The sequence below is a fragment of the Mytilus trossulus genome, unplaced genomic scaffold (genome assembly GCF_036588685.1).
Source record: "Mytilus trossulus isolate FHL-02 unplaced genomic scaffold, PNRI_Mtr1.1.1.hap1 h1tg000158l__unscaffolded, whole genome shotgun sequence".
NCBI lineage: Eukaryota > Metazoa > Mollusca > Bivalvia > Mytilida > Mytilidae > Mytilus > Mytilus trossulus.
Window position 1 is genome coordinate 2931093 of NW_026963304.1, and position 231566 is coordinate 3162658.

The window sequence follows — 231566 nt, forward strand, 5'->3', positions numbered from 1 at the left end:
CCGATATAAACAAATTATTCGGTGTGGCTACCAAGGTAAACAAATTAATTTCTGTGTCTACCGATATCTGTAAACAAAGTATTCGGTGCGGCTACCAAATTGAACAAATAATTCCGTGTGGCTATCGATGTAAACACTATTCAGTGTGGCTATCGATGTAAGCAAATTAATCACTGTGTCTACCGATATCTGTAAACAAAGTATTCGGTGCGGCTACCAAATTGAACAAACAATTCCTTGTGGCTACCGATGTATACTAACTATTCAGTGTGGCTACCGATGTAAGCAAAATATTCAGTGTGGCTACCAAGATAACCAAATTATTCAGTGTGGCTACCTATGTTAACACTCCATTCAGTGTGGCTACCGATGTAAGCAAATTATTAAGTGTGGCTACCGATGTAAGCAAATTATTAAGTGTGGCTACCGATGTAAGCAATTTATTCAGTGTGGCTACCGATGTAAAAACAAATTAATTTTGTTTTTAACCTTTATTTATTGAAGTGTTCTAGAATCTATGCATGTTGTACATGTACCAAGTCAGACTATGTTAACCATGTATTGTTCCTTGTTGTTGATCTTTGTTTGTATAACTGGTTAAACCCCAATGTATCTTGTTCTTGAACCAACTCAGACTATTTCAACCATGCATTGTTCCATGTTGTTTATCTTTGTTTGTATAACTGGTTTAACACCACTACATGTTGTTCCTCAGCATGCGCGTAGCTACGTTTACGTCAAAACGCCCGGGCGTACACTTGAATTTTGAAAATAAAAAAAAATAATCGATATAGAATAAGAAAAAGTGGTCAATAGCACATCATCCGTGTGCTTCTTTTTTCAATGGATTGTAATTTTGAATAAAAAGGGACTAAATTTACTCAAAAAGATCATTTAATATATTTGTTCGAATCTACTATGAATTCTACGGACTTTTCTTATATTTAAGGGCATACGATACAGTTTTGATCCTATATTTACAAGTTTATGAAAATTTGCATATCGGCTATTTTTACCTGATTAAATCAAATATTAAATAAAAAATATACCTTCATGAGCTACTTTTTGAGTAAAATGAGGTCGAAATTTTGAATATTTGCTCAAAATTCAGATTTCTGGCCGTAATTACTTTTTCAAAAGACATAACTTTTTTGTTATAAAATTGTTTTTTGTTAAAAATCTTTAATTTCTGTATATTATAGGTATTATAAAACAATATGCATTTTTTATTCAGAAATAACACATATTTATCAAATATTCGTGAATTGAGGAAAAAAAAGCATTTTTTGGCTGCATCTTTATCAAAATTGAACAAAAAACTTCTATTTGCAGTTTTATAAAATTTGGGTCAAATTATCTCCCTGCAAAATGAAACAAATTGCCATTTTGAAAAATAGGGGTCCATGAACTCGTTTTTAAATTTAATCAGTTTGAATGATAAAAATCAGTCGAAAAATGCATCTTTTCCCGATATGTCACAGTTTGACGTCGCGAAAATAACATTTTACTTTAGCAACGTCATTACCTCCCCAGTAACTGTATCGTATGCCCTTAAAGCAATTCACTACTATCTGCTCAGATTCGATATGCTGTTTGATTTTTGTGTCGAGCCTGTGATTTGTGTCTTAAAAGCGAGACAAAGCGGCGTCAATATCTATGTTCCTTATGTGGATAAAGTCTTTTGAATGACTCTCGGTGACATTTTACAAAAGTTGGACAGAAGCTGTTTATGATCAAAAGAGTATTTAGAGCAATAATAATAATGCAATTATATCTGTAAATTTCCCGCATTTTAAGCACACTCAATGTATGTCTTTCTGCAATTAATAAGTGCTCGCAGTTTGGGCTTACATTTTGTTATTTCTCAATTACATTTCTTGTCCAACCTTCATCGAATTTTATGAAATGCCGAAGAAGCTTTTTCGATGACTTATGTCTAAAGCTAAAATTTTGAAAGCATTTGTTTTCGTTCATTTTTCTGTTCTTTTCTGATAGACAGATAACCGAACTCTTCTTTACGCAATTAATTGTTTTACATGCTCAATTTATAAACCTTCATAGATTGTCGTGAAATATTCCAGATCAAGAAAAAAATATAAAAAGAAAATTTTAGATTTTTTATAAAATCCTTCAAAGTTTAAAGGAGTGATAAATTGATTCACTTTTTGTTGGAAGCACTCATATGTGTTCCACAACTTGTTTATATGGCACCTTCTAGAAATATATTTTTTTCGATTTCATTAAAAGGTGCTTTTGTCGATTTTATGCTCACTAACAGCACCTTTTAAACTTATTTAAAAGTAATATTGGTTGGAAGTTTTTTCTAAAACAAATGACAATAGGCTAGCTTCCAGTTTAACACGATGAATAAGTTAACATGTTTCAAATTTTACTAAAACAAATAAATCAATTAGATTCAAAAGTATGTTGCTATCAATGATTTTTTACTGACAGAAATCAATATGGTATCTCATTCTCGATAGCTTTCGGGGGGTTCGTCCCTTTCGAACCCCTTATCAGCACATTTTTACAGCAGGTGCTTTAACATTGAGCGGTTGGCACCCCTAATATCCCTCGCCAAGAATCAGGTGTACACGTTAAAATGACCCAGCTACGCCACTGTCCTGTACCAAGTCAGACTATGTTAACCATGTGTTGTTTGTTGTTTATCTTTGTTTGTATAACTGGTTTAATCCCACTACATGTTGTATCTGTACCAAGTCAGGGTATATTAACCATGTGTTGTTTGTTGTTTATCTTTGTTTGTATAACTGGTTTAATCCCACAACATGTTGTACCTGTACCAAGTCAGACTATGTTAACCATGTGTTGTTCGTTGTTGTTTATCTTTGTTTGTATAACTGGTTTAACCCCACTACATGTTGTACCTGTACCAAGTCAGACTATGTTAACCATGTGTTGTTTGTTGTTGTTTATCTTTATTTGTATAACTGGTTTAACCCCACTAAATGTTGTTACTGTACCGAGTCAGACTATGTTAACCATGTGTTGTGCGTTGTTGTTTATCTTTGTTTGTATAACTGGTTTAACCCCACTACATGTTGTTCCGGTACAAAGTCAGGCTATGTTTACCATGTGTTGTTTGTTGTTGTTTATTGGTTTAACCCCACGACATGTTGTACCTGTACCAAGTCAGACTATGTTTACCATGTGTTGTTTGTTGTTATTTATCTTTGTTTGTAACTGGTTTAACCCCACAACATGTTGTACCTGTACCAAGTCAGACTATGTTTACCATGTGTTGTTTGTTGTTGTTTATCTTTATTTGTATAACTGGTTTATCTTCACTACATGTTGTTACTGTACCGAGTCAGGGTATGTTAACCATGTGTTGTTCGCTGTTGTTTATCTTTGTTTGTATGACTGGTTTATCTCCACTACATGTTGTTCCTGTACCAAGTCAGGGTATGTTAACCATGTGTTGTTCGCTGTTGTTTATCTTTGTTTGTATGACTGGTTTAACCCCATAACATGTTGTACCTGTACCAAGTCAGACTATGTTTACCATGTGTTGTTTATTGTTGTTTATCTTTGTTTGTATGACTGGCTTAACCCCACTACATGGTGTACCTGTAACAAGTCAGGGTATGTTAACCATGTGTTGTTTATTGTTGTTTATCTTTGTTTGTATGACTGGTTTTACCCCACTACATGGTGTACCTGTACCAAGTCAGACTATGTTAACCATGTGTTATTTGTTGTTGTTTATCTTTGTTTGTATAACTGGTTTAACCCCACTACATGTTGTATCTGTACCAAGTCAGACTATGTTAACCATGTGTTGTTCGTTGTTGTTTATCTTTGTTTGTATAACTGGTTTATCTCCACTACATGTTGTTCCTGTACCAAGTCAGACTATGTTAACCACGTGTTGTTCGCTGTTGTTTATCTTTGTTTGTATGACTGTTTTAACACCACACACATGATGTGCCTGTATCAAGTCAGGGTATGTTAACTATATGTTGTTCGTTGTTTGCTATCTTTGTGTGTATATCTATTGTCCGAAGAATCGGGTGTTGGAAGTTAGGTGTTTTTGGTAAATCCTATTATCTTTTGTCCGAAGAGTCGGGTGTTGGGTGTTAATGCAAAATCATGTTATCTATTGTCCGAAGAGACTGCATGGTGTAGGAAGTTGGGTGTTAATGGTTAATCCTGGTATCTATTGTATGAAGAGTTCGGTTTGGAGGTTGGGTGTTTTTGGTAAATCCTGTTATCTATTGTATGAAGAGTTGGGTGTTTATGGTAGATCATGTTATCTATTGTATGTAGAGTTGGGTGTTTATGGTAAATCCTGTTATCTATTGTATGAAGAGTTGGGTGTTTATGGTAAATCCTGTTATCTATTGTATGAAGAGTTGGGTGTTTATGGTAGATCCTGTTATCTATTGTATGAAGAGTTGGGTGTTTATGGTAAATCCTGTTATCTATTGTATGAAGAGTTGGGTGTTTATGGTAGATCCTGTTATCTATTGTATAAAGAGTTGGGTGTTTATGGTAAATCCTGTTATCTATTGTATGAAGAGTTGGGTGTTTATGGTAGATCCTGTTATCTATTGTATGAAGAGTTGGGTGTTTATGGTAAATCCTGTTATCTATTGTATGAAGAGTTGGGTGTTTATGGTAAATCCTGTTATCTATTGTATGAAGAGTTGGGTGTTTAGGGTAAATCCTGTTATCTATTGTATGAAGAGTTGGGTGTTTATGGTAGATCCTGTTATCTATTGTATAAAGAGTTGGGTGTTTATGGTAAATCCTGTTATCTATTGTATAAAGAGTTGGGTATTGGAAGTTGGGTGTTTATAGTAATTCCTGTTATCTTTTGTATGAAGAGTTTGGTGTAGGAAGTTTGTTGTTTATGGTAAATCCTGTTATCTATTGTCCGAAGAGTCGTCGGGTGTTGTCAGTTCATAATGGATACGCGTTTGAGTCTTTAAAATAGTTATACAGATATGAAACGATAAAGAGACACATTGGGTGCTATTCTACGCGGTATGTGGACCCCATCCCCTCTTTTTCCAAACGCACACACACACACAATCAGACTAAAAGTTGAAATAGCAGGTTCACAACTTCATGTCCCCCGTAAAGACGAATCAGTGCTAGTTTATGGACATTGCGTCACTTTGTTTTCGAGGAGTTCATTAGCGAATTCAGAAGGTCTAGTTGACAGCGGTGCTTTGCTTTTGCGCCAATTGGCATTTCATTTGCACCAAAAAAATCTTTTAATTGTGCCATAAACCATATTTAATTTGCACAACAATGATACATTTCATGCGTGCCAATTATGCAGATATAAATATATTGCACTTTTCAAAAATTGGCGCAAATGCAATGCACCCGTTGACAGAGACCTACAGCGTTTTGGTGACAAAATAGGACGATATCTTTACAAATTAGGCGACACAAAAACGTTTGTATTCATAAACAAATAATAGCACAACTTAGTTACACATTATTTTTTCTTAAAATCAACATAAATAAGAAGAGTGCCAATGAGACAACCTTTCATCCAAGTCACAATGTATAAAAAGTAAAACAATTATAGGTCAAAGTATACAGTCTTCAGCACGGAGCATTGGTTCACACCGAGCAGCAGGCTATAAAGGGCCCCAAAATGACTAGTGTAAAACAGGAAACACCCGTATTCAACGGACATGCGATTGCAAAAACAGGACATGAGCTGTACTGAATTGTCACTGTCATTCCTGCTCATCCTGTCACACAATCGTAGAAATCAACAAATCAACACGTCATTATATTTTGGCTAATTAACAAAAGGATAAGTTATGGAATGAAACTATAGAGGCTCTCAGTAAGAGCCTGTGTCGCTCACCTTGGTCTATGTGCATATTAAACAAAGGACACAGATGGATTCATGACAACATCGTGTTTTGGTGATGGTGATGTGTTGTTAGATCTTACTTTACTGAACATTCTTGCTGCTTACAATTATCGCAATTTATAATGAACTTGGCCCATAAGTTACAGAGGAAAATATTTTGTTAAAATTTACAAAAAATTACAAAATTTACTAATTATTAAAAATTGACTATAAAGGGCAATAACTCCTTAAGGGGTCAACTGACCTTTTTGGTCGTGCCTTTTTGGTCATGTTGACTTATTAGTGGATCTTACTTTGCTGAACATTATTGCTCTTTTGTTTTAGTTTATCTCTATCTATAATAATATTCAAGATAATAACCAAAAACAGCAAAATTTCCTTAAAAATTACCAATTCAGGGGCAGCAACCCAACAACCGGTTGTCGGATTCATCTGAAAATTTCAGGGCAGATAGATATTGACTTGCAAAACAGTTTAACCCCCATTTTTGAATTGCTCTTAATGCTGTGGTTTCAAAGTTAGAAGCCAAAATCTACATTTTACCCCTATCTTCTATTTTTAGTCATGGCGGCCATCTTGTTTGGTTGGACGGGTCACGCCACACATTTTTTGAACTAGATACCCCAATAATAATTGTGGCCAAGTTTGGTTTAATTTGGCCCAGTCGTTTCAGAGGAGATGATTTTTGTAAAAGTTAACGACGACGGACGACGACGACGGACGACGACGACGACGACAGACACCGGACGCAAAGTGATGAGAAAAGATCACTGGGCCCTTCGGGCCAGATGAGCTAAAAATGAGATTTGTTTAAACAAATTGATTTAAGTTTAGGTTTCAAACTGTTTCTACTCTTAAACATGTTAAAGCCTGATTGGAGTTTGTTCCCTTGGGTATAAATAAATTGAGATCAAACATATTTTGGATATGATAGTCAATGACAAAACCATGTAAACCAGTGTAATTGGTTTTCCAAAACGGTTTTAGTTCAGGATTATATAAACAAAAAAATGAAAATAACATAGCTAGGGTTTTGAACTATTTCTAAACTGGCTACAAAAACTAATAATCATGATTCATTTCATTATCTTCTTCAAAACAAAGATTGTTTTCAGTACGTGGTTGTCTCCTATTTAGCATGCAGTAATGTTATTTATCGGAAGAGAAATAAATTCTTTAACAAGACAATTATGCCCAACAATGGACAGCAGTTTTATTAAGAATCCGTCAGTTTTTATACATCTTATATAAACAAAATCAGGTGAAATCATGGATCCTTAAATAACAATTATCTGATCTTTAAATTTCATTAAAAGAAAACAGGCATTAATATTCACGATTTCATTTCTTTTTTTTTAAAGAAAGCAACTTGTGTACATTGTGAATACACAACACGGAAGCTAACAACGCGGACCTCGACGAAAGCACCCATCAATATTTACATGTGGAATACACATCTCCACCAAAGGCGCTTGGGTACATAATACAGATTTCATATTAGTAATTTCTTAAAATATTCAATTTTCTATGTTATATATAGGCTGGGTATTGATCTTTGTTTCAAATCTTATATGTATTGAACTAGAATATTTACTTGTAAGATCAATAGGAAACAATAACTATCTTATCAATAACCCAGTACGTCCGTCCCACATAGAGTATATGGTCCGGCTAACTCCTCCTACGATTTACAAGTTTTTGTTGGTAAGCTGCCTTTGTAAGACAGATATCTTTGTTGGTCAGATATCTTTGTTGAAGAGATGTCATTGTTGGACAGACTAAGATATTTTTGTAAGACAGACGTCTTAGGTAGAAAAAGGATTTTGTTGAACAGATGTCGTCTTTGTTTGTTGGTCATATTAGATATTTGTCTGTTTTGGTAAGAATGTTTTGGTGGACATGTCTTTGTTGGACATGTCTTTGGTGGACAGATGTCTCAGTTTTTGTTAGTCAGGTGTATTTGTTGGCCAGATGTCAATGGTGAAAAGATATCTTTGTTGGACAGATGTCTTTGTTGGTCAGATGTCTTTGTTGGTCTCTTGTGAAGAGTTGTCTCATTGGCAATCATATCATATCTTCTTTTTTTATAAGCTATTGACATTTTTTTCTAATTTCCGTGATACTAACAAATATCGTTTAAAGAGCTGTTAGTTTTTAAACAATTTAATTTAATCCGATTTTGAGACTGTACCGCATTGAGCTTGAAATATTGTTTAAGTTTCCCGTCTTCTGTGGATTGGTTGATTGATTGATTTCTTATAACGTCCAGTGACAAACATTTAATGCAGATTTAGGACGAGAACACTGTGTCTGTGACCAGGGATGAAGGCTTAACACTGTGTCTGTGGCCACCAGGGATGATTGCAAAACACTGTACGTTGCTCGCTAACAAGATAAATGCTAGACAGTGTACGTTGCCCACTAACAGGAGGAATGCTAAACACTGTACTATGCCCACTAACAGGAGGATTGCCAAACACTGTAATATGCCCACTAACAGGAGGGTTGATAAACACTGTACGTTGCTCACTAACAGGAGGAATGCTAAACACTGTACTATGCACACTAACAGGAGGATTGCTAAACATTGTATTATGCCCACTAACAGGAGGATTGCTAGACAATGGATGTTGCCCACTAACAGGAGGATTGCTAGAAACTGTACTATGCCCTCTAACAGGAGGATTTCTAGACAATGTATGTTGCCCGCTAACAGGAGGATTGCTAGAAACTGTATGTTGCCCACTAACATGAGGATTGCTAGACACCGTATGTTGCCCACTAACAGGAGGATTGCTAGGTACTGTATGTTGCCCACTAACAGGAGGATTGCTAGACACAGTATGTTGCCCACTAACAGGAGGATTGCTAGGTACTGTATGAAGCCCACTTACAGGAGGATTACTAGGTACTGTATGAAGCCCACTTACAGGAGTATTGCTAGACACTGAATGTTGCCCACAAACAGGAGGATTGCTAGACACCGTATGTTGCCCACTAACAGGAGGATTGCTAGGTACTGTATGAAGCCCACTTACAGGAGGATTGCTAGGTACTGTATGAAGCCCACTTACAGGAGTATTGCTAGACACTGAATGTTGCCCACAAACAGGATGATTGCTAGACACCGTATGTTGCCAACTAACAGGAGGATTGCTAGACACCGTATGTTGCCCACTAACAGGAGGATTGCTAAACACTGTACGTTGCTCAATAACAAGAGGATGGATTGCTAAACACTGTATTTTGACAACTAGATGTCTATTGGTTATTTGTGTTGTTTGATCGTTGTCTCTTTGACGTATATCCCACACCTCCTTTTACTCGTACGTTGTGTTTTGTCCAATAGATGTCTTTTGGTTATTTGTGTTTTTGGATTGTTGTCTCATTGACGTATATCCCACATCTCCTTTTACTCGTACGTTGTCTGTTGTCCACTAGATGTCTATTGGTTATTTGTGTTGTTGGATTGTTATCTCATTGACGTATATCACACATCTCCTTTTACTCGTACGTTGTGTTTTGTCCACTGGATGTCTTTTGGTTATTTGTGTTTTTGGATTGTTGTCTCATTGACGTATATCTCACACTTCCTTTTAGTCGTACGTTGTTTGTTGTCCACTAGATGTCTATTGGTTATTTGTGTTGTTGGATTGTTGTCTCATTGACGTTTATGAGTCTTGGATATTTTAATATTCATTTTAATACCGTTTCAATAAAATATTGTTTGTGCCACAAAAAAGTATTTATGCAAGAAAACTAACTCGAATTCTTACTTAAATTCATTGGACATTGCTGTTTTAAAAAATTGAAGCAGTATTACAGTTGTTTTTTTTTAAAGTTCTGGACGCGCAATTAAAATTTATTGAACATGTTGAAGGACGAACTCAAATTAAATACCTCAAATCATAACTCGAAGTTTAACTTTCAACTTGAAATGCGACTCTAACTCGGAGCTTAAATCGAATGTAAAAAACGAAACTTGAACTTATTAATAAACTCGAACTTTATCTCGATATCTATCTTGAACGCGAAGCATAACTTCAATTTTAACTCAAACTGCAACTCGAACGTTAAGATCCGTTTGTGTGATGTTCCGTGTACGTTGTTTTAGCAGCAATGTAGGGACCCCTGTTATTTCATAGTACGTAGGACCTCTCTCCCCCGTGTATCCAAATTTTCCTTGTACAATGGGTGTTGTAAAATTTTAAACTATCGTCGTCGAAGAAGTGGCTGTATGTTAAAATTGCCTCCACACTTCAACTCAACTTTATCAAGCTGCAGACCAAATATGCGATCATTCCCTTTCCATAGAATAGAAGCAAAGAAAAGTTTGACGACATATTATCTTTTACAATGTGTGTTGTTCAAACTATATATATATATACGGTTGTGATGTCATTTATGACCTACGGTATGTTTGGCATTGGAGATACGTTCTGTAATAATTGTTGTAAGGGAGCAACCATTTTATATTTCTAAGGGGGGTGAAAGGAAGGCTAAGATGTAAAATTTTGTCCTGCATTTTTTTAAGTGTAATCTCTGTCCTGTCTTTTTATTTTTCACTCTATTCGGTCCCCTAACTCCAACCCCCACCCTTTTTTTACTGAAATTATTCCACAATCACCATTTTTTGGCACGTGAACCAAAGACGACTGAAATCCCTATAAGACTAAGTTTTAAACGAATAAATATGTGCATCTTACAAACAAGTTTAAGAGCAAAACGGTAAAATATATTTTTGGAAATATGTTAATAATTTTTAGTTATGCTTTATCAATTAGTTGTTGCTTAAAACGTCCAGTGGCAAATATTTAATACATATTCAGAACGAGAAACCATCAGTCCCAAATAGGTTGGCCGGTCGGAATGAAGGACGGGAAACTTGAACCCCTTACGAATTTGTTTCAAGTGTTATTTCAAGTGCAGAGGGCCAACCTACTTTCTCTACACGAAGCTTCGATTCTGACCGGATGTGGCAGGGTATTTATACATCCCCGCCCTGTCAAACGGACACCTCCCTTAATCAAGGGTTAAAGTTTCTGCCGGAACAGGAGAAGTCCAGGTGACCATATTTCCATGCCCCAGTCAACATTGTCAACCCTTGAGATGTTTGTAGTTATGACTCAGCATCATGTGCAATAAATTGTCAAAATGCATGTTTTTTCATCGGTTATCGCATACCTCCCTTTTTGAAATTAATAGCCTTGAACTTACTAAAATCAGAGAGAGATCATATACACATGCATGTAAAATTAAAATTGAGAATGGAAATGGGGAATGTGTCAAAGAGACATCAACCCGACCATAGAACAGACAACAGCAGAAGGTCACCAACAGGTTTCAATGCAGCGAGAAATTCCCGCACCCGGAGGCGTCCTTCAACTGGCCCCTAAACAAATATATATACTAGATCAGTGATAATGAAATATGTCTCTGCTAAAATATACAATCTCCCTTTCTTTTATGAATGAAATATTGTAATATTATCCGGTGTATGTTCAATTATAATCACTTAACGGCATTTTTAATTGGTTCAAATAAATACATATGTGTATATTGTATTGCAATGAATGGTATTGTATTACATTCTAGATACCCGTATGTAAAAATGACTTAGCGACAGTCGTTATGTATGTGTGTTTACATATGAAACGAAAGTGGAAATTCATTTTAACCAAGTGTACAATTGTTTTTTAAAGGTAATTTTAGTTATTTCTGATAAAATATGTATTGATTATTAAGACATTAATTTAAGTATCTTATAATCTATATGTGTGTGTTACACGATTTAATCTTTTTTTTTGAAGAATATCATAGGCTCTGATTGTACTGATTAATAAAAGTAGGGGCGTACCAAGGAGGCACCTTATGGCTGAACATTGGGTTGTATGTGCATTTCTCAGGCTTTTAACTGTCGGGTCCCCTGTTTTTTTTAATGTGCCCCTCTGTCCGCCCTCCATTTTTGAAAGTCCTGGATCCGCCACTGGTGAAAGGTATCATATGTTACACATATAGGCCTTCCCTTTGGGGACCTAATTCGGAAATTATTAAAAAATATTGTATTGTTAATGGCACTTGTAACAAGTTAGCCTACTCTTTTGATCAACTTTCTTTTAGTAATTAAAAACATTGCTTCATGTATCTGGTCGTAAGGGCCATACTTCCTTGTAATGCTCAGCGGATCCAGGGGTAGGGTTCCGGGGGTTGGAACCCCCCTTTTTCAAGTTTTGGGACGATCAATGCATTTGAATGGGGACATATAGTTGGAACAACCCCCCCCCCCCCCCCCCCCCATTTTTAAAATGACTGGTCCGACCCTGTTTAAATCTGTTCGTAAAGGAATACTTCCTTGTACTGGCCCCATATCTGTTTCCTTGGTATACAAAAATAAATATGTAATAGTATCAAAGACTACTGCCAGGACTAATTTGCCAGTAGGACAACGTTTCAAGTAATTAGTTTACTAATTTATTTAACTCAATTCATAGTAAACCAAATAGAAAAGATGGACTTCTTAGTACAACATTTTGGTGTAAGATGCACATATCTATTCGTTTAAATAAATTTATTTATAAACTAGTCGAACAGGTTTTTCAATCGTCTTTGGTTACCGTCCCAATGATTTGTAATAGCTATATAAGTCTTCTTTCAATAGAAAGCTAACAAAGATAAAGGTATTTAAATAAGCATAACGTCCTTATTGATTGTACACGCACAGGTATCCATTGACTATAACATTTAAAACTGACCCAGTCAGGTGAACTAGACACAGATTATTGATTTATTTCCTTTGCATGTAACCCTAAACATCATATAAATCGTGAGTAGCATGAGTCTGAGAAATTTTTTTCGATCAAAAGGGGAGAGATTGTACGCTCTAGACGTCTCCTCAGGCCTGGGTCCGCCACTGCAGATCACTGCATCTGCAACCTCTTCTTCTTCCAGGTAAGGAACCGGATTCCAGTGGCGGATCTAGTAATTTTCATAAGTGGGGGCCCACTGGCTGCCTAAGAGGGGGCCCGATCCCGTCACGCTTCAGTGATTCCCAGGGGCGTGTCCAGGATAATTGAAAGGGGGGGCGTAGAATAAAATATTTCGCCGAGCAAAGCGAGGCGAAAATTTTTTTTTTTTGGCTTAAAAGCATAAAATAATAGAGAATTGCACTAATGTAACGGTTCCTGACTTGGAGCATGTATATTTTATAGTTAAAGTGTCAGGGTGTGACATTTTTTATGCCGAGTTCTCTCCATTAATTGTCTATGGTATATTAAAATGATTGGATGGATCTTAACAGCAGTAGACCAATAACGAGAAATTCCAAACTCAAGGGTATAAGGAGTTTCTTAACATTTCAATTCCTAGGCAAGGATTTTATGAACGAGAGGCGTGATTACGGTTGAGGGTCCATGGGGGAAGCTCAGAAGCTCCTGAATTTCAACAATTTAGCATCAAATTATGAAGTAATCCCTCTATTTTTGATTAAGTTCGGGTTTCGTTGAACGACACATATGATACAAGACAAATAAACACTGAAGAATAAAGTTCTTTCGTTCTGAGTATTGCTTTAATGTGGAAATATACATATCTCTAGTATACTTGTGCCTTGACGCAAAACCTTAAATGAACACAGAAAAATACTGACGGACTCTTATTTTCAATTACTAGAGTGGATTCATTACAACCATTTTACGTGGATTTCTCATGGCGTAATCGTCAATAATTTTATCAAAATCAAGTTTAATGTCTCTGTGAACATATAAAAGAAGCAGAGCATTTAAGCGATCCTCCTTCATGGTGCTTCTCAAATCATTCTTGATCAACTTAAGGGATGAGTTAGATCTTTCGGTGGAGCTTGACGTGACGCTCGTCAAAGCAAGTAAGAAGGGAACTTTCATGATGTTTGGAAATAAAGTCGAGCATGCCCGTACATCAGTTAAGGTTGATGTTATTCAATACCATACTAGCAGATTATAACGATAGGTTTTTTTTTTTTTTTTTTTTTTTTTTTTTTAAAGGGGGGGGCGCAGGGGCGTGTCCAGGATAATTGAAAGGGGGGGCGTAGAATAAAATATTTCGCCGAGCAAAGCGAGGCGAAAATTTTTTTTTTTTGGCTTAAAAGCATAAAATAATAGAGAATTGCACTAATGTAACGGTTCCTGACTTGGAGCATGTATATTTTATAGTTAAAGTGTCAGGGTGTGACATTTTTTATGCCGAGTTCTCTCCATTAATTGTCTATGGTATATTAAAATGATTGGATGGATCTTAACAGCAGTAGACCAATAACGAGAAATTCCAAACTCAAGGGTATAAGGAGTTTCTTAACATTTCAATTCCTAGGCAAGGATTTTATGAACGAGAGGCGTGATTACGGTTGAGGGTCCATGGGGGAAGCTCAGAAGCTCCTGAATTTCAACAATTTAGCATCAAATTATGAAGTAATCCCTCTATTTTTGATTAAGTTCGGGTTTCGTTGAACGACACATATGATACAAGACAAATAAACACTGAAGAATAAAGTTCTTTCGTTCTGAGTATTGCTTTAATGTGGAAATATACATATCTCTAGTATACTTGTGCCTTGACGCAAAACCTTAAATGAACACAGAAAAATACTGACGGACTCTTATTTTCAATTACTAGAGTGGATTCATTACAACCATTTTACGTGGATTTCTCATGGCGTAATCGTCAATAATTTTATCAAAATCAAGTTTAATGTCTCTGTGAACATATAAAAGAAGCAGAGCATTTAAGCGATCCTCCTTCATGGTGCTTCTCAAATCATTCTTGATCAACTTAAGGGATGAGTTAGATCTTTCGGTGGAGCTTGACGTGACGCTCGTCAAAGCAAGTAAGAAGGGAACTTTCATGATGTTTGGAAATAAAGTCGAGCATGCCCGTACATCAGTTAAGGTTGATGTTATTCAATACCATACTAGCAGATTATAACGATAGGTTTTTTTTTTTTTTTTTTTTTTTTTTTTTTAAAGGGGGGGGCGTACGCCCATTACGCCCTTACCTGGACCCGCCCCTGATTCCCTATATAATCAATCAAATTTTTTTCTCAAAAGGGGGGCTAAATTAGCCTCTGGATTCAAACTGAATGTTATTGGTTCCGCGCGAAAAAAAAACCTCATCTGACTTAAGATTTTCCGGAGAAACAACGGGTAGCACTAATGACTGGACCGAATGACAGGACCAAATGAAAAATGCTAATAACTTTTTTATTATCCATAGGATTGATCTCAAATTTGAAATATAATAAGATGTCACCATTTGAAATTTAAAATTAAAAAAAAATATATAAAATTTTATCAGAAACTTGCAAAAACGTGACCTGACCATCGATGACAATGACAGGACCAATATCGAGAATGACAGGACCAAATGAAAATGCTAATAACTTTTTCATTTCTTGAAGGATTTGTTTCAAATTTAAAAATTAATTAGATTTCAACAGTTAATACTTAAATATTAGAAAAAAAAAAAAAAAAAAAAACTCGCGAAAATGTGACTTGACCATCGTTGACATTTACCTGACCAATATCGACATAACCCGACCGATGAAACCTCCTTATGTTATTATCTCAATAACAAAATTAGAAAATTATTAATTTTTGATAATTAAAAAATAAGAAATTACTACAAAAAATAGATTATTTCAATTTTTTAAGGTAATAAACTTGACCAACGTACGTTGACTCTCAGTGTCATAATTAACCGTTATCGTGACAAGGAAAGCCTGACTAATTACATATCTAGACGTAAAAGTAAATACTTCAAATTTATTCATCTTAATTCAATTCATAAGCCAAGACTAGTTTTATTCCTTTTTTAACTTTGTGTATAATCTAAAGACTGATTCTGTAATATAATTTAAACTGTTTTGCTAGCATTCTGCATGCCTTTTATAGTCATCCCAGGGTACAGGACGAGGACCTAGCTAGCAGTGTACCCCACCCTGAAATAAAGAAAAAAAATAAAGTAGGAATACAAATGCAAATAGATATAATTAGAAATGTACATGTATCAACAAAAAAATAAAACTGAAAACTTAAAATTATATAACAATAAAAAAAATACGTCTATGTTTGAAAGCATTTAAAAATAAATTATGTGATGGAAATAATCTTACCTGAAAATATAACTGAAAGGTAATACATGTAAACTAGTATCAAACATATTTACAAACGCTAAATTCATAGACATTCGGGAAAATTTAAAACTAAAACAGGTATCCTGCATGCACAAGGCTCGGGCATACCTCCAGTAGTCCACGAAAAAAATTATTTATTTTTATGAGATATTATAACTACCAAGATATCCTGCACAAGGCTCGGGCATACCTCCAGTAGTCCACGAAAACATTTATTTATTTTTATGAGATATTATAACTACCAAGATATCCTGCACAAGGCTCGGGCATACCTCCAGTAGTCCACGAAAACATTTATTTATTTTTATGAGATATTATAACTACCAAGACATCCTGCACAAGGCTCGGGCATACCTCAAGTAGTCTGCGAAAATGTTTATTTATGTTTATTAAAATATTTAAAACTACCAAGATATCCTGCACAAGGCACGGGCATACCTCAAGTAGTCCGCGAAAATGTTTATTTATGTTTATTAAAATATTTAAAACTACCAAGAGATCCTGCACAAGGCACGGGCATACCTCAAGTAGTCCGCAAAAATGTTTATTTATGTTTATTAAAATATTTAAAACTACCAAGATATCCTGCACAAGGCACGGGCATACCTTAAGTAGTTAAACGGAAATAATTTTTAATGATATGAGTTTAATATATTGAGAAAACAAACTATGCATAATGCTAATTACTGTAATCACAAACTATTTAGAATTTATCAACTTGTTAATGGCTTATTTCACACCTATTGTTTGTCAATTTATAACTGTAAATCAAACGTGTCAAATCATGACCGGTAATATACAACAAAATTTACAACTTAGTTATAGATACAATATACTACTTTAAAGACAATAAAAAGTTCAAATAACACGGTGCTCGTCACAGTACCAATCTTCTAAAACTCCTGAACATGTCTGATGAACCCACTCAGCACAATTGATTCTTCCACGTTTTGCCTCACATCCTATCATATTCTCAAAAACATCTGGTTTGCCACACTGACAGTTACTGTCAATCCTTCTTGCATATATTCTCACAAAATCGGAACTTGATGTTATTCGTTGAGGAAATGGTGTAAAGTGACCCTTTTCTAAACAAGAAATTAAATGCGGTCGCATATATTTCTCAATAAAGTTGGTACGTCTCTGAGTGTTGAATTTTCCTTTATCACAATATTCCATCATGTTGGCAATTGCATAGACACCACAGTCATATCCATTTGTTTGCTGTTGTGCGTCAGGTAGTTTCACAAGTAAGTTCCTTTTTCCATGACCATAAATAGATGACAACTGAATTTCCATCGAAGGTGTAAGTTTGAACTCTGTACTTTTACTGTCTAACACATAAACGGCATTTTCCTTTTTATGTTGAAAAGAGGTTACCCAGTGCGACTTTCCTGTATGTTGAACTTGAACACAGGGTGTATCCTTACTGCTGAATTTCCCGAAACTTTCAACCCAGCACTGTTTGTCTTCATCGTAAACTGGCGATAATCCTGTCGGTTGAAATCCAGATATATGGGGAAACTGTTTCGGTATAGTAGTAACACTGAAGGTAGTACATGGATAACACAAAGCAATCAAGCTCCTTATACTTGTTCAGTCGTTTAATAACGGCGTTCATACTCTCACACGGATTGTTAGTAACTCAAGAAAACGGATCATAAAGGTTGTCATACTTACTTATTATCCACTTTCCACAATGATATAAAATATCCTTTTCAATTTTGTTGAAATATGTGACGAACGGTTTTGACCACTTCACTGTTAACAACTGCTTTTTCTCCTTGAATTCTTCATCACTTTCACAACGCAGTAATTCCCGAATGTTAGAAAGATAAAATGCAATGTTAGTTTGATCTGCACCCATCTTCTGTAGGTTGAATTTGGCATCACCAATCAAATGGTTCCAACACATTATCACATCACAGTTCGGGAAATTCTTTTCTATTGCATTTGATAATCCTGGTTCCCGGTCAGTCACAAACGGTACACACTTTCTATTTAACTTCGGAAACACTGATGACACAAAATCGAAAAATTTCGAATGAACCTTTTCTTTTTTCCTTCCATGTATGAGAAATGCTACTAGCATGATAGGGCGATCCTCAAATATAATATTACGGAACACAAGAGGCGACACATAAAAATCTCCGAGTTTAAATGTTCGGAGTGTCTATTCGTCCGGCTAGCCGGACGAATAGTTAAAAATCTCTATTCGTCCGGCCATCCGTCTGCGGATGCGCCAATCTTCAATATCAATAAAAGTGTCATGTGACGCGGAAAGTGTCCCGGATGAGTTGTCGGATAACACACGCGGTGTCGGATAACACACGCGCGTATGCAATGGACGTTTTGAGAATTGGGAGATCGTGATTTATATTTAAAGATGTCATAGAGAAAACCTGAGAGAATGTGATTGCTTTAAACAAATGTATATAGGAGTGATTCCGGAACAATAGCGAGTACATGTTAACTGTGAGGAATAAGCCTGAAATCAAAGTGAAATTGATGATTTAAGATCATTTAACCCCATTTACCTTATCATGCTTATGGACACAAAACGCATTCGGAAAAAAAATACTATATCAAACTTGCTTGGATGCATTATTTTCAAGTTATACTACAACGGAGATATATGAACTTACTGATATGCCTTGACTGGGAATGAGACACCAGGGTTGGGGTACCCTCCTTTTTTCTGTTGTATCTAATACTAGTACACATTTTTTTCTTAAACAATCTTATCGAAAACACGATCCTACTTTTGGGGAAAAGGTTACACGTGCCTGCCCTTTTCTCTAATTTCCTATGAAATAAAAATCGCCGAACAATTTTAATAAAGAATCGTTCATAATCATATGGGGACCTTACTTTAACCAAACTTCACAGAAACAATAAATCAGGATCTTTTGGAATCATAGAAAAAGCCAATAATGATTGGCCCGACTATTTACCTTACATGAAATTCATAGGCAGAACTATAAAAGAGAGAATCATCCCCCCCTCCTACCTAAATTCCTTTAGAATATTAGAATAAAAAAAATGTGATTCAAATGTATAGTTTTTTTGTTTTTTTTATTAGAATGAGTTCTTTTTCATAAAACGATGTTAGACAATATGATTATTTTAAAACAACTCGTGCTTTATTTAAAACCTTCAAAACACGATGCTATATCTTCATCATTATATTTTTGGCCGGACCTGAGACTACTATAACACATGTGTTATAGTAGTCTCAGGCCGGACAAATAGCGAAAAACCGTAAACATGCCATTTGTCCGGCTTGCCGGATGAATAGACATTTTTGACTATTTGTCCGGCTAGCCGGACGAATAGCCACTGCCTTAAATGTTGTATCGTAGAAGAATAGAAACGGTTGATCATCTTCAGTATTTACGTCCAGTAGCTGATTAACTATAGATATCATCTCCGGTAAAGCTATTATAGAAGTTAAATCCGGGAACACAGTAATTTCTTGAATATAACCTTCCATGTGGTAAGCTAACAACATCAGATTATAAATGTCATCTTTACTTATATATTCTCTTCTGTTCGTTCACTTTTCGCACAATGTTTTCAACTTGTTTAACGTTTCTTGCGTTCATTATACCTTGTTGTACACCAGGAATATCACTGTTTGAAATACTGTCTCTATACACATCTATAGCGGTTTTGTCACCTTTTTGTACAACTTTTTCTATGGCTTTTAACACTGAGGGGGCGGTACGAACATATTCCGGTGCATTTTCTTTTTCTTTTCGGTTTCCATGAATTAAAGGAGTATACACATTCTCGTCACCTTCATAATGCACTAGCACTAAATTCTTCTTGTCTTCGAAGTAAAACGCTGTTCTTCTGAATTCAAGTGAACCAACTGGTCTACTCCTCTTACCTGATTGTTGACTTATAGAACCTGGTTGTTTTATCTTGAAATATTTCTTTTCTAGCACAGCACTACCAATTGTCACTTTTTTTAACCCATATTGTATCCACGGATATTGGTCACATTTCCAATCATCGGAGTTTTCACATCTTATTACATATGACCTCGTTGGCTTTCGGCTTCCCTTGGCCTGGGAATGGCCATCAATAATCACTGGAAATGAAGACATGATTAGAAATGAACAATATGAAAAAACAAACAAAAAACATCCTAACACTTTTCTTTGTCTCAAATTATTAACACTAAATATTATATTCTATGTTTGTCTTTTCTCAATTAAATACAAAAATAATAGATATTTTAAAGTAATACAAAAATATTTGATATAAGGCTATAGAAAAGTGCCGGATCGTTGTGTCCTGCGTCAATGATTTTCTGCCGTTCTTGTATTCTCTGTAGTGCAGTTCCTATTCTGCATTGTTTACGAAGAGAGGAAGTTGTGATGTCATTCTCGATATTGGCCCTGTCATTGTCATCGATGGCTGAGACTACTATAACACAGTGTGTTATAGTAGTCTCAGTCGATGGTCAGGTCATGTTTTTTCAAGTTTCTATATAATTTTTTTTTAATTTTAAATTTCAAATGCTGACATCTTATTATATTTCAAATTTGAGATCAATCCTATGAATAATAAAAAAGTTATTAGCATTTTTCATTTGGTCCTGTTATTCGGTCCTGTCATTCGGTCCAGTCATTAGTGTAACCCAGAAACAACTCCTGAAACGAGTTGTATATTATACGCACCCGTTTCGCGCCCCTGACAAAAATATGTTTCCTGTAAAACATACGATTTTAGTAAAACCTACTCAAAGATATACAGAGGTATTGTGAGAACACAGATAATTCAATTAAGATATAAGACGGACGTCCATGTTGTCTTGGTTCCAATCCGGGTCCGTTCGCCTAAGGTAGCAATAAACAGTTAGGAAAAAATACTGAAAATTATTTGCCCTTATGAATTTTACCATCCCCTTTTCATTGCTTTCTTGCAATATGAAGCTTACTGTTTGTGTCATATATGGGCATATGTATGTAATCAGAATCTTTCCATAGATTTTATTTCCAGTATATAAACTGGTAAAATATAATTTCTTTTTGGTGTATCCATGGCAACAATCTGCATTTATTTGTTATAAAATATTGCAAAAAGGGGGGGAAAGATGTCACATATTTCCCCAAAATTTGACTAAAAGTAGAATTTCAATTGCTTGAAGTAATACCTTTTCTGAAACTGTGTACATATATCATTCAGCAAATCCAATGAAAATCATATGTCTTTCGTCTCATTTTTTTGTTAAATTGCGTCAAAAACTTTGTGTAGTAAAAGAGTATTTGTAAACAGTACATTAATTTCTGGACCGATGGCCGGTCTAGCTATGAAATACGGACTGTCAAACAGAAAACGGCCCATAAAACATGTAAAAAATAATCTTGATGCTCTTATAAACCATCTTTGAAGGCTATATTAGCACTCATCTGTCTAAAAATGAATTTTATTACACAATAACTTTCCTATTTGAAAAATCCACAGGGGCCATAATGCGAAACTAAACTCCTAACTGTGTATTGCTACCTAAATTCATGTTCGCTCCATTCTCGTTCACACCCCACACGTTCGCATCAAAGGATTTGTGCTGAATAAGTTCGAAGCTTTATTTTAATCGTCCTTTTGATAGTGTTTTTTTATTAAATAAAGAAAATTTGTTTTTTTATTGTTTAAAATAAAATAGTGACATTCTAAAAACGTAAACAGGTTTTCTTTTGTGAATTATTTGGACAGAATTGATAATAAATATTGTCATGATAAAAAAATGGCGGATCCAGAAATTTTCATAAAGGGGGGGAGAGGGGCACTGACTGACCAAGAGGGGACCAGCTCCAGTCATGCTTCAGTGATTCCCTAAATAATCAACCAAATTTTTCTCACAAAAAGCCCTGTAAAACCCTCTAAATCAAAAAAAAAATGTTTCAGTTTAATTTATAAATCAGCCTCTGTCAAAAACTAAGTCATTTGTCTATTAGACTTGTTAAAGTAGGGCAGAAAAATCCAAATGGCTATCAAACTCGTCACAAACTAGTAAAAATAGTTATCTTTCATTTTATTCATTAAAAGTCTTCATTGTTTTACTTGTACCAAACTAACTACTTGTATTTTACTTAACACCAGACACATAACAATAATACCAAATTATCTTTGTTAATATCAATTTATAACAGTAATCTTAAATAAATCATAATTAATATATCAGTCACGGGTACTACTTGTAAAAGTCATTTTTATTTACTTGAAGAAGTAAAAAAAATTTACACATTTAAGTTAATTATAATGTTTAAATAATCTCCCCTTAATTTTCTGAAAAATTCACTGGTATATTAAGTAAATTTTTCTTACAATCCCACAAACATTCTTAAGGTTTGCGATGTAAAATCATGCTTTAATGATTTTTCCCAGGTTAGCTCATAATTTTTTATTAGATTTCAATGTTTCATCTCATTAATTCAACAAAGAAACTGTTTGCAAAGATCTTAAGTATTTGCTCAAGGCCTTCAAAAATTGCTCCTTGGGGACTTGTAAATGAGCAGTGTTCTGAAGATAACAGACAAATGGGATTTTCATTGTCCATGAAATTACACCTTAATGATTAGTAAAGACATCTGCAAAGGGCAGACAATTTAAAATTCTATTAGAGTAAAGAAATTCTTAGAATTCAAGAAAGGAGATAGGATGACTTTCTATACATATACATGTACAAGTAACTAAAATTCACTTGTACAAGTATCCTACAAATTATTGTATATGTGTATATTTATTTTAACTTCCTCAAGTAAATAAAAATTACTTGTATAAGTAGTACCTCTGACTATTAATCATCTAATCACAGTCAAAAAATATATTTCATTAAAAAAATTCACGAATTTTTATTCATTAAAATATATAAATATTTTGATATATATGTATCTAAAAAAAATCTAATTCAACCAGCATTTGAATAAAAAAGGGTGCGAACGTAGCCAAGGGGCGAACTTGTGGGGGTGCGAATGTGTTTTGGGTGCGAACCATCAGAACATATAGATGGAACCCCCCCCCCCCCTTTAACCTGGGTTGGAACACCCTTTTAAAAATGGATCGATAATTGAATATTTATTGAATATTCTGTAATAATGAGTTGACCAAATCCCGAGATGGTACAAATCTTGACCACTGCTATACATGCATGGTTATATAATATAAAAGGATTGTAGTGATTTTTATCAGATACATCATCACCTTTGTGTAAAAGAATTATCAGCTGGTTATATGAGACTGATTTATAGATACAGTGACATGGCACAAAAATAACTCCCATTAGATAGCCTGGCTAATAACACAGTGACATGACACAAAAATAACTCCCATAAGACAGCCTGGCTAATGATACAGTGACATGACACAAAAATAACTCCCATATAAACAGCCTGGCTAATAATACAGTGACATGACACAAAAATAACTCCCATTAGACAGCCTGGCTAATGATACAGTGACATGACACAAAAATAACTCCCATTAGACAGCCTGGCTAATGATACAGTGACATGACACAAAAATAACTCCCATTAGACAGCCTGGCTAATAATTCAGTGACATGACACAAAAATAACTCCCATTAAACAGCCTGGCTAATAATACAGTGACATGACACAAAAATAACTCCCATTAGACAGCCTGGCTAATGATACAGTGACATGACACAAAAATAACTCCCATTAGACAGCCTGGCTAATGATACAGTGACATGACACAAAAATAACTCCCATTAGACAGCCTTGCTAATAATGCAATGACATGACACAAACATAACTCCCATTAGACAGCCTGTCTAATAATACAGTGACATGACACAAACATAACTCCCATTAGACAGCCTGGCTAATAATACAGTGACATGACACAAAAATATCTCCCATTAGACAGTCTTGCTCATAATGCAGTGACATGACACAAAAATAACTCCCATTAGACAGCCTGGCTAATGATACAGTGACATGACACAAACATAACTCCCATTAGACAGCCTGGCTAATAATGCAGTGACATGACACAAAAATAACTCCCATTAGACAGCCTGGCTAATGATACAGTGACATGACACAAAAATAACTCCCATTAGACAGCCTAGCTAATAATACAGTGACATGACACAAAAAAAACTCCCATTAGACAGCCTGGCTAATTACATGAATAATGCAGTGACATGCCACAAACATAAGTCCCATTAGACAGCCTGGCTAATAATACAGTGACATGACACAAATATAACTCCCATTAGACAGTCTTGCTCATAATACAGTGACACGACACAAAAATAACTCCCATTAGACAGCCTGGCTAATGATACAGTGACATGAGAATGACACAAAAATAACTCCAATTAGACAGCCTGGCTAATAATACAGTGACATGACACAAAAATAACTCCCATTAGACAACCTTGCTAATAACAGGCCTTCATGCTTTTATGAATTTGTCCTAAAAACTCCTACACCAAGCTATGTATGGTACTATATACAGAAGGTTATATCTCTTTCATTCATGACAAGATACTTGTTACAAGCTAAAAAAGTATATAATACATAATATATTCAGATATGGTTCAACCGATATTCATCTGAAACTGTAATAGAGCTATCTTATATTTTCAGTTTAAAGATCTACTGTACGTTTTTATTTGCTTCAAGTCCAGTCGCTTTAATACATGTTTAGTAAAGGTAAGTGAATATTATAGTCAAATTGTATTGAATCGGTAAGTTATTTATTTTATCAAATGAAATTCATTTGATAATGTTAAAATGCTTAAAGGGGAGATAATAAAGAGCTAACAGGATTAACATTTTGCACTCATCTACTTTTGTTGTATATATATGGAAAACAAAAAAATATGTGACATAACTACATGATTACTTAACTAACATGTCTAACAAAATGTAAATTGCTTAAAAAATAAGAGTTTTCGACTATGAAGTGAACTTGGGATATTTATGTCAATGAGACAGCAACCATTCAATGAAAGAGGTCAAAATTGTATTCAACCATTGACAAGCATCTTTAAATTATAGACCTATCAGTGGGTTTGTACTTACATTCATGAGCAACACAAGTGCCATCTGCTTACCGTTATGGAGCACCTGAGATCACCCCCATCGTTTGGTTGGGTTTGTGTTGCTCAGTCTTAAGGTTTTTATTTCTCTATCGACAAAGTGGAAGGGGAATTTAGGTTTGCACTAAGTCAGTCTGTCTGTCCATCCATCAGTCCAGCAAATCAGTTTTCCAGTTTTTATACCCCCGTCAAAATTTTGACGGGCCTATGGGGGGGGGGGGGGGGGTTACATGTCGCACCGTATAGATCTCAGAAACTATTTATGATTATTGCATAAAACTTCACACACTTGTTAGTTATATTAATCTGAAGATCTGTATACTTTTTCGTGATGATTCTTTATTTTATTTTTGAGTTATATAAATTGAATTTTTATTGAGCTTTTTGGTAAAAAACATAAAACATGTTGTGAGCATTTTTTTTCCTGTCTCTTATATAAACTTCCTATTGAGCAGGAATAAGGATGAGCCAGGATATACTTAGCATGACTTCCTGAACAACCCTGTGTTATTCCAAAAACAGTTTTTGATGTTTTTTTCACAAGACGACGGGCGTATCATGCGCTTGTGGCGCAGCTGTTTATTAGTCCCCTACAGACGAAGTCGAAGGTGACTTTCTGTTTGCGCTCTGTCCGTCTGTCTGTCCATCTGTCAGTCCGGCAAATCAGTTTTTCTTCATGCTTGAAGATATTGATTTGATATTTGGTGTATTGTTTTATCATGACAAGTTACAGGTCAAGTTCGATTTTCACGATTTTAGCTTTTCTCCATGTTCAGGTGAAGCCCTTTCTCTAGAATTAAATTTTTGATGAAATACAATGTACTTATTATTTACTAAATTTCTGTTCAAAGGGAAATAACTCATTTTTTAAAAGACATTGTATAAAGATAAATGACATTTTGTATTTTTCCTTTTCTTTAGTAAATTGTTTGAAGAATGAAGTGGTAGGTTTTTGTCTCGCTTGACGGAGTCAAATTATTATTTGTCCCCGCCCCTTCAGTTATGGTCTATTGACTTTGAAATTTTGCTTTGTTTTCATGTATTAGTTTGTGATTAGGTCAGTTTATGGGGTACCACTAGTGGTAAGTTAATGATAATTGGTATACAGTTGTTTAAGCATTAGCATATCTCATTTCCATGGAGATAATTTGGCCCCGCCCCCTCAGTAATGGTCAATTGACTTTGAAATTTTTGCTTAATTTTCATTTATTAGTTTGTGATAAGGTCAGTTTATGGGGAACCAATAGTGGTTAGTTAATGATAATTGGTATGCAGTTGTATAAGCATTGGTATATCGTATTTCCTTGGAGAATATTTGGCCCCCCCCCCTCAGTCATGGTCTATTGACTTCGAAATTTTTGCTTAGTTTTCATGTATCAGTTTGTGAATAGATCGATATATGGGGAACAACTAGTGGTAGGTCAATGAAATTAGGTATGCAGTTGTATTAGCATTGGCACATCTCATTACCATAGAGATTATTTGAACCCGCCCCCTCAGTAATGGATTATTGACTTTGAAATTTTGCTTAGTTTACATGTATTAGTTTGTGTTAAGGTTTGTTTAAAGGTAACTACTTATGATAAGTCAATGGTATTTGGTATGCAGTTGTATTAGCATTGGAGATTGTTTAGCCATGTACCTTCAGTCATGGTTCATTGACTTTGAATATTTGCAAAACTTACATGTTAAAGTGTTGCTATTTTAATTTCAACATTTGCATTATCGAAATTCCAACAAAGCCAGACATATCTCTGTGATAATTGTTTATTTTGTTATTTTATATAGTTTACACCATGACAAGTTAAAGATCAAGTAAGAATTTCGTTCCATTACAATGATTTTTTTAACCCATAGGGGACTATGTCATGTATGTATTGCCATGCTTGATTTCTTTGTGCTTGAAGATATTGATTTAATATTTGGTTTATTGCTTCATAATGACAAGTTACAGATCAAGTTCGAATTTAGTTCTGGTCTGATGATTTTGTGCAGAGTTATGGTCCTTGGACTTCGAAAATTTACTTAAATAATCAGTTTTTCACATTTTGTTGTCATGCTTGAAGATATTGACTTGATATTTGTTATATAGTTTACACCATGACAAGTTATAGATCAAGTTAACATTTTGTTCCAGTACAATGATTTTTTAAATGGTAGGGGACTATGTATGCAATGCAATAATGTCAGAATGCTTGTTTATTTTGTGTTTTGTGTACTGTTGTTTGTTGGTGTTTTCGTTTTATACCCCTCTTTGAAAAAAGGGGGGTATACTGTTTTACCTCTGTCTGTCCGTCCGTCCGTCAGTCCGTCCGTCCCATGAAACTTTCGTCGCATTTTTCTCAGGAACTACAATACAAGGATTTCTGAAATTTGGTTTCAGGGTTTATCTAAGTCAGCTATACCGTGTGATGCGTTTTCAGATTGATCACTTGACAACTTCCTGTTTACCGAACACTTGTATGATTTTACACATGATAGCCAAGTTGAAAATTTTCGTCACATTTTTCTCAGGAACTACAATACAAGGATTTCTGAAATTTGGTTTCAGGATTTATATAAGTCAGCTATACCGAACACTTGCATATTTTTACACTATTAATATTATCCACTTGCGGCGGGGGTATCATCAGTGAGCAGTAGCTCACAGTTTCACTTGTTTAGCCTCGTCTTTAGTTTGAATATCTATAATTTGTATTTTTTAGATCCTTGTCCAGTCAATGTGATCCTTGTCCAGTCAAGTTATTATAGGTAAATGTACATTACATGTGAACTAAATCAGATCATTTACTTTTGAAATTTGTTTCAAACGTAAAATGTGAGATATATGTCAATGAGACAGCAACCCAACAAAGCAAGTATGGTGATGTATACAGGTCAATATATAGTCAACAAATCAAAAATAACCTCATATGACAAGGTCCTCATTTTAATGAACCGGGCCATAAAATTTAGGAAGATAACACCCAAACATTTTTATGTTTATAAGAAACAGGGAGATAACCCACAAACATTGATATGTTTATAAGAAACAGGGAGATAACCCACAAACATTGATATGTTTATAAGAAACAGGGAGATAACCCACAAACATTGATATGTTTATAAGAAACAGGGAGATAACCCACAAACATTGATATGTTTATAAGAAACAGGGAGATAACACTCAAACATTGATATGTTCATACAGGGAGATAACCCACAAACATTGATATGTTCATACAGGGAGATAACACACAAACATTGATATGTTTATAAGAAACAGGGAGATAACACACAAACATTGATATGTTTATAAGAAACAGGGAGATAACCCACAAACATTGATATGTTTATAAGAAACAGGGAGATAACCCACAAACATTGATATGTTTATAAGAAACAGGGAGATAACCCACAAACATTGATATGTTCATACAGGGAGATAACCCACAAACATTGATATGTTCATACAGGGAGATAACACTCAAACATTGATATGTTCATACAGGGAGATAACACTCAAACATTGATATGTTTATAAGAAACAGGGAGATAACACACAAACATTGATATGTTTATAAGGAACAGGGAGATAACCCTCAAACATTGATATGTTCATACAGGGAGATAACCCACAAACATTGATATGTTTATAAGAAACAGGGAGATAACACACAAACATTGATATGTTTATAAGAAACAGGGAGATAACCCTCAAACATTGATATGTTCATACAGGGAGATAACCCACAAACATTGATATGTTCATACAGGGAGATAACCCACAAACATTGATATGTTTATAAGAAACAGGGAGATAACCCACAAACATTGATATGTTTATAAGAAACAGGAGATAACCCTCAAACATTGATATGTTCATACAGGGAGATAACCCACAAACATTGATATGTTCATACAGGGAGATAACACACAAACATTTTTATGTTTATAAGAAACAGGGAGATAACCCACAAACATTGATATGTTTATAAGAAACAGGGAGATAACCCACAAACATTGATATGTTTATAAGAAACAGGGAGATAACCCACAAACATTGATATGTTTATAAGAAACAGGGAGATAACACACAAACATTGATATGTTCATACAGGGAGATAACACACAAACATTGATATGTTTATAAGAAACAGGGAGATAACCCACAAACATTGATATGTTCATACAGGGAGATAACCCACAAACATTGATATGTTCATACAGGGAGATAACACCCAAACATTTTTATGTTTATAAGAAACAGGGAGATAACCCACAAACATTGATATGTTTATAAGAAACAGGGAGATAACCCACAAACATTGATATGTTTATAAGAAACAGGGAGATAACCCACAAACATTGATATGTTCATACAGGGAGATAACTCACAAACATTGATATGTTCATACAGGGAGATAACCCACAAACATTGATATGTTCATACAGGGAGATAACACTCAAACATTGATATGTTCATACAGGGAGATAACCCACAAACATTGATATGTTCATACAGGGAGATAACACACAAACATTGATATGTTTATAAGAAACAGGAGATAACACTCAAACATTGATATGTTTATAAGAAACAGGGAGATAACACACAAGCATTGTTATGTTTATAGGAAACAGGGAGATAACACACAAACATTGATAAGTTTATAAGAAACAGGGAGATAACCCACAAACATTGATATGTTTATAAGAAACAGGGAGATAACCCACAAGCATTGACATGTTTATACAGCATTTACAGGGAGATAACACACAAACATTGATATGTTTATACAGGGAGATAACCCACAAACATTGATATGTTTATAAGGAACATTCATAACAGTTAATTATAAAAAGAAGTACCAATGAAGTATTTTTAAATGATACATATATTTTACATATATCAGGCTTAAACAATTTAATATGATTTATAGTTATTTTTCACAGATACTTGAGATGACGACAGTTGATATGTATTGCCATATATCAGGCTTTAACAAGTAAATGTAATTTATAGTTATTTTTCACAGATACTTGAGATGACGACAATTGATATGTATTTACATATATCAGGCTTTAACAAGTAAATGTAATTTATAGTTATTTTTCACAGATACTTGAGATGACGACACAACCTTACTTATAAAATAGGCTGACCTCAGAGGTACATTCATCAGTATTTATCTAATTAGTATGTATAATATATGTTTTTTAAGATTACAAAAAAAAGATCAATTCATAAAAACGGCCTTGTTAATCTTTCAAGGTGTTGTGGTATTGTGTTCACCTTTAGTGTGGGAGGTGGTGGGTTTATAAAATACACTCTGTAAGCAGTTTTCCTCTGCCGTACATCCACTTCCTGTTTACCAATAGAATTATACAACACTCATTGTACAATTACAATTTCTTTTTCTTGGCTTCTATGGAAGGGAATGATTTTATATTTGATGAACAGCTTGATAATGTTGAGTTGTAGCTTGCTAGCAGTTTTTATGCATTATGTTTTTCGGTCTGTGCGTCTGTTTGTTCATCTGTCCGTTCGTCCGTCTGTCCCGCTTCTGGTTTAAGTTTTTTAGTCAATGTAGTTTTTGATAAAGTCCAATCAACTTGACACTTAGTTCACATGTTCCCTATGATATGATCTTTCTAATTTTAATGCCAAATTAGAGTTTTGACCTCAATTTCAGGGTCCACTGAACATAGAAAATGTGTCTGTCCCACTTCAGGTTAAAGTTTTTGTCAAGGTAGTTTTTGATGAAGTTAAAGTCCAATCAACTTGAAAATTAGTACACATGTTCCCTATGATATGATCTTTCTAATTTTAAGAGTTTTGACCCCAATTTCACGGTCCACTGAACATAGAAAATGCTTCTGTCCCACTTCAGGTTAAAGTTTTTGGTCAAGGTACTTTTTGATGAAGTTGAAGTCCAATCAACTTGAAACTTCGTACATATGTTCCCTATGATATGATCTTTTTAATTTTAAGAGTTTTGACCCCAATTTCACGGTCCGCTGAACATAAAAATGATACTGCGAGTGAGGCATCCATGTAATATGGACACATTCTTATATTTTCTGTTGTGCATTGTACAGGGAAAATTTTCATGAAAGTTTTCTTTGCTTTAATAATTTTAGGGAATGATCATTTATGCCTCAGTGAATATGTTACCTCAATAGGCCAGTTCCGGGATACGGTAGTTAGTTGAATCTGTCATATGACTTCCATCACCACATGACTATAATGAAGGGGTAAAAAAGTTTGATCGTATATTGCACGAAATATTTGGAAAATTAAAATTTAATAAGTTGGTCAACCTCCCTTAAGTGGTATTATTTCTGAACTACCCTGCAGAATGACGATTCTGAAATTACTTGAAACTTTAATAGAGTAGGGATACAGGCGCGCCTTCTATCTGGTAAATGACGTCATAAAGGCGTGCAAATTGAGGATATTTTCCGGTGAAAGACATGATTCCAGAAATAGCCTGTCAATTGCATGCAGCGACACAAGTCTGTCTAGTTCAAAGTTACCTTAAGGAGGTGTGGTATGATAAACAATGATACAATTATTCCTAGACCATAGGACAAAGATATAAATAATTACAGGTCGTCCAACAGCCTTCAATAATGAGCAAATCCCATGCCATATGATAATAAGGAGGTGTGGTATGATTAACAATGATACAATTATTCCTAGACCATAGGGCAAAGATATAAATAATTACAGGTCGTCCAATAGCCTTTAACAATGAGCAAAACCCATTCCATATACTCATCTATAAAAAGCCTTGGTATGATAAAATGTGAAACATTTCAAAAGAAAACATCAACAGCCTACTTTGTACTACAACAATGAAGGAAAAATAAATATGGTACACAGCTTCTAACTACATCCACTACCTTATAGGTCCTGTCTTTCGACAGGCACATACAGAATAAAAAAAAATGATTGAATTTAATGTGACTGGTCTAGTTGATTATAGACAGTGTTTCGAGAAGCTGCAATATGATATTTAATAATATTATTAATTCGTATATTTTAACAATTTGATTCGTTTAGGGATAGTCACATGTTTAACTATATTTTCGAAGGTAGAGAGAAAACAGCGGATAGCAAAAAGCATATTGACCTGCAAAAAGCATATCGCACGGTTATTTTTAGAATTTCTAAAAACCAATATATTTAGTGACGTCATGTTATGAATTTCAGGATAATGTTTAACGTTTTGAAACACATGATATCTGTGATCAATTATTTGACGAAAAGAATTTCAATTACATAAGATGTCAAAAAAAAGGTAAATGAAATAACAACTAAAATGTTGTTATTGTCAAGGAGATAATGTAATATCTAGAAAATACCAACAAACCTTAATGACGATTTTGATATAAATATGGTCGGAAATTAATAATATAACAAATATAGCCTTTGTATGAGGTCAATACATGATAATAACGACCCAAAGAAGTATATCGACCTCGGACTTCGTCCTCAGTCAATATACTTCTTTCAGGTCAATATATCCTTGTATCGACCTCATACACAGGCTATATTTGTATATTGTTCTTTATGTGTGTCTTAATGCTGGTAAATAAAACTTTTGACATTTTTAGGTCTGGGAAAGTGCAATAGATGTTCTGGTGTTCGATGGAAAGAGTCACACCCTGCTTGTAGAATACATCTGTACCTCATTTAGGTATGTGATCAGATCTTCAAGGTTTTTAGTTCAGTTCATTATTAAACTTTAAATAGTGCAGAAAAGTTGAGATAAATTACTGTTTCAATGCTATTATATATTATTTGAATGAAATAAGAAGATGAAAATATTAGGTCTGTATTTTACCACCCATAGTGATCATGTTTTTTCAATTGGCAATAACACAAATACCTCAATTAAAAATCAACAGTATATATTGAATATAACTTTTCTATTCTATTTTTAGGCTATAATGGAGGATTGGAATAAGGTAAGCTTTACTTAATAGTCTCCTTGTCATTTGTAGTTTTGTTCCCCATTAGTGTACAATTAGATAAAAACTAGTAGAATTCTAAGTGAACTACCAAACTAATTATTCCAAAAACAAAAAAATATACAACTGGGACAAAGCAAGGTGCACTCAAAAACATTTCTACTCATTAAACGGATAGTCCATCAGCTGGTAGGGCAAAATTTTAATTCTGTGTTACACCCCAGGGTACCGCAATTTTTTTATATAAATTTAAAGAGTAATATATGATGAATATTTTAAGAGGTGTTAGACTTTTGGAAAAGTGTCCAAAAGGGGTTGAAAGGGGACTTATTTAAGGGTATATCAAAAATTTTGTTTTGCACATATTTACAGAAAAATGTAAAAATAACCAATAATTCAGTACTATTCTTTTTATTAAATAGAACAAATCATATCATATTAAAACGCAGGCTGATTTTCAATTAATTTTTAAATCGTAGAGGACCAAGAAAAAAGGGGGAGGGCAATTTCCAAAATTCGTGATTTTGAATGAAAAGAAGCAAATTTAAGTACTAATTTTCTTAAAAATGGTGTATTTTTTATATTGAAACATAGATCATAATGTAACTACAATGTAAAGGCTGTTGACAAAAAACATTTAAAGGTAAAACACAAAAACATAGAATCAACGACAGACACAAACATAGACAACCAGAAATGCACGATTCTGTCACAAATTTATACATCACATTCATGAAATAACTCACATATTAAAACACACAAAACTGTCAGGGTTTCTAGATATCTATTTTTTTTAATTTTTTTTAACCGAATCACTACATTTTAAGGTTACGCAGAAGGTCAATCCATAGAATCATCATCAGTTTGGTCACCTTTGTTGAACACATGAACATCTGTTGTTGGCACAACCAGCTTTAAATGAACAGCACTTCCGAATTATTAAAGCATCTAACGCTGGTGGTTGGTCTAGCCAATTGATACTGATCAAATCGTTCTAAACAATCCAACTATAGTTGTTTATCAACAGACCAGTGATGTGTTTAAGAGCAGATTTCAAAATCTTCGTCTGAAAGTTGGATGGTTTAATGTGCTTTAACATTGCATCTCTTGTTGGGGCAGTAGATGACAATAAATCTTTAATTGGTTGCATTTCAAAACGTTCTGAACTTTATCATGTTTATTGATCGATATTTCTAATTTCGTAGCCATATATAGAACACGAAAACCTCTCGAGTGTTTTGCCAACTCTTTGTCAACCTCTTCAAAGGTTTCAACACGATGGAATAGACGATCCGAAAACACATAACGTGTCAAAAAGCCGAATACTTTGCTTTTTTTCCTTAACCAGACAAAACACTTATTGAATCACAACCTGTACTGCCGTGAAATCCTGGCAGTTTTCTACAAATATTCTCACCAATCTAACAATGTTAGAATTGATATGCAACTGTGAAAATAGTAAGCCAATACTTCCAGATCAATGTCAGAAGGTTTTATAACAATGGAGTCGTAACTTTTGTCAGCTGCATATTTTTGCATTAAGAAACATTTTGTAATCGGCTCCTTCCTGTTTGATTATAAGATAAAACCATTCTACGCTATTTCATTTCCAACATTTTTTTTGTGGCACATACTTCAATGTGATACAAATAAATCAATACATTCAAGTGTAAATCTATAGGATTATTTACTCTTTTCCGAACCAAAGAATTCAACAAGAGCAACTTTGTTTTCCCCAACTAACAAACATTTCTTCCATTCCCAAGAGCACGATTGTGATGGTGTAGAACTTATCGTCATGATTTGACCTCCCACGGACCTGCTGTTTTAATTTATTTATGGATATTGTGGGATACTAATCAGTGACAAAATCAATGCGGGACCGCTTTTCGAAACTAAAAGGATGGTTTTTAAAATAACAATTGCCAAATAAAAAAAGGGCTTAGTATCCTAGTAATGGCTTGAATAACTGCCATATCATCAAAAATCCACATGCTTTCCTAAGGAATGACCATTTTCTAAAAGACCACTTAGGACAGATTTTAATTTCTCATAAAATGTGTACCATCAAAGTTTGCAAGATACATTGGAAACGGACCTAATTCAAACTGGAGAACCTATCGCATAACCAACTATCTTGTCTGGGCTATGACAAGCAGGCGACATTTTTTTTCATCTGCTCTCAATGTTTTCTTGTTCTTGTCACCCATTAACTGCTTGTCTTTTATTTCCTTTTTTAAAAATGTAAGCAATGATAATCTTTTAATTGTTTTGAAGATATCGGTTGACTTTTGTATAAGCCGTTCATTAATGAAATTTTTTGAAGCAAACTTTCCCTTTTCATACGCGTTTAGAAGGTTGCACATTAATTCCGAAGAAGCAACAGAATCCGAGAACAAGCCATATAACTGTTCAGATGTTTCAAATGGATTTGTCCAGCTTTGCAGTGTCTGAAACAATTTCATAACATCAGTTTTGTCTCCGTTCATTCGAGTTTTTTAAAGTTCTTTTTGTGCGGATGTTTCAGGGTTACCCATTCCTACAAAATCTCGAATTTTAAGGATATTGAAGCTCTTTCCACTGCTGGTGGACGTTTAGTTCACGAGGGTATCACCAGCCCAGTAGTCAACAATCTGTGTTGTCATGAATATCAATAATGTGGTTATTTACATAAATTTCCTGTTTATAAAACTTTGATTCGTTCAAAAAACTAAGGATGTTCTTATCCCAGACAAAGATACCTTAGCCTTATTTGGTACAACTTTTTGGAATTTTGGATTCTCAATGCTCTTCAACTTTGCACTTGTTTGGCTTTACAAATATTTTGATATGAGCGTCACTAATGAGTCTTATGTAGACGAAACGCGCGTCTGGCATACTAAATTATATTTTGGTACCTTTTATAACAATTTCATGTACATTTACCAACCAACGCTTAACATAATCTTTATTTAAACTAAAAACAACAAAGCCAAATGTGTTTGTATTTCTTTGAAACCTAAGAACGTAAAAAGTATGGCCAATTCTCATAACTGACTATTTGACGTTCATTCAAAGCGATGTTTGTCGATTGAATGACTTAATAATCTTAAGTCAATCACTACATAGCTAAAACACAAAATGTAATCAAACACACTTTTATTGAGTTCGATAGAGTGCACCTTTTCTGAACGCAAAAAAAACCACCTTAATTTGTACCTTTTCAGTAATATTTTGTTACACATTCACTTTATAAAATAATTTGTCTCACCAAAACATCATAAATCGACATTTAAATGTGTGTTTTCAGTTGCAAATTGATAATGCTTATGTGTGAATGCATTGTACATGTTGTATACTGAATCAAAGACGGTAATTTGATGATTTCCGTAATTTAACGAGTATTTGCACGTACATATATTTTATCAAATATTTCATATTTTAGACGATATATAAATACTGCAAATGATTGAAACATTGTATAATGATTAATTTTAAAGTTTAATTAACTAAAATGGGTAAATGTATAACGAATTTCTTTATGAAAGGAAAAAATGTGCCTTAATTTTAACCAAAAAAATCGGTTTGCTTGTAATGTAAAAAAATCTTTTTAAAAACAAAAAATCTTCAGAGTAACATTAAATATGTCAGTTTTGTATCTGTTTTAGCTGTTTACACCTATACTTTATTTTTTTTTAGTCGCTTTATATAAAAAAAAATAATTAAAAATTACTTAGTCGTGATTGCTAAATGAGGGAACCATTGAAAGGGACGTTTTAAAACCTCTTTTGGACACTGTTTTTTTAGTCTAACACCTTGTATTTTATCAATAAGATAATGAAGTTGAATTCTATCAAAAAAAATCGCGGTACCCTGGGGTGTAACACAAACTCCTTAACTAGAGCGCTTTTGAGAACTAGCTGATGGACTAGGATGACACAAACAGCATTTGAATCAGTATTCAGTAACTGAACAAAACAAACAAAAATGCAGTTTTAAGAAATTTAGCGATTATTTTTCAAGTATGAATGTACATGATGTTTGAGGGTGTGGACAGCTTTTGCAGGAGGTGGGAGGTGGGGGCAGGAGTTTGGAGAGAAAAAAAGATCCTGGTGGGAGATAGTGTATTATTTATGTAGTACCTTCAGAATCCTTGTTAACAATGTCAAATATGTAACTGTAAGTAGGTCTGTAGAGTTATTTGAAAAAAATATTAGGACAATTTTTCTAAATAAAAAAAATGAAATAAATGTTATCTCCCCTTGCCATTGTTAAGTTCATGTGAGTTGAATAAGACCAATCTATTTGATGGTATAAAGAGCCGACTGATACAACACACATTTTGTCTTGTTAGGTTACAGTCTCATTGCTTTATTATATCCCACATCTACATTTATTCAGTCTACATACATTTATATATGTATCTCTTTAAGTAAGTTAATAGAGAGATTTCTACTAGCTGATATGAAAAAGGATGAGAAAGTACCTAGGGGCAATTAAAAGACTAAGTGAATGAAACACAACTACATGTACATGTCTTTAAAAGGACAAAAGTAGGGGCAATTAAAGGACTAAGTGTATTACATGTCTTAAAAAGGACAAAGGTCAAAGTCCAGAAAATACTGCAAGAAAGAAAATTCAAGGATATGCCATATCTAGTTCATGATTCTATAAAAAAATAATTTTTGAAGGTTAACAATTTTTGTCAAGCCTGTCACAGAAAGCTCGACATAGGGATAGTGATCCGACGGCGGCTAACGTCTTAAAAGCTTCATATTTTAGAAGGTTGAAGACCTGGATGCTTCATACTTTGTTACAGATGCCTCATGTTATGAAGTTTCCGTCAGTCACATGTCCAATGTCCTTGACCTCATTTCCATGGTTCAGTGACTACTTGAAAAAAATATTTTTTGTAATGTTAAATTCTCTCTTATTATAAGTAATAGGAATAATATTTTTGATATGTGTGTACCTTACAAGGTCTTCATGCCCGTTAGACAGTTTTCACTTGACCTCGACCTCATTTCATGAATCAGTGAACAAGGTTAAGTTTTGGTGGTCAGGTCCATATCTCAGATACTATAAGCAATAGATCTAGTATATATTCAGTGTATGGAAGGACTGTAAAGTGTATATGTCCAACTGGCAGGTGTCATCTGACCTTGAACTCATTTTTATGGTTCAGTGGTTACAGTAAGATTTTTATACGACCGCAAAATTTGAAAAAAATTTCGTCGTATATTGCTATCACGTTGGCGTCGTCGTCGTCGTCGTCGTCGTCCGAATACTTTTAGTTTTCGCACTCTAACTTTAGTAAAAGTAAATAGAAATCCATGAAATTTTAACACAAGATTTATGACCACAAAAGGAAGGTTGGTATTGATTTTGGGAGTTTTGGTCCGAACATTTCAGGAATTAGGGGCCAAAAAGGGCCCAAATAAGCATTTTCTTGGTTTTCGCACTATAACTTTAGTTTAAGTCAATAGAAATCTATGAAATTTTGACACAAGGTTTATGACCACAAAAGAAAGGTTGGGATTGATTTTGGGAGTTTTGGTTTCAACAGTTTAGAAATAAGGGGCCAAAAAAGGGCCCAAATAAGCATTATTCTTGGTTTTCGCACAATAACTTTAGTTTAAGTAAATAGAAATCAATGAAATTTAAACACAATGTTTATGACCACAAAAGGAAGTTTGGTATTGATTTTGGGAGTTTAGGTCCCAACAGTTAAGGAATTAGGGGCCAAAAAGGGACCCAAATAAATTTTTTCTTGGTTTTCGCACCATAATGTTAGTATCAGTAAATAGAAATCTATGAAATTTAAACACAAGGTTTATGACCATAAAAGGAAGGTTGGTATTGATTTTGGGTGTTTTGGTCCGAACAGAATAAGGGGCCCAAAGGGTCCAAAATTAAACTTTGTTTGATTTCATCAAAATTGAATAATTGGGGTTCTTTGATATGCCGAATCTAACTGTGTATGTAGATTCTTAACTTTTGGTCCCGTTCTCAAATTGGTCTACATTAAGGTCCAAAGGGTCCAAAATTAAACTTAGTTTGATTTGGACAAAAAATGAATTGGTTGGGTTCTTTGATATGCTGAATCTAAAAATGTACGTAGATTCTTGATTATTGGCCCAGTTTTCAAGTTGGTCTAAATGGGGGTCCAAAATTAGACTTTGTTTCATTTCATCAAAAATTGAATAAATGGGGTTCTTTGATATGCCAAATTTAACTGTGTATGTAGATTCTTCATTTTTGGTCCTGTTTTCAAATTGGTATACATTAAAGTCCAAAAGGTCCAAAATTAAACTTAGTTTGATTTTAACAAAAATTGAAATCTTGGGGTTCTTTGATATGCTGAATCCAAACATGTACTTAGATTTTTGATTATGGACCCAGTTTTCAAGTTGGTCCAAATCAGGATCTAAAATTATTATATTAAGTATTGTGCAATAGCAAGTCTTTTCAATTGCACAGTATTGCGCAATGGCAAGAAATATCTAATTGCACAATATTGTGAAATAGCAAATTTTTGTTTAATTAGAGTTATCTTTCTTTGTCCAGAATAGTAAGCAAGAAATATCTAACTGCAATTGATAAATTAAAATAATCTTTACCATTCAGTGATAACAAGCAGTTGTTTTACATCTTAATATTTTATGATGTATTTAAATGAGTAGTTATTGTTGCAAACTCCATTAGAAATTTTAATTGAGATTAGTTTTGGAATAAGGGAAAGGGGTATGTGATTAAAAAAATTGGGTTCAATTTTTCTCATTTGAAATTTCATAAATAAAAAGAAAATTTCTTCAAACATTTTTTTGAGAGGATTAATATTCAACAGCATAGTGAATTGCTCTAAGAGAAAACAAAAATTTTAAGTTTATTAGAACACATTCATTCTGTGTCAGAAACCTATGCTGTGTTAACTATTTAATCACAATCCAATTTTAGAGCTGAATCCAGCTTGAATGTTGTGTCCATACTTGCCCAAACCGTTCAGGGTTCAACCTCTGCGTTCGTATAAAGCTACGCCCTGCGGAGCATCTGGTTGTGTTTTGGTCTGTTTTTCTTATACTGTATGCAATAGGTCTACCATATTTGGTGTATGGAATGATTGTAAGGTGTACATGTCTAGCTGGCATGTGTCATCTGACCGTGACCTCATTTTCATGGTTCAGTGGTCAAAGTTCAGTTTTTGAGTTTTGGTCTTTTTATTCAATACATTATGCAATATGTCAACTATATTTGCTGTATGGAAATATTTTATGATTTATATGTCAATCGCACAGGTTTTATTCGACCTTGACCTCAGTTTCACGGTTCATTGTTCAGTGTTGAGTTTTTGTGTTTTGGTCTGGTTTTCTTACACTATAACCAATAGGTCAACTATATCTGTTGTTTGGAAGAATTGTTAGCTGTACATGCCTTGACCTCATTTTCATGGTTCATTGGTCAATGTTTAGTTTTCTTGGTTAATGTTAAGTTTATGTGACAGTTGTGATAAAGCTTTTTATTTAGGACTATCAACATAATATCAATGATTAGTAAAGAAGGCGAGACATTTCAGTGTGTGCACTCTTGGTGTTTTTCTTGATAATATAAAATGCAAATTCCCAACAATTATATGATATTTAAAGAATTCCTCTCTGTTTTTTGACAGAAACTTACTACAGCTGCTGGGAATAGAAATATACATTTTGTAGAAGCTTTAAAATTATGTCTACAGAATGGTGCAGACATTGATTATCAAGATTAAATGTAATTTCTATGTTATACTTACAGAAACTAACTACAGCTGCTAGTGATGGAGATATAGAAGCCTTAAAATTAAGCCTACAGAATGGTGCAGACATTGATTATCGAGATGTAAGTAAAATAGTCACATTCAAAACTACCTTATTTTAATAATTCATAGAAAAATCATTTGAAGATACAGCATTTTATGGTACATGAACAAAAAAAAGACACAAAACTACATGTAACTTAAAATTAAAGCACAGTGAAACAGTGAAAACTACAAGTAACTTCAAAATGTTGAATATTGTACATAAACACACGACAACAATTTACTTTAGAACTATAATAACAGAAGTATAAAAAATAAAAAACAAGTTGCTTCAGAACATAACAGATTGTACATAAGCAGTATAAAACAAACAAAGTTCTAAAAATTACTTCAGAACATAACAAATTGTACACAAGCAGTATTAAACACACAACTACAAGTTACTTCAGAACAGAACAAATTGTACATAAGAAATATAAAACACACAACTACAAATTACTTCAGAACATAACAGATTGTACATTAGCGGTATAAAACACATAACAAGTTACATCAGAACATAACAGATTGTACATAAGCAGTATAAAACACTCAACCAGAGGTTACTTCAGAACATAACAGATTGTACATCAGCAGTATAAAATATACACCTGCAAGTTAACTTAGAACATAACAGATTGAACACAAGCAGTATAAAACATACAAATACAAGATACTTCAGAACATAACATTGTACACAAGCAGTATAAAACATAAAACTACATGTTACTTCAGAACATAACAGATTATACACAAACAGTATAAAACACATAACTACAAGTTTCTTCAGAACATAACAGATTGTACACCAGCAGTATAAAACACACAACTACATGTTACTCCAGAACATAACAGATTGTACATAAGCAGTATAAAACACATAACTACAAGTTACTTCTGAAATAATATAATAATATTTATCGCTATTTTGTGCATTTTTCCTTTGATATTTTTTTGTGATAATTTTCATATGCTACTCGCTTGAGATGGAAAAGTATTGCTAGAAACTAAGGAGCCACGTGGCGTTGCTAATGAAATTGACATGAAATTGACAACGTCGTCATAGGTAAAATAGCGATAAACAGATTATCATTGGTCATCTCAACTCGATTGCTTTTCTCGCTTTCGCCGTGACTGGCTCAAGCGAGAAAATTAATCTTGTTGAGATAACCAACGATAATCTATAAATCTGTATGGAAACTGATACTTATATCATTATACTGAAATCTGTTTTTAATTTAACAGTTTTAATGAGAGAAAAAAAATGCATAAAGGTATTTTTTTTCTCTCGTTAATTGTTTTTGTTTGTTTTGAATTATAGTTGATAAAGTTCTTTACAAGACCATTTTTTACACCAAGGTTTAACAGCGGAAGTAAAACAAATATCACACATGTATGTTATTGCTTCACTTTGACCACATTCCTTAATATATACAAAATTATATTGTTAATTAGACAAGAATCATATAAAGTGGGGTCTCATTTTGTTTGTCTCCTTGTACTAAATCAGGAAATGTAACTATTTTTCATATTTCTTTGAAAAAGTTACTTTTTAAAAAAATGATCATTATTCTGAATCATGTTAATCAGACAGATTTAATCATTATATCAACAAATACTTAATAGAATTATATAAAGTGAGATGTCATTTTACTCAGAGAATTGTAATGAATCCATTGATATAAATATTTTATTCATTTCTTAAAAAAAAAATTAACATGACAGTTGAATAATTATACTGAATCTACACTTAAATCCTGTTGTTAACTAGACAGTTTAACGAACAAATATTTGTAATAATTATATAAAGTGGGGTCTCATTTTACTTGTTTTGTTCTACTAAATCCATTGATATAATTATTTTACACATTTTTGAAAAAAAAATAAAATCTTCAGCTATCAGGTTTAATTGAAGTTTTGACATTTCACAACAAAACATGTTTATTTAGTGTTTATATACAATATAAAAACAAGTGTGACTGGTCATTTTATTCAGTTTTGACCACTGATTCATGTGATATATATTTTGTTTATATTTATTACACAACATTGTCCAGTTTATCAGACAAGTTTTGATGTCAGTTGTATTATTCCAGGAGTATGGATCGACAGCATTAATGAAGGCTGCCAGGTGGGGAGGACACCTGAAGTATGGATGGACAGCATTAATGTGGGCTGCCTGTCAAGGACACCTGGAGGTCTGTCAACTCCTCATTGATACAGGATGTAAGATCGACATCACAGAAGTATGTTATCTACTTAGTCTGATTACATTACTATTAATCTACACTAAATCATGTTGTTAATTAGACAGTTTTAATGAACAAATATTTGTAATAATTATATAAAGTGGGGTCTCATTTTACTCATATTATTGTTCTGAATTAGAAAATATAACTTCTTTTCATGTTTCTTGACAAAAAATATTTTATTAAAATGTTTATTATACTGAGTCTACACTAATTCCTGTTGTTAATTAGACAGTTTTAACACACAAATATTTGTAATAATTATATAAAGTGGGGTCTCATTTTACTTGTTTTGTTCTACTGAATCCATTGATATAATTATTTTACACATTTCTTGAAAAAAATATTTTTTTAAGATATCAGGTTTAATGGAAGTTTTGACATTTCACAACAAAACATGTTTATTTAGTGTTTATATACAATATAAATACAAGTGTGACTGGTCATTGTATTCAGTTTTGACCACTGATTCATGTGATATATATTTTGTTTATATTCATTACACAACATTGTCCAGTTTATCAGACAAGTTTTGATGTCAGTTGTATTATTCCAGGGTAGAGGATGGACAGCATTAATGTCGGCTGCCATGGGAGGACACCGGGAGATCTGTAGTCTCCTCATTGATAGAGGATGTAAGATCGACATCACAGATGTATGTTATCTACTTAGTCTGATCACATTACTATTAATCTACACTAAATCATGTTGTTAATTAGACAGGTTTAATGGACAAATATTTGTAATAATTATATAAAGTTGGGTCTCATTTTACTCATATTATTGTTCTGAATCAGAAAATATTACTCCTTTTAATGTTTCTTGAAAAAAATATTTTATTAAAATGTTTATTGTACTGAATCTACACTAAATCATGTTATTAGTTAGACAGTTTTAATTAACAAATATTTGTAATAATTATATAAAGTGGGGTCTCATTTTACTTGTTTTGTTCTACTGAATCCATTGATATAATTATTTTACACATTTCTTGAAAAAAATATTTTTTTAAGATATCAGATTTAATGGAAGTTTTAACATTTCACAACAAAACATGTTTATTTATTGTTTATATACAATATAAATACAAGTGTGACTGGTCATTTTATTCAGTTTTAACCACTGATTCATGTGATATATATTTTGTTTATATTTATATTACACAACATTGTTCAGTTTATCAGACAAGTTTTGATGTCAGTTGTATTATTCCAGAGAGGTGGATGGACAGCATTAATGTCGGCTGCCATGGGAGGACACCTGGAGATCTGTAGACTCCTCATTGATACAGGATGTAAGATCAACATCACAGATGTATGTTATCTACTTATTCTGATCACATTACTATTAATCTACACTAAATCATGTTGTTAATTAGACAGGTTTAATGAACAAATATTTGTAATACTTATATCAAGTGGGGTCTCATTTTACTCGTATTATTGTTCTGAATTAGAAAATATTACTCCTTTTCATGTTTCTTAAAAAAAATATTTTATTAAAATGAATAATTATACTGAATCTACACTAATTCATGTTGTTAATCAGACAGTTTTAACGAAACAAATATTTGTAAGAATCATATAAAGTGGGGTCTCATTTTACTTGTTTTGTTCTACTGAATCCATTGATATAATTATTTTACACATTTCTTGAAAAAAATATTTTTTTAAGATTTCAGGTTTTATGGAATTTTTGACATTTCACAACAAAACATGTTTATTTATTGTTAATATATACAATATAAATACAAGTGTGACTGGTCATTTTATTCAGTTTTGACCACTAATTCATGTGATATATATTTTGTTTATATTTATATTACACAACATTGTCCAGTTTATCAGACAAGTTTTAATGTCAGTTGTAGGATATGTTGTATATTATTGATAACAAAGTATTGTCCATAATATTTACATGTTATTTGGTTATATTATAGGACAATGGATACACAGCTTTACATTGGGCTGCTGAGAGGGGATATCTACAGATCACAAGATATCTGGTAGAACAAGGAGGTGCCAGTCTCTTGGTTACAACACATCAGGTAATATTTTATAGTATTTGCCCTGTGTTCAACTATTAAGTAATGAATCACTAAAATGATGTATAAGATATGGTTGGATTCTATTTAAGGTCAAGTTACAGTAAATGGGCTATGTCATAGATTTCAGTAAAATTTGGCATACAGCTCTGGCTCGATGAACTTCAACTGAAAATCGAAATAATAATGCATTTATCTCAATTATTATTTGAAATATTACTGATTGAATTCTTACAAAATGGGTGAACATTTGTATAGAAAGCACATAAAATCGGCGAAAACGCTTCTAAAATTTGTCTTAAAATCGCCAAATCTCTAATTCTACTCCATAGATTTTTCTTAAAAAACTATATGTTGTTGATACATAAATTGCCGTTATAATGATGCAAAATAAAGATAGGGTCACCGACTTCGTTTTTACGGTATACATCATTCAAAGATGCATTCTTTGTGAAAAAATCCAACAAAACGTCGAAATAATCGTAACGTTATCGCGTAGCAGGCCGTAAAACGTTGATTTTTGACGTTTTTCACTACCAATAAGGTAGCAAAATGATTATTAGACAAAAAACGAAGTCGGTGACCCTATGATTATTTTATATCATTAAAACAGAAATTTATGTGTCAACAATATATAGTTTTTTAAGAAAAATCTATGAAGTAGAATTATAGATTTGGCGATTTAATGACAAATTTTAGAAGGTTTTTTGTCGATTGTATGTGCTTCCTATACAAATGTTCACCCATATTAAGAGAAATCAATCTGCAATTTTTCAGAAAATAAAAGAGATAAATGTATAATTTTTTCGATTTTCAGTTGTAGTTCAACGAGCCAAGGTTGTATGCAATTTTTTAGCAAAATCTGCGACATAGCCCATTTACTGTTCCTTGACCTTAAAGGCGATAGTTAACAGTCATATGATTATTTAAATTGGACTTAAAATATGAAAAAGTTATATAGCCTTGAATGGCTAAATTTTACTATAAAACAAATAGACTATCATACTGGCTGTAATTAAAGTCAGTGTAAACAAACAAATTGTCAAACAAAACTTACACCAATCCGTTGTCATGACAGTTATAACAAAGACTAATTACTAGAAAATATTTGTATGTTCAATAAGAGGAGGAAATAAAAATTGTTTAATAATTTTATATTGAGTTGGCACTTTGAAAATAATTCGAAAGAGATGATCCTATAAAGACTATAATTTTTTTCAAATTCCTGTATTTAAATTGAGATACCTATCATCTTTGTCATCGTTTATTTATTTCCTTACAAGATTGATCGTTTATATAAATATACAGTGTTAATTTCCAATGTTTAACGCAAGCGTACATTTTAGATGAATAAATTGAATGAAAACTACGGTTCCTTATTTGTGCATTGCGATCAGAAATTCGTATGTATCATTACTTTCTTTTGTTTACAACTCTGTCTTGTATTGTTCTGGTCATACTATTGCAAATATTCAATTTCATGACTGTATCATGTATTTCTAACAGTTTACCATAGTACTCTCACATGCTTAGGTTAGAAATTAATGGTAAACCCTAGTGTTAAGTGTTTTAATGTCTAATCTTACCATTTTAATTTATTGTCATAACTGCAGGACTCGATTCTCAATTAACAATTATACTGTAGTAAGATAACCGTTGCAAAGAATACTGCTCAAACTTTTGTGAAAGACGGTTTTAACTTTGCAGTGTTGCGAGAGTTTTATGTTCTCTGTTGAAGGCAATTGTAGTGACCTGCAATACAAGTACCGTTCATTTGAGTTTAGTTATATGTCTTGTGTTTCTGTCTCTGACCTAGGTTTTCTGTATTTGGCATGTGTAGTGCATCATGACATAATACATTGTTACGTGTACCATAACATGATGAACTTTCGTGCAGGACTGCTGTGTTTTTTTGACATGGAACTCTTGAACAGACTATGACTTTTTGACTCTTGACCTTTGCACGTTGGGTGTGTCATCATGATACAGTTTGTTCTTTGGTATATTACCTTGACCTCAAAATATAACTTTAATTGACCTTGCTTCTGAATATGTGGCATAATGATTTATTGTCATAAGATGGTGAGTCTAGTGGCACGAGAAACTTCATGTGAGCTTGACCTTTGCCCTCAATGTACAACTTGTATATTTTGTTTCAATTAAATGGAGAATTGTCTGATTGGCACTCATACAACATCTTCTTACATCTTTATTAGATATATAGATATATTTGTTTGTTTTGTGTACCACGATGACCCTTTTCTCAAAATCCGCTTTGTGTTTTTTTTTTTACAAGGATCTCTTGACCGGACTATGACTTTTTGACTCTTGACCTTTGCATATTGGGTGTGTCTCTTGGTATGATTACCTTGACGTCAAGTCAGGAGTCTCTGGTTTTTGTTAGTCTTGTATGTTTTTAATTGTAAGTTTATTTTATGATTTGGAGTTTGAACTGGTACACATTTTGTTAAGGGCCATCTGAAGCCCGCCTCTGGGTGAGGGATTTTCTCGCTTTGTTGAAGATATAAAAAAGAAGATGTGGTATGATTGCCAATGAGACAACTATCCACAAAAGACCAAAATGACACAGACATTAACAACTATAGGTCACCGTACGGCCTTCAACAATGAGTAAAGCCCATACCGCATAGTCAGCTATGAAGACCCATTAGTGGCCTTTGACTGCTTTCTGCTCTTTTGACATGGTTACGGTCTCTTTTACACATTCCACATTTCCATTCTCAATTTTTAAGAATGTTTGGTTCAGATGAAACTAAATCCTTTAATTTCCGTGAATATCAAGTAAGAAAATTTACTGCTTCAGTAGCATCGTGTGGTGCCAATTGTGATAGATAATGCAAAATGTTTCAATCATTTTACCTTAGATTTCATTTCATGGACATGTAGGTATGGATAGTCTGCTTTTACTTCATAAAAATTCACACAGAAGTTACGCATATCAATAAACTGAACTCAATGCTAAGAACCTTTAAAGTACACTTAGACAGAGAGCTCAATCTAGTGAAACACTTTGTTAAGTTGGTCACATTTAACTTGAAATATCACTGTCTGTTACCAAACTGCACCGAGATCCTGAAAAAAAATGTGCAAGTTAAGTCTTTTTAAAGCAGAATTCAATGGAAGTAAATAAGCTGATTACTGAAATAAATGTAGAATATGTCTATTAACCACAGATGCCCCTGCTTGTGAAAAAAATGAGTAAACTTCCACATATAGATGCAGGATTCGCGTAATTTTGACCATTTTGTGACCATAAGCATTGTGAATAAGTTTAAAAACATTTGGTTGATTAAAATGTAAGTTAAAGAACGGAAACAATAGATTTAGCAGTTTTCCTATCTCAAGGCTCCGGGTTGACATTTGTATCATTGGTACTCTTATCACAACTTTTTACATCTAAAAACTCACGAACAGTGACGCCATTGGGACCCAATATCGAACTTAATAGATCTGTGTTATGGGGTAATGTGAATCGCGTATAAGGTTGCTAACATTTGATTGATTCAGACTTATTTAAGAGAAAGGAAACGAAAGAGTCAGCACTTCTTATGTTTTTAAAGGGACATAACTCTTGAACAGTAAAAGTGACACTTAAAAAATTCAAATTTGATTTTGTGTTGAGGTGGGGATCCCGCTTACATGTTCAACCCCGCCTTATTCGGTATGTATGTGCCTGTGGTAAGTCAGGAGCCTGTGTTCAATGAATGTCATTTTTTATGAGTTACATACTTGTTTTTCGTTCATTTTTATGGCCCACCTACGATAGTAGAGGGCATTATGTTTTCTGGTCTGTGCATCCGTTCGTTCGTTCGTCCGTCTGTGCTTCCGTCTGTGCGTCCGTTCGCTTCAGGTTAAAGTTTTTGGTCAAGGTAGTTTTTGATGAAGTTGAAGTCCAATCAACTTCAAACTTAGTACACATGTTCCCCATGATATGATCTTTCTAATTGTAATGCCAAATTATAGTTTTGACCCCAATTTTATGGTCCACTGAACATAGAAAATGATAGTGCGAAATTCAGGTTAAAGTTTTTGGTCAAGGTAGTTTTTGATGAGGTTAAAGTTACATCAACTTGAAACTTAGTACACATGTTCCCTATGATATGATATTTCTAATTTTTATTCCAAATTAAAGGTTTTACCCAATTTCACTGTCCACTGAACATAGAAAATGATAGTGCGAGTGGGGCATCCGTGTACTTTGGACACATTATTGTTTGTACATAAATTTGTTCGTTTATTTTCTTGTTTGAATATTGTTTAAGAATGTCATTTCAGTGCCCATTATTGCTGACTATATGCGGTATTGACTTTGCTCATTGTTGAAAGCTGTATATGACCTATAGTTGTTAGTGTTTGTGTCATCTGGTCTTTTGTGGAGAGTTCTCATTGGCACTCATGCCACATAAGGGGGAGGGTTGGGATCCCGCTAACATGTTTAACCCCTCCTTATTTTATATGCACGTACCTATCTTGTTTTTCGTTTACTTTTTGTACATAAATTAGACCATTTGTTTTATCGTTTGAATAGTTTTACATTGTCATGTCGGTGCCTTTATTGGCTGACTTTGCGGTATGAACCTTGCTCATTGACGAAGACCGTGTGGTGACCTAGGCTACATTGTATAATTATTAATTTCTGTGTCATTTAGTCTCTTGTGGAGAGTTCTCATTGGCACTAATGCACCAGTTTCTTTTATTTATTGTGTATAAGATTTGTAGTATTTGGTTGAGGCAAACTAAAGTTAGGAGAGCTGAAACCCGTTTTTATGGGACGTTCAGGACAGACGGACTAGTGTAACTCTTTATGCCCCTAAATCATGGCGCCAACACAGAAGTTCTGACTATTGTGCTGGTGATACACATCCCACTAGCACTGTCATTAACTATAAAAATATTCAATCTTAAATTTGATTTCTTTATTTTTTGCAGAATGATTATATGCATGCCCTTCACAATAACTGAATGAGTATCAAATTTGACAAATTTAATGTACATAATTAAACATTTTATTATATTTTATAACTTTTTTTCCAACTAAATAAAGCTTACCAACTTATTGATCATCACTTTCCTTTATATGTCTTTTAAAATTCTGTTTTGAACAAAAAGATTTGTTACATATACTTCACATGTATTTCTTTCAAATCTGACATTATTAAAAAGCCATTAAATAAAATTCAATCGAACTTGATAATAAATGTGCAATCAAATATGTATGCAAGTCGTCAACTGGTCAAGTGGCTAGATGCACATATCGTTAGCCATATAAACAACATGTCCTAATTGGGTGGTTTTAAAACTTCTAGCATAGGCGGATCTAGATTATTTATTTAGTATATTTATATATAATTATACCCCACGCAACGTGTTGCGGAGGGTATAATGTTTTTGACCCGTCCGTCCGTCTGTCCGTCCGTCAGTCCGTCAGTCCTGTTTCTTGTCATCGCAACTCCTTTCAAACCACACAACAGAATTTCACGAAACCTTTTCAGATAATTAGGAAATACTATGTAGTTGTGCATATCGACGGGAAATTGCGATTCATTTTTTTTTCTAGGAGTTGCGCCCCTTTGAACTTATTTACTTTAATGTACTACTGCAAGAGTTTGTCATCGCAACTCCTCTCAAAACACACAACAGAATTTCACGAAACCTTTTCAGATAATAAGGACATACTATGTAGTTGTGCATATCGACGGGAAATTGCGATTCAATTTTTTTTCTAGGAGTTACGCCCCTTTGAACTTATTTACTTTAATGTACTACTGCAACAGTTTGTCATCGCAACTCCTCTCAAACCACACAACAGAATTTCACGAAACCTTTTCAGATAATAAGGACATACTATGTAGTTGTGCATATCGAAAGGAAATTGCATTTCAATTTTTTTTCTAGGAGTTACGCCCCTTTGAACTTATTTACTTTAATGTACTACTGCAACAGTTTGTCATCCCAACTCCTCTCAAACCACACAACAGAATTTCACGAAACCTTTTCAGATTATAAGGACATACTGTGCAGTTGTGCATATCGACGGGAAATTGTGATTCAAATTTTTTTCTAGGAGTTGCGCCGCTTTGCACTTATTTACTTTAATGTACTACTGCAACAGTTTGTCATCGCAACTCCTCTCAAACCACTCAATAGAATTTCATGAAACCTTTTCAGATAATAAGGACATACTGTGTAGTTGTGCATTTCGACGGGAAATTGCGATTCAATTTTTTTCTAGCATACCCAACTATATCAGTCCTATTCAGGACCGATAACTCTGTCGATAGATATTATAGGGTATACAATATTGTTAAAACCAGATCAATCATATCATACGTCTCTGCTAGAATGTTTACAATAACTCTTTTTTTTTTTTACACAATTTAGACTTTATAACGATTCTTTGCCTGGATTTAGCTTTAAATATTGAATTAAAAAACAAATAACAATAAAATCATATTCAATGATCGAAATTCATTTAAATTAAAATTTGAATCAGAATATTTCTTTGAAATGATTATAGAAACATATAAATATTTGAATGCCTTTTAAGCAAAAAATATTTTTTAAAGAAATTTTCATAATATTAATATTCTCTTAAAGTTTATATTGAACCATACTTCTTCTGATTTGACAAGGGAAGGAGAAGATATTTATTTGTACATTTATGAAAAATTTTGTATATCACAAAATTTAAACTCTGGTAATACATGTATACACACTGACAGGATGTTGAATGTCACCTGGTTTCTCTTGGTTTGCACGTCTACCTGACAATATATTATGATGTAACATTTAACCCCAGTTAGATTTCACCTGTTCGGTCAAGGAATGTAAAGGTATAGAATATTTATCTTTTATAATTGGACATCGTTTTTTTCTTTCTCTTAGGATGAAAATAGCTATTTTCTGGTAATAGTATCTCCTGGATGAATATCTGTCAAAATAAATGTTCCTGTGTCACACTTAAAATAAAAAAATTATTGAGAAATTTTGAAATCAATGATATCAAAATATCACTAAAGGAAAATAACAGAAAAATCAGAGATTCTTTATGAAAAAAAATAGATATAATAGGAAAGTCTTACTATAGAAATCATTGATTTGATGCAACATTTCCATATGATACATCAGCCGCCATTTTGAAAAATTTCGGTAAACTCCCTTTTTTAAATCGATGTTTGACCGAATTTGCCCTGAAATTAAACTGTTTTAAGTAGTATTTTTCGCCAGCTATATGTTTGAATATACTTGATCGATTTGCAAAGTTTGTGTTTTATTTACAGAATTCCTTTACTTGTTGTAAAAGTAGACATGGGTATCGGTAATTTAGCATTGAGGCAACGGAGAAATGACGAGAAAAAGTGCATGTTTTACGATGTCGATTTGACCGAATTTAATCAAAAACTAAACTGTTAGGACCAGCATTGTTTGATAGAAATATGTTTGAATATCAAGGATTGATTTGCAAAAGTAAGAAAACGGATCAGGTTTATGAGAAAATTAAAATTTATTGCATCATATATGCATTTTATATGGGGAAATATAATACAAAATGGCGGCTATTATACGTCACAAAAGTCACGCGATGTCTAACTTAGTTGGATATGGAGTTACGCCCTTTGAACTTATTTACTTTAATGTACTACTGCAACAGTTTGTCATCGCAACTCCTCTCAACACACACAACAGAATTTCACGAAACCTTTTCAGATAATAAGGACATACTATGTAGTTGTGCAAATCGACGGGAAATTGCGATTCAAATTTTTTTCTAGGAGTTACGCCCCTTTGAACTTATTTGCTTCAATGTACTACTGCAACAGTTTGTCATCTCAACTCCTCTGAAACCACACAACAGAATTTCATGAAATTTTGTAGATAATAAGGACATACTATGCATGTAGATGTGCATATTGACAGGAAATTATTATTCAATATTTTTTCTTATACAATTTTTTTTCCTTACACTTATTTAATTTCTCCAATGACAATGTGGGGACGTGGGGTATGTGAGCGTGCTCACTAAGGTTCTTTAATTTTAACAATATCAGTGATAACACTAAAAACTATAAAATGCTGTAAAATAACAATATAAAGATATAGGAGGGTAGAAATAATGCATACAAATATAGGAGGTTGTGGATGGGGTACACATATATAGTAGGGTGTGGAGGGGGTATAGAGATATAGGAGATTGTGGAGGGGTACTATACAGATATAGGAGGGTGTGGATTGGTTAAATAGATATAGGAGGTTGTGGAGAGGGTATACAGTTGTAAGAGGGTATTGATTCTTAAATAGGTATAGGAGGTTGTTGATGGGGTATGCAGATATAGAAGGATGTGGATGGGGTATACATATATAGGAGGTTGTGGAGGGGTATACAGAAATAGGAGGTTGTGGAGAGGGTATACAGATATAGGAGGGGGTGGATTGCTTATACAGATATAGGAGGTTGTGGAGGGGGTATACAGATATAGGAGGATGAGGAGGGGTAAAACAGATATAGGAGGTTGTTGAGGGGGTATACAGATATTGAAGGGGTAGATTGATTATACAGATATAGGATGTTTTGGAGGGATTATACAGATCTAGGAGGGTTTGGATGAGATATACAGATATAGGAGGTTGTGGAGGGACTATACAGATTAAGGAGGTTGTGGAGGGGTTAAACAGATATAGGAGGGTGTGGAGGGGTTAAACAGATATAGGATGGTTGGGGAGTGGGTTTACAGATATGGGAGGGTTTGGAGGGAATATACAGATATAGGAAGGTTGTGGATGGGATATACAGATATAGGAGGGTTATGATTTGTTAAACAGATATAGGTGGTTGTGGAGGGAGTGGATTGGTTATACAGATATAGGAGGGTGTGAAGGGGTATACAGACATAGGAGGTTGTAGAGGGGGTATACAAATATAGGATGGTGTGGAGGGGTTAAACAGATATAAGAGGGTGTGGGGGTATACCGATATAGGAGTATGTGGAGGGGGTATGCAGATATAGGATGTTGTGGAGGGGGTATGCAGATTATCAGAAATAGGATGTTGTTGAGGGGGTATCCAGATATAGGAAGTTGTGGAGGGGTATAAAGGTATAGGAGGGGGTGGATTGGTTATACAGATGGGGCAATATGTGGATTGGTTATACAGATATAGGAGGGTGTTGATTGGTTAAATAGATATAGGAGGTTGTGGAGGGGGTGTACATATGTAGGATGTTGATTGGTTAAATAGATATAGGAGGTTGTGGAGGGGGTATACAGATATAGGCGTGCAGGGATTGGGTATACAGATATAGGAGGTTGTGGAGAGGGTATACTCTCACTAAAATACTGATTTTTTTTTTAACAGCAGAAATCAGGCATTTTCAACTATAGAAACCCCTTAAACTGTTGTGAATGTCATATTCATCATATAATTAAAGTGCAATGAAGTGCAAATTTTCAAAACTTGTCCTTTTACATAAATCTATTTACAAAAAGTTTTTTCTAAATGTTTTACAGCTCACAGTGACACCCTTTTTTATTAATAAGAAATGCATATGAGTTTTTAAGTTTTTAAGACAATACAATGACATCATATGTATAATGATGTCATTGAATAACGATCGATCAAAATAATGCTACATTTGTAAGTACAGATTGCAGAATAAGATACATGTAACCAACAGTTGCCTGACATGGTTTAACTTGAAATGTCGAGTAGAAAAAATCAGTAACTAAGGATTTTAATATGATAGCAAGACCATAGCAACAGTTTACATATCAGCATATATTCAAAACTTTGACATAAATAAAAAAAAAAACAATTTAAAACTTGCCTAATACATTTTAATGCTCACCTGTAATTCAGACTTTTTAAACCTCTAATTTGCTGTCTCAGGCTAAACTGGAACGAAACGTCTGAAACTGAAATAAGACCAAAAATTACCTCAGGTTGTGATATCATTTTATTTAATACAAAACAGTATTATTTATAGAGAGAAAAAAACACACTCTTGGAAGTTTTTCACTAAAAAGCAAATTGCTTCTCCCTTGTGGTTTTACAATTTTAATTTTAACATGTTTAATGAGGAACAATCAATAGTAGCTTTATAGTTTACTAGGTGGAAAGGTTTGACCCTCCCCCTTCTATCTTGTGATTTGTTAATGTACATTAAAATGTAAAAATATGTTTTTCTTTATTATATTTGTCTGTTTATTTGCATACTTTAGTGACCAGCTGCTAAATGATGATCATATAATGGTTTAAAACACATGTGTCAAATTATACTCATGCAAAGTGTTATTTCCCTTGATTATCAGCTATTCCTAAACACGTGTGTAGTGACTGGAACGATAATGACTCAAAACTGTCTTTAGTGTGCTATATTCACTTACAATTTAACAATAGTAAATGTTCCCATAATCATAATAAAATCATAATTTGAAGTGAGTGCCTTTTTCAGTCACTGACACTTTCGGAATCTTTTGGGTTTACACCAATTTGATTTTTAATCCATATGGAATCATAGAAAAATTGGTCTAAACTGACCTCCAAACCATCAATGATTCTGAAATGAGGAGTACCCAAATTGCATCTATGCTTAAATTTGCATCGTCAAAAGTCTAATAACAGAGCAATTGTTTAATTTCTTCAAATATTTTGAACAATTGGATATTAGTCCCTGCTTACTTGTCGTTTTAAAAAAAATTGATACTTGTAACATATTGTATTTGCTCATTTTAAGAAGATGACGTTTTGATGACGTCGCATGGCGACGTTTCAGTACATTTTGCTTTTTCAGTAAACACTTTATCTGTTGACAAATACTGTAAATGTTTTGTGCATATCTAAATATGTTTACTTATGTTGAAAGATGTGCATAGTATCAAATCATAAAAATACAAATGGATTAGTCTCTAGGATATCTTGTAAGATTTCCGCTGCTATTTTTGCTAAATAGGTGCAATTTGGGTACTCGGTGCAATTTGGGTACCGTTACATTAAACATAGTTTTTATAGTGCCTTAAAGGGGTCTCACTAATTAGCGACAAGAAGAATACATTTAGCGACAAGAAGACTATTTAGCAACAAGAAAGCATTTTTTTTTTAATAGATATAAAGAAATTTGTATTTAATGTTTTTTTTTTAGCTCACCTGACCTGAAAGGTCAACTGAGCTTTTCTCATCACTTTGCGTCTGTTGTCCGGCGACCTTCGTCCGTCGTTCTTCATCCATAAACTTTCACATAAATCTTCTCCTCTGAAACTACTTGGCCACAATCATCATTGGGGTATCTAGTTTAAAAAATGTGTGGCATGACCCTGCCAACCAACCAAGATGGCCGCCATGGCTAAAATTAGAACATAGGGGTAAAATGTAGATTTGTTGCTTATTACTCTAAAACCAAAGCATTTAGAGCAAATCTGACAAGAGGTGAAATTGTTTATTAGGTCAAGATCTATCTGCCCTGCAATTTTCAGACAAATCAGACAACCTGTTGTTGGGTTGCTGCCCCAGAATTAGTAATTTTAAGGAACATTTGCAGTTTTTGGTTATTATCTTGAATATTATTATAGATAGAGATGAACTGTAAACAGCAATAATGTTCAGCAAAGTAAGATCTACAAATAAGTCAATATGACCAAAATTGTCAGTTTCCCCCTTAAGGAGTTATTGCCCTTTATATTAATTTTTTAACAATTTTCATAATTTTTTGTAAATTTTTGTAAATTTTTAGAAAATATTTTCCATTGCAATTACTGGGCCAAGTTCATTATAGATGGAGATAATTGTAGCAAGAAAAATGTCCAGTAAAGTAAGATCTACAAACATCATGATCAACAAAACACAGTTTTGTCCATTGTTTAATATGCACATAGACCAAAGTGAGTGACACAGGCTCTTTAGAGCCTCTAGTTTAATTTACGAGCAGATATTTTTTATATTATATTGACAGATGAAGAAATTAAACATTTGTGAGGAAGAAATAGACTGTTAAGTTTATATTATTATATTGGTAGATGAAGAAATTAAACATTTGTGAGGAAGAAAGAGTTTGAGCTTCTTTTTTTTTTTGTCGAACCTTCGACTTTAGTTGAAAAAGCGAGACTAAGCGATCCTACATTCCGTTGTCGTCGTCGGCGGCGGTGTCCACAAATATTCACTCTGTGGTTTTTTGAAATTTTAATAACTTTCTTAAACTATACTGGATTTCTACCAAACTTGGACAGAAGCTTGTTTATGATCATAAGATAGTATCCAGAAGTAAATTTTGTAAAAATGAAATTCTATTTTTCCGTATTTTACTTATAAATGGACTTAGTTTTTTCTGCGGGGAAACATAAAATTCACTCTGTGGTTCAAGTTTTTTAAATTTTAATAACTTTCTTAAACTATCTTGGGTTTGTACCAAACTTGGACAGAAGCTTATTTATGATCATAAGATAGTCAAATAGTATCCAGAAATAAATTTTGTAGAAAGATAACTCCATTTTTCTGTATTTTACTTTTAAATGGACTTAGATGTTCTTCCAGTTAACATTGCATACAGTCTGCAGTTAAAAGTTTTCAAAACATTAATAAGATTTATTAACTATCCTAGATTTTTACCAAACTTGGACAGAAGCTTCTTACAATTATAAGATAGTATCAAAAGGAATATTTTTATTGATTTTTTTTCCTCATTTTTGTTGAGCCTGCGATTTACAGCAAAAGTAGGCGAGACACTGGGTTCCGTGGAACCCTTACACTTTTTTTTTATTAAATATGAAGAATATGTATCAGATAATGAATGTATCTGTTTTCAGCAAAGTCAAAGTATGAATAAACGAATGCAGATATATATGGAGTGGGCATCATATGTCAACGTGATGCTATATTTGTAGAACTCTCAGCCATGGTTTGCAATCTTTATTATTTAAGCGTGTTTCCAGACCCCACGACGAGGACGTGGTTCTACCTTGGGGTCCATATTTTGGTTTCTATTTGGTTTAAAAAAAAATTAATTAGTCATTATATAGTAATATGTACATTCATATCTAACATAATATTTATACATTTTGTACATGGAAATTGAAACCCTGTACCAAAGGGTTCGTTTGATACCGTGCAGTACCAAAGACGTACAAACTATACTGATTTATTAATCAAAGGTAAACTGAGATGCGTTTCAGATTCTAGCAACTGCACAGAGCACATCATTTTGCGAGAATAAGACTGAAATGCTGACAAGTCACCTATCGCCCATATTGGGTTATGCTCCGCCCATTTATGCTAATTAGCTATTACCACGGAGTCTCAGACAAACAAAGCGAAAAAGATGGCGACCGCCGAGCCTTATCGAGCGGCAAGTTTGTCTGATCTGCCAAACAATTTTCAGTTGGGGTATCTTAGTTGTGAAATTTCCTTGAAATGCAAGCAGACTGGTTTCAAATATTTCAGCGAGGGATACATTCATAATGTGAAAATGTTAAAACACGTCGCTGAGCAGACAGTTAACATCTCCGCAAAATGTCACAGAAGTCAGAGGAAGAACGAGAGCCCACACAGTGTTGAGATCGATATAAATGGAGGATAGATAGAACTTTCCAACTGTTCATGCACTGCAGGTTAGGTTTATTTCAATCTTGATTTTTATTTGCATGTCAATTCAGCTGTTATCATGTTCCTCTCAACCTTAAAAGGTGACGCCCCCTTTTTTTACTCCAAGGCCATAACCACATCAAGATTCTGTCTGTTACTCTGTTCAGTTGACAGGTATTTGGGTCATGGATCCCCCCTTTTTTGAACCTCACTAAAAAAAAATTGTTTGTTGTTTTTTATTTATTTACAATTTTCTACCATGTATATATATATCAATACCTTTTTTTTTTTCACTTGGGGCTCGTATGGATAGTAAAAAAGGTATTGTAATCGACTAGCAATGGATTGTTGAGACTTGATATATGTTTATACATTGTAAAAAATTGTAAATAAATAAAAAACACAAAACAATTTTTTTTTAGTGAGGTCCAAAAAAGGGGGGTTCATGCCCCAAATACCTGTGGTTCAGTTGTATATTATATTTTGAAACTATCAAGTATCTGACATTATAAAAATGGTCTGTCTCTTTTTTTCACAAAGAAGTATGTTCCTTTTGGTTAAGGGGAACTGTCCTATTTCTTTGTGATTATTATAATAATTAAGAAACAGTGCCATATAAAAAAAAATTGCTTATTTATGCATGACATTGATTTTGTCTATTGTAAAGGAAATACCATTTGATTTTTTTAGGTGGTGGGGTTGGGTGTGTGGCTAGCTTGTCAATTCTTTTAGAGCTCCCCTTTTCTGTTTTAATTCATCCAGAGGTCAAAACCAAGTTATATGCTTGTTTCCTACTTCGAAAATTATAGGGCAGGGAGGGATTCCCCCCCCCCCCATTTTTAAGGGTTTTACATCACAACTCCTGTGCTACCTAATGTTTACAATTTTCATCCTATCTCCATGATTATTATTTATTTTGGGGTATTTTTTTTATATTTTCATAATCTGTTATATAATCATGAGTTGGAATTCAGGAAAAAATTAATTCAGTTTTGATCAATGATAAAATATGTTCAAAAAGCCTAAAAGTTTAATATTATGAGACATCTTGTGCATTTATGTTTATTTTTATTTACAATATTAATGTTTGTTCATAATCTGGTGTAAGATGGGAACCATGCATTGAGACATACATTTGTATAATATGTATATATTTTATATTCAATATCTTCACATGCAATATATCATAATGATGTAGGCTCAATATACTTCCCGTCAGTGTTATATATCTAATGATCCATTTTGGACAGGTTTCGAAACGATTTATAACAATTTATTAGATTTGGTTTGGTGTCAAGATTTCAAAATTTTTAACCTTTTTTAGCTCACCTGGCCCAAAGGGCCAAGTGAGCTTTTCTCATCACTTTGCGTCCGGCGTCCGTCGTCCGTCGTCGTCCGGCGTTAGCTTTTACAAAAATCTTCTCCTCTGAAACTACTGGGCCAAATCAAACCAAACTTGGCCACAATCATCATTGGGGTATCTAGTTTAAAAAATGTGTGGCGTGACCCGGTCAACCAACCAAGATGGCCGCCACGGCTAAAAATAGAACATAGGGGTAAAATGCAGTTTTTGGCTTATAACTCAAAAACCAAAGCATTTAGAGCAAATCTGACAGGGGTAAAAATGTTTATCAGGTCAAGATCTATCTGCCCTGAAATTTTCAGATGAATCTGTCAATCGGTTGTTGGGTTGCTGCCCCTGAATTGGTAATTTTGAAGAAATTTTGCTGTTTTTGGTTATTATCTTGAATATTATTATAGTTAGAGATAAACTGTAAACAGCAATAATGTTCAGCAAAGTAAGATCTACAAATAAGTCAACATGACCAAAATGGTCAGTTGACCCCTTTAGGAGTTATTGCCCTTTATAGTAAATTTTTAACCATTTTTCGTTAATTAAAGTAATCTTTTACAAAAATCTTCTCCTCTGAAACTACTGGGCCAAATTAATCCAAACTTGGCCACAATCATCTTTGGGGTATCTAGTTTAAAAAATGTGTGGCGTGACCTTGTCAACCAACCAAGATGGCCGCCACGGCTAAAAATAGAACAAAGGGGTAAAATGCAGTTTTTGGCTTATAACTCAAAAACCAAAGCATTTTGAGGAATCTGACATGGAATAAAAATGTTTATCAGGTCAAGATCTATCTGCCCTGAAATTTTCAGATGAATTGGTCAATCGGTTGTTGGGTTGCTGCCCCTGAATTGGTAATTTTGAGGAAATTTTGCTGTTTTTGGTTATTATCTTGAATATTATTATAGATAGAGATAAACTGTAAACAGCAATAATGTTCAGCAAAGTAAGATCTACAAATAAGTCAACATGACCAAAATGGTCAGTTGACCCCTTTAGGAGTTATTGCCCTTTATAGTCAATTTTTAACCATTTTTCGTTAATTAAAGTAATCTTTTACAAAAATCTTCTCCTCTGAAACTACTGGGCCAAATTAATCCAAACTTGGCCACAATCATCTTTGGGGTATCTAGTTTAAAAAATGTGTGGCGTGACCTTGTCAACCAACCAAGATGGCCGCCACGGCTAAAAATAGAACAAAGGGGTAAAATGCAGTTTTTGGCTTATAACTAAAAAACCAAAGCATTTTCAGGAAATCTGACATGGAATAAAAATGTTTATCAGGTCAAGATCTATCTGCCCTGAAATTTTCAGATGAATTGGTCAATCGGTTGTTGGGTTGCTGCCCCTGAATTGGTAATTTTGAGGAAATTTTGCTGTTTTTGGTTATTATCTTGAATATTATTATAGATAGAGATAAACTGTAAACAGCAATAATGTTCAGCAAAGTAAGATCTACAAATAAGTCAACATGACCAAAATGGTCAGTTGACCCGTTTAGGAGTTATTGCCCTTTATAGTCAATTTTTAACCATTTTTTGTTAATTAAAGTAATCTTTTACAAAAATCTTCTCCTCTGAAACTACTGGGCCAAATTAATCCAAACTTGGCCACAATCATCTTTGGGGTATCTAGTTTAAAAAATGTGTGGCGTGACCTTGTCAACCAACCAAGATGGCCGCCACGGCTAAAAATAGAACAAAGGGGTAAAATGCAGTTTTTGGCTTATAACTCAAAAACCAAAGCATTTTGAGGAATCTGACATGGAATAAAAATGTTTATCAGGTCAAGATCTATCTGCCCTGAAATTTTCAGATGAATTGGTCAATCGGTTGTTGGGTTGCTGCCCCTGAATTGGTAATTTTGAGGAAATTTTGCTGTTTTTGGTTATTATCTTGAATATTATTATAGATAGAGATAAACTGTAAACAGCAATAATGTTCAGCAAAGTAAGATCTACAAATAAGTCAACATGACCAAAATGGTCAGTTGACCCGTTTAGGAGTTATTGCCCTTTATAGTCAATTTTTAACCATTTTTCGTTAATTAAAGTAATCTTTTACAAAAATCTTCTCCTCTGAAACTACTGGGCCAAATTAATCCAAACTTGGCCACAATCATCTTTGGGGTATCTAGTTTAAAAAATGTGTGGCGTGACCTTGTCAACCAACCAAGATGGCCGCCACGGCTAAAAATAGAACAAAGGGGTAAAATGCAGTTTTTGGCTTATAACTCAAAAACCAAAGCATTTTGAGGAATCTGACATGGAATAAAAATGTTTATCAGGTCAAGATCTATCTGCCCTGAAATTTTCAGATGAATTGGTCAATCGGTTGTTGGGTTGCTGCCCCTGAATTGGTAATTTTGAGGAAATTTTGCTGTTTTTGGTTATTATCTTGAATATTATTATAGATAGAGATAAACTGTAAACAGCAATAATGTTCAGCAAAGTAAGATCTACAAATAAGTCAACATGACCAAAATGGTCAGTTGACCCGTTTAGGAGTTATTGCCCTTTATAGTCAATTTTTAACCATTTTTCGTTAATTAAAGTAATCTTTTACAAAAATCTTCTCCTCTGAAACTACTGGGCCAAATTAATCCAAACTTGGCCACAATCATCTTTGGGGTATCTAGTTTAAAAAATGTGTGGCGTGACCTTGTCAACCAACCAAGATGGCCGCCACGGCTAAAAATAGAACAAAGGGGTAAAATGCAGTTTTTGGCTTATAACTCAAAAACCAAAGCATTTTGAGGAATCTGACATGGAATAAAAATGTTTATCAGGTCAAGATCTATCTGCCCTGAAATTTTCAGATGAATTGGTCAATCGGTTGTTGGGTTGCTGCCCCTGAATTGGTAATTTTGAGGAAATTTTGCTGTTTTTGGTTATTATCTTGAATATTATTATAGATAGAGATAAACTGTAAACAGCAATAATGTTCAGCAAAGTAAGATCTACAAATAAGTCAACATGACCAAAATTGTCAGTTGACCCGTTTAGGAGTTATTGCCCTTTATAGTCAATTTTTAACCATTTTTCGTAAATTAAAGTAATCTTTTACAAAAATCTTCTCCTCTGAAACTACTGGGCCAAATTAATCCAAACTTGGCCACAATCATCTTTGGGGTATCTAGTTTAAAAAATGTGTGGCGTGACCTTGTCAACCAACCAAGATGGCCGCCACCGCTAAAAATAGAACATAGGGCTAAAATGCAGTTTTTGGCTTATAACTCAAAAACCAAAGCATTTTGAGGAAATCTGACATGGGATAAAAATGTTTATCAGGTCAAGATCTATCTGCCCTGAAATTTTCAGATGAATCGGTCAATCGGTTGTTGGGTTGCTGCCCCTGAATTGGTAATTTTGAGGAAATTTTGCTGTTTTTGGTTATTATCTTGAATATTATTAGCTCACCTGGCCCGAAGGGCCAAGTGAGCTTTTCTCACCACTTGGCGTCCGTCGTCCGTCGTCGTCGTCGTCCGTCGTCGTCCGTCGTCGTCGTCGTTAACAATTTACATTTTGAACTTCTTCTAGAGAACCACTGAATGGAATGGAACCAAACATGGCATGAATGTTCCTTATGAGGTGCTGACCAAGTGTTGTTACTTTGTAGCCGATCCATCATCCAAGATGGCCGCCAGCGGGGGACTTAGTTTAACATAGGACACTATGGGAAATGCATACAAATGACTTCTTTTAGAGAACCATTGAATGGAATGAAACCAAACATGGCATGAATGTTCCTTATGAGGTGCTGACCAAGTGTTGTTACTTTGTTGCCGATCCATCATCCAAGATGGTCGCCAGCCGGGGACTTAGTTTAACATAGGACCCTATGGGAAATGCATACAAATGACTTCTTTTAGAGAACCACTGAATGGAATAAAACCAAACATAGCATGAATTATCCTAATGGGGTGCTGACCAAGTGTTGTTACTTTGTAGCCGATCCATCATCCAAGATGGCCGCCAGCGGGGGACTTAGTTTAACATAGGACCCTATGGGAAATGCATACAAATGACTTCTTCTAGAGAACCACTAAATGGAATGAAACCAAACATAGCATGAATATTCATTCCTTATGGAGTGCTGACCAAGTGTTGTTACTTTGTAGCCGATCCATTATCCAAGATGGCCACCAGCGGGGACTTAGTTTAACATAGCACCCTATTGGAAATGCATACAAATGACTTCTTTTAGTGAACCACTGAATAGAATGAAACCAAACATGGCATGAATGTTCCTTATGTGGTGCTGACCAAGTGTTGTTACTTTGTAGCCGATCCATCATCAAAAATGGCCGCCAGCAGGGGACTTAGTTTAACACAGGACCCTATGGGAAATGCATACAAATGACTTCTTTTAGAGAACCACTGAATGGAATAAAACCAAACATAGCATGAATGTTCCTTATGGGGTGCTGACCAAGTGTTGTTACTTTGTAGCCGATCCATCATCCAAGATGGCCGCCAGCGGGGGACTTAGTTTAACATAGGACCCTATGGGAAATGCATACAAATGACTTCTTTTAGAGAACCACTGAATGGAATGAAACCAAACATGGCATGAATGTTCCTTATGAGGTGCTGACCAAGTGTTGTTACTTTGTTGCTGATCCATCATCCAAGATAGCCGCCAGCCGGGGACTTAGTTTAACATAGGACCCTATGGGAAATGCATACAAATGACTTCTTTTAGAGAACCACTGAATGGAATAAAACCAAACATAGCATGAATGTTCCTTATGGGATGCTGACCAAGTGTTGTTACTTTTTAGCCGATCCATCATCCAAGATGGCCGCCAGCGGGGGACTTAGTTTAACATAGGACCCTATGGGAAATGCATACAAATGACTTCTTCTAGAGAACCACTAAATGGAATGAAACCAAACATAGCATGAATGTTCCTTATGGAGTGCTGACCAAGTGTTGTTACTTTGTAGCTGATCCATTATCCAAGAAGGCAGCCAGCGGGGGACTTAGTTTAACATAGGACCCTATTGGAAATGCATACAAATCACTTCTTCTAGTGAACCACTGAATGGAATGAAACCAAACATGGCATGAATGTTCCTTATGTGGTGCTGACCAAGTGTTGTTACTTTGTAGCTGATCCATCATCCAAGATGGCCGCCAGCGTGGGACTTAGTTTAACATAGGACCCTATGGGAAATGCATACAAATGACTTCTTTTAGAGAACCACTGAATGGAATGAAATCAAACATGGCATGAATGTTCCTAATGTGGTGCTGACCAAGTGTTGTTACTTTGTAGCCGATCCATTATCCAAGATTGCCGCCAGCGGGGGACTTAGTTTAACATAGGACCCTATAAGGAAATGCATACAAATGACTTCTTTTAGAGAACCACTGAATGGAATAAAACCAAACATTGCATGAATGTTCCTTATGAGGTGCTGACCAAGTGTTGTTACTTTGTAGCTGATCCATCATCCAAGATGGCCGCCAGCAGGGAACTTAGTTTAACATAGGACCCTATGGGAAATGCATACAAATGACTTCTTTTAGAGAACCACTGAATGGAATAAAACCAAACATGGCATGAATGTTCCTTATGAGGTGCTGACGAAGTGTTGTTACTTTGTAGCCGATCCGTCATCCAAGATGGCCGCCAGTGGGGGACTTTTGAATGAAATTAAACATGTTCCTTTTCTTATAAATGAGGTTGTGTTGTCACTTTTAGCCAAATTTTATATTTTTTTATATGATTTCAAAAACCCAAGTAGAATCAGGTGAGCGATACAGGCTCTTGAGAGCCTCTAGTTATAGATAGAGATAAATTGTAAACAGCAATAATGTTCAGCAAAGTAAGATCTACAAATAAGTCAACATGACCAAAATGGTCAGTTGACCCCTTTAGGAGTTATTGCCCTTTATAGTCAATCTTTAACCATTTTTCATAAATCTAAGTAATCTTTTACAAAATCTCCACTGAAACTACTAGGCCACAATCATCTTTGGGGTATCTAGTTTGAAAAATGTGTCCGATGACCTGGCCATTCAACCAAGATGGCTGCCACCGCTAAAAATAGAACATAGGGGTAAAATGCAGTTTTTTGCTTATAACTATGAAACCAAAGCATCTAGAGCAAATCTGACAAGAAGTTAAATTGTTAATCAAGTCAATATCTATCTGCCCTGAATTTTTCAGATGAATTGGACAACTGGTTGTTGGGTTGCTGCCCTCCAATTGGTAATTTTTAAAGAAATTTTGCCGTTTTTGGTTATCTTGAATACTATTATAGATAGCGATAAACTGTAAACAGCAATAATGTTCAGCAAAGTAAGATCTACAAATAAGTCAACATGACCTAAATGGTCAATTGACCCCTTAGGGAGTTATTGCCCTTTATAGTCAATTTTTAACAATTTTCATTAATTTGGTAAATTTATGTAAATTTTTACCAAATATAGTTCTCTGTTACTAATGGGCAAAGTTCATGATAGATATAATTGTAAGAAGCAAAATCGTTCAGTAAAGTAAGAACTTCGAACACATCACCATCACCAAAATACAATTTTGGCATGAATCCATTTGTGTCCTTTGTTTAATATGCACATAGACCAAGGTGAGCGACACAGGCTCTTTAGAGCCTCTAGTTTTTTTTGTTTTTTTTTTGGGGGGGGGGGGGACTGTTGAGAGTACATGCATGTGGACCCATATATACCCTTGTCAAGGCAAACAATCAAATTGTAGGATTAAACAAGATTATCCACTAAATTCCTTAAATATACATAATACATTGGTATATAAATATTTGAATCAGAAAATAAGAAAAGAAAACTGTAGTGGTAGCCTTTTAAAAGCCATGTGATGAGTACCCTTGGCAGGGACGAAACAGTTTTTATCTTTAACTTTAATATTATGAATTTATGTTCACTTCTTAGCCCACTTCTTAAAAGCTTTATCTTTAACAAGGTGGAAGACCTGGATGCTTCATACTTTGTATATAGATGCCTCATATCACAAAGTTTCCGTTATTCACATGTCCTTGACCTCATTTTCATGGTTCAGTGACTACTTGAAAAAGTCAAGATTTGTTTGTAATATCAAATTCTCTTCATATTATAAGTAATAAGATAACTATAATTTGGTATGTGCGTACCTTGCTAGGTCCTCATGCCTGTCAGACAGTTTTCACTTGACCTTGACCTCATTTCATGGATCAGTGAACAAGGTTAAGTTCTGGTGGTCTAGTCCATCTCTCAGACTCAGATACTATAAGCAATAGGTCTATAGCTAGTATATTCAGTGTTTGGAAGGACTGTAAGATGTACATGTCCAACTGGCATGTATCATCTGACGTTGACCTCATTTTCATGGTTCAGTGGTTATAGTTAAGTTTTTGTGTTTTGGTCTGTTTTTCTTATACTGTATGCAATAGGTCTATTATATTTGGTGTATGGAATGATTGTAAGGTGTACATGTCTAGCTGGCAGGTGTTATCTGACCATGACCTCATTTTCATAATTCAGGGGTCATAATTCAGGGGTCAAAGTTAAGTTTTTGAGTTTGGCCTTTTTTTCTAATTCCATATGCAATAGGTCAACTATATTTGGTGTATGGAAATATTTTATGATCTTTATGTCAGTCATGCAGGTTCTATCTGACCAAGACCCCTTTTCATGGTTCATTACTCAGTGTAAAGTTTGTGTGCTTTGGTCCATTTTTCTTTAACTACATTTATAAGCAATACATATAGGTCAACTATATTTGTTGTATGGAAGAATTGTTAGTTGTACATGTTTTCCTTGCATTGTTCATCTGACCTCATTTTCGTGGTTCATTGGTCATTCTTTAGTTTTCTTGGTTAAAATGTTAAGTTTATGTGACAGTTTCATAATAACAATGAATAGTAAAGAAGGCGAGACATTTTAGGTTGTGCACTCTTGTATATTTTGTCATGAAAATAACACATTTCATGTTTCTGTATTTTATTACAGTTTGAGTGGATGCTGTTCCCAAATTGTGGGCTTAATCCAAGGATTAGTTCAATGTCAAATGATGGGTCTTTCAGAGCCACCTGCAGAATTATGCTGCACTAGTTTACCACAGCAATGGGGGAAGCCACGTGGGAAAGAGATTAAAGCTGTTCCTGCTCCAAGCATGATTATTGTCAAACCAAAGGTGGACAGAAAAAGAAAGCCATTGAAAAATTCATTGATTGACAATAGGTAAGAGCAAAGTAATAAAAAACAAACATGTAGTGTGAAAATTACATATTGTTTTAATGACTACCTGCTATGCAAAGGGGGAATTAAGTCTACCTTTGTCCACACTCTTATATTGTTTCTATTCTCTGACTCTAGTTAGCATCAACCAAATATTATGTACAACTTATACACAATGCTCATTATCACAGAAGGGGCCTCGGTGGTTTAAGTAGTTACTACTGTAATCACTAGCCAGTCAACACTGAGGTTGTGAGTTTAAACCCCGCTCGTACGGGTGCACTTGACTCCAATCTTATTGACGATGATGTCAGTTTTTCTATTGAAGGTCGATGGTATTCTCTGGGCACTACGGCTTCTTCTACCAACAAAATTGTCCACCACGAAATAGCCTAAATGTGGTGCTTAAAAGTGGTTTTAAAACACAAAAAATCAAATCATTATCACAAAACTCATATCAAGTTTCGAACTAGGTGGTGTCACTTTTCCCTTTCTTGAGTTGTACCCCTTTATTGATAGAAAGATTGCAAAATCTGTTGTTTCTGTTCATAAACTTAAGTCTCCCTCAGCATTATATTGTATTCTGAACCTCAAACATGATGCTTAGCCTTATTTTCACAAAACACAGATGAAGTTCTAGTTTGGATTGTGTCACTTTTAATTTTCTTGATTTTTGGCCCTTCATTACATTGTATGTGAACACATTTATAAATCTGTCATCTTATGATATGGATAATATCTGTACAGTTTATTTACCATGCTTTGCAATATAATTTAATGTGGTCTGCAAAAGAGGGAATAAGATACCAGAGGGACAGTCAAACTCATAGTTTGAAAATAAACTGACAGAAATAGCTTAAAACAAAATTAAAGATATCAGAAAAATAAAAGTACAGAAGACACAACATATAAAACTTAAGACTAAAGTGCTCCTGAAAGGTATTAAGCAGATCCTGCTCCACATGTGTAAGACAGTTTAAAACTGACATAAATAAGAAGTGTAAAATTTCAATAAACTTTTTTTCTGTAATCATGTAAAAAAAAATCCATCAGAAGATTTTACGACTACATACTACATTGTATAAAGGGATGATCATAATTTATTTGTCCATAAAATCAAAATAAAAAGCACAGAATTTTTTTTTATAGACTTGACATGGTAAAATACAATGTAGTGTGTTCTTTTTAATAAATATGGAATAACATATTACATTTAATTACAAGAATCTTTTTTCATTAATGTTACGTATATATATAACGTGTACAAAATGTATAAAGCTCTTCTATAAAAGCATGCAAAACAAAACTATGATTGACTTGCTTGCTATGTTTGCTTGGCTGTTTGCAAACAATTGGTAGATGTAGTTTCAGTCTGTTTTTTTATATTTATTGGGATTTCATTGGACAATTACAGAGTTTTCGAAAAGTGGTGGTCCTCCGGATTTTACCACCAAAATTTTGCATAGTACTGACACAATTTCAGTATTTTTCAATAGAGTTAATAGTGAGGACCAGCAGATTTTCTTCAAGGACCACCAGGGAAAAAAGATTTTGCGAACTCTGCTAAATTAAAATTGACATGCAATGTGGAACTTAAAATGAAGTGTATGTTTATTGTCCAATCAAATTCAAGTATATAGTTAGACTGAAACAGACTACCTAACTTTGGTGTACCAAGATCCGAACAAACGTAGCAAGCCAGTTAATCAAAGGTTTGCTTTGCAGGCTTTTATAGAACAGCTGTAATGGCACTTTATAGTTTGTCATATCATTTTCTGTGAGGTTATATATATATGTTCCATTTTCAACAACAAAATATAGTGTAACTTGATTGTCTTCTCTTAAGTCTAATCATATTATTATTTAGTAGGTTAAATACTGCTCCTCTAAATGCCATAGATGTGCTCCTAAATGTACATGTAAGTTTAATTAACAATGTCTTAAATTGTTTGTTCGAAGTACAATAAGTAATATTTATAAAATAATGTCTATGATTGCAGGAAGATCCAAGTAAAAGAATCAGATATTTAATATCTGAACAGCTTAAAAGGTTATCATATCAGCTACCTAGCACACAACACAGCAGTCATGTAGGACATAAGTTATGGACCCTTTCCACTTGGAAGTGCATTAAGTACTCAAGTAAGTTAAATTAAATTATAAACAATACTTTCTAATAATTTGTATATCTTGTTCGGTTTTATTAAAAATTGAATTATTTGGGTTCTTTAATATGCTGAATCTAACGGTGTACCTAAAGGTTAAATTTAAGTACCGTTTTGATAAATTGGTCTACATCATGTAAATTAAGGTCCAAAGGGTCCAAAATTAAACTTAGTTTGATTTCTTCAAAAATTGAATTCTTGGGGTTCTTTTATAAGCTGAATCTAATTGTGTATTTAGATTTCTAATTTTGGGTCTAATTTTCATATTGGTTTACATTAAGGTCCAAAGGGTCCAAAACTTAACTTGGATTGATTTTAACAAAAATAGAATTCTTGGGAGTTATTTGATATGCTGCATGAACACATGTATTAAGATTTTTAATTATGAACCAAGTTTTCAAAATGGTCCAAATTAAGGTCAACAACTAATCTTCAACAAAAATTGATTTCTGGGGTTCTTGGATATGCTGAATATAACTGACCCCCGGAAACCCACTCTGGATCTGCCACTGTGACTGTGAATTAAATACTTGTAAGCTGTACATGTCTTTTGTTTCAAGTTATTGGTTGAACTAGTGCATACTATACTTAAATGTTTAATGTAATATGATAATGAGGGAGGATAGGAGGGGTCCTGATCCTGAAAATCCCAGGATTAAAAACATGAAATCCCTAGGTCCTGAATTTAAAGTAAATGAATTAGCTAAATTTTAATTTAATTGATAATATGAACAGAAACAGACACATGTTCATTGTACTAAAATACATGTAATTATTTTCGGCTAAAAATTGGTTTTTGAAAAGTTGTCAGAAAACAACAAACATTCCAAATCTGGTTCACATGTCCAAACAAGGATAAAGGTACTTTTTGTCCAACTATTTTAAACTTCTTCACAGAACCTATAGTACGCTCAACATGAACTCAGCAATTTTCTTTGTTAAAAGTGCATCTGCTTGAGTCATTTGTAATCCAGCATTAGCAAAAGGTGGGATGTTTAACTTTAGTTTGCAATCTTCAACTTCTTTATGAATATTAAAACCCTTGTCTGCCATAATACCGTATAGCGGGTTATTTTCGCGGGGTGCAAATTTTCGCTTATTTTCGCGGACAGAACTAAATCGGCAAAATAAATTCCGCGAAATTAAAGGTGTGCATACAAAGGTATTAATAAAAGTTTTCAATCCGCCAAAATAATAACCGCCAAAATATTTCGTATACCTTGTTCAATAAATATCGCGAAATTTTACACCCGCGAAAATAACCCGCTATACGGTACCATCACCTGCCTTGATATGACAATGCTGTACTAAGTTTTGTAACATCTTCTTTAATCCCGATTGTTCAAATATATCTTTGTCTGATATAGCACCAGAAAATAAACATGATGTAAATAAAAGTGACCCTCTTGGATCTACTGCAACTAAAGCTTTTAAAGTGTTTGTAGACTTGTAATTTGAATATGACTGTGACTGTGCATGCAGAGAAGAAGGCTTCTGTATTTTGATTTAAGTACCATCAGTAATTGCCAAAGTACTAGGAAAATCCTTTTTATAATTTTCAGGCATATTTTAAATAATTATGTCACGTGGCGGCCAAATACATACTGCTCCAAACCTTAAGTACATGAAATTTATCCAGTCACAAAAAAGTGAACTCGTCTTGTGTAGATATTTGAAATCTGTATCCCAAATCTGTAAAGTCCAAATTATTTCTCAATTTACATAATGTAAAAAAAAGCTGGTCCTTGATTTTAATCTTTATCTTCATATTGCAAAAACTGCATTAAATTCAGAATTGTTAAAGCCACAGTAATATCTCAGCATTTTATCATCTTTGGTAAAGTTTTCTGCTGAAAAGATTGACCTTTCCCTCTGTTGATAAATTATATGTGATTTTCTTGGGTGCATTATGTAATGTTAGCTTTTCATTATCTAATATTTTTCTTGCAAGGTCTCTCTCCAAAATCTCCTTTTGCACTGTTTAATAGAGACAAAATATCAATTGGGTCAGCCCCTGAAATATAAAAAAATATCATTAGATTCTTATTAGTTTTAGTTTGTTAAAGGAAAACAAAATTTGTGTTTGTCGCATGCTAAGGCTCCAACCATTCATATTTTGTGGTGGGGCATATATTTTCTTTATTTGAAAAAAAGTTGGAATATGAATTTCTTGGATTTTTTTTTAGTTTCACACAGATCAGAAAATAATTTAATTTTGGATTCTGATTTGATGACGGTGTTTTGTCTATCAGCTCATAGACATAATTTGGTCATGTGAGCGTGATGTCATCAACTTTTTTTCATGGTTTACTCCAGTTTAAATTGGAATTTAGAATTAAATTATAAGAAAAAAATGATATATTTTATCTGTCTATTCAAAATGACATAAGAAAATGTGGTGCAGATTTAAAAATAAAAAATTCAGTGTGCACCATTTTTTTTTATGTTATTTCTTCATAGACAGAAAAATTATTGAACTTATTCCTTAAATATTGAAATTAGTAAAATTTTAACAATCCCCTTTCTGTTTAGGCAGACTTTGATTCAGAGAGAGATAGTTCCAGTGGAAACCATTTGTGGAGATTTAGTTGTACGAAAGAAAATGGCCAATCTGTTTTATCAGAAAAATACCACCTTTTGATAGAAATGATGAAGTAAGAATAAAGACGAACAGACCAGAGAACAATCTCAATGTGAAAAGTGGGTCAAGGAAAGAGAAAAGAGAATAACAGCATCAAATTTTCACAGAATTGTCAAAAGAAAAGCTGCGATTAATGACAAGTTCATTCTTTCCATAATGAAGCCAAAGCCTTTCACTAGTAAAACAACATCGTGTGGAAGAAACAATGAAATAAAAGCAAGAAACTTATATGTTCAAACTGCTGGCCATCATGTTCATGATTGTGGGTTTGTAGTTAACCTGAGGTACCCTTTTATTGGTGCTACTCCAGATGCCAAAATATGTGACAATGGTGTAACTGGAATTATGGAGATTAAATGTCCATTCAGCCAAAGAGATAACCTAATCACTGACACAATGCAGGGTGCAGACTTTTGTTTAGAGTTGTCTGAAAATGGACCTAGATTAAAAAGTCTGAAAATGGACCTAGATTAAAAATCAATCATGATTATTTTATTCAGGCAGAAGGTCAATTACTTGTAACAGGTTCTCAATTTTGTGCTTTTGTAGTCTATACAAAAAAGGACATCCATATTGAAAGAATTTATCCAGACAAAGCTGTAATGCACAACATTCTTAATAAACTTGCAGACTTTTATTTTATTCATGTACATCTATAATTTGATTCAGTGTGTAAGAACTTTCTTGCAGGTTAATTCAGTCCATGTTTGACAAAAAAAAATCATTTATAAGAATAGTTGTCTCATTGGCAGCATATTACATCTTCTTATTTATATATTACAATGTATGAGTTGAAAAAAAATGTACAATTTATAAATCAGAAAATAAATAAGAAAAGCGTTACTTAAGGAACAAAATATAAGCTGAAAATTTTTATATGTTAAAGAACTCCTTATCAAGATATTTGATGTTAAAAAAATGGCAGGGAAAGGATTTCTCTGACTTTTACCTTACATATTTGGCATGAATATTATTTGGGTCACAAATAGAAATCTTCAGGTTGCTTAGATTTTGTTAATGATCATTAAAATATTTCTGTGAAAAGAAAAGTGGGTGTGATGGGGCAAAATATTTAACCCTGTGTCTAAGGGGAAACGCAAGACGTTCGAAAATTTGACGAGTAAAACCAAAAATCTCACCCTTGTAAATCTTATGGTGATTTTTGGAAAATTGACGCTTTCAGCGGCATGTTTCCCATATTAGTGAACTGAACTTCCATTACATTTCTCTGCATACCGCACTTGGTTCGTATTTACTTTCCATTACATTTCTCCGTCTACCACGCTTGCTTTCGTATTTACTATTTCACATACAAACTGGAATTTGCTTGTATTATAATTTTTGTGTAATAATCAACTGGGAACCAGTTTACATACCTCAGGTCCTTCTTATTACCAAAAAGATCGAAGTGTACCAACCAATGTTGTTAAGATACTCATAAATCTATTTTTATAACTTTATTGATTATGTGAAGTAAAATTAAAACATTTTTAAAACATTAAAGATATAAAATTAATCGGGGAAAACTTGATAGTCTTTTCTTTTAACAAACAACTGCCTTTTTTATAAGAAAATGTAATGTGTCCGTGTTGGTCCACTTTCTACTGGTTATAAGACAGATCGAAGTACCGGAAATCCGACTCAATCTTTGTTTACAAAGTTACAACAGTAGAGTCTGTAACAGACTGTATCTGTATGACATGTGAATAAATTGTCGATATCGATGCTGGCTTTAATACAACGGTTTTATTGGTGGGCGGGAGAACAGATTTGAAGCTCTCTACGTTTGATGCGTGCACAACAGTGTCGTCTAGCTGATTCGGCGCGATCACTGTCTTACGGAATTCTAGTCAAATTGGCACTTGGTTAAATTGGCACCTGGTCAATTCGGCACCTGGTATAGTTAAATCGGCATCTAATCAAATTGGCACCTGGTTAAATCGGTACTTGATATAGTCAATTCGTCACCCATGTTAGATTTGTTTAATATATATTTTAACAGTATTTTAAGCAGAAACAGTAGAAATAAGGAATGGGTTGTCCAGAAATTTTACAGTATTTACCTAAGAAGAGTTAGATAAGGAAGGGGTTGGCCAGATATATTGACCTAATTTTATCATGTTTATTCACATTTTTAAGGGTTGAATTATTTATATATATTATTGGTATTGATTTTAAGTAGGTGCCGATTTGACTTTTTCTATTGGTGCCTTTGACCAGGTACCGATTTGACTTGTACCCTATTATTAGACCCTACAGTGAGTTTGAATATTGTATGGTGTTTTACTTGGCGGAATGTCAATACTTGTTGCATGGAATTCTTTGAATTTCTCGGCAGATATGGTTCTCTTTGGACATGCTTTTAAGAGGAATTCGTCTGGTTCAATAGCGTGAATCAGCCCCTCAACTTCTTTGTACATAAATACTAACTTTCGATTGGTTTCAAAGCCTTGTTCGTCCTTGTCTGGAGATCTTGTTGTAGTTCCAGTTTGGCAAGCATTTTGGAGACTTATCCATCCTCTTTTGACTTTTAATCTCTGGTGATAAATTTTGCCGCTTGACATGTTTATTTTTGTTACCGAGTAGGGGTCGCAAACGATCGATCCATATTAAATTATGAGATCAATTCCATAAGGTCTAGCTAGTTCTTTATCCAATCTGACACAAATTTCAATAACTGGAATGCCACCCAAGATGAATATATGGTGACCCTCTATAGCATAATTACTTGGAATTGTGTTTAATACCATGATGGTTCAATGGCATAAACTTAAATGGAGACAAAATTTAACATGAAAGGTTGTGGATTATTGTTAAATAAAAAACTAGCTTACTATGATATATGGTTAAAAAATGAATATCAAATTATATGGGTCATGGGCAGAGTTGTTATAAAATATCAATATGACAGAGAAGTGGTTTCAAGTTTTATATAAAGGGACCTGAGTGACATGAAATAAAAAAATCAAAGGAGTATCCCTATTTGTCTAATCTTCAATGTGAAATAAAACAAGTATAACAATATTGTGTAAATCTACAGAAATATAATTTGCTTCAAGTAACAGAAATAACTACATTTGTGTATGTCAATAGTAACTTATTTAATGAGTATGTGGGTATTGATTAGTCCTATAACATATTACCTCAGAAGCATTATTTACTATTTCTATTTACTGTTCTGATAAAAAAAAAAAATTACTATCAATGTGTCATACTTTTCATTCAAAAATTTAAAAAAATGAAAATATTAGTATAAAAACGTTAAAAATTGAATAAGAATGCGAAGTCATATGTTATAGGACTAGTGGGGTATAAGAGCTTATTACAACAGGCTCTTTATAATCAGTTGGTTTGAAAGGATACTAGTAGTCTGTATTCTTGATTTAGAAAAATGTAATTGCAAGAAAAAAAAACCACATTACTTAGAATACTTTAGATCATTCAGGTAGTCTTTATTTAGTACGTACAAAAGAAGAGCTAGTAGTCATTGGATATTGTAGATCATGATATAAATAGTCTTGACCTATTTATTAGTACAAAAGAATAACTAGTAATCATTTGATACTGAAGATCATTCAGGCAGTCTTGACCTATTTATTTGTCCAAAAAAAACCCAGCCAGTAGTCATTGGATACTGTAGATCATTCAGGTATTCTTGACCTATCTATTTGTACAAAAAAAAACCAGCCAGTAGTCATTGGATACTGTAGATCATTCAGGTAGTCTTGACCTATTTATTTGTACAAAAAAAAAACAGCCAGTAGTTATTGGATACTGTAGATCATTCAGGTAGTCTTGACCTATTTATTTGTACAAAAAAAAACCAGCCAGTAGTCATTGGATACTGTAGATCATTCAGGTAGTCTTGACCTATTTATTTATACAAAAAAAACCAGCCAGTAGTCATTGGATACTGTAGATCATTCAGGTAGTCTTGACCTATTTATTTGTACAAAAAAAACCAGCCAGTAGTCATTGGATACTGTAGATCATTCAGATAGTCTTGACCTATTTATTTGTACAAAAGAAAACCAGCCAGTAGTCATTGGATACTGTAGATCATTCAGGTAGTCTTGACCTATTTATTTGTACAAAAAAAAAACAGCCAGTAGTCATTGGATGCTGTAGATCATTCAGGTAGTCTTGACCTATTTATTTGTACACAAAAAAAACCAGCCAGTAGTCATTGGATACTGTAGATCATTCAGGTAGTCTTGACCTATTTATTTGTACAAAAATAAAACCAGCCAGTAGTCATTGGATATTGTAGATCATTCAGGTAGTCTTGACTCTTAACCTATTCATTTGTATTTAAAAAAAAACAGTCAGTTGTCATCTTCACTTCACACACTCATATACGAATATCAATTATATGCTTACGAGACATGTTGCAATGTTCAACTTATTACGGTATGTGAAAATCAAGACTTGTGTAAAAAATATTCCAATATAAGAGGCAGTGGCGTCATTTTTCCTCAGAGCTTTCAGTTCTTTGATTTGCAGAGTTATGGTCCTTGGATTAAGTAACTACACGCAAGAAATAAATTTTCCACTATTGTTTTGTCATACTAAAGGATTTTGATTTGTTATTTGGTTTATAGTTTTACCATTACAAGTTTAAGATCAAGTTTAAATTTTGTTCTGATTTGATGATATTTTGCAGAGTTTTATGATCCTTAGACTTAGAAAAATCACCTAATTAATAAATTTTCTGCACTTTTTTTTAGTGATGTCTGACATCCGTTGTGTTGATTTGATATTTAGTATCTAAAGTTTTTTAATATGACAATTTACATATCAAGTTCAAATTTTGTTTTTGGGAACAATGCATTTTTACCGGTAAGGGACTATTCCATTGTATAGCCATGCAATACTCTCAGAATGATGGATACTATCTATGCTGATCTGTGTCCACACTTGTTCGTTACAAGAAAAGGGGTGCAGTTTCCAGACTATAGCACAACTTCCTTTTACCCTTTTTTAATGTTATATTTCTGTGTGCACAATAATTGTGTATAAAGTGCTCAGGGTCAGGCTTTTTTTTAATGAATTCAACCTTTCTTTCTTAAGATAGAAATCTGTTTGCAGGATGTCTAAGCATAATTTTTTAAAATATTTTATTGGAAGTTAAGGTTGTACCTAACAATTCAGGGGATTAACTCTGTGAAATCACCTAAACGTTTAAATCACCTTGTATTGTTAATGAAATATTAAGCTTTTTAATTATCAAAATTAGTGTTAGTCAAACTACTATATATCTAACCATTTTTTCCGCAGGAAAGTGATCAGTTCAAGTTTTTTTTAAATTTTTATACTTTTTTCAAAGGATCAAAATAAATATTTTGTAAAAGAATTTATGAAAATTAAACGAGCCAAATTAATTTTAGTCAAGATGTTGGGCAACACCTAAATTGATGTCATTTTGGTATATACATGTATAGTACATATAAATGGTTTGTCAAAGAAACCCTTCTTATTTTTAAGCCTGGGACATTTTATAAGAATCCCTCCTCATGCTGACTTTATGTAGAACATTCTTTTTAATCTGCACGATTTGTACTTTATCAAAATTTTCAGCTCTTAAGGTGGTACCTGTCACTACAGGGAGATAACTTTAAAATCAGCTAAACGTTTTAATTTTGTTGCTTTGTTAAGGGAATATTCAGCTTCTCAATGATCAAAATTAGTGTTTGTCAAACTGCTATTTAACCAGTGTGATTTTTCTGATAAAATACTTGGTTCAAAATTTTTGAAATTTTTATATTTTTGTCAGGATCAAAGTAAATACTTTTTCAAAATTTTGTGAAAATTAAACGAGCCAAATTAATTTTAGTGAAAGCGTTGGGTATTCCACCTTAAAAGATTTTTCTATCAATATTAACTTTTTTGTCGCTAAAATTGGTTTCTTTTGCATATTCTTTTAATATTTATTTGGAATAAGTAATTTTAATTAAAAAAAATATATTTTCTTGTCGCTTTAAAGTTTCTTATCGCTTCTTGTCGCTTTTTGACGCTTCATGTCGCTAAAATTCTTTTTGTCGCTAATTAGTGAGACTGCCTAAAAGAAATGCCAGTAATACATTTCAAAAGCAAAAATTGATGCAGATCTTTATAAATAATCTTAATCTAGAAGCAGCAGTGATTATTTGCAGATTATAAAAGACAATTTACCTTCCATTTTCACAATTTTCTCTGGTGTACAAGATGAAATTATGGATACATCAGTCTGACAACTTCTCAGATCCATCTCTCAAAATGGGGAAATATGCGCAATTGTTACTCCATAGGACGTATTGGTAACGTTTTCTTCTATAGCTCAGTCCATATAATAAACTTGTATATGTATGATGGCTTGTTTCGAAGCTGAGACATTTTCACATCTGTGGTTAAATTTTCGAGGATGAGGTATACAGATATAGGAGGTTCTGAATGGGGTATACAGATATAGAAAAGTGTGAATGGGGTATACAGATATAGAAAAGTGTGAATGGGGTATACAGATATAGGAGGTTCTGAATGGGGTATACAGATATAGAAAAGTGTGAATGGGGTATACAGATATAGAAAAGTGTGAATGGGGTATACAGATATAGGAGGTTCTGAATGGGGTATACAGATATAGAAAAGTGTGAATGGGGTATACAGATATAGAAAAGTGTGAATGGGGTATATAGATATAGGAGGTTCTGAATGGGGTTACGGTATACAGATATAGAAAAGTGTGAATGGGGTATACAGATTTAGGAGGGTATGGATTGGGTATACAGATATAGGTGGGTGTTGATTGGATATACAGATTTATAATTAAAAATGAAGACACCCAGAATCCAACACCCCTCATGTAGACATTATAAAGGATGCATTTGCCAGTCTTCAAACTGTAAAGAAAATTATGAAGACCAAATGGTGACAGATGGAATTTTTATTCATATGCTTTATAAAGAAAAGTAAAGATAATCTGAATGGTAAGAATGAAAATAAAACGGTTAGCATCTGTAAAAATAAAATAAAACACTGCTACTGGTCTCACTTATTGTAAGATATACGTTACAGAAACCTTCTCTGTCAGATGAAGGCAATATATATATATGTATCTGTATTTCAGGGTGAAACTCCATACGATCTAGCAGCAAAAGAGAAACTGAGGCAGTATAAAGATGTGATGGAATACTTAAAGGTACATATAGTGATAGATATGGTGTTGAATTACACATGTTTACACCTTAGAATGATTCAAGTAGAAAATAAGTTACAAAATTTAAAGAAATATTTCAAATATTTTGCTTTGAGCATTCCTGATGAAGTTTAATCTAGAAAAGTGCTTCAAACGCATGAAATTATTTTACCTGTTGTTTTTATTTTTTACATCACTTGGTCGATACCTCTGCTGGTAGACTATCAGTCCCTGAGCGTATCATCATCTCAGTAGTCAGTACTTCGGTAGTAACAGTAACATGATTGATAACAAACCTTTCCAAAATTATCCGTTTATAAATTTTGTAATTATAAAGAAACTAAGGTTTCAACTCTCTTAGGCATAGTTGACCTTACATGGATTTTACTACTTTTTATGTCCTTTTTAGCTCACCTGGCCCCAAGGCTCAAGTGAGCTTTTCTCAACATTTGGCGTCCGTCGTCCGTCTTGAAAATCTTCTACTCTGAAACTACTGAGACAAATTTTACCAAACTTGACCACAATTATCATTATGGTATCTAGTTTAAAAATGTGTCCGATGGCACCGCCTGCCAACCAACATGGCTAACATGGCTAAAAATAGAACAATCTGAATCAGGGGGTAAACATGTTCATCAGGTTTTGATCTATCTTCCTATTAAATTTTCAGACAAATCAGACAACCCGTTGTTGGGTTGTTATCCTGAATTAGTAAAATTTGAAAGAAATTTTGCAGTTTTTTTTTTATTTTGAATATTATATATAATTTTAGATAGAGATAACTGAAAACAGCAATAATGTTCAGCAAAGTAAAATCTATCAATAAGTCAAAATCATCAATTGACATCTTATTAGAGTTATTGTCCTATAAAGTCATTTTCTGCAATTTTTTGTAAACTCTTTTTAAAAATCCTCTGCTTTTAATTTAACTACTAGGCCAAACCAAACTTGTGCCTCAAATATTATTAAGATATCTAATACTATTTATTATGATTTTAACCTTATTAAAAAAGGTGATTTCCAAAACCACAGTAGATACAGGTGAGCGACACCGGCTCTTGAAAGCCTCTAGTCATATTGCTCTCCAACTGTCTTGGTTCTTGTACATTCTGAACTCAGATTTCAAAATATTTGGCTTTGAACATTCCTGATGAAGGTAAATCCAGAAAAGCTCTTCAGGTGCATGCAAATATTTAACATGTTGTTTTCTTTTTTATGCCCCCATGCACGTAGGTGCATTATGTTTTTCGGTCTGTGCATCTATTCGTCCGTTCATCCATCCTTTCGTCCGTTCGTCTGTCCATCTGTCCCGCTTCAGGTTAAAGTTTTCGGTCAGGTAGTTTATGATGAAGTTGAAGTCCAGTCAACTTGAAACTTAGTACACATGTTTCCTATGATATGATCTTTCTAATTTTAATGACAAATTAGAGTTTTGACCCTAATTTCACAGTCCACTGAACATAGAAAATGATAGTGAGAGTGGCGCATTTGTGTACTATGGAAACAATCTTGTTTCTAAGAGATTAAATGCTGCAAAACCAAGATACTTCAGGAGAGACAAACATCAAATATTTGAGGTGCTATATTCCAAGCTTTCCTGGCATTTAACTAAGCTAAGCCGTCATTTTTTGAATTCAGGAATTTATTGTTATGTGATTTCTTCAATAATGAACTAAATTAGCAGATGTCTTCTATTTCATTCAAGAGTGAAAGAGACTAGAGCAAGATTTTTAAATTTCGATTGATGAGATTCTTACACCGACAGTATTTTGATAATTAAATGCTTTGATAATTAGGGCCCCGCCTTTAGGCGGGTCGCCCTATAGTGATCAGTCTGTCGGTCCATCCGTCTGTAACACTTTAACTTTGTGTCCGCTCCATATCTAGAGAACCATTATGATTTCATACTTTATACTTTACATGTTTATTAACCACCACCAGAGGGCGTGTCATGATGTATGTACAACTTCCTAGGTAAAAGGTCAAGGTAAAAAAACTTTGGTTTCAGTTGACAACACTGTGTCCTGTGGTGAAGATCGTGTCCGCTCTATATCTTGAGAACCGTTATGATGTCTCAAAGTTTATACTTGACATCCATTTTTACCAACACCAGAGGGTGTGTCATGATGTATGTACAACTTCCTAGGTCAAAGGTCAAGGTCAAAAACTTGGGTTTCAGTTGACAACCCTGTGTCCTGTGGTGAAGATCGTGTCCGCTCCATATCTAGATAGCCGTTATGATTTCAAAGTTTATACTTGACATCCATTTTAACCTCCACAAGAGGGCGTGTCATGATGTATGTACAACTTCGTAGGTCAAAGGTCAAGGTAAAAAAAACTTTGGTTTCAGTTGACAACCCCGTGTCCTGTGGCGAAGATCGTGTCCGCTCTATATCTTGAGAACCGTTATGATTTCAATTATTATACTTGACATCCATTTTAACCAACACCAGAGGGTGTGTCATGATGTATGTACAACTTCCTAGGTCAAAGGTCTGTCTGTCTGTTGGTCTGTCCATCGCTAACAAATTTGATCCACACTATATTTTGAGAGGACAGCTGTTATTATTTCATACTTTATACCTGACAAACATTTTCAACTTAACATATATATTAACCAAGACCAGAGAATGTGTCATAATGTATGCATCTTAGGTCAAAGGTCAGTCCGTCGGTCTGTCCATCCGTTCTTTGTTCATAACAAATTGTGTCCGCTCTACCTCTCGAGAACCGTTAATATTTCATACTTTATACTTGGTGGGTCATAATATATTGAAGGCATAATTCTAAAAATATGTTACAAATATCAATTGGGCAGCACCTTAAAACATATTGTTCAAACATCAATCCATATATCCAGTAGTCAACAATGAGTTCACATCATGCAGTCATATCACTATTATACTATGAAAGTAAGTTGAGAATATTTATCAGTTTTAACTTAAAATCTTAGAATAAAATCACACATGAGACTATGTAATAACTTCAAATAATGCTTCATATCAGATTATCCATACAACTTATTTACCCCACGTTATTGACAGCGGGGCCGACAGAGATGGCTCCCATCTCAATGGTATCTAGTTTTGTATTAAAGTGCATGAAAATGGAGATAACTGTACTGTATTTTTAGCATGGCCTACATGAAACTTTGTCCTACTTTATCAAATATCCTTTTATCTAGTTAATTTCTGTTTTACCTAGTTAATTTCTGTTTTACCTAGTTAATTTCTGTTTTACCCAGTTAATTTCTGTATCACAAGCCTTCTAACACTCAGGTTGTAAGTTTGAGTCCCTCATATTGCAGGTCCTTGGACTTCTCAAAATTCACTCAAGTTGTAGTTTGTCACATTTTTTTTTCGTCATGCTTGAAGGTATTGATTTAAAATTTGGTAGATAGTTTATCATGAAAAATTGCAGATCAAATTCAGATTTTGTTCCGGGCTGATAATTTTGTTCAAAGTTTTGGTCCTTAAAATTCACTCAAATAATCAGATTTTCGAGGAATTTTATTTTTATTATGCTTCAAGATATTGATTTGATATTTGGTATATAGTTTTACAATGACAAGTTGCAAATCAAGATTGCATTTTTGTTCAGTTCAGATGATTATTTTGCTGAGTTATGTTCCTTGGATTTGAAACATTCATGCATAATAAGTTTTACACATTTTTTCTGTCATGTTTGAATATGTTGATTTGATATTTGTTAGATATATTATTAAGTTTACAACATGACAAGTTATAGATCAAGTTAACAATTTGTTCCAGTGCAATGAATTTTTAACCTGTAGGGGACTGTGTTTTGCTATGCAATACTCTCAAAATGCTTATTTTCATTTTTATACGCCCATTTACGGGACGTATTATGGTAAACTGTTAACCGTCTGTCCATTTGTCCGTCCGTCCGTCATCAACATGTCGGCCATTTACTCAAAAACGCTTAAACCATTATGCATGAAACTTTATATGAAAAATTGTTAATATCTATTGACTTGAGCTTCCTCTTGTTTTTTATAAATTTCAGATTCACCGTTTCCGAGTTTTGGGGTTTTATTCATTAAAACAGTGGGGATTTTCCTGTTTTTGGACAATAACTCAAAAACAATTTCACCAATTTGCAAGAAACTTTTGTAAATTGTTTATTTCTATCGACATGAGCACCCGTTTGATTTTTATAAATTTTAGACTATAGGTTTCCGATTTTTGGGGTTTTAGTCATTGCACAAAGGGGGATTTTCGGGCAATAACTCAAAAATGCTTTCAGCATTTTTTATGAAACTTTGGTAAATTGTTTATATCTATTGTTGTAAACTCCCATTTGATTTTTATAAATTTAAGATTTTACATTTCCGAGTTATAAGATTTTATTCATAAAAAAGGGTGATTTTCAAGTTTTTGGACAATATCCTTAAAGTGCTTAGAGCAGTTTTCATTAAACTTTGATGACTGATTTATATCTATTAAGATAACCTCCCTTTAGTTTTTTTTATTAATTTCTGATATAACAAATTTAGTGTTGGTAAAAATGCCAAGGCAAACGATACAAGTTTCCACTTTATGTTAGCTTACCTGGCCAATGGGCCAAGTGAGCTTTTCTCATCACTTGGCATCCGTCGTCCCTGCTTGCCAACCAACATGCCTGACATGGCTAAAAATGGAACATGAGGGTCAAATGCAGTTTGTGGCTTATATCTCTGAAACTAAGGCATTTAGAGCAAATCTGACAATAATATTTAAGGATAATAGATAGAGATAAACTGTGAATAGCAATAATGTTCAGCAAAGTACAAATAAGTCAGACATGACCAAAATTGTCAATTGACCCCTTAAGGAGTTATTGCCCTTTAAAGTCATTTTTTAACATTTTTTTGTAAATTTTTGCAATCTTTTACAAAAAATCTTCTACTGGAACTACTTAGACAAATTTTAAAAAAATAAAAAATGTGTCCGTTGACCCCCCCCCCCCCCCCCCCCCCTTTTTGCCAACCAACATGGCCGAGATGGCTAAAAATAGTACATAGGGGTAAAATGCATTTTTTTGCTTATATCACTGAAACTAAAGCATTTAGAGCAAATCTGACAATAAGCAAAAATGTTAATCCGGTTAATATCTATCGGCCCTGAAATTTTCAGACGAATCAGACAACCCGTTGTTGGGTTGCTGCCCGATTTTTAGGAAATTCTGCAGTTTTTGGTTATTATCTTAAATTTTATTATAGATAGAGATAAACTGTAAACAACAATAATGTTTAGAAAATTAGGATCTACAAATAAGACAAAATGACCAAAATTGTCAATTGACCCCTTAAGTAGTTATTGCCCTATATAGTCAATTTTTCGATAAATTTTGTAATCTTTTACAAAAATCTTCTCCACTTAATCTACTGGGCCAAATAGCATATAACTTATCCACAATTTTCAATATGGTATCGATTTTGATTGAAAAATGTATCGGATTACCCTGCCATCCAACCAACATGGCTGCCATGGCTAAAAATAGAACATCTAAAGGGGTTTACTATAGAAGAGAGGCGAAAGATAACAGAGGGACAGTCAAACTCATAGATTGAAAATAAACGGACAACACCATGGCTAAAAATAGTACATAGGGGTAAAATGCAGTCTATAGGAAAATTGTAAAAAAAGAATTTCAAATGGTCACTACTTAAAAACTAATTGAAATAATGATAAGGGGTCTTCAGTAACTATTGTAAGACTACAATGGGATGACCTGTTTTTATTTAACTACTGGGCCAAATTAAACCAAATTTGGCATCAATCATTATTAGGGTAACTTATACTATTTGTTATGATTTAAACCTTATTTTACATGATTTCCAAAACCACTGTAGATATAGGTGAGCGACACAGGCTCTTGGTTGCCTGTAGTTGTTAAAACTATAAAACTTGGTCAAGCCAAAATGATCAGCAGGACAGGTTTTGGACCACAGATTCCATTAAACACAAATATTATATTCTTGTTGCATTGTATATTTTTGACAAAAAATACCTGCAAGGGTATTTTACAAATGCAAAAATAACCTGTACACTTTAAACTATATCTCTCTGTTTATTCTGGGCCACATATTTTCCTGAAAAATGTGAGAATTTGTTCAATATATTATATATAATGTGAAACATTTGTATTATGTTATTTTTTGGGAGTTTATATTTTAGAAATTTAATAGTTTTACAAGTGACATGAATGAAGATATATTTACAATGCATATTCCTCCTTTTGTAGACAGGTGTGACGGCTAGACTCAAGATTGAAGGTAATTTTCTATAACTTTATTTCATTATTAGGTTAAAGGCATTCTATGTAATATCTTCGCTCTAGGAATTGTAGAATAACAAGATATTTTCTGTATGAAGTCATGGAATTAAATTCAATGTATTGATGAGATTAATCACTATAATAAATAATAACAAACTAGTATAGTGTGCTATATCATTATCCGTTTTCACATATAAGAAAAACATGACCGTCATATTAGTATCATCATGGTCTTCTGTAGGATGCTGTAGTACATGTTTATCCATACTCTGCAACCGCAATCAATATTCTACTATTCTAGAAATATTTCCCCCAGAAAAAAAGTAGCCATTGTATAGATGACATTTTGACACAATAGCTGTTAGAAACCATTAATTTTTGTCTCATTTGCAACAAAAGTTTTTTTATGTGAGACATACGGATTACAATCCAGTCATGGGATCAGTGATCAAGGTTTTCCTTGTCATGTCAATATCTCAGATACTATAAACAGTAGGTCGACTATATTTGTTGTATAGAATGATAGTACGGTGAACACGTCTGTCTGGCAGTTTGCAGCTGACCTTCTCTTCGGTTTAATGGCTTATTGGTCAATGTTGAGGTCTTGTGTTTAATTCGTTTCTGGGAACTTGTAAGCAATAGGTCAACTATACTTTGTGTTTGGGATGATTGTAAGGGGTACAAGTCTGTCTGGCTGGATTCCTCTGGCATTGACAACATGTTCATGGTTCAACAAATATATAAACCAATTGGTTGACAACTTATAGGAGTTATTACCCTTAATGACGATTTTCTGCTTACTTTTGAATTTTACTTATTTGAATTTTTGTTTCTAATTTATTTTTCTGTCTGTTGTGGCAGTTTTTTTGTTGTTGTTGTTTATGTTTGTTTTTGCTGTGGTTTTTATTCAGTTGTGTACCCTTTTTTGTGCCTCTAGGCTGTTTATAGGTAAATTCTGATTTCCCCCGTGCTTGTTGGGCTTTCGCAACTTTGTTCCCAATAAAACCTTAGTCAGGCATTTAGACTTATTTACTTATACCACTGTTTCCCTTTATCAATCGTGGTTTCTGGCTAATCTTGCTAAAACTTCTATATTATTCTATGTCTTTTTTGAGCCCAATTCAAGAAAGTTGTCGGTTTATCACTATTCAGTGATGTTTTGGTAAATGTGTTGGTATCATTAAAAAAATAGTGCGTACTCATGCGATTTCTTTGGATTATATGAATATGGGCAAGTCTTAAAAGAAGATTTTGTCTGACCAATAAAAATTCAATTTCTATATAAAAATAATAATATCTTAATAATAAAATTGAGAAAGGAAATGGGGAATGTGTCAAAGCAACAACAACTCGACCATAGAGCAGACAACAGCCGAAGGCCACCAATGGGTCTTCAATGTAGCGAGAATTCCCGCACCCGTAGGTGTCTTTCAGCTGGCCCCTAAAAATATGTATACTAGTACAGTGATAATGGACGTCATACTAAACTCCGAATTATACACAAGAAACTAAAATTGAAAATCATACAAGACTAACAAAGGCCAGAGGCTCCTGACTTGGGACAGGCGCAAAATTGCGGCGGGGTTAAACATGTTTATGAGATCTCAACCCTCCCCCTATACCTTAAGCCAATGTAGAAACGTAAACACATAACAATACGCACATTAAAATTCAGTTCAAGAGAAGTCCAAGTCCAATGTCAAAAGATGTAACAAAAGAAAATAAATAAAATGACAATAATACATAAATAACAACAGAGAGTTTACTTCACATATACTTCAATTAATCCCATCAACAGCCGAAACTAATCCTAGTTAAAGTAAAAGAACGAAACCAATGTCGGGACGTACGTACGCACGGACAGACAGACATACGTACAAGGTTTAACCTTAATGCCCCCTCCACTACAGCAGTTGCATAACAACTATTCTTCTTTGCTTTTAAATTTTCAAGTGTGCTATGATTTTGTGTCTTGAATTGATACCCCAAATATTATTATCTATAAGAAATTATCATAATAAAGCCTTACCAGAAGTATTTGTCCTTTGTAATCATATTGAAATTGGTGAAAAAATTTAACAGAATATTGAAGACATTAAATCAGACGCAGAAAAGCATTAGCTGAGGAACAAAAGAAGCTAAAAATATTGGTAAGTTATGGAGCTCCTTTTTTGGGATATTTGATTTATTTTTTAAATGGGAGAAAAATGCTGACTTAAACTTTTACCTTATATTTAGCATTGGCATTATTTGGGTCTCAAATTGTAAGAAAAAAGTCTAGAATCTTCTTACATTTTGGTAATGACCTTTTTATGAGCTTTTGAAGTCTTCTATGAATAGAAAAGTGAGTGATATGGGCCAAAATATTTTAAAGTGGTTCATATGAAAAACCCCAAGGAGTCAGAACATCTGACACAAAATCATAAACCTGACCTGACTACATCCTTAAGTAAAGCATATACTGTGGATTCATTTATTTTCGTGGGTACCAATTTTCGTGGATTGAGGAAAACTTGTATTTTCTTAGATAATTTATTCCATGGTTTTTCAAAAATCTGCATATAATTAAACAGCAAATTTGTAATTTGTTGAACATTTAAATTCTTGGTTTCCCTGTACCCATGAATTCCACAAAAATTGGTATCCAACGAATAATAATGAATCAACGGTTCATCAAGATATATATTATAGATAAATCGACAGTGAATGAGTCTGCACACAATTACCTGTGAATAAGGCATCATAGGCACCTTTATTTTGTTCCTCGTCTAAAAGCCATAGTGAGTCTTCAAACATGGAGCAAAATCTCAACTCAAAACAGCCACTATTTATAAATTTAAACAGAATATTTCATATTTCCATACGGTGCATTATAACAGATTGTGTCAGATAAACAACTTGAACAGAATAATGAAAATAGGTCTTTCAAATATCTTTGCAGATAATAAAGTTCCAACTGAAATCAAATTAATGGCTGACAAAAGATCTGTACCTTTGTACCTCAAATTACTTGAGTCAGGCTCTGAGAAAAAGAGAGACATACGTTTGGTAATAGTTGGGAAGAAAGGTGCGGGTAAGACATCATTGGTTAAAAGATTATTCAACGAAGGAAAGAAAGGTGCGGGTAAGACCTCATTGTTAAAAAGATTATACAACGAAACAAAGGAAGGTGCTGAACTATGCTGGAAAATATTAGTTGGAGGAAATAATGAAGATGTTACGAGCACAAATGGAATAGAAATTCATATGACAAAATGCAAAACAAAATCTAGTGAAAGCATTTGGAATAGATTAGAAGGTATGGCATGTATGGTATTATAATTCTTAAAGGATTTGCAAATCTATAAATACTTGCATTGGATTGGTCAATTAGAATTTTTCCCTTGGTTTACACTTCAATAAACCATGTTTCCGAAACTACTTTGGTACCTCCACTTTGATCTATTCATGCGCGATACACATGCATGCAGGGATCCCGGGATTTTCAGCAAATTGAGATTGAAAAACAAATACATTACAATTGTTTCTATTCTAATGCATATATAAAATAAATAATGCAGTAAAGCTTTGAAAATGTATAAAATTAAAATTTTAATAAAATTCCGCGAAATTTCATGAATGATCATGATGATTTAGCGAATTTACGTCATGTCAAAACACAACGTCATACAAATGAAAACTTTCAAGCGAAAGAACATTTCATTATTTGTACGCTTCAAATTCGGATAATATCTCATTACAATGAAGTTTTTGAGGTAGGTGATATTTCATTTAAGATTGTGTTGCATTTATCGAACATTTATGGATATTAGAAAGTCAATATGGCGGCGAACTCCTTAGTTACGACATGTCAAGTGTGCTATTGATGGTAAATAAAGTACCCATTAAACAAAAAAATGTTAATTAAAAATTGCGAATGTTTGGCTAAAGAGTTCTTACTCACAAACTTGACATATTCAGTTTGTGAGTTAATGTTTACACATCAATAACCTCTAGAAAAAATGTGTTTTGGACTTTTGTGTAAGTTTGTGAGTAAGCGCCCCGGTTTACACATCAATAACCTCTAGAAAAAAATGTGTTTAATCCTATAATAAACAGGTTAACTTTACTTTTTAAACCTCACTTTGCGTCCGGCGTATGTCGTCGACATCGTCGTCCGTCGTCGTTAACTTTTACAAAAATCTTCTCCCCTGTAAATACTGGGCCAAATTAAACCAAACTTGGCCACAATCACCATTGGGGTATCTAGTTTAAAAATTTGGTCCGGTGACCTGGTCAACCAACCAAGATGGCCGCCATGTCTAAAAATAAAACATTGGGGTAAAATGCAGTTTTTGGCTTATAACTCAAAAACCAAAGCATTAAGAGCAAATCAGGCAGAAATACAATTGTTTATCAGGTCAAGATCTATCTGCCCTGCAAATTTCAGATGAATCGAACAATCTGTTGTTGGTTTGCTGCCCCTGAATTGGTAATTTTAAGGAAATTTTGCTGTTTTTGGTTATTATTTTGAATAATATTATAGATAGAGATAAACAGTAAACAGAGATAAGGTTCACCAAAGTAAGATTTACAAAGAAGTCAACATTACCGAAATGGTCAGTTGACCCCTTTAGGAGTTATTGCCCTTTATAGTCAATTTTTAACCATTTTTTGTAAATCTTAGATATCTTTTACAAAAATCTTCTCCTCTGAAACTAGTGGGCCAAATTAAACCAAACATGGCCACAATCATCATTGGGGTATCTAGTTTACAAATTGTGTCCTGTGACCCGGTCATCCAACCAAGATGGCCGCCATGGCTAAAAATAGAACATAGGGGAAAAATGCAGTTTTTGGCTTATAACTCAAAAACCAAAGCTTTAAGAGCAAATCTGACATGGAGATAAAATGTTTATCAGGTAAAGTCGTATCTGCCTTGAAAATTGCAGATGAATCGAACAACCCGTTGTTGGGTTGCTGCCTCTGAATTGGTAATTTCAAGGAAATTTTGCTGTTTTTGGTTATTATCTTGAATAATATTATAGATAGAGATAAACAGTAAACAGCAATAATGTTCAGCAAAGTAAGATTTACAAATAAGTCAACACAACAGATATGGTTAGTTGACACATTTAGGAGCTATTGCCCTTTATAGTCAATTTTTTACATTTTTTATAATTTTTTGTAAATTTTTAGAAAATATTTTCCACTGGGCCAAGTTCATTATAGATAGAGATAATTGTAGCAAAAAGAATGTTCAGTAAAGTAAGATCTACAAACACATCACCATCATCTAAACACAATTTTGTTATGAATTTATCTGTGTCAATTGTTTAATATGCACATAAACCAAGGTGAACGACACAGGCTCTTGAGAGCCTCTAGTTTCTTCTCTCTACAACAGACAGGTTTAAGTCTATGAATTAACTATTACATCATTTTTAAGATCAGAGCTGTTTTGACAAATTACATCACTAATTAATACTTGTGGAAGTAATATTTTACTTATAAATGGACTTAGCTTTTCTGCCAGTTAACATTACATTCACTCTGTGGTTAGAGTTTTAAAAAAAATAATAACTTTCATAAACTATCCTGGATTTGTACCAAACTTGGACATATGCTTGTTTATAATCAACAGCTAGTATTTAGAAGGAAATTAAAAAAAAAAATTCCTGTTTTTCCGTATATTACTTATAAATGGACTTAGTTTCTTCCAGTTAACATTACATAGTCTGCAGTTCAAGTTTTTTAAACATTTATTAGATTCATAAACCATCCTTGATTTTTCCCAAACTTGGACAGAAGCTTCTTACTATCAAAAGATAGTATATAAAGGAAAAGGTTTAATCATTTTTAATCATTTTTGTTGAGCCTGCAACTAACAGCAAAAGTAGGCAAGACATTGGGTTCCGTGGAACCCTTACAATTTTTGTTTGTTTTCATCCTTTTAATATGGAAGCTATAGACTAAATAAATCGGATCAATACTGAATTTCAAAGAAGCAATTAAAAAACCTGTAAAGGGGTATTAGTCCCACTATGCGGAGGCTCTAATTTTACCAAGTGATTATCAGGCTCTTGGTTTAATTTCTTGGGAGCCTCTTGCCTCAAATAGTTTGACTATGTAAACAGCGTATAGAAATGTTTTCTTTTTTCAAATTTTAAAATAATCCTTGTTATATATCTTAAGGTGTTAACTCTATTCACTTTACATTTTTGTTCAAGATTCAAGTGAAAGGGAGAAAAAGCTATTTTTGTACATTTTAATTTTAAGAATGACTCCCCCTTCCTCCAACCTACACGGCATCAGTCACTCAGAATATAACAATAAAAAAACCAAGAGATGTTACCAAGGGGTCAATGGAATATGATAAGTCAAGAAATGCTATATACAAGTAATAGTTTTATAATTAGGAAACATATTTGAAAGTATTTCAAATACAAATATGCTCACAATACAAAGAGATATATCTACAACCAACCAAATGTTTTAGAACACTCCTTGTAGAAGTAATTGCTCTTTAAATGTAAATGATTGAGTCCAACAAACACAAAGTTTGGAGACTTATCATACCCCACTCTAGAAAAAACTTGTATATAGTGTTTGACCCGTCTTTAGATTCATAAACCATCCTGGATTTGTTCAGCAAAGTAAATAAAATTGAGATAGGAAATGGGTAATGTGTCAAAGAGACAACAACCCGACCATAGAACAGACAACAGAAGAAGCTCACCAACAGGTCTTCAATGCAGCTAGAAATTCCAGCGTCTGTAGGCGTTTAAAAAATACAAATAAGTTTTATATGACAAAAATTGTCAATTAAGAAGTTATTGCCCTTTAAGGACAATTTTACAAATGTGTTAGTCATGTTTTATAACTTTAAAAATATCTTCTCCTCTGAAACTACTGAACCAATTTAAACCAAACGTAAGCTGAATGATTTTTAGGTTATCTAGAATACAGTTTGTGTTTATTTTCTGTTTCCTCCGAAAACATGTCCGCCATGGCTTAAAATAGAACATAGGGGTAAAATGCCGTTTTTGACTTATATCTCAAAAACTAACGCATTTAGAGCAAATCAGACAAGAAGTTATTGTATTCCTTATGTCAAGCTCTACCTGCCCTGAAATTACCAGCCGAATCAGGTTTCTGATTTTGAGGTTATTGCCCGTGAATTGGTGATTTAAAGGAGATTTTGCAGTTTTAGGTTATTTTCTTGAATATTATTATAAATAAAGATAAACTGTAGACAGCATAAATGTTCAGCAAAGTAGGATCTACAAAAAAGTTTAATATGACCAAAATTGTCAATTGACCCCTTAAGGAGTTATTGTCCTTTAAAGACAATGTTTCACCATATGTTTATCTATATACACAATGCTATGAACCAAAAGTCGCCTTAGGGCAGTGAGTCACTTACCGTTCTAGAGTTATGCTTCTTTAGGAAAATTGCATTTTTTCCCGTTTCCACATGCCTTATGCAAATTTAAGGAAACTCATGATAAGCTCCCCAACACACAAACAAAGTTCGAATTGGGACAGTGATTCATTTACTGTAATAGAGTTATGCTCCTTTTTGAATTGGACAATTCCAAAGCTCGAGCTGGGGCATTAGTGTCCTTAGACACTTTCTTCTTTTTTCACTTTTTAACGAACAAGTTATTTTTTATATCTTTTTTAACACATTTTAAGGGGAAAACATAGTAGTTTCATTTCTTTTTTTGATTGTAGGTAACTATAAAGAAACTGAATGCAATGCAATATTATTGAAACAATTTGGAAAACAACTAGCCAGTGTGGATAGCTTAGCCATCATTGAAGAAGCAGCTCACAAGACCATTACGGAAACCACTTCATCGACAGGTATTGATGAATCAGAGGAACCAAGAACAGTATCCAAGCCTATAAAACCAGAACATCCAGTAGTCACTCAAGTTGAACCTCCAGTAGTCACTCAAGTTGAAATTCCAGTAGTCACTCATTTTGACCCTCCAGTAGTCACTCAAGTTGAACCTTCCGGAGTCACTCAAGTTGAACCTCCAGTAGTCACTCAAGTTGAACCTCCAGTAGTCACTCAAGTTGAACCTCCAGTAGTCACTCAAGTTGAACCTCCAGTAGTCACTCATTTTGACCCTCCAGTAGAATCTCAAGTAGCCAATATTTATTTTGAACAACAGCAAAACCTATCATTAGAAAAAGCTCATAAAGATATCAAATCCATGTTGGAAAAATCGAAAGTTGATTTACTTGACAAAGAGGAGTATGCCAACTTGTTTTTATGGGATTTTGCTGGCGATGAAGAATTTTACCACACACACCAAACATTTCTGTCCCAAGATGCAATTTATCTTGTTGTGACAAAACTTAATGAGGCTGATGACAAAAAAGCACAAGGTAAGTATTAATTTGATGTTTGATACATGTTTATACGACCGCAAAAGTTTTTTGGGTTGGTATAATGCAATGATGTCGTTGTCGTCTGCATCGTCGTCGTCAGAAGACACATTTAGTTTCTGGACAATAACTTTGGTTTTATTGGATGGATCTCTATGAAATTTTACAAGAAGGTTCAATCCCATAACAAAGATTTTGGGGGTAATGGTACCAACAGTTTAGGAAAAAGGGGCCAAAAACAAGCATTTTTGTAGTTTCTAGACAACAACTTGTGAATAAGTGTATGGAACTCTCTAAAATTGTGCTACAAGGTTCCATACTACAAAGGGAAGGCTGAGATTGAGTTTGGGGGTAATTTCTTCAAAGTGGGGGTCAACAAGTTAGGGGGGGGGGGGGTTCAAATTTTTTCAAAGGACAAGGTATTATAAGGCCCCCTCTTCAAATGACTTGATATTCAATCCATCATTAGTCTATGTATAGTGACTTACAAAATGTTGAACATTTTGTGTTGATGTGATTGTTTGGTTGCCTAGCAACGAGTTTTATAAAATGAGCTATAATATTCATCTTCAATGCAATTGCCCTAGAAAAAGACTTCTGAATCTATTAAAATGAATGACAATGTGTTACCAAACACTTGAATATTTCATGTATTTATCATTGTTGAATCTATCATTTAAAAAAAATCTTAATAGCTACCTAGCAACCAAAAGGTTGCCTAGTGACCACACAAAAGGACTTTTTTTATCTAATGTTATCCATAAAAAAATTAAAAATTCAAATATTTTCATACAAAGTCCACCCCTATATTGATATATTTAGCATCGATGTTTGCATCTAAGAACCATTTGATTTTGATCCATATAACACGTCAAATCAACCCGAGTCTTCCTGAGCAACGCATAGTTAGTTTTAAGTTAACAGTTGAAGAACATTTCAAAAGGTGTTTTAGTATCACTGAGTGTAATCTATAAGCTTGAAACGTGGAACTAAATGATATTTATCAGTACATTTAGTGCCGAGGGGTAATTCTAATATAATTCTTATTTCTATGTATCCATGGTAACACAGGAACGTATCCATTATATAATATCTTGCTTAGCAACCATTGAAATTCAGATATATTAATATCAATGTATATCTAAGAAACGAGTGACCTGTGAAAAATTATGTTCTTGCAATTCTTGAACCAATGTATACAAACATCATAAACTTAGTCTTCTGTGCACGAATTTATCATTTTTTTCGTGTAAATTTCGTATAATCGTCAATTTTTTTTCAATCGGTCAGTGTTGTTGTGAAAATATGGCAGGTAATTAAAGTTCGTGTTTTGAAGACGAAGTTAAACGATGGTTACCTGTTTGTCAACAATCGACACAAAATAAACAAAAAAGCATGGAAAGAGAGCACGTGTTTACATGTGAATTCAGATAAAAGTTTATTTTAAGGACATTCATGCGTATTGTGATCACCGGATTTTTACGAGATGGGTCACACTGAGGTCACTTTGCATACGGAAAATATGTCGGGGGAATTGGTTGCTGGAAGCAAGCAATTAAAATAAAGTAAACTTCTTCTAAATATGAATAAATTAAAGAATTTTCTTCAGAAAATAGTAAATGTATGTAAGTTTTATAATGAAAACTATTCATTGAGTTAGAAAAAAACATATGCATTATTTTTTTTTGATTTGAGGTTTTCTTATGACTTTAAGTTTTGCATACTTTATAATAATCTTAAGATTTTTTGCTGTTAGCAACAGCCCTATGACATGAACCACCCCCCCCCCCCCCCCCCCCCCCACACACACACACACACACCTGTTTTGACAATATTTATTTTTTTCTGTATTGTTATTTGAAAAAAAATAATCAATTGTGCATGATTTGATGAATAGACAATGTTATTCATGACTATAAGGTTTCAATTAATTTCCTTAATTTTTTTTTGGTTTCCAATGGGACAACTCTCCACATTAGTGACCAAAATGACACAGAAATTAACAACTATAGGTCATCGTATGGTCTTCAACAATGAGCAAAGTCATACTGCACAGTCAGTAATAAAAGACCCAGAAATAACAATGTAAAACAATTCAAACGAGATAACCAACGGCCTAATCTATTAACCAAAAAATGAACGAAAAACAAATATGTAACAAATAAACAAACGATATACACTATAAATTACAGGTTCCTGACTTGGGATAGTCACATACAGAGCTAATGTGGCAGGTTTAACATGTTAGTGGGAGCACAATTCTCCCCTGACCTTCGACAACAGTAGAACATAAGAACGAACTATAAAGATGAGTTGAAAAATTAAGGCTTAACTAATCATGGATAAACATACAAATATAACAAATAAGTGGACGTGGCCGAGTACTTGTACGTTCCAAAAACAAAAAGACACTGAACTATTTTGTTTCTCAAAATCAAACAGGTCCATTGTGTGCTTCTGTTGAGTAAGGACATGTCTTTCTATATCCCTTCAGAGACTTCAGAAGATAGACGAAATACAAGTTTAATATACATTGTCTTAAATTGGAATGGACTGGATTGGATAGGGAATTTGTCAAAAAGACAATTTATTTCTATTACACAAAATAGTTATATATTATCCTTTTATCGATTTTCAAGTCACAAATAGCCACTTCATATGTTTTTTTAATTATAGAGAAAAGATTCTAAAAAAGAAAGTGAGCGAAAGGAAATAAAATAAAATAGAATAAAATAGTCGGAAAAGATAGTATTATTTTAGTTTTAACTGAAACTTCTAGCAAGGAGTAATGTCAGCTTGTAACCAGTAACAGCTGATACGCTTATATACGAGTGGACGCATGCATTTTCGTTTTTAAAAATTAAGCATACATCTGTATTGTATCTTCGGATTTTGAAAGTCACCCAGTGTTGAGATTAATATATAGTATTTTATTCGACTTTGTATGTTTCCAAAGGTTTACAATGTTTGCATACTCTTTATTAAAATTTCAAAATAATATCTAAACCTTGCAGCATTTCCTTTTCATACATCTTATATATTTAAAATATTGAGAATAAATTTAATGAGTTTATATTTTTTATCTTTATAATTATCTTAAAAAAAATTTCCAAGTAATTTCATTTTTAAAATCCATTGACAGGGGAGGTAATCTCGTTTCTAATTTTGTTTCCACATGAAATTGATTTAAATTTCCAGTTGCATTTTATTGAAGTACAATGTACACGAGGAAAAGTGTTATAATTAGATAGGGTCTAAATTAATTTAATTTTGTCAAAGTTTGCTGGTTGTTCTTTGACAACACTGACAGTGTCACTTAAAAAAAATGTTGCAAAATCACACGTTCCTTTACTTTCCCCGATTTGAAAATTAACAGAAACATGATAAAGAAGGAAAAAGCTTTTTTTCTTCCCGGCATTGACGTTTTGTAATCCATCAAGTTCACCTGAGTTACTAGTAAAATAAAATACTTGAGAGCAGGTTTGGAAATGCAAGTTCGTTCCGGTCCTTGGTTCACATATTATCAACGTATCCGTAAAAACAAGGAATTTTCAGTGTAGAATTTTTGAATTTTGAACATATTTAAAATAGTGAATTATTTCCCTACAACAAATAGCACATTGAAATATCTTCTTGGCACTCGCGTCCGCTCATGGTTAAAAATTGCTCAAACTGACACAAACATTTCTGATTTTCATAAAATTTACGTTTTTCACGAGAAAGAGAGAGGTATTTATCACATGCGGAAAAAGATAAGTTATATTGATTTTTTGTTAGATAAGACCTATTCTCTTTAGAAATAGCCATGTTTCTTGGATATTATTCATTCTAATTTCAACGAAAAATAGGGGGCCAGTTGCAATAGCTTATTGTACCTTGTCCTTTCAATAGATTTTTAAGATCTTTGACCTCATTTATTTTTTGTCAGAAACCTACATTATGTCAAAATTTTTATCACAATCCAAATTCAGACAGTATCAAGCTTGAATATAATTGTGTCCAAATTGCCCCAACTGTTCATGGTTGCGCTCAGCAAAGTATTCTATAATTCTAAGCTTCAGCATGTTGAGATAAACACATTTCTGTTAAATACAGTTTTATAAATAATCCATTTTAAAGTATTTTAATTTTTATAATCGAAGAATTAACCTCTTTAATATATACATGTTCATGATGTTGAAGATCAAATTTACAGATGTTACAAGAGGGAATATTTCATGATTATATGGTCTCGACTTGACAGAGTCAAAAGTCGAGATAAAGGTATGCTGTTTCCAACGGTGGCGGCAGCATTAACACTATGTTAAAGATTGTGATTAGGTCAGGTTATTGGGAACCACTAAAGATAAATCAATGATATTTAATATGTAGTTGTATATCTTTAATAAGCATTGGTACATCTCATTTTCATGACGATTATTAGCCTTACCCCCTCAGCCATGGTCAATTGACTTTGAAACTTTTGCATAGTTTACCGATTAAGTCAGTTTAAGGTGAGCCACTTATGCTAAATCTATGATACTTGGTATGCAGTTGTATAAGAATTGGCACAGCTCATGTATATGGATATTATATGTCACCTCCCCTCAGTCATGGTTTATTGACTTTAAAACCTTTGCTCATTTAACATGTTGAAGTTTTTAATTAGGTCTGTTTAAGGGGAATCACTCATGATAAGTTATTTATATTTGGTGCACAGTTGTATCTCATTGTCATATCTTATGTCAAAGTTTAAAGGAAAATCATTTGGCTCTGTATTGTATTGTATTGTATTGTAACTTCATTCATAGTTCATATTTTGCATATTTTACATGTAAAATTATTGCTATTTTGATGTCCACATTTGCATTTTACTTTAAAAATACAAAGAGTTGAGATATATATCTGTGTGTACAGTTTATTTAAATCATGTTCAAGGATGTTATTAAAGAATATAAAACTTTTCCCCCCTTATTGTATTTTGTCTTCAGTCGAAGGTTTTATGATGTAAATTGTTTTGATTAGAAGGAACAGAGATGCAGCTTATCGTCAGACCTGTCGGTCAAAGGGGACCGAATTTGAGCAGGTCCGGCAAATGGGGTTTTTGTGCAAGACCGAGTAACCAGCAAGGGTTTTGATATCCTGGGTCCAGCAAAAGTTAAATATCTTTCAGTCCTGAATAACTTTTATCAAGAAAATCCTTTATTATCTTATCAAATCGTTTTTAACTTTAAGAAATCGTCCGGTAAACATTTCTGTTCCCGTCTTGGTCGCTTAATCTGCAAAAATAGTTCATATTCCGGACTTTTTATGCCCCACCTACAATAGTAGAGGGGCATTATGTTGTCTGGTCTGTGGCTCCGTTCGTTCGTCTGTGCATCCGTTCGTCCGTCTGTGTGTCCGTTCGTTCAGGTTAAAGTTTTTGGCCAAGGTAGTTTTTGATGAAGCTGAAGTCCAATCAACTTGAAACTTAGTACACTTGTTGCTTATGATATGATTTTTCTAATTTGAAAGCTAAATTATACTTTTAACTTCAATTTCACGGTCCACTGAACATAGAAAATGAAAGTGGAAGTTTCAGGTTAATGTTTTTGGTCAAGGTAGTTTTTGATGAAATTGAAGTCCAATCAACTTGAAACTTAGTACATATGTTCCCTATAGTATAATCTTTCTAATTTTATTGCCAAATTAGATTATTACCCAATTTCACGGTCCATGGAACATGCAAAATGATAGTGCGAGTGGGGCATCCGTGTACTTTGGACACATTCTTGTTTACATATATTCTCCGGTAAAAAATATTAAGTATATTAGTTTTTTGTCGCGCCTGTGACTTTTGTCGCAGAAAGCTCTACATAGGGATAGTGATCCACAATGCTCTTCAACTGCGTACTTTATTTGGCTTTTTTACCTTTTTTGGATTCGAGCGTCACTTCTTCTTCTTCTTCTTCTTCTTCTTCTTCTTCTTCTTCTTCTTCTTCTTCTTCTTCTTCTTCTTCTTCTTCTTCTTCTTCTTCTTCTTCTTCTTACAAAAATGGATAAAACCTAAACTAAATAAGTTTTAAAAAGTCCATTTGTTAAAAGATAAAAATATTATTTATGTCAGTGATGTTAAAGAGTTAACATCAAACGAGGTTCCTCATTAGATGTTAAAAATAGGACATTGAGGGTCATTTTAGATATAACTTATCATCTAGCAACAGGTTTAATTCTCTATTTTAATGGAGTATTTAGGGTTTGAATGACAAACAAAAATGTCATCAATAACCATGATGATAAGTTATTTATTTATATCCATTCTCATGACCGACACTAGCTAGAATTTTAGGTGATGGGATGTTCAACAACAAGGAGTCAAGTACAATTGTTCATTATCCTTCACTGAATTTCTGTACTCTTGCAGTTAATATACAGAGTTTGAATGTTATATATATTTCACTGTAATTCTGCTCTCTTGTATGTAATGCATATACCCAGTCTTTGCAAATTCTTTCTATAGCTATACCATGGAAGTAATATTTAGAAGGAATAACAACGACTAATTAGCATGTATTTATAGCATGCTGAGCTCTGTACTAAAGTCATTCGATTTCATCCAATAATAGTCTCAGCGGTAAGACCCCTTTGGTTACTATCTGCGTTACCGCGGTTGTAAAAGGCATCTGGAATTTCTTATCAGTTACGTGATTTTATCGAGTCCGGTAATTTTAAAGTACCTGTGTGAAATCCGAGGTTGATTAATAAGGAGGTGGCGCTGTATCACATACAACCTCTGCCTTCAGATGAAGTCGTATGTTGTAAAAATCTTGAAAAACGGACGAGAATTGTTCAACCTACAGCAGTTTAACATGGAAAATTGTATTTAATTTAGCATATTTTTGCTTTTTATCGTTTGTTTTAAACTGTTCTAAAAGTATTTTCTGGTTAAAAGCGGATCCCGAGTTAAACAGTTAAATACCGATGAATCGATCAGGTTTCACATGATGTTTAACAAAATAATGTAGGCAAATGTAGGCATAGATTTTTTTACTGATGAAATGTGCAAAGTTTATCGAGATTGAATAAAATAATATTTACTTTCAAGTATTCTAAATTTATGTATATGTCATAAATGTCATTGATTGCATTATTGAAACTGGACAACTAAAACGGGGATAATATTTTCGTAAATATATATTTAAAAAGTGTTTATTGTTGAATGCTTGTATTAATATAATAAGCTATACAGCAAAAAATATAACAAACCGACGAAATGGGCTTGAATCTATCTGTCTTACGGTAAATTAATTTTTACACAAATTAGTTTATGTATCAAGAACTTAAATTGAAGGATAGAACCGTTAAGAATTGTGAATATTTTAATTGACTATAAATACACGAAAGATTTAGATTTTTCATATTTAATAAAGGGGGTCCAAACGTATTTTTGTACAATCATCTTCTTAACTTGATACGGAAATGTTTTTTTAATTGTCTGTAAATATTAAAATTGAAATGACACAACTTTAATTGTTCTCCAATTTTGTATGTGATAGCTGTCGGTTTTAACTATTAAGATCAAACTAACCAAAAATATGGAAAAATTGGACTAAAATAAAAATTGAACGAATGACTCTTTTCGGCAGCGTACATCAACGGAATGTAACGAATGGACTATTCGGGTTACTTCGCACGTATATTCGACAAAAACTTGTCTGTTCGTAGTTCTCCGTGAACACGAAAAAGACCGATAAGTGTCAGTGATTTGAACGATCACATGCGGAAAATAAACTTCCATGCTAGATATTGAACCAATTAACGAGTTATTGAAAGATGGGCGGTAACGCAGATGAAACCTTTGAAGTGGCGACGATGTTATTCCTTCCAATATTACTTCCATGGCTATACTAATTGAGATTTTGGTATCCGACGGTATGTGGAACTGTCAATTAATAATTTGAGTAGAATAGATCATTTTCAGATTCAATGATGTAGTTGTAGTTGATCTGATTTTCAATCATCAAGTGTTTGAGTCTGATATGGTGAATTTTCCTGACTGGGTTAAGGCTTTTGTAGTTCACAAGAAAATGGTTATAGTCGTCTGTTTCTTCCACACATAGTTTGCACTCTGCAGATTTTGTTGAATCAAAGCAGTTGTTTATACTTTGAGTTTTATATGTTCCAGTAAGTATTCTGGATTTAATTATGCCTTTAGCAACATCTCTCTTTTTGTCTCTGACACTGCTTCAACAATTATTAGGACTTCGGAAATTCCATTTGCTTATTTCCATATGATTTAATGTTGATTTTGTTTCAGCTATATTAGACCATTTTGTTTTCCATGTTGAATGATTTTGTAAGAAAGTCACAAAATCATTAAAACTAATCACAAACTACTTACATTTTACTGTTTGTCCATATAGAAAAGCAGCCAAACAATTACTTCGATCTTTTCGGTATTTATCGCCGAATAAGAAAAAAACCTGAAAACAGCGATATCACTTACGACCAAAAAATTAAAAGAACGAAAAAGCGTGTAATTGCATGTAAATTGATGAAAAGCGTGTACAAACAATGTGACAAAATCCTCACGTGTAAACCGTTGAAAAGGCGTGTATTACACGCGAATATCATGTGACTTGGCATGTATGGTTGAATCTATCATATCATGGGTCAATCTTTTCCAGTTTTACTTTGGATTTAAGACTATCTAATGCACAGAGGGCTATCCATATGACTTGAGAATATGATCCACTTTGATATACCAGCTGTTGGAGTTCTCATCGTTTGTCACTTATTGTCTGATTCCAATTTTGATTCCTATTTTGTACTCACTTGAATTTGTATCCTTTGAAATTCTAAGGAATATAGAAATCATTGCCTTGTGGATGAGTTGTTCGATAGCTTCTGCTCCAAGCAAAATATATATTGCAGCATCTGTAGTTCCTTGTGGTAGAGATAGCAGATGTTTAATTTTTTTTTCTGGAAATTCTCCAATTTCAAAATATCAGCCTTTGTAAAATTCAGAATTTCAAAGCCGTATATATCACTAGTAATCCGAATTTAGCTTGAACAGACAAAAACCTGTTAACGCTATTTAAATGAGATTAATTGTCATTTGATAAAGATTGACAAAATTTAAAAATTCATTTCAATTCATTTCAATTCATTCTAACGCCAGTCAAATAGATTTCCTAGCGATCAATCAATTGAAATCAAGTTGCGGGTAATGTACGTCAAACTAATAGGCCAAGCCCCCTTTAACTATTTCAAACTGGCATCAATTCATTTTAAACATCGTTGAGACTCGAACTTTGTACAGGTAAATCACTCAAGCAAAACAACCTTGATTTATGTATCGTTTTTTTTTCAAATTTTATCGAATTTAGTTAAATGCGTGTATTCTTAGTAAAGTTGCATGCTTCACAATTTTAAACAAATGAATGAACAATACACGTGACATTTAAGAAATTTAAATAAAGACATTAAAAAATTGATGCACGGTTTAAGAAATGTGAATCTGTTGAAAATAAAATAGTAAGATGTATAACATAATTTGAATTTGCCGAAATGCAGTAGATCTTTATCTCAAATATTCGTTTCAAAAATTGCTATGTGCTATAAAAAAACCTCGTGGAATGTAAGTAACGTGTGGTCTCTTGCAATTGCTTACGAAACTCAAGGTATTCCTGTATTTTCAAGAATGGAAAAGAAACTTCTGCAAAGTTGCTCTCATATTATTTTATTAGCTATATTTTAGCAGTAATTTCTTAATAAAAACTAATATTTCATCTAGATGTTCTCGTTGAAGTTGGTGTTACATATTACAATGCATTTCCTTGGTTGTAAAGTTTGTAAACTTTCAATCCAGTTGTTCTCATCGTGGTCCGCGTTCATGTTTCAAATCGATTATTTATATGAAAGTCCAATATGGTATAAATGTATAGACTCTACGATATTCGAGTTCTGGCCGAAAAAAAGAATTGATAGCACTTATAAGACCTAATGTTGAAATATTTGTCTTTTGTTGAAGTCGACACGTCTCCCTCTAGATGTCTTTCGGTTATTTTTGGTTCGGTTGCTGTCTCATTGGTGTATACCTTACATCTCCTTTTCTTCGTGAATCACTTATTTATTATCGTCTATTTTGTGGAAGAAAGTTAACAGAACATTCAGACCACACAACCTATACAGTCTATACACAGCCTGACAACTTATTGTATTATTCCTTCCACGATGCAAGAGGACAAACACATGTTGGCAGAATAATTTTAACAAACATTTTCACAACAAAAACATTGTATTTTTTTAATTTCTTTTTATAGTTTATTTACATACTTACAATGAACTTTCACTTTCACTTTCAGTACGTTGCTATTAATAACGTTACTTACCATTGTAACATTGTGACGTTTAAATTTTAACAACCCGATTTTGTACTTCAACATGATTTTATGTATTGTTTTTATCCTGATGACGGTGCCCTAGGCACCGAAACATGTCGATCAATAAATTTCTGCAGCAGTCCGTAAAGTGTTGTTGTTATAAGACTCTCTACTTATTTATTATGTACACTGGTCATATACATGTGATAGCACTGCCTGTCACGTTTCTTTTGCATCAAATAGAGCGGTTTGATTTGGATTTGAATGTTTTCTACTAAACGTCTAGTGGCAAATAGTTCACACATAATATAGCCATTATGTCAGTAAATCCAATGTCACAGCTTAGGCACATCTGATGAAAATTCAAACCACAGATTACAAATTGCGTTTTTTTTTTAACTTAAGTTTATTAAAGAATGATATGCTGCCTTATACTCTAATATCAGTTACCCATTCGTGGATGTATGATGAATTAAGTTCCATGTTTTATCATTTATATAAAATTTAAAAGGTTAAACCGGGTTGAATTATTACATTTACAAATAAAACATTATTTTATTTTTTTTAAATAAATACAACAACAATATAAGTATATTTCAAAAATTTAATTGACAGTTTATATTGACCATTATATACATATAAAGACCGATGTCGATAACTCCCTTGATTTTTTTATCGTTTTTTTTTTTTAGCACGAACTAAATACAGGAGTAAATCATATCATAGATAAAATATCAAACAACGTTAGTTTAGCCCAGACTTGGGGTCAATTACATTGGAATGTAATTAATTAAATTACACATTACATTGCAAAAATGGTCAATTACACTAATTACACATTACACAGTTTTTGAAATGTAATTACTTAAATTACAATTACTTTACTAAAGTAATTAATTAAATTACACATTACATTTCATCATAATAATTTGTTACCAATGTTATACATGCTTGTATAATGCATGTGTAGAATATTCATGAAAACATGGTTCATGTAGTTCAAGCTTGGCATTTGTCATTTAGTCTGCTTCTCTCTGGTCTGATCACTTTGGCAGCAATTCTCAAAAGTATTTCTACAGGAGCTAATGTGGCATATATTGCTTGATTAGAACATGGAGGTATTATACTTCCATAATCAGAAGATTTGTTGATAGAAGAGGAAATTTGTTCCTATTAACTTGCCAATACATTAAGGGGTATTTTGACATCTTAGAAATGAAGTTATTTAAATAAAACATAACTTAAAGAAAGAAAGAAATTAGAAAAAAATCACTTAATAATTATTAAAATGTATACTTTTTACAACATTGAAAATAATGTTTAGTACAAACAATGTATAATGTCTAAATCTTAGCAATATTTTGCTAATTAGATAAAATACATGTAATAGTGGCATTACCCCTGGACATTTTAATCTGATTAATTACTGTTTGTTTTTACAACTGTTAATTTTTATCTCTATAATCCTTTTGTGTATACTAATTTGACAAAATGATTGTGTGCAGTAAATTTAAATTCTTAATGAACTCTCATAAAGATTTTTCACGCATTTTTTTGTTTTTGTTTAACTACATGATTAACTACTTTTTAATCTAATTAGTTAAAGATCTTTTTTAAAAGCATATTTATATTTTTTCAAGTTATAAGACTATTCAGAAAAAAATATGTTGGTCAAATAAGTAATATAAAATAAATAATAATATCAATATTTAAAAAATAAATATAATTTTACAATTTATATTAAAAAACACAAATACTTATTATTTATACCATAAAAGTGCATGTAATTGAAATGTAATTTAAAAGTAATTGAGCATTACATGTTTTTTTCATTGTAATTAATTAAATTACCATTACATGTAATTAACAAAATGCTCAATTACACATTACATTCAATTACATGAAAAATTGTAATGCATTACACTTAATTACCATTACATTTTCAATTACCCCATCCCTGGTTTAGACACGTAGTACGGAAGCCGATAGCAGATGGCAGTTAGGTCCGCTGCTGTATGCCCTGAGGTAATCGGTGCCCTCAGGTAATCGTGGCAATAGTGCCCATATGCGTAGTAATAACATAATCTAAAAATAGAATAAACTAAAAATACATCATTGTACTTTCTATTTCGACTGACAGTATATTTGCAAAAAATGGGAGAAAACAGGAACACATACAATTTTTTACAATAAGTTACGACAAATAATTCACGAAAAAAATCCAAATATTTGGTTTATTTGTGATCATTGCAACGTGAACAGATATTTATTTAATGAAACGTAAATGACTTAAAATAATTAATGGATTGTTTTTCCTTCGGCGAAAGACAATATTTTTTGGAGACAGGTCGAAAACATTTTTTTCTTTCATTTCAATTTTAGCATTACATATATAGTGGCAGAACAATTTGAAACAAACTTAAAAAAAACCATAGCCCCTCCCCCCCCTGAAAATGAAATGATTGCTGCCCAAGTTTCGTGAATGTCCTGTTGAAACTTTGACTATCATTGTGTTTGGTAATATATGACACTTACATATGGACAGATTACGCATATATTGATGTTGGTTACTTCTTTTAAAGTAACATAAGTAGAAAATGATAACATTTAATAGAAAGGTTATTAAAATCAGTCCATCTTGTTCGACTGCATGAGGGGCAGTGGCGGATATATTCATTTAAAAAAAGGGGGAGTCCCCAATCCAGGACACAAGGAGGGGGTTCAAACTATATGTTCCCATTCAAATGCATTGATATCCCAAAAAAAGGGTTCCTATCCCCAGAACACCCCTGGACCCGCCACTGAGCTGTTACAAAAATATCGCTATAAACTGTCACGGCATTATTTGAATTTAAGTGTACTGCATGCATCTTGCACTGTAAGATAAGAATTAACACTAATGCAAAATTGTTAAATAATTACCACTTTCGTTGGGTTTTTCTTATCTTTGTTTGAAATGTATTTTATTTAAAGCTTCTTTGTGTACCATTCTTTGTTTATTCGAAAGGGGTAGTAGATATATACATATATATATACAATCAAAATAGAAGAACCTAGATAACGATATGTATGCGTTCAATAATGATACATATAAAAAAAAGAAGCTGTTGTATAAATCCCAATGAGACAACTGTCCACAAAAGGACACAGAAATTAACAACTGTAGGTCACCGTACGGCCTTCAACAATGAGCAAAGTCCATATCGCATTGTCATCTATAAAAGGTTCAGAAATAGCAATGAAATCCAATTCAAACGAGAAAACTAACGGCCTTAATTATATAAAACAAATGAACAAAAACCAATATGTAGCACATACTAGTAAACAAACGACAACCACTGAATTACAGGCTCCTGACTTGGGCCAGGCACATACGGTTTTTTTTCTCATAAAAGTTGTACAAACAATCGAAATGTGAAAAGTATTACCTCAATTATATCAAAGTATATTAAGCAAAGCATACATTTATAGATCCGTATTTTACTCGATTGGCTTTAAAATAGTTAATAATATATGCCACTAACATATGGACAGATTACGCATATATTGATTTTGGTTACTTCTTTTAAGGTAACATAAGTAGAAAATGATAACATTTAATAGATAGGTTATTGAAAATCAGTCCATCTTGTTCGACTGCATGAGGGGCAGTGGCGGATCCATCAATTTAAAAAAAAGGGGGGTTCCCAATCCAGGACACAAGGAGGGGGTTCCAACTATATGTTTCCATTCAAATGCATTGATCTCCAAAAAAAAGGGTTCCTATACCCAGAACACCCCTGGACCCGCCACTGTCCTTTGTTCAACTACTAAACTGTCTGTTTTACTTACTAGTACACTTGGTACAATAAAAAACCTGATAATAAATTGTTCAAATAAGGCCTTTGAAAAAAGTGGAATTTCTCTTGGAGTGTCAAAAACTCGTTGGAAGTACTTGATAAATTGCATGCATATATTGTTGATTTTAAATCTGTTCAAAGTTTTGATTTTTCTACTCTATATACCACTTTGCCTCATATTCTTATTAAGAAAAACTTCACATCCCTAATTAACTGGCCATTTAAAAAGTCGGAATGCGAGTACATATGTTCAAACTCGTTGCGATCATTTTTTAGTAGCAATAAACAAAAGAACTATGTCAATTGGACATGCTTTGATACTATTTATGCGCTTGAATTTTTATTTGATAACATTTATGTTCGCTTAAGAGATTCCGTATATCGTCAAGTTATTGGAATTCCAATGGGGACTTACTGTGAACCGATTATTGCGGACTTGTTTTTGTATTGTTATGAGTTACAATTTATGACTTAAATTAGCAAAGACCCATCAAAACAATATTTGATACAAAAATTTAACAATACTTTTAGATATTTTGATATATTGGCTCTCAATAATAACGACTTCCGTATGTATACTAAAGAAATTTATCCTGTAGAATTTACTTTAATTAAAGCTAATGATAACAATTACCCCTGCCCTTTCCTTGATCTTGATATCTATATCATAAACGGGAAGATTAATACAAAAATTGTTGATAAGAGAGATGTTTTTTTTTTCATTTCCTATTGTTAATTATCCATTTGTAGATGGTGACGTTCCCTTGTAATCATCTTATGGTGTTTATATATCTCAACTTGTACGATTCTCTCGTGTATGTAACAACGTATTAGATTTTAGCGAGAGATATTTATGTTTTACTAAAAAAATATTACACCAGGGTTTTCGATATCACAAACTGGTCAAAACATTTACTAAATTTTATCATCGGTATAAGTAAATAATTCGTAAATATAACTCAACATGCAGACATCTTATACGTTCAGGTATTTCACATCCAATTTTTTATGGAAATATTCTATATAAAGAACAAAAATGTCAGTATTCTCCTCAGAAACTAACAAAACCTTTAAACAGACTTATTAAAAAGGGATATAGTTACGATACTGTTGTCAGGTCATTAAAGATTGCATATTTTGGCTTTGATATTGATTCAATGGTAGAGTCTTTGAATCGAAACTAAACACATCTATTTCTAAAAAAAGAGTTGTTGGCATGACACGGGTTTTGTTCTTCTCATATATTTTATGATAGTATGATACTAAACCCCTAACGGGAGGGATTGTGCCTGATATTCATATGATGAACACATAATCTTTCAATCAGTTTAATTGAGGTCTGGAGCTGGCAGGTTAGTTAACTGCTAGTAGTCTGTTGTTATTTATGTACTATTGTCATTTTATTTATTTTCTTTTGTTACATCTTTTGACATCGGACTTCTCTTGAACTGAATTATAATGTGCGTATTGTTATGCTTTTACTTTCCACACTGGCCAGATGTATAGGGGGAGGATTGAGATCTCATAAACATGTTTAACCCCTCCGCAATTTTGCGCATATCCCAAGTCAGCAGCCTCTGGCCTTTGTTAGGCTTGTATGATTTTAAATTTTAGTTTCTTGTGTTTAGTTGGGAGTTTAGTATGACGTCCATTATCACTGAACTGTTATGTATATTTTTAGGGGCCAGCTGAAGGACACCTATAGCTGCGGGAATTCTCGCTACATTGGAGACCCATTGGCTGCCTTCGACTGTTGTCTGCTCTATGGTCGGGTGGTTGTCGCTTTGGCATATTCACCATTTCCTTTCTCAATTTTAATAACTATGTTTCTGATCTAATTTTGTATTCTATAAACGGCATCTATATATTTACACTACAAATCTACAACTCTCAGTCTATGGCTACACGTGCTGATCTTATCTATATTCATGAATAATATTCATTAGCTGTGTATGAGTATCAAAATCGTATCATACGCGATGATGACCAGCCAGTACACACTGTAAGGATTTTATTCACCAGTTTTAAAAAAGAGAAACATTGCAGTACGAACAGTAATCTATTTTTTTTCATTTGACATTACTTTGAGAGTAACGTAGTTACAAGCACATGTTATATAGTATATAACTGCTTTTTTTAAAATGTTAATTGTCTTAATCAATCTTATTTGAGAGATGTTGGATATTTTCAAGGAAAAAACTCACATCTCCAGTGGACTTTTGTACATGGTCAGATAACCTTAGGTCATCTCTAAATAACTGTGTTTTTCCTGTATCTCAGGTCATATCTATGATTGCTCACATGGTGAGGTTATCTCAAGTCACCTCTGCATGATTGAACATTGTGAGGTTACCTAATATTACCTGTGTTTTGCTGTACATGGTGAGGTTACTCTGTATTACTGCACATACTCGTATTACTACACTTTGTATAAACTTTACAAAACACTATTTTTTTAGTTTTCCTCAGGGCACTTCTGCATCTCTATACATGGCCAAGTGCACATGTTAACTGATGTCATTTCTTAACTACTGTATATAAATATGTAACCTCAGAATACCTCTGTATGTTAGAATATGGTGAGGTTACCTAAGGTCACAACTTCATGGTCATTGTACCAGCTGCATGTTACCACAGATAAACTTTGCAAAACGCTAATTTTCTACAAAACTCAGGTTACCACAATTAAATGTTCATAACTCCCTTCGTCAGCTTAGTCAGTCCAGATTACATCTATGTTCTTTTTTTCACGAACAGGCTACCTCAGGTCATCTGTAAATTACTGTACATGACCAGGTTACCTCAGGTCATCTGTAAATTACTGTACATGACAAGGTTACCTCAGGTCATATGTAAATTACTATACATGACCAGGTTACCTCAGGGAACTACTGTGCATGGTAAGGTTACCTCAGGGAACCATGGAACTACTCTGAAAATGGGGTGAAATGGTTCATGAGGTCATAGATGTATCAGCCCTGAAATTTTCAGATGAATCAAACAAACCATTGTTGGGTTGCTGCCACTTAATTGGTAATTTTAAGGAAATTTTGCAGTTTTTGGTCATTATCTTGAATATTATTATAGATAAAGATGAACTGTAAACAGCAAAAATGATCAGCAAAGTAAGATCTACAAATAAGTTCATATGACCAAAATTGTCAATTGACCCCTTAAGGCGTTAATGTCCTTTAATGACATTTTTTCACAATTTGTTCATCATATTTGTAAAAAATCTTCTTCTCTGAAACTATTGAATGGATTTGGATGAAACTTAGCATGATTGTTCCTTAGAATATCCTGCACAAAGTGTGTGCTTCGATGTTTGATCCGTCAAAAAACATGGCCGTTATTAATCAAAATATAACATAGGGGTCAACTGCAGTTTTTGGCTTATATCTCAAAAACGAAAGTATTTAGAGAAAATCTGACAGTGATAAAAATGTTCATTAGGTCAATATCTATCAGCCCTGAAATTTTCAGATGAATCAAACAACCCATTGTTGGGTTGCTGCCACTTAATTGGTAATTTTAAGGAAATTTTGCAGTTTTGGTCATTATCTTGAATATTATTATAGATACAGATAAACTGTAAACAGCAAAAATTATCAGCAGAGTCAGATCTACAAATAAGTTAATATGACCAAAATTGTCAATTGACCCCTTAAGGCGTTATTGTCCTTTAATGACAATTTTTCACAATTTGTTCCTCATATTTGCTAACCTAACTAAATTCAACCAAACTTCAACTGAGTGATCAGTAGGGTGTATAAAATAAAGTTTGTGTTTTATATTTTATTTCGTCAAAAAACATGGCCGTCATGGCTAAAAATAGAACACAGGGTAAAATGCAGTTTTTGGCTTATATCTCAAAAACTCCAGCATTTAGAGCAAATAAGACAAGAAGTTAAAGTATTTATTAGGTCAAGGTCTACCTGTCCTGAAATTTTCAGCCGAATTGGGTAACTGGTTTTTCAGGCATAATGCCCCTGAATTGATGATTTTAAAGAAATTTTGCAGTTTTTGGTTGTTATCTTGAATATTATTATAGATACAGATAAACTGTTAATAGCAAAAATGTTAAGCACAGTAAGATCTATAAATAAGTCAATTTGACCAAAATTGTCAATTGACCCCTTAAGGAGTTATTGCCCTTTAAAGACTTCACAATTTGTTCATCATGTTGACTTACTTTTAAAAATCTTCTCCTTTGAAACTACTGTATCAATTTCAGCCAAACTTAGGCTAAATGAGTTTCAGAGTATCTAGTATAAATTCGTACTAGTTTGGCTTTATAAATATTTTGATATGAGCGTCACTGATGAGTCTTATGTAGACGAAACGCGCGTCTGGCGTACTAAATTATAATCCTGGTACCTTTGATAACTATTTACACCACTGGGTCGATGCCACTGCTGGTGAACGTTTCGTCCCCGAGGGTATCACCAGCCCAGTAGTCAGCACTTCGGTGTTGACATGAATATCAATTATGTGGTCATTTTTTATAAATTTCCTGAATATAAAACTTTGAATTTTCGAAAAACTAAGGATTTTCTTATCCCAGGAATAGATTACCTTAGCCGTATTTGGCACAACTTTTTGGAATTTTGGATCCTCAATGCTCTTCAACTTCGTACTAGTTTGGCTTTATAAATATTTTGATATGAGCGTCACTGATGAGTCTTATGTAGACGAAACGCGCGTCTGGCGTACTAAATTATAATCCTGGTACCTTTGATAACTATTTTATATTTCATTTCCTTGTATAAAAGAAACAGCTCCTATGGGTAAAATTGAACATAGGAGAAAATGATTTTTTTTTGCTTTTGAAGAAAATAGGACGATTCAAAGAACATTTAAATAAATTGAAAAGCCAAAATAATCATTGATGAGAGATTTAACCAAAAAAATTAAGGTGAGCGATTCAGGCTCTTGAGAGCCTTTTGTTCAAATTTATGAAAAATAAGTACTGAACTGTCCGTCCGTCCCTATCACACTTGTGAACACGAAACAACTTGGTGTTTTTAAGCGATCTTCACCTAAGTTTATGTACATATTCAATTTCTGGAGGGATAATCACATAATGATTGTTAAGATTGAAGGAAAATATCACATCTATTTTTTTCAACGACGGACTTCTCCGCTTCAAGATATCTGGTTAGAGTTTATGTTTTCCTTGGTGAATTTGAAAGAAAAATATTTTACTGTTCGTTTCAATGTTACAACATTTAGGCAGAGATTTTTTTTAACCTGCGTATGGCATTAAATTTATATTTCAAGTTGTCAGTTTATATTATATAGCTTGTTGACATTGCAAAATCTTTTTGGACCAGAAAAAAAAATACCTTGTCCCTTCGTCGTAGTGTCTTTCCCCCGTTCCTGAAAATGACCTTTGAAGTTGATCAAATTTCGTTGTTTTTATTTAAACACTGTCCATGCTATATTTTGTTTTGTTTTCACCGGGTCACAGTTTGTTTCTTTATATCCAATTTCCAGTACATAGTTTTGGTTTTGAAACTTTTTCATTTTTTTCGTACTAAAGATTTTTTTCTCATCTATGACCATACATAAGGGAGGTTTTGGATAAAATTAGACTAAGAAAACCCGGTCGCATGTTATGTGTGCCTGAACCAAGTCCTAAATATGTTGGTAATTTGTCCGTCTTTGATAATTTACAGTATGCTTCGTCTTCATATCGATTCCATTTTAGTCGATCAAAGATCACTTTTTTTTTTTTATTTTCTTCATATTTTGTTTCATCCTTTTTTGTTTGTAAAAGGGGGATGATACCATAATGAAAAACATGCATTAAATCTAAATGTGTGTTTGATGGGGTTCAACTAACTTTTTTTATGATTTTAAATGGAATCCGAACCGGAAGATACACCGAGGGCCTTTAACAGTTAGGGCATTTTTTTTGGTTATAAATTGTTTATACATTCCTGCTGTTTTTCACGAATAAGATTCATTATTGGCCGCCTTTTCCTTTTCATTATTTTTGTTGGCCGAACAACATGCTTTGTTCTTTTCATTTTCCGAATTCCACCAGGACAGCTAGAAGCTCAACGTTTAAATAGATTAAATTTGACTTAAAGTACATCATTTTCTTTATAATAAATTATAAATCCATGTCATTTGGACTCTGTAGGAAAGTTGTACCATTATCAATGAAAGCAATAAAATCAACACTTTTTTTCAAAGTTTTTGTGGTTCATAAGTATTTCTCGTTATCTGTTTTACTTCTGACTATCCGTCAATCCGTCCATCTGTCCCATGAATATTTTCGTCGCATCTTTCTCAGGAACTGCATTACAAGGATTTTTGATATAATTTAGTTTCAGGGTTTATATAAGTCAGCTTTATCGTGTAATGCATTTTCAAATTCATCACTTAACAACTTCCTGTTTACCAAACACTGGTATCATTTTACACATGATAGCCAAGTTGAAAATTTTCGTCACATTTTTCTCAGGAACTACAATACAATGATTTCTGAAATTTGGTTTCAGGGTTTATATAAGTCAGCTATACTGTGTGATGTGTTTTTCAGATTCATCACTCAACAACTTCCTGTTTACCGAAATATTTGGGCAGGGGTATCAGTGAGCAGTTTCACTTGTTTTTCCTTTTTAGTTCACCTGGCCCAAAGGGCCAAGTGAGCTTTTCTCATCACTTGGCGTCCATCATCCGTCGTCGTCCGGCGTTATCTTTTACAAAAATCTTCTGCTCTGAAACTACTGGGCCAAATTAACCCAAACTTGGCCATAATCATCATTGGGGTATCTTGTTCAAAAAATGTGTCCAGTGACCCGGCCAACTATCTAAGATGGCCGCCATGGCCAAAAATAGAACATAGGGGTAAAATGCAGTTTTTGGCTAATCACTCCCAGGCATATAGAGCAAATCTGACAAGGGGTCAAATTGTTAAACAGGTCAAGATCTATCTGCCCTAAAATTTTCAGATGAATCAGATAACCCGTCATTGGATTGCTGCCCCTGAATTAGTAATTTTAAGGAAATTTTGCTGTTTTGTGTTATTATCTTGAATATTATTATAGATAGAGATAAACTGTAAACAGCAATAATGTTCAGCAAAGTTAGATTTACAAATAAGTCAACACGACCGAAATGGTCAGTTGACCCCTTTAGGAGTTATTGCCCTTTATAGTCAAATTTAAACCATTTTTCGTATATCTTAGTAAAAAAAATCAAGTCTTGTTCATTACCGTATACTTAACCCTGTTTTAAGCTCACCTGGCCTTAAAGGCCAAGTTAGCTTTTCTCATCACTTGGCGTCCGTCCGTCATCTGTCGTTGTCCTTCGTCGTCCGTCGTCCTTCGTCGTTAACTTTTACAAAAATCTTCTCCTCTGAAACTACTGGGCCAAATTAATCCAAACTTGGCCACAATTATCATATGGATATGTAGTTTGAAAACTGTGTCCGGTGACTTTGGCATTCAACCAAGAGAGCTGCCATGGCTAAAATTAGAACATAGGGGTAAAATGCAGTTTTTTGCTTATAACTCAAAAACCAAAACATTTGGAGCAAATCTGACATGGTATAATTGTTGATCAGGTCAACAGTTATATGCTCTGAAATTGTCAGTTGAATAGGACAACCTGTTGTTGGGTTGCTGACACTGAATTGTTAGTTTTAAGGAAATTTTGCTGTTTTTGGTTATTATCTTGAATATTATTATAAATATCAAGTGATAAACTTTAAACAACAATGATGTTCAGCAAAGTAAGATTAACAAATAGGTCAACATGACCGTAATGGTCTATTGAACTCTTAAGGAGTAATTGTTCTTTAAAGTCAATTTTTAACAATTTTCATAACAATTGTAAATTTTTACTGACATTTTCCACTGAAACTAATGGGCCAAGTTCATTATAGATAGAAATAATTTTAAGCAGCAAGAATGTTCTGTAAAGTAAGATGTACAAACACATCACCATCACCAAAACACAATTTTGTCATGAATCCATATATGCTTCCTTTAATATTCACATAGACCAAGGTGAGCGACACAGGCTCTTTAGAGCCTCTAGTTTGTATAGATTAGACCGTTGGTTTTCCTGTTTGAATTGTTTACATTCTATATATTTATTTGGGGTCCTTTATAGATTGTTGTTCGGTGTGAACCAAGGCTCCGTGTTGAAGGTCGTACTTTGACCTATAATTGTTTACCTTGTACACATTGTGAATTGAATGGAGAGTTGTGTCATTGGTACTCATACCACATCTTCTTATATATAGCAGGATATCCTTAGTGAGCAGTAGCTCATGGTTGAAAGTGTTAATCTTGTTTTAGAACAATTGAAATTGATGCAGCGGCCAATATAGGATGCATTTAAGATGGATTGAAACATTAACATTGATATACATGCTGCAATCATTATTTTGTAGAAATGTTTCAGTTGTGGATGAATTCAATACATTGCTACTGTAGACTTGATGATCAGCAAAATAAACCTGAAAGTTTTACTGCTGAAATAGATGGAAGTACTGAGACACAGGAAACAAATATTCTCGATCCACCAGTGATTCTTGTTGGCTCACATAAAGACAAAGTCAGGCTTCAAAAGGGAGAAAAGGTGCGTAAAGACACTACAAATATATACAATTCAAAAAAAAGTAAAATAACAAAAATACTGAACTCAAATTCAAATTTGAAAGTCCCTTATAAAATGTCAAAATCAAAAGCTAAAACACATTAAACATATGGAAAACAACTGTCTTAACCCTGACTTGGTACATGCATTTCCTTATGTAGAAAATTTACCAATATCAAGCGAAGGCAGAAATAATTCGTTATAACTGTAACTAGAGGCTCTAAAGAGCCTGTGTCGCTCACCTTGGTATATGTGAATATTAAACAAAGGACACAGATGGATTCATGACAAAATTGTGTTTTGGTGATAGTGATGTGTTTGTAGATCTTACTTTACTAAACATTCTTGTTGCTTACAATTATCTGTATCTGTAATGAACTTCTGTAAACGTCCAGTTTGTTTCAGTGGAAAATTATAGTGAAAATTTACAAATTTTAAGAAAATTGTTAAAAATTTACTATAAAGGGCAATAACTCCTTAGGAGGTCAATTGACCAATATTGCATGCTGTTTACAGTTTATCTCTATCTATAATAATATTCAAGATATTAACCAAAAACAGCAAAATTTCCTTAAAATTACCAATTCAAGGGCAGCAACCTAACAATGGGTTGTCCGATTTATCTAAAAAAATTCTGGGCAGATAGATCTTGACCTGAATAACAAATTGACCCCATGTCAGATTTGCTCTAAATGCTTTGGTTTTTGAGTTATAAGCCAAAAACTGCATTTTACCCCTATGTTCTATTTTTAGCCGTAGCAGCCATCTTTATTGGTTTGCCCGGTCACAAAACACAATTTTTAAACTAAATAGCCTAATAATGCTTCTGGCTGTGTTTGGTAAAATTTGGCCCAGTAGTTTCAGAGGAGAAGATTTTTGTAAAAGTTAACTAAGATTTACAAAAAATGGTTAAAAAAATACTATAAAGGGCAATAACTCCTAAAGGGGTCAACTGACCATTTTGGTCCTGTTGACTTATTTGTAAATCTTATTTTGCTTAACATTTTTGCTGTTTACAGTTTATCTCTATCCATAATAATATTCAAGATAATATCCAAAAACAGCAAAATTTCCTTAAAATTACCAATTCAGGGGCAGCAACCCAACAACAGGTTGTCCCATTCATCTTAAAATTTCAGGGCAGATAGATTTTGACCTGATAAACAATTTTACAACTTGTCAGATTTGCTCTAAATGCTTTGGTTTTTGAGTTATAAGCCAAAAACTGCATTTTACCCCTATGTTCTATTTTTAGCCATGGCGGCCATCTTTGTTGGTTGGCTTGGTCAAAAAACACAAATTTGAAACTAGATACTTAAATGATGATTGTGGCCAAGTTTGGTTTAATTTGGCCCAGTAGTTTCAGAGAAGAAGATTTTTGTAAAAAATCATGGAGATTTACGAAAAATGGTTAAAATTGACTATAAAGTGCAATAACTCCTAAAGGGGTCAACTGACCATTTTGGTCATCTTGACTTATTTGTTAATCTTACTTTGTTGAAAACATTATTGCTGTTTACAGTTTATCTCCATCTATAATAATATTCAAGATATAACCAAATCAGTAAAATTTCCTTAAAATTACCAATTTAGGGGCAGCAACCCAACAATGGGTTGTCTGATTCATCTGAAAATTTCAGGGCAGATAGATCTTGACCTGATAAACATTTATATCCCTTGTCAGATTTGCTCTAAATGCTTTGTTTTTTGAGTTATAAGCCAAAAACTGCATTTTACCCCTATGTTCTATTTATAGCCATGGCGGCCATATTGGTTGGTTGGCCGGGTCAAAATACACAAATTTTAAACTAGACACATAAATGATGATTGTGGCTAAGTTTGGTTGAATTTGGCCCAGTAGTTTCAGAGGAGAAGATTTTTGTAAAAGTTAACGACGAAGGACGACGGACGACGAAGGACAACGACAGATGACGGACGGACGCCAAGTGATGAGAAAAGCTAACTTGGCCTTTAAGGCCAGGTGAGCTTAAAACAGAGTTAAGTATACGGTAATGAACAAGACTAAGATTACCATGGTGGCTGAACTTTGGACTCAATATGACCCCATCAGTAGGAAGGGTAAATTCATTATAATTGTAATTCAATTAATATCCAATAAAACATACATATTATTATGGAATTGGCTGTCTTTATTTTACTGAATCTAGATAATGTTAGGGTTGCATGATATATGTAATGAAACATTGATCTTAAATGCTTTCAACCTATCTTTAATCGTTAGTAAGGAAAGCATGAAATCTCAGGATCTGCACACCTGTTACTAATGGTAGACATATAAACAAATTAATTAAAAACTGCATCCATCTAACTAAGTCTTGATTATATATATCCATAAAAAAAGACAAATACGTGATCTTTGAGAATAAGGATGCTTTTAGCCTGAAAAGTGGTCACAATATGCATATTGGGGTAGTCAAAGGTCATCAATTACATATTAACAAATTTTGTCTAAATTATAACTTTTGGGTTTATTTCAGGAATAAGAAATATATATATGTTCCGGACCATATGAGTATTTGGACCATACGAGTATGGTCATGACCATATGGGTATATACTCATATGGTCCGACCATACGCGTATGGTCGGGGTAATTATCACTCAATAACACTCTATTACAATTTACTTTTTAAACCTATTAACTATTCATACGGTATTCCAGTTCGTTAAAAAGACGCTATCATATAGATGATTTTATTATTATATTATGATAAAAAATAGCTAAATAAAAATTAGATGTTACACATAGTTTATTTTATTTTTATATACTATGCGAAAACTAAGATAAACACATTTTATACCGATGGTCATTAAGAGTGACTTAAAAAAAATAAAAAATATTGAACTGTTACACAAGATTTGATGACACTTGAACGTTTTGTGAATTTTGTGTATTGCACTCATGTTACGATATTTAAGATTCTGAGCTTTTTAAAAACACCCCAGACATATCGGAATGGCCACACCAAGCCTACATGCAAGAATGTAATTAGAGATGAAAGCTAACTTTGGCATCAATGTTTAATATTTACGTAGTATTTGAATTATAACAATAATATACTGCACATGTCATGTAACCATCATTGTTTTTTAAATTAAAAAAATACCTATATGGTCAAAATACTCATATGGTCCGGCCCGTTAATAACCAAACGAGTATTATACTCATATGGTCCAAATTCACTCTTTTCTTACTTAGGAATTTGTTTTTTTATGGCTCCATTTTGTTTCCATACAAGAATAACTTTGATTATACAAATAAATATATAAATTAAGGATATTGCCTAGTCTTCTTTTTGACTTTTTGTCAGATATTCGGAATCCTTTGGCTTTATCAATGTATAATGCTATTTAAAGTTTCCCCCCTCTCAAACCCCTAATTTTCTTTTTTCTCCATAATTTGACTGCATAAATTAAAGTCATAAGAAACAAGTGACTGGTGAAAAATAATGTTCTTCCAATTCTTGAACTAATACATACAAACATCATAAACCTTAGTCTTCTGTGCACGAATTTATCATTGTTTTCGTGTAAATTTCGTATAATCGTCAATTTCTTTTTTCAATCGGTCAGTGTTGTTGTGAAAATATGGCAGGTAATTAAAGTTCGTGTTTTGAAGCCGAAGTTTAACGATTGTCACCTTGTCATTATTTTTGTTGAGCCTGCGATTTATAGCGAAAGAAGGCGAGACACTGGGTTCTGCGGAACCCTTATGATTTTTTTAATATTCAATTAGGCATTACTTTTGAAATAAATAGGTTAATATGCAAGAATACTGACTGTTTCCTTCCCGTGAAAATTCATTTATATTTACGTCATTATACATGTTATAGCACTGTTTAAAGTCATATGAAACTTCAATTAAAGAAAATTTATGCATATGTTTTTTATAACTAAATGTCTATTTTTTATTATAAAACTTATGTACATTTACTTTTTTGTGAAGAAAATTCCAAATTTAGAAGAAATTATTACTTTTTTTTAAATATTGGCTTCCCAGACAATAATTGGCCGACATTTTTTCCGTATGCAGTTACCTCAGCGTGACTTTTCTCGTAAAAGTCTGATGATTGCAATACGCAAGTGCGAAGGGGAAAACTTAATTGGCAGAGAGAGTCAACAAACGTAAACATCGTGAAAAGTCAATATTATACAGTAATGGACAATGGACTCACCAAGTTGTGTCTGTATCTGTCGGGCGCCCTGCTCTAACTCCATGTGCAATAAGAATATCTATTCCCGCCACTTGCGGGTCTGACTAAAAACCAAAGTCCAGAACTTCCTAATAAACGGAACTTAACAAACTCCCCTTCTTTCTTTTGAAGGAACTAACTGTTCAATAATGTTGTCAACAAAAAGTAGATGTTCAATTCCTTTGAACTTATTATGGTGACTTGAGAAACACCGATATCGCTCAGATTACAATTCTACCTTGATAGGTAAGTTTGTATCTAGCCTATAAAATACTTATTTAGCCTTGAGAATTGAAAGGTCAGTTTATCCCAACCATACAAAAGAAGTTTACCTTTGAGGGTCAGAATGGGGTTTACAGAATAGAGAATACATGTAATAACAACAAAAATAATAGAGAATAGAGGAAAATGAACTTCAAAATAAAGAATAGAGAATTATTTACTGCAGTGCAAAAGTATAAAGAATAACTGTGCAAAATAAAAAGGTAACTTAGGTAACTGTAATGCAATAAAGATAATATAATGATCAATGTACATAATTGATAAATAATCTTGTAACACAAAGACTAAATAGTAAAATCCTTTTCATGAGAATTTTACAGAATGAGAGTTATTTCTGAGGCTATTAAAAGAAAATGTCCTAAAAATTTAAAGAATACAGATATTTAAAAAAAACCATCCAGGTCCTCATGTCATTTACATTGTCAAAATATAGGCCATACCATTGTTATTCCAAGACTAAAATAGACATCTGGTCAAACTGGTTTTAAATAAAAGATTTAGTCAAACTGGTTTGGTATAACTGACTGTTTGCTCCTGCCCTAGATGTCTATTTCACAGTGACCGTATGTGTTTGTGCTAAGAGTACATTGTAATGTCATATTTATTGGTTTTCTGTTGGGGCATGATCTAAACATCCAAAACAGTGGCTTGAGATTTCAATTTAAAAGGAATCAATAAAATCTTAAAAGTTTATTCTATATGAACTGATTTTAGTATAATAAATTAATATTTGGAATTTTATATCCTGATTGATGATTTTTTTGGGGACCAAGATGTTTTCTTTATTGTAATTCACATTATAATTATTTAACCTTCAATACACATTAAAAGATAGAAAAAAAATTCAGCTCTTGTTTAAAATATTTTGCAACTAAATTATAATCCGTTAGAATTTGGGGTAAACAAAAAACAAGAGAACCTGCAAGCATAGTCTATTTCTATAAAGTCAAGCCGATATTTTTTTTATATCTGAAAAGAAAACTACCACTTAAAAAAAAGGCCTAAAGTAACCCCTAAAATTCAACATTAACATATTTTGAACAGTTGAATCAGGATGCACAAAGTTTAAGCATTGGTCAGAATATAGGGTTCTTTTGTACTTTAACAATATCACTATAACAATAAAGTGACCTTAATTTTGGACAAGGTAAATGGCATGAAGCCAATTTTACCTACTCCTATTGTATGAATGGGATAAACTGACCTTTCAATTCTCAAGGCTAAATAAGTATATTATAGGCTAAATACAAACTTACCTGTCAAGGTAGAATTGTAATCTGAGTGATACAGGTGTTTCTCAAGTCACCATAATATAATCCACATAGTCTAAGTACACTATTTACAAATCTGGCTTTAGAAAGTTACTCATCCAAACACCTGTTCCCTAAGACACCATATTGAAGTGCCCTGAGCAGGTTATGGCATGAAGCTCCTTTTTAGCTCACCTGGCATAGCCATGTGAGCTTATGCCATCACTTGGCGTCCGTTGTCGTCCGTCGTCGTCGTCTGTCGTCGTCGTAAACTATTTCAAGAATCTTCTCCTCTGAAACTACTAGGCCAAATACTTCCAAACTTTAACTGAATGTTCCTTAGGGTATCTAGTTTATAAATTGTATCCAAAGTTTTTATCTATCAACAAACATGGTCGCCATGGCTAAAAATAGAACATAGGGGTCAAATGCAGTTTTGGGACAATCCATTGTTGGGTTGCTGCCACTAAATTGGTAATTTTAAGTAAATTTTGCAGTTTTTGGTTATTATCTTGAATATTATTGAATATAAAGATAAACTGTAAACAGCAAAAATGTTAAACAAAGTAAGATCTACAAAAAAAGTCAGCATGACCAATATTGTCAATTGACCCCTCCAGGAGTTATTGCCCTTTAAAGACAAATTTGCTCTATTTGTTCATCAAACTTGCTTAAATTAAAAATCTTCTCCTCTGAAACAACTGGACCAAATACTCTCAAACTTTAAATGAATGTTCGTTGGGGTATCTACTTGCTAAATTGTATCCGAAGTTTTGATCCATCAACAAACATGGCCACTGTGTCTAAAAATAGAACATAGGGGCCAAATGCAGTTTTTGGCTTATATCTCAAACATTGTCAAAAACTAAAGCATTAAGAGCAAATTTGTCATGGGGGGGGGGGGGGATGGGGGTAAAAATGTTCATAAGGTCATGATCTATCAGCCCTGAAATTTTTAGACGAATCTAACAATCCATTGTTGGGTTGCTGCCATGCTGCCACTAAATTGGTAATTTTAAGTAAATTTTGCAGTTTTTGGTTATTATCTTGAATATTATTGAATATAAAGATAAACTGTAAACAGCAGAAATGTTTGGCAAAGTAAGATCTACAAATAATCAATATGATCAACATTTAAATGGCATTTTAAAGCAAAAATAATAATTGTAAAAGGTTTAAGCAAAACGTTTCAGGTGAGTGAATCAGGCTCTTGAGGGCCTCTTGTTTAGTCAAGCAATCAGCAAGTTGATGTTTTGTTTCAATCCATTTGACCGATACTATTTGGTGCATTTGAATTAATTCTCGAATGCTGCTAATTTCAAGCCTAAGCCTTTTTTCGGATACTTGTTTTGTGGATTTAATGGCATCCCACAATGAATGACAGTCCGTTAGGCAAGTTATTGGCAATTGAGTTGGATCAGCTTTACCATACATAAACTCTGTATACAGTGAAGCTATAAAAATACCACTGTCAATAGCATCAGCCATAACCAGGGTTTCTGCTGCTAGAGTGCTTCTTGCCACTCTTCTTATTCTTTTTGATTGCCAAGTTATAGGCGAGAAAATTTTCACCAACAAGCACAATGAAATGTCCTCCTTGTGTGCCTCCGTCAGATAAATTACCGAGGGAAGCTTCACTAAATACTTCAAGTCTAATTGCATTATCATTTCCAAGTTTTCTGCATTTCAAAGTGACAGTTTCAGATTTAAGGTTTTTGATTATTTTATTTGCTTCATTAAAACGTTTGTACGTTTGCCTTTTTAAGAGATGAAGCAAGGTTTGATGCATCAAAATCACATCTGGTCGACTTTGTCTTGCAATCCAAAGTATTTGTCCAATTTTAGATTGTAAAAGTTCTCTTTCTTCTTTGGTAAGAAGTTCTTCTTTGACTCCCATACGACTTTTTTCAATAGGAATAAACTTGAGACTATTTTGATAAGTGTTTTGTCTTAAATGCAAGTCATTTTCATGTTTTGATAATTCTATTCCAACATATGAGAATGACCCATTTTCCTCTAATTCTTCTTTTACAACACAAAAGGTTGATCTTATGCTATTTATAACTTTCTCTTCAAATTCTTTTGATCCGCCCCATAAAAAGTCATCAACAAGACAAGTAAGTACACCTTCTACGCTGCCTTTATTGTTTTTCCAGAAAAATACAGCTGGGTCAACCTTGGATACACGGACTTAACATTGTTCAAGAACTTCTTTTACTCTATTATACCAACTAAGAGAGGCATCTGACAGACCATAGACACATTTGCGAAGTTTCCAGATAATATCTTTGCACTGAGCTTCCATTGGTGGTTTGACATAAATCTTTCTTTCTGTTTCAGCTCCTTGTAAAAAAGCAGTTTTAATGTCCATTGTTCGTGTTTTCCAACTTCTTTGAGCTAGAATAGCTAGAAGTAATCTTAGGGAATCTGTTCCACAAGTGGGTGAATCTTTCGGTATATCATCTCTGTTAAATTCTTCAAATCCTCTCGCAACTAATCTTGCCTTATGTATTGTTCCTTTTGAGGTGTCCTTCAAACTACATATCCATCTCCTAGAAATACACTTTTGACCGGTATCTGTGCATTATTCATAAACACTGTTGTTTTTCCATGAATTAAGTTCATTTAGTTTAGCTTCCCTGAATGATACATCTTAAAAAATCATAACACTATCGTCATCAGAACTAGGAAGTTCTACTTCTGTAGCAACATTTTCTAATTCCTTTAACTTACTCATGTCAACTGAAATTTCTGCTCCTTTAAGTGTGATAGGTTCCAAGTATTGCAGGTTAAACCAGTTTTTATTACTTCCTGTTGCCTTTCCAGTCACCTTTGCAACACACTGTTCACCACTTTCAGCATTTTTATATTTCACTGTTTGTCCTCTTTTCAGATCTGTAAGTTTGGGTCGTTCTGTTCCTGCTATTGCATTTTCTACTTTTTCTTCATTATTTGCATTTTCGTCTTGTCCTTCATTATTTACATTTTCATCTTGTCCTTCATTATTTGCATTTTCGTCTTGTCCTTCATTATTTACATTTTCGTCTTGTCCTTCATTATTTACATTTTCATCTTGTCCTTCATTATTTGCATTTTCGTCTTGTCCTTCGTTATTACCATTTTCAATCGTTTCAACATTACTATCACTATCATTATCAGTGCCACTGTCACAATAATTTACAAATTTGTTTTCATGAACTGGCATTGACTTAGTAATAATCATCTTTCTTGTTCAAAATTACCAGTATTTTTGTTTTCTTCTTTTTCAGGTATTGTTGATACATGTACCTTCGTTAATCTGCACTGATGCATTCTTACAAGCATACCACCATGTCTTACAAAAGCAACAGCTTCATCCTGTTCAATCACAACGCCAGGCCCTTTCCACTCTTTGTTATCTGGTCTTTTATAGTAAACTTTATCACCTGTCTGGTAGGAAATACCACTTGGACGAGTTTGTTTTCTCAATGCTCTGCGAATTCTTTCAGATCATTCACTTCTGGTGAAAGCTGTTCTAGCCGAGTGCAAGGTCTCAATATGTTTTTCAACCACTTCACTCATAGTGGTACCCTCTAGGGCAGGCAGCTTATCTGTTAAAACACTAGGTAGGATTGGATTGCGTCTAACTAACTGGTATGGACTATACCCATGTTCATTATCTAAAGCATTCTTTGCCATGAGAGCCCAACTTAAAGCAATGTCCCAGTCACAATTATTATCTGCTTTCAATTTTAGTAATGTGTCCGTAAGAGTTTGATTATGCCTTTCTAGAAGCCCATTACTCCAAGGACTATAAGCTGCAGTAGTTTTCACCTCAATGTTAAAGTTCTCTACCATATCTCGTACTTCGTCATTATTGAATTCACCGCCATTATCACTGTAAAGACGCCTTGGTGAACCATGTATTGAAATCCAAGATTCCAAAATGTTTTTTACAAATTCTGATCCTTTTTTGATTTTCATAATACACCCTGCACTAAAGCCTGTGAATTTGTCAATTATATGAAGATACCATACACTGTGTTCTGGTGCATGCAGACCAACTGCTACTGTTTCGTCAAACTCTGTTGCCAATGGCAGTCCAACCACCGGTTTAGAACTTGGTCTTTTGTTGGTCATACAAATGTCACAATTTTCACAAACTGATCGCAAAAGCTCTAAAGTATCAGCATTGTTCGTTCCAACCTTATTTATAAGTTTAGATAAACGGTTAAATGTTGCATGTCCAAATTGTTTGTGTATTTTAACCAATGTCTTACGTTTCTCCGCTGTACTCATGTCATCTGTGATATTAAGTACGTTCTCCTCTACGTTAACAGGTGAATTTTGTATTTCAGGTTTTGTTTTCACAATATTTACACAATTATGTCCACTAGATGTGAACTCCAATTCCACTGGTTTGTTACACATGATTGCCCTATCATTCTTTAAGTCAAGTACAGTACCAGCCTTCTTCAATGATGCCTTACTGAGTAACAAAGGGATATCAGCTTTTACAATTTCAGTTTCAATTTTGCAATTGGTACTTCCTATCTAAGCAGGTATAGTGGCACGCATAAAAGAGTTGACTACTTTTCCTTCACCAAACTTAAACGCTCTACTACTTGTCACTGTAGTAATGTCCCCAGTTCTCTCTAAAAGCTGTTTAAACCAATTTTCCCCACACACAGTACGAGTACATGCAGTGTCTATGATTGCTGAACATGCTGATTCAAGTACAAATATTTCAATGACGGGTGGCTGCTCTTTTGTGAAAAGCGTTATGTTACAATTCTCTACAATTTCACTTTAAGACTCAAAAAAATTAACATAATTTACTTTGTCAGGACAGTCCTTAGCCCAATGAAAAACACTCTGGCAGATAGCACATTTTGTTCTTTTTACAAACTTGTTTAAAGGATTAGTGCCCTTTTCTTTTGATTTACTCCCTTTATTTTGTTGTGTATAATATACTGGTTCTTGTTTAATTGTTATACTTGGAACAATACCAGTATTTTCTGAAGGTCCAGACATTCGTTCACCAAATATACGTTGCAATGCTGACTTCATAGAGGTATATGTTACATCACTAGATGCTGTTAAGCCTAGTTGTTTGTCTCTGGAAGACAGGCCTGCAATATCTAATAGTTTGAAAGCAAGGACAGCTTCTTTTAGTGTCATGTCATATTTTTTAGACTTGTTATATCTTTTGTCGAATTCTATAATGTAGTCTGACATTGACAAATTTTCAGTTTTTACAAACGTATCAAAATTTTTGTAAGCTTCGTATGCTTTGTCCTTTTCATCTCGTAAGAACGCCTTGTCCAATTGTGTTATCAGTTTGGCCATGCCGTCTTCCTTGGCCAGATCGGCAGCCGGGACATCCATAGCCACTTCCCGTGCATTTCCCGTAAGTGTAAGTGAAACAGCAAGTGCTTTTTTGTCAACTTTCAAATCAGTAACTAATTGCCAGACGGAAATTTCATTCTTCCAGGTTTCGTAAGTCATTGACCTCGGGTCAAACGTAGGTGGATTCTTAAAACTTGTTGCCATTATGATCGCTATGCTCTGCTATCATGAAAAGTCAATATTATACAGTAATGGACTCACCAAGTTGTGTCTGTATCTGTCGGGCGCCCTGCTCTAACTCCATGTGCAATAAGAATAACTATTCCCGCCACTTGCGGGTCTGACTAAAAACCAAAGCCCGGAACTTCCTAATAAACGGAACTTAACACATCGCTCCGTCATCAAAATAAACTATATCGTATTGTACATATGTAACGTTGTTATACAAGTGCTTACCTCGATATCCATGCTTCTTTTTCAATTGTTTACAAAGGTGACAATAGGTACACTTTGGCTTCAAAACACCACCATTAATTAGCTGCATATATTCACAACAACACTGACTGAGTGTATTTTTTTGACGATTATATGATATGGATGCGTAAAAATGTAAAAATTCCTCCGCGAGGACTAAATTTATTACATATGCATGCATTGGTTCAAGAATTGGATTAACATTATTTTTCACCGGTCACTCATTTCAATGGACTTAAACAATGATAAATTAGTATTTACATGGTTTTTTTTCAGTTTCCTTTGTGAGACCTATTAAAGAAAAAAAATCTTTTATTACAGATAGAAATTGAATGCAAGAAGCAGATTCAAAGCTATGTTAAAGATGTTTCAGATGATGCCTGTGGACATATACGATCTGAATACTTCATTTCAAATACAAAAGATCCTGATGGTGTATTCCAGAAAATAAAACAGGACATCTTAAACTTCGCCAGAGGAATGAAATCGTGGAATAAAGAATATCCATTGAAATTTATTCAACTGGAAAAATGTCTTCAAGAGAGGAAGAAAGGGTTATCAATTCCAATTATAACCTTCAAGGAACTTGAGCAAATCTCTCTTGAAACACCCATGCCAATGAATACGGAAGAACTAATGTTGTTTTTGAAATTTCACCACGAAATCAGAGCTTTAGTTTATTTTGAGGATCTTCCCGAATTTATCGTTTTAGATACCCAGTGGTTATCTGATGCCTTTAAATGCATAGTAACAGCAGAGAAATTTCAATCAGATACCAGCAGACATAGAATGAAGGACAAATTGGAGGATTTAAATCTTAGAGGAATATTGCATAGTGAAGTTTTAGAAGATGTTTTTAAGGATGAAAAAAATATTTTGAACAAACATGACAGACATAAATATGCTATCCTGAATATTATGGAGAAGTTTGATATTATCATATGTGTAAACTTTGACGGTGCTGATGAAACACCTTACTATTATGTACCTTGCATGGTCAAATCAAAACCAGAATGCGACATATATGAGATGTTTAATGTGACAAACAATACCTGTAATAAATCCACCTGGTTGTGTTTCAAGTTCAGATTCCTGCCACCACATCTTATGAACCATTTGATTGCTTCACTGAGCCGGAAGTATGAAATTGCAGAAGTGGTTGTTCCAAATCAAAAGAAAAAGTCAGTTGCTCTTTTCAAAGGTATTGCAGTCTTTGAGTTACAGAAGAAAACACATTTAAGAAAATTGCTTGTAATGTCATTTCCAAATTTTATTCAGGTTCAAGCTTTGGAATTCGGGAAAGATTCATTCATCAACAACGGTTTGTACAAAGACATTGGGGACTTTGTGACAGAGGAGTTAGAGAAGATAATACATACACGATTCAAGATGTCCAATGTAAAATTCGAGAAAAAGTTTGAATGTGGACATACCAAACCTGAATTAGTGACAGGATCCAATGAACTTAGTGAGGAGCAGATAACAGAATATCTCTGCGGGACATGTAATGCACCCCACACATTCGATGGCGAATGGTCAGAGATAAAAAGTAATACGCTGTCTGTAAGTGTTTACATGTACATTTATACATTTGATTTACATTTTTTCATGAAAAGTAATGGAAAACTTGAAAAGGTTTGTTTGTTCATTATTCATAGATATTATTCAAAGCTTTACCCAAATAGATATTTTACACACGTTTTCCTCTTTAAGAAGTCGTATTGTAGCCAACATTATAATTATTTTTTGCTGAAATGATTAATATAATTATGAAATATTACGGAGAAGAACAAATTGTATATACATGATATATGGAAGATTAGACTTCGCTTGTAAAGGTATAAGGTGCATCAAAGACCTAGTACATTAACATGATTAATGTCATAGATTAACATTCAATGATTGCAATATAACATCATATATCAATGTTAATGCTGCTGCGTATGTGAAGGAGGCATTAAGTTTTACCCTTGTAAGACCCTATGTCTGTACGTCCCAAAATTAGTTTCTCTCTCTTAATTTTGTTTACTTCAACGAAATGTTATGAGGTTTATAGACAATGCTTATTTCCACCAAACACAGATCAAGTTTGAATTTGGATGGGGTCACTTATACCATTCTCCAGTCATGCCCTCTTATAAGTGGACACATTTTCAAATTTGCTGTTTCTGCAATCTTAACTTTATTTTGCTTCAACTGAATGTAATAGAACTTATACACAACGCTTCTTACCACAATGCACAGATCAAGGTTGAATAATGGTAGAGTCACTTTTGCAATTCTCGAGTTATGTTCCTTTGTAAATTTATGAATTATGGATATTGCTGTATATTTATAAGCAGGGAAATCTGTGTCCATCGTCACATTTATTTGTATAAGCATTGGTAGCTGTACTTTAGCATATTTAGGGAACCATATATGTCTGTACTACATTTTGTAAACTAATCCTTACCCTAAAACTAAACCAAACATATACACTAGCCCTATTCCAAACCTACTGAAACTTGAACCTAACCTTGAAACCAAATCTGAATCTTTTTCTTAAGTTCAGACTTCAGTGTCCCATAAAGTTAAACTTTAAAGGAGGCTGTTTGAGTAATTGAAATCATCAATCTATTATCAATGATTATAGCGCACTTTCGTTTAGGTAAATCATAATAGATGTATGATATAACAGAGGCAGTCTAGGGTCGGTGGTTCTTTCAAGGTGCTGCTGCCTTCTCCACCTATAAATACTCACTGCCACGAATTAGCAAAATAGTGTTGAAAGTGGAGTTAAACATTAATCAATGACAAGGGCAGACAATTTTTAAGATGTTAGGTTATACCATCATACCATTTTAAATCAAGCTGTCAGATGACTCCTTTTACGAGTTATTGCCCATAATGAGAATGTTTACCAACTTTGGTTGATTTCGAGTATCATCTTGAAAACTATATTGTCAGTTGTATCCTTATAAGATTGTTAAACTTGAAAGACAATTGTTGCCCCTTATTTGTGTTTTACAAAAGCTATAGTAGACAGAGAGTTACTCTTCAGACAAAAATCATCAAAAGGACAAGATATACATGAGATACAAATAAGTTAGTGAAACAACATTTTTAAGAGAAACTATAAATAACAAAAAATGGTCATCATCTCTGAATATAATATAATTAACATCTTTCAGGATAATTATGAGAAGAAACCGGGACAGAGAGGAGTTGCCCTGATTGTTAACTTCATGTTCCATGGTGGGACAAATGAGAGAAAAGGTAATTTAAAATCAAAATTTATTCATTGGAGCATGTTCCAGTCAGTAATATGTCAAATTGATGGAATGAAATGAAACATAAGAATGATCAAATTCGTTCTTTAACATTATGAATTGTGATTTCTCATGTTTATGTTCTGTGAAAATGAGTTTAGGTTACATTCATTATGGTCTGAAAGACAGACAAATTGTTTAAGGATTCCGTGGAACCAAGTCGTCTATATGAATCTGATACATGTTTTAAAAACTTTTACTTCAGACTGTATGTAATGTTAACTGGAAGAAAAACGTACTCCTGGCATTTATAAGTAATATACGAAAAAAACGGAAATAAATTTCCTTCTAGATAATAGCTTTTGGTCATAAACAAGTGTCTTTCTAACTTTGGTACAAATCAAGGATAGTTTAAGAAAGTTTTTTTTTCAAACTTTAACCATAAAGTGAATGTAATGTTAACAGGCAGAAAAAACTTAGTCCAGTATAAGTAAAATACGGATGAAAAGGATTTTTTTTTACAAAATTTACTTCTACATACTATCTTAAAATCATAAACAAGCTTTTGTCCACAAACTTTAACCACAGAGTGAACATTTGTGGATGCCGCCGCCGCCGACGGAATGTAGGATCACTAGGTCTCGATCATGCAACACAAGTGGCAGGCTAAAAAAAAATCAATAATAAAATACCAGTTTGAAATTGTACATATCTGAAAAGCCGCAATATTAATTAAAAAAATCAAGTATTAAAATTTCATTTGTTGTTGTGCTGTTTGTCTGAATATATTTTCTCTGACTTTTACAACAAAATGGTGAATAACTTTGAAACACTCACAGAATCTTAATTAGTTTTCTATGTAGTGCAGAGACGCTCAAAAACCAAACATTTGACAGGGATGTTTATGTTGTGTACAGCACCGGTTGATACAGGTTAATCTTCTAAGATGTACCAGTGAAATGTATTAAATTCCGATGTATATACAACATTAGGGATGATTTTCAAACTAAGAAAATATCTTGTGCAAAAGGTATATCAATACAATGCTAGCCCCATACAGAAAAAATGATCACTTGGCCAACTGCATTGCTCAACTAGCCCAGTTAAGGGCTAGCTGGCCATCAGTTGAGCAAATAGTTGAGGGCCAGTTGAGGGATAGCTGGATTTTTGCCATGCAAATTAGGTAGCCCTCAACTATCAATGCTCAACTTTATGCAAATAAGTTGAGCAATGTTGAGAAAAATCATAGTTGAGGGCTAGGTGTCCAACAGTTGAGCAATTAGAGTTATTCTTATATTATTAGTAATAATTTCTTAAACAAATTGTCTTAATGATAAAATAAACATGTCTTCTGTCTTACACATTTTGACAATTCATTAATTAATGCATACATATATTGCCTCATTTTTTCCTTCACTCTTTAAAGTTTATAAAGAAAACACTTTATATATCACTATTTTGAACTAAAAGAGCATAATTATACACTTATTCAAATGGTGGAAATCAAATCTAATCCAATGTACTTACCAAAAGATGTTTCCAGAAATATGTGTTAAAACATCAATCTTCCTAAATCCAAGGGTTATGTCATCAGAAGAATACACTGCACTTATCAATGTCAATACAGTTATTTGTAACTTTTTAGCTCACCTGGCCTAAAAGGCCAAGTGAGCTTTTCTCATCACTTGGCGTCTGTCGTCGTCCGTCGTCCGTCGTCGTCGTTAACTTTTACAAAAATCTTCTCCTCTGAAACTACTGGGCCAAATTAAACCAAACTTAGCCACAATCATCATTGGGGTATCTAGTTTAAAAAAATGTGTCTGGTGACCCGGCCAACCATCCAAGATGGCCGCCATGGCTAAAAATATAACATAGGGGTAAATGCAGTTTTTGGCTTATAACTCAAAAACCAAAGCATTTAGAGCAAATCTGACATGGGGTGGAATTGTTAAACAGGTGAAGATCTATCTGCCCTGAAATTTTCAGATGAATCGGATAACCCGTTGTTGGGTTGCTGCCCCTGAATTGGTAATTTTAAGGAAATTTTGCTGTTTTTGGTTATTATCTTGAATATTTTTATAGATAGAGATAAACAGTAAACAGCAATAATGTTCAGCAAAGTAAGATTTACAAATAAGTCAACATGACTGAAATGGTCAGTTGACCCCTTTAGGAGTTATTGCTCTTTATAGTCAATTTTGAACCATTTTTCGTAAACCTTAGTAATATTTTACAAAAATCTTCTCCTCTGAAACTACTGGGCCAAATTAATCCCAAACTTGGCCACAGTCATCTTTTGTGCTAGTAGTTTGAAATATGTGTCCGGTGACCCGGCAATCAAACCAAGATGGCCGCCATGGCTAAAAATAGAACATGGGGTAAAATGCAGATTTTGTCTTATAACTCAAAACCCAAAGCATTTAGAGCAAATCTGACATGGGGTAAAATTGTTTATCAGTTCAAGATCTATCTGCCCTGAAATTTTCAGATGAATGGAACAACCCGTTGTTGGATTGCTGGCCCTGGATTAGTAATTTTAAGGAAATTTTGCTTTTTTTGGTTATTATCTTGAATATTATAACAGATAGAGACAAAGTATTAACAGCAATAATGTTCAGCAAAGTAAGATTTACAAATAAGTCAACATGACTGAAATGGTCAGTTGACCCCTTTAGGAATTATTTCCCTTTATAGTCAATTTTTAACCTTTTTTCGTAAATCTTAGTAATCTTTTACAAAAATCTTCTCCTCTGAAACTACTTGGCCAAGTTAATCCAAACTTAGCCACAATCATCTTTTGGGTTAGTAGTTTGAAAAATGTGTCCGGTGACCCGGCCATCCAACCAAGATGGCCGCCATGGCTAAAAATAGAACATGGGGTAAAATGCAGTTTTTGGCTTATAACTCAAAAACCAAAGCATTTAGAGCAAATCTGACCTGGGGGAAAATTGTTTATCAGGTCAACATTTATCAGCTCTGAAATTTTTAGATGAATCGGACAACCCTTTGTTGGGTTGCTGACCCTGAATTGTTAGTTTTAAGGAAATTTTGCTGTTTTTGGTCATTATCTTGAATATTATTATTGATAGAGATAAACTGTAAACAACAATAATGTTCAGCAAAGTTAGATTTACAAATAAGTCAACATGACCGAAATGGTCAATAGACCCCCTTAGGAGTTATCCCTCATGAAAAAAAGGTGTCTGAATTCTGTCTGACAAGTATTCTTAATTTTTCTGAATTTTTTCTGAATTATGTCTGAATGGCTAAAATAATGTACATTTACGCAAATGTCTGAATTTTTACTGGATTTCGGACTTTTAAGGAACAATTCAGAATTTTCATATGAACATTCAGACAAAAATCAGAAAATTCTGAATTTAATCAGAAAGATTAAGAAATAATCAGACACATTCAAAAATATCCAGATAACATTCAGAAATATCCAGACAATATTCAGATGGATTCAGACAGATTCAGAAATATATTCAGAAAACATTCAGAATGTGGATATCCATACAAAACTTTGTAACTTATACAACAGATATTCCCCTAAAAACCTAAAAAGAAGTTCTTAAAGTTGAATGAAAATCAATCTGTAAGCACATTGATGATGGTCAAATACCCTTAGCCTCTATTCAATAATAAACAAAATCCAAATTTTCAGGAAGTTTGTAAATTAATAGTTTCAATAACATAAAATTCAAACTTTAAATTTTCAATTTAATTTTATTATCTGATATGGATCTGTGATTCCCTGGTCTGTTCTTTTTCTGTCTCTCGAGGTCTCCATCTCTCTTGTGACCTGAGTAAATAAAAAAACAAGCTAATAAAAGAACAGAACTTCAATTTCTCTTGTGTTGCATTTTTCTTGTCTGCCCAGGGACAATAACTAAAATTCCACAAATCTTGTTTGAAACTGTTACTAAATCACTATGATATTTCTTCCCATTTCCCTAAATCCAACCCCTGATATTGATTATGTGAGCCATTGGTATACATTTTATAAAAATCTGGCATGAATTGCCACATGACATGTATGAGTGCTATTTTTCTGTATTTAATTAACATTAGAAAAACAAAACATTCTATGAATGGAACTTTGCCATTAGCAAATACACAACTTCATAGTATCAAGAACATTTTAATTAATTTTTAATTATAAATGGTCATATATCTATGCAATTCTTCAATCCCATATGCAATACATGTATTTTATCAAGTACTTGGGAACCAATTATTGGGACAAATTCAGTTGACTTTTAAAAAATCTTTGACCTTGACCTCATAATTAGTTGTTAGGAATCCTTAAGGAATCTATAATCAAATGAATATCATGCTGATTTTTTGTTTATTTATAGTTTAATGTATTAATTAGTTTTAATGAATATGCAATTAAAGAACCTTAGTGATTTCGCTCACATACCCCATATCCCCAAATTTGCATTGGAGGAATAAAATAAGTGCAAGAATAAAAAATTATATAAAAAAAATGAATTATAATTTCCTTATATGTCCTTATTACCGTATCTACAAAGTTTCATGAAATTCTGTCGTGTGGTTTCAGAGGAGTTGCAATGACAAACTGTTGCAGTAGTACATTGAAGCAAATAAGTTCAAAGGGGCGTAACTCCTATAGAAAAAATTGAATCACAATTTCTGGTCAATATGCACAACTACATAGTATTTCTTTATTATTATCCACAGTTTCATGAAATTCTGTTATGTGGTTTCAGAGGAGTTGCAATGACATACTGTTGCAGAAGTATATTAAGCAAATAAGTTCAAAGGGGCGTAACTCCTAGAAAAAAAAATGAATCATAATTTCATGATGTATGTCCTTATTATCTACAAAGTTTCATGACATTCTGTTGTGTGGTTTCAGAGGAGTTACGATGACAAACTGTTGCAGTAGTACTAGTACATTAAAGAAAATTAGTTCAATAGGGCATAACTCCTAGAAAAAGAATTCATAATTTCCTGTTGATATGCACAACTGCATTATATGTCCTTATTATCTAAAAAGGTTTTATGAAATTCTGTTGTGTGGTTTGAGAGAAGTTGCGATGACAAGAAACGGGACTGATGAACTGACGGATGGACAGACCGACAGACAGATAGACTGAAACAGGTCAAAAACATTATATCCTCTGCAACTTCGTTAGTTGCTTGCTGTATAATTGATGTAGGAATTCATTATTTCAAATATATGTGTCAGCGTCATAAATAAATTTAAGGTATTGGCTGTATGGTGACCATTAGCTATCATTGTTCTCATCTACATTTGTACTGCATTCATATAGTAGATAGTTGTCTCATTGGAAAACATTCCACACTTACAGCTTATTTTTAGGCTATTAAAACTAAAGCATGTACATACCAGATTCAATTGATTTTGCACCATTTTTCTTTTTAATAGTTCTGTTCAAAAACATGTACATTAAGTCGTAAGTCTCTTTCACTGACATCTGTGGAACCAATTCTAAAAAGTTAAATTAAAATATTAGTATCAATACTGACACCTAAATTTATGAACTCGTATAAAATATTCAACAGTTGTCTTAAAGTGAAATTCAAAAAGAGCCATCAGAATACACTTATCAAAATTTGATGGGTTGTGGTTTTTTTTTAAGAAAGATATTGGAAATACAATCAACTAAAAGTTTTATCAGTGTTGATTTAAAACAAAAAGTGTCTTTCGACCCTTTCACTTAGAACAGAACAGCCCTTACTGTGATTTTAAATAGATTAATGCACAAGTAACATGTGCAACAACGGCAATATATATAAACCGAAGGTAAGAATATCTAAGTGAAGTACATTGTATTTGCCACTGGATGTAAAGCAAAAAAGTAAATATTTGTATATTCTTATAAATTGAAAGGTTGCTGTGTCTCATCTCTGACATTCTTACCTCAAAACAATTGGTACTTTTCCACATTATCATAAACACAATGATGCAGATCATCTTTCATCCAACTTCAAATGGCTCAGTCCTTAAAAAAGAAGAGAATATTGTTTTTTATTGGTACATTGTATAAAAATTGATTTTGTTATAAGTCAATTAAAACCATACTAAATATTATTTTAAACACATGCACATTTAACTGTTCAATTAAATTTAAAAAAAAAAAAGTAATGGTAGGTACATGTAGGTATTGATTTAATAGCCTACTATATTCTATTGTACCTGTACCAAGTCAGGAGCCTGTAATTGAGTGGTTCTTGTGTTTTGCTGTTAGTTATATTTGTTTTTCTTTTAATGTTTTGCATAGTTTGTTAAAATATTGTGTCATAACACCACTTTCCTGTTTGGTGCACACAAATTTAGTTCAATTCCTCCACATTCTATATGTGCCTGTCCAAAGTCAGAAGCCTATAGTTGAGAGTGGTTCAGGTTGTTGTTGTTTCGTGTACTGTCAATTATGTCTTGTTTTCGTTTACTGTTTTGTAATAAATTGGACTTTAATTTTTTTAAATTGAATCGTTTCATATTGTAAATGTTCTTGTCAGGATTGTCAAGACCAATTATTGCCATAATACATGGTATAGGTTTCATAGGCGGATCCCGGGGGCCCTAGTTTTTAGTGGCTTTGAACTACAAATGTAGCTGTCCGTAACTTTAAGTACTCTCAGATCTGTACTTAGTATCTTTTTGTTTGGATATACAAGTACCCCAGCCACGTCCACTCTGTTTTTGCTACCGGTAGTTGTATTTTATTTGTATCCATCTGATGAGTTAAGCAACTGTTTAACAGATTTTTATACGACTGCAAATTTTGAAAAAATTTTCGTCGTATATTGCTATCACGTTGGCGTCGTCGTCGTCGTCGTCGTCGTCCGAATACTTTTAGTTTTCGCACTCTAACTTTAGTAAAAGTGAATAGAAATCTATGAAATTTTAACACAAGGTTTATGACCATAAAAGGAAGGCTGGTATTGATTTTGGGAGTTTTGGTCCCAATATTTTAGGAATTAGGGGCCAAAAAGGGCCCAAATAAGCATTTTCTTGGTTTTCGCACTATAACTTTAGTTTAAGTTAATAGAAATCTATGAAATTTTGACACAAGGTTTATGACCACAAAAGAAAGGTTGGGATTTATTTTGGGAGTTTTGGTTTCAACAGTTTAGGAATTAGGGGCCAAAAAAGGGCCCAAATAAGCATTATTCTTGGTTTTCGCACAATAACTTTAGTTAAAGTAAATAGAAATCAATGAAATTTAAACACAATGTTTATGACCACAAAAGGAAGGTTGGTATTGATTTTGGGAGTTTCGGTCCCAACAGTTTAGGAATAAGGGGCCAAAAAGGGACCCAAATAAGCATTTTTCTTGGTTTTCCCACCATAGCGTTAGTATAAGTGAATAGAAATCTATGAAATTTAAACACAAGGTTTATGACTATAAAAGGAAGGTTGGTATTGATTTTGGGAGTTTTGGCCCCAACAGTTAAGGAAAAAGGGGCCCAAAGGGTCCAAAATTAAACTTTGTTTGATTTCATCAAAATTGAATAATTGGGGTTCTTTAATATGCCGAATCTAACTGTGTATGTAGATTCTTAATTTTTGGTCCCGTTTTCAAATTGATCTACATTAAGGTCCAAAGGGCCCAAAATTAAACTTAGTTTGATTTTAACAAAAATTGAAACCTTGGGGTTCTTTGATATGCTGAATCTAAAAATGTACTTAGATTTTTTATTATTGGCCCAGTTTTCAAGTTGGCCCAAATCGAGGTCCAAAATTAAACATTGTTTGATTTCATCAAAAATTGAATAATTGGGGTTCTTTGATATGCCAAATCTAACTATGTATGTAGATTCTTAATTTTTGGTCCAGTTTTAAAATTGGTCTAAATTAAAGTGCAAAGGGTCCAAAATTAAACTAAGTTTGATTTTAACAAAAATTAAATTCTTGGGCCTCTTTGATATGCTGAATCTAAACATGTACTTAGATTTTTGATTATGGGCCCAGTTTTCAAGTTGGTCAAAATCAGGATCTAAAATTATTATATTAAGTATTGTGCAATAGCAAGTCTTTTCAATTGCACAGTATTGTGCAATGGCAAGAAATATCTAATTTCACAATATTGTGAAATAGCAATTTTTTTTTTAATTAAGAGTTATCTTTCTTTGTCCAGTATAGTAAGCAAGAAATATCTGCAAGAATTTTTTTTAATTGGAGTTATCTTTCTTTGTCCAGAATCAACTTAAATCTTTGTTATATACAATATACAATGTATATTCACTTTTAACTACCAACTGATAAATTTAAATAATCTTTACCATTCAGTGATAACAAGCAGTTTTTTTACATCATGTATTTAAATGAGTAGTAATTGTTGCAAACTCCATTAGAATATTTTAATTGAAATTAGTTTTGGAATAAGGGAAAGGGGGATGTGAATAAAAAATTGGGTTAAATTTTTCTCATTTGAAATTTCATAAATAAAAAGAAAATTTCTTCAAACATTTTTTTGAGAGGATTAATATTCAACAGCATAGTGAATTGCTCTAAGAGAAAACAAAAATTTTAAGTTCTTTTGAATACATTCATTCTGTGTCAGAAACCTATGCTGTGTCAACTATTTAATCACAATCCAAATTTAGAGCGGAATCCAGCTTGAATGTTGTGTCCATACTTGCCCCAACCGTTCAGGGTTCAACCTCTGCGGTCGTATAAAGCTACGCCCTGCGGAGCATCTGGTTATAGTTTATTCTTTTGTGTAGTTACACAACTGTCCCAGGTTTAGGGGGAGGGGAATTCCTGCTATAAATGTGTTTAACCCTACCACATTCTGTATGTATGTGCCTTTCCAGAGTCCGGAGCCTTTAATTCAGTGGTTGTCGTTTGTTGATGCTTAACATATTTGTTTTTCCTTCTTTTTTCTTGTACATAAATTCTTATTTGAGTTGTTTTACATTTGTCATTTTGGGGCATTTTATAGTCGTCTATTTGGTCAGGTGTTGCTCATTGTTGAAGGCCATACAGTGACCTAAAATTGTTAATTTCTGTGTCATTTGGTCTCTTGTGGAGAGTTGTCTCATTGCATATCATACCACATTTTCTTATTTGTATACAGCTTATGGCTATTCCTGGCTGACCCAAGAATCTGTCTCTCATGAACTATTGGTATCATACAACTATCACGTTTCTATTGTGGTGTCAGATGTTTTGTATTATGTCTTCAAAACTTTACGGGAACCACTGTGATGTCCACAAATAGTGATAAGGTGTATATTGGTAATTGTAATAAGTTCTGTAAAGTCAGAAATTATTTCATGCATTTATTGATTAAGATATTGTCATTTCAAAATAAAGTGTGATTCCATATTGGACTATACATTATGGGCTTTTCTCATTGTTGAAGGCTGTACAGTAACCTATTAATATTATTGTTAATTTCTGTCCATTTTGGTCTCTTTTGAAGAGTTGTTTCATTGGCAATCATACCAGATCTTCTTTTTTTTATACTGTCAGACGTCATAATTATTTCGACTATGTTTACCCTATTCCCGTAGTCCAAATAATTATGATGTCTTGAAAGGCTATTATATTTTTTTTCCTTGACAACAAAAAATATAATAGCCTTCCAAGATGTCATAATTATTTGGACTATGTTTACCCATATAATTTATAATTAAATGTTCATTGTTGTTTTTAATTTTGCATAGTATAATCTGACTATAAGGAAACGACCATTTGATATTCTGTCACAGGAGGAGGTACGATTAATTTTGGAATATGTATTTTGTGATTCCTGATTGTTTTATTTTTTAGTTGTTTAAAAAGATAGTCTATAAATAACACATAGCTGAGAGGGTGATAGAGCAGATTGGTACCCCGAGAAAACATTGTCAACCGCGGCGAAGCCAAGGTTGACAATGCTTTTTTCAAGGGGTACCAATCTGCTCTATCACCCTCTTAGCTATGTGTTATTTAATTTATTATACTGAACGTCCTACCATTTTTGTCTTTTATAGATTAATTTTATATCAAAAGGATTTTCTATGACGTCACGTACGTAACAACGTTACGAGTATTAGAAATAAACAACAAGATGGTTTTTTTTCTTATTTTGACAGTTAAATATTAATAAAATTTGATCCAAAACTCAAAACTTAAGCATTGTATTTATCTACTTGATGTAAATTCAATCCATTGTCCTTTAAATTGTCGATTTTTGATTGGTTTAGACGAGAGGGTAACATTAAAAAAAAATTGTCACCCTCTCAGCTATGTGATAGAGTAAAATGACACCCTCGTATTAGCCAATCAAAATGTGGCATTTTAACGTGAAGTATAATAATTGTAATTATTACATTGGTTGCAATAAATTACATTGATTTCCCAGTTAAATAAAAACCTATAATTTCACATGTGAAATAAACGTGGTTATTTCACTCTCTGACGTCATACAACAATAGGCGTTGTCAGGACGTGGATAACGTCGGATCAAAACAAATTGTGAATGCTTAGTAAAAACATATAGTTCCTTACATTTTCTACATTAATTTCATAAAAAAAACATTAGCCAATGTAATAAAAAGTATAACTAATCGCCGTATTTGAATATCAAAAATAAGACAACTTGTGACCGAACGCCGCTATGGATTAAACTCGTGCTACGCACTTGTTTAATCCATGCGTCGTTCGGTCACGCGTTGTCTTATTTTTTATATTCAAATACGGCGATTAGTTATACTATAAATATCCTTTATTTTGGTGTGTAAAGTAATTTTTCATTCTGATATCTTTAAAGGCAAGGCTAGTCCAAATAATTACGACGTCTGGCAAGGCTATTTTATCTTTTTTCTGGGACGACATTAGTCCAAATAATAACGGTATAACATCTGGCAAGACTATTTTAATTTTTTTCTGGGACGCAGTCGTAAGAAGGTGTCCCCGAATTTTTTTTAAAAAGCCTTGCCAGACGTCATAATTATTTGGACTAGGACGATGTCTTGGCAGGCATTGGGCCGGGCCAGATGTTATAATTATTTGGATCATCAATAATTATAACATCTGCCAAGGCTATTTTATGTTTTTCTGTGACGCCGTCGTAGGAAGGCATCCCCCCCCAAAAAAAAAATAGCCTTTCCAGACGCAAGACATAGGGCAGGACAAGATTATTCAATTTCCAAATCCCCTGCCCCACCCACAATATTAAATGGCCATTTCCAAATTAAAAAAATAGCATTGAAATGGACACATAGTCATACCCCATGATCGTTATTGGCACTGATTTTTGTATAGCCTGTAACTGTTGTCACTTGCAGTTGTGGATATTTGTCTTGTATGTGCGTTTGGATTTACACTGACAGTTTACAAGTTGTAGTCAATTTCCTGGGCAAGTTGAAAACCATCTTCTGAATGGCAGATGTCATTTTTTCCTTTATATCAAGCTGTTATACATACAAAGGTTCTCGTTGTTATCTTTAAAATATCTGTCCTGCAGCATTCAAACGTTGTCTGCGTCACACGATCTAGGTAGCACTCCACAGTTAGGTGTGTAGTTTCGCATTTTGGCCCCTGTGGATTTTTAAAATATGAGAGCTAGTGTGAAATAAAAATCATTTTTGGATAGCTGAGTACTAAAATAGCCTTCGTATTGGGTTTATATGAACATCAAAATTATGTAATGCATGTAATATAGGCTTTCTTCTGTATGACAGTCCGTATTTGCATGCCCATACCATACATTGGTCCGGCAATTATTGTAATGTTTTTTTTTCAACTTTTTATGGCACGAACTTTGTGATTGGATTTTACGAAAAAATGAAGCGAAAGACACCCATTTTTTATTTGATCATTAGGAAGATCTATGCAAACAGTTTCTAAAAAAGTATCACTTAAAGGCATTGAAATTATAGTTTGATCCAAATTTTGGGGGGATATGTGACATGTTTACCCCCCTTTTTGCAATATTTTATAGTAAATAAATGCAGAATGTTGCCATGGATACACATAAAAGGAATTATTTTTCACCCTTTTAACTTTGAAAAATCAAATCTATGGAAGATACTGATTACATACATATGCACATGTACAACACAAACAGTAAGGTTAATGTATTAGAAATCCAGAAATAGGAGATGATAAAACATTTTGTTGCTCATTTTTAATTTTCTTTTCTAACTGTGGAGTGCTACCTTATGGCACATCAGAAAGCACAGAAATGCACTTTTTAAGATAAATTTCACCACAAGTCTGAAGTCTTTTATGTTCTTGTTTTAGTTCTGAAGTTAAAAACTCTGCTAGGATTGCAATTCATGATTATTTTATTGTTTACTGTCCTTAGCAACCAAATATACACATTTTGACACTTAGACATGTTGCAGTCTTAAATTTGTACTCCATTAGCTTCGCTCTTGTTATCAAATATTGCGCTTTATCTGATATCCCCAGAATGTATCGCTTGAAATTTTTGAATGCGAATAAGTCAAATAAACATTTTTATCAAGATTTTATATTATAATTTGGCATTAATTAAATTTATTGATGCCAGTACTGTTAGAAATTTATACCCTGCTTGAGAGGTACTAAAACAAGGTTAGGTATGCTATTTACAGCAAAATTGACATACAGGTGCATTCAAATACCTAAAAATTGTATATTTTTTTCTCTTTTAATGTAGTTTTATGATTTTAAACAGAAAAAAGGGGAAAAGTTTTTGAATTTTACCCCAAAAATGAGACAGACTTGAAGTTGTTCACTATGATCCAGCATTAATTTTTAAATCACTTTTTGTCGCGTTTCAACATCAACTGCTAACCTTCATAAAATCTTTATTACTGAACCAATTTTAAAAACTTAGGTACCATTTTAGTCGTAACAGCTAGTAGAACATAGAAAATATACTACAAATTGAGGCAGGAGGGAAAAATTTCACCTTAAGGTAGCACTCCACAGTTAGGTGTGTAGTTTCGCATTTTGGCCCCTGTGGATTTTTAGAATATGAGAGCTAAAGTGAAATAAAAATCATTTTTGGATAGCTGAGTGCTAAAATAGCCTTCGTATTGGGTTTATATGAACATCAAGATTATGTAATGCATGTAATATAGGCTGTTTTCTGTATGACAGTCCGTATTTGCATGCCCATACCATACATTGGTCCGGCAATTATTGTAATGTTTTTTTCCAACTTTTTATGGCACGAACTTTGTGATTGGATTTTACGAAAAAATGAGGCGAAGGACACCCATTTTTTATTTGATCATTAGGAAGATCTATGCAAACAGTTTCTAAAAAGGTATCACTTAAAGGCATTGAAATTCTAGTTTGATCCAAATTTTGGGGGGATATGTGACATGTTTACCCCCCTTTTTGCAATATTTTATTGTAAATAAATGCAGAATGTTGCCATGGATACACATAAAAGGAATTATTGTTCACCCTTTTAACTTTGAAAAATCAAATCTATGGAAGATACTGATTACATACATATGCACATGTACAACACAAACAGTAAGGTTAATGTATTAGAAATCCAGAAATAGGAGATGATAAAACATTTTGTTGCTCATTTTTAATTTTCTATTCTAACTGTGGAGTGCTACCCTAGATCTAACATGAAAACCAACTCCGGATCATTTTTAAAGTGCTACCTTATGGCACATCAGAAAGCACAGAAATGCACTTTTTAAGATAAATTTCACCACAAGTCTGAAGTCTTTAATGTTCTTGTTTTAGTTCTGAAGTTAAAAACTCTGCTAGGATTGCAATTCATGATTATTTTATTGTTTACTGTCCTTAGCAACCAAATATACACATTTTGACACTTAGACATGTTGCAGTCTTAAATTTGTACTCCATTAGCTTCGCTCTTGTTATCAAATATTGCGCTTTATCTGATATCCCCAGAATGTATCGCTTGAAATTTTTGAATGCGAATAAGTCAAATAAACATTTTTATCAAGATTTTATATTATAATTTGGCATTAATTAAATTTATTGATGCCAGTACTGTTAGAAATTTATACCCTGCTTGAGAGCTACTAAAACAAGGTTAGGTATGCTATTTACAGCAAAATTGACATACAGGTGCATTCAAATACCTAAAAATTGTATATTTTTTTCTCTTTTAATGTAGTTTTATGATTTTAAACAGAAAAAAGGGAAAAGTTTTTGAATTTTACCCCAAAAATGAGACAGACTTGAAGTTTTCACTATGATCCAGCATTAATTTTTTAATCACTTTTTGTCGCGTTTCAATATCAACTGCTAACCTTCATAAAATCTTTATTACTGAACCAATTTTAAAAACTAAGGTACCATTTTAGTCGTAACAGCTAGTAGAACATAGAAAATATACTACAAATTGAGGCAGGAGGGGAAAATTTCACCTTAAGGTAGCACTCCACAGTTAGGTGTGTAGTTTCGCATTTTGGCCCCTGTGGATTTTTAGAATATAAGAGCTAGTGTGAAATAAAAATCATTTTTGGATAGCTGAGTGCTAAAATAGCCTTCGTATTGGGTTTATATAAACATCAAGATTATGTAATGCATGTAATATAGGCTGTTTTCTGTATGACAGTCCGTATTTGCATGCCCATACCATACATTGGTCCGGCAATTATTGTAATGTTTTTTTCCAACTTTTTATGGCACGAACTTTGTGATTGGATTTTACGAAAAAATGAGGCGAAGGACACCCATTTTTTATAGGAGAAATAGGAGATGATAAAACATTTTGTTGCTCATTTTTAATTTTCTATTCTAACTGTGGAGTGCTACCCTAGATCTAACATGAAAACCAACTCCGGATCATTTTCCGGATTATAGACGATTACGTTCACCGATTACCATGAAATCGCCCGCCGAGAATAAATATATCGTACAAGGAATTTTTTACTTTATTTCTGAAACTAATATAACACACGTGCTATAGTTGTCTCAGCGGTCTTGTATGATTAATTTATGGAGGTTTTCAACCACTATAAATATCCGTCTACTGATATGGAATAATTTATAGGCAGCCTAATTTATAAACGGACGTTATATATGCCCCCTTATATACGTTTATAGTGTATTTACTGGAACTATTATACTAACTGTTATTGTAATAGTCCTAGGTTTTTACCACAGACGTATTTTTACGTAGCAAGTTAAACAAACGGACAAAAAAACGGGATTTTTAGGGCTGCATTTGTCATAAAAACAATTAACCTACAAACCGACTCGCTGTGAGAAAAACGTCACGAACTTTAAATCTGGTCGGGTAAAAAATCGTTAGTATACTGTGACTGTCCCTGTGAGAACTGGTCGTATTCTTATATACTCCACTTTGTAATAATGGCAACTTTTAACAATGTCATCATATTTTCCCTACAGGAGCCTCAACGATAATTGATTCCTGTCAATCAAGTAAGCAGTTAACCCGATATCTTAATTTCTCACCAATCTAACCTGGTGCAGTCGACACGCTTTGGTACTTCGATGTCAGTTATCTATTTCGTAAGCGATGTCAAGTTCCAACGCTCAAGCAGCAGATTGTTTAGTTAATGCAATACACAAATCATTTAAAAAAACGCCATTGGCTGTTACAGCAGAAGGTCACCAACAGGTCTTCAATGCAGCGAGACATTCCCGCACCCGGAGGCGTCCTTCAACTAGCCCCTAAACAAATATATACTAGTTCAGTGATAATGAACGCCATACTAATTACCTTTTTAAAACGGAATTGACCTTTACTTAGTAGATCAATGATTTTATCTTTCATCTACATCTACGGCACTGGAAAAAGGTACTTTGTTGGAATTTTTAAACTTGTCAGTGAATAACGGGCGATCTGAATCTGATGAAAACTGGTTTTTCACCCAAACTTTAACTGATATTTGTTGAATTTATTGAAAACAGAACATTGCTGTTGAAAGCAGTGCCGAAATTTTCTTTAAAAAAGAAATACGACATTGGAATGAAATCACTGAAACTTGGCTTAATCTTTTTTTTCACATTCCCGTAAATTTTCCAATAAAAAACTATCATTTCATGTTCAGGGGGAGGGTTGGGATGTAATCAGTTACAAAAAAAGTCGAGAAAAACAGGCAGGACGATTTTTTTTATAAAAAGGTCAGGATAAGAAAATGGCAGGACTGATGACTGAAAAGAGCGAATATATAAGAACGCATGCAGGAAAGAGATATTACAACACGTGAAATAAAGTACAGGACAACATGTTTCATCCTAGCCTCCCGTATAAATCAAATGGTAACTCCCGAAGTCGGGACGTATGGCAAACAACATTGCACATTTACTCTGGCTGCAGCAAAAGTGTGAGACACAAATAGAAACCATTTACTTTTTTAAATATAAAAAAACCATGCAGACATCAGTATTTAATTTTTATAAACACTCGACAACGAATATTCCATATTTTCTTTTTTCCTCTTGTCTGTAATCGTCCGAACACATTCTTCACGCTAAGCTTTTCTTTTGTTGGACAGCATCTGTTTTGAACTCGAAAGAGCATCAACATAATGGGGGTCTATAGTGGCTCTCAGGCCATATATACTGTGCAGTTTTCAATGGGTAATTATCAATTAGATCAGATCCGAATTTTCATGATAAATACGATAATCTGAGGACTAGTATGTTCTTCGTGATAACTAAGAAATAAATGAATGAAGATGAATGGAGTTAGTAATACCTTAGCTATACCTAAAACGGATCACTTCTTATGCAACACGACGGGTGTCGCATGTGGAGCAGGATCTGCTTACCCTTCCGGAGCACCTGAGATCACCCCTAGTTTTTGGTGGGGTTCGTGTTGTTTATTCTTTAGTTTTCTATGTTGTGTCATGTGTACTATTGTTTTTCTGTTTGTCTTTTTCATTTTTAGCCATGGCGTTGTCAGTTTGTTTTAGATTTACGAGTTTGACTTTCCCTTTGGTATCTTTCGTCCCTCTTTTCTTAGAATTTCGAATAAATCAATGGGGTCCTATTTCACGGAGAAACATATTTCTTAAATGCAATGAAACAGTGTTGAAGGCCTTACATTGACCTATAATGGTTTACTCTTATAAATTGTTATTTGGATGAAGAGTTGTCTCATTGACACTCACACCACATCTTCCTATATCTATAATTGCTGAGAACGAAATTTCTCTTTGTCTAATTTACAAAATGACATCCCTTTTGTTCAGTTATCGTTGATATTTTTGCACATTGCAAATTTCGTTATACACGGCAATACAGAAAAGATAATTCTTACAGTTTTGTCTCTCCTTGAAGAAACCAAAAATCGAAACATATGTACATGTATATGCTGTTTCCAGCATCAGAGGGTGGCTTTGAACATCAAATTACAAGTTAATTTGTGACTGAAACTTGCTTAGTTAACATGTATTAGTTTGATAAGGCCTGAGTTAAAGGGGAACCACTGGTGTTAGTCAATGTTATTTGGTATGCATTTAAACTAGCATTTGTGCATCTCATTTCCATGAAAATTATTTGATCCTGCACCAACTGCCATGGCCTATTGACTTTAAAACGTTTGCTAAGTCTTCATGTATTAGTTTGTGATTAGGTCACTTTATGTGGAACCCCTAGTTGAACTAGCATAGTACATACATCCTCATTTCCATCGAGATTAATTGACCCTACCCCCTCAGTCATGGTCTGAAGATTTTGAAACTTTTGCTTAGTTTACAACTGTATTAGTTTGTGATAAGGTTAATTAATGCATTGGGAACATATTGTGATATGTAAATGATATTTGGTATGCAGTTTAACTGGTATTGCTACATCTCATTTCCATGGAGATAATCTGACCCTGCTCAATCTGTCATTGTCTATTGATAATTGGTATGCATATGGCAAATTTTCATTTTCATGGAGATTGTTCAGCCCATAATACCTTCAGTCATGGTTCATTGACTTTGAATATTTTCCATTACTTACATGTAAAACTTTAACTATTTTGATTTCAACATTTACATTTTAGTGTCAGCATAACAAAAAAAAATTGGTCATCTCTGTGTAAACAATTTATTAAACATAGTTCTGACACACTTAGAAAAATTAAGACATTTTTCAGAAATTCTGAATTTGTCTGAATCATACTCTTACTGAAACATACAGATTTTTAATTCGTCTTACATTCTTGGATATATTTCTGACAATTTCAGAACAATTCAGACACTTTCAGAAGTTCTTAATTTGTCTTAATAACATTCTTAATGATTCAGAAATATTCAGCAAAAATTCAGAATTGTCAGTACATTGTATCAATTCAGAATAGAAATATCAGGATTCAGAAAAATTCAGACATCATTTATCATGTAAGAAAATTTCATAAATAATTCAGACATTTTCAGACACATTCAGACAATATTCAGATTTTTTTTTTCATGAGGGTTTGTTCTTTATAGTCAATTTTTAACAATTTTCATAAAATTTGTAAATTTTTACTAACATTTTCCGCTGAAACTAATGGGCCAAGTTCATTATAGATAGAGATAATTTTAAGCAGCAAGAATGTTCAGTAAAGTAAGATGTACAAACACATCACCGTCACCAAAACACAATTTTGTCATGAATCCATCTGCTTCCTTTAATATTCACATAGACCAAGGTGAGCGACACAGGCTCTTTAGAGCCTCTAGTTTTATCTACATTCATTGTAAAATTCATATTTTATTCATGATAGCTAGAAGACATCTTTGATTGCCATGTGCATGCTCAAACCCAGTTCAAATTTTAAATGTTTGAGGTTCTTTTGGGTATTGTGACAGTGTGATCATTTTGAGATTTGTCCCTAATAATAACTGTTGGTTACCTAAATCTTGAATATTTGATATATCTTATAATTAAAGAAATACTGTTTGTTTTTTATCTTTATGTCAAAGATCTAGTTAAGTTAAAATACAGAAAAAAGTATAAAAACATGTGCTTCCCTCATTTTGCCTCAAACTTTGTGTACATTTATAATAATACTTCCTGTCCATTTGCACTAACGATAGATAAAACAGATGGCACATAACATTTATATCACCAGGTCATATTTCTAATTGCTCAACTTTGGCTCAACTATAAACAAAATCAAAGTCTGAACGCTCAACTTTTGCTCAACGACAAAAATTTCAAAGTCCAAATGCTCAACTTTTGCTCAACTACAAAAATTTCAAAGTCTGAATGCTCAACTTTTGCTCAACTATATGAAAACCAAAGATCAATTGCTCAACTTTTCCTCAACTTAATGGCCAGCTTCAGTTGAGCCACATCTATCCTACATACAGTGCTTGGCCAGGTTTGAGTTGAGCTAAGATGCTCAACACCTAGCCCTCAACTATTTTGCTTAAAACAGCTAGCCCTCAACTGTCTGCCACATGGCCATCAACTGGCCCTCAACTTATTTTTCTGTAGGGGAGCGGGGGTTAAAAGTGTTTATCAGGTCAAGATTTATCTGCCCTGAAATTTTCAGATGAATCGGACAACCCGTTGTTGGATTGCTGCCCCTGAATTGGTAATTTTACAGAAATTTTGCTGTTTTTGGTTATTATCTTGAATATTATTATAGATAGAGATAAACTGTAAACAGCAATAATGTTCAGCAAAGTAAGATTTACAAATAAGTCAACATGACCAGATTGGTCAGTTGACCCCTTTAGGAGTTATTGCCCTTTATAGTCAATTTTTAACCATTTTTCGTACATCTTAGAAATCTTTTACAAAAATCTTCTCCTCTGATACTACTGAGCCAAGTTCATTATAGATAGAGATAATTGTAAGCAGCAAGAATGTTCAGTAAAGTAAGATGTACAAACACATCAACACCACCAAAAAACTATTTTGTCATGAATTTATCTGGGTCCTTTGTTTAATATTCACATAGACCAAGAAGTCCTAGTGTTGTTTAAAGACTTGCATAGTAAAGGTATTCTACATGTTAATGACATTGTAAGGGAGAATGATACCTTCCTAAATTTTCATCAGTTTCTTTTCATATGAATGTATACATCATGATATATAATAACTGGTTTGTTGTCAATTTGAAATAGATCATTCATCCAAACTTGACTGGAAAGAAAATATTCTCAGTTGTGTAAATTCATTTCTTTTGCAATTACAATTTGCCAAGCACCCATTTCATCATTCCAAAGTTTATTCTTTTATACTCTTGCTGTAGTTGCTTTATATAGCTGTTACTACAACTAAAACATCTATCTTTATCAACATATGACAGAAATACAATTTTAAAAATCCTTCTGATCCATGTACATTTCAAAGCATTAATAGAAGCATTTAAATTAATCATGTTAAGGCCTCCATCACATGTATCTTTTTGTAGTACATATTTGTTCAATCTATGGACTCCGATGAGTTCCAAATATAATTGTACATGATTTCATTTATCGACAATAATAGTGTATCGACTTGACATATCAACTATATACGGATGAGGTATAGAAAGCTCTGCCGAGCTCTTTCCCCGCTTCGGGTCGAATCCTTGTATCGTTGATATGTCGAGTCAATACACTAGTATTGTCTTTATACTGCAATCTAGAAAAAAACATCTTCAATTGTTGTTTATTGTGTTATTGTTGTTTATTTGATTTATGTACAGTTTCATGTAAGACCCCTATGCCATACAAGGGTCTATGAGTGATACAAATAGTTGCACCCTTGTCAGGTATTGATGACCAGTCCTAGATTCCGGCCCTATTACAGAGGAGTTCTGATTCATTTAATATGTCATTGTTACCCAGCTTACAGATTATAGTTTTATTGTCTTTTAAAGAGAAGTGTTCGGCATGAACACAGAAGTGTTCGGCATGAACACAAGTCCCCCCAAAATACTTTAGAAATGAACAGTTCTCTTCAGAAGCATTTTGAGCAGCCATTCTTGTGATGATGTCATGTCAAAATAGAAGAAATAACTCCATGCAATTGTTTCATTTCAGAAAAGTCCATTGACTTCAATTGCAATATGTAACCATAAATTCAATTTACATGAAATTTGGAACGACTCAAACTTATTTCTTTTAAAATAATTATTGTTGGAATAACATATTTCACTTGTTAATATTTATTTTCTTTGTTTGCTGTGAATTTATGAATCGTTATGTTTTATGCTTATTGTTGATATTTTAACCTATACTCACCATCGATAGGTTTCAACAGGTAACCGATGTAAATTTCATCATGTACTTTGTGTTATATATTTCTCCGCCAGATATAAGGCGTTTTTAAAGGGGTATTTTGCCCAATATTTAGGTACAGCTCCATGTAAGCATCATGCAGTTTTGCTTTGGGAGAGAGTGATTTATGGATATAAAAAAATTGCATTAGTTGAATAAAATTCCAAAATATGTATTTATACCCAGATGTCTAACTTTTTAAAGGGTCATACGCATTGATAGAAAATTTTACTAAGTGTAGTGCAATGCCTTAAAAATAAGGCTAAAGCTGCAATTTTCACTTTCAAATTATTCACTTCTTGGACCACATTCGTTTTCCACTAACCTATGGTGTGTCAAATATTCAATCACAATCCAAATTCAAAGCTATTTTAACCTTAAATGTTGTGCCCATACTTGCCCCAACTGTTCAGGGTTCGTCATCTGCCGTTGTATCAAACTGCTCCCAGCGGTGTATTTTATTATAATAATTGCATGAATGATGTGCATGTCTGTCTTCAGGGATTCAACTGACTTTGACCTATTTTTTTTTAATTCAACGATCAAATGGTTCATTCATGATATTTGGTGTTTTTGGTTGTACTGTGTAACCCAAATTGTTTGGGTGCATATCCTACTATTTTCCCCACATTTTCTCTAGCATGCCTGATGAAGTTATTATACATTTTGATAAAATTTCATTCATCAATATCATGGTTTTTTTGCATTATTAATGTTGATCACGAGTTGTATTTTGTTTTCAAGGTTCTGATGTGGATTGCAAGAACCTCACAAATTTCTTTAAAGAAGAACTAAAGTATCAGGTGGAATGTACAACAAGAGATATGACAAAGTTGGAGTTACAGGATTATTTCCAAGAAATTGTCAGAACATACTTAACAGAGAAAGCAAAGGATTATCATTCTTTTATCTGTGTAATTATGAGTCATGGAAATAAGGTATTGAATTTGAAAACCAAACACTTATCTGCATAGCTATCAGTGTACTGTTTTTTTTCGATACAGAAATGGTCCATGGTAATGTTAAATTACATGTGTACAATAATACATTGCATGCGCCGATGTAGGTCCAAATCCACAAGCTCACAGGCTTTTTTATTTGTTCATTTTGTTATATACTACATTGAATAACACAATTTTTTATACGTCTATTTTGGTCAATTGCCAAAAATGACCAGCTGATCACCTAATGAATGGCAAAAGGAAATGTCGTTATATTGTCTCATGATGCTGGATTTGCCAATCAAATAAAAAAAACTCCCAGTGCAGTGTGATACGTGAAATATGTTCCATACAAATACTAGATAACGGTCCACACCGTAACAGTATTTTTTTTGTTTACAGTTTACCGTAAGTATCAGAATAAGCTTGGATAGTGTAAATAATAGTTCATACAATGAGATATTTGGGTTTGCGCTATTTGTGGTTTTTTTAAAATGTTTTTCTTATATATTTATAGATACATATTCCAATTTAAAAAAATTATTTCAGAATGGAATTTGTACAACAGATGAATTCATTACTGTCGAAGAGATACAAAAGCCATTCAAAAACAAAGATGGAGGCAAATTTAATGGTAAGTTTGAACCTCTTTTTACATGGTAACTGAAAATGGTAATTTGGCATTATTTCTTGTACAGCAATGTTTCACCTGTACTGAAATTGATTTTCGAAATCATATCACAGTTGATGCAAATATGTGATATGATGCCTACTTTTGAAAAAAAGTATTTAGCCATCTGCAGCCCATGAGATACTGAATGTTTTCCATCCTATGTTTACTCAATTATGTCTGGTGTTGTGATGTTTCAATTGATTGATATGCATACTTCATATCATTGGCGGAAATTTCTGTGTCCTAACCAATAATTAGCTACCATCATGTTTATTCGTCTTAATTTCTGTTCTGCAGTTATAAATGTTTTATAGATGTTCTAGACACACAATGAGACAGGATATTTGTGTTTTGTACATTTACTTGCATAGTTGACTTTGACAACTGTTTTTGCCTTTAAGGCTATTTTTCAACCTTCCTTATTGTTAATTTTAAACAAGGTCAAACATTTTTACAATAACATCTTATTATACCTGCTGTTGAAAATGGTATTCATGAGCGATATTCGGATGTGGTAAAGATGACATTCACGTTGATCAAACTAGCAAAGCACATCTGACATCAAACTGCAGTTTAGGCTGCCAACAAAATATCATAAAAACATAAGTAAAATACCACATAAGTGAATATTTAAGTAGAAGTGCAAGTGGATATTGTATCAACTATTATTCAATTATTTACATTGGGTCAATGTAATGCATAAACAATAACAAGCATTGACAGAGTTTTTTTTCAAAAAAACAAATAACTTCATATTAAACAGCTAATTATGGTTTAACCGACGTCCTTTCAAACAACCTTTTATGTACACCTTTAATTCTAATTATTTTGTCAACGTTACCTCCTTAGATACAAAGTATGTTCATTACAATAACTGACAATAGTGACATTTTGTATTGAGATATTGAATCGTGAATGGTTACATGACTGAGAAGTACAGCTTGTTGGAATAGTATGACTAATGACAAGTTTCACTGAAGTATTGTAAGATGAATGGTTACATATATGAGAAGTAAAACTGGTTGGAATAGTATAACTACTGACAACTTGTATTGATGTATTGTATCATGAATGGTTTCAGGTGGTAAAGTATTATTAACTTTTATACATTTAATTTCAGGTAAACCAAAAGTATTTCTCATTCAATCCTGTCGTGGAAATGAAGAGCAGGAAAAAGTTGTAGTATCTGAATGTTCTGAAAGCTATAATATATTTCCTGGAAACAGGAAAAGAAAAAGATCTGTTGAAACCTCTGTTAACCAATCAGGAATTCTAGATCAGCCATCTACCTCATCAGAAGTTTTCTCTATTGATGCCCATAGTTATACTTCAGAAAATGTTCCAATAGATGCTGACATTATCGTGGGATATGCAACAACACCAGGTAAACTATACTTTATCTTTTGCTTATGTTTATGTTGACTTTTATCTGTTCTACGTTATATGTAATGATGTTATGCTGTCTTTATTGATGGATAAGAATATAAAACTTTTTTTCAACATTAAGAGACCAGATGAGAAATTCAAGGTGCATTAGTAAACGGGAACACATGATGACAAAAATTGATACAAATCAGTCTGCGCTAAAGCTGAAAAAAGATTGATGCCTTTTAACAAGTCAAAATTCGTATTTGTTGAACCATGTGAACAGGCCAGGCACATAAGAATAGGTTTACATCAGTTGATATTTCAACGGTTCTTGACTGTAAGGATTATATTCTAAATGAGATCCATTATAATAGTTATTACAAATAGAACGAAAAGGGAAATGTTTTTTTTTGTTCATCTTATACACAATATAAAAAATGTGGTATGATTGTGAATGAGATTAAATGACAAATACATTAACAGACACGACCTTCAACAATGAGCTGAGCATTGTCAGCTATAAAAGGCCCCGAAATGAAAAATGTAAAAGAATTCAAGCGAGAAAACTAACTGCCTAACTCATGTTCAAAAAAGTGAACAAAAACAAATATGGAACACAACAACAAACGACAAAATAATGGCTAAATAAAAATAGAAATACATTTAACAAAAACATGTGGACCTGACCGGGTACGTGCACATCCCAACAACAAAAGACACTTCGTACAGACCTGAGAGTACTCGCAGTTACTGGCAGCTAGTTAAAAATCAATTAGAACTAATATAAAGAAATAATGCACCTACGACGTAATTATCAATCAGTACACATCCAATATCCAATGGATTTAAAATGAAGACGTCATACACAGTCAGAGAAGAAACATGACCTTGTGCAATGCCAAGATACATAAATTTACAGATATAGTGTAGATCCACAAACATTAATATGTATATAACAATAACAATATTTAGTTTGCCTTTAAATTACTGATAAAAAAATCAATATTAATACCATTAAAAACAATATTCAAAAGGTGTAATGACAGTCTTAAATTTGGTAATCCTTCAGAACAAGTTTATTTAAATGATCGACAAGTTAACAAGGATTGTATCTAAATTTCCGGGCATGGTAAACAACATCTCCGTAAAAATGAGAATGTGCTATCCTGTTCGACATAAGTTTTCAACCAAATCTTTACATCTATGGATAAATAAAGGAAAAGTTTGAAGTAATTTGTTGTAACAGAATACTTGACTTGTTGATTAATGTCCCTTGATAACGATGTTTGCAAGCGTGGGCATCATCTGTATCCCATGGAAATATTCCCCACTTATCAAACCCCCGCTTTCTGTCCATCAGTCCGTCCGTCTAATGAATATTTTCGTCGCATTTCTCTCAGGAATTGCTTTGCCATGATTCCTGAAATTTGGTTCAGGGTTTATATAAGTCAGCTATACCGTGTGATTCGTTTTCTAATTCATCACTCGATATTTTCCTGTTTATCGAACACTTAATTCATCACTCGACAACTTCCCGTTTACCGAACACTTGTATCATTTTACACATGATGGCCAAGTTGAAAATGTTCGTTGCATTTTTTTCAAGAACTACAATGCCAAGGTTTCTGAAATTTGATTTCAGGGTTTATATAAGTCAGCTATACCGTATTATGCGTTTTCTGATTCATCACTTGACAACTTCCTGCTTACCGAACACTTGTATCATTTCACACATGATGGCCAAGTTGAAAATGTTTGTGGCATTTTTCTCAGGAACAACAATACAAGGATTTCTAAAATTTAATTTCAGAAATTATGTATGTCAATTTTACGGTGTGATATGTTTTCAGATTCATCACTCGACATCTACCTGTTTACCGAACACTTACATATTTTAACACTACTAATATTATCCACTTGCGGTGCGGGTATCACCAGTGAGCAGCTACTGCTCTTAGTTACACTTGTTTTAATATCCCTGACTGTTGAGAGCCAGCCAATGTATGTGTACAAATATATGTAACCTGCCCTTTTATGTTTCGTCATAGATAGTCTAATTTTATTTTCTCATTCACTTGCCTTAAAAGTATACCTCATTTTACATAACTCATCTTTACCATGTTTATCCCCCACCTTTGACTCAAATATTACCTATCCATGTGTTTATATAGTGATCTTCTCACTTTTAACTTCAAAACTACCATCTATTTATATAGTGATCTGCTCAATTTTAACGTCAAGGCTACCATTTGTTGATACAGAGTGATCTACCCACTTTTAAACTTCAAGGCCACCATCTGTATATATGTTGATAGTGTGGTTTGCCCACTTTAAATTTCAAGGCTACTATCTGTTCATATTTTGATTGAGTGATCTGTCCACTTTTCATTTCAAGGCTATTACCTGGTTACCTGTTCAATACTGATCTGTCCAATTTTAACATCAAGGTCATCTTTTATATAAGCTTTGGATTTCAAATATTTTGGCCACGAGCATCACTGAAGAGACATGTATTGTCGAAATGTGCATCTGGTGCAAGAAAATTGGTACCGTTAATTTTATTACTACCACTTAGTCGATGCCTCTGCTGGTGGACTATTAGTTCCCGAGGGTATCACCACCCCAGTAGCCAGTACTTAGGTACTGCATGAAAATACGGATTTTTTGTGTTATTAAAATTTACTGTTACAAAATGATAGAAATTATTATAAATTAAGGAATGTATCTCCCTCATGCAAAACTCTGATTCCTTTCACGGATTTGGCTATACTTTTTGGACCTTTTGGATTATAGCTCTTCATCTTTTATATAAGCTTTGGATTTCAAATATTTTGGCCACGAGCATCACTGAAGAGACATGTATTGTCGAAATGCACATCTGGTGCAAGACAATTGGTACCGTTAATTTTATTACTACCACTGGGTTGATGCCTCTGCTGGTGGACTATTAGTCCCCGAGGGTATCACCACCCCAGAAGCCAGTACTTCGGTACTGGCATGAAAATACGGATTTTTTGTGTTATTAAAATTTACTGTTACAAAATGATAGAAATTATTATAAATTAAGGAATGTATCTCCCTCATGCAAAGCTCTGATTCCTTTCACGGATTTGGCTATACTGTTTTGGACCTTTTGGATTATAGCTCTTCATCTTTTATATAAGCTTTGGATTTCAAATATTTTGGCCACGAGCATCACTGAATAGACATGTATTGTCGAAATGCGCATCTGGTGCAAGAAAATTGGTACTGTCTTTTCATCTGTTGAAAAAGTGGTTTGCTCCTTTTTAACTTCTATGCTTCTATCTGTTGATATTGTGATTTGTCTTTTCTTAAATTTCAAGGCTACTGCGTGTTCGACTGTTGAAAGAGTGATCTGCCCACTTATATTTTCAAGGCTACTATCTCTTGATGGAGTGGTTTTCCCACTATTAACATCAAGGCTAGCATGTCTTGATAGAGTGGTCTGTCCACTTTTAACTTCAAGGCTACTATATGTTGATAGAGTGGTATGTCCACATTAAACTTCTATGCCCCATCTGTAGATAGAGTGATTTGCTCACTTTTATTTGTATGGTACCATCTATTGATAGAGTGATCTGCACACTTTTAACTTCTATGTCACCATCTATTCATATGTTGATAGAGTGATCTGCACACTTTTAACTTCTATGTCACCATCTATTCATCTATTGATAGAGTGATCTGCACACTTTTAACTTCTATGTCACCATCTATTCATCTGTTGATAGAGTGATCTGCACACTTTTAACTTCTATGTCACCATCTATTCATCTGTTGATAGAGTGGTCTGCTCACTTTTAACTTCAAGTCTACTATCTGTTGAATGAGTGATCTGCTCACCTTTAACGTCTACGTTATAAGGACTTATGGTGTTTAATTTTAACATTCTAAGATGCTCAAGCAGAGATAACAATGTGTCTGATTATTTGATAACAAGTTGCTTGAAAAAAAGGATGCACATGCTCATTGTTTAAGGCATTTTAGGTACATGTTAATTTATATGTCATATACATTGTACCAAGCGACAAGAAGCGACAACAAGAATTATTTTAGCGACAACAAGCGACAAGAAACTATTTTGCGACAAGAAAACATTTTTTTTTAATTAAAATTAATTATTGCAATAAATATTAAAAGAATATGCAAAAGAAAATAATTTTAGCGACAAGAAAGTTAAAATTGATAGAAAAAAATGAAACATTATTTACATAATATTTTATCATCTATTATGAATAACAGCTAGTATTACGTTTAATTATTGTATTATGAGATTACTTTTCCTTGTGTTTTAGAGCATATTATTTATCTTATAATTTGTTTTTTAAAACTCTTTTCGTGCAATATATATTAAGCTCTCAAAATGAATTATTTGTGCATCATTGTCCTGAAAATATTGACACAAATTGTGAAATACAAAGAACTGAAATCAAACAGGAGGAAAAGAAAATTGAAATGTGAATGTTTTCATCTTTTTATTTGTTTATTGCCTCATTAAACGATATTTATCATGTTTAACAGATGGTGGGCTGACAATCCCCAAAAGAAGTGCATGTGCACGTAAACCTTGCCAACGGAAACGTATTAAAAATGCTAAAACTACAACTTCAAAAAGGGCAAAAATACAGTGAACCGTAGTGGTAAAAATCTACGGCTTATCAAAATGGGACCACCATGTACAATATGTATAAATGTTATGTTAAATAGGAATGTACATATTACTATATAATGACTAAAAATAATTTTAAAAAAAATGTATATATATATATGAACCCCAAGGTAAAACCACAAATTTCTTTATATCTAATAAAAAAAATGTTTTCTTGTCGCTAAATAGTCTTCTTGTCGCTTGTTGTCGCTAAAATAATTCTTGTTGTCGCTTCTTGTCGCTTGTTGACGCTTGTTGTCGCTTCTTGATGCTTGTTGTCGCTAATTAGTGAGACCCCCAGTTAGCTTGTTATTAACTGTTTTAACTACTGCACAGTATGAACATAAATGGAATTTCCATTGACAAATTGACATTTGATTTTATCATATTTTGCAATATTGCAGGTAATACTTTTAAAAATAAAGGAAAATCTTTTCAAAAGTGCAGTATTTTAATATTTATATATGGCTTTGTTATTTTTCAAAATCTGTGTTTATTAGTTCATGCTCTAGGATAATGTCAAAACATTCCTTAGCTACCGTTATAACTATATTAGGGCCAAATTCTTATATGCAACGAGATATAATACCCACATTAGAAATATTTGTGTTGCGAAATATGTTTTGAATTTTGGAGGAGCATTAAAAAGTGTGATTAAATACATAAACACAAAATGTCTTGAGAATTAAATAATGTGATTTACAGATTTACAATACTGTTTCGGTAGATATTGCTGACTAAATGACAAGATTGTATCATGCAATATTTATTTTTATAAAGCAACACATGTTTACTTCTATAGTATTTATTTATTGCAGTCTATTGGGTCAGTATGAATGATCTTTTTGTACTATAATGGCAAATTACAATTCCATCATCTTTAAAAATATTGGAACAACTGTATCATTGTATAGTTAATTAGAAAAGTTACAGTTCTTCTTTTTAATTTTAGGCTATGTAGCAATTCGGGATATATGTAAAGGGACATATTTCATAAGAGCATTCTTGTCTGTTGCCAAGAAAAAATACAAGGATGAACATATTGAGATGATATTAAGAAAAGTGAGAAATGAATTAGCCACAAATGCAGAATATGAATATGTACCACAATCTGGAAGCTTGGCACAAAAATGTCAGATGGGAATGTTAGAGACTACATCTACGAAGACATTTTTCTTGTAATAACAGTTCAATAAAACTTATTGGGTGGACAATTGTTATCAAACCATTTATGACCAGTATCATAAATTAAGAATATATTTTCCAAGTTCAAGGATTTATGCAACTGATTTAAAGTCCTCATTTTTTTATGAATAGATAAAACCTTTTTGTTTATTCATCAAACATTGAAAATAGCTTGTCAAATTTATTCATAAGGTCCAGTTTTATTTTCTTTCCTTTCGCCATTAGTGGTGTTATTATGAAAAAACAAACTCTTGTGAGCATTAGTTCATTTATTTGTTTTGTTTTGCATTAAATGTTCTTTTGTTAGTCCGTCTGTCTGTTCGTCCATCTGTCCTGCGTAAGGTTAAAGCTTTTAATCAAGGTAGTTATTGATGAAGTTGAAGTCCAATCAACTTGAAACTTAGTACACATGTTCCCTATTGTATGATCTTTCTAATTTTAATATAAGAATAAGAGTTTTGACCCTAATTTCACCGTCCACTGAACATGGAAATGATAGCGCGAGTGGGGGATCCGTGTACTATGGACACATTCTTGTTTTGAAATCTTTTTTATATACAGTATTTTCATCATTAAAGAATTAAAGAATTAATCATTATTGTTGATACATGTTTTTGGTTTGTATTGAATTTTTCATTAACATGAGACGTTCAGATCATAGCACACTCATTTTTATCATTGTACAGATAATAGACTACTTTCGAGTTATGTCCTTCACTTCAAACGTTCTTCAATTATGCTTGCCTTTATAATGTCATTTACCAGATAGAGGAAACCGCCTGTTTCCCTGCACTATCAAGTTCTCCAAGCATCTTTGGGATTGTCTTTATGCAGGATAAACTAAAAATAATGTTTGTTCCAAAGGTTTTTAATCACAATTCCATAATGACAGCAGTGCTGATAACCAATTATAAGAATTTAATTTGCCGAAAATTTGTGCAATATATATAAGATCATATTTGTTCAATCGCATGGGAAGGAAGTAACGATACGAATGATGTCAATCAAAACCTAATTTTTTACGGAAATGCATGAACTCGAAAATGGTCGATTGACAGATTTTAGGACTATCATTGTATAGAAAATTGTCAGAATATAGAACTGTCATTTTACATATAACTGAGATGTTAAAGCACTATCATTGAACAGATAACTGACAGATTTTATCACTGTGATTGTACAGATAACTGACAGATTTTATCACTGTGATTGTACATATAACTGACAGATTTTATCACTGTGATTGTACATATAACTGACATATTTTATCACTATGATTGTACATATAACTGACAGATTTTATCACTGTGATTGTACATATAACTGACATATTTTATCACTATGATTGTACAGATAACTGACAGATTTTATCACTGTGATTGTACATATAACTGACATATTTTATCACTATGATTGTACAGATAACTGACAGATTTTATCACTATGATTGTACATATAACTGACATATTTTATCACTATGATTGTACAGATAACTGACAGATTTTATCACTGTGATTGTACATATAACTGACATATTTTATCACTATGATTGTACAGATAACTGACAGATTTTATCACTGTGATTGTACATATAACTGACATATTTTATCACTATGATTGTACAGATAACTGACAGATTTTATCACTATGATTGTACAGATAACTGACATATTTTATCACTATGATTGTACATATAACTGACATATTTTATCACTATGATTGTACATATAACTGACATATTTTATCACTATCATTATACAGATAACTGACATATTTTATCACTGTGATTGTACAGATAACTTACAGATTTTATCACTATGATTGTACAGATAACTGACATATTTTATCACTATGATTGTACATATAACTGACATATTTTATCACTATGATTGTACATATAACTGACATATTTTATCACTATCATTATACAGATAACTGACATATTTTATCACTGTGATTGTACAGATAACTTACAGATTTTATCACTGTGATTGTACAGATAACTGACATATTTTATCACTATGATTGTACAGATAACTGACAGATTTTATCACTGTGATTGTACAGATAACTTACAGATTTTATCACTATGATTGTACATATAACTGACATATTTTATCACTATCATTATACAGATAACTGACATATTTTATCACTGTGATTGTACAGATAACTGACAGAATTTATCACTGTGATTGTACAGATAACTTACAGATTTTATCACTATGATTGTACAGATAACTGACATATTTTATCACTGTGATTGTACAGATAACTGACAGAATTTATCACTGTGATTGTACAGATAACTTACAGATTTTATCACTGTGATTGTACAGATAACTGACAGAATTTATCACTGTGATTGTACAGATAACTGACAGAATTTATCACTGTGATTGTACAGATAACTGACAGAATTTATCACTGTGATTGTACAGATAACTTACAGATTTTATCACTATGATTGTACAGATAACTGACAGATTTTATCACTATGATTGTACAGATAACTGACAGATTTTATCACTATCATTGTACAGATAACTGACAGATTTTATCACTATCATTGTACAGATAACTGACAGATTTTATCACTATGATTGTACAGATAACTGACATATTTTATCACTATCATTGTACAGATAACTGACAGATTTTATCACTATGATTGTACAGATAACTGACATATTTTATCACTATCATTGTACAGATAACTGACAGATTTTATCACTGTGATTGTACAGATAACTGACATATTTTATCACTGTGATTGTACAGATAACTGACATATTTTATCACTATGATTGTACAGATAACTGACATATTTTATCACTATGATTGTACATATAACTGACATATTTTATCACTATCATTGTTTAGATAACTGACATATTTTATCACTATGATTGTACACATAACTGACAGAATTTAGCATTTTGTTTTATTGTACATATAATAACTGACAGATTTTATCCCTATCATTGTACATATTATTGACATATTTTAGCACTGACATTATTGAGACAATCAATATTTTAAAATCATTCAGGCTTCTGTTTTCAATTTATATATCTTTAAAATATATTTTGTAATGTTATTTTACTTTATATATGTATAATGACTTATGTGATTGGTTTAACTATCATGTGTTATCATTTGTGAAATTTCATTAGCAGTCTCTCTTGAGAAATAAATGTATAGAAAAATAATATTCTTATTTTATGTAGATACGCAATCAGTAATACATTGGTTGTTATACTTCTGTTCATACAACTAAACCACATTCAGAATATTTAAAAATTCCTGATTGTATTTTCCTGACGATCCAATGTGATTTTTTTTTACTTTTCTTACATGTAATTATCAAAATTGGGATAAATTCAGAACATGTTAAAACAAAATCTATGACAATAATGAACCCGGAAGAAAATGAGAAGCAACAGTGGTCTGTTATGAAAACAAATGTAGGAACCTTTGTTCTCATGGAACTTAACCAACAGCTCAAGATGTTACTTGCTACATGTGGGCTTGATGTACTTAACAGGATTATGCAGCATCTGAACATAATGCTGTCGAAATTTACCCTGCTTGTAAAAACTAATTGACAGGTAGTTTGGTAAAGACCTTTACATTTAAATCGTCTACTGGGTCTAATCATCCAGCACATTTGTTAATTATACCCCTTTTTTCATGTCAGACCTTTGAAACTATCACCTCCTTCTGGAATATATCAAGTGAACCATAAAACATATTTTCAAACTACATGTAGTTCATCCTTCTAGACAATGTCAAGTGAATCTTGCTGCAACTCTGTAATATCTGTCATCCCTCTGAACAATATCCAGTGAACCCTGTAGTACCTTTGTAAACTCAGTCATCCCTCTGAACAATGTCATGTGAACCCTGTAGTACCTCTGTAAACTATGTCATCCCTCTGAACAATGTCCAGTGAACCCTGTAGTACCTCTGTAAACTCTGTCATCCCTCTGAAAAATATCCAGTGAACCCTGTAGTACCTGTGTAAACTCTGTCATCCCTCTGAAAAATATCCAGTGAACCATGTAGTACCTCTGTAAACTCTGTTATCCCTCTGAAAAATATCCAGTGAATCCTGTAGTACCTGTGTAAACTCTGTCATCCCTCTGAACAATGTCAAGTGAACCCTGTAGTACCTTTGTAAACTCTGTCATCCCTCTGAACAATATCCAGTGAACCCTGTAGTACCTTTGTAAACTCTGTCATCCCTCTGAACAATATCCAGTGAACCCTGTAGTACCTCTGTAAACTCTGTCTTCCCTTTGAACAATATCCAGTGAACCCTGTAGTACCTTTGTAAACTCTGTCATTCCTCTGAACAATATCCAATGAACCCTGTAGCACCTCTGTAAACTCTGTCATCCCTCTGAACAATATCCAGTGAACCCTGTAGTACCTCTGTTAACTCTGTCATCCCTCTGAACAATGTCCATTGAACCCTGTAGTACCTCTGTAAACTCTGTCTTCCCTCTGAACAATATCCAGTGAACCCTGTAGTACCTTTGCCTTCCTTCTGAACGATGTTCTGAGAACCCTGTAGGTTGAATTTCTGTAAAAATTGACAATGCAATTTCCCATAGGAACTCCTTTTACGGCTAAAACTGTACCACTTTTACTATGAAGTTTTGAAAAAAATCTTATCCTAGAATAGAAAGTCCATAATTTTTATGCACTACAATTTTTTTCAAAGGTCAAAATATAGGGATGTGCGGCATATTTTCAACGTTTATATGCCCTGAACTTTTGAGAGTTTAAACTAACACTAATTTTTTTAACTAACCCTTCCTCAAATGAAGGCTTATCACAGATTTCAATGTAAACAATATGCACATCCAAAAGAGGCGTTGTTTGAGAAACAGCTGTATTTACAAAGTGCAACCTGTAGCACCTTTGCAAACTCTGTGTTCCTTCTGAACGATATCCAATGAACTCTGTAGTACCTTTGGAAACACTGCCTTCCTTCTAAACGATGTCCAGTGAACCCTGTAGTACTAGTACCTTGCAAACTCTGCCATTCTTCTGAACGGTGTTCTGAGAACCCTGTAGTACCTTGCAAACTCTGTCATCCTACTGAACGGTGTCCTGTGAACCCCGTATCACCTTTGCAAACTCGATATCCAATTAACCCTGTAGCACCTTTGCATATCATGCCTTCTATCTGAACGATGTTCAATGAACCCTGCAGCACCTTTACAAAATCGGGTTTCCTTCTGAACGATGTTCAAGTAACACTCTACCACCTTGCAAATTAAGCCTTCCTTCTGGACGACGTCCGGTGGACCCTCTAGCACCTTTGCAAACTCTGCCTTCCTTGTGAACGATGTCCCGAACACTTTCCAGCATATCTACTGTAATTACAAATTTTGTCGCTTCTTTCTACGTACCAGAGCCTATCAAAAGTTAAGAGCTGCCATAATAGTCATGGTGACACAAGAAGGTACACGTTACCAGGTATCGATGCATGATTTTCAGTGACACATTAAATCAAACTGTCAAGTTATTACCGTGACATTATCGAAATGAATACTGAGAGAAACATTCTTATCCAACATACTTTTATAGTGCATTACAGAAATCAATATAAAAATAAGGAGATCAAGTATGATTGCCAATGATACATTGCTCCAGTGGTATGATTGCCAATGATACAATGCTCCAGTGACCAAAGTAGGAGACCAAGTATGATTGCCATTGATACAATGCTCCAGTGATATGGCGATCAAGTATGAATGCCAATGATACAATGCTCCAGTGATATGGAGATCAAGTATGATTGCCAATGATACAATGCTCCAGTGATATAGAGATCAAGTATGATTGCCAATGATACAATGCGCCAGTGATATGGAGATCAAGTATGATTGACAATGATACAATGCGCCAATGATATGGAGATCAAGTATGATTGCCAATGATACAATGCTCCAGTGATATGGAGATCAAGAATGATTGACAATGATACAATGCTCCAGTGATAAGGAGATCAAGTATGATTGCCAATGATACAATGCTCCAGTGATAGGGAGATCAAGAATGATTGACAATGATACAATGCTCCAGTGATAAGGAGATCAAGTATGATTGACAATGATACAATGCTCCAATGATATGGAGATCAAGTATGATTGACAATGATACAGTGCTCCAGTGATAAGGAGATCAAGTATGATTGACAATGATACAATGCTCCAATGATATGGAGATCAAGAATGATTGACAATGATACAATGCTCCAGTGATAAGGAGATCAAGTATGATTGCCAATCATACAATTCTCCAGTGACCAAAGTACGAAGATGTTTACTCTTAGTTGGAAAGCAAGTCCTTAGAAACGTCTGTTGTCGTCAAGCTCTATCAGCAACAATAGCAGGGGGAATTAATTAGGTGGCGCTACAATCGTCCGTGACGTCAAAAAGTCCGCCAAATCAATCGGCTAAAAAATTTACGTTTAAACTATTTTTTTCAACTTGTCATGCTTTTATTATAATTGATTTTCAAAATTTGTAGGTTTTGCGACCAATATAGTTTCAATACAGTTTAAACATATTTTATTTGCAAAAGTAGCAAAAGGGATTGGACACAAGTTATAACAACATTAGAGACGTCCTCTCCCAATATAAATATAAACACAAAGTACATTAGATAATGGCGAAAAAGAAAAAATACAACATAGTAGTAATGCATGTAATACATACTTCAAAAAAAAATTAGAAATAAAAAGAAAAAAGAAAAAAAAAATACAATATAATACGGAATAGTAATGAAACAACTAGACTGGAGTGAAAGGTTGTAAAGTAGAATTTTAGAATGTTAATTGATTGTTTTAAATCTTTGTGTTATTCTGATATAAGATTGTACGGACTCAAAAATGTCTTTGTTTTGCTGAAAAGAAAGGTCACCGTCACCAGCTAATAGAAGCTCAATGGATATAGCATAACTTTCTAATTTTGTAAATAGTATTTCTCTTGCTTCGTTGTGAAGAGCGCACTCTAAAAAATAGTGTATACTATCCTCAACAGGGTAGCCACAGCTGCATGCGGGACTTGGTTTAATATTAACACGATGTAAATCTGGATTTAAAGAACTGCACATATGTCTCAAACGTGTATGAATGATATTAAGTTTTCTATCCCGACAACTAAAATAGGAAGGTGGCTGTATCAATTTGGACTTCATCTTTCGTTTAAAAATATTTATGTTTTTGGACGTACGTATGTCGGGGGGAAGGCTATTCCATTCAATAGTAGTGGATGGGGAAAAGGATTTTCTAGTTATGTCTAGTCTATAACCGGGTACTACATAGTTATTACTGTTTCGCAAATCGTAGTAAGATACTTGACCAACAAGCGGGGGCATTAAATCACAGAGATAATCAGGGGCAGTCCCATTATGTAAAGAATAGAACATATTGAGCTTTCTGGATTTTCTTCTGTCCACAAGCAGTTGCCAGCCAGTTTCAAAATATATAGCTTCCCGACTAGCAAACACGGGCAACCCAGTTACTAACCGCCCTGCTTCTAACTGAACATGTTCTAAATTGTCGGCTTCTTGTTGAGTACAACCATCCCATAACTCACATGCATATTCCATAACAGGTCTTATAAAAGTTAAATATATACGAGCAAGATAATTTCTATTCAATACATATTTCAATTTTTTAAGAACATTTAATCTTGTGCTTGCACACTTTAAAATATTTTCTATATGTGTATGGAATTTACCATTGGAATCAAAAGTAATCCCTAAGTGTTTATGACAGGAGACAAATTCTACTAGTTGGTTTTGAAATTCTATTTCAATATCATCTGGGGAAGTATGGCAGGAGAATATCATAGCCTTTGTCTTATTAGGGTTAAAGTTAATAAGCCAATCTTTAGACCATACCGAAATTTGTTCTAAATCGCTGTTTAAGACATCCTCTATAGTGTAAGGGTTATTGCTGGAATAAGAAAGAGATGTATCATCAGCAAACAATCGAGTTAGACTTGTCAAATTATCAGCTATGTCATTAACATAAATAAGAAATAGTAGGGGACCTAATACAGAGCCTTGCGGAACTCCTGCATTAGTATTATCAAAAGGCGAATAGGCATTTGAAACAAAAACGCTTTGTTTTCTATTTGAAATATAACTTTCAAACCATTTATAAAGATTTCCATCAATACCATACGCTTTTAGTTTTATTAAGAGGCCACTATGCCATACCCTATCAAAAGCTTTCGAGATATCACATAATATAAGAGATGTTATACAGCGATCATCAAGTGACATGCATATCCTATAGTAAATTTCTATTAGCTGGTGAACGGTAGAATGACCTGGAATAAAACCTGATTGAAATTTGTATAATAAATTGTTTGCTATTAAGTGATTAAATACATTTTTAAACACAATTCTTTCAAAAACTTTACCCACTGCTGATAATAATGAGATTGGTCTATAATTGGAAACCAGTGATTTGTCTCCGGTTTTGAATAACGGCATGACAATAGCTGTTTTCCATTGACTAGGAAACTCTGCCTTTTCAAAAGACAAATTAAATAACAATGATAAGGGTACACTGACAGTATAACTTGTCTTTTTTAGCATTTGGTGACTAATTGAGTCATTACCTGATGCTTTTCCCAATTTTAAAGTCTGCAAAATATCAATGACTTGATTTGAGTTTATAAAGAAAATATCTATTTTAGAATTTGACCTAGTCAGAAATTCTGGAGATTGATCATTATTTTCATTTATAGTAGATATGGAACAAAAATACTTATTCAAAAGACATGCTTTATCGTAATTTTCAGTGACTAATTCGTCATTTTCATTTTTAAGTTGAGTGATATGAGTAGAATTACCCGATGTCTTAGTTAATTTTTTCATTAATGACCAATACGATTTAGAATTACCAGATGGAAACTCGTCCAACAAACTATTTGATCTTTTGTGTATCGTTTTAAATTATTCACATTATTTCTTTGCTTTTTATACTTATTCAGATCTGGAATACTATTTGACCTACGAGCTTGTTTGTGTAGTCTATCACGTTTACGTATTTCTCTTCGTAGGTCTGAATTAAACCATATTTTATCATTTGGTCGTATAGTTACTTCTTTTTGTGGGATACAGTCATTAATATATTCAAGAAATTTATTTGTAAAATTTTTACAATTTTGATCCATACTATTTTCAGCATTAATTATTGATTCCCAATCAAAAGTAGCAATGAGCTCGTTACATTTGTCGAAGTCGGCATTTCGATAGTCCCAAATCATTCTTTTATAAGTAGTATTATTTTGTGACCTAGTGAGGTTATTCAAGAATATAATAGTTCCGTCATGATCACTATACGTACGATCTATTTGTATTAAATGGGAATCGTAGACATCACATGAATCTGATACCAAAATAGGATCTAACAAGGACTGGCGTGTGGCACAAAATCTGGTTGGTTCGTTTATAACATTTTTAAGGCCATTAAGTCTCATAATATCAAAAATTTTATGTGAATGGTCAGTGAGAAAATCAACATTTACATCACCCGTTATAACAACATTTGGAGTATAGCTCATTGCATTTTCGATAGATTCATGAAATTTATCCCAAAAAGTATTGTTGTTTGAAGGTTGTCGATATACAACACAAAGGAGTAATTTGTTAGAAGGGAAGGTAATTTCAAGCCATAATGCTTCATTATCAAAATCCAAATCAGGTCTCGGTTTGGCTTGAATAAATTTACTAATATAGATTATAATTCCTCCTCCTGAGCTATTGCGGTCTTTTCTATAAGGATCTCTATTATAACCCTCAATAAGAATATCTTCATTTTTTATATTTTCGTCAAGATGCGTTTCGGTTAAACAAATCACATCAGCTTCATTACTAATGTTTTCAACATAGTCTACTTTATAACGCATACTTCTAATATTAAGGTGAAAAATTGAGAAAAAACCACCTAAAGGACCAGGATTAACTTCTACATCATTACTTAGCATTATTAATAATAATATCACAAATGTTAACATTGGTTTCAATAGAAACAAATCAAGATATATAGAATAGCATACCGACGTCAAACATTTGCATTTCATAATAAGCAAGAACAGTTCAAATAAATAATTGTGTCTTTTTCTTAAATACATCATTTTCCTACAGAATACTGAATTAAGTTTACAGTAAAATTGACCTATCGACGAGCGATAAGCTTGAATATCATTACCCATTGTCAAAAACAAACATAGTTATACACGAATTCGACAGGTCTAACAATACAATAACTACATCTAAACAATATTTCGTCTGACACTCCAGTCAAGAACATAACAAAACATATGTACAATAGTTTAGATTGTGGGAATAAATGTACAGGCTGTGGATGAAAAAATATTTGATGAGTAAACTTTGATAAAAAATAGAGAAAGCAAATAAATGCATGATACATCTGATTTTTTTTCCAATTATAATGAAAAAGAAAGGTAAAAAAAAACAGCCTAAAAACAACACATTGTTGTACGATTTTACATAACGCAAAGAAAAATAAGTATAAAAAAAAATACTACATACTAAATATTTTAATTCTTTTGAATGAACAGAATAAGAAAAATTTAGTGTAACTTTTAATTTTGAATTAGATTTTCGTATTTGTTACTTGCAACTCAACATTGTTATTCGAGTGAACCTTTTTTTTTGAGGTCACATACCTTACACGCTTGAACAGTTTTGGTAAATAAACAGTTACACGTGGTAAGAATCATTGATTAATAATTCAGGAATTTGTTCATTTATTTCGTTACAGGTAAGTTAATTTATTTATTATCAATGTCTACAAATAGAAATAATACTTTACATATATCTTGTTTGTCTTTATATTGTGTATTTGCGTACAACTAAATGTCAATAAGATGATAATAATATGTTATTTCAGAACTAATTCAGATAAGAAACAATGGTAACAGTCGTTCTAGTTTTCATATTTGTTACAAGTTATTCAGTCTTAAGATCTTCAACATCTTGAAAGGATTTTATTAAGATTTTGTCCGAGCCGGAATTCTTCTTTGTGAATACTCTACCATCAAAGGTCCAAAACGAGTGAATCTTTTTGTTTTTTTTAAGTTGATTTAGCCTTTTGATGAGTTCCTGTCTGTCTCTAGTTAGATCTTCTGTGATAAATATTTGAGCCGAATTGTTCTTGAGTTTCTTTTTGGACATATAGATGGAGTTTTTAATTTTCCAATTTCGGAACCTTCAAATGAGTTGCGCTTTCCCACCTTCAATTTTACCAATGATGTGAGACCTGTTAATGTCATTGACACAGAGAGGTGGTGAAATGCCCAGTTTTAGGTTGGCAATATTAACTATAATATCATCTGTATTTTGGAGGTCTCCTTTACTCAAAGGAACGTTATGAAATCGGAGCGATGTTCTGCGACCGTATAGTTCAAGTTCTTCAATATCGGCATTTAGAGTAGCCACTTCCTCCTTTAGACCCTTGTTTTCAGCCATACTGTTAAAAATTGCAGTGCCCAAATTTCTAAATTTCTCATATCTTTCACTAGCATCGGAAAGTGCGTTGTCAACATGTTCTTTTAGTTGAGTATTTTCAGTTTCTAAAGATGTAATTTTTTGTTGTTGTTGATTAATAATGGCATTTAGTGGTTTGATAGCGTCTTGGATGGCTTCAGTAATAACTGATTTTAATGATGTTTTTAATTCTGAAATAAGTTCTGTTTTTATTTCACTGACAATAGATTGAAATACATCAGGTTTCAATAAGGTTGTATGAACTAGTTTTGCCATATTAAAGCTTTCACCATGAGTTTTGAAGGTAACTGGACTCGATGGGGGACCACTCGACTGTACTTTAGATTGACGTTGAACAGATAAAGATCTTTGACGGGTTGTTGGGGGTTTCATTTGGTCTTCTGATGTTGAAGATAATTGACGTTTCAATACAACATACACACATCATTCAAAATAGGTTTTATTTGCTATTTCTTTATTCTGTCCGTTCTAAAAAGTATCTGCCATCTTTTTTGATCGCCAAAAACATCGAATTTTTATAACTTGACGTTTGCGTATCCAAATACTAAAAAAAGAACGGCAATAATCTTAAATGAAACCTATTTCAAATTTCTACACAATTTTGAAGCCATCATTTTTTACTGTAATACATCAATTTTAGTGACCACCAGACATGTAAATTTGTCGAGCAAATTGTACCTGGTTTTGGCTGCATTTCTAGATATTATACTTCAAAACAGTAAAGCTCAACTTCTTTTCAATGTACCCGTTTCCAAAGTACTCTAAAATACTGATATTATTAAAGATGTGAATAAAATTGTGATAAATTTACCTCCATTTCGTAGTAATTAAACCCCTTTTTGATCCCCTACACAAATTGACGGTGACATTGTTTTCTTCTTTCAACATACGTCATATAACGTTAACAAAATATGTGTCAAGCCTCAGGGTCATGAAAAGTGAAACAACAATCAAAGATCTTCTTTATTCCGTGTGAAACTAATATTCTATACGTCTTAGAAAATTTCATTCATACTAGAAACAAATCAGACAGATTAATGATGACTTGATAGCCTATGGATGGACAAAAGTACAAAAATAGCAATATAAAGTGCATTGCAGAAAATATCTGGAGGAAAAAAACATATATGAAAAAAGGAAATGGAGGTCAGTTAATATTATATTTATATTTTATAAGTTAAAAACTTTGCTTATTTTATTAGTTCATTTCAAAGGTGTTTAGAACTAAAATTTAGGGCATTCGGTCAAAGAATTACTTAGAAATACTTCTTTAAATTCGTGTTTTTTCTTCAGGAAATTAGACGAAAATTGTTGCCCGTTTTTCGGTCCTTTTCAGTAGATGACGCAATTTTGTCTCAGTTTTAAAAAATAATCATATTTGTTATATAATATCATTTACCAGTATATGTCTTCCATTTCAGCCATCCTTTGAAGTTTTTACACCTCAAAATCATTAAATGGCGAAAGTGTGTCCCCGACGAATATGGGCGCACCACTCTACTAAGTAAGCATCATTTATAAGAGCAAAAGCTAGCTTGTCAATTCAAACAAGAAGTTAATTCATAAAGATGTGTTCTTACAATATTGCATTTATTCAAATGGCAAATTCTTGTCAAATTTTCTGACTATTTTTATTTAATCAAAATGTGGTTCGTATTATCTCAGGTCTTTAAAATTTGAAAAAATTCGATTATGACGTCAAATTTACTTTCTTTCCTCTGAAATTCCCATTGTGGCGTCATTTAAACGTGAGGCGACCATGTCTGATGACGTCACGTAGAAAGAACACATCTTTTTACAGGTCGCTCGAAAAGAAGGATTAAAATTATCTGCATTATATCGTTTAAAAATCATAAGAGAAACAAATTCCAACACTAAATCTCGTGCAATACGATATTTATTCACTCTCGACAGTTAAAAGTTTAACGTTATAACGCTCGGCGAGCCTCGCGTTTTAAATTTAAAAATTTAACTGTCTTGAGTGTATACATATCGTATGACACTCGATACAGTGGAAGAATCTATATTTATCCAATCTAATTGACAAATCATGTTTCCACGCTTCATTTTGTACAGATCATGTTTGCACTCTTTGTTTTGCAAGCGAAACATTGACACAGGATCCTTTACTATTTCACTCAAATATTCCTGGTAGCCTGCTTCTGTTTAAAAAAAAATCAATCTGTTGTGAAAAAACGGTTACATTCGAATATTTCTAAAAGTCGCAGTTCATTTTGGTGTTTTCTTTGCAATCACGTCTACACATTCGATTTCTTTAAAGACTGTAAATTATAAAAAAAAAAAAAACATGGTTGAACGTTCAGAATATATTTTTTTTTACTCGCCACGAAAAAATCTTGGTGAGCAAGGAATACAATATAGTGCCGTTTGAACATCACTGTACACTCATGAAGATATGTGATATTAGTGGCGGTTAGAACTATTGGAAGACCATTTTTTTTCCTTTTGCATAGTCTATGAGTAGATTCTGCTTTTTCCGTTCTGTTATATTTTTTTCTCACATACGAGGCAATTAAGTACTTTACACTACCGTCTTGGTGTATTGTAGACCTTTGTAATGTTGAGTGCCGTGTTTTGATTTCAAAATTGGTTTGATTTCTGTGAAGTTGAATTTCTGTCACAACATCATGCACCCCGTTTCTTTTCATATTTGTATGTAACCTATTTCTCCTTCCGTTTGTACGAAACTAATTTCAAGATTTGATTTTGATTTTTGGTGTTTAAACGCCACTTTTAAGCGCCATTTTTGTGCTATTTCGTGGCGGTCAGTTTTTATAGGTGGAGGAAGACGGAGTGCCCGGAAAAAACCACCGATCTTCGATAGGAAAACTGACAATCCTAGTCAATTAAGATCGGATTCAAGTGCACCAGCACGAGCGGGACTAATTAACTGACAATCCTAGTCAATAAAGATTGGAGTCGAGTGCACCAGCACGAGCGGGGCTAATTTCAAGATACAGAACATTTTTTTGGAGTCGATTGCACCAGCACGAGCGGGGCTAATGTCAAGATACAGAACATTTGTTTGGAGTCGAGTGCACCAGCACGAGCAGGGCTAATGTCAAGATACAGAACATTTGTTTGGAGTCGAGTGCACCAGCACGAGCGGGGCTTATTTCAAGATACAGAACATTTGTTTGGAGTCGAGTGCAACAGCACGAGCGGGGCTAATGTCAAGATACAGAACATTTGTTTGGAGTCGAGTGCACTAGCACGAGCGGGGCTAATTTCAAGATACACAACATTTGTTTTGGAATCAATCATATGTCATCTAGGTTTAATATAGTCGAATCTTATGATTTTATGTACAGCTGAAGGGGTGATTGCTACACAATTTAAATGTTGGGCATTTCTAGGTCTGAAAGTTCATAACATTCTCAGGTATTGATACATCCTAGTACGAATCCATGACAACTCGTCCCACTGCCAAATCGTCCCACACAAAATCGCCTCACTTTTTCACCAACTCTCCCCACTTAAAACTTAAAATCCCGTTGAATATATGTCTGCCTACTCGCCCCACTCATGAAAAAGGTACAAATCCCACTGAATAAAGGTCTGCCAACTTGATGTATGTGAAGTTAGCAGCCGGTTCGTTATTCGATATTCGATATTCAATATCCAACCGGCCGCTAGCAGTCGGTTTGATATTAAAATGTAGTTGAAAATCATAGAAAATTCAAATATTTGATAACATTCAAAGCATGATTTTCAGAGTTAGGAGTGAAAGGATACGTAGGAAATCGAATATAAACCCTTTAGTAAGTTGCATATTTGTCTTTGTGTAATATAGATTTCTATGAATAAAACGATATCAAAGATGTAATTTTATATATAATATATGATACAAAAACAAAAACCGATCACTCCAGAAACATTTACAAATAGAAATAGAAATATTTATGAAAAGCCCCCCCCCCCCCCAAAAAAAAATGTATAGTGTAAACCTACTGGAGACCGCTGAAATGACGATAAGACCCCTTGGTCTTTCAATGTCCATATAATTAAAGGAAATCATAGACTCTGTAAATATAAAAGTTGTATCAAAAGGATTTCCCAGAATAATGTCATTTTCGATATCTACGGAGGGCTTAGATTGTCACTTTTCAGCTAAAAATTGTCAACATTTCAGGGCAAAGGGCACAGGGCAATGGCGAGAGCCTAATCTGCCTAATATTAAGCAGACAGTTAGTTAATAGGTAGATGCAAACGTGACTAGAAGGAATCTGGGTAGACTTCCTGACGTCTATGTTTACGGAGGGCTCAAAGTGTCAGTTTGATATTCAAAATATATAGCATTCTGGAAGAAGATCAGACTCGCCGTGAAACCCTCAACTGTCTTTTTGGCATGCAATATTCTCTTCCAGATGGCTCCATTGCACTAACGTTTTAGGAAAAATTGAGTTCTGTCGAATGTCTGTTTTGCAGCCTATAAATTTAAATGATCTGCGATATGTGTTTGGTTTCTTGTCTTTCTACGATATTCGGGTATTGAAAATAACTAAAGTTCTTGCCTTTACTTGGCGTTTGTTTCTGATTTCTTGTAGGTAGTTAGATTATTCAATAGCCGGTTCAAATCCCTCAACCACTTTCTAGAACATAGTCAGCCTCCTCCGTTCTTGGAGAGGTGTTAGTTCCAGCTTTGAAAGCATATTTGTAACGCATTCAGTTTCTCTTGATTTGTAGTCGTGCAGGATGGAATGTGAGCCTCTTTTCTGTATGCTTTCTATCCTTTCTATTTCCCTGCTGGTGAATGGGTTCCAAATGACAGCACCGTATTCTAGTACCTATATAACCATGGCTAACTGAGCACCGTATTCTAGTACCTATATAACCATGGCTAACTGAGCACCGTATTCTAGTACCTATATAACCATGGCTTACACCGTATTCTAGTACCTATATAACCATGGCTAACACCGTATTCTAGTACCTATATAACCATGGTTAACTGAGCTATTCTAGTACCTATATAACCATGGCTAACTGAGCTAGTACCGTATTCTAGTACCTATATAACCATGGCTAACACCGTATTCTAGTACCTATATAACCATGGCTAACTGAGCTAGTTTGTTGACAGCACCGTATTCTAGTACCTATATAACCATGGCTAACTGAGCTAGTTTGTTGACAGCACCGTATTCTAGTACCTATATAACCATGGCTAACTGAGCTAGTTTGTTGACAGCACCGTATTCTAGTACCTATATAACCATGACTAACTGAGCTAGTTTGTTGACATCACCGTATTCTAGTACCTATATAACCATGGCTAACTGAGCTAGTTTGTTGACAGCACCGTATTCTAGTACCTATAAAACCATGGCTAACTGAGCTAGCACCGTATTCTAGTACCTATATAACCATGGCTAACTGAGCTAGTACCGTATTCTAGTACCTATATAACCATGGCTAACTGAGCTAGTTTGTATTCTAGTACCTATATAACCATGGCTAACTGAGCTAGTTTGTATTCTAGTACCTATATAACCATGGCTAACTGAGCTAGTTTGTATTCTAGTACCTATATAACCATGGCTAACTGAGCTAGTTTGTATTCTAGTACCTATATAACCATGGCTAACTGAGCTAGTTTGTATTCTAGTACATATATAACCATGGCTAACTGAGCTAGTTTGTATTCTAGTACATATATAACCATGGATAACTGAGCTAGTTTGTATTCTAGTACCTATATAACCATGGCTAACTGAGCTAGTTTGTCGCACCGTATTCTAGTACCTATATAACCATGGCTAACACCGTATTCTAGTACCTATATAACCATGGCTAACTGAGCTAGTTTGTTGACAGCACCGTATTCTAGTACCTATATAACCATGGCTAACTGAGCTAGTTTGTTGACAGCACCGTATTCTAGTACCTATATAACCATGGCTAACTGAGCTAGTTTGTTGACAGCACCGTATTCTAGTACCTATATAACCATGACTAACTGAGCTAGTTTGTTGACATCACCGTATTCTAGTACCTATATAACCATGGCTAACTGAGCTAGTTTGTTGACAGCACCGTATTCTAGTACCTATAAAACCATGGCTAACTGAGCTAGCACCGTATTCTAGTACCTATATAACCATGGCTAACTGAGCTAGTACCGTATTCTAGTACCTATATAACCATGGCTAACTGAGCTAGTTTGTATTCTAGTACCTATATAACCATGGCTAACTGAGCTAGTTTGTATTCTAGTACCTATATAACCATGGCTAACTGAGCTAGTTTGTATTCTAGTACCTATATAACCATGGCTAACTGAGCTAGTTTGTATTCTAGTACCTATATAACCATGGCTAACTGAGCTAGTTTGTATTCTAGTACATATATAACCATGGCTAACTGAGCTAGTTTGTATTCTAGTACATATATAACCATGGATAACTGAGCTAGTTTGTATTCTAGTACCTATATAACCATGGCTAACTGAGCTAGTTTGTCGCACCGTATTCTAGTACCTATATAACCATGGCTAACTGAGCTAGTTTGTCGCACCGTATTCTAGTACCTATATAACCATGGATAACTGAGCTAGTTTGTTGCACTCTGGGGGGCACTGGCGCTAGTTTCTTCTCAGGAAACATAGTGAACAGCTTGCCTTGCTTTTAATTTTCTCTATGTGGCTGTTCGTTCTTCAGGGGCACCACAGTTCAGCTATTATCATCCGTTGTGTTGTCGTCTGTTGACAATTTACTTATTTTACATGAGAAAGTATTACTAGTGGGGAAGGCGCTGTTCGTCCTTCTAGGACAACTTAGTTCAGCTATTCTCATCACGGCGTCCGCTGTGTCGTCTGTTTATGTTTTACTTATTTTTCATTATATAGTACCACTAGCGAAGCAGGAGCTGGTTGTCCTTCTAAGGCACTACAGTTTACATATTATCATCACTTGTCGTTCGTTGTGTTGTCGTCTGATAATATTTTACATAAGATAGTACCACTAGTGCAATAGGATCTGCTCGTCCTTACAGGGCACCACAGTTTACATATTCTCATCACTTGGCGTCCGTTGTGTAGTCGTCTGTTAATATTTTACTTATTTTACATAAGATAGTACCACAATTGGAACAGAAGCTGCTCGTCCTTACAGGGCACCACGGTTTACATATTCTCATCACTTGGCGTCCGTTGTGTCGTCGTGTGTTAATATTTTACTTATTTTACATAGATAGTACCACAATTGGAACAGGAGCTGCTAGTCCTTTCTGGGCACCACAGTTTACATATTCTCATCACTTGGCATCTGTTACACTTTTTACTTATTTTACATAATAAAGTGCCACTAGTAGAGCAGGACCTGCTTTTCCTTCCACGGCTCCACAGATCAGCTATTTTCATCACTACGCATTGTTGTGTCGTCTTTTGTCAACATTTTAACTATTACTAGTAAGTTATTTTACATAGGAGGTGATTCTTGCGGCGAAGGAGCTTCTCGTCCTTCCAGGGTACCTCAGTTCAGCTATTATCATAGCTGGCGTCCATTGTGTCGTCGTAAGTTGGCAATTTGCTTATTTTACATAATAAAGTGCCACTGGTGGAGAAGAATCTGCTTGACCTTCCATGGAACCTCAATTCATCTATGACGATCACTTGGCGTCAATTGAGTCGTCGTCTGTTAACAATTTACTGATTTCATATATGATATTGCCGGTAGTGAAGTGGGAACTGCTTGTCTTTCCAGGGCTCCACAGTTTACATATTCTTATCACTTGTTGTCCGTTGTGTTGTCGTCTGTAAACATGTTACTTAATTTACAAGCGCCATAAGTGGAAAGGGTACTGCACACGTCCTTCCACGACACCTCAGATCAGCTATTTTCATCACATGGTGTCTGTTGTGTCGTCTTCTGCTAACATTTTACTTATTTCACATTATCAAGTGCCACTAGTGGAAAAAGAACTGATTGTCCTCAGTTCAGCTATTATCATGAATGTGCGTCTTTTGTGCCTTCGACTGTTAACGTTTTACTTATTTTATATTAAGATAGTGCCATTAGTGGAGTAGGAGCTGCTCGTCTTGATAGGGTACCTCAGTTAATTGTACTATTCTCATCACTTGGCGTCCGTTGTGTCGTCGTCTGTTAACATTTTACTTATTTTACATAATGTTGTGCCACTAGTGGAACAGGAACTGCTAGTCCTTCCATGGAACCTCAGTTGTGATATTCTCATCATCTATTTACTGTTTACTGATTTTACATAATATGATGCCACTAGTGAAGCAGGAGATGTTCATCATACCAGGGCGCCGGGTTCTTACCACTTTCCTTCGTTTTTTCATCGCCTGTTTACCATTTACTTATTTGCATAATGTAGTGCAACTAGTTTTACAGGATCTGATCGTCCTGGTAGGGACCTCAGTTGTGCTCTTCTCATTACCTCAGTGTACTACACTATTCTCATCACTTGGCGTCCGTTGTGTCGTCGTCTGTTAGCATTTTACTTATTTTACACAAGATAGTGTCACTAATGGATCAGGCGCTGCTCATTCTTCCAGGACACCCCCGTTTAGCTTTTCTCATCACTTGGCGTCCGTTTTGTCGTCGGCTGTTAGCATTTTACTTATTTTACACAAGATAGTGTCACTAATGGATCAGGCGCTGCTCATTCTTCCAGGACACCTCCATTTAGCTTTTCTCATTACTTGGCGTCCGTTGCGTCATATGTTAACCATTTACTTATTTTACATAATATAGTGCCACTAGTGGTACAGGGTATGTTCTGATAGGGCAACTCATTACAGCTATTCTCATCACTTGGCGTCCGTTGTGTCATCGTCTATTAACATTTTACTTATTTTACATGAGCTAGTACCACATGTTGAGCAGGAGTTTCTTAGACTTGAAGATTGCTTGTCCGGTGATGGCGACGGCGTCAGCAATTGTTACTTTTTCGGCCTTAGTTAATTAGTTTAAACGTTGGTAGCGACATTACGTACAGAACATGTCACAAAAGTCTCAAAAATTTGGTCCAAAGGAAAATTTCAATAAATTAGCGTGATACCTTTCCTGACATTATAGCCCTATATCTATCAAGAGGTCCAAAATCAAATCATATAGCATTCAGTCAGTTTAATTGAAGTCTGGAGCTGGCATTTCAGTTAACTGCTAGTTTGTCATTTGATTGTGGGACTTAATTTTTCCTCGGGGTTCATTTTTTTGTTATTTTACTTTTATCGCATTTCTTAGTTAATTCAACTTACATAATTTATCCACATTATTAGTGTATCTGCTACAAATGTAAGTATAAAGAAGGTTTTAAACCTAAATGTCAAGGCACACAATCCCTCTATTACATGTATCAGCAATAAACGATAAGTTTTTTCTACTTCGATTTGACTTATAATCATGTCAATTTAACATTATTTTCATTGTTTTTTGCACTTACAGATACACTCTGTCCTTTTATTGGTTCTGCTGTTCGGAATGTATCTTGTCCAAAAGTTGTTATCAGACCGTAAGTTTATTGATTATATGATAAAAAAAAATCAGTAAAACCATTCAATATTACAGTTGCATGCTTACTACTTTTAATGAATGGATTTTTTTCACACCACAAGAATCGTTTTTCAATTCCTTTAAACAGTCAAAACCAAAAAAGTGTTGTTGGCTATGAAAAGGCCAAGACATGCAAACCACAATTATTAAGTTAGGTTTGCTGTTTTCTGTATAATCAGTTAAAGTTTTGACATTTATTTTTTATTAAGATGAGTGAATTTTTCGAAAATAACTGTTTACAGGTCAACACAAAAGAATGAGTCCTTAACATCAGTAGACAGATTTACCGACGGTAGAAGTAGTTATTATGAAGGTAAGTAAGTATCTCATGTATGTCCTTGGCAAATTACAATAAATATTCTAATAAAATTTAACAAGAAAAAAAAGAATTTCATAGTAGGGTTATACTACTCAATGTTGCATGCTTTGTATCAAACAAAACTAACAGGATCAATAGATGTCGTTATCATTGATAGTAGGGAAATTTAATATTCGGAAATATTTTGATTAGCATTTTAAAGACCAATTTTCAGTCATAGATCGACTAATAATCTTTAAAAAAAAAAAAAGAGAGCTGGTCAGTTGTTCTCACCTGTGTCCAACATACTTAGTCTAATAGATATAGAAGATGTGGTATGAGTGTCAATGTGCCAATTCTCCATCCAAGTCACAATTTATAGAAATAAAACATTATATAGGTCAAAGAACAACGAGCATTGGCTTACACCGAACAGCAAGCTATAAGGATCCCCTAAAATTACTAAATTATGTGAAACCATTTAAACGGAAATACCAACGGTCTAATATACTAGTATTTAAAAACCGAGATACGAGAAACACTTATGAACCAAATCAACAAACGACAGATTCCTGACTAATGACAGGTGAAAGCGAGAATTACATTATCTGATATATCCTGTAATCATTTCAATATAAAATACACAGAGATAGTAGGTATATACAAATGTTATTGATAACACCGGATGAATGGTACGTCAATCATACAAGACTTATCATTGATGCTCAAATCAAAAGTTTTCATGTTAAAAGGCCAAATTCATTACACAGCTACGAAAACATTATAAGTGAACCGACAGTTGTTTTGTAAAAAGTTTGCCAGACATTGTCGATTTTATTGAGGAGTATAAACGTAAGTAAAATAAAGATACACGTTTTCAAGCGTAAATCATAAATTGTCCATACAAACATCATGTGTACATTGTAAAGTAAGATATAACATGTAGTAATACCCGCTACGAAAAGGGGAAAGTTCAAACTACAACCCCTGTATCTCGTATTCAAATTAAAGCTTGTTCAAATAAATTGTATTTATCCCGACAATAACGAAATTTTGTATTTGCAACTGACAACTTTAAGGGGATGTATTTACATTAATAGGCTGTGTAAACGACAAAAGACATCCAATACGTCCCTCGTCCTGAACATGCATGAAACATTTGCCACTGAACAGCAACCAACAATCAATCCAATACGGCCGAGCTATTAAAAAATCATTTAAAGGAAATATGGTATTTTGTGACACCTAAATAATACTTTTAGCAATTATTACTAGGTCAGTCTTCTAAATTTAGAAACAGTCACATAAGACCACCGGTAAAGTAAAAGCCTATCGCGTTATATTTTTTATCATAGCAAACTAGATTTTGCAAAAAGACTTGTTTTTAACATTAGTGCCCTTGAACCTGTCTCTTTTGTTCCATCGCACTTTAGAAAACAAACAACCATCGCACTTAAGCGCGAGACACCATCGTACTTGAGCGTAGACCATCGTACTTTAGCGTGACCATCGCACTTTAGAGTACCATCGCACTTTAGAGTTCTACAAACATATATAATATATATTAGGTTATTTCTGGTACAGTATCGCGATCGTGTATTGAAAACATATGAACAGAAAATTTCTCGTTACAGGAAGAACATATAGATTAATATGTGTTTACTTCAGCTAAGCATAAATAATTGTTATGATCTCTGTTCTAGCGGTAATTGGTATGTATACTTTTAATATAATGTTCGATAACAATAAAATGTTATGCTATTGATAAACAGGTGAACGGATCTTGCAAAAAACTACCCTGATCATACTTAATCCATATGATTTCATTCTCACTACGTTATCAGGGAGTTTAAAATAAAATCAATGACAAAGCTGATGTTTTTAACTTTCCAGTTGTAATCTTTCTATGTGTAAGCAATACCATACCATCTGCTCCATTGGATGGCTTTTACATTTCTGCTCAAGCGTCACGCGTGTTCTCACTATGTAATGACCCTTCCATAAAACAGCTTCGATATATTTAAAAAGAAGGAGGACATGTTGATTGGCTGTTGCAAGAAACAATTACCTTGTCAACGCTCTATAACCCTCACACCAACATCCTAGATCCTTACTTCGTTTGCAATGACATCGGATATAATTGACTTTTATAAATGAAGTTTATTTAAATCGCTCTAAGCATTGTATATCTTTTTTTAAACTTTTAAACTTATTAAGTATTCTGAGTCTGTACGAGTGTTACAAAATGAGGAGAAATGATCTCTCAATTTTTCTCGATTTATTTACATTTTTTTGTAACTGCATTATTTGGGTCATGTATTCAAATTATTTCATGTTTTTTGTAGTACTTTTATTTCATTTGATACTGAACTTGTAAGGACTTTGATAAAATAACATTGTAAATATTTGTAGGATTGTTAGAGTGGAATGATGTTTTATATGGCGATCGTGTAACAGATAACAACACGACAGTACAATTATTGGTAGATCAAGATGTATCTGATAATTCGTTGAAAGAAACGGAAGGCGATTCGATAGAAATTGAACGATTACAAAAAGAAAAGAATAGGATGTTAATGGGAGAAGTTGTATCTGGAGACGAAAACGGTTATATCAAATTTCTAACATTTCTAAAAGCATATTCGGAATATGATGACCTCGTTTATGAAATAGAAAACACAGTTGTAACAGATGACGATAGGATAGCATTTCAAAATTGTCAAATGAACACTGAACATAGAGCTGTAATATGAACGATGATCAAATCATGTATGACCATGTGTGAACGAAACTTTTAAAAATTATTGGGACAAAACTCAATTTCGGATAAACATGTTGTTCCTTCGATACTAAGAATTATTTGTGTAATTCATTGCTATACACAAAACTAGAACACGCCCGCAGAACCGTCGACTGACTTAAAGTAACTTTACCTTATTTGAAGCCTTGATTTCGAGCATTCGTATTGTCATCTTATAAATTCATGCTGGTTGTACGGTGAAGTTTATCTGCTTACATAATATTTTTCTATGTTAACCCGTCTTAATTTTCTTCTACAATGAACTAACTAATTTTTTTTCATATTGTTTCTCTTAATTAACCAAAATAAATACTGATGTTGAGGTGCAAAAAAAACAAAATTGCTTTACAGCTTACTCTTGTGTACCATAGACATAAAACAACTACGGGAAAAGTTCCAGTTTCTCCTGATAAGTGAGGATTTTCGGTATAACTTGACTGGGCGGTGTTTAACCGGTTCCATTATTTAATACCACTCCATCTATAGACAGGTGTGTCCAGATAAACTCACCAATGAAGTGGTCAGTTATTTGTCTTTTGAACTCCTGGATATTTTTATATCTCTGAAATAAATTTTATCTCTTTTTTTATTTATTTCAACGCAGTACACAACACTATCGCATGTAAAACTAGAAATGAATCTAAAACAATAATCCACAATGCTTTCAAATATAGACTGGAAGTATAAGCAACAACGGTATTATTTTGCGATATCATATGGCATTGTATCTGTATAGTGTACAAAAAGGTGAAGCATGCTACACAGCGGAACAAACTGTGCGCCTCTCCTTGTCGACCTCTTCTTTTTTTCCTTTACAGACACTTGCCAAAAGCAAGACGTTCAATGAAGCCAGATCATTTAATTTCACGTTCAAATATATTGATTATAGATATAGGAAGATGTGGTGTGAGTGCCAATGAGACAACTCTCCACACAAATAACAATTTAAAAATTAAACCATTATAGGTTAAAGTACGGCCTTCAACACGGAGCCTTTCTACATTATGCTCTTTCCATTAACAAACCATTCTTTTCTGATTGGGTTCCATTTTTATATTCTCATGAACAAGACTTTAAAGACACAATAGAAACGTCTTCTTCCGCTTTGATTTAGACTGATACCTCGAATAAGACATAAGCCGTCAACTTTGTACAAAATTCTATGACAAACGAGACGAATACCCCCCCCCCCCCCCCCTCCTTTCCCCCGGCAGTATCAATATACCAGTTTCAACAGGCTAGGATACATATATACATACACATTTCCAAACTCATTCGATATTCGAGAGCTTTACGCTGCTACTCAAGACTTAAACGTCACTACTAAGTGTATAAGCGACAAATTGAAGAACCAGGGTTATATCAAAGAACTCTCGTTTTTGTCATCGAAATGAGTAAATGAGTAAACGGTATTTATTTCAGCCTAATAAACGGAGAGTTGTTACTGCCGAAATTTTTAAAATAAAGAAAGATAGATAATTGTACAGTAACACTTTTATTGTCATTAAAACACAAATTAAATATTTAGTGTATACTCTGTAGATTGCATTTAAATCAAGGTAAATTATTACCTAACGCAGGCCATAAGTTTTGCTCTAAACTACATGAAAACTTGAGATAATCCCTGTTTGGTCTTAATAATTGACCGGAAGTCAATAACACCTTGTAGGTATATAATATAAACATGATTAACTTGTCACTTTCTATCATGTCTATTGTATTTTATATTCTCGTCGATGATGACAAACAATAAGCTATTTCGTGTCGGTAAAAAAAAGAAACATGAAAAAAAGTTTCAAATGTGTAGCAGTACTTTCGGAAGTGAAAAATAAAGTTTTTTTTTTAATCGGACACTTAAAAAAGCCAACATACTTTACACGATTACAAACTTAAGTTTATCAAAGATCAAACGATATAATCGTCTTATTTTTACCAGTGGGAGATCTTTGCCAGCAAAATCGAGGGAATTGTGCAAATGATGATACAGGCATGAAAATTAGCACGAAGCAAGAAAATTATATATTTTTTAAGAAAAAAAACGCTGACCATTAAAAAAAACATAAATTTTTCAAGATGGCCACGGCCTTTTTAAAAATTGCTTTTTTTCCAGTTCGAAAATACTTTTTTTTCAAGAAAACTTTTTCTGTTACCTTCGGTAAACTTATTATCACGTTTGATGGCTACATTCCGCAACAAGTGACTGTATACACAAGAAAAAGATATTTGACTCTTCAGGGTTTGCGCAAAAATATATCAAAATTCACACATAAATATTTGAACAATTTACTATATATTTAGTGCTTTTGGATTTTAAATGATGTTATAAATTGATTTGATAACATTTTAAAAAGTTATGAAATACATGAGTTTATCAATTTTGTGCATGCGAAAACTATTTATAAACATATTTAATAGTGATTTCCACGTACTACCAGGGCACACTGGTGTAAATCGTAGTTCATCTCACAGACGAGTATTTTATTTCGTAAACATATCTTGGTTCTCATTTCATTCCTATAAAAGTCTAGGCTATTTTGTTCAAGTAAGTGTACCTTCTTTGATGCCACTGTTTATAAACACTTTAATTCAGTTGCAATAATCAAGCATTCGATGGATAAGAGAAAAAAAGTGTTTACCTTTCTAAATCACGGGCAAACATCAATTTTAGCTACAGATCAACCACTTTTAGTATTGGCTATTCAAATTCAGTAGGAATAGCCAGCTTTGTACGGCGAAGATAAGTAAATAGTCATATTTGGGTGGATTGTACATTGAAATGGCTTATTTTCTAATTCTGGGTGATATATTGTGTGATAACGGATGGAAAAGTGCCCTCACTGAAGCCGATATTGCTTCATATAGAACGGCACAATCTGTTCATGTTCATGTATGTTCAATTGTACCTAGGACTAGATACGTACATCAGATAACTGCATGTGTTTTGTATGAATCATTTATGTCGACTTTTGAAAGCGTAAAAGCAGAAAATATATCTCATGATTCTGTGATGTTCGATAATGTGATAGACAGCTGGTGTAAGAAACATCTCGACAACAGTTTAATTTCTAGCGTTCAATTATGAATTAAGAACTTTTTGTGCTTTCGGTAGTAGGCTCATTTCATGAGTCTGAAATCGTACTTTAAAATAGTCTATAGTATTAAAGCATGATATCGTATTATTGGGATTTCATCTAGTAAATAAACTCATCGTAAATTATGCTCGATGGTTACCGAATAATCTCCAAGTTAATTTTATGGCTTTTCTTGACGAACATCATTCACATGTAGCGATGGAATTTACAAATAGTAGTTACACTGTATGTATGACCAGCAAGTTATTTTCTAATATCCCAATTGATCAGGCACACAAACAGAATAATGCAATTATGAAGGGCGATGTTGTTGCCATAGGTTAAACAGAAGATCTCTTTGAGACGATGGATGGTAGCTGGACCAGACGTCAGTAGACTGGTTGATGAATTTGAAAGATCTATTTGTGTAAGTCATTCTAGAACAGATGAACGACATCATGAAGACTCTATGAAAACACAAAGGATTTCTTCGAAAAACCTCAAAGGTTTTCTAAAGTGATGGATTAGTTTGGAAATTCATTTCTATGGCAGTCATAATATTTGTACTAAATGGACTCTTTTAATGAAATTGATAACTCGGAAGCAGGTAAGATATGTATATAAACTCCAAGATAGTGGGTCCAAACAGTTCAAAGATCTTTTGAAGCAAATGCAAAACGAAGAAGAATCTGCTTTGTAAAAAGGATTGCAAACTCTGTTCTAGACCGTTTGACTTGGAAGATTTCTTTATCCAGGGAAACCTATTGCTCCTATGTCTCTGTCTAAGGATGTTACTTAAACAATGGTATTAAATGTCAGGAAGTGGGTATACTTGAAACATTTTGCGATTTGCCATTAACTATTCCAAACACTGACACAGTTATCGTTGATTGGGCAGCAATAGTTAATTCCAGGGCCACCACGTGCAAAAATATTTGATGATTATGCAAATGATGTCATACTGATTTATTTTTTTAAAAAATTGCGTGAAAAAATATTGAACAGAAGACATTGTATTTGATGTTTAAATGAATAATTTAAAGGCTGGGACGAGAAAAGGCAAGGTGCTGATGCTAGACGAGAATAGTTTGGTTCTGGTAAGACGTCAAAGTTTTGGAATATTTTCTCTGTGAAGATGACAACAAAACAGAATTGTTAATGTTTTTTTGCCAACATCGTAGTTTTTTTAGAAACTAATATAAATGCTTATTATATAATATGTTACCCAAGGTGAAAATATTTTTTTGCAAATTTAATACTGATAGTTCCCAGCTTTCCCGTTGTAATCTTGAAGAAGCAGATACACGAGTGTGTGTCTATGATAAATGGTTGATAAAAGTAATGTCAAGTAGTACTGACATAGATGTAGCAGTATTAGGAATTATAGCACTCACAAGATTATAAGGTGTGAAAACATTGCGGATAGGTTTTTGAAGGAATAAAGACTTATGATGGCTTCCTTTTCATGAAATATCAAATGAGTTTGGTCCTCGTGTAGCTGCTATTCCTTCCTTCCATGCATTATGTGGATGTGAACATGTGTCAGCATTTTTGGGGATAGTAAAGAGGTCAGCTTGGCAGACATGGGACGTATTTTTTAAATGTAACGGACGTTTTTGCCTGCTTTAATTTAGTATGAAGACACAGACATGGACATCATAAAAGCATTTGTTTTCATCATGTATGGCAACATCAATATTTGCTGTCAAAGAGGCAATATGTGATTCATTTGCAAGGATGCAGCGGCCTTATGCTGCTATAATGCCTACCAAAGGTTCTCTCCCGAAGCACATACAAAACAAGCATATCAAGGTGGGGTCAACAGGAATTGTGATATTTTTGCATTCGACAGGTACTCGTACAAAATATTGAACACTGGGTATGGATAAAAAAAATTACAGTTGGAAACCAAAACGGACTTCTTTGGTTGCCGTTGCACCCTTTTTTCATATCAGGATGCAAGAGATCCAGCTGTGTTGGTAACTGTGAATGCTACATTGTACCGATCTGGCCTTCCTTGTACATGTTGTGTGTTGGCAACTGTCAGATAATTTCAGATAAGCAACGTTTCTTTTTAACCAAACTAGGTATTTAAACTTAACAAACATTAAGTGATATACATATATCATGTTAATTAGAGGAAAAATAAAAATAAATGAAAATTTTCCACATTTTTGCCGCCATTTTGGAACCGGAAGTCACTTTTTCGTCGTTTATGTATTGCTTCCTTGTATTTTAGGAACTGTAATTGACGTTGTATCAAAAATTACATTGAATTTTACCTATAACACAGCTTTCAAAGGATTTACGTAATGTAGCCAATTAGATATGACGCCATTTGTAAAATACGAGGTGGCCATCTTGATTTTTTTCTATTATCATTTAGTTCACCTGTATACCAAATGTCATGTTTGTATCATGATTTGCACAATTATGTCCATAATATATCTCACTAAATGAAGCCAGATATATTTATTTATAAAATCGACAGAACAAAATAGCCATATAAATAACAGTTCTCTTTCGAGTTGTTTCTATTAAAGTTCATCAAGCGTCTTCGTGTTCGTCATTCGATCTGAAGGATAAACTAGATTGTTGTTCATAATTCTAAATTTTGAACGACGTCCATAAACACACGAATGATGTTCTCTAAAACCGAAAATTTTAACGGAATTAACGCACTCGAAAGTTGTCTATTGACTTTAATATTAACAGATGTGTGTAAGAGAACATCTAGAATAAATGTAATAGACTATTATACCAACTGATCAAAAGATAGGACTGTGATTTTTGTATGTGCATATGAGTTCGTCAGTATCGATAGATCTTAATTTTATACGGTTACAGTTATGATGATGTTCGAAGTTTTGAACGACCTTGACTGGCTATATATATATATATATACAGACCTTTTACGGTCGGTTGTAGCTATCTTCTTTGCTATTTAGATAATTATATGGTAATCGTTATTTCCTGGCTGTGAATGATATTTATACGGTAATCGTTATTTCCTTGCTATGAATGATATGTATACGGTAATCTTTATTTCCTTGCTCAAACAACATTCCAAACAATTTTGTAATAAATGATTTTGCATTCCACTCTGAACTGTCTTTCCAGAAAAAGATAAACGACAGGATTTCCCGCACTACTAATGAAAAATCCTCTGTACAAAATGGCCGACACGGATTTAAAGGAGCCAGTAGTGTCTGGATTGATAAAATCAATTAGAAAACTGATCACAGTTAACAATTATCCAATATAAGACATAGTTGATGCCGCAATGAATAAAAATGAAATATCCCGCGAGTATTTAAGACTGTCATTCGGTTTTTCAGTTTTATCACGTGTCTTTTCCTTTTGATCACTGTTGCTTCTTTGTAAATACACATTTGTCTGCAGCATTGTAGATAACCTACTATTAATCTGGCTTGTAATTATCTGTATAACAATTGACTATGCGATAATGCAAATTATGTATGAAATATTTAATAAAACCGATAAAAAAGGAATGAATATAATAAAAAAAAGATGACATAAAATGTTTCGGGTCGACTGTACACTGGTAACGTTCTACATCCAAAGTTCCAGTTTCTACAGCACCAGTAAATAAACACTTGGTACAGAGATAAGTTCTGCTATTATTAAAACTACAAAACAAGCAATGTGTGCCCTTTTTAGTGTAAATTGTCTGCCGTGGGAAGTCCCTAATTTTCTCTTCCGGTGGATTGCAATGACTGCTAACATGAAACTGGATGACATCACCAGAACATGCTTAAGAAAACGAAATAGTTTGCAAACGATGTCATACTTAAATGTCAGATAACACATACTGCAATATCTACCGTTGACAGCCATTGAACAAAAACACGGCAATTCGTTGTTTTAAAAACGGAAAGTGTAAATCAGAAACGCATGCGCATTTCCAAATACACCGACAACGCAAAGTATAGATAAAAATATTGTAACTCCAATGCCATCGTTTCGAAAATTTATCTTCCTCCAAGTCTTGGATGGTTAGATTTGAATACAATCCTCTTCGTCTTTCGAAATGAACTTGAATAAATCTACAAAAAGTATCAAAATGAAGATTTGTAATAGATAATCGACAAAGCTGTGATTTCATTAAGAGGCAGTCTCTGTCTAAATAAAGCAAAATGTGAAATATGATCAAGTAGCAATCCCTCATTTGAATAATTTTCAAAGTGGTAAAAAAAAATGTTTTTTTTTATGTGAAATGGCAAAAATTCATTGAATATGGAACAACTTCTACCAAAGAACTATATTTTTATTATGGCTTTTAAAAAAGTAGGTAGCCTTGAAAATAGTCAAATTATATAATTTTTCAAGGGCTTGTATCTTCTCAGTAAATGAAGATATGGGGTAATCATCTTATGGAAAATTTGCTGCATTTTTCATTAATATGTGCCGCTTTAGATAAAGATTCTTTTAAGAAAAGTTTGTCAGTTTTTTGCACTACAAAATGATTACTCAAATGAGAGATTGTTACTCATTTGGAGAACAGTTCCCTATTTGGGTGGATTGTCCCCAACCTGTTGATTTATTTATAAACATGATGTGTGTTGTCTGCTCTATGGTCGGGTTGTTGTCTCTTTGACACATTCCCAATTTCCATTCTCAAATTTATGAAAAACGATTTCATATATGATCATACATTCCTATTGACAGTTCTTTGCACAAGTGGCGGATCCAGTTGGTCCGGAGTTGGACCCCACTTTTTTACGATCAAAGCTTTTGAAGGAAAAACATAAAGTTATAAATTCCGCAAGTCCGACCTTCAGAGTCATATCTAGGAAGTAAATATTATACGTATTACTGTACTTATAGTTTACATAGGTCGTTCTGATAATAATATAACCCGCAAAAATGCCAATCTATATATGCTATAACATTATCACAACCTTTTCTTTTTATCTTCAAATCAATTGTTATTATATCTGATTGTAAAGATTGCTATTGTCGTTAATAAGTTGTCGTGGTGGTCATAACATTGACAACACAAGAGTGAAAATACTAACTACACAGATAATACAGGAAAAGAAAAACTCATTTCACACACGTAAAATAAAGTAAACACATCGAAATGTTGTAATAAATAACTAAAAAGCAATATATTGATTGTTGTTTGCTTAAAAACAAACAAGGTATCAGTATATCATGCATGTTTTCGAACAAAACTAAAATGAAAATAAATTTTTAATTTTACGATTGTTTTCAGTTAAGAGAACTCCTTGGGTCGAAAACTTTGTTTGTATCCCGTATACAACAGTATAAGTGCATTTGTTACGGATCTCTGATGTTTTGGGGATATCAACCTGACATTTATAACACCTGTTCAGTGTGGTTGGAATTTTTAAAAGTATATATAACAGAATTATGATTAAGAGCAAGAATTTGAAAATGGAAATGATAAATCAAGGGTTTGACATGGTAATTTCTCTTGTTATGAATTCCTTAAAAATAAATAAGTTTCAAAACTAATAGAAAAACTTCAATTCATAAGATAAATTTAGATGTTGATTTCGAAGCACCTGTTAACATGGTTAACGCTTCTGTTTTTATTAGTTTGTGCATACTCAAGTATTATATTAGTAATATGTCTTCAAAACATATTTTCTCTAACCAGGCTTATTGCTTGGCTTACCGACGCGAGTAGAAGGATGGGAACGGTTATTAGACTGATATATTGTTGATATCATTGAAATGTTTGCCACTGAAAATCAAACATCAATTCGTTATAAATATGCTTTCGCTGATATTTATGTAATACTTCAACAAAACATCAGATACCAATTCATAACAATCTACATTTAAACTTTTGAGATTGTACAGCCTTCCAAATACCGTTTCGATCAGTATCATCACTGAAGGGCAAATATTTGTCGAAATCCGTATATGGTGAAAATAAAATTAAGCACCCCATGTTTGTGGTTTGCCATCTTTGCTGCAAGTTTATTATTTTATGTCTGGTATTAAATTAATATAAAGATATATTATGTTACATCTTTGTGATCAATTTATTCGCAATCGTTAATGACAGCCAGCATGGTTTAAGAACATCAATTGTTCGACCGGTCAGTCAAATGCTTTTTGTTAAATAGACAATTAACGTTTTTTGTCTTTTGGAAAATGTTGTGTGTGCTTTATTTAGACCAAGATTTCTTTTTACCTTGCACAATACGCAACCAAGTAAGAAAACGTACACAAGTAATAAATAATTTTGTCGTAAGGTACATGTATACGGAAATATTTGGTTACAACAAAAAAATATTATCATAGTGCAGAAGAAAAAGTTAACATTTATTATCATACCAAATGTAATGTAAACAATTGAATTCCACCTTGAAAGAAGATCAGACATATGTCATTACATACCACTGGTCTTACTGACAATTCCGACAATACGCTAATTACCTCAGAACAAGCAAAATGCATTTGTATGTATCAAAGCGCACATACAGTTGAAGAAAAATACTCATCCGTTACTTATTAAAAGGACTTTAAAGACATCTAGTGTACTAAACATGTTCATGATGTGTATGAAAAGACTTATGATTTGTGTACTTAATATGAGTTATTAACTCTGAGTTTTATCGAACAAATTTCATGATTTGTTGCTTACAGGTTCATAATTGTAGCAGATTTTATGTGCCTTAAGGTTTATTTTTATTTTTATTTCATTCTTCACCTTACAGTTTGTATTGGACACTTTTAATGTTTTGCAAATTAAAAAAAAGCGAAAAGAATCGTGTGAAAAGATAAATGAATGAAGTGTTAATAAATCAAGACAGTATATAAATCTAACTTATAACGTCGCAGACAAAATATATTTATGTATGATTGTCTGTTCAGAATAAATATATATATTTTTTTTTCATTCTTTAATGCCCGCATCACACTGTCCCGATTTTGTATACACGATGGACACCCGAATGCGAAAATTGTAAGTTCGTACGAAGTTGGTCCCGATCTCGTTAAAATACCAAAAAGTGACCGAAGCAAGTACGATGAATAACGAAGTCTATACGATGGTGCTGAAAATATATACGATAGCAAAAGATGGACATACGAAGGTTAACTGAAGACGGGTATTTAAGCCTTATATCTCAGCCGAAGCCTACACGATGGATCACGAAGTCTACACGATGGATTACGAAAGCTACACGGTGGATTACGATGATGGCACGATGGCCATACGATGTCTAAAGGACGTCGTGCACAGCTTACCATGCATTTAAATTATATGCCAAAGGCATCATCCGTTTTAAATTGTTTGATCAATATTGAATATATATTATATTGTACATTTCATTTCTAATTGAATCATTAAACGAAAGACCGTGGGCTTGAAGGGTAAAGCTTGACTCTGAGTCTCTGCATATAATTACACCAAAATAAGGAAGAGGGAGAGGAAGAGGAAAAGGGAGGGGTATGAGTCTAGCAGGAAAGTACAAGACCAAAAGAAAAATAGATATAGAAGTGGACAGTTCGGAATCGGATACCCATAGCACAGAGAAAAAGAGACAAAGAACTTTTTGTATGCTTTTCATTATGTTAATTGATGAAAATTGACAAAAAAATGATATTTTACTTGTAAAAGTAAATCCTGAGCCTGTAATATTTGCTCTTCTGGTTTCATTTGAATTAATAGAAACAACGCTGTTGCCTTTCTTGTTCTCATAGAATCATATGATATGAACTCCATGTTTTTGGAACGCTTTTCTTAACTGTCGTATTAGACTGACCAGTGCATATCGCACATGGCACTTTAAATGTATTTTAGCACAAAAATTAACTTATGAATCGGAATCGGATACCCATAGCACAGATGAAAATTGACAAAAAATGATATTTTACTTGTAAAAGTAAATCCTGAGCCTGTAATATGTGCTCTTCTGGTTCCATTTGAATTAATAGAAACAACGCTGTTGCCTTTCTTGTTCTCATATAATCATATGATATGTACTCCATGGACAACTCCATTCAGTTAGATTTATTGACGTCGTAGTTCCATCTTGTCGCCTTCGTACTTTTATTCTTAGGTAACACGACGGGATTACGAGGTCTTCACGAAGTCGTGTTGCCATCGTAAGACCTACGGATAGCTTCGTGATTCATTCGTGTAGACATCGTAATGTCAAAACTGCCCGATGGAAACGATGGAAACACGAATGCAATACGATGTTCAAAGATGCATTCCCGGTGACATAACGATGGTGAGGATGGTCATACGAACTAAATACGAACCCTCAACATCGCACGCACCTTCGGGGATTTTTTAACATGTTAAGAAAATTAGAACCTTTCCCGAAGTTGTCCCCGAAGGCTAGAAAAAGTGGCCAATGGTTCTACGATTGTTAAAGATGGCAATACGAATAGCCCGATCTGGATACGATCAACTATCGATTTTTAAAATTTCCATAATCGTGTTGCCACCGTCGTAAAAATCGGGACAGTGTGACGCGGGCATAAACAATTCAATGTCCACAAAACACTTTCTTATCAACAAGCATATTCATTTTTAAATATTATCCTTTTTAAAATTGTGCATTATGAACAAATGATGAACGTTAAATTATAATGGCGAACAAAAATAACTCAATAATAAATTGAACTGATTTGGTCATGTGTAATAAGGTTATTCCGTGTCCTATGAATTCAAGCTGGCTGATCTAAGACATGTATGTTCAATACGTTTTGTTCGGTTTGTTTGTTTGGTTATGATATAAGAGGAAATTTTATCATAGTTGCACACGTACAAATGTTGGAAGTACGTATAACATATCACGTACGCGTATGTTTTTAATTATGTTATTTATGAAGAGTAAAGTTTCACCAATAAGTGTATTTTTTCAATACTATAGACTTCCACTTTCCGATTATAAACTTGTGAACGCTATTTAAAAGACCTCTTCTGTATGTGTGTCCGACTTTGACATCCTTAACTGATCTCGAAACGCCTGAAATAATTCAAATATTCTCCGCATTTATCATATTATATCGTATATTCTTCTATTTTTTCTTCATAATATGTATGATTTTTGTTTTTCCTATAATGAATATAAGACTTGGCAATTAAGCTATTTTGGTAGATATCTATTTTGTATCCATACTCCTCTTTTTTCCCTTGATACATCTAATTGAAACTTTCTTACGATCTCAAATATAAAATTCTTCTATTTGTTTTACTACATTAATGACTTCCCTTAAGAACTTACTAATGTATGGACTTTGCCATTGCTTAAATTAGGCATGACGAAGGGGTTTTATTATTCACAATAATTTTCAAAACCGAAGAATGAACCATTTTTTTCTAAATACAAAATAAAGACGTCCATAATGTAACAGAAAAAGGTATACAAGAAGATTAAAAGACAGTCTTTCGCAGGTTGCGACCACTTTCTGCTATACAACATGTTTAAAATGCATACGATCCTCCCCGAGTCACAATTTTTAAATGTCCGATGAGATCTAGAGTGTATATTTCTTTTTCTCTTTCTTGTGTACCGATTAAAAATAATTTAGCGAAACGATTTTGTAAAATTGATTAATTCGTTTTGTCAAAGTCATTACATTATAACAAAGCGTTACAGCTTTTCAATAACACTTGTGTTCATAAAAAATATCTTAAGATCATTTCCCTTTGTTTCGACAAGTTTTATATAACAACAACTTATGAGGCGTTAAAACTAATGTTTAAAATAGTAGAACGTAATATATATTTTTAAAGATCAGATTTCTGTTGTTCCGTTTATTATGGAGACGTGATTAATCTGTCACCAATTGTTCTTTTTTGTAGGTTATTTTTTTTTGAAGATTTTTCTTTTCTTGTCAAAACAATAATGAAAATGGTGTTGTGCATTCCTTCTTTTTATAAATTATGATTGTTTATAATCATATCTGTTAAAAGGGCTGGTATTAATGGGAAACACGAGAAAAAATATATCTTGAATGTTCCCCCGATATCGTTCGTTAAAATAATAATTCGGAGGCGTTCGGACTATCACCTGAACCTCACGGATAACTGGTGCTATATCTTTTTAATTCAGTAATTTGTTTTGCCTCCTTATTCTGCTATGATATTACGATTTTATTCTATTTGGCTTCCGAAATATTTTATTTTTTATAAGATAGCGTAAATTGTCAATGATATATTGTAAATAGTTTATACGATGTTGTCTATAGTTCATAAAACATCTTATATAGTTCATAAGATGTTGTATACTACTCATAAGATAGCATAAACAGTTTTAAGATATCATCAACAGTTTATAAGATATCATAAACAGTTTATAAGATATCATACACAGTTTATAAGATACCGTATAGTTTATCAGATATAGTGTATTATAGTTTATAGCATATCTTATATTATAACTTTGAAGATATCTTAACATATAGTTTATGATATATCTTATACAGTTAATAATTTATCTCATATAGCAATGTATAGTTTGTACTATATATCATTTGATTTATAATATATCTTATAAAGTTTTTCTTTTTAAGATATATTATATATTATAATTAATGTGATAATTATTGGTTATAGGAATTGTCATTTGTAAGGTAGACATTGAGTACGGAAATGTTTTAACAAAACCAGCAACTTTTGTGTTCATAGTACGAACACAGAAGATAACTTTTAATATTATTACTATTTGATTCGTTAAGAGATAGTCACATGTTAAACTATATTTTCGAAGGTAGAGAAAAAAACGGCGGATAGCAAAAAGCATATTGACCGGCAAAAAGCATATCGCACGGTTATTTTTAGAATATCTAAAAACGATATACTTTGTGACGTCATGTACTGAATTTCAAGATATTGTTTAACGTTTTATAACACATGATATCTGTCATCAATTATTTGACAAAAAATCTTTAAACACATAAGATGTAAAAAAAAAAAAAACAAAAAAAAAAGGAAATGAAATAACAACTAATATGTTGTTACTGTCAATAAGACAATGTAATATCTATAAAATTCCAATAATCCTAAATGACGATTTTGATACAAATATGGTCGGAAATTAATAATATAACAAATATAGCCTCTGTATGAGGTCAATATATCCTTGTATCGACCTCATACAAAGGCTGTATTTGTATAATATCACACCAAATGTTTTGTAATGTCAACAATTTTAAAATTTTACTTTGTGAGAAGATCAGACATATAAAATTACCTAAAACTTCTCTTACAGACAATGCTGAAGATACGCTAAATACATCAGAACAAACAAAAAGCAATGATATCTACCCAAACGCACATACCGTATAAGTAAAGAAAAACAAACTGCAAAAATCTATCATTTAGTAAAAGGACTTATTACTAATTGGACTTTAAACATATCTGGCGTACTCTACGTTATCATGGTGTGTTTGAATAGACTCATGTTTTTGTACACCAAAGTTTCCACTCTGAATAATATGGAACAATTGTCATGATTTGTTACTGACAGAACCGTATTTAAAGCCGGTTTTACATGCCTTGGGGTAAGTATGTTTTTTTTATTTTTCTTTTGTTCTTCACCTTGATGTTTATATTTGACAGTTTAAATGTATTGCATTAAAGTTAAAAAAAAAAAAAAAAGGTGTCAGAAATGTTCGATATCCCCTTTCATGAGAACTTATAATACAACGCACATGGGGATAAATAAATTGTGTGTAACAAATCAATGAATGCTGTTTTAATAACCACGACAATATAACAATTTCAAGTGACAAAGTCTTTAGAGAACAGATATTTATGTATGATTGCAATTAGCTGTTTATAATAATAAAATTGAGAATGGAAATGGGGATGTTTCAAAGAGACAACAACCCGACCGTAGAAAAAAACACAGCTCAAGGCCTCCAACAGGTCTTCAATGTAGCGAGAAATTTCCGCCCCGGAGACTGGCTCCAAAACAAATATATACTACAAAAAATGTAGTTTAGTGATAAAGAACGCCATACTAATTTCCAAATTGTACACAAGAAACTAAAATTAAAATAATACAAGACTAACAAAGGCCAGAGGCGCCTGACTTGGGACCGGCGCAAAAATGCGGCGGGGTTAAACATGTTTGTGATATGTCAACCCTCCCCCTATACCTCTAGCCAATGTAGAAAAGTAAACTTATCATTCAGTTCAAGAGAAGTCCGAGTCTGATGGTACATGTAGAAGATGTAACCAAAGAAAATAAACAAAAAGACAATAATACATAAATAATAACAGACTACTAGCAGTTAACTGACATGCCAGCTCCAGACTTCAATTAAACTGACTGAAAGATTATGATTTCATCATATGAACATCAGGCATCATTCTTTCTGTAAGGGGTTTAGTATCATACCATCATAACATATATGAGAAGAACTTAACCCTTGTCATGCCAACAACTGGTTTTGGAATACATGTGTTTAGTTCAGACGCAAAGACCCTATAAGTGAATCAATACTAACGCCAAAATATGCAATCTTTAATGAGCTGACAACAGTATCGTAACTAAATCCCTTCTTAATAAGTCTTTTAAAGGTTATGTAAGTTTCTGAGGTGAATACTGACACCTTTGTGCTTGATAAAGAATATTTCCATAAAAAATGGATGTGAAATACCTGAACGTATAAGAAGTCTGCATGTTGAGCTATATTTATGAATGATTTCCTTATACAGATGATAAAATTTAGTAAATGTTTTGACCAGTTTGTGATATCGAAAACCCTGGTGTAATAATTTTTCAGTAATACATAAATTTATCTCGTTTAAATCTAAAACCGTGTTTCATACACGAGCGAATCGTACAAGTTAGAAATATAAACACCGAAAGATGGTGACAGGGAACGTCACCATCTAAAAATGGATAATTAACGATAGGAAATGAAAAATCATCTTTTTATTCATGAATTTTAGTATTCAGCTTTCCATTAGTGATATAGATATCATGATCGAGGAAAGGGCAGTGGTCAATGTTAGTATTAGCTTTATTTTGAGTAAATTCAACAGGATAAATTTTCTTAATATACATACTGAAGTCGTCATTATTGAGAGCCAAAATAAGTTTATATTGTTTTATTCTATAAAACAGTTCAACTGCAACAACACATTTGCTTACAGCTATCGGGCATATACATGTTTAACTATCTTATTTTTTTCAAAATTATACATTACTAAGCAATGACATTCATACATTTATGTATAATGGTGGAAGAAGGAAATCCAATAGAGTGATATGTCTTCGTCGTGTTCAGATCAGTAATTTAATGGGGTATGGAATCAAGCTGGCTGATCTAAGTCTTGCATGTTCTTTTGACATTGAACAAGTTTGGGAAAGTTTGTTTTTATGTTTAGATTGTTTTTGGCTAATCATGGGTTGTGCCATTTGTTTCTGTTTACATATTGTTTTGGTATGCACTCATATTTGTAAAGATCTTAACCATACAATGTACTTCCTACTTTTTTTTCATCTGAATACATTTTGTCCCTTACTAAAGTATAAACTTTGCCATCGCCAAATTACAACATTGATTGTAATCAAAAACATATGACATACAAAATGAGTGATATAACAGCAAACAATGGTCAACACACCCAAACAGTGTTTGTCATTTTTTTTAGGAAACAGTTTGCTCGTCTTTTTTCAGATTTGTAGTTTTTGATATTTTTTAATTTGACTCCATATGTTTGCTTTGTAATGTGTTGAATTCAGTTTTAGTTTGCTACCTTAATTTGTTTTTGTTATCGATTAATGAGTTTTGAACAGCGGTATACTACTGTTGCCTTTATTAATAACGTACAAACTACTAAGATTAGCATCGAACTCCATATGTACATAAGCTACACGGATCAAAGTATTTAATAAACTTCGAATGCATTAATGCAACCCTCCAACTCCCCACATCACCTTTTTAATTTTCCTGTAGATCTACAGTGCACATGTAATTTTATCATGTAACAATTAATAATCAGTTAGCGTAACGATTGAATGCAAAATAGAGAGAGCCCACTTTTTTGTAGTTCGACCTTCTCCGTTATACGAATATAGAACTGTTTTACAAAAACAAATCTGCGTTTATAAAAATAATCTTCATACCATTTCCACGGGTTTATATACCATAACTTGTGAAGCGTTAAACTTATAGTTCAAACATAAGAACGTGATCATAGATTTTTTAGATCAGATTACCGTTATTTTGATTGTCATTGAGATGTGGTTAATCTTTCCCCAATTACATGTTCTTTGAAGACTATTTATGTGTGTGTTACAATTGTATTTGTTCTGTTCCCGTCAAAACACAAATTAGAAATGTTGTGGTTTTTTTTAATTGGTTTTATCTATAATATATTGGTCATATTATTATGATTCTTGAAGCTAGGTATGAAGGGCAACATTTAAATCAAGAATCATGAATCTTGAACGATCTTTTAATATTTTTCGACTGTCTTTTCACTTGCTTGATACTTTAAAAATAACACTAGACCATAACCGCGACATCGCGATATCGCTGGTCCGTGACTGAATTCATATAACTACGTCTTATTTTAAGCCTGATCTTTAGAATTCGAATTGTTTATCTAAAAGTCACGTTAATATAACGTGCACTGTTATTCCCTGTATAATGATGGAGTTCGGGTTTGATTATTACCCGTATTTATAGAAAATCCGTTTAGTGATGTGCCTGACACAAGCGAAACGCACAGATTAGGTAACAGGGATTAGGCAATTCTGTGACATATACTATTGAAAATCGGATTCGACTCGGACATTGTTAATTTAGGTAAAATTAACTATGCGGAAAACAGAAGGGCCTGCGCAGGTAGGTTAATGCTGTTCGAGAGTAAATCGGCTATTTATTCATATAAAAATCAATGAAATTTGAAATTATTTAGATTTTTTGTCTTGAAACTTCCATACCCTGAACTTATTTATATTATCCCTAATATCATCCAAAGTTTTAATTTAAGGTGTCTCAGAACCCCCTACCTGGTTGCCATTATAACGGGCACCATTCAAAGATGGCGTTTGAACGTCCAACTTCAAGAGCCTGGCGAACCCCATAGAACTAGACAAATGAATAAAAATAAAGTTGTATTTGGTTGACAAATCTGTTATCTTTCACGTAACCGCTGTTTCATTCTTTAAATGTGCCCTTTTATAATAGATAGATAGATACTTTATTCTCTAAAAACTAGATACAAGTTTACAGAGAAACATACAATATAAATACAGACACAATAGTTAAGGTAACAAATACAGTTAATATGATGACATACATGTTTTAAAAGTAACATGTATAATTAATGATATAAGAAGGAAAAATGATCGATAAGATGCTTATGCGATTACATTTACATGGAGGGACAAACTTTTTTATTAATACACTTAATAAATAAACACAGTTTCCTTAAGACAGATTGTTTTTTACTATTAAATAATGAGCAAAATGAAATTGTATTTGGATTATTTGAAAACTTGATTTGTAGAAATACTTGTCTTTCGTTCTTCAAATGCGAACAGCAAAATAAATAATGAAATTCGTCGCCTATCTCACCGGAACTACACAACGAACATGTGTAAAAACAAAATAATACAATAAACAGAAGTGACATACAATCCAACCGTGGCCACACCAAAAGTCAACTATTTTGCCAATTTGAGAAATGTTGTAATCATTTTAAGAAACAGCAATCTTCGTATTCGTGAGCTTTCCAATAAATGATAACGGGGTGTGCCAATGCGATCTTTATAAATGAATGATATTCAAGTCCTTACTCGGCGACGTTTAAACACTGAATTGATTCAGATCATGGCAGATGGATTATTCCCCTTTTCGGTGTGAAAATACCGGGAAAGAAATAATCGACATTTTGATAGTTTCTGACTAGATGAAAAATAATGTTGTTGTTTTCATATTTTCATACCTGAGTTGTTCATGAATCTTTTAAGAATCACCATGCATACGAAGAGATAAAAGGGGGGACACTCTGACGTTATACTTTGTACGGTTTTTCGTAACCAAATGTTCATTTCTAACTAACTTTACACATACACTATACGTGTGCCGATTGCAAAAGAATTATCTTGCTTACTTCCTTAAATTTTAATATCATAGGGTCTTTACGACTTTTAGATTACCAAGGTTTAGCATAGTGAAATAACGTGATGACGAACGGCAAAACAGTATTTCTAAAACAAAATGATTCTCCAGATACTAGGGAAAACACTTTAACCAAGCACTATAGCTACTTCATGGTAGTGTGAATCCCCGTGAAGGCTTCTATCAAACTCATGTTTTACGAGAAATATATATCTGCTCAGCCCTGTTAAAGTTTTTCAATGTTTTTTTATTTAAAAACATTTTAATTAATTCACTGAATTATAAGGATCAGTTAACGCACATCACATGTGTGAATGGGTCTTTTTTTAAAAAACTATATCAGCTATAAGCAGTAATTTCTAGAGCTATGTTCATTTTTTGAACATACACCACTCATTCATTGCAGTTTTTCCAGTACAAAACAGTAAATTAAAAAAAAACATTAAAAAAAGAAATTTCCTTGAGATAAAACAATTAGTTTATTCAATAAAGTTGTATGCATGTGAAAGCCTTGAGTTCAGTATGAGTATTATCTGCTTATTACAATCATACAAGTATGACTATTGATATTTCAAAGGTTCAAAGTCAAAGAAACTTATAATTTGTCATTCATTTCAGAAAGTTTTTCTCAAAATTAAAGAAAAAAGCTTTGCATATGTCACATTGAATTAAAACTGATAATTCTGATATAACAATTCACACTATATATACTTCCTTGTAGGTTTCCATATCAATCCATAATAAATGTAGACATATATCATTCTGCTGGTTTTCATGTGATAATGCTGTACTAGATAATTCCTTATTCCTTTACTTGTGTTGTTTTTTTATTTCACATACATGTATCATGCAAAGAATGTTCCTGTATATTCATGTAAAATGGTGTGAATTACAATATATATACCAGTAAGTACATGCAGGTACCACATATGATGTTTCAATTAAAATTATCTCTTAGTTCACAGTTTTATGTATATATCCAAAATTATCTCAACTACTGCACATCATGCATAATGATATTAACACTTCCTTTTGTGTGTTGATCCTTCAAGAAAGAAGTGCACAGTCATTTCCTCTGATGTAAAACCTTTATTTCTCTGTCTTCAATGTTCAAGAGTCAGTTTTAACAGTAATGAAATCCTTCCTTTTAGTGTCATACTGAAAACTGCTGCATTCCAAAGTTACATGTGACATGGCATGGGGTTTTCATATTCAACACTGTTATATTTTTGTTATATGTCATCAAGATTTTATCTTAAAAATATTGATTTCACTTTCTTTTCATGTATATATCTAAAGCTATCCTCATACATGGTTACAAATTGTCTGACCATTTCCTTGTATATATGTTGATCTTCATAAGACAGAAGTGGTCACTCTTTTTCTTTGATTACTTTTTTTCAAATTTCAGTTAGGCTATCATAGTTAAAACTAACTTGTATGACACCATTGCCTCCAATTTATCTTCATGCATGTACTGAAAAAAATATGTAAACCATTAATGGCATTTAAAAGTTATTGGTATTCATGTTATGATACAAATAGAAAACTTCAGTCAAAATTGTCACATTTGTATATTCCTCAATTTTTTTTGAATTAAAAGTAAACTTTACACAAAGTTTAATTGATGAATTGTCTGTAAAAGTACAATAAGATTTATAAATACAACTTTCTATAACTGATATTTACTCATCACATTGCTTTGCCAATTTGTTATTAATAATCAATATGACTTTAATAATCAATATGGGGTGGGTGTGACTTAATACACCAGATAACTTAAATATATTCACCTAAAATGAGGGTCTGGATGGTGTTTACAGAATAGATACACTAACTATGTAATAATCCCTTAAGCAAAAGTGCAATATTTAAAGGCTGAGAAATTAAAGATTAATAAAAGACTGATAATAAAAGAAAATTATGGTCTGTTAAAATACAAAGAATAGAGAATACTGGGCAAAATATATAGAAATATAGAACTGAAGGACCCTAGCAGGAATCATTCATTATAATATAATTGATACTTACATTTAATTGTGTAAAGACCTCATATTTGATGTTATAAACATTACACTCTTTATGCATTAACTGTCAACTTATGTGTGCCAGTTATAAATCAATCTGCAAAAGAAGTTACAATAATGACTGAAAGGTTTCAATTAATACTCAATTGTATACACACCAGGTTGTAAAATAAAATACACAAAATTAAGATTAATCTGTTGATGTAAATTGTTTTATAATAAGTGTGTTAAAATTTGAAAAGATCTACACAAACACACAAATACTTCAGATACACATTATCTTAGTGAATCAATATAAAAAATACATATTTAATTTAATCATATGTATATATAAAATAAACATAAGAAAACAAATTATTAAAGACAAAAAATTCAAATGTACACTAAAAGGTATGATTTAAAATAATACTATCATAACTATAATGACTTATATGTAGCATCAGATTCAAAACCATAAATAAAAAATTGTTAATAAATTATGGCCATGATAATAAATAATATTTCTCACATAAAATATCTCATGTGAATGCTTCTACAGTTTGATAAAACCAGGCTGAGGCATAAGAATAAGAATAAGAATAAGAATAAGAATTTTATTAGTTTGAAATCCAATCAATAGGATTGTTACTAAATTACACAACAACAAAACAAACAAACAGGCATATTAAAATTACAAAACGATAGTCAATAAACAGTTACACTACAAACATGTAGCATTGAAAGAAAAACAAAAACATAGATTAATAGTATTAATTATAATACTATTTTTGACAGCATGCCTCCTCTTTAAAGTTATGAATTAAAATATTATGCTTATGTATCAAAAAATATGTTATAATATGCATTACACAGTTCATATATTGACATTATAATTGTTTCTCTCATTATACATTTCACTTATGTAGTTAACAATGATAAGTAAAATATCATAAGTATGTTGCACAGAGTAATGCATGCATATATTTTGAATACATTTTGTTTTACTTCTACAATGTGTTATAAATTGGAATAAGAAATGATTTAACATGTGTAAATGCGATCAGTTTTAAGGTTCATGTACAAATATACCTTACAGATCTTTAAAGAAAATGCACGGGAGGGGGGTGTAAATTACAAGGCATAGATGAAAGGTGGCGGGCCTCAGCCGGCATGTTGATCGGGCATTTTAACAAATTCTACTCTTTTAATACGTTGCATGGTTGATCATGGTTTTCTAAATTTAAACATTTGACCCGCATGAATGCATACCTGGTCAGTCTGCAAAATGTGGACGTGAAATTATATTTGTATAGTCAATAATCAATAAAGATTGGATTGTTTATAAGCAAGTAAGATAGTTTAAACGTGAACAATTATTTCAAAGGAAGTTTCAACAGACTGACCACATCATGTTGACAGCGAAACGTGTAAATAACCACATTTTTTTAGTAAACATGCAGCTTTCTCTTCAGACTACATTCATAATCGTGAAAGAAATGGATATCCAAGATCCTCGGCAGAAGGCTAAAATAATTCGAAACTAACGTACCTCAAAATATAAGCAACCCATATCTATATTAACGTGTTGTCGAACTGAAGACATTGACTTCTATCATAACAAGGTGCCCGATCAGCTGTTGGTGACAAGCTTAAATCTGACGTCGACGAAACGTTCTAGCCAATCACGTGTCGAATAGTTGGGAAAATGACGTCAGATTTAGATTGCGATGCAAACACCGAAAATCATTGCTATTTTTTTTATAAACTGCATTAACCTACCTGCGTGTAAGGTGTTATTTAAAATCTTCAACATTGTTTATGAATAAAGTTACAAATTTAGGAAGTGCAAAATACTACATTAAAGGATATTCGCTGCTCAGTTTCAAAATAAATAACTTTTCATAAAACTAGTATGTATTGATATTGAATTGAGGAATCGAAAAAGCAACAATGTGCTTGTTTTCAAGATATTAGTCATTGTAATTTTGGGCGGAAAAGTGTTCTCTCTTGATGTGTCCTTGCTTTATCATTGACCAGTTAAAATATGTTATAATATGCATTACACAGTTCATATATTGACATTATAATTGTTTCTCTCATTATACATTTCACTTATGTAGTTAACAATGATAAGTAAAATATCATAAGTATGTTGCACAGAGTAATGCATGCATATATTTTGAATACATTTTGTTTTACTTCTACAATGTGTTATAAATTGGAATAAGAAATGATTTAACATGTGTAAATGCGATCAGTTTTAAGGTTCATGTACAAATATACCTTACAGATCTTTAAAGAAAATGCACGGGAGGGGGGTGTAAATTACAAGGCATAGATGAAAGGTGGCGGGCCTCAGCCGGCATGTTGATCGGGCATTTTAACAAATTCTACTCTTTTAATACGTTGCATGGTTGATCATGGTTTTCTAAATTTAAACATTTGACCCGCATGAATGCATACCTGGTCAGTCTGCAAAATGTGGACGTGAAATTATATTTGTATAGTCAATAATCAATAAAGATTGGATTGTTTATAAGCAAGTAAGATAGTTTAAACGTGAACAATTATTTCAAAGGAAGTTTCAACAGACTGACCACATCATGTTGACAGCGAAACGTGTAAATAACCACATTTTTTTAGTAAACATGCAGCTTTCTCTTCAGACTACATTCATAATCGTGAAAGAAATGGATATCCAAGATCCTCGGCAGAAGGCTAAAATAATTCGAAACTAACGTACCTCAAAATATAAGCAACCCATATCTATATTAACGTGTTGTCGAACTGAAGACATTGACTTCTATCATAACAAGGTGCCCGATCAGCTGTTGGTGACAAGCTTAAATCTGACGTCGACGAAACGTTCTAGCCAATCACGTGTCGAATAGTTGGGAAAATGACGTCAGATTTAGATTGCGATGCAAACACCGAAAATCATTGCTATTTTTTTTATAAACTGCATTAACCTACCTGCGTGTAAGGTGTTATTTAAAATCTTCAACATTGTTTATGAATAAAGTTACAAATTTAGGAAGTGCAAAATACTACATTAAAGGATATTCGCTGCTCAGTTTCAAAATAAATAACTTTTCATAAAACTAGTATGTATTGATATTGAATTGAGGAATCGAAAAAGCAACAATGTGCTTGTTTTCAAGATATTAGTCATTGTAATTTTGGGCGGAAAAGTGTTCTCTCTTGATGTGTCCTTGCTTTATCATTGACCAGTTAAAATTCTGAAATACTATTAAAATTAAATAAAATGTTATAAGACTTGTACAGATGACTTACAATTATACATAAGTTTCTTCATAATATGTATGATTTTTGTTTTTCCTATAATGAATATAAGGCTTTGCAATTGAGCTATTTTGGTAGATATCTATTGTGTATCCATTTTCCTCTTTTTCCCTTAATACATCTAATTGAAACCTTCTTACGATCGTAACCATACAGTTCTTCTATTTTTTTTTAATTTAATACATTAAGGGCTACTTTTACGAATGTATGGACTTTCTAATTGCTTATGATAAGGCATGACGAAGGGTTTTTATTATTTACAATATTTCTTAAAACTGAAGTGGGAACATTGATTCTACATACAAATTAAAGACGTACATAATGTAACAAAAAATGGTATGAAAGAGGATTTAAAGACAGTCATTCTCAGGTTGCGGCCAATTTTTGCTATACAATATGTTTAACATGAATGCAATCCTTCCCGAGTCACAGTTTTTAAATGTCCGAAGAGATCTAGAGTGCATATTTCTTTTTCTCTTTCTCGTGTAGCGATACAAAATAATTTAGCGAAACGATTTTGGAGAGAGTACATTTTGAACTTTCTTTACAATTATTGAAGTTTGTAAAATTGATTAATTCGTTTTGTCAAAGTCATTACATTAAAACAAAGCTTTACAGCTTAACAATGAAAATTATGTTCATAAAAAATATCTTGAGATCATTTCCCATTGTATCGACAGGTTTTATATAACAGAAACTTGTGAGGCGTTAAAACTAATGTTTGAAATATAAGAACGTGATAAATATCTTTAAAGATCAATTAGCTGTTGTTTCGTTTATTATGGAAACATGGTTAACTTGCACTAATTGTTCTTGTGTGTAGGCTATTGTTTTTTAAGATTTTTTTTTTTGTCAAAACAATAATTAAAATGGTGTTGTTCACTTTCTTTTATTTATAAATCATGATTGTTGATAGTCATATCTGTCAATAGGGCTTGTATTAATGGGAAACACGAGAAAACAATATATCTTGAATGTTCCCCCCGATGCCGTCCGTTAACAAATAATAATTCGGGTGCTTTCGGACTATCACCTGAACCTCACAGATTACTGGTGCTATATTTTTTTCAATTTAGTAACTCTGTTTGCTTCCTCATTCTGCTATTATATTACGATTTTTCCTAGCTTTAGCATTGACCAGTTAAAATTCTGAAATACTATTAAAAGATTAATAAATTTTTATAAAACTTTTTCAAATGACTTATAATTATATATGTAGAAGATTTATTAAAAGAAAAATTGGGGTGCATAGGGAAGTTTGTTAAGGCATTCAAATAAATAAAACCAGAGGATTCTGAAATTCTGACAAATATTCAAAAACATGACAAGCAGACATTCTTAACAGATGTAGTTGCAATCCTATATCATCAACCCAGCTATTAATACTAACATAATGATAAAGATAAAGATAACTGGTCTAGTATGATCGTCAATGAGACAACTATTCATAAATACTTATGTAATAAATTAAAGAAAAACTTTAGTGATATGATCGCCAATTAGATAGCTATCACAAATGACTAAATCATAAAGATAAAGATAACAGATGTGGAAATGGGCGCCAATATTCATAAATACTAAAAGTATTAACCTAAGGGGCACCGGTTTTGTATAATCGTCATAGAGTTCTCTATCCTTAATGAATACCGTATAATATTAAAATGAGAGGTATTTCCTTTTGTAATGTAAAATACATGTTCCAATAGACGTAGAATGTATTAAATGGTTCTTACACACAAAACGCTTAAAATATAAAAAATCAACAAATTCGCTTTTTAGATGATGTGATCTTTGTGAAGATCATCAGTCCACAATGTCGTTGCAAAAGGCCCCATTGGTCTAGGATCTTTGGTTATATAGTAAAAGCGTTAAAGCTGGTATTGTCTTTTCAGAAACCTAAAACAGGAGTTATGCCCCTTACGGAAAGGTCAACTCTCTTCGGTCAAATGTAAAAAAAGTTGCGCCTCATCCACGTTCTTCACTATTTACTTTTTCTGAAAGTACAATCGTTTTTGAGATATCGACTAAAAGTGTTTTGTAATATTCTACTGTTTAGAATTTAAATACGCTTCTGGGCTTCTATATTATAAGGAGAAAGTATTGACAGTTGAGAGTAATTTTGTGTTTCTTTTTTTGTGATCTTGAATTTATGTTACCATTATCTCATTTAGTCTGGTCTGATAGATGTTTGTAACATTTGATTTCGGGTACAGAGGTGCATCAACTTTTTTTTTTACATTTCATTTTAATGTAAAACAAATACCTAATTAAGAGGTGAAAACTATTGACCCATTATTCTTAAACGCAAATACAATAAATGGTACCAAATTATTGGCGAAAGAAAAGCAGTTTGTATTTTAGGACTGTTGCATGAATTATTTTATATTTTATTTGAAATGCAATGCCCCATATATACCATACGTTTGTATTTGCGCTAGACGCCTGTTTTGTCTGGTTATTCTGCTGATATAGAACTCAATGTAAGACATAATCCTGACAACAATAAAAACTGCTATGGTCTAATACTTATCTCGCTATGTAAAGTCTCTGGTTTGAGAACATAGAATGGTTTTGCGAATGATTTTACACTTTGTGGTGCGGATGGTATGAGCGTTATAGACTACTTATCTGTCCCAGTGTCACTTTTCCCGATAGTGCGTCAACTTATTGTGTTTAATTTTACAACCTTTTCCGACCATTCATCATTACATATTCAACTTTTATTACTGTGTAACAAACAAACTAAAACGGTTTCAGGAAGATGAAAACGGAGGGGAACTGTCGCAGGACGAATTAAATCGGATGATGAATTGAAAAAACAATGTAGAGATTGTTTACTGAATACAATGCAAAAAATGGTGTCGTGAACGGATTGACTTTGAAGGGCAGCAATTACTGGACAATTCGTTTTGCCGAATTCACTAGTACGTTACATGACAGTATGGCACATTTTTTTAAAATATTTGAATGTCCATCTAACAACGAAGTATAACAATAGAACTGGGGTTAAAAAGAAGATAAATGAATTTGAATGTCCGTCTAACAACGAAGTATAACAATAGAACTGGGGTTAAACAGAAGATATATACATTTGAATGTCCGTCTAACAACGAAGTATAACAATAGAACTGGGGTTAAACAGAAGATAGATATATTTGAATGTCCGTCTAACAACGAAGTATAACAATAGAATATGGGTTAAAAAGAAGATAGATACATTTGAATGTCCGTCTAACAACGAAGTATAACAATAGAACTGGGGTGGAAAAGAAGATAGATATATTTGAATGTCCATCTAACAACGAAGTATAACAATAGAACTGAGGTTTTAAAACGAAGATAAATATATTTGATTGTCCATCTAACAAGGAAGTAGACGTAACTTCCTTATTCTTTTAATTTGCACAGGTATCATTGACTTTACGACATTTGAATGATCCAGTCAGGTGAATAAGACAAAAAATATAGATTCATGTTTCCGCATGCCAAACCCGGCACTAAAAACATAAATCTTTCGACACACACTTTTTTTTTAGAAGATTAGTTTAGTTATCAAAATAAAAAAAAAAACATTTACTCAACATTAAAATGACATGGTTTGCTTTAAGTTAAGATTTCGATTATAGAAAACCATCACTAAGAGTGATCTTTCAGTACTAGGCGGCTTCCGGAGTGCTTTGAACTTATCGACAAGACATTTATCTTATCCTCCGTCTTATTTACCCGCAAATCCGTAAGTTTACTACAATTGGTTAATTCTTCATCAAATGTTGTTTTAGTAAATTTGTTGAAATATTACAAAGAAAAAAAAAATATGAAAATAATTGAAAGGAAAATGGATTTTTGAAAAACAAGGAGGAGGACACAAACAAAAACTTGTCCTGTCTCCAAGTACCTTTAAACTTATATCAGTCAAACTCCACATAATAAACCAGGAAAATGTGATTCATTGAGGAATAACTGCTCAATTATACTTTCATTCAGAATGAAAAGTTTTAATTTTATTCGTGGTCATGACAAACATGGGTTATCAGTGGTGTAGCAACTGAACAGACGAGCGTTTTCTTTTAATCTAACCAATAAAAAAAGGCTAGTATAAACTCTTGTGTTGAATCTAACCAATCATGCACAAGACTCATACGACCGCTTGTTATATGTAATAATGAATATGACTAAAATGTGCAGAGGAAATGGCGACAAAAAAAAAGAAAAGAAAAAAGTAAAATGGCGATCAAAAAAGAAGAGAGAATTAGTGGTTGCTATAAAACATTATGAAAAGAGAAAAAATAGAAAATGTGAAAAAAAACAAAGAATACTGAAAAGAAGGACCCTCATCCAGATCCTCATTAACAGTAAGGTTTTAAATTTATTTGTTCCTCTCATTATCATACAATGTACCATCAATAAGACTCCAACATTTTAATTTGCAATAAGTTACTATACAGATAAAAGGTAATGCATGATTTTAATACAGCTACCTTTGTAATTTAAATTTGAAAAAAATGACTCAACTGTTTGCATTATTTTATAAAGATTCACATTACAAGTAAACGCTAACATTTGAAAAATCACAAACTAGTTTGCATTATGTACAGACGACTTTTAAAAATTGATCTTTGGTATCGGTTCAATAAACATATATATGTTATATGCATTGATTGGTCTTGTATTACATACTAGATACCCGTATGTAGAAATGAATTGTATTACATACTATATACCCGTATGTAGAACTGAATTGTATTACATACTAGATACCTGTATGTAGAACTGAATTGTATTACATACTAGATACCCGTATGTAGAAATGAATTGTATTACATACTAGATACCCGTATGTAGAACTGAATTGTATTACATACTATATACCCGTATGTAGAAATGAATTGTATTACATACTAGATACCCGTATGTAGAACTGCATTGTATTACATACTAAATACCCGTATCTAGAAATGAATTGTATTACATACTAGATACCCGTATGTAGAAATGAATTGTATTACATACTAGATACCCGTATGTAGAACTGAATTGTATTACATACTAGATATCCGTATGTAGAAATGAATTGATTATATACTAGATACCCGTATGTAGAAATGAATTGTCGACAATCGGTAATGTTTATAAAGGAAACGAAAATGGAAATTCTCTTTAACCAACAGGACTACTTTTAAAGGTAATTTTAGTAAGCTCTGTTGAATATTTATTTGAAATATCAATATGATATGAAGTTGTTTTTCATTTGTTTGATGTTTTTTGCTTTTGAGTTTGCCTTTTGATAAGGGACTCTCCGATTCAAAATTTTCTTTGAGTTCGGCATTTTGGTTACTTTTGTTTCCACTATTCAGACAGAACTTTAGGTAAAGTTATTTTCTATAATTGTGTTTTACATTAAATGACCTTTATGAGTAACATAGTATTGTAGATTTTTGTTAACATGGGCGTATCAGGGATATATCTTATTTTGAAACATTTGTTTTAAGTTTTAATTTTTTTTTAATATTGAGCGCTTGCTTCTAATACTTTACGCCTCTGTTTCCTCCTCCCTCTATGAAAGCCTCAATCTGCTACTGCATGGTGCGACATATCATATGTTACAAGTATATGTACCCTTTGAGCACCTCATTCTGGAATATGAGAAGACAACTATTCAAGGTACTATTTTACTAAGTTATTTAAATCATAGTAAACCAAATAGAATTGCAGGACTTCATAATAAAACTTGTAAAGCCTCGTAAGATGTACATATTTTTTTTTAATTTAAAATACACTTATAAATAAGTCTAACATATATATTCCAATCGTCCTTGTTTATCGTCTAGTAAATGATCTGTGATAGCTATCAGTACATTTCCAATGGGTAGCTAACAACGGCAAATCTATTTAAAGGTCTATCTAACAAAGAATACCTAACTTCCTTATTCATTGTACACGTAAATGTACCATTGATTATACCATTTGAATGATCCAGTAAAGTGACTAAGACAAAAAAAAATCCCGAGTGAGACCAACCGAATAAGACTTAATTCCGCGTTTGCAACACGAAGCACGACATATGTTGAGAGGGATCTGCTTACCCTTCTGGAGCATCTGAGATTACCCCTAGTTTTTGGTGGGTTCGTGTTGCGCAGTCTAGTGTTTTTGAGGTTGTCAGTTTGTTTTTGACTTATGAATGTCCTTCTAGAATATTTCTATGTTGTCAGTTTGAATGACTTATGAATGTCCTTCTAGAATATTTCTATGTTGTCAGTTTGAATGACTTATGAATGTCCTTCTAGAATATTTCTATGTTGTCAGTTTGAATGACTTATGAATGTCCTTCTAGAATATTTCTATGTTGTCAGTTTGAATGACTTATGAATGTCCTTCTAGAATATTTCTATGTTGTCAGTTTGAATGACTTATGAATGTCCTTCTAGAATATTTCTATGTTGTCAGTTTGAATGACTTATGAATGTCCTTCTAGAATATTTCTATGTTGTCAGTTTGAATGACTTATGAATGTCCTTCTAGAATATTTCTATGTTGTCAGTTTGAATGACTTATGAATGTCCTTCTAGAATATTTCTATGTTGTCAGTTTGAATGACTTATGAATGTCCTTCTAGAATATTTCTATGTTGTCAGTTTGAATGACTTATGAATGTCCTTCTAGAATATTTCTATGTTGTCAGTTTGAATGACTTATGAATGTCCTTTTAGAATATTTCTATGTTGTCAGTTTGAATGACTTATGAATGTCCTTCTAGAATATTTCTATGTTGTCAGTTTGAATGACTTATGAATGTCCTTCTAGAATATTTCTATGTTGTCAGTTTGAATGACTTATGAATGTCCTTCTAGAATATTTCTATGTTGTCAGTTTGAATGACTTATGAATGTCCTTCTAGAATATTTCTATGTTGTCAGTTTGAATGACTTATGAATGTCCTTCTAGAATATTTCTATGTTGTCAGTTTGAATGACTTATGAATGTCCTTCTAGAATATTTCTATTTTGTCAGTTTGTTTTTGACCTATGAACGTCCTTCTAGAATCTTTCTATGTTGTCAGTTTGTTTTTGACCTATGAACGTCCTTCTAGAATCTTTCTATGTTGTCAGTTTGTTTTTGACCTATGAACGTCCTTCTAGAATATTTTTATGTTGTCAGTTTGAATGACTTATGAATGTCCTTCTAGAATCTTTCGACTGCATGACAACACCTACACTTAAAACAGCAAACAACTTCTGACACAAATCATTCGTCTTTTTTAGAAGTATAGTTAAACATTTTTTTATGAATGATTATTAAAAAATAAACAGCATTGACATGACATAGTATGCTCAGTAAAGAGAAAATCAGCATCCATCTAGAGTACCAATTTAAGTATCCGGCGCCTTCTGGGGTGTCATTGAACATACAAGCCGTAGCTAGGCATCTTGTTTTAGTGAGGCCAATTTTTTTTTGGAGGGTATGAAATGAATGGTGCAAAATCCTGCATTCTAGGCATTTTTAGAGAGTTTGATAATGTTTTGAATTTGGACACTTTTTATATAAATTTTTCTTATTTTAAGACTTTTACTAACACCAAATTTTTAACAACTTTATTTAAATTGATATGTAAGATAATCATCCAAATATCACTGATTTGAGTCAGCTGCCAGAACATAGAACAAACATCGATTTAGTAGAGTTTGCCACTTTTACTTGTTTGGCTTTATAAATATTTTGATATGAGCGTCACTGATGAGTCTTATGTAGACGAAACGCGCGTCTGGCGTACTAAATTATAATCCTGGTATCTTTGATAACTATTGCCAAATTTTTCTATTGCCGGTTCAGTCAAATCGTTTCAGAATCATAATTTGGTCTGCTGATATCCTTATCGTGATGAACATGGAGCATGGCAAGACCGTCCTTGTTTAATTACCTGTACATAAGATTTGTTCACACTTGTAAACTCTCTGTCATTTAAATGTTCATTACGTAGAACCGAATGCAAAGTTTTCCTACAACTTTTCCAGCAGTAAGGGAACGATTATTTGACCTCGAATTGGCCGGGGGCGGGGGAAGGGGTGGGGGATCGATTGAAATATTCCGAAACTCAATTGGATAAGAAAAAGGTCCTACAGATGATACAAAAATATTCTAAATCAAGAGTTTCCCCATACATGCATACATTATAGTGTTAAATGTTGGAAAAAAATTGATTACCAGCATCGAAAAAACCCCCAGAATAAAACGTTTGCGTGGAAAAATTTCTGGCTCAGATAAATTAACAAAATACACCCCCTACCTTTTTTAAGTTAAGTGTTTGCTTCTTTATGAAAGCCATTTTGATGATTTGCAGTAGTTAAGAAATGATAAAGATGTCTCGATTAAGCATTAGAAAACGTAAGTTGCAGCAGAGTGCTTACAGACGAAGAATATATATTTTTATTCTCATAAAGCCAATGCATTACATCAATACAGAGATTGAAGGAAAAGAAGGAATGATATATTAGGGATCACTATATTCCTATCTTTTCTGTTTGCTTCAAATGGTATTTCTTCTCCAAGGAGTATTTGGCAAAGGGAGGGGGTAATGTTTTTTGTTTTTTGTTTTAAGGGTAATTTAACGGATCCGAGATACATGTACTAGACAAACGATACATGTACTTCACACTTTTTAAGTAATGCATTTATGAGTGAATCGTTGTATGAGTAAAGACCAGTGGCAAACATTTCTGTGCAAGTCAAGTCGATTCGGAAAGACCTTAATTTTCAAATGAATTATGTGTTCGGCAATGATGCTGCTTTGAGTCTGGATAAGGGCTTAACAAAGCAACGTTAAGTTCAAAATGAAAACAATAAATACATCAAGTTTAGACAAATATTTCTGTAATGAACTTTATTAATAATTGTTACAAATATCAATTTTATTCAAAAATTGTTTCTTCCTTAAATATACAGGGTGAAAGTAATGTTTTAAATGCCTAGTTTTGTGTACACTTAATCTACACAAGGCCTACATCGTGTATCGACTGCATGTAGACAAAACATGTTTTACACTACATGTAAACATTGAGTTTTATCAATGGGAACGTAATTTTGTTTAGTTTACGTGTGAGTTACACTTACACAAGACCGAGTTTAGGTCAATGTGAAAACGGCTTTACACTATGTAACTTATTAATCAAGTACAATCCAGGTATTTGTTTATTTTATCATCTTCTAATGTTTCGAAAAGATTGTCAATACCTTTCCATAAACTCTTATAATGACGTTAAATGCTAGAAGATGAGGTCAGGAGTCAAATGGAGTGTCACGAACATGACATCCGTGAAGTTATGTGAAAACCTAAGCTGCTACAAGTGCTTTAAACGTATAAGAATAGATTAAAGATGCAGATGATTTATCAATTAGATAGATTGTTGAACTTCACACTCAGTCAAAATTAGAAAATATATGATCGTATTGTACTGATATGACATTAAATCTAGTTTTCTCAATAATTATATGACACGATAAAAAAATTCTTCATCAAATGATGAACTTTGATTTCCATAGTATATTTGCATTTATTTTGGTGTCTGACGATCCACCTAATGAGTCTCCCTGGTTATCATGAACATCTGGAAGGGCGTCATTTGGTTTATTTGTGTTTGCATGGAATAAACAAGAATAACATTTCGTTGATTAAGAAGACTACGGTTCTGTTAAGAGTTAATTCTAAAACAGTGCTACACAGTTTGCATTTTTTTCATTTGGTTAGCATGTTGTTTTGCAAATAGTTATGAATATCTTGTGAAATAGTTCAACATAACAAAAAATTGAACAATGGTAAGAGTGAAATGATTGTTATCTCTGACTACAAGTGATGGGTGACAGTTGAATTGTTTTCAAGTCAATATATTTAAACATAAAGTTATAGATAATAGCAGCGGCCATTTACCACATAATGTGTTTCAAACATAAAATAAGAACTGAACAAACTGTATTTGAAGCATAAACATTATTTCCAGGACAAAACATATGAAATATATTACCAAATTGAATGTTATTTCAACTGATCGGTCAGAGCTTACTTTTTAATTTGCATAAGGACAATCTATTTATAGATGTGTGTTATAGACTAATTTCCGTTATAATAGTTATTGTTTAATGACCAAAAAGTATCACCAAGCGAATTTTTACAATAATCAGTGTATGATATGGCACAAATAGAATATTGAAAAGTAAAACGTATTGATATGTGTTATAGCTAAGCATTTTGAAGTATCGGCTATTGTATTATTCCGATTAAAACATTACCTTATAGTGATATGAATATAAATATTTGTTAAATTTGATATAAATTAAGGAAAATCTAAAAGGAAAATCATTTTTGTCTTTCAAGAATGGAAATGAGTAAGGTCAAAGTACCATTTAAAGGTTATCCAACGACACCCATTGCATTACAACAAATAATTCTGAATATAAGAAAGAAAGAAAATGTATTTAAACGTTTCGTCCACAAAAGACTCATTAGTGACGCTCGAATCCAAAAAAATAAAAAAAGGACAAATAAAGTACGAAGTTGAAGAGCATTGAAGACCCGAATTTCTAAACGTTTGGCTAAATACAGCTAGGGTAATATATTCCTGAGGCAGAAAAGCATCAGTATTTCAACAATTCAAAAGTTTTGTAAATATGTAATTTTAAAATATGACCACATCAATGATAACTCATGTTAGCACAGAAGTGCTTACTATTGGGCTGGTGATAACCTCGGGGTATCAAAGCTCCACCAGCAGTGGTATCATGCGTTATGTACTAAAAGGGCGGGAACTAGGTTTTGAGTATCAATGGTGTGTGACTGACGGTTATATAAATCAAATCGGGCAAGTCTCTAAATCTATGCAATTAAATGCGATATTTCATGAGCATTAGCAAAAAGTGGTCATGTTAATTTAAAAGAAATGAGATTAATTTATTTTTCATGACAACTTCCGAATTATTGTGATATTGACAGCCAATCACTCGTATAAACTCTGGTAACAACCTACAAATCACAAATTCGATACACAAAGACTAAATACTAGACAAAAATAAAGCCATTCACAGGAAAAATAATGCATGGCCTCCATTTGGTATTATAATTTAGCACAGCGGCTCATGAGCTTGCAAGATTGAGTCTAAGTGAAATAATAGACAATTCCACACAATAGTCTAGCCCGATTAGACACAGTGAGGAAAAATGGGTGTTAATTTTCAATTCATGTATTAAAGTTTTTTAACCGCAAAAATAACAACACGACGGGCAAAAATCTAAAAAAAAAAAAATCGGTATTTTTATTATCTTTAGGTGTTACGGATAGAAAAATTAATCACCGTCTTTATTAATTATATTAAATTTTGTACGATTATTTACGTTTGAAGTTGGATTCATAACAAACTGGACGTATATATATATTACAGTTAATTGCTATTAATAAGTATTGCAATATGCATTTTGTTTAAATTAATTATCAGTATTTAGTTCTGATATAATCTTAAATCAATCCTAATTCTATCTCACTTTGATAGTTTTTCATATGTGACGTCATGCTGTTTCTAAATTTCATAAATTCAAATGTGGCATAACGTTTGTAACTTTTCGCCATCGTATGTGACGTCACATTTTTGTAATTACGTTGACGCCTGGACTGATTCGGGTGTGTCTATTCTGTGTTAAACTTTAATAGCATTATGTATTCGGGTTTAGTTTTCTGTAATTAGTTAATACTTCAGTTTCATTATGTATATCTCTTTCATATTCATTTGTTAAAATTTACTGTTTGCAATAGCATGAATTGTTCTATATAATAAGGATGTTCTTATCCCGGGCATAAAAACAATGCCGTATTTGGCAAAACCTTTTCAACTTTTGATCTTCAGTGCTGTACAACTTTGTACCTTTTTCACTTTCGATCTTTTATATCTGGGCGTTATGTATTCGGGTTAGTTTTCTGTAATTAGTTAATACTTCAGTTTCTTTATGTATATTTCTTTCATATTCATTTGATAAAATTTACTGTTTGCAATAGCATGAATTGTTCTATATAATAAGAATGTTCTTATCCCGGGCATAAAAACAATGCCGTATTTGGCGAAACCTTTTCAACTTTTTATCTCCAGTGCTGTACAACTTTGTACTTTTTTCACTTTCGATCTTTTATATCTAGGCGTCACTTGTAAGTCCTGTGTGGACAAGGCGCGTTTTAGGCGTATTGAATTTTAAACCTGATGCTTTTTGTTATCTATTAATCATGTTTTTCTTTGTCTAATATGTTCTCCTATTTATTTGTATTGTAGTCCTGTAATATTATGTTGTCATTTCAATGTTATATTTAACTTTGCCATTTAAGTGCGAGGTTTGGCATGCCACAAAACCAGGTTCAACCCACCACTTTTATATCCCTTTAAGTGTCCTGTACCAAGTCAGGAAGATGGCCATTGTTATATTATTGTTCGTTTCTGTGTGTGTTGCATTTTAACGTTGAGTCGTTTGTGTTTTCTCTTATTTTTGAGATATTGATATCAGACGTGGCACGGTACTTGTCTATCCCAATTTCATGTATTTGGTTTTCATGTTATATTTGTTATTCTCGTGGTGTTTTGTCTGACGATTGGTCCGTTTCTGTGTGTGTTACGTTTCGGTGTTATGTCGTTGTTCTCCTCTTATATTCAATGCGTTTCCCTCGGTTTTAGTTTGTTACCCCGATTTTGTTTTTTGTCCCTGAATTTATGAGTTTTGAACAGCGGTATACTACTGTTGCCTTTATTAATCTTAACATACCATCTCAAATATCGTTATGAATGGTTATAGAGTATATAGTTTATTTGGCTGAAATTCATGATACATTGTTGATTATCTTATCTGATCTTCAGCATTTCTTTGAAAAGTTTTTTTTTTATTGTTGGATGTTACACTAGTTGCCATATCAGCGTGATAAGAGCAGTAACACCTCAAAAAGGTGAAAATTCAATGTGTGTTTCCTTGTCTGGTATATTGAAGGAAATACATCTCTTAATTAGAGCCAACTTGATATAATGACCCGCTTTCACACAAACACATTGTGTAATATTCAGTCAACACTTTAATTAGCAACTCCGGACTATTTGACTAAAACCGTTATTAAGAAATTGATTTTGCTTCTTCAAATTATGTCTGGACCAGCTTCACTTCAGCCACCTCGGATGTAAACATACTACTAACTGGGACGTATTTACTAGAATCTCATAGATCCGAATTTTCTGGTCGCAGAGAGTCACCATTATGTAAATGTTGTGGAACGTCGGATGAAAATATAACCCATTTCCTACTACAATGTACCTCCTTACATCATCATGCGTAGAGGAAAGAAACATTGAGCAAACTTACGTCTCATGTAATATCAGTTATTGGTTTGGTATTTTTGGTCCAAAGGAATTAATAGACACTGTACAAATATAAGTATAAATTTTAGCAGTAGTACTGAATCAAGAACTTTGTGTACATGTAAGACGGGGGCGCTGACTAACACAAAGGAGGAGACTCCAGTCATATTTTAGTGATTCCAAATATATTTAACCAATGTTTACCCACCAAAGGGATCTATGGCCTTTAGCCCCCTGGATCAGCTTATTTCATTACAGTTTTATCCTGTAGCCGTTCAATACAGTTTTTACTAGAGAGTAGTAATGAACCATGAAAGTGTGATACAATTATTGTTAGTGTATGTCCTCCTTATTGTAAGTGTCGATAGGGTAAACGTTGAGTCTTTCTTTTTGTTCTTGTTTGGCTTTATAAATATTTTTGTCCTGTGTAGACGAAACGAGCATCTGGCGTACTAAATTATAATCCTGGTACCTTTGATAACAACTTCTATACCTGTTTTATTCCAATTATGGAACACCTCATCAACGGATATTATCCAAGTGTGGAGTTAATTACGAAAGCAAAGAAAAGGGGATGGTTAAATTTATGTATATTGCTATATAATTTAATTTTGGATTAACGCGTCTTCTGATTGGCTGACGTTATTTTGTTATGAGCCCATAGACACAATTTAGTCATGTGACCGTGACGTGATCAACGTTTTTTCATGGATTTTCTACGGTTTAAAATGGAATTTAGAATTAAATTATATGAAATGACTGTAATACTTTTTCTGTCTATTCGAAATAACATAACAAATATGGTGCACACTGTAAATAACCCGTTACGCGCGTTATTCAGTGTGCACCAAATTTTTTATGCTATTTCTTCATAGACAGAAAAAAATATTACAGTCATTCCTTAAATAACATAAGAACTAATCCTGTGATAAATCTCATTTTGTGGTTTTTCTTATTTTGTGGTTTTATTTTCAAAAAAGAGTAGTAAAACTCCCAGAACATATCAGCGTCCACTTTGAGAAAGTTTTTAAAACCATTGGGTCCTTTTGTTGAGCTCATGCAAGTCTCTCATACCGCCCACACAGTGGTCGCCGTATCAGCCAATGCCTCACCTTGATTTTTTGGCGTCCGTTGCTGTCTATGCCTTCTTGTTTGTCTTCTACGCTCTCTGCAAGCTCCGTCACAGCTCTTAACCTGTCTCTCTGAGCTCTTAACACCTTGCCCACAAATCCAACTGCTTCCATGTAGATATTTTGAATGTCTGATAATACTCAGACCTTATGTGAAATACTAAATCTAACTAAATAAACGAAGAATGTTTCCATGGGACACAGATAATGCCCCAGCTTGCATAAAACGTAATAAAGGGTCATTACTCAAGAACGGTAAAAGTGACGCCACCCAAATTTGCACTTGATCTGTATTTTTTTTATAAGCATTGTGTATACGTTTCATAAAATTTGATTGAGGCAAAATAAAATTAGAGAACGGAAACTAAGTGTTGGGACGTACGTTCGTAGTTACGGACGGACAAGGGTAATACTTAATGCCCTATCCGTTGCGGCGTGGCATAAAACATTCAGACGTCCTTATACTGAATTTGGACAAACCCGACCAATACCCGACTATCTCTACGATTCCTATACGATCAGGTCGATATGGTCTGGTCGAGATCAGGCTGAGATAGAGTATAGTTTATTTGGACGAGCTAATCGAGAAAAGGTCGTGTAGAGATCGTGAATTGATCGGAATTATCGAATATGTCTTCAATTAGACGGCGGTTTGGAATCGTGATTGAGTCATTAAGGTGGCTTGAATGGTCGAGTTTAAAGTCGTGTACAGTCGGGAAGAAGTCGTCAACAGGCCCAATCAAGAATTTGCTACGCTTGGTCGTGAAAATTTGGAATACTTGTTAATAATTAAATGAAAAATCAAAGCGAATAATATGTATTAAATAATTTTCCTCGAAAATGTTTTTGACTTGTGAATTAATGAGAAGTATGGGTAACTGTGGGAATATCTGCGTAATTGAAATTGTACAGGGATTCAACTATATGCTAAATAAAACAACAAGTCTTTAATGTGAAAGTCGTCCATTGACTACAAGCATCAGGAAAAACAAATGCTGGAAATTCCTATTTTCTTAAGTTGAATGCTTGCATGGTTATCATAGTTGAATTTCCCTTTAACAAATTGTCTAAGTTTGTATTTTACTGATATCTATTTTTTTATACAATTTGACCGTTATAGACAATTTGTTTTATAGATGAACACGCGTGTGTTCTATTTGTCAAAGCCACCATGTTGTCATTCTTTTTGCTGGGGGGGGAGGTGATGGGCTTTCGGTTGAATTCGTATTACTTTATTTATGGTGTTCTTTATTTGTTTTAACTCGTCAAATTTATTTGGTCTTTTAATTTTAATTTGAAGAACACTAATACGACACAATAAACGGAGTCTCTATATACATCTTCCTGTTTAAGACCGTCCCGTTTAAGAAATTTGAAATGGAAGCATTTCTTCTTTCTTGCCTCGTGTCGTGTATTAATTTTTCTGATCTACCAAAACAATAACTTATTAGCGTAGTATATTGATGAAAAACAAAAGAGTAAGATTAAATAAATTGTGTACCTCACGCCTTACTGATAATTTATCTGAATCAAATTGTTCATTAAGCGACTTACACATCCTACCTTGTATCTTTGACGTCTATGCTTATTATCATGCATGTGTGAGGCGTGCGTCACATGTGGTAAAACGTATTTGAAATTTTACACTTTTCACTCATATTAACTCATTATCTTCTCTCTGGACTCAATTTTTTAAAATATTGTTTTGGTTGAGCCCATATATTATACAAATATAACCTTTATATGAGGTCGATACAAGGATATATTGACATGAAAGAAGTATATTGACTGAGGAAAAAGACCGAGGTCGATATACTTCTTTTGGTCGATATATCCTGTATTGGCCTGATTCAAAGGCTATATTTGTTATATTATTTATTTCCGACCATATTTGTATCAAAAACGTCATTTGATTTTGTTTGAATTTTATAGATATCATAATGTCTCCTTGACCATAACAAAATATATGTTGTTATTTCAATTGCTTTTTTGTTTTGTTTGTATGTCATCTTATGTATTTGAAGATTTTTTCGTCAAGTAATCGATCACGTAATTCGTTTGTTTCTAAACGTTTAAGATCGTTTAACAATATCCTGAAATTCATTACATGACGTCACAAATTATATCGGTTTTTAGATACTCTAAAAATAACTGTGCACTATGCTTTTTGATATGCAATATGCTTTTTGCTATCCGTCGTTTTCTCTCTACCTTCGAAAATATAGTTTAACATGTGACTATTCCTAAACAAATCAAATTTGTTAAATTATGCGAATTAATAATATTACTCAATACAGATACTGTATATAAGTTGATACTATCTATCATCCATTTTCAGCAGCAAGAACTACAACTGGGTATAGTGTCTTCCCTTAAGTAATCATTTAATAAAAACCCTCTTGTATATGTATAAAGAAAAATGAGCATGTATCTATATATGTTTAACGAAAGAATAAATAAAATTGGTGTAGTAATAACTTATTCATATCTCATTTTGCCTCGTAATTTAGATTAAAGTACATTGATAAATTTCACATATGTGCTGTGTTGTGTTTGTTTGTATGCAATAGTCATATCATAAAATATATACTTTTTTTTTTATTAACGAACTAAAGAGAATAATAATTCTTTGCTGGCGTATTCTATGTATTCCACTTGAACAAAATAGAATTCTAACAATGATCTGCTTTCATTAATCCAGCTTTACTCAATTGGAACTTAAGAAACAAATGTTACCAAAATGTATATTGATTTCTTACATTCTAATCGGTTATCTTTGCTTATTACTAGTCTTTGCAAAACCACATACTGCCGATCTGGCGAGAGACCCGAATAACTTGTTCTTGCTTTTTTAAATCAGTTTTGCAATGTTTAGTGTTGGAGACTAAATAAAACAGTAAAATGACCATTCAACAGTCATGCATCAACATTCAATCAATTTATTATTTTATTTTATCTGTCTATGTCTCTTTTCTTCTCTTGCATTCTAGGGTTTCCGATTTCTGCACTGTTCACACTTAAATCATGGGAAACACGTCACCTTGTTGGTTTTCTCCTTATTATTCTAATTCACAATGGTGTTTGTTTTGTCTTAGTCAAAATAGTAAAATGTATTGTAATTCATTTGTTTACATTTGCTTTTAAATTAAAATCGAAATTATACACTAAAGTTATACATTAAAATTCACAATTAACCCTGTAGGTACAAGTCTTATATTAAAACTCCAGTTTCTGGTTCATGCCAAAACATGTCCTATCTGCGACACTGTATCATTAATTGAAAATCTAATATGGGGGTAACATATTTGATTCAAAAGTGAAAATTGTTCTTATACTATCCATGCTGACAAGGATTTTAATGTTTATGTGTGACAAGGAATCAATATTCTTACCAAACACACCAACTGCAGTATTTATTTTGTTAATTCTTTGACTTTATAGCAAGTTTTATATTGATATAATAAGATGTGGTGTGAGTGCCAATGAGACAACTCCCCATCCAAATAACAATTTGCATGGATGGAGTGTGAAGTACAGCATACAAATTATCAAATAGTAGGCATTTATATAGACATGTAGATTGATAAAAGAGAATGGTATAGTTCTCCTTGTCCTTCAATAGTGGTATTGCAACAAATTCTTCAATATGATCAAATTTTTGAGTAGTTTTTCAATTTGAATAAAAACAAGTGTCCTGCTAAGACAGATTGATTTGAAAAGTTGGGAAGGAAAAAATATTGAATATAGTTCGATCAAAGAGCAGAGAAAAACTAAAATTGATAAATAAGAATTATCTTCTAGCTTCACCGTATCCCAGGAATATGTTAACATTCATACAAAAAAAACTAGAATGATATTTTCGAATCATTTGATAGGCATGACTTAAATGTTGCTCTGTTTCAGAAAAGGGTATTATGTTTAATAATACAACTACATTTTTTTAAAGGGATGTTTTATGTTCAAATATGGCTATTTAATGAAACAAATAAAAAAAAATTTTTAAGACATAGCATTACAATTATAGGTATAAGTCTTATATGTGACCAGCCATGAGATTTTCAGGCTTATGGAGGTATTAGAACCAAAATGAGTTTTTTGCATTTTTATGAAGTACACATAGATACAAAACACCAGAAAAGAGTTTTTGGTCGAATTATCAAAATTAAAAGAATTATTGTCATTTTTGTGAAATGCACTTTTTTTTTAAATAGTACCACTTTGCAATATTTCTAAGGTTTATCTAATTTAGTTCTCCTTGCAAGTTGACGTATCATTGTGTGTTTGGATTTTTTTAGTCTTGAAAATTATCAGAATGTAACTGAAGTGAACTAAATTTATTGATAAGTATCAGTGAATTTGGGTTAAATTAAGCAAACATTCGGTTTCCATAGCAACCATGGATCTACTTTTCAAATAAAATCACTCAAAAATAGTAGAATTAAAATTCGTATGTCACTCAAAATATCTGAAGATAAATACTGACACAGAGATTGCAAAACTAGTCATGTTGAGCATCTCAATACTTGTATTTCTGTGTATGGAACGAAAGAAATGGGTCATGTCAAAAATTAAAATACACCGGTTTTGTCATTGTTGTTTACTACTCAATCACCCCGTTTCGTCTATACAATGTATATATCACCCGTTGTTTATGCCCACCTACGGTAGTAGAGGGGCATTATGTTTTCTGGTCTGTGCGTCCGTCCGTTCGTCCGTCCATCCGTTCGTTCGTCCGTATGTCGCGCTTCAGGTTAAAGTTTTTGGTCAAGGTATTCTTTGATGAAGTTGAAGTCCAATCAACTTGAAACTTAGTATACATGTTCCCTGTGATAAGATCGTTCAAATTTTAATGCCAAATTAGATAATTTATTCCAATTTCACGGTCCACTAAACATAGAAAATGATAGTGCGAGTGGGGCATCCTTGTACTGTGGACACATTCTTGTTTATATTTTTTTTTAAACCAACAATTCATGAAAAGCAAGGTTAACACGGATGTGAACATTGTCTTTCGAAAGAATTAAAATATATTTTTATTGTAAAGTAAACTTGGTATGTTAAAATTTATTTATTTTAAACGGGCACTTTAGAACGTAGGTAATTATAGTAATACACATTTTCCTAATGAAAGGCGTATCCGGTATTTCACTGATCTTCAAACTAATTATAAATGGAATATAAATACGCAATAGCAAACACTGATATCTAATTATTTTATAACATGATATTTTTATGCCCCACCTACGATAGTAGAGGGGCATTATGTTTTCTGGTCTGTGCCTCCGTTCGTCCGTTCGTTCGTCCCGCTTCAGGTTAAAGTTTTTGGTCGAGGTAGTTTTTGATGAAGTTGAAGTCTAATAATCAATTTGAAACTTAGTACAGATGTTCCCTATGATATGATCTTTCTAATTTTAATGTCAAATTAAAGTATTGACCCCAATTTCATGGTCCACTGAACAAAGAAAAAGTTAGTGTGAAGCTCAGGTTAAAGTTTGTGGTCAAGGTAGTTTTTGATGAAGTTTAAGTCCAATCAACTTGAAACTTAGTACACATGTTAACTCTGAGATGATCTTTCTAATTTTAATGCCAAATTAAAGTATTCACCCCAATTTCATGGTCCAGTGAACATGTAAAATGATAGTGCGAGTGGGGCATCCGTGTACTATGGACACATTCTTGTTTTATATAGGTTTTGAGATACAAATGTACATCACAATATGTCACCCCCACCCTTTTTACAAAAAAAGCTAAATAACGCTTAATAAACAAAATTTAAAACATCACCAAAAGTATGCAGAAGTTAAGATTTATATTACTAAGAAGTGTGTAAAGTTTGATGCAATAATGACAAATCGTTTTTGAGATATAGCG

At 33.1% G+C, this 231566-nt stretch overlaps 1 protein-coding gene and 3 long non-coding RNA genes across 4 annotated transcripts; 3 read left to right on the forward strand and 1 right to left on the reverse strand.

The window, feature by feature from the left end:
- Positions 1-11462: 11462 nt before the first annotated feature.
- LOC134700527 (uncharacterized) lies at positions 11463-40923 on the forward strand. The gene is made up of 7 exons (XR_010103918.1): positions 11463-11565; positions 24653-24718; positions 27813-27858; positions 30209-30286; positions 32710-32792; positions 33040-33063; positions 40834-40923. It is a non-coding gene; the product is annotated as an uncharacterized LOC134700527 (long non-coding RNA).
- Positions 40924-42951: 2028 nt separating this feature from the next.
- On the forward strand, positions 42952-165684 carry LOC134700567 (uncharacterized). The gene is made up of 15 exons (XM_063561945.1): positions 42952-43122; positions 43682-43780; positions 44341-44439; positions 45065-45172; positions 80221-80292; positions 86536-86566; positions 89510-89866; positions 94285-94947; positions 117540-117727; positions 129614-130855; positions 132463-132547; positions 154420-154613; positions 155166-155250; positions 156410-156673; positions 162279-165684. Exons 1-15 carry the CDS (start codon positions 42952-42954, stop codon positions 162506-162508), a joined length of 3888 nt encoding a protein of 1295 aa, XP_063418015.1. The 3' UTR covers positions 162509-165684.
- On the reverse strand, positions 136232-143932 carry LOC134700517 (uncharacterized). Its single transcript, XR_010103909.1, has 4 exons — positions 143758-143932; positions 138455-138536; positions 137921-138022; positions 136232-136345 (listed from the first exon to the last, which is right to left on the reverse strand). It is a non-coding gene; the product is annotated as an uncharacterized LOC134700517 (long non-coding RNA).
- A 17809-nt stretch (positions 165685-183493) lies between the features above and the next one.
- On the forward strand, positions 183494-187300 carry LOC134700509 (uncharacterized). The gene is made up of 4 exons (XR_010103904.1): positions 183494-183577; positions 183861-183931; positions 185551-185628; positions 186329-187300. It is a non-coding gene; the product is annotated as an uncharacterized LOC134700509 (long non-coding RNA).
- Positions 187301-231566: the final 44266 nt, after the last annotated feature.

Coding starts and splice junctions, on each gene's coding strand:
- LOC134700567 (XM_063561945.1), top strand. CDS start 42,952: ATGTCAGTTGTATTATTCCAGGAGTATGGATCGACAGCATTAATGAAG. Junction 44,440..45,064: donor GTAAGATCAACATCACAGAT/GTATGTTATCTA, acceptor GTTATATTATAG/GACAATGGATACACAGCTTT. Junction 86,567..89,509: donor GGCTAGACTCAAGATTGAAG/GTAATTTTCTAT, acceptor ATATCTTTGCAG/ATAATAAAGTTCCAACTGAA.